The sequence below is a fragment of the Panthera tigris genome, chromosome C1 (assembly GCF_018350195.1).
Source record: "Panthera tigris isolate Pti1 chromosome C1, P.tigris_Pti1_mat1.1, whole genome shotgun sequence".
NCBI classification, from domain to species: Eukaryota; Metazoa; Chordata; class Mammalia; order Carnivora; family Felidae; genus Panthera; species Panthera tigris.
In genome coordinates, this window is record NC_056667.1 from 52,637,512 (window position 1) to 52,881,304 (window position 243,793).

At 41.5% G+C, this 243,793-nt stretch overlaps 1 protein-coding gene across 2 annotated transcripts; it reads left to right on the forward strand.

Annotated features, from left to right (window-relative positions):
• Window positions 1–30,477: 30,477 nt before the first annotated feature.
• CACHD1 (cache domain containing 1) lies at window positions 30,478–239,480 on the forward strand. 2 transcript variants are annotated; one of them, XM_042997471.1, is made up of 27 exons: window positions 30,478–30,723; window positions 117,385–117,447; window positions 143,367–143,515; window positions 164,499–164,605; window positions 182,179–182,305; window positions 185,177–185,321; window positions 186,210–186,426; window positions 193,129–193,278; window positions 197,398–197,631; window positions 201,880–202,029; window positions 202,923–203,046; window positions 203,852–203,969; window positions 208,625–208,793; window positions 211,947–212,089; window positions 212,796–212,977; window positions 213,452–213,562; window positions 218,994–219,116; window positions 220,313–220,412; window positions 220,505–220,621; window positions 222,913–223,073; window positions 223,421–223,507; window positions 224,369–224,485; window positions 225,924–226,075; window positions 227,392–227,553; window positions 228,865–228,942; window positions 229,597–229,698; window positions 237,733–239,480. In XM_042997471.1, exons 1-27 carry the CDS (start codon window positions 30,478–30,480, stop codon window positions 237,969–237,971), a joined length of 3,873 nt encoding a protein of 1,290 aa, XP_042853405.1. In that variant the 3' UTR covers window positions 237,972–239,480. The 2 variants fall into 2 exon arrangements, with proteins under 2 accessions (XP_042853405.1, XP_042853406.1); XM_042997472.1 differs by lacking the exons at window positions 30,478–30,723; window positions 117,385–117,447; window positions 143,367–143,515 and adding an exon at window positions 160,174–160,230.
• Window positions 239,481–243,793: the final 4,313 nt, after the last annotated feature.

Here is a 243,793-nt window from a genome sequence, read left to right on the forward strand (position 1 = left end):
AAGAACCCTACCTCTAGATGGTTCACAGGGGCAGAAAAGGAGAAAGTTACTTAGAACAGATCTCTTTGGTCTCCCATTCGTTGTTGGTCAAGGTTTATCCCACAGAAATGTAACTGTCTTGTACTTCTGAGCTGTGTCATCCAGCCCCGTGGGTGGGAGCCTATTTGGAAGATACAATGGACACTACCAAGCAGCATAACATCCAAGTCTAGACATGGTGACTGACTAAAGGCAGTAATGCACTGTGTGGAGTATGTGACAGAGACAGGTGAGGGCTACAATTTGATTGTAGTAAACTTAGAGAGTTTAGCAAAGGTGGCACAGGCAGGAAGCAGGGGGCATCATCATCAAAAGGAGGCCATCCAGGACATCTGAAAAAGTGCACTAGGTGTGATCTGATACAGACGTGTAGTTTATACTCTAAATGTAGGATGGTATTATTTGTGAATTATTTGTAATTTACTATCATTTTTTTAAATTCTTTGGATAAAAAATATGTCACCTGTATATGTGTTTATTTCTTTTTTTCCTGTATTTTCATTTTTTTTCTTCTCAAATAATTATTATCAGTGTCTCATCGTTTGTTGAGTAGGCCTAGAAATAGAATTTGTTCTTACATTCATGTCTGTAGGCCTGTCAGGCCTACAATAACTATAAATGTTGATCTCAGTTTTAAATATGTCTCATTCAAAGGGTATAACAAGAAGCTCAATGACACAAACTTTCTAGATCAGTTTCCTTTTTCTCAGCAAACAACTGAGCTACAGTTCTTAGTTCTCTTGCATCTGGATTGAGCCATGTGACTCACTCCAGCCAATAGAATGTGACCCGGGCTAGTGTGATCTCCTTTTGTTCTCTCCCTTGGCTTGCCAGCTGGCTCACTACAAAAGATCCAGCAGAGGAATCTGAGGCCCTATGGAAGGTAGACCACTGGATGGAAGTGGTCCCTTGAATGACTAAGTGGAACAGAGACCTGCCCATCCCTCTTCCCACCACACCACACACATACTATGCTAAATGTGATGTGAACAAGAAGTAAACCTATGTAGGGGTGCCTGGGTGGCTCAGTCAGCTGAGCAACCAACTCTTGATTTCGGCTCAGCTCATGATCCCAGGGTCATGGGATCGAACCTCGCATCAGGCTCTCTGCACTGAGCTTGGAACCTGCTTGGGATTCTCTCTCTCTCTCCCTCTGCCCCTCCACCCCACCCCTCTTGAATTAAAAAAAAAAAAAAGTAAAAATCTTTGCCAAGGTGATGCATTTGGGAGATGTCATATTGATTGCACAACCTCTTTAATAAACTTTCCAAACCCAGTTTTTAAAGTTTTCATCGTGAATAAAGGGTAAAGTTTACTGGCTGACTTCTCAACATACATTGAGGTTCTTAGATGATTCTAATGGTATTTTCAGTTAACATTCCTTTGGCTCATGTTTTCTTTTGGCATTTTAAACTTTATTTCATTATATGGTTCTATTACATAATGACTAAGATAAATTATTTTCTTTTCCTAACATTTTTGCTGGGAGTTTTTGTAGTTTTGGGTATTTTTGTTTGTTTGTTTTTAATCTATGTTCCTGACTAGTATGGCATATTGGAGAAAGAATGGGCTTGGAGCCAGAGAGATTTTACACTGAATCCCTTTTCAGCCAGTGACCCCATTGAATTTGCCATTTAATTGATCTGAGTCTGTTTTCTCTTCTTAGGTAATAATTCCTACCTTAGAAGACTTCTGTGAATATTAAACAAATATTATATATAAAATGCCCTGTATATAGCAGAACCTTAATAATGGTAGCTATCGTCATTATTGTTCTTATTTTAATTTGACTATAATTCATTCTCTCTCTCTCTCTCTCTGTCTCTCTGTCTCTTTCTCTTTCTCTCTCCCCACTCCTCCCACATGTGCCCTTTTTTGAATTGGGTATATGTGTACCTAGAGGAGTTAGACACTATGTTTAATGCCAGTATTTCTTCAAATCAATAAATTACTATTCTTTTCCTTCCCATGTGAATGCAACTGTTTAGATCAGGTGTTGAAAATCTGAAATCTATTTCTTGCTCATTGTAGCCTATTTACTTGGTAAACAGCCTGAAGTTGTGTGTGACTTTATAAACTTCCTGAAACTGAATGTGAAGCATTTTATGGAAGGAGATTTCCTTGGGGGAAGGATATATAGTTTTAATCAGATTCTGATTTGGATCCCAACCCCAAAAGTATTAAGAATTTCTGTCTTATATCCAATAACCAGTCACTTACCTGCCCTACCACTCCTCCAACTCTGATCATCATCATAACATAAACCATTTGCCCCAGAAACAGAATCAGATTTTTTGGTAGCATTTGTATGCAGATTACCTCTTCCACCTTGACACCCTGTCTTTCCTTGACATCTTGAGACTCTCTCTTTCCTTTGCCTTTGTCCTCAATGTACTTCTTTGGCCATTCTTCTATCTCTCTATCTGGTCTTGTTTTCTCTGGATAGCCTCTGAAAGTGGATAACATTAGAATCTTTGTAGTCCAGCTGCCTCTTCTCTTGGCCATCTCTCCCTATGGCAAACTCATCTGCTTTTATAGCTCCTGCCCTACCTCATGGTAGATAACTTCCAAACCTGCCCTGCAGAAATAGTCTTTCCCCCCTTTCTAACTCTCCTTTGACAGTTGCCTATTAAGCAATTTCATGTGGCTATTCTGCTGACACTTTAACTGAACAAGTCCCAAACCAAACCATTCATTAATCCCAATCCAATTCTTTCTCTTGATTTTATTTTCTTCTCTTTTTTGAGAGATTGAGAGAGAGAGAGAGAGAAAGAGAGAGGGCACACATGCATGAGCAGGGGAAGGGGAGAGAGAGATTCTTATGCAGGCCCTACACCCAGTGCAGAGCCCAACCTAGGGCTCCAAGTCACAACCATGAGATCATGACTTGAGCCAAAATCAAGAATTGGACACTTAACCCACTGAGCCATCCAGGCGCACCTTCTCCTGATTTTCTGAACTCTGTTAACAGCATCACTTTTTTTCCTGACACTTAGGATTGTAACTTTGGAAGCACCTCTTCCTCTTCACCCTCATTCCTCCATTCTATCAGTCAGTTGCTACATCCTGTAAGTTTTAATACCACAATGTCTCTTGAATTCATTCCTTCTTTTCCAAGAGAAGACACCTTTATTTTCAGCTTTACCATTTGAATAGCAGCCCCTCTAGTTCTGACAACTATTTTCTTCTCACTCTGACCATTACATGAGTTCCTGTGTTGGCATCACCCTAACTTTTCCTTCACCAATCTACCCATTTCCAGAGAAATCTTCTGACAGTGTGACTATTTTCCTTACTCTCCTACTCAAAACCTATCAGTGGTAGTTTACTGTCTTTCTGAACTCCATGAAAACTCATCACCTTGTCAGTCACATTAGACTCTATCATACAGCTACTACATGCGTTTTCAGTTTGGGTTTCATACCATGACAAGTGTGGATTCAATTACTGGTTTTGACATGCAACCTTAGGAAAATTGTTTAATCTCCTCAACACTCCTTTTTTTTTTTCAATCTACAAAAATGGGAATAATAATATTCATCTGAAGCAGACTGTAGATAACAAAAAATCCTTTACACTTCCTTATTGTTCTACCCCGTGAACTTGGTCTGGCTTTGTGACTTGTTTTGGTCAGTAGAATATGTATAACAGACCTTGTGCAGTTGATGAGCTTTGTTTTCCACAGGCCTTGAGAATTCCACTCTTCATGCTTGCAAGCCTAGGATTACCAGGTGAATGAACTCAAGTAAGCTTTCTGGAGTGGCCATGGGAAAGAGAACCACAGCTCCCCAGCTTGCCCTCCAACTGACTGCCAAGCCCTAGACGTATAATTGAGGCCATCTTAGACATCAAGCTCCATCTAATCCACAAGCTAACTACAAACTGCATGAGTGAGCCCAGGTGAGACTAGCCAGAGAACTCCCCCAGGGGAGCCCAGCCCAAACTACTAACCCACAGAATTGTGAGCTAATTGAAGCCGTATTGTTTTGGGGGTGGTATGTTAAGCAGTAAAAGTTTAACTAATATATCATCTCACAGTGTGTAAAATGGTGTCTGACACAATAAAAGACAGTTACTACTGTATTATTAGCCCGTTCCGCATATTCTATGAGTCAGTCTAATTTGACTATTTACTATTACCCAAATTCATCCTGTTCTTCCTTGGCTCTGCACCTTGCTTATGAATGTTAAACATTGGGGGATGTACTTCCTTCTCTCTAATTCATCTAATTTTACTTACGATTCAAGCTTCATCTCAAGAGCCTCCTTCTTCATGAAAACTTTCTTAAATGTATAACTAGATAAGAGGTAGTGGAAAGAGTGGGACTTAGAAGCCAAACAAGCCTGGATTTGAATTCTGACTCTACACTACTACTTAATCAAATATGCAATCCTGGTTAATTTTTTTAAAGTTTTCTGAACCCTAGCTTCTGCCTCTATAAAATGAGTATATTGTAAATGACAATATGAAGCGTCCAGCATTGTTAGTCTAACCTGTGATCTCCATTCAGCAAACGCTAACTCCTTTCTCCCCTTCTTCCTCCAACCCCTACAGCTCTGTCTGCCGTACTTCACAGTATGTAGCACGTTCTGCATTTGGTTATAAGTCTGAGTACTTGTTTTATACTCTATTTACAGAAAAAGGGTTCTATTTATCTTGGAGTCCCATATGGTACCTTATATGGCGATTGGCACATGGTAAACACTCAATAAATGTTTATTGCATTGAAAAATTTTACTTGCCAAATTATACAAGCAATGGTAGAGGATGAAGAGCTCATTTTCGCTGGGTGGTCAGGGGAGGATCTGTAGAAAACTTGAATTCAAACAAGTTTTTAAAAATAGAAAGGATTTGGAGAGACGGAGAAGAGAGAGAGGGAATCCCAGGAAGACACGAATAAAAACAGACTGGAACATGCGTACTATTGAGGAGGCAGTCAGAATCAAATGGTCTGGCTGCAGCAGAAGACTGATGGCAAGATAGAAATGTTTCTCCTGCTATTATAAAAGTGATGTAAAGAGCTGGAGGGTCTACCCATGGAACTGATCCTGAGGTAGATGGAAAGTTAGGATGGGGTGCCGTTGACAAGGCACTGCTGACAGTGGAAGTGGGCCTGTGATATTCAAAGGTGAATGTCATCTATCTGCTCTGTCTTTCGAGGTTTGTTTTCTTCCCAATTATTTTTCTTTTTAACTTTTGCAAATTGGCAATGAGATGCATCTGGTGGAAATGAGTCTTTAAGTCAGTCTGTCCACGTTTTAAGAGTAAAAATAGATTCCCCCCACACTGCATAGCTGTTAAACTCATACCCCACCCAGATAAGGCCTGGCTTGAAGCCAGAACTGGCAACACACATTGAGGCCATCGAATATATAAATTCCTTTCAGGGGTCTGGTTTAGGTAAAGCCAGGAGTGAAGCAGGGAAGGAAGAAGGGATTAGTGAAGAGATCAGCATGAGGCAGGTTGTACAAGTAGGAGCTTAAGACTGAAGGAATACTATTGGGTAGAGGAGGTGGGCCCAGAAGACTGGAGAAGGCAGGAGAACAGGAAAGAGAGATAGGCATGGAGAAGCAGAAGCATGTACCATATGACTGCAGGCACATTTATACAAGTAAGGTAGCAAGAATCCCCAACCCGCAGAAAGGTCATCTTCCAAAACATGGTCAAAAATGCTAAAACAGTATCTGGTACATCATGTCTGGGCCAGAAAACTTAGTTCTATTCCCTTCTAACATTTGCCATTTTCTCTAAAACTGCCTTTCTTCAGAAAGTTAGAGTTTGCCAGCTCAATCCAGTTCTCCACTGGACCTGATTTGAGCATTCTGATCATCTTAGGACTAGGATAAATGAGAAAATACTTGATTAAACTAATGATGAACGCAAACATGTTTTTCAGCACACTTTTTATCATTTCTGTTATTATAAGTTAGTTTTGCCATCAGAAAGATTTTTTCCCCCTGAATTTCTGAAAAGCTTGGTGTGTATCATAGCTCCCCCAGTAGCAGATTGTGTTGAAAACACACCTTTGGGGGCGCCTGGGTGGCTCAGTCGGTTGAGCATCCGACTTCGGCTCAGGTCATGATCTCACAGCTCGTGAGTTCGAGCCCCGCGTCGGGCTCTGTGCTGACAGCTCAGAGCCTGGAGCCTCCTTCGGATTCTGTGTCTCCCTCTCTCTCTGCCCCTAACCCACTCGCATTCTGTCTCTGTCAAAAATAAATAAACATTAAAAATTTAAAAAAAAAGAAAACACACCTTTGATGCTGCATCTGCAGTCCCAAGGTACGCCTAGGAACTACAGACATCTATTTATTTTTATTTTTATTTATTTATTTATTTTGAAAGACAGAGAGAGAGAGAGAGAGAGAGAGAGAGACAAGGCACAAGAGGGGAGGGGCAGAGAGAGAGGAAGACACAGAATCTGAAGCAGGCTCCAGGCTCTGAGCTGTCAGCACAGAGCCCGATGAGTGGCTCGAACTCATGGACCGTGAGATCATGACCTGAGACAAAGTCGGACCCTGAACCGACTGAGCCACCCAGGCGCTCCGGAAATCTATTTTTAATACAACATTTGCTGACAACTGCGCATGCCCATCAGAACTAAATGAATCTGGGGCGTGGCTGGGTGGCTCAGTTGGCTAAGCATCTGACTCTTGATTCGGGCTCAGGCCATGATCATGAGATTTGTGGTTTGAGCCCCGTGACAGATTCTGCACTGAATTGATAGCGCAGAGCCTGCTTGGGATTCTCTCTCTCCTTCTCTCTCTGCCCCTCCCCTGCTTGTGTGCACATGCTCTTTCTCTCTGTCTCTCGCAAAATACATAAGTAAACTTTAAAAAAGAGAGAGAGAGAGGAATGAATTTGGGAGGAAATGTGTGAAGGCAGGGGGCTAAGAGTATGAGGGAAACAATGTAGGCAGAGAGGAAGGCATCTGCTTCCTTCTTGGCTGAATGTGACTGAAATTATGTCTTTAGTAGATACCAGAATAATGGTAATTTCTTAGAAAACATTGTGTTCTGGACAAGAAGAGAAATATAACCAAAACACTGGCCAAAAAAGTACCCTAAAACCTGGCAAACAAAAATTAATGAAAACAAATGCTGGATTCCACAAACCAGAAAGTGGAATCACTGAAACAGCTGGAGGAGAGAAGCTCTTTGCAGAACACGCAGTAGGCCTGCCTCCTACAGTATGTAGTTAGCCGCATCTCTAGGGACAAAGCAATGTATCTCCACACTTTTATGCTGCTTTCTGCACCTCAGCCAGAACTGTGGCTATTTCGTGCTGTGGACAACTGGCCTGCCCTGCCCAAATCAAGTTGCCCTGCCTGGCTCTGCCTTTCCACATCTTTCTTGGCATTCAAGACTGAACTGCAGTGTTACAACTCTGATTGTGCCAGCCAGAATGATATCTGCCATTTAGAAATCTCATCGGCACAGGATTTAGTGGGGATCATTGGAAATCACCTTAGGGTCTGTCCACCACAGACGAACCTCACGGATATAGTGATTAGCGATCAAAACCTAACACAAAGACTATAGACAGTACCATTCCATTTAGGTGAAGTTCAAAAGCTGACAAAACCTACTTCCTGGTGATAGATGTCAGAATTGCTGCTGCTGGGAAGGACAGAAACTGGGAAAGAACATGAGGGAGACTCCTGGGGAGCTGGAAATGTTCTAGATCCTGACTTGGATGGTGGCCACATGAGAGTTAGTGTTGGTGAAAATTCAGTCAGTTATATACTTCAGATTTGGGTACTTTATGTAGATGTTTCTAAAAGAAGATATGCTATATATACAATGCAATATTACTCAGCAATGAAAAAGAATGAGATCTTGCCATTTGCAACAACGTGGATGGAACTAGAATGCATTATGCTAAGCTAAATAAGTTAGAGAAAGGCAGGTACATGATTTCACTCATATGTAGAATTTGAGAAACTCAACCAATGAACATAGGGGAAGGGAAGGAAAAATAAGATAAAAACAAAGAGGGAGGTAACCATAACAGACTCTTAAATACAGAGAATAAGCTGAGGGTTGCTGCAGGGGAGGTAGGTGGGGGGATGGGTTAAATGGGAGATGGCCATTAAGGAGAGCATTTGTTGTCATGAGCACTGGGTGTTATATGTAACTGATGAATCACTGGGTTCTACTCCTAAAGCCAAGACTACACTGTGTGTTAACTAACTTGAATTTAAATTTAAAGAAATTAAAAATAGAACTAACAGACATTATCCAGCAATTCCACTTCTAATTCCTTTCTTCCCAAAGGGGAAAAAAACACTGTATTGAAGAGATATCTGTACCCCCATGTTCATAGCAGCATTATTTACAAAATCCAAGCCATGGAAACCACCTAAGTATCCATCAGTGGATGAAATGGATAAAGAAGTTGTGTTATATATATACAATAGAATATTATCCAGCCATTGAAAAGGAGAAAATTCTGCCATTTATGACAACCCAGATGGACCTTGAAGACATTGTGCTAAATAAAACAAAGAAAGACAAATACTGTATGATCTTACTTTTATGGGGGATCTAAATAAACAAACAAACAAACAAACAAACTCACAGAAAAAGAGATCAGAGCAGTGGTTACCTGAGGTGAACTGGAGGAAGGTGGTCAAAAGTTACAAAATTCCAATAGTACAATAAATAAGCACTAAGGATATAATGTCAACACTGCTGTGTGGTAAATATGAAAGTTACAAGAGTAAATCCTAAGGGCTCTCAGCACAAGGAAAAAATGTTTTTTTCTTTTTCTGTAACCAAGGTGAGATGATAGATATTAACTAAACTTATTGTGGTGGTCATTTCACAATGTATGTAAGTCAAGTCATTGTGCTATATACCTTAAACTTATATGATGCTGTGTGTCAATTATATCCAATAAAACTGAGGGGAAAAGATTTGGGCACGGCATGTATGTTACATCAAACTCTTCAGAAAATTTAAAGAAATGTTTTATTGACGGTTTAGCAGAGTCTTTCAGAATGTGGCTTTGGAGGCAGAGAAACTTTGTTTTGAACAATTTTATCACTTACTAGCAAAGAGTTCTTGTACCCATTGCTTTGTATCTCTAAGTCTCAGTTTCCTTATATGTAAAAGGAGATAAGAGTAATGCTTAAGGGGTAATTGTAAGGATTAAATGAGTTAGTTGAGCCAAATTGGTGGTATATTGTTGGGCAAAGGGTGAATTATTCTAGAAATGATTTTTAAAAAAATTTTTTTGAGTTTATTTATTTATTTTTGAGAGACAGAGAGAGTGAGCAGGGGAGGGGCAGAAAGAGAGAGAGAGAAAGAGAGAATCCCAAGCAGGCTCTGCATTGTCAGCACATGGGGCTTGAACTCACAAACCGTGAGATCATGACCTGAGCCAAAACCAAAAGTTGAATGCTTAACCAACTGAGCCACCCAGGCGCCCCTAGAAATATTTTTTATTAGCAGTGCTATTGCTACGACTCTATGAATCAGTTATCAGTGAACTATTATTAATCAACAGTAGTATTAGTATGGTTGATAATTATTAATGAATTATTAATTATATTAATGAATTGTTTCCAATAGAGTTTGAGAAAGAGAAGAATATCTTAGATTATATACAGATGGCAAATACATAAAATAAATTTACTTCACACAGTGTAGATGGTAAGCATTACCATTTGATCATAGCATTCTTTTCTGTTGAGTTTACTGACTTCAAAATCCTTCCCAAACACACCCCAGGCAGCTAATATCAACCAACTGGAAATGGTAATGGAGATGAACGTCTCAGCCAATCCTGATTATAATCACCTAAAGGGCAGGAACAAGGTAATACGCAAATGGGTACTTGATAAACGTTCTCTGATGATGCTCTGATGATGTGCACTCTATAGGCCACGACAACAGCCCTTGTTCTTGTTAAAGGAAAACATATAAGGGAACCAGGATTTACTGGTTATTAAAAGGCATTAGGTTTTCATTAAAAGTAAGCTGTCAGGTAGAGAGTAACACCAGAATTACTGACAACCAGAGCCTTGAACATAGGGCAAAGAGCTGGTATGGTTGTGGAAAATTGAAGCTACTTGTCATGACAGAGGAACAAATAAGAGGCAGAACCTGGGAGCCAATGGGCAATGCAAGGTCTAGAGCAGGTTGAAGCAGGGACAAGATCATAGGTCATTTTAAGGTCAGAGTCAGAATCTGTGATTAAGCCAAAATCAGGGCACATAAAAGAAGTAGAGTCAAGATAGTCATTAAGCCAAAAACTAGGGAGACAGAAGGAAGCTGAAATATACACATTTGGGAGGGCTGGCTAAGGTGAACATAAGAAGTTTGTGATGCCTTTTGAATATCCAAGCAGAAATGCCAAGTAGACTTGGATATTCAAGACTGAAGAGGCTAGAAGTGGAGAAACGAATATAGGAACTTGTCAGCACAGTATCGAAAGACATAGCACTGAGTAAGCTCCTCTAGAAAAGTGAAAATATAGAGAAGCCAAGGACTGAAATGTGGAGCCTTTCAACTTTTCTTTTCAAAAAGTAAAGGAAAGTGATAGGAAAAGCCACTATGTCAGGAAGATACAGATGATCCAAAGCAATAGATGACCCAAAACAAAGTGAAGAAAATGCTTTCAGACAGTGTTTTGAGTAGTGTCAAGAGGTCAGTAAGATAAGGACTGAACACTCACCACCAGACTTTGTAAGATGGAAGTCACTGACCACCTTGACAAGAGCATTATCAGTGGGGCAGTAGCTACTTGATTAGAATGGGTTATAGCGAGATTTGGAGTTGTTAAAATTGGAAGAGACGAAATGTTAGAAGAGTTCCGTGAACTGTAAAGTGGCTTACATACGATAATTTTGTCACAACTGACCATTATGGTAAAAGGTACTTAACCTGAATACTTCAGGCTTGTTGGTGTGGATAAGTAAATGGTCAGTAGATGAAGATGGTCTGTTGATGACAGGCAGATCATGACAGAGTCATACCTTAAGGATACATTAAGGTTGCAAAAACAAATTGTTTTTTCCCCTTCTGGCCCAAGTCTGTGTACCTTATTAGGAAGTGGCTGGTAGTTTTGACAAGTGCAGTGAACATAAGTAAAGCAGATCTTTGAAACGGATAAGAAAATGCAGAATTTGCACATTTGTAGGCTCGAGTACAGACATATGCAATAATTCATTATCTTCAGACATTAAAATGTGGTTAATTAAGAAGTTATAGGGGGGCGCCTGAGTGGCTCAGTCGGTTGAGCGTCCAACTTGACTCAGGTCATGATCTTACTGTTCACGAGTTCAAGCCCTGTATCAGGCTATCTGCTGTCAGTGCTGTTGCTGCTTTGGATCCTCTGTCCCCCTCTCTCGTTGCACCTCCCTCGCTTGTGCGCGCGCTCTCTCTCTCTCTCTCTCAAAAATAAATAAACATAAAAATAAGAGAAGCTACACTGGGGCACCTGGGTGGCTCAGTTGGTCAAGCACGTGACATCAGCTCAGGTCATGATCTCACAATCCGTGAGTTCAAGCCCCGCATTGGGCTCTGTGCTGACAGCTCAGAGCCTGGAGCCTGCTTCGGATTCTGTGTCTCCCTCTCTCTTTACGCCTCCCCCGTTCACACTCTGTCTCTTTGTCTCTCTCTGTCTCTCAAAAAATAAACATTAAAAAAAATTTTTTTTTTAAATTTTTTATCGTTTATTTATTTTTGAGACAGAGAGAGAGCACAAACGGGGGAGGGGCAGAGAGAGGGAGATGCAGAATCTGAAACAGGCTCCAGGCTCTGAACTGTCAGCACAGAGCCCCACGTGGGGCTCGAACTCACGGACCGTGAAATCATGACTGGAGCTGAAGTCGGTCGCTTAACCGACTGAGCCACCCAGGCGCCCCTAAAAATTTTTTTTCAGAAGCTACAGAAACTTCCATTCGCTATGGATAGTAAATTTGATAATACATCTAACAATTACTTAGGCAAAGTGAATTATGGATTCCTAATTATCCACTCGAGTTAATTACTAGCATATTATTGCATGCATATTGTGTATAAGGTCCTCTGAGCCAATCCTCACTAGTAAATGTAGCCAATTCAAATATTTCATGACACAAAACACAGAATATGCAAGAAACCTATAACTTTTTTATTGTTTCTGATGATTTTAAAATTTCTCAGTTAGGGCACCTAGGTGATTCAGTCGGTTGAGCATCCAGCTTCTGCTTAGGTCATGATCTCACAGTTCATGAGTTTGAGCCCCGCATCGGGGTCTCTGCTGTCAGCTCACAGCCTGCTTTGGATTGTCTGTCCCTGTCCCCTGATTGTGCTCTCTCTCTCTCTCAAAAATAAATAAACATTAAAAAAATTAAAAGTAAAATAAAATGAAATTCCTCAGTAGACTTTATCCCATTGGGTAAAAGGAAAAACATGCTTAAATGTATCAATCACAACATACCTTTCAGTTCAGTGTGTTTCTTCGGTTTAAACCTGCTCTTCAGGGTAACTGCTCACCTGTCAGAGGTGTTCCCCATTCCCCCTTTGCCCAAGCTTAGTCTAGTTGGAGGACTTGCCTGTTCTGGTGATGGGGGCTCTTGTACCTATCCTGTCCTCTGGGTCTTTGTCATCCTCTGATACAGTGTGATTGCTCTGCTGTCATCCCCGTCACCTGGCTGGCACCTACTGCTATAGTTTTCAGCTAAAGAGACATCTATGCGGGGCTCCTGGATGGCTTAGTCAGTTGAGCGACCGACTTCAGCTCAGGTCATGATCTCGCTGTCCATGAGTTCAAGCCCCGTGTCGGGCTCTGTGCTGACAGCTCAGAGCCTGGAGCCTGCTTCCGATTCTGTGTCTCCCTCTCTCTCTGCTCCTCCCCCACTCATGCTCTGTCTCTCTCTGTCTCAGAAATAAACATTAAAAAATTAAAAAAAAAAAAAAAAAAAGAAACATCTATGGTATCCCCAGCTGCTATTTTCCTCATATGGTCATGTCTCTGGTGCTGGTGCCATCTTGCTGCCAGCTCTATCAGGTGGCCCATTTTCATTTCTTGGGACATTCCTCCCCAACTTCTAGGCATTAAGAATTCTACACAGGCAGAACCATGGGCCTTCTGATTCCTAGTGGCAGGTGCATCCTGCAACCTCTTTTAGGGAGCTGGTAGACATGGCTCATGCCCCTACTGTCTTCTACAGCCTTCTCTGTATATACAGCAAATCTAGGAATTCTCTCCTTTGCGACATGGGCTCCTTATGAAACTAGGGAGATCTGTCTTCTTCCACCTTGCAATGTTATCTCTCGCATGAGGCTTGCTGGTACTCAGATCAATGCAGGGCTACTTGGGTCAAAGCTATCTGTTTATTCTCTAGTTACTTCTCCACCCTCCCGCACTGGGGTTTTAGGACAGAGATGGCAGCCACACGTATCTCATTTCCCATCCTTACTGTTATCTACTCTCCTCTTGGTGTCAAAAGGACTATTTTTCTCTTCCTCCTCTCTAAAAGGGCCTTCACATACATCATTTTCTCCTCCTCCCCAACGTGATTATATGTACCGTTTTCTGAGACCAAAGTGGCAAAGGAAAACTGAAAAACCAAGAGGGGAAACCCATTGGGAGATATTTCTTTAAATAGCAATATAATTATTCCTAAAGAGCTGAGTTTATGAGAGGTTGCTTGTCTTCAGGGAACTTACAAGCTCATTGGAAAGGTAAGACAATATGTAAAAAATAACGTAATGCCAAATCTACCCCAGCATTGCAGAGGCCATAGTCTCTCCAGAGGTCTGCTTGGCTGATGGGAGGGCAGCGTGGGAAGCCCCCTCCCTAAACATTGTCATAATGGAGGGCCAGGTAAGTGTTAGGTGGGAATTCAGTAGGTTAGCAAAAGGTTCTTAGAGAATTCTGGGCAGCACTGTATTAAGTTAATTCCTTTTTTTTTCTTTTTTCTCCCTGAGGCATACTGCCCTGAGCAAAGAAGAGTTTTGGACAGACTGTCATTTTGCAAACTGATAAATGTGAACTAACTCTAGCCCAGTCAAAAATATCCCTTATTACTCACATCTTACTTTCACTTGAAACATAACAAGTATAGGACACGTTCTTTACTAGTATTCCAGAAAGGAACTTGAGCCTACAAGATCCATTTAAGCTTTTCCCTATGAAGGAATGTCCTTGTACAAAGCTCTGTGTCTGTGGCTTATATTTCAATCATTTTTCCTTGGGTATTTGTTAGCATGGTGAATACAGTTACAGATATAATCCAGGCAATAAGGTTTCCTTATTTTAGTAATACATTAATTCTTCTGTTTGTCTCTACTCTTTTATACAGTGTTAGGTTAATACAGTGGCAGAAAGGAAAAGAAAAAAAAACAGATATATAGGTCTATATTTACATATATAGTACAGTATATGAATATATATATTATATACGTGTCTCTGTATATTTATATGCAAACACGTAGCATATTTAATGTATATAAAATATAGGTATATAGTGTGTGTACACAGGACATATAGAAATATAAATATAAATTACACACACATACACAAACATATATATACATACATACATTTGGGTAAATATAAAATACCAAGGTTCATATTGAAGTATAAGCTACATACACAAATTTGACGCATATGAAATGTTCATGCCCTTGAACCTCTGCCTGCGTTGGTTCCTTCAGCTTGAAATGCTTCTTCAATCCCCTTCACCTCTCAAACTCCTACTTATTCCTTAAAAACCAGCTCGAGATCCACATGTCCACTATGCTGCTATTGTGCTGGATTTCACTAAAAACTTTCTTATATGTCTGCTTTCATTATGTTACATACCTGTCTCTCCTCCGAGACAATGAGTTCTTTAAGTCAGGAACTGAGTCCCATTCAGAGTCTCATTCATGTTTGCTCTGCCCCAGACCCTAGCCCTTAGGCACATACTAAGCACTCAATAAACATTTTATGAATGGGTAAATGCAACTCCTGAATAATAATTAAGACTTTGATGTGAAGGGACAGAGAGCCCTCCCCTAACCCAGGTTGGGAAACAACTTTGAGGAAGGCTGGAACCTTTTTCTAAGACAGAAGTTAAAGGACATTGGCCTGCTTTGGGGAGGTGCTTGGAGAATGGAGACCACCTACTTGGGTAACATGGAGTGATGTCATACAAATAGGTTTGTGTCTAGACCTTTGAAAACTAACATGATAAAATGTGATTACTTCTTGCAAATCAGAAAAATCCAAAAGAATATCAAGTTCATCAAGTGTTGGACATGTAGGTAGTGGCTTTGGACTTCGACACCCCTCCATTTACCATGTGACTGACTTTAGCAGGTCATATAATGTTTCTGGGCCTTAGTTTCATCATTTGTTAAAATTTTTTTTTAATTTTTTAATGTTTATTTATTTTTGAGAGAGACAGAGACAGAATGCAAGGGGCTTAGGGGCAGAGAGAGAGGAAGACACAGAATCCAAAGCAGGCTCCAGGCTCCGAGCTGTCAGCACAGAGCCCGATATAGGGCTCGAACCCATGAGCTGTGAGATCATGACCTGAGCTGAAGTCGGACGCTCAACTGACTGAGCCACCCAGGCGCCCCCTTAGTTTCATCATTTGTAAGGAGACAGCAGGGGTTGGGGGCCTGAACAGCACCTACCTTACAGGGTGAGGGAATTTTACCTGAAGTATTTTGTGTGATATATTAGTGTGCGAGTCAAGGGCTGGCCAGGAAAACTGCAACTATTTCAAGTACTTAGAATAGAGGAAATTTAGTGCAGAGACTTAGTTAAATGGGGAATGAAAGAGCTGAAAGCCAAAGAGGGAAGGTGAGGAAATCCAGAGATCAACCACAGCAGGGAGCTGCCACAGAGATAAAGGGAGAAGATAGTGTTACCAGAGACCAAGAGCTGAGGTCACCCAACAGAAGATGAAACCATGTCCAACAGGAACCAGAAATACGGAGGAGACACAGCTGTTGCTGGAGAAGACACATCTAAGGCAGAGAGCCCGAGCAGAAATACCGGCTTGTTTTCTCTCTGCCCTCCTGTCTCTCACCAGCACGCCCCACTGTCTGAACCCAGCCCCTTTGTAATAAAAAGCAAAGCAGGGAAACACAGAGGAGTCTGAAAGCAAACACTCAATTCATTACCACAATCAGTTAGGATCCGTTTTGGCCATGAGGGACAAAAGATTCAAAATAATGGTGGCTTAAATAGGATAGAAGCTTGCGTCTCTCTCATGTAAAAGCCCAGGTAGGTAATTTAGGGCTGTTATGACATTTTATAACATCAGAGACCCAGTATTCTGCATCTTTGATCTTGATACTCCTTTGTGTGTGGCCTTGATCTCATGGTCCAAAGTGGAGGCATCTGTGTTTCAGGCATCAAGGTAGTAGAATGGACAAACAAAAAGAGAAAGAGGAACCCATACACATTGTCTGGCAGAGCAATGTATTTTGAACTGTGGGTCATGACTCACTAGTGGGTCATAGAATCAGTACAATGGATAACTTTAAAGACGAAATAGAATAAATGGTATCATCATGTTTACTACACAGTAAAAGTTAGTATTTCTCGCATAAAACTTTTGTTTCAGAAATATATATGTGCGTGTATATGTTTATATACATATAACCTAGCAAAACATAACATAAAATATAAAGTGTATTTCTTATGTAGGATACTGCTAAAAAAGTTCAAAGCATTTTTATAAAGTTCCTGCTCCACTTTGGTTTCATCTCATTGGCCAGAACTTAGTCACATGGCTGTAGAGAATCACAAGAAGCACTGGAAAAATTTTCTTTCTTTCTTTCTTTCTTTCTTTCTTTCTTTCTTCCTTCCTTCCTTCCTTCCTTCCTTCCTTCCTTCCTTCCTTCCTTTCTTTCTTAGTAGGCTTCACGCCTAGCATGGAGCCCAACATGGGGCTTGAACTCATGACCCTGAGATCAAGACCAGAGCTGAGATCAAGAGTCGGATGCTTAACCAACTAAGCCACCCAGGCACCCCAAAATATATGCTTTCTTATTAGCTAGTACAAAAATGTACTGGCTAAAGTTAAGGATTTTATTATTATAAAAGAAAGGGAGCTTGAATAGAGACAGCTAGGAATCTACCACATACAAAATCATTATTATTACTGTCTGCTATTACTGTTACTATTGACTTATTGTTTTTTAAAAATTTTTTAATGTTTATTTATTTTTGAGAGAGAGAGAGAGAGAGAGAAAGCACGAGCAGGGGTGGGGATGGAGGGCAGAGAGAGAGGGAGACACAGAATCTGAAGCAGGCTCCAGGCTCTGAGCTGTCAACACAGAGCCCGATGCTGGGCTCGAACTCACGGACTGCAAGATCATGACCTGAGCCAAAGTCAGACGCTTAACCGACTGAGCCACCCGGGTGCCCCATATTGACTGTTATTGACTGAAAGAGCCATCTTGCTCAGAGGGTGATTATTGGAAGTTTAGTGATGACGTGTTTTAGTGCCTGGACCCTCACAGTTTGTGTGTGAGTCCTGCTTTGTCATTAGGTTTCTCATCTATAAAGTGAGGATGATAATATGTATCTCTCATTAAGTTTTTGGAAAGACTGAATAAGGACGAGCATCAACAGCTTGGCAGAGTGTGTGGTACCTGTAGAGAGCTCAGGGCCGTTGGGTGTAGATATCAGCACTGGAGCCCATAAGCAGAGTATGTGGGAGGGCATTGGTGTGGTGGTGAGCTGTTTCCAGCCAACATCCATTCTGGTGTTGAAGCAGGTGCTAAATTCATGGTAAATCACCTCTAGTTCATAGCAGCGGATGGGACCTGGCCCAGGAATGGGATATTAGCCAGCAATGAGAAACAGTAGAGAACAGCAGAACTATCTCGAACTTGACTTTGGGCTCTTCCCTGACCAGCAGCAGACTGTCACCCACAAAAAGAGGTAGGCTTTAGTACTTAGAATCCTCCAAGAAGGGCTCCGGGACCTGGTAAGGGAAGACCTCCGTCAAGATCTTATGTTTCCAAAGCCACTGTTATGTAACAAGCTTGTTCTCCATACTCAGAGCCACATTCTGGCAAACAGCTATCGTTTGGATGTCTCAGAAGAAAATTGGAGTGAACTAAAAACAATTCTCCGGATTCAAGTGGAATTGGAGTAATAGGCACAGCGCCTGGCACATGATGGGCCTAGATTATTTGTTGGATGAATGAATGAGTGAATGACCAAAATAGAGAAGATGTGAGCTAAGTAATTTTTTGACTATCACATAAACTTTTTTTTTTCCTGTTGCTGATGTGGCATAGAAAAGACAAGATTATATAAATAACAAATCACATTTAGGTTGAACGTATTTTCAAAAGGAAAATAATTGTCACACTCTTTCACTAAATATACAGAACTTTTTCTTTCACCTTCTGCACACAATGATTACTCTTCTAACACTAATTAAACACCCACCATGTGCTAAATGGTAGAGAGCACACGTGAGCAATAGTGTTTCTGCTCTCATGGTGATGGGCAGAGAAACTTGGCAGACAACCCAATAGGAAGGATGAAGGTAAATTTGATGTGTAATATTAATCTTATTGACACAGTACTTTCAGAGAAAGTTGTGAAACCTATTTATTTAGAAATATGGAAAAAGATAAAGCTTCATGTATTGTCAGAAGGAGAAAGTAGATAACTTGCCAAGGTTTCTTCTTCATCTCCAAGAAACGTCATGCGCCTACACCAGAGGTCCCTATAGATAGGAAATGTGTCCCACGTGGCCAGTTAGTGCATTTATGTTACCTGCCTGGTCACTATAAGCATGTGATATTTCTGCAAACACTTCATATTCTCCAAATCAGTAAGAAGGCAAAGTAGAAAGTGGTTAATCCGAGTATTCATTAATTCAATAAATGTTTAGTAAGTCCCCACTATATGCCATTTGCTGCTCAGAAATAAGAAATTAAAAGGCTAAAGGCAAGTTGCTTTCACCCTCAAGTAAGTGACCACCCTCTGAGAAAGACCTTCAAGAGCTAACAGTTGTGATGCAAAGGCGATCACTACAACAGGCTGGGTGGGGAACAAGGGAAAGAGACATCTCCCTCCACCTAGGGTAGAGGGCAGAATGATCAAGAAAGGTTTCCTACGGGGAGGGGATTCCAACTGAATTTCTAAAAATAAGAATCCCTTAGCCAGTTGGACTGGTGAAGAAAGATATTCCAAGCAGATGAAATGAAAAGAGCAAAGGCCGAGAAGAGGAGAACAGTGAGGAACTATAGTCAGATACAAGTGGCTTGTTTTGGCGGGTGTATAGGTGTGCGTTGGGAGTGGGGGAGCAGGAAGCTATGTCTAGATCCTGATCATGCAAGTCCTTGTGTGCTAAGAATTTCCACGTCATCCTGAATGAAGTTCATGTGGGATCATTGATAAACACATATTGGGGGAAGGAAATGATTTAACTAGATTAAAAGAAGGCTTCAAGGATGACTTTCTCATTTCAACCTTGACACCCACAGGTGTACATGTGTGATCCTCTCCCTTAAGGTCAGGCAGGAAGCAGGTCTGCCTGGTCAGTGCTGTGAGCTGAGGGCAAGGATACCCAACTTTAAGATGCCCTAGTGCCAGAGAGTGAATGATCCAAATGTGACTGAGGTGGCATACTGAAGTAGTGGGTCCAACACAACTTATCAAACCCTGAGACACTGAAGGTGAGAATCTGGGATCAAGAGTGGACTCACATGGACCAGGAGACACTGGAGTGACCAGTGGCAGGTGAAAGAGAGGTCTTCAAGCTTTTCTTAGAGGTTTCCATTACAAGTTTTGAGTACAGTGCTAGCGAGGGCCCTTTTGGGCATTTGAGGGGGGGATAACGTACAAATAGGCACTTTCCTTTCCTTCCCCTATTCCTGACTCCTGGGGCTAGAGGGTGACGTTACAATGCTTAGCACACACATCCACTGCAGTAGGAATCCTAAAATTCTGGAGAATTTGTGAGAACATCAGTCCAAAAGGAGCACTGATCTGAAAGTGTCTGCCTTTTGTAAAATTCCTCGCTTGCAGTTACTTGTTCTTGCAGTTGCTAGTTCAGTATCTGTGTTTGCCACCAAGCTGTAAAAACTCATAAGGGTATGAAGCATACCCGTCACATCCCTTCTCTCTGAAAGATACTGAAGTGCCTGGTGTGAGTGAACGATAAAGATTTTAAAAATCAGAATCTGGTTTGCCCCATTTACCACTAGGTTGCTTATAGAGTCGTTCAAGTGCAAGTCAGCTGGATGACGTTGATAAAATATGAAATCTCTGCCACTCACACTTCTGATCATTCAAGATGTTTTATGGTTAAGTTCCCATGTTTTGGCTTTCATGAAGACATGTGTTCATGGCTGTACTTTTCTGAGCATTAGTTTCCTCCACTGTGAAACGGATTGGATAATAATACTCACCTGTTATTAACAAAGCAGGTGAGCACTGTAATGAGGACTGATGGCCTGGATTTAATTAATGACGACATCATGTAATACTTGTGAAACCTTTGGCAAGAAACTCAATCTTGGTAAACCTCAGTTTCCTAATCTGTAATACAGGGATGATTATACCTACTAAATAGGGTATAAGAACGAAATAAAATAAACCATTGAAAAGGCGACAGTGCCTGGAACCTAGTGAGAGCTCAAATGTTAGTTCTTGTTATTTTGTCTTATAGCTTTAGGGATTAAATGAGATAATTCCATTTAAAACACAGCACCATGCTTAGAACCTTGTAAGCACACAAAGAGTTTCAGCTATTAATATCATCTCCATATATAGTCATTGCTTCACTAAGCAACCTATTGTTTGTGCAATTCATTTCTTCTACTGTAGCCTTGATCTGGAGTTTAAATCTCTCATTGTTATTTCACTTTGTATATTTCCAAGTCTTGGCTCCCTAGCCAGAGTATAAACTCAGCAGCAGCACAGTCCCTTGCATATAGAAGATGCTTGCCTTATAGTTATTTTGATTTGGTTTATACATAATTCTATTACTCTTAAATAGGTTTTAGAAAAATGTTAGACTTTTGGTAAGATGGAAAGAACTAATTGCTTATTATGTCCAATCAAAGTGTCACCATGCCCATGGAGTCATCCAATTTCAGCACACAGAAGTGACTGGCTAAGAATCAACTCTTACTTGTTTTCTAAGACTACCTGAGTTTATATTATTACTATTATGCTTATAAAAAGCCATTAGGGATCTTGTTAAAGCTCTAGATATTCTTTTTTTTCCAATTATTTATTTATTTTGAGAGAAAGAGAGCATGAGTGATGGAGGGGCAGAGAGAGAGGGAGAGGGAATCCTAAGCAGGATATGCACTGACAGTGCAGAGCCTGATGTGGGGCTCAATCTCATGAACCACAAGATCTTGGCCTGAGCTGAAACCAAGAGTCAGACGCTTAACTGACTGAGCCACCTAGGTGCTCCAAGGCTCTGGATATTCTTTATTTTTTTGTCTTTTTAAAATTTTTTTAAATTAAAAAATATTTATTTATTTTGAGAGACAGAGAGTGCACAGGCAGGAGAGGGGCAGAGAAAGGGATCGAGAATCCCAAGCAGGCTCCATGCCTGAGGGGCTTAATCTCACAAACCGTGAGCTCATGACCTGAGCCAAAACCAAGAGTTGGATACTTAACCAACCGAGTCACCCAGGTGCCCCTTCTTGTTGTTTTTTTTTTTTTTAATGTTTATTTATTTTTGAGAGAGACAGAGACAGAATGTGAGTGGGTTAGGGGCAGAGAGAGAGGGAGACACAGAAGCAGAAGCAGGCTCCAGGCTCTGGGCTGTCAGCACAGAGCCCAACGCAGGGCTCGAACTCACGAGCTGTGAGATCATGACCTGAGCCGAAGTCGGATGCTCAACCCACTGAGCCACCCAGGTGCCCCAACCCCTTCTCGTTTTTTAAACTAAAAACCTTGATCACACTTTTCCTTAAGAAATTTCAACATCCTCATTAGAGATATTAGGTACTTTTCAGTTGCTACTTAGTTCAATGAATCTGAGTAAAGTGTCCCTGCTTTAAATCCATCCTCCACACGACTCCAGTGTAATCTTCCTAAAATGTGATTCCTCTACTTAAAAATTTTTTGTGATTCCTCATTCTTCACAGGAGAAAGTCCAAATCCTTGGCCAAGGATCAAGGCCTGTGTCTTTGCCAACAGCGTTGTCTGCTGCCCCTTCCCACTTGCTGCTATGCTATAGAAATCCCTAACTTCTAGGGGTGCCTGGGTTGCTCAGTCATTTAAGCCTCTGAGTCTTATCTAAGCTCAGGTTTTGATATCAGGATCCTGAGTTTAAGCTCAGCATTGGGCTCCTCATTGGGCATGAAGCCTACTTAAAAAAAAAAAAAAAAAAAAAAAGAAACCCCCAACTTCTATGTTCCTTTTTTTCTTATATTTTGTTTTGGTGTTGTACATTTTTATTTTATTTATTTTTTAATGTTTATTTTTTAGAGAGAGAGAGAGAGAGACAGAGTGTGAGCGGGGGAGGGGCAAAGAGAAGGAAACAGAATCTGAAGCAGGCTCCAGGCTCTGAGCTCTTAGCACAGAGCCTGATGTGGGGCTCGAACTCACAAACTGTCAGGTGATGACCTGAGCCAAAGTCGGATGCTCAACTGACTGAGCCACCCAGGCACCCCTGGTCTTTTTACATTTTTTAAAAAATCTTTTTAACATTTGTTTATTTTTGAGAGACACAGAAAGACAGAGCACAAGCAGGGGAGGGGCAGAGAGAGAGGGAGACACAGAATCCAAAGCAGGCTCCAGGCTCTGAGCTGTCAACACAGAGCCTGATGTAGGGCTCAAACCCATGAACTGTGAGATCATGACCTGAGCCGAAGTTGTACACTTAACCAACTGGCCACCCAGGCGCCCTGGTCTTTGTACATTTTTAAATGGTTATCTCTCTTCCAGGGATGCTTTCTTTTGTCCTGAGTAACGTGTACCTATCCTTGGTGATACTCCTTAGGCAACATCTCCTATAGGGAGCCTTCTCTGAATTCCTTCCAGGTTAGATTAAGTGCCTTTTCCATTGTACCTGATATATAACCTCCTTCTCTAGAGTATTACATATTCCATTTATTAATTCAGTAGCTGTTTCTTGAGTACTTATTATGTGCCAGCTATTATTTCAGATACTGAGGATATGTTGACAAAAAAAAAAAAAAAAGATCATCACCTTCATGGAGCTGACAGTAGACACAGAAAGTAAGCAAACATACATGATGTTAGAGGGCGTAAATGCAATAGAGAGGTAAGGTATAGGGAGTTCCTGGAAGGAGGGATATAGGGGTTACAGTCCTAAATGGAAGGGTGAGGGTAGGCCTCCCTTCATATTTGAATCTAGACTAGATAAAGGTGATTTGAGGAGACAATTCTTCATGGGTTTCTTGCCTTTTGCATGCTTTGTGAGCAAGATACTAAGTGCCCTATTATTCTGTTGTATTTTCAATGATGTTTGTTTAGTGAACAGCTTTGTCAGGTAGAGATCATGTCTCTCTTTGAAGCAGAGGGAAAGTTTTCCTTCTGTCCAATACATTAAGAGATATCTCCCTCTGGGGCAAAGGGCAGCTCTGTTTGCATTTCCTTATAAATAAGATTTGGGTTATCTAAGCTTGGGGTCCCTCCTCTTCAATGCCACCTGAAGGGTGCAGGTGCCACCTGGCCCTCTCCATGTCTCCAGGGAACTGAGGCTTGGAGAACTGGCACAAATGCTGACCCTCCAGCTACTGGCTGTTGCTGAGTAACAAAGTCTTTTGTCTTCCGCCAGCATCCTTGCGATTACGGTTGGCCTTGGCCGACGTGTTGGCCTGCAAATAGGTTAAAGTCTCAGCCTCTTCACAGTTCTTGACAGTGAAATGCAGATATGTGGAAGAAAAGCATGTAAGACACAGGGAACAGCAAGTGGAAAGGTCCTGAGTCACTTGCTGGATGTGATATTATCTGTCTTAAAATTCTCTGACTTCCCCAGTAACTTGGGGAAAGGACAGCCAATCTTACTCATCTTTGTATCCCTAGTAAAACTGCCAGGACCTAGCAAATGCTCAATCAATGTTTGCTGAAGTTAATAGGAAAAAATAGTTGTCCTTTGGAATAAGAATGTTTCCTTGGCAGGGATCTTTGAATGCCAGGTATTATTTCCTTTCTTATTTTATTTTATTTTCTCATTCAGAGAAAGGCACATGATAGAGAGGCAAAAGAATTGAATTTGGTGTCAAGCTGGGTTTCTATCCCAGCTCTGCTGCTTACTAGCCTATAACCTTGGGCAACTTAAACTTTCTGAGTCTCAGTTTCCCTGTGTGTGAAATCATAATAATAATCTTGTCTTCTCTGTTTTGATGCTGAAGTTGAAAAAACATAAACATTCTAAGAGTTCAAGAAATACATTGTGCCATATATAGTCCCCCACCCAGGGTAGGTTTTCGGAAACTTAAATCTATTACTGTGATTCTACTTTGCCAGCTAGCTCCTCCTTTGAAGAGGAATGGGTAATCTGACGATTTTTAAAATTAGTGGAAGAATATGAAAAAAAACAGGGAGGCTCTGTATTCCAGGATTCTGCCTAGACCATTAGCCATTCCCATTCATTTAACAGTAAAGTACACTTGCCGAGATCTGAAGTCCCGTAGACGTTAATGAGCAAGTGCTGGAATCTGCGCTTGGGAGTTACCTATCCTATTCTCCTGAGCCCCCTGAGTTCACAGGTTCAATGCTGTTTGCAGCCAATTATTGTTTTGAGTGGGAGGAGTGCCAGCAGCATTAGGTTGAGAATTTATTGCTATGTTGGGTTTTGTTTCCACTTTAGAGCATGCAAAGGGGAATTGTGGTGGCTTAGAAACTCCATGCCACAGTTTTGGAAATGTGACCAAGAGTTCCTCAAAGCAGTTTGACATGGAGTTTTTCTGTGGTGAGAATCTTGGCCAATGAGCACCATGAGCTGGTCTATCACTGAAGTGGCTTTGTACCTCCCCAAGTGTGAAAGAGCAGCAAGTTTGGTGAGGAGTCTTGGTCTGTTCTTTTTCAGCAAAGAACAAAATGGTTTGTGCCCCTCTTTGAAGAGAGTTAATGATTCATGGATTTTCCTTAAAATCTTTCCCCAATTCTTTGTTTCAACATCATTTGGGTTTCTACTCTGGGTCTGGACTCATGCTAGACTCTGTGGCGTGAATGAAGCCAACACAGTCCTGACAGATGATTCTGCTTTAGGTGGTTGTAGACCACACTTTGAGAAACATTAAGATGAAGAATACAGACTTACAAATGAGCGATTGGAAGGTCACATGTTAAGTGCTGGAACTTCCGGGAAGGAAACAGGTAATGAACAGGTATCCAACTTGGTGAAAAGCAAAGAGTACAGGGGGGCTCTGGGGAGAAGGTAAAACTGTCAGGCAAGTTTCATGGTGGTCTACGGTCTTCTAGGGACAGCTGTGGCCCACTGGCCACTCTTTTCATCACATTTTTAGTTCAAATAGCCACACAGTCAGTAGTGTCTTCACTATATAGATGATTGAACTTGATCTTCAGAGTTACATCAAGACAAAGGGGAGGTGGAGTGCCTGGGTGACTCAGCTCGTTAAGCATCCGATTTTTTTTAAGTGTATCCTTTAAGTTTATTTATTTTGAGAGAGCAAGAGAGCACATGCACACATGAGTGGGGGAGGAACAGAGAGAGGGAGAAAGCGACAGTGCAGACCCTTCTTGGGATTCCCCCCCTCTGTCTGCGCCTCCCCTGCTTGCACGAGTGGGCATGCTCACTCTCTCTCAGTCTCTCTCTCAAAAGTAAATAAATAAAATTTAAAAAAGAAGACAAAGGGGAGGAAAAAGGAGTCTCTTATTAATAGAACATGTGGACTGGAATTGGAACCAGAAAGTTCTAGCTCTTGGTGATGTCTCTCACAAGGCATGTGTTCTATGTACTCCACTCTCTTTTCTCTCTGGTTGGCTTCATTAACTCATTTGTGATGTTTGCTCCTTCCTAGCTTCAGTATGCAAAATCGTATCCACTATTTATTGGGTGAAGTACTAAGGTAGTACTAGTAGGTAGTACTAGGTGCTAGGTAAGTGTCCTTTCACGAAAACTTGGGGTACTATTGTTTGTATCGTACAAATGAAGAAACTGAGGCTTAAAGAAGTTAAGCTTTACAGATATGACACAGCTAAACTAGCAAGTATTATCATTGGGATCTGAACCCAGGTTTTCTGATTCCAAGACCCATGCTGTTAGCTATCATGCTATATGGTTGTGCGCTTACACACACACACACACACACACACACACACACACACAGATGGTTCTGTATGTATATATGGCTATATATTTCCCTGCAATATGTATTATGGAACTCAAGGCTTCTATGACTCCTATGTCCTTTTAGTTTTAACTGCTTTTTCCTCTTAGTATTTCCTAAAATTTTTGAGAGTAAAACTTTGTTTGACCCAGCTAATCTTTTTGTCATGCCTTGCCATGTGATACATTGGCTATCTTCATGTCACATACCTACCCTGGTCCAATCAGTCGCCCTCCCCTACTCCCCCCTCCCCCCCCCCCCAAGACAGTCAACTAATGCTGTGCAGGGGTCAATGGTGGGGCAATTTCACTTATATGGGCTGGGGACATTAAGGATTAGTAGTTTATCAGGAAAAAACCTTTCACTGGTTTATCACGTACAAGTGTACATGTGTGAAATTCTCTCTGACACCAGACTAGTACCTCAGAGCTTGCTATTTGGTGTTTAAAGACCCAGGTTTGCATACTGGTACCACTATTTAAAGTTGTAGTACCCTAGGCAAATGACTTTATTTCTCTGAGACTTTTCCCCATTGGCAATGTAGAATATATCACGTGATGCTTTCTGAGTGTTAAGAATCTCTTGGGGGGGGGGGAGGGGTCCTGGGTGGCTCAGTCAGTTAAATTTCTGATTCTTGATTTCAGATCAGGTCATGATCTTAAGGTTTGTGAGTTCGAGCCCTGCATTGGGCTCCTCACTGACAATGCATAGCTTGCTTGGGATTCTCTCTCTCTCCCTCTCTCTGCATCTTCCCTGCTGTCTCAAAATAAATAAATAAACTTAAAAAAACATCCCTTGGGTGTAGACACTGGGCTAAATGCTAGAGCTCCAGGATGAATAACTTACCATCCTGGGGAGCTCTGTTTGCAGTCTAACAGCAAACAGTTCCTAAGACTCATTTGGTGGTGGTGGGGGGGTGTCTGTAAAATGCTTACTGCAGGACACAGCCCCCTCCCCTAATTCTGCTTCAGTATCGGTAGACCTGGGGTGGAGCACAGGATTCACAGTTTAAGAGTGCCCCAAGGCTACAGGTGGCCATGGACCTAATGAGAAACATTAGGATGGAGAAAACAAGACTTTCAAATGGATAATCACGATGCTGCTTGTTAAATGTGGGAGGACATTTCAGGAGAGAGCTTTGGAGCAGGACAGAAGGAGCAATAAATTCTGTTGGGGGTGAGAGAAGGCTTCACAGAGGTGACATCTCAGTTGAATAAGGGCTTGCCAGGTGGAAAGAAGGGGAAGTCTTTCAAGACTGCTAGCAAAGGTGTTTTCTAGAAGAGGTGAGGCATATGTTGGGGGGAAGGGAGCAGAGTGGCTTCAATAAGCATAGAAAGACATACCAGAGCACAAAGAGCCATGCTTATTGCGTTAACTTTATTTCTCTGTGATGGGGCAACAGAAATGATTAGGTTACAGTGACAAGTTCAGATTTGACTTTTAGAAAGATGACTTTGGTTTCAGCCTGGAGAACAGAATGATGGGATGTAAGAAGGACTGCACGGAGACTGGGGAGGAGACTGTGGTCATAATGCAGTAATACAGATGGAAAGCGGGGTTGGGGGGACAGCAGACATGTGCAGGGAGCTACAGCGGAGGTAGGGAGTAAGAGGCCTAACTCACAGAGCAGGTGACATCCACCCAAGTATGCAATCAGATGCAGATTTAGATGGAGAATGACAGAAATCAGTAATGAGTTTTAGTTAGGTATAGCTGTTAGAAAAGTTAGTGAACAGTTGGGAAAATGGAAATCCAGCTCAGAAAAGAGATTAAGCTTTGTTTAGAAGTTTGCAAAATTCTGATGTCTTGGAGATAATTGAAGGCATGAGTATACATGAGACTCCTCAAGAAGAACCTTAGAGTAAAAAGGGGGGGACATATGATTAGAATTTCAAGAAACAGGACCCAGGAAATACCAATATACAAAGGATGGGCAAGGAAAGAAAAGCCATTTTGAAGGAGTTTCAGAAGGATGGCTTAAAGATGTGTGACAACTTTGATGACGGTAATCTTGAAGAATCCAGTACAAAACATTAATAATGCTAGCTGCCATTATTTTTGTTTTTTTCTCTTCTGTTTACCAAGTGGGCTAAAATGTTTTGTTTCACTGTCATGTGAAATAATATATAATTAAAAAGAAGTTATAGGATCATCTCTCTGCCAAATGTCAGTCCAACTCTGGGGATGGAAGACAACAGGTAGATTTTTTTTTTTATCCCATCGTTAATTAAAGCCTCATTTTTACAGCACCTACTTTGGGCTTGGTACTGAGCTACGTGTGGATGATGGGGAGGTGGATTGGCCTCTACCCTCAACAAACTTCCCTTCATTGTAGCCTGTGCGAGTTACATACAACAAACATCACAGGTATGATGAAGCAGCAAGAGTCTGATGTGCCTGTCTCAAGGGGACATAGAGTGCAGAATGTCACAAAATGAAAACATATAGTATAGGAGACAACACTGATCGGGAAATTCAGAACAGAGAAATAATCACAAGGAGGAATTGGGCCAAGGAAAGCTTATAAGAGGTGCGTGTTTAACACAGTGTAGTCAAAGAAGTACAACAGAAGGTTTTACTATAAAGTCCAGAGAGCACTAAGTACAGGTCACAGTCCTACTACCACCCCTGCTAGGTACCCCTAGGCAAGGCCCTTCACCTTCTGGGGCATGGCTCTGTTCTCTAGGAACCTAGAGTAGCAACCTCACAACACTTGGAAGGACGAAGGGCGGCCTTACCATACCCCTCCCCCACCCCAGCCATCCACTTGTTCGAGGTGCTTCCAGCAGGTGATTTCTCAGAGACCCTAAGCCAGGAATAAAGAGGAAGGTTAACCTTGCCTCCCCATGCTTGGCAGATGTGTGGAGAGAACTCCCGTTCAGTAGTTTTGTGGGTTTTGTTTTGCTTTTGATGGGATCAGATGGTTCATTTCCAAACAGAGACAGAACTATGTCACATTTAAGAGCAAGGGCCTTAAATTCCGGATCTGCCTCTTGTCCCCCGGGTGACCTTCGAAAATTTATTCTACCTAGGCCTCAGTCTGTTACCTACAAATTTAGGATAAAGATACGTACCTCATAGGGATGTGGTGGGATTAAAGGATAATAATGTACACAAGTCCCAGAGCACAGTGCTGGGCACACAGTAGCTGGTTAATGAAAGAAACCTGTTGATCCTACGAGTGCTATTGTTATTAATAACACCGAAGAGAAGCAGTGGACGCACAAACGGCGGTCCCCTCCTCCCCCAAACTCTGCCAGGCAGAAAGCCTGCCTCCCAGAACTTAAAGGGACATTGGATGGGTGGAACCTAGAAAGGGTGGGATCCCGGGGTCCGTCGCGTTGGAGGCGGGGAGAGCTGGGGTGGGTCGCTGTCGCCGGCCACGAGAAGGTCCTAGTGACCCCAATCCCGGCAGGGTTAGAACCCGAAAAGAGAGCCTGCTCTCCAGCCCCCAGCGCCTGGGGGGGCCGACTCCGAGGCGGGAGCGAGGGGAAAAGAGGAGGGGCGACTGGGGGAATTTCCCCGCCTCTCTCCCTCCTTCCATAAATCACCGCAGCCGCGGCGGCGGCCGCGCCGGGAAGTGCACGGAGCCGGAGTGCAGCGTGGTGGCACCAGACACCTCCCTTTCCCCCCGCCGCTTTCTTTCTTTCTCTCACTCAGTCCCCCCTCCGTTTTTTTTTTCTTTCTTTCTTTTTTTTTTAAACCTTCCTCTCTCCCTCCTCGTTAGGGTGGCTGCTGCAGCCTCGCAGCCGGGCGCCGCTCCTCCTCTGCCGGTGCCGCCGCCCGCCCGCCCTCGCCGCCTCCGCCTCGCCGCGACTTGGGAGAAGCGAAAGCTCCGCGGCTCCGACTGTCAGCCCCGCGGCCCGCGCCCCCGGTGCGAGCGCCGCCACCCTCCGAGACGCCCGCCGCGCCGCGGGGGCCGCGCCGGCGCCGGGGTCCCTGGGAGCGAACGGGCGGCCGCTTCCTCTCCCGCCCGCCGCCGGAGCCCGGCGATGGTGGCCGCCCGCGCTCCCGCGCTGTAGCCGGGCGCCCCCTAAGTTTGGGAGTCGCCGCCGCCGCCGCGGCGCGCAGAGGCGCCTGAAGAAGGGCAAGAAAGTTTTGCGGGGTGCTCCGAGCGGGCCCTGGGCGCACCTCCCGTTGCTCCCTCCCCGCTTCTCGGCGCCTTGAGCCCGTCGGCGGGGAGTGGGGGGAGGCAGCATGGCCCGCGAGCCGGAGGAGGAGGAGACGGCGGGGGCGGCCGCCCTGGCCCGCCGCTGCCGGGACTCGTCCGGCCCGACCGGGGCCGGGGCGCGGCGGCCGCCCCTCTGGCTGCTCTGCCTGGGCGCGTGCTGGCTGCTGGGCGCCGTGGCCGACGCCGACTTCTCCATCCTGGACGAAGCGCAAGTGCTGGCGAGCCAGATGCGGAGGCTGGCGGCCGAGGAACTGGGGGTCGTCACCATGCAGGTAAGTGGCCCCTTTTGCGCGCCCCCCCCCCGAACTTGCCAGGCATCCTGCCCCTCTCCTATGCGCAGAGCCCGGTCCCGTTCCCCAGTACAGGTCCCACTGGCCAGGCAGACCTCTCTGGCATATACGGAGCCCCTTTTCCTCGAGACAGCTCTGCCCTCTGCACAGACCCCCTCCCTCTCCGACTACACACCAACTCTTCCATGCACACAGGTACTCTCCCTTTCTCCTCCGCAGAGGCTCCTGCCCCTTGCGCGGAACCCTCTTTACCCCCCTTAACCCCCCCCCCCCGCAGCTCCTTTATCTTAGCAAGGAATCTGCGGTTCCCTCGAATCTCCTTTCCTAATTTGCACGTAGTTTCCCCCGCAGTCTTGTTTTCACCCCGCCACCCCTGCAAACTCCCCTTTGCTCTTTGTGTACCCATCCCGGGGCAGACGGCCCCGCCTGGCTCGGACGATTTTCCTCCCCTACCCCACCCCCTTGACCACCTCCCTGTGTCCCCCAGACCGAGGCGCACGGATGGGCGCCGGAAAGGAAGGCACCACCACAGCGTGCCCAGCTGCTCCTGGGCCACCTGGGTCCCGGCGGAGAGGGGCGGGAGGAGTGGACTCTGCGCTCGCTTTCCCCGCCAGGGTGCATTGGGGGAGGGGCTGGCCTTGTAGATTCCCGACTCTGGTCGGGCGTGGGGGACTTTTTTATTGCTTTCCGCTGTTGCTGTTGTCCTTTAGCGCACCGTCCACTGTATTTTTGTTTTGTGTATGCCTTTTTAGGGGAGAAAAACGGGGAAACCGTGAATAAGGTTCCCATTTCTCTAGATTGTTTACCGTGTTGGTCCTCCTCAGGGGAGGAAGGGGCTTATGGAAGGATTGCCGGCGGCGTATAAGGAATCCCGAAGGTGTTCCTGATAACAGTAGTAAAAATTGCTAAACAGCAACCACCTGGAGATTCTACCCTGCCATTATTTTATCTTCTTGGTCAGAAAGGCCCAGTCAGTTAGGAGAGGTTGAGGTGACATTAAGAGTCTGAAACCTTTGCTATAACATTCTTCCGTAAAATAACCTCATTCCCTTATGCATTCTAGCAATAATGGTGATAAATGTGGTTTTCGAAAGAGCGAAGTTTCCAGGAATGTGATCTTGGAATAGGTTTCTGATTTCTATTCTACTGTGACCACCCTTCCACCTCCCACCGTGGGGAGGTGTTTTGAGTCACTTTGGGATTCAGGTTACCGACGTCTCCCCCACCCCACCCCCTCCCGAAAATCTTCTGCCCTACCACGCCTCCTTCCAACCCCAAGTCTTCACCCTGGATGATAGTTTTCCTACAGCCACTCCCGCAGACCTTTAACACTGTAGTGGAAAGACGCTGGGATTTTGTTGTTTTGGTTTGGTTTTTTAGATGAGATTGAGAAGTGGGTGGTTTGCTTGAAAGGTAATTCTGTATTTATTTGCAGACACCCGGCCATGAAGTGCAATAGAGTCGGGTATTTCCTCATTTGCTTAACAATAGACAAGCTTTTAAGATACATCATTTAGTTGTCCTTTCTGTGCAGATCTTTCAGGTTCAGATTCCGTTATACTTTTTCCGCATGCGTTTTCTTATTTCTGATGGTTGTTGACAGAGTTCTTAGAAGTGAAGTGACTTTTAGAGGAAATGGAACTAAAATGTTAGGAAGGAACTAGGATTCCCGCCCCCCCCCCCCACCAGTGGTGAATGTTTCAATTCAGAGCACAAACTATTGTGTTTTTGCATAGAGACATTTAAGATGTTGCAGTTTTGGGCTGTGTTGGTAAGATTAGTAGGCATTTATCACCTTCACCCCATCACAAGGGCTGGGCTAGAGATCTTAAGTTTCTTCCCCACCCCCTTCCCCATATAAGCTAAGGACTTGGCTTTTTCTAAGATGCTGACAGCAGTTTTACTGTTTCTCACCCGATCCTTGACAAAAGGTGAAATCGGATCCCAACACATTGTCATTCAGGTAGGGATCCAAAGCAAATGTAGTTTTTAAAAGGCTTCCCTGTTGAAAAGGAGACACTTTGGAAAAAAAGCTCTGATCTGTGGGGGGTTTGTGCCCAAATGGCCCTGTATCTCCTCCCAACTGGCCTCTTTCTAGCACCTTTGCAATCTCATTGTGGAAACTGGCCTCCTGGGGACAGGGTTTTGTCTGGCAAAATGTGAAGTGGCTTCTCTCCTTTTTTGAAAGGAGAAGCACATACTGTATTTAAATTCCTCTCCTTGAGCTGTACATTGATCTGCCACTTGCCTCCATCTGGGAAAATTGGGGAAAGAGTCTCTTCTTAATTTTGTTACACTGCCAGCTTTTGGGGGGTGGGGATACTTGTAAAATAAAATCTAAGGCAGGCTAGATTTTTGGCCCTTAGTACAAAGCTTTCGAGTCTCCTATTTTCCTCTGCAAACCTCTGGGATTTGTTCAATGGGTCTGAAATGATGTGGGTTTAGTTATTTAAAGTGCAGATTATATAGTCCTCCCTTATGGAATATTGGATTTTATAGCTGTAGAGTTATCCTGCCATTCAGATGTAGGTAGCCTTGTGGGTGTTAGGGTGAGCAAGGTCAGACTTCCATATGCAGATGTGAGGGGGTTGAGGGAAAGGTTCTGTCTCTTTGAGAGGAAAAAAAAGATTCCCCCTCTGTTAAGGATGGACTCTTCATTTGACCTTGGCATTTTGAGCTCTGTGCAGAGCACTGCTTTCAGGAGAGCACCTTATTGATGAGAAAGTTTGTGTACGTCAGTTTATACGTAAAAAGCCCATTTTCAGACTTCTAAATCCTTTCTGCTGCAGAAATTCTCCAAAGACAATTTGCCTGTTGCAGCATTTCAAATGGCAGCACATGCGGCACACAGAAGGTTGCAAGGGCTAATTTCACAAAAACAAAAACCAGGCCTTCCTGCAGCACTGTCGTTTCCCATGCACAGGTTTTGTTTTCTGTGCTTGGAAATCAAGACGGTGTGAAAAGCTCTCCTAAAGATTTTCTTGCAAAGGTTTTCTCATGGAGGCTGCCTCCTCGTAGTTTTTTTTTTCTTTTTTGTCCTTTGTTTTTAGTAACAAAATTAAAAAAAAAATCTTTAAATGATTTGCACCAATGAATTTTGCCAGTGCCCTGGGAAAGCTGCCACTGAATATTGCCCCCCTCCCCCACCTGGCAGCCGACCTCCTACTTCATGCGTAAAAGTCAAAAATCTAATCATGGTCTCCTCAGGGGTCTGGTAGAGTGAAACCTTCAACAACATTGAGAGGTGGGGAGCAGAGAGTAGCTGTGGCCAGAAGACTTGTTTCTGCCTATTTCATTTGTGCAAGAAGTTTATTTTTTGGTTTGTTTTGGTTTTGGTTTGTTTGTTTATTTATTTAATATCAAGCAGCCTTGTGGAGTGGAAAGAACTTTGACATTGAGTGTTTGGAGACCTGGGTTCCAGCCCTGCCACTTACAGGTTGAGTGATCTTTATTTGCAAGTTGGAGGGTGCTGGTTCTTCCTGGAGGTTGGCTCTGTGGACTTGATGAAAATAGTATATGTGAAGGCACTTGTTAATGTGAAGCTATGGCTGGGGAAATGTTGGTAGATATGGTGGTTCTTAAATGGAAAAATAGTAATTGAAAAGCTTACTGTGCACAGAACCCTTTGCTAGGTGTTGAGGGGATTTACAAGGAGGTATTCCAGCATAGCCCCTCAAGTTTATAATCCGGAAGAGGAGGGAAGATTGCACAGGTAAAATGGCTTAAATAACCATGTCTGCCTGTTAGAAGGCATATCTGGGTCTGGCAGCCATTTCACCAAGCACTTATAAGGCCCATTTAACATTATATGACAATACAGGCTCTTTAACAGCAAGGGCCTGGCACATGGCCAGTGTGCCCGCCTTGATGTTAGCTCTAACACAGCTCTGCCGGGCTGGGCATAGTCACTGTGAACTTGGCAGACACACCAGCAGGTTGGTCAGACAGCTGCTGTTTGGGGCCTGGAAGGGGGCTGGGGAGGGTCCTTCCAGTAGAGGCAGAAGAAGTACCAGAAGCCCAAGCGAGAGCTTCAGCTCCAGGTCAGGCAAGAGCAGCAGCCAGGAAAGATGTGACTTGAGGAACTGAAGGGCTCAACTGGGATGAGGTGCTGGCTGCAAATCCAGAGCAAAGTTGTAAATGAGTGGCTGCTGCTGAAAGTGAGAGGGGAGGCCTCCTTTGTATGCACCAGAACAGCCTTGGAAGTTCATTGTTCATTTTGCATACATTCAGCAAGGGTTGGGCAGGGGGGTGCTTCTTTGTGGCCAAGGGCTTTGGTTAGATTTGGCCTGAATACAAGGTGAATAAAGCCTGGTCTGTGGCCTTAAGCTCTGAACTTTTGATGGAAACAGGTACAAAAAGAGGTATAACCCAGGGGGCTGGCAAGCAGCAGTAGAATGCAGTGGGTGGTGTGGTGGTGGAACCCGGAGCAGGGCATTATGGGAGGGTAAGGAGGGCTGCCCAAGCCCATGTGGGGAGGTCTGTCCTGGAAGTTGGTTACTCCTTCCTCCGTGTTTTCAGTGAACTGGGAACACAGGTCAATCCTGGAAGCAGCAGCAGCCTCAAACCCAAAGTCTGACCAAATCAGTAGTTCATTGAACATTTCTAATCCCCTTTGGTGGCACTGGACAAAATAGTATATCTTCAAGCCCTTGGTAGGGATGTGGCTGTGACTCTTGTACTTCTTCACATGGCCTCAAGTCTTCTCTCCATGGCCATCACTGTGGGGCTTTTGTGGTTATGCACACCAACATCTTGGTGGCTCTGTCGTAAGTGCATGCTGATTTGCAGTTAGGTTTAGGTAAGGTTTGTATTTTCTCCTAAATCAGATCTAGCATACTAGGAATGGCATGTTTTAGGATAATTTGTGTACTGAAGCAATATCGAATGTGTTAGGGGTGATTCCCCCTCCCCCATATTTGCAAAAAAATGTGATTTTATTCTGTACCCTGTATACAATGTAAGTCCTAGTGGGAAAAATTGCTGCCTTGCTGTCTTCTGAAATAAAGTATTTGGAGCAGAAGAAAATTGCCCATTGATGGATAACTCTCAGTTGAACTTGGTAAGAGTGAGCCAAAGAAAAGCATGTTGAATGACTTCTGGTGGACTCTCCCTGTTGTGCTTCATACTCCCTCCACTTCCTCTCCACTAATACCTGTCTTAGTTGGCATTGGCACCTGTGCTTCTGTTTTTTCTGCCAGTCCTGCTGGAGTCTGGAGGTGTCTGGGGGAGGGGAAGGAGATGGTTTCACACTTTGTAACCTGGTGCTATTTCTGGTTGCTGCTTGAGGAGTTCCTTCCTTGAGCTTAAGTGGATGAGCAGACAGGAACCTGGAAGAACTCTGGAAGTTGGGTATTATGTGCAGTGGGATTTACTTTGGAACTCCTTGGACCGGGTGTAAGAATACTGAAATTCAAAATAGGAAGGGACAACAGAGGCAACAATTTTGACACAGCTAAGTTATTAACTGTTAACTTCCCGCATATTGTTAAAATTGCTCTGAACGTTAGGGTCTTTCGGGCTTGACCGTGTTAATGAAGGGGAATAGATTTTAAAAGATAAGTGTCTAGCACAAGGTCCAATGTAGCAGTAGTCAGTAAGCAGAAGTATGGGACGATCTTTTTAGTGCCAGGGCACGGAACCTAGAAGGCAGTGAACAGCTCCTGAAGCCTGAATGAAATAAAAATCAAATCTTTAGAACCTGCAGATTTCAGTGTGGTCAGTCCTTTGTTCCGGGGTTTACTGAAGTGGGGTGCACAGACCTAGGGATATGGTGCAAAACCATCCTTTGGGGTTTAAGGAGAAAATATTAACCCTGTCGATAATAGTCAATGTTTACTTTTCTTTTTAACATTTATTTATTTTGAGAGAGAGAGAGCAAGCAGGGAGAGAGACCGGCAGACACAGAATCCCAAGCAGGCTCTGCACGGTCAGTGAGGAGCCCCACACAGAACTTGAACTCCTGAACCGCGAGATCATGACCCAAGCCGAAGTCGAACGCTTAACCAAATGAGCCACCCAGATGTCCCATCAATATTGACTTTAAAATTTTTCATTACAAAGATTTGGAGGGGAAAAAAAATAGTATAACAATACTCATGTGTACCCTTCACTGGTTTACACCAGCTTAAACAGCAGCTCCTGGTCAGGCCACTTTTATCTCTGCCTGTGCCAAAATAACTGGAGAATATTTTGAAGCAAAGTCCAAATATCCCCTAATTTCATCCATAATATTTTAAATTGCATCCTTAATTTCTATATTTTAAAATGTTTTGTAATGTGCATAATGGTATACTAGTATATTGAGCTTATAATCTACAAATAAAGACAACTATTTGGAGGGTATAAACTTATTTTATGGTGACATGCCTGAGTTTTTGACCAAAACCATTGCTGTGTCCCCCTAGCTCTTTATAAATAGCCTGTATCTTTCCCTGGCAACCTCTATAGTCTTCTGGAAGTCCTGTGCAAGCTTCTTTTGGGGTGAGGGGACTCCTCTGGGACCTTCCCCCCCCCCTTTCTTACACAAGCTGTTTGGCCCCCGTTTTTCCTGTCTGGCTTTCTGCACAAGGCTGTGAGGATCCTTGCTTTCTTTGTGGCCTCTGTATATTGTCTATGCATATGTATTTGACTGATGGATTATGGACCACATCTTCTCCTTACTCCTGTTCTCTCCCCATTCCAGAGGAGGCCAGAGTGAGAAAGGGACAGGCAAGATAAGCTGTAAGTGAGAGAGAGGGGAAAGTTGAAGAGGAAAAGGTGGACTATATACATATTTGTCTTCTGAAGAGCCTGTCTGTAAATATTCACTGGGTGTCTCGGTGCAGAATTGGAGACTGGGAGAGTGTAGGAGAGGCAAAGAACACCCAGTGCTTTCTGTCTGAAAGCTCCTGTCTTTTCAGGGAGACTAAACCAGTTTGTTTCTTTTTTCTCTCCTCTCCTCTCCTCTTCCTTTTCTCTTCCTTTTCTCTTCCTTTTCTCTTCCTTTTCTCTTCCTTTTCTCTTCCTTTTCTCTTCTCTCTTCTCTTCTCTTTTCTCTTCTTTTCGCTTCTTTTCGCTTCTTTTCTCTTCTCTTCTCTTCTCTTCTCTTCTCTTCTCTTCTCTTCTCTTTTTTCTCTCCCCTCTCCCCTCTCCCCTCTCCCCTCTCCCCTCTCCCCTCTCCCCTCTCCCCTCTCCCCTCTCCCCTCTCCCCTCTCCCCTCTCCCCTCTCCCCTGTCCCTTCTCTCTTTTTTCTCTTTTCTCTTCTCTTCTCCCTTCTTTTTTAGTTTACATCCAAATTAGTTAGCATATAGTGCAACAATGATTTCAGGAGTAGATTCCTTAATGCCCCTTACCCATTTAGCCCATCCCCCCCTCCCACAACCCCTCCAGGAACCCTCAGTTTGTTCTCCATATTTATGAGTCTCTTCTGTTTTGTCCCCCTCCCTGTTTTTATATTATTTTTGCTTCCCTTCCCTTATGTTCATCTGAGACTAAACTGGTTTCTATGGGTCAAGACAGGATAGAAAGAAACGTTGGAGTATGGGATCTAGATCACACCTGGGGTGGAGAATGGAGAATGGTGTTGGCCCTTGTCAACTGAAGGGTAGTACTCTCCTCCAGTTGTTGCCCGAGTGGCAGTAGTAGTGTGGGTCCAGTGTTGCCACATGACTGCTTTTCAGGAGAGGGTGGATATCTGGTTTTCAGATGAAACTCAAGATTCTTAAAAGTGTGGGCAACTAATTCAGATGTAAGCAAAACAAACACAAAAACTGTGTGGGCCAAACGAAACATGTCTATGGGCTGGATTAGGCCAGAGGCCACCGATTTGCAGTCCTGGATTAAAATTACTCAGTGGGCTCCAGGAGGTAAAAATCAGTGCTTTATATAAAGGTTATAGGGAAACCACTTTCCGAATAAAAGGAAGGAAAACTTTCTGATAGAAAAGTTCTAAATTGGATTGCTTTGGGAGGTGAACTCTGTTATAACTAAGTAGTTATTGAATGTTTGGTGTCAGGTACTGGGTTACGTCTGAGCTCTCCATCAGTTAATTTCTGATCCAGTGAGTGAGAAAGGGGTTTCCAGATGCTTGGGGAAAGGATGTCAGGGATGTTAATGTATTTGGGGGTGGACAGGGATTCTGGAAGGCTTCCCAGAAAAGGTGGAATGAATGAGTTGGTTAGTCAAAGAGTGGAGTTTTCAGAAGGCTCTTTTGTGATGGCACCTTTTGAGGAATGGAAAGCTGGCACTAAGGTTTGGAGTTAGGAAAGCCAGAGGGAAGGAAGGGTGCAGGAAGAGGTCAGAGAAGTAGAGGCCAGGTTGTGGGATCCTTGGATCCTTCATGTCAGTCAAGACTTTTTATATGGCAGATAACACCCAGTTACATTGGCTGAACAAGAAAGGTGCTACTGCCTTAAGCAATTGAACAGTCTGGGCAGTCTTTGGGCAGTGCTAGATTAAGACTCAAACCATGTGGCCAGTAGAGTCTCTCTGTCTGCATGCTTACGTTTTTGTTTTGTTTTGTTTTGTTTTTAATTTACATCCAAATTAGTTAGCATATAGTACAACAATGATTTCAGGAGTAGATTCCTTAGTGCCCTTTACCCATTTAGCCCATCCCTCCTCCCACAACCCCTCCAGTAACCCTCAGCTTGTTCTCCATATTTATGAGTCTGTTTTGTCCCCCTTCCTGTTTTTATATTATTTTTGTTTCCCTTCCCTTATGTTCCTCTGTTTTGTCTCTTAAAGTCCTCATATGAGTGAAGTCATATGATATTTGTCTTTCTCTGACTGGCTAATTTCACTTAGCATAATACCCTCCAGTTCCATCCACATAGTTGCAAATGGCAACGTTTCATTCTTTTTGATTGCCGAGTAATACTCCAATGTGTATATATATACACCATGCATGCTTACTTTCTTAAATAGGTTCTCCCCTTTGTTTCAACATGGTGGGCAGTTGAGTTGGGAACTTGCTGCTTGTGCCTGAGTCTCCTATATTTGGAGTCTCTAGGGGAAAAGAACTAGGAACCTGGAGAAAGCTTGCTATCTAGAAAACTCAGCTGAAGTGACTTCGGATTTAGACACCAGCTGCCGAGGCCTGCTCCATAGCTAGGTTCTGCCTCCCTGAGTCTGGTTCAGGGACAGCCTGCTTTGTGGTCTCCCTGCTTCTGGCTGGAAGGCAGGCTGTCTGGCTTTCCACTGTGGTCTTGTGGTCTGCCCTCAGGGGTTGTACAAATCCAGGCTCAGAAGGCCTGCCCTTGGCATACCTTTTCTCCCTGACCTTTCAACTCCTCAGATCACTGGGCGCCAAGAGGACTGGGAAGGACCAGAGAGAGCATCACCTCTACATCCCTTCTTTTACAGATGAGAAACTGAGGCCCAGTGGGAGAAGTGGCTCTCTGGAGATCAGACCCAGGAGTAAGTGGTAGACTTAAAACTCAAGTGCTGGGGGCGCCTGGGTGGCTCAGTTGGTTAAGCATCCGACTTCAGCTCAGGTCACGATCCCATGGTTTGTGGGTTCGAGCCCCGCATTGGGCTCTGTGCTGACAGCTCAGAGCCTGGAGCCTGCTTCGTATTCTGTGTCTCCCTCTCTCTCTGCCCCTCCCCTGTTTGTGCGCGCGCACGCACGCTCTCTCTCTCTCTCTCTCTCTCTCTCTCTCTCTCTCAAAAATAAATAAATAAAAACCAAACAAAAAACTCAAGTGCTGGTCTTAGGACTCTTGTTTTTTTGACACTTTGCACAATACTGTCCTGTGGGGGCTCCATTTTTCCAAGAGACTTTGCCTTAAAATATAAAAGAAATTTAAAGATATTTATATTCTTTGGGGAAAAGAAGGTTTGGCTTAGTTTTGTTTTGTTTTGTTTTGTTTTTTTCCTTTATGGATGAGAAGGTAAAGTTGATAGTCTACTTTGACAGCTGACTGGGTTTTTGTTTTTTTTGTTTGTTGTTAAGCTGTTATTAAAATACCTAGAAGTCAGTGAGCCACAGATGAAACCTAAAGATTCTGAGACTTACTATAATATTGTTAGTTTTTTTAAGAGCCAATTTAAATGGTCAGTTATTTATAATTGTGAACTGTACCACCACCAATCTTTTTATTAGAAAGATAAAGCATAAAAAGGAAACCAAACTTTAAGGGAAGAACCCTTCGTTTTTTGTTTATGTAAAGGCTACAGAAGGAAATTCCACCTGTAATTTTCAGGCAGAATTCTATTTTGGACCTCCAGAACTTGTATCTCCCTAGTCATTAGGAGTATGAAGCTCCCTCCCCCACGTTCCCCACTTTGTTCTGAGTTCAAAAGGAGTTTTCCTCTCCAGATTTACAGTCAAATGATTTCTGAGTTAATTTACAGTTAGAAAAATTCCAATCCCTAAATACCAGAGTGGATCCACTGTAAAGCAACGTATGGTCCATATTTCCCTGGAAATAGTGTGTTTTATTGTAATTGTAGAGGAGAAGCCAGTGGGTAAATTGTTATCTGTTGTGTGTGATAACGTCTTGATTCTCTTCCAACCATAACAGTTATTTTAAAGACTCTGTGCAAGCCCAAGACTATAGCACTTCCACCCTCCCCCTTGATTCCCCCTTGGATATTTTTTAAGTTTTATTTTTGTGTGGAGTACTAAAAAAGAAAATACTTTGAGGCCCTGGTGGAAGGGCAGTGAAAATCGGCAAGCCAGTGAGAATGAATCTGAATTTTTAATTAGGCTTTGAGTTGTGTCTTCAAAGTGTAGAGACATCATTAGTGATGTAAGTCTTGTTGCGTTAGCAGAGACTGACATTTTACTTCAAACGTGGCGAGTGCAGCTGTCCTGTGCAGATAAAAGTTGCCAAGTGCGGAATAGCAAGGTGGATTGGTAGATAATTAGCTGTCCCACATTACTGCAGTGTGGAAGAAGCCTGCCAGTCATGGGCAGGAAGAAGGAATTATTAGTGGGAGAAAATCCAAGTGTGTCATAAGGCAATTTGGAATCACTTCAGCTGTGGCAGAGCTGATAAGGCGTATGTTAAGGAAACAAGACAAACTGAGTCTAGGATGTGGCCAACTTCTTTTCTTTCTCTTCAATTTAAAAGAGGAATGGCTGGAAATGAATGATCCGTAAATACAGTGAAGTACAGGTCCTTCAGTCTGTCCTGACTCCATGTATGAAATAGTTAACCAACTTAAAATAGTCTCCGTATTTTCACGTATCTTGAAAATAAAGTGAGGATTCTATACAGGGGAAAAAAAAAATCACAGGGATGCCATAAAGCCTTGACGATAACTGTGCTGTGTCTATCCCTGAAAAGATAATTTGAAGAAGAAATTTTGAAGTCCATCACCTCTCTACTAAAACGGTTATAATATTTATAAGTGATTTGAGGATATATTGCCTTACTGGTTGAATATGTGAGTGTATTTAAATATTCATAAAAGTTTTTCTGTGATCATCACATTCTTCCCTAGGAAATAAGAGCTAGAGAAAGTTTTGTTGGCTTTCTTGTCTGTCTTCGATTATTTGCTAACTCGAGTGAAACTGTATGGGATGTTTTTGTCCATTTGGATTGCTCCCTGCACTCCTGCCAGGATACTGAACTCCTTTTGTCCTAATTTCACCCACTTTTATTGGACTGGCTTTCTCCAAAGCCAAGGCCTCTCTTGGCAGCCCAGAAGTAGGAGGTACTGAGGTGGGGGTATGTGCTGTGTTCTGCTTGGATAGTGTCCCCCCTGAATGAGTTCTACCCCTGGCCACTGTGGGAGACAGACCATTTTTTGCTCTTTGCTTCTTATCCTCTTTTATCACTAGGGGAGTGTCACTGGGTTTTTGCTGCCCTGGGTGGTTTTGAAGAAAGCCTGGAGAATTGAAGTTTTTGGCAATCTTGGCTCTTGGATCCAGAGTTGATTTCATTGACCGCCCCCCCCCCCCCCCAGTGAAATGGGGATATTTGCCCCTCTGTAGTCTTGGGGCAGGAGGTAGGGGACATGTGACAGGCGACCAGACTTTGTGCTGATTGTGAACCAGTCAGTCATATTTGTTATGGGTTAAGATCCCTGGAGATCGTGTAAATTTATGACCATCAAGGAAGCCTGGACATTTTTTTTTTGCATACATGTATATTGAGGTAATAAATGTGGGCAAGAATTGCAAGCAGTAAAGCTTTGTACAGGTGTGAGTATTAGAGCATGAACTCCCATAAAAAAACACCCAGATCTATTCATCTGTATAGTCCTTGTATGAGTTAGCACTGTCTCTGGCACATGGTGAGGACTCAAAAAATGTCTGGACTACAGAAATTCAGTAGCCAGCTTTAAACACACTTCATAACATTCTCATGTTTAGCTACTATGTTTCATGTGTCAATTTCATTACTTAAGGCTTACAGTGAAATGTCTTGAGCCTTTACTTTCTAAAGGCTCAAAATGTTTGAGATTAGTGAAAGTGTCTAGCGAGTATCAAGCACTTTAGGACTCTAAGTATGGATTGATTCTGATGTGTAATTTCTTCATGTGAAAGAAAGTGGAGAATACATTGAATATAGGAGTATATAGAAAAATATGCGTACTTGTGGATTATGTACTTAGAGCTACTTTATCCTAGAGGCTAGAGTTTATTAATTCGCTTAACAACTTTTTATTGAGCATGTATTATATGCCAGGTACTATGCTTGGATGTCAGTTTGTGATCTAAAAAAGACACACAAGCCCTACTCTCATGGAGTATACCACCTACTAGGGGAAATAGACATTAAGGAAATGATCATGTAAGTAAATACAAACTATAAAATTTTGAATAGCATTAGAAGAAAACATGGGCTATTCCAAAAATTACCAGGGAGGTCTTCTGAAAATCTTTTGGGGGGAAAAAGTTAGAATATTCCTTCTCTGCTTTAGACCCTCTAAAGGTTCCTGTCTGACTCCGCCTAAAACCCCAATTATAGTGGCCTTCATAGCCAGATGTGACTTAGTCCCTGGTATCTTTGTGGTCTTCCCTCACCCCACCGAGCTCCCACCCTCCCCCCACACACATAACAAGGTTCCTCCAGCCCTCCAAGCACACACCTGCCCCAGAGCCTTTAAGCTTGCTGTTCCTGTTCCCTCTGCCTGGGAATAGCAGGAAGCTCTCCTTGGTCACCTTTAACAGTACCCTGCCTTGCGTCTCACTCTGTCTCCTAACTTTGTTTACTTTATTGTAACCTAACCTCCCACATGTAGCTTTTTGTATCGTTCACTTCTGTTTTCATGTGGAACGGTGCTTGGTACTTAGAATCACTCAATAAATACTTACTGGACAAGGGTGAGTGGGAATGACAACTGGGCTGGGTGGTATGGGAAAGAATCTGAGGAGGGCAAGTAGAAAGGAGGGAGAGTCAATCGGAGGCTTGCAAAAGGAGCCAATCAGGGGAGGAGTTGGGAGCTGCAGAAGGGAGAATGAGAATCAAAGGAGGGGTTGATGCAGTTGTGGGAAGGTAGGGGGGTAGAGGAGACTTGCATCCCAATGGAGGGAGGAGCCTACATCTAGGTCTTGAGAGACAGGACTTTGGCTTACTTGAAGAAAGAAATCAAGCTAGGGGCCTACTTAGCATGCTTGCAGAAGGGTGATACAAGTGAATAATTTGGGTTCTTATTCCTCATTAACGCAAGTGTAGTTGTTTCCCACTGACTCTTTGGTCATGGCTTTCCTGATAAGGACCTATTGGAAGGGTGGGGTTGCAGGGTAAAAGACCCTGGATATGTAGAGGTCTGCAAATGGGAAAATCTGTGGTTGGCCATCTGTTTTTTCCAACTTAGGGAGAGGAGAGAGAAGGGAGACGGCAGCTTTATCCAGATACATCATGGAGAAAAATTTAAATGTCAATTCGTTGTCCTTTATAATTTAAAAAAATACGCATGCTTCCTATATTTTTGGCCAAAACAAATAACTTTAGAGTCCACTCTGAATACAGTAATGAAATACCGTATTAATGATGCAGATGTACTTTAACCCCCAATTGCATTACCGTTTAGTTACATATGGAAAATGTAATCGTTTTCTTTTCTCCCTGCAAACAGTAATGATCATTTCTTTCAGAAAGTGTATTTAGGGGCACCTGGGTGGCTAAGTTGAAGTGTCAGCTTCAGCTCAGGTCATTATCTCATGGTTCAGGAGTTCAAGCTCTGTGTCAGGCTCTGTGCTGACAGCTCAGAGCCTGGAAACTGCTTCAGATTCTCTGTACCCCTCCCTGTCTACCCCTGCCCTGCTTGTGCTCTCTTTCTCTCTCTTGCCCAGAAATAAACATTAAAACAAATAAAAAGTGTATTTACTCAGAGGAAAAAGTGAGCTGGAAAGGGACAGAGAGAGAGAGAGAGAGAGAGAGAGAGAGAGGGAGAGAGGGAGAGAGAGAGAGAATCTCAAGCAGGCTCCACACTGCTGGTGCAGAGCCCATTGTGGGGCTTTGAACTCACAAACTGTGAGATCATGACCTGAACTGAAATCTAGAGTCGGACACTTAACCAACTGAGCCACCCAGGCACCCTAGTAATAATTGTTTTTTAATGTGTGGCTTTGACATTTTACAACCAGATCTTTCAGATACATCAAGTATTTTCTCATGTTGTTTTTAAAAATGTGGTAAAGCATACATAACATTAAATTTCCTATTTGAACCATTTTTAATTGTTTGGTTCTGGGCATTAAGTACTTTCATTGTTGTGTGACTATTACCGACCGTCATCAGTCTCCAGAACTTTTTCCATCTACCCTGGCTGAAACTCTAACCCATTTAACAACTCCTTTCCTCTCTCCCCTGCCCCCTCACTACCACTATTAATTTCTTTCTCTATGAATTTGACTGCTCTAGATACCTCATGTAAGTGGTGGAATCATACAATATTTGTCCTTTTGTGAGTGGCTTTATTTACTATAATGTCTTCCAGGTTCACCCATGTTATAGCATGAATCACAGTTTGCATCCTTTTTAAGGTTGAATGGTTATCCATTGTATGTATATGCTACATTTTGTCCATTAATCCACCAGTGGACCCTTGGGTTATTTCTACCTTTTGGCTGCTGTAAATCATGCTTCTGTAAACATGGGTGTACAAATGAGTCCCTGCTTTCAGTTCTTTTGAGTATATACCTAGAAGTGGAATGGCTGGATCATAGGATACTTCTGTTTAATATTTTAAGTTTTATTTATTTATTTTGATAGAGAGTGAGCATGTGTGTGCATGACTAGGGGAAGAGCAGAGAGAGTGAGAATCCCAAGCAGGCTTCCTGCTGTCAGCATGGAAACCGACGCAGGGCTCGATCTCCTGAATGGTGAGACCATGACCAGAACTGAAATCAAGAGTCTGATGCCTAACCAAGTGACCCCCCGCTGAGGCGCCCCCTCTATTTATGGTCCTATTAGTTTCCATAGTAGCTGACGTTTTTATATTCTTACCAGCAATGCACAAGAATTCTAATTTCTCTATATCCTTGCCAAGACTTACTTATTTTTTTGTAAAATAGTCATCCTAATGGGTGTGAAAATATAATCTTTTTGGTGTAGAGTTCTATGAATTTTGATAAACAGCCCTGCAACTATCACCACAGTCCAAACACAGAACACTTTCATCACCCCCTACAACTCTCTGATGCCTCTCCTTTGCAGTCAGTCCTCTCTTCACCCCACCTGGAACCCCTGCAAACCACTGGGGTGTTCTCCATCTCTGTAGATTTGTCTTCTCTAGTATGTCCTATAAATGCACTATGATATGCATTTTGAGTCTTAGTTTTAAAATTCAGCATAATTTGAAATTCATCCATGTTGTGTACATGAATAACTCCTTCCTTTTTATTGTTGAGTAGAATTCCATTGTGTGTACCAGCACACCGCAGTTTATCTGTTTACCAACTGACAAGATTTGGATTTCTTAAGGTCATAAATCCATAAACATTCCTGCTATAGACATTTGTGTACAAGTTCATGTTTGAACATAAGTATTCACATTTCTGAGGTGGGGGGAGGATTACTGTGTCCTGTATTAAACTTTGTAAGAAACTGCCAGTCTGTTTTCCAGAGGGTCTGTGTCATTTCGTTGTCTCCTTAGCAATTCGTGAACATCCTGGTTACTCCAATCTTCACCAGAACCTGATTGGCTCAGTCATTTTAATGTTAGCCGTGGTTAAAATGTGTGAAGTAATGAATCATGTGGTTTTAATGAACATTTCCCTAATGAATAATGGTGCTGAGCATTTTTCAATATGCCTATTTGCCATTAGTGTGTGTGTATACATATATATGTGCGTGTATACATGTATGTGCATGTACGTGTGTATACACATGTGTGTACACGTGTGTACGTGTGTATACATATATGTGTGTACGTGTGTGTATACGTGTGTGTGTAATATATATTTGAAATACCAAAAATTTGACCATTTTTAAATGGGATTGTTTCCTTATTGTTGATTTTAAAAACAGTTTACTGGTTTTATCAATTTGGTAGATTTGTAAGTGATTACTGCTGTCTAGTTTTAGAACATTTCTATTACTCACAAAAGTTCCTATGTACCTGTTTGTTATTGACTTTTGAGGTTGTGTTTTATTCAGGCATACTTCTTATTTTCCTCATGAGTGCCAAATTCTGTAAATCTTCTCTTTTAAAAAAAAAAAAATTTAATGTTTTTATTATTGAGAGAGCATGAGCAGGGGAGGGGCAGAGAGAGAGGGAGACCCAGCATCTGAAGCAGGCTCCAGGCTCTAAGCTGTCAGCAGAGCCTGATGCGGGGCTTGAACTCCCAATTGTGAGATCATGACCTGAGCCGAAGTCAGACATTTAACTGACTTGAGCCACCCAGGTACCCCAGTCTTCTCTCTTTTTTTTTTTTTTTTAAAGTGACATTGTTCTCACAAGGTATTTGCTTTCATTAAAGAATGATGACCAGGGTTAGAAAGAATAAACCATAATCCAGGATAGATAAAAATCTTTGAAAGAGAATTGTGGATTTTGCAGTTCTTGTTCTCAGCTAGAAACAAAGCCTTACTGAAAAGTTTTGATTAATGTGGCCTATGTAGATTCTTAGATTTAGTCGGTTGGTTAGTAACTGTTGATTGCACTCCTGTAGTGTTCCAGCACTGCTTAAGTTATGGGGTACAGTGATGAACAGAACAGAGTCCCTGTCTTTTGAGAGCCTTATGTTCTAGAAGAGGAAGATAGATATTTAAATACGCAATAGTCAAATAAAGGTGACCTTGGACTCTGATTAGTTCTGTGAAGATAAGGTTGGTTAATGTGGGGTTCAAAGGCAGCCTCTTGGAGGAGCTGGTATTTGAGCTGTGGCATGGATGTATTGGGGGCTGCCTGGCAGAAGCTGGGGGAAAGAGAAGTCTCAGGGATGGAGGGGAGAACAAACTTGAGAGGCTAACAGAAGGCTTAGAAGGAAGATAGTGTTGGAAGATGACCGAGGGTAGGATCATTGTGGAGACCAGAGAGTTTTCATTTTATTCTGGCTGAAATGGGAAGCCAGAAATGTGTGGAGGATTTTAGGCATGACAGTGACATGGCTGACTTTTGCTTTAGAAATCTCCCTCTGGCTGCTGGGTCTCTGGTTATGTGTATGTGGTGCAGGTGGGAGAAGTAAGCGTATTTATTCTTCCTGGAAATACATCGTACTGTTTGTTTTTGTGATTTCACTTAAATACGATGAAATTGTAGTAGTTAATGATGTATGTATCAACAAAGGCCCACTGGGTCAACACTATGATTTAAAAGGAAGTAGGACAGCTGCAAGAGAATATGAAAGCAGATCAGACTTATCATGTAGAAAATATGAGACAACATAGTAATCTCGTTCATATTTACAGATACTCTCTGCCAAATGATTAATCATTAAAGGCCATGAGGCCTTAGCTTACCAGCTGGGTGGTTTTAAAAAACAATTTTTTAAAGATTTTATTTTAATAAAAATTTTTAATCTTTATTTTTGAGAGAGAGAGTGAGAGAGACCAAGATAGAGTGCAAGTGGGGGAGGGGCACAGGAGAGGGAGACAGAATCCGAAGCAGGCTCCAGGCTCTGAGCTGTCAGCAAACAGCCTGAGGCGGGGCTCAAACTACCAGACCATGAGATCATGACCTGAGCCGAAGTTGGAGGCTTAACCAACTGAGCCACCCAGGCGCCCCAACATTTTATTTTTAAGTACTCTCTCCACCCAACATAGGGCTCGAACTCAAAACCCCAAGATCAAGAGTCTCCTGTTCTACTGATTGAGCCAGCCAGGTGCCCCAAGTATGTGACTTTTTTCTCCACAGCCTCCATTTTCTCACTTCATTAGGAGAAAAATACCTGCCTTAAGTCTGGATTGTTGTAAAGGTGGCAATGTACATACGTAATAGACAACATCTCTGATTCTGTTAGGATGTTTTCAATTGCAAGTAATGACCCATCCTAACTGAAACTGCCTTTAAAGATAAAGCAAGCTTGTCAGCTTAAATAGCTGGGGGAAAAAAAACAGGTGCCTGGGTGGCTCAGTCAGTTGACCATCAGACCCTTGATTTCAGCTCCCACCACGATCTCATGGTTCATGAGTTTGAGCCTCGTGTCAGGTTCTGCGCTGAAAGTGTGGAACCTGCTGTGGATTCTATAGAGTGAACTTCAGGCACCGTTTGATCAGAACCCTGGCTGCATCTTGCCTATCCCCTTTCTTTCCAGGCTCTGTCATCCTCCTCGTGTTAGCTTATCCTCAGGGTGGTTTCACCTGTGTAGGAAAATGAGTACCTGGATTCCAGGTTCTCAGGCGCACATCCTTCTCTTCAGAAGACCCCTCCCTGCCGGAGACCAGCTCCAGCAACCAGGGGTTCCCAAAGGAAGAACGGCATCGGTGAAAATAAAACAAAACTAAAATAAAAAACTGAAAAATAAAAAAGTAAAACTAAAATAAAAATGGACACAGACAACAGCATTGTGTTGAACTGGCTGATTGTAGCAAACGTGACATTATATATGCTAGTGAATTCCTTGTAGCATATGTCATCTGTGTTTTTCTAACATTACCTAATTTTGAAAATGTTCCTATGTGTAAACAACCTTTTAAGAAATAACATGGTGATTTTTCCCGTTTCCCACATACACTTTGATTATTGATTAATTTCTTACATTATTCCATTATGCATCTGTGTTTATCTATAATCTACAAAGCATTTGCTTTGCTGTTCTCGTGAAAGGCCCTCCATTTCTCAACACCTCAAGTGGAACAGTTACAGGGACATGACCTCCTAACCACATGAGGCCAGAACAATGTGTTTGCCTCTGTCTGAGGTGCCAGAAAGGGGCTGAAAAAGCCTTAGAAACCCATGCCTCATACATTCTCAGAGACCATGTACCTAGGAACCAATGAACCGACTAGGTTCAGTCATCATCTGGAATGCCTCCGGGGGGCCAGGTGCGCCTAGGGGTTGAAGCCACCTGTGTCCATAAATACACTCCTTAGTTGCCGGAATGAGGCTTTCAAATCCATACGTCTCTCCTTTACAGGCCCTCTTTGCTGGCAAATGCACGAGGCTATCCTTCCTGTAAGTAGAGGAGTCTCCATAGGGGATGGCAAGGGCTAAACGTAAGGCCACACAATTTCTTGCGGAACCTTATTTTCTTCCCAAATGGTTCTTTTCCCAAGGGGCCTGCTGTGGGCAATTCCCCAACAGACCAGACCCCAGGTAGTTTTAAGGCCAAATTACCTAAAAGCGGGAGTCCAAGAAGCTTCACTGTCGGCGGGCCGCCTTGCAGTCACCAATCCGTCCACAGCCCGGGCCTTGCCATCAGGCTGGGATGGCTCGGCTTCCAGCACCTCCCTCCTCGGCTGTGTTGTAGAGTGCCTTGGACTTCCCCTGATGGGACTTTCCTGTGGTTAATAGAATGCAAGAGAATGGGATTCCATTAGTTTGTGCTAATCAGGACCTACTCCTGGAGCTGGTTTTGGTTGATTCCACCTGAATCTCATGACTCCTGCTCAATCTAGTGATTTGGGTAGCAGATCACACAAATGTCTACTGTATTCACTGTGATCATACCAATGGCAGTAGAATGTGGGAGTGATTTTGATCGTTTTGGCTCACTAGCCAAATGCTGAGAGTCCTAATGCTGGACTCTCCTCTCTCTCTTTAAAGTTCTTCACTGAGCATCTGTGTGAAACATAGAATGTACTTGATTCATGCCAGCGTTATAGCCTGGGACTGCTTAATTGATTTGGTTAGCAAAAGAATCCAAATCCATTAGTTTAGAAGGCAATACTTTATGCATTAGAATACTTTATATATTAGAAAATAATTTTAGTTTTGTGTGAGGTGATGATGGTTGGGAATTATCCATGCTGTTGGGGTTTACATTTTGTAAACCTAGTATTATAGATACGTATTAACCCATCTTTTATGAACAGAACCCTGTTTCTAAGTACCTGGGGGCAGATAATTTATAACCTGTGTTTTGCACATCTCAGGTTTTTGACCAGTCTCTCTTTGCCCATCCCTAACTTCTTGTCTGTTGCATGATGATATAAGTCAAAAAGAAAATTGCTACTTTAGCATGTGGTTATTAAACAGCTTGCATTTAGTTTATTCATTTATTTGAAAATATTACCTATTTCAATAAACAAATACAGATTTTATTGGATTTCAATACAGGATTAAAAAAATCTTAAGTTTATTCATTTTGAGAGAGAGAGTGAGAACGAGCAGGGGAGGGGCAGAGAGAGAGAATCCCAAGCAGGCTCAGCAATGACAGTGCTCAAACTCATAAAACACGGGATCATGACCTGCGCCGAAACCGAGAGTCTGATGCTTAACTGACTGAGCCACCCAGGTATCCCTCAATACAAGATTTTTGAGAGATGTATGGCTATAAGGACAACTGCCATCTATTTTGGACAGAGTTACCAAATTCATGGTTTAGGGAATCTCCTTACAACACCATTAAATATCGAGGAGGTAAAGTATCATCAGTATCCTTTTTTAATTTACCTTCCAAGAATTTGTCTTCTGTCTGATCTAATTCAAGAGTTACAGGAGTAATACAGTGAAATTCTTGTTGAGTTTCCTTTGAGCAGTTTCTAAACTATGGAAGTAAAGGTATGTGATGCCATTTCTCCCTCTGACATTGAATGAAGAGAGCAGAAGCCTGCTAATGTAACTGCCAGTGTTCCTCCATCCGTTCTTTGAACGTGCTTTGAATCCCAAGCAGTGTGGTGTTACACCTTCATTTGAAGTATCTTCCATTGATTAGAAATTGATTTTTAAACATGAGTTCTCTTAGTTATGAGCCTAAGATCAAGATGGTATAGACAGACACTGGACTAATTCTTCATAGTTTTGTCACCCACATTAGAATTCTCTAAATGCCTTTTTCCTCAAAACATTCATATCACTATATAGCACCTTTAAAACTTTGAGGGAGGGTTCTTAGGTGTCTAAACAATATAACCAGGAAAATCAGGGAGATGATTTCATGTCTATATAATTTCTACTACTTGCCAGGCGTCCTCGTAGATGCTGAAAATAGTCAACAAAATGCAATCCTGCTTCCCTGGAGCAGACATTCTCCCGGGTAGATTAAAAAGCAGCCTGGGAACAGCAGGGGGATGAGCGTTAGTTCAGGGAAATTAATGCCAGTGCAATGGTCAAGACTTTTCCTTGATGGATGTGGATGGGTCACATGGCCTGCAGGGGATTGTCTAACGGATTAACTCTTTACAGGCTAGTGTCTTACAAGTCACAGTTCTTTCTTACAACATTTTTAGAAGATTCACAAGTGGCCATAAACAATTACTGTGCTTTACTCTTCCTCTGTATTTCCTGTAAACCCTTAACTTGGATTTTTATTTCTTTTTTATCACTGAGCTGCCTGAGACTTAACTCCATTCTCCAGTCTCCTGGGACTGTCCTGTCAGGAAAGGGATGCCTATTTTCTTGCATGCTTTGTGGATGTGCTTCAAAGAAAAAGCCATTTTTAAGCAGCGCAGAGACAGTCCCTGAAGGTGGCAAGAGATGTGAGTGGTTCCAGCCATCCTCAGTTTACAAACACTCTGGTTTCCAAAGCTCATTTCGAAGTCTGTTGTTTGGAACAACATTTACCCAGAAGGATTATAAAAGCAGACCCGGTTCCCAGGCCAACTCACAAAAGCCTGTTTAGAGGAACTAGGGTTTTAATCCAAGCTTCCTCCCTATCCTTCTGAGCCTCCAGTTCCTTACTGTGAAAGTTGGAGATGTACTTATGGTGGTTGTAGTGTTCTAAGACAAGGTCTGGGAAGAATGTCTGGTGTAATGTTTAATGCCAGAGGTCTTACAAAGTGTTAGTCTGTTCTTTATGAAGGGAATTTTTGCTGGGTCCTCAGAATTTAATGCTCCACCCCTCACTTTGTAGGTTTTGAGCAGCAGAGAGGGTCCTGGGTTTATGTGGGGGTAGGAACTGAATAGGATGAACCTCTTCTGTTATTAAGGGCAGGGAGAAAGGAAATTTGTCATTATTGAGCACTTACTATGTACTGCATACTGTGCCAAGCACATGTTAAGTATTGGCTGTTATCATTTAACTCAGACATAGCCCAGTAGATCAAGCTTATTGCCAAAATGTCTGTTCCTAAGAACTTTGGCCAGAGGAGTTGGTCTTCTAGGTACACATGGCTCTAGCTCAGCCCCTGCGTGCTGCTGCTTTTCTTTCTTTCTTTCTTCTTTCTTTCTTTCTTTCTTTCTTTCTTTCTTTCTTTCTTTCTTTCTCTCTCTTTCTTTCTTTCTTTCTCTTTCTTTCTTTCTTTTCTTTCTTTCTCTTTCTTTCTTTCTTTCTTTCTTTCTTTCTTTCTTTCTTTCTTTCGTCCAGTTTAGCCCCTGTCTATATATCAGGAATAACTATTTAGGCACATTTTTGTCTGTGGCTAAGCGGTTTCTGCAAAAGGCAAGATGCTTTTCAAATTCCCAAAGGGCACAACGGCCCTCTCTCTGGTACCGCAGGTCTGACTGGGCCTGGTTTCCTCTTGAAATGTCTCCCTGTGATGTTATAACTTAAAAGATGGAGGACCGTTTGATCCAAGCCCAGGATTTGTTGGCTACAGGGTTTTTGTTAATAGAAAACACTCCTGCACCTCTAGGGGGGAAAAATTAAAGCACATACTTCTTCCTCTTTGACCTTCGAACCCTTGCCATTTACATCAAACACTTGCTGGGAGAGCAGGCTAAATTAATAATCTGTGATAGCTCCCTCTCTAACAAGCTCACTTTAAACTTGGCATTTTCTCCTCAAGCTGATGAGTTTCCATCTCCTCAGAAGATGTGTGTGCCCTTCAGACATCTGAGGGAAGGGAATGCACTTGGTGGGAGGAACAGTGCTTTCCTTACATCATGTGCCTCATTCAGTGAGTCTCAGAGTTTGCTTTTCGAGAACAATTACAAAGTAACTGTACTAAGGCTGAGTGACTTGACTCCCGAGCCTCAATTTCTTTATCTGTAAAGTGGGAATACTAGCTACCTCAAAGGACTATGGTGAAGACCACGTGAAGCATGTATATAAAAGTGCTTTGTATTCTGCTTTTCCATCATGACCTCTTATTCATAGGGGAGGTCAGCAAAACAGCAGTGGGAAAAGAGGTGCAGAGCAACATTTTCTCTTTCAAATGTAGGACGGAAAGCTTATGCCCGTTAATTTTCAGTGAACCTTCAACCCTCTGGGGTCCTCATGTAAAAGCATAAATATGGAATCCAGAAGAAACTTTACTTAAATAAGATAGGTTTTCTTTTTAAGTCATTGTCTAGATACCAGTAGGAGATGACTGTATAATGCTAATACTGCCTTGTTACTCTGCCCTAGGGCTTGGGTAGGGCTTCCAAATAAATGTCCAAAATGTAAATGTTCAGTTCATGGAGGAGAAGGTCCTGTATATAGTAACCAAAGGCAGTGGGAAATGAGGTCCCTAAGGACTGTACCCTCTTTTGTTTGTGTTATTATTAATGAACGTTAATAGTGAGACATTAGCTTTGTTGTGTTGAAATCACCTGTTCAATTTCCTTAAAAGATCTTTCCTTAGTTTTCTTTTTAAAAAAAATTTTTAATGTTTATTTTTGAGAGAGAGAGCATGAGAGAGGGAGGGGCAGAGAGAGAAGGGGAGACAGAATCTGAAGCAGGCTCCAGGCTCTGGGCTGTCAGCGCAGAGCCCGACTCAGGGCTGGGCCCCATGATCTGTGAGATCATGACCTGAGCCGAAGTTGGACACTTAACGGACTGAGCCACTCAGGTGCCCCCTTAGTTTTCTTTTCTTGACTGAAAATGGTTTGAAACTCTGAAACTCTCAAATTACTTCTCCATGATTTAAAAAGACTGGGACTCTTTTTTTTAGAAGTCTGGAATTAAAAAAAAAAAGTTTTTCACCTGGGTAACATTATTCATTTGGGAGAGGGAGAAGGGTTGAAGATATTCTATAGCTACAGTATAAATAGCCTATATGTGGGGGGTATTCTATCCTTAGTGAAAGGCCACTAAAATTCTTTGTTGCTTGAGGAAGAAAGCATTTTTATAACTTTAGAAAGATGTAGGGAAAGGTAGCCCTCTATCCTGATGGCATTGAGTTGGGTCCTCCCATAGTTTCGTTGGAACGGGCTTTTGGCCAGCATCTCTGGCCTGTGTCCCCTTTTCCAGCCTTTCTCCATATATCCATCTAATGCCTTTGGACAACACCAAGTGGATCCTGGCTCCAGATCTCGCCAAGCTCATCTTGCAGAAATAAGTGTTTCCTGCTCACTACATCCCTTTTTGGAGGTACCTTCCTCTGTTCTGACATCCTCCATCATAAGCCACACAGGAGCAACAAGCTACCTTTTATAGAGTACACAGCCCTGTGGTACCTTATCTTTAGAGTTAACATAAGTATAGAAGACTTCACTGCCACTGGGACTTCCTAGGCGTATGGTGCAGTTATCTGTCTTCTGGAACAAATGCTATCCTCAGGACCACTTTTCTGTTACCTAGATGAATCCTGGTGTGAGGAGAACACTGGGCTTATCTTTGAGGGCTCAACTCTGGTATTGCCTAGAATTGCCTAGAAAGTTGTCTTTTTTTTTTTTTAAACACCTAAATTTGGGTTGAGTATTGCTCCTTTGTGACCCCTTAGGACTCTGTATTTGTCCTTGTGTGCTACTCGTAGGTAGAAATTAAGTCTTCCTTCCCTGAGTCCTCAATACCTTGCATAGTGCTCAGGACAAGCATAGACCCTCAGTAAGTTCTGAATGAATGAATGATTTGGAATCAAATATTCGAGGCTCCACCTTAATCTCTCCTCCCTTATAACATGGCAAGGGAAGGGCTGGGAATAATACTTCACAGATCCGTTGTTCTATCATGTGAGCTGTCTCCAAAATCCCTTTGTGAATTATAAAATAATTTACATCTTAGAAGAGTTCAAAAATACCCTTCGAGTGAAAGATTTCTTGTTTCATCTTTTATATATCCAGGTAAATAATAGAAGATGCCATTTATTCCTGTGGGTGGACTTGTTCTTTGTGTGACTGTTCCATTCTCCTCTAGGAAAAAGTAATCATGAAGAAATAATGAAATGAAAGCTTAATCATTCGTTAAGGCAGTGATGGCCTAAGAGTGGTTTAATGACTTAAATATATAGTTGGGCACCTCACATATGATGCATTTTCTCAGAATCTTAAACCGTATAAGTTTTATTGGAAAATTCTTTCTACTTTGTACTTCCTATTTCCAAAGAGTTGAGGAGCAGTTTGAAAAGTGCATATTCCCAAGCAGGGAATTCTTAGGCTTGTTGTCTTGTGGCTTGTGTATGGGAAGGCATACTTCCAATGTGTTATGGCCTGTAGCTAGGCAATAGGAGAATATGTAAGTGAGGGAAGGGGATTGAGGATGTGAACTAGCTCCACCCAGGGGCTGCAGCAGCCCTATTGGATAGCTTTGTTCTTCTCCCAATTATTCTCCCCACCCCCAATTATTAAGGAGAGGGAGGCCCCCTTGTCACTAATTTTAAGTCTTCCCTCCCCGTGCCACCCTCACCTATTCTCCTCCCTGCAGTACGTTTAAACACATTTTGTGGGGCCAACCCATTTCAGTGAGCTCGTGGTTCTCCTCCTCTCCTTCCACAAGTATATGCATATAAGGGGGTGTATTTAATAGACACGACTGCCTCTGTGAAAGAAGGCTTTGTGGCAGAGCGCCTGTGTGTGTTTCTCCATCTCTCAGCAGCTCCTGAGGCTCTTCCCAAGTCTCCCTGACGCCAAAGGGCCGAGCTGGGAAGGACCTGCTCCAGAATAAAAGGAAGGGAGAGCTGGAGCAGGGGAAGGAGGAGACTGAGCTTTGGAATGTGGAGACCCTTGGTCTTGGGACTCCAGAGCTGAGCATCTTAACATTTTCTCCTCTTCTTACCCCCAGCTGGGGATTTTGCATTTTCAATGAGGGCCCCACTACTCTAAGCTCTAGTGAAAGTAGATCACTTTAAGCCGGCAACAATGGTGGCTTCTTATCCTCTTAGTTAACGCTTTTAGATAACTTTTCTTTTAGATCAGGTGGGGGTTTCTAAAGCGGTGCTGTGGCTATGGCTTTGCCTGGTAAGACACAGGACACCTTCTCATCTTGTCTAATGATCTCTTTTTTTTTCTCCTTAACTTTTTCCCCTTATGTCTCTTAACTTGAAGGGATGTTTAATTTTTATTTATATTTATATGTAATTTATTGTCAGATTGGTTTCCATACAACACCCAGTGCTCATCCCAACAGGTGCCCTCCTCAATGCCCATCACCCATTTCCCCCTCTCCCCACCCCCATCAACCCTCAGTTTGTTCTCAGTATTTATGGTTTGCCTCCTTCCCTCTCTGTAACTTTTTTTCCCCCCCTTCCGCTCCCCCTTGGTCTTCTGTTAAGTTTCTCAGGATCCACATAAGAGTGAAAACATATGGTATCTGTCTTTCTCTGCCTGACTTATTTCACTTAGCGTAACACTCTCCGGTTCCATCCACGTTGCTACAAATGGCCAGATTTCATTCTTTCTCATTGCCAAGTAGTAGTCCATTGTATATACAAACCACATCTTCTTTATCCATTCATCAGTTGATGGACATTTAGGCTCTTTCCATAATTTGGCTATTGTTGAAAGTGCTGCTATAAACATTGGGGTACAAGTGCCCCTGTGCATCAGCATTCCTGTATCCCTTGGGTAGATTACTAGCAGTGTTGTTGCTGGGTCATAGGGTAGATCTATTTTTAACTTTTTGAAGAACCTCCACACTATTTTCCAGAGCGGCTACACCAGTTTGCATTCCCACCAACAGTGCAAGAGGGTTCCCGTTCTCCACATCCTCTCCAGCATCCATAATCTCCTGATTTGTTCATTTTAGCCACTTGACTGGCGTGAGGTGGTATCTCAGTGTGGTTTTGATTTGTATTTCCCTGATGAGGAGTGACGTTGAGCATCTTTTCGTGCGCCTGTTGGCCATCTGGATGTCGTCTTTATAAAAATCTCTATTCATGTCTTCTACCCATTTCTTCACTGGATTATTTGTTTTTTGGACATGGAGTTTGCTGAGTTCATTATAGATTTTTGGATACTAGCCCTTTATCTGATATGTCATTTGCAAATATGTTTTCCCATTCCATCGGTTGCCTTTTACTTTTGTTGATTGTTTCCTTTGCAGTGCAGAAGCTTTTTATCTTGATGAGGTCCCAGTAGTTCATTTCTGCTTTTAATTCCCTTGCCTTTGGGGATGTGTCAAATAAGAAATTGCTGCGGCTGAGGTCAAAGAGGTTTTTTCCTGCTTTCTCCTCTAGGGTTGTGATGGTTTCCTGTCTCACATTCAGATCCTTCATCCATTTTGAGTTTATTTTTGTGAATGGTGTAAGAAACTGGTCTAGTTTCATTCTTCTGCATGTTGCTGTCCAGTTCTCCCAGCACCATTTGTTAAAGAGACTTTTTTCCATTGGATATTCTTTCCTGCTTTGTCAAAGATTAGTTGGCCATACTTTTGTGGGTCCAATTCTGGAGTCTCTATTCTATTCCATTGGTCTATGTGTCTGTTTTTGTGCCAATACCATGCTGTTTGATGACTACAGCTTTGTAGTAGAGGCTAAAGTCTGGGATTGTGATGCCTCCCACTTTGGTTTTCTTCTTCAATATTACTTTGGCTATTCAGGGTCTTTTGTGGTTCCGTACAAATTTGAGGATTGCTTGTAGCTTCGAGAAAAATGCTGGTGCAATTTTGATTAGGATTGCATTGAATGTGTAGATTGCTTTGGGTAGCATTGATATTTTAACAATATTTATTCTTCCAACCCATGAGCATGGAATGTTTTTCCATTTCTTTGTATCTTCAATTTCTGAAGGGATTTTTTACATTCACATCTGTGGACAAGTCAAGCTATACTAACAACCTATCATAAGCAGTTGTCACAGAGAGGATTTACTTACAAAGGGCAGCAATTCTTGAGTTCCCAAACAACCTCCCAAAGCCTTGTTAAAGGATTTATACTTTTTATTTGAATTTATTGTGTAAGCTCCAATCTAGAATTTAACCAGGTGGAAGCTGCTTTTATTCACTACCTGTTATGTACCAGTGAAACTACCAGGATTATGCCTGATAAGGTTCCTTAAATTGCTAGGAAAGGGGGGCAGAAAAAGTCTCAAAAAAAAAAAAAAAAACCCAAAAAACAAAAAGGACCAGAGTGCCTCGGTGGCTCAGTTGGTTGAGTGTCCGACTTTGGCTCAGCTCAGGTCATGATCTAACAGTTCATGGGTTCAAGCCCTGCATCGGGCTCGCTGCTGTCAGCACAGAGCCAGCTTTGGATCCTCTGTCCCCCCACTCTCTCTCTCTGCCCCTCCTTAGCTTGTGTTCTCTCTTTCAAAAATAAATAAAATATTAAAAAACCACTTAAAAAATGGTAAATGGTAAATAGGGCTTAAAATAGCATACTTTTTTGGAGGGGCGCTTTTATGTCCCAGACATATGCCAAGGGGGTAGAGTTGTATTTCTAATGCAGACAGTTACTAGAGAGTCAACAACTTAAGAGTTCAAAGTCAAAAGTGAAAGAGGTTGAATTCAAATCCATGTCAGCTTCTGCCTGAGACTTAGGTTAATTACATTAATTGATTCAGCATTTAATGAGCTCCTTAATACTTGCTGTCTGCATAAATCGTGTGCCTTTGTGTAGGGGGCTCTAGAGTGTATGAGAGAGCGGGATTAGGGATAAGCTGGCATTACTGTACCTCAACCAACAGGAAATAGTTAACAGATCCAGCAGTGGAAGACATATTTGTTTATTACTCTGTCCCTAGTAGGCTTGCATGGGAATCCTTCCTACCCTGCCTAGAGAGAATGGAATGTGTATAGAAGTAATGAAGACCAGGGGTGTCTGGGTGCCTTAGTCGGTTAAGCATCCAACTCTTGATTTCAGCTCAGGTCATGATCTCCTGGTTCGTGAGTTCAAGCCCCACCACATCAGGCTTTCTGCTGTCAGCATAGAGCCTGCTTCAGATCCCCTGTCCCCCTCTCTCTGCCCCTCCCCCCTGCTCATTCTTTCTCTCAAAATAAGTAAACTTAAAGTATTAAAAAAAAAATGAAGAGTGGAAATGGATGTGAACGTAAAGTCCTCATCACGGGTGGGGAGAGGGGTGCAGGAGAGGAGAGGAGAGGAAAAGAAACCTGAGAACCGAATGTATGCAATACAATGAATATCCTATATTCTAGAATTCCTTCCTAATTTGTTAGGGGAAGCTCCCTTATAAAATCTTAAATGTACTTCTTCTTGGTCTTTTGTTAAAATAGACAAAGTGGCTGCTGTCATTGTTCACGCATTCTCTTCATATGCTTAAAAGACTTCGCCATTGTCTTGTAAGTGACTTCCCCTTCTAAAGAGTGTGTTCCCAATGTACGTGATCTGTCTGCCTGGATTGAAGTTGGTGGAAGGACTTTATCCCTCATCTTTTGATTGGGAGAGCAATGGAAAACTACACATGGGCAGAAAGAGAGGCAATACAATTTCTTTTTTATTTGACTCAGACCTAAGAGAATTAGCACCTCCGCCCCCCCACCTTTTTTTTTTTTTTTTAAACTTATTTTGAACCTGAGTTGCTATAATGAATTTTCAACGGGCCCCTCGCACTGAAGTCCTCAAATTCATCATCTCAATCTACTTTTTTTTTTCTTCTTTTTTCTACAAGCTTAGGGTTGCATCTCCTCTTTCTCCACTTTTCCCTAGATTTGTCTTTCACAAGGAAATAGAACAAAAGTTGGAATGTCTAAACAAATTGAAAAAGAAATTCAAAAAAAACACGTATGTACTTCTCTCCCTCTTTGTTGGCTGAGACCTTGGTAGCTATATTTTAGTTGCACTATGATACATTTGAATAGCTTTGAGTGTACTGCCAAAGGCATGAGGGCACTTAATACCTTTGCATTTTGTAATGATTTGTTTGCCAACCTGGCTGATGTCCCAGGCAGTGCATCCTAGAGCTTGAGTGGTTGGGAAAGTGACTTGATGTTTGGTGCTTGTTTGAACTAATTTAAACCCATCCTTTGAAATATGTGGAGTATTTCACTCCTGCTAATAGGCTCAAGATTCTAGAAGTGATGTGAGAATTTGCATGGTTGGTTGCTTCACCCTATTTTTATTGAGAATATTTTTATTGCTTTTTAGCTAATTATTATTATTTTGAAGTTTAGCCCGCATGGAATATCTAAGAGGTGGTGTGCTAGGGAGTCAGGAGAAATGTAGTAGTCTTTGAGGTAGGAAACCATATTCTACATTTGGTAGGGCTTTGAGCTAATTGCTTAAGCTCTCAACACTATAGTTTCCTCCTGTAATCTACTTACTAGATACCCTTCCAGGTCTAATTTCCTAGAATTATGTGCTAACCTGAATTTTCCCAGTCTTTTGTAGCCAGAAGCATCACATTTAGGTGCTTCTCATAATGGAAAATTACAGCTTGCAAAATTCACTGATTTGGGTAAAAATGGAGTGGACCATCATACAGAATCCTTGTTCTGCCTAACAAGAATCTGAATGGTGGAGATGGTACACTGGGAACTGAGAACGAGAATCTGTTAGAAAAGTGAAGTGAGTCTATCTCTTCCAGCTGAACCAAACTGTGAAGGCTTTATTTATGGATCAATGAAGTCACATGACATGGACTACCTTCCTACAGGATAGTTGTGCATAGAAGTCCAATTTCTTTAAAACCTAGCTTTTCCTTAGAAGTTGCCTCAAAAAAAAAAAAAAAAAAAAAAAAGCTTTGCCTAAGTGGTTTCCTGTCCTTAAGGTTTCCATGGAGAGCGAATTTTCAAGATTAAAGGACTCTAGCTGTCATTTTTAATCTGAGGGGTCTTAAGATTTATGTTTCAAAGCAGGGTGGAAATTTAGCCTTTCCTAGTCGTTGGGGGGTGGGGGGTGGGGGCGGGGCAGGTTTACTTTTTCCCAAAATGCTGAGAGTCAAGGAGCAATCAGCCCATTGGCTACTGATTAGTTATTAACTCTGCAGTAAAGAGTGCGAAGGAAAAATGATCTGGTTTTATAGTGCCTCTGCTCTCAATACAAAGGCAGAGCTTTTTTTTCTTTTCTGTCAGCCTGCAGTGCTGCAAGGGCTTGGGCTGGCAGTGGTCCTTTGATCATACATTTATTCAGCCAACATGTTTTACCCCTACTAAGTGCTCCATAGTACCTTGAGGCCCTGGGATAGACCGAGAAAAGGACCCAGGCCCTGTATCTGGTTACGAGTCAGTGGGCTAGACTCCTTCCCAGCTGTGAAATTTCATTTCCACAATTCTGGTCAGCAGCTTGGCAAGGAGGTTAGGGAAGGGTGGAAAAGGAGACCCTTAGCTAGGAAGAATAAAGAGGTTTCAAAGTCTGTTGTAAAATTAATGTGATGGTTATGAGAACTGAAGTTATTTAGAGTCAGGTGGTTCAGGAAGAAAAATACCTGGGAAAGATCCTGTAATCAACAGACATTAAATGCTGGCTTACTCTCCTGCTAGTCTGAAGAGTCCTCTGCCCCTGGTCAATGGGTCAGCCCCTTGGGAGAAAATAATAAAAATAACAACAGAGGATGCACAGGGGCAGCAAAAAGGGGCATGGGGAAATTACAGGGGCCAAGAGTGAGCATGGAAGAAATCCAAAACCCTTTGACAGGTCTTCAGGCATCCTTTTCTCCAGAAAACCTTGTCTGATTCTTCTAACGCTGGAGGAATATGGCTCTGAAGGAGACAGTAGTACACCCTCAAGGAGATAATGGGCAATTAAACCAGTGGCTAGGTGCAGCACAGAGAGGGCTACCAGAAAGAATGCATGGGGGACTCACAACAGCATCTAGACATTGATGAGTTGCGACCTTTTTTGGGTCTTATTGAGCTGTAATTGACATATGATGCTATGGAAGTTTAATGACTGCAAATTCAGTTAACATCTATCCTCTCATAGAGTTACAAAAAAAATTTTTTTTTCCGTTGTGATGAGAACTCTTGGGATTTACTCTCATAACAACTTTCAAATATACTATACAGCAGTATTCATCATGTTGTCCATTACATAGCTAGGACTTAATTATCTTATAACCAGAAGTTTGTACCTTTTTAACCACCTTCCTCCAATTCTCCCTCCCCACCCCCTACCCCCCAACTAGTGCAACTTTGAACTCCTGTGTGTACAGGACCAAATACAGTGCCTGGCCTGGCATGGTGGTTCAGTATATTGGGAACTTTTCATTTCTCCTCTTTATTTTCTTTCCATTTGAAACTGAAATGTCCTTTGTTGTGCAAAACGTTCAATTTAAATCTGTATTTTATTTTTTTACTAATACTTTTTTTTTTAAATCATTCTTGAGATTTCAAAAGTTACCAAATCTTTATTTTTGTGTGGGAAGGTGACTTTTGAGGATAATTTCCTCCTTTTAGAGTAGGGGAACCTTCTTAGGGTTCCCCTTTAAAGAAGAGGTGCCTGGGTGACTCAGTTGAGCATCTTACTCTTGATTTTAGCTCAGGTCATGATCCCAGGGTTGTGAGGTTGAGCCTCGCATCAGGCTCTGCACTGAGCTTGGAGCCTGCTTCAGATTCTCTCTACCCCCCTCAACCCATCTCCCCCACTCTTGCACGTGCCCTTTCTCTCTAAAAAAAATAAAAATAATAAATAGAATGGGGAATCTAAACCTTGGAGAGCTGTGACTTCTTGCCCACATTTGCTCAGGTAATTGGTGATAGGATCTAGATTAATAGCCCTGTGTTGCCTTTCCATCCAGTGGCATTTCCACCACCTTACACTGCCTCTTAGTATTTGAAATGTGAAACAAGATGGATTCCCAAGACTCAACTTCTTGGTTCTCAAGTCTTGCCTGCAGACTTACTACTTGATTTCAAACACTTTTTTGATTCTCTGATCCCACGTCTCCCTGACTGAACTGAGAGCTACAGCTGGGTTATCTACTCTGTCACATATTCCTGAGTTAAGGTGTCAACGACTGTGCTAGGCTGATTAAAGAAAGGGCAGTAAGGGTTTATGTTAATGTACATTGATCATTTATGTTTGTACTTACAGAATGGAGGCATACCTTATAAAATAAGAATTATTTCTGTTTCTTGTCTTAACCCAGCCTTCATAGGATTCTTAAATAGACTTGACTTCCCAATTAGTTTGGGGCACCCGCTGCCAGAGGCAGTCCTGTCCTGTTCAGGACTGGACCACATCCTGACCCGGTGACCCAGCAACCCTAGGTACCTTCATATTTCTGGAAGTCATAACAAACCTCTAGAGAGTGTGTTTGAGCAGCTGCCTTTTGTACAATTGTTAGTCAATTTTTCCAGACTGGGTGTTGTTTATGATGTCAAAAGCTTTGAGTAGACCCTTATGGGCTGATTTTTATCCTATTTTCTTGATCATTGCCTTCAAGGCACCCAAGCCTCCAATAAACTGCATTTTAGCAACCTGAATGATACTTTTCCTTAGTTGGTTGCCATCATATTCAAATAATTGGTGTGAACAAAAAATGCCAAAAAAATAATCAGAAGAGAAGCCATAGAAGACTATGCCATGCACACTACAGCACACATAATTCTAGAGAGTCCAGTAGAACGCTGGCTGAGAATTTTGTAGTATGGTTGCGCTGGAAGATTGTAGATCTCAGGGTTTCTTATTCTGGGCCCCACAGAATTTAGGGAATTCATGAACTTGAAGCAAAGAAATTGTAACACCTCTAATGGAAATCTAGCATTTTTTCATCACGATATAGACAATAAATCCTGAGTATTAGCAGTACCTGGGACTTTGTTGCCAAAACAAATCAAAGTTACTCCATAACTTATTGTAGGTGTCACCAATAACTTGAAATAATATGATCTGTACTCCTTTGAAATAAGTGTTTTGAACACTGCTGGATCTTATTGATTAATGTATTAATAAACAAGTACCTGTTCTCCTATAACTTTAAAAAATGTTTATTGTTGGTCTTTAAAATCCTGTACATTTTATTTTATGCATTTAAGCACTTGATTCTCAGCCGAGAGTCATTGGTCTTAGGCTCTATGACGCAAAAAAGCTAAAAATCTCTGGCCTGGGATAGGCTGTGGTAATGAACACATCCCTTCATCTCTGTGTAAAGGTACTTCTTGTTAATGTCTTCTAGACGTTGATGTGGCTCTCCTTTCTTGAGATGTTAGCATCTCAACTTGTGACTTCCAGGTTGGCCTCAACAAAGCAAGACAGGCAGGGAGAACTCCCCTTCTTGTAGGCTTTAGCTGACTTTGTTTCACACATTTCAGTTTTATTTAGGAGGCAGTAATTCTTGGGATAGGAAAGGATTCAGTGATGATTGTTCCTCAAGGAGGGGATGCCAAGGCCAAGAAGGTCATGGTCAGGAATCCAGAGTAGTCCTCTTAGCTGGTTTCCTCTTGGGTGGTACTTTTGTGACCATTCACACTGGAGTTCCTTGTAAGAAAGGCAGCAGTTAAAACATGGAAGCTGCCAGCATGCTAGAAGCTCAGGATGCTCCCTTTCTTCACATTGGCATACTTGTAATACCAGAGCAGTTTGGAAATGCTCCAACAATGCCTTTAGGGGTGAAATCCCACATGAGTATCTGGCTTGACTGCTTCCTTACTTGACATCCATGAGTTTTTGTTCCTTCACTGGTATGACTCATGCCATCTTGAAGTCATGGGTGTCTGTCTGCTGTCACAGGTCACTTCTGATCACAACCCAGTGAACATACTTGGTGAGAAGACCGCACCTAACTTCAAGGGAGCCGGGGTATGTGGGCAAGCACTTCGGGTGTACAGCGAGGGGCATATGTGTCTGTTTCACAGTGGTGTGCTTTTCATTGGCTACAAGCGTTAAGCATTGTATCTTCAATACTGAAGATGCCTAATAAATACCTACTTCTAAAGAGTGTTCTTGATTGGGCATACAAACCAAACAAAACCCATGATTGAAATTTTGTAAAATCCAATATGATTCTATACACTAATTATGAGAATTAACCTATCCCTATGTAGATAGAGTTTATTAGAATTTTTCTGTAATTGAGTTGCTACTTACAAATCAAGATTCTCTATTTCCTCCCCCTCCCTTTTAATCAGGTAGAAAGTGCAACAAGCTCACTACCGTTTCATTTTCTAGGACAAAGAAATTAAAAGAAAAATAGTGAGTTATGACCAGAATATAAAAATGATTTGTCCTGATGTACCGATTGTATTTCTTGCCTTTCTTACAGTTCACAACCCCTTCTCCCAGCTCCATCTTTATTTTATGTGTTGTTTCTCTTGGGATAAAACCAACTTCACTCATCATGACCAGAGGCCTTCAAGTCTGGTTGGTAGCTATATTCTTGAATTTATTTTCGTTTAGGTTCAGTACCTCTTTGAACTGACTTATGCCTTTTTGTGTTGATGCCTTCAGCAGTTAATTCCATATTTTAAATAGTTTTTCGGTAAGAAAATACTATCTGAGTAGCTTCTAGAAATTACTTCTACTTCTGGCAAAAATTGCCTCTGGTAAGATTATGTGCTCAAGACACCAGAAGTAGAAGTAATCATCAAATGATGATAAGTATCACATAAATAAACACTTTGAACGATTGCCTACCTTTCTCCTAAATTAAAAAGTTTCTCCCTATAAGGTACAGAAGGAAGGATATTCTGCTTTCTTCAAAGGCTGACATAAAAGAAATAGAAGTGATTTCCATTTAGAAATCATCAGCTCCATCTTACTTGTTTTCAAGATTTTTCTAAGTAATCTCTGCACGCAACATGGGGCTCAAACTTAGAACCCCGAGATGAAGAATCACATGCTCTACCAACTAAGCAATCTAGGCACCCCAGCTCCATCTTAGTGTTAATAAAACGGAGCCAGTTTCTTAGAGGCATAAGTATAGGTTTTTGAGAGACAAACGGGGCAGCATGTATGAAACAACTTAGGGGAGAAGTCATGCACAAGTTTGGCCTAGCTGCCTCTTTGCTGGCACTGACTGAATAAATAGTGATTTAATGACAGATTAAAGGTCTGGAACTCAGGTGTCCTTGGTAAACAGTGCCTTTTCCCCGTCACGTTCTTTTTCTATAGAAATTGTCCAAATAGCATGTTGAATGTAAGTAAAGGCTTAGCTTACGTGAATAATAAAGTTAATTTGTCTTTGGATGTTTTCCCAGTTGCTTTTCTGTTTTAAATCTATGAGAAAGCAGCACAGATACTTCCTCGTTTTGAATAGAGAAAACCTATAACAACCTAAACAGGATAGAAAGCATCGCAAGGAGGTGCCTTTCTCACAATGGAGCTGTGAACTTAGCCTGTAATGTATACTTCATAGCTGTCTTACTTGAGCAAATCCTCCTGAGCCCTAAAATTGATTTGTTGTATTGCTTCCACGTTTTTTTGCCAACAGTTATTTAGACAGAGCTGAAACATATTAAACACGGGTTGAGTTCCCCATTGTCCTCTCTGGCACTCTTGTTTCCATCCACACTGTGCCCTGGTGTACATTAGATCACTAAGGGGCTCATTATTACTGAATTCCAGCCAGGACTTCATTTCCTAAACACATGTGCTTGCCTGGTATTGCTTGTAGGCCTTAAGCTCTACTTTTCCCTGGTGTGTGTGTGTGTGTGTGTGTGTGTGTGTGTTTTGTTTGCAGAGAACAGGTACAGTAAGAAATCTTGGTTATATTACAGTTTTTATTTCTATTACACATTCCCTTATGTTGAAGAGATTTGGGGGGAAAGAGGAGAATACCTGCTCTGTACAGTTAATGTCAAAATTAGAGTGAAGTACACCAAACGAGGAGAGGTGAAAATGTGTCGGAAGTGGAAGGGAAAAAGAACAAAGTTAACTACAATTAGAACCACTTAACTTACAGTTAATCTTCCCAAACCCAAGTGACAGCCTTCAACCTGACCACTGACTTAGGGAAACTGAACTGGAAAAGGCTTTGGTTCATTATATCAGTCCAAGTACTTTTCTTGTCTCATTTTGGGTTCACTGATCTCCCCGTATTCCTTCGTGTTGGGAAAACTTGGTCAAAAAGGATAATTACTTTTTTTATTTAGTTGCATGCTCTTCAAAAGGCAACAGCAAGTATTCATTAATTTCCATCTGATAGAGCTGAACTTTTTTTGTGGCTAAACAATTGAAACAGGAAATGACCCGAGATACAGTTTCCATGACACCCTGTCACTTGGATCCAGTTTTCCAGAAGATGAAAGCCCAAAGCCGGCTTTTGATAGTGAGTAACTAATTGGACTGGCTGATAGTGGGAGTTTTTTAATGTGAAAAATAAAGGAGAAAAAACTGGAACAGCTGTGTTTTGGTACAGTTGTCTAATCCCCAGATAAAACACTCCAAGGACATTGAAATTAAATGGTGCCTTTAGTTAAGGGGGAAAATCTAAAATCTGTCAAAGCACTGGTTTACTTTAGAGAAAATACAGCATATACTTATGTGGAAAAGAAAAAAACAAAAACAAAAAACAAAACCAAAACAGTTTTTACAGAGCCAAGATACTAAGTGATGCCTTTTAGGAATCCTCTTTGTTCGTTCAAGGAACGATTTTATAGTTAAGAGATGTCTTCATGCACTCTTGCATATGAAGAAAGAGACTGCCCGCTAGATTACTTTTTCAGTCCACATTTTCTAAATCTGCTTTTGTGTAGTGAAGTGGGTAAAGCTGATGAGTTTTGTTGGGGGGATCAAAAATACACTTCTGTTAAACAGATTGAGACCTTCAGTTAGAAATGTTGTTATTGACCAGTCCCCACAACATCCTTCAGTTATATTTTGCAGCTGAAGCGCTTCTCTGGAGAATGTGAATAAGCCAGGGGTTTGTTAGTCTCATAGGTAGAATTTCTTGTATACTATCGTAAAGATCCTTGGCTGGGACACTTGGGCTCTAATTGCCGGCCTTGCCAGTCATCCCTCAGTGACCTGAGTTTTTCTCTGGGACTCTCTCCTTTCCTTACAGTTCTGTCAGTCCGTGTTTTTTGAAATGTAGGTCAAGTTGTGACAACTAAACCTAGAGGTAACAGTGATGAGCGTAATAGAAATGTATCTTAAAAGATTAAAATTAAAAGATAGAGTGCCTGGGTGGCTTAGTCGGTTAAGGGTCCGACTTCAGCTCAGGTCCTGATCTCACAGTTCATGGATTCGAGCCCCTTGCTGGGCTCTGTGCTTGACAGGTCAGTGCCTGGAGCCTGCTTCAGATTCTTTGTCTCCCTCTCTGTCTCTCTGCACCTCCCTGCTCCTGCGCAGGCACATGCGCTTTCTGTCTCAAAAATATGTTAAAAATTTTTTTTAAAAAAAGGATGGAGAAAACATGTATTTTACTTAGATACTGTGCATCTTATCACAGGAAACTAATGGTATATGTTAGAACTGTTTCCTTATATTTGAATATTGAGGAATGCAGTCGTTGAGTCAACGAATTTTCTAGTAATTCTCAACCTCTCTTGTCTGGGTGTACGAGATTCCCATCTCTGCCAGTTGTATAGCTGTTGGATTTCCCTGTTGGGCCTAATTCTTTCATTTTGTGCATAGGTACCTCGTCCTTGGTTTCATTTTGCTTTCCCTAAGTAGAAGGGTAAAACAGATGTTAACACTGCAATCCTATGTTTAGGAGGCAGGCTGGATGTGGTAAGTGGAAAGACTGACTGATCTGGGCATAACCAAGGGCAAGTTCCCTATTGTAATTTTTCTCTTTTCCAAATGGTACCCACCTTTGAGTGGACTGCAAGTTCTGTGGGGCCTGGGATGCCTTTATAATCCCAGCCACCTAACACAGTGCCTGTCTCATGAAAGACACCGTCATTAAGTATTTGAATGGAAGGATTGTGAAGGCAAAGTAAGATGTGCATCAGGAGCACAAGGCAGTTGTTCAATAAATGGTAGGAGCTCTTATTTATAGGGTCATTTCCATAATTTGGTATTTCATGAGTCTTTTTGGTCTCAAAAAGTAACTTAGTGCTTTGTATTGAGACAGTAACCATCAAGTTATTTTCAGGGGGTGGGGGGGAAGGGTTTTTGGTTCACCCAGAAGAAGGTTTCTTTTCTGATTGTAGGTCCGATTTCTTCTAGACCTGTACTGATGCAAAACTAGAGCTTTTTATTACAATGCCACTCGGTTTTAAGCTCTGGGTGTCCATGCAAGAATTGCCATTGTCTTAGGGTCATCATCCCTCTGCAGAGGGAAAGGATAAGATACAGGAAGAGATTCAAAAGCCACTGGGAACATAGGGAGGTATCTGCTCAGCTGGGGGAGCCACAGGCAGACATCACATGCTGCCCTGTGTCCATGAGATGTGAGAGTAAACCTTGACCGAGCACGGTTCTGACACCGTTTCCTAAATCCACTCAAAAGGGCTTCTGTCCGTCCCCTCTTTGGAAGAGCAGGAGGCTGCCTCTTTCTCTTGTGGGCTGGTGGTAAAGTCCAGTTAGGCAACACTACTACAGCTTTTATTTCTCAACGACGAACAGTTCGCAGAGTCTGGAGGGGAGGGTATAGGAGATTCTTCCTCTTGCCTCCTTTGTGGCTGCCCTAGAAACTCAGCTGCCCTGGGCCGAGGGGAGCTCTGGGGAAGGCTGTCCCTTATCTCAGAAGTCTCACCAGGTGCCCAAGGTTGGGTCTGCGAGATGGGAATTCCCTGCTCCAGGGTAGCAAGCACCCAGCCTTGCTCCTTAACCGCGCTCCTGCCCGCGCCCCTCCCCCTCCTGCCCGCGCCCCTCCCCCAAGCCTCAGCTCACCCACTCCTGGCCTCTTCCCTGCCTTCTCCTGACCGCACCCCTTCCCCGGGTACTGGTGGTCTTCTTCTGGGGGCCCCCCTCCCCCCCCCCCCCGCGTCGGTTCTCCCCTCCCGCACCCCCATCTGCCACGTGGATTCTGCCTTGTCGCGTTCTGGCTCTTTGTCCCCTCCCTTGGGCGTTGTGCCCCTCCTTGGTCGGATCCCCCCTGTGCTCTGGGCCATCCTGCTCCTCCCTTCCACGCTCTGATCTTTGTCTTCCACTCTGAGGCCTCACCTGCTCCTCCAGAGGGGCCTGCCGAGCCTTACCTGGCCAACCCGGGACTGCTCCTCTGGAGGGCCGTGGCCTGGGGCGCACCTCCAGCCCCTTTCACTCCTGCCTGCTTTGGGATGCATTATTATTTTTATTTAATCAAAGTTACTGGGAAAAAAAATTTTTTTTTTTTGAATCGTCGTTCTTTTAAGTGGGGAGGGGTTTTTCCACCCCAAAGGCGACAGTGGATTGAGGCAGCAGCAACTAATTGCAGCGCCTCACTGGTGTGTCATTATTTCATTCGCCTGCATTAAGTGCTGGGTGGCGGTGATTCCCTGGTGGGCAAACAAAGCCGTAGGAGGAACCAGTGATCCCGCTTCACCTGTCCGAACTAAAGTGCAGCCTGCCACTCATTCAGCGAAGAATAAGCACTTGGGGCTGTGCTCGGTGCCTTCTCCTGGGTTCTAGGAATTCAAAACAAAACAAAGGCAGCCAGAGCTCTTTGTGGATGCAGATAGGTCATGTAATTATCATTTATTGAGTGCTTCCTGAGTGCTAAATCTTCTTATCTGCCTTATCTCATATAATCCTGAAAACTTTGCTACTGGGTAGATGCTATGATTGATCCTCTAATTACAGTTAATGAATGCAAGAGCCAGCATTTAAACCCAGGTACTCATAACCACCACACCAAACGAAACTAATAAAGTGGTACAGTGTTCCCAGTGCTTATGATGGGCAGTGTTCCAAAAGGTTTACGTGTATTAATTTTCTTACTCTTCTCATCCACCAGTGAGATAGTACTGTTACTCAAATGGAGGAGGGTGTGGGGAGGGGGCGGTGAGCATGGTACTACTTTCTTCAGGGCCACCTGCAGAGCTGGAAGTCAAAGGCAGGCAGGGTGTGAATGGGTGTAGTGGGAAGGAATGTTTTTGTTTTCTTTTTACTTGGTGGAGGGTGATGTGTCAAGAAGAGGAGGTGACCATTATGCTGAGGGTCTGGTGTAACTTTATCACGGTTGTGTTCCTGCCCAGTACACACTGTGCTTATTTATCGACGAAGCTCAGAGGGCACCCGGAAAACATTTCAAAGCTGGTCAGGATTTTCGTTTGAGTTTTCTTGAATTGTCTGCTCTTTGTGGAAATAGCTTCTCCTATCACAGCATGTTTTGTTGGAGCAGTTAGGAAAGTTCTAGTTCCAAAGTGGTTGAAAACCATTGATAGGAACTGAATTTGCTTTTCAGTTCTTTGTATGACCGTGGTTAGGCAGGGATTTCAACTTACTCCTCTGTAAAATGGGGTTCACAGTAACTCTACTATCTCTTCTTGTGAGCTGTGAGTATTTTGAGGTCCTAGGCAGTAAAGTGTTGGAAACTCCTTATTTATAAGTTGGTATGTATTTCATGAATCCTGTTTTGAAGGTTGTTACCAATGCGCAAGGATCAGACAGGGACAGACTTCTCGTGTCCGAGCCTTCTCTAAATGTCCCTGGCCAGAAACTATTCCTTTGCAGCCTACTCTGTATGCCTCTGTATATCACTTACCAGCTTCTTGCACTACAGTCTGCTTTCTCTGCTTCTGCCTGCCCCCCAGGTGAGGTGCTCCTCAGGCTGGGCACTGCCTGGCTCATCTTTGCTTGTGAGTTTGAGACTGCACATGGCACATGCCGATTGAATTAAGCTAACGGGCTGCCTGGGTAATGTTAAGATGAAAGGTGGTGTTTTCGGTGTTTGTTGCTGTTCTTTTTCCACTGTGGAGAGTAAAGGAACGCATTGCATAGACTTGGAGAGCACAGGCCTGTGGGGGGGCGCGTGGAGGGAGAGGCGGGGCAGGAGTATGGGGGAACTGGGCAGGAATCTGCTGACAGCCTACGAGATAGGGAATGTGGAAACTCAGGTTGAATTAGGAAGATGAGCCAGAAATAAGACAAGAGTGAGCTTTCAGGAGCTGGGAGTGAGAATGGAACTTGAACTCTATGGGAAATAGCACAGAAAAAATAACTTGTTTGATATGTCAAAAAAAAAATATGCTATTTACAGGAAAGAGCACATCATGCTTCAAGACTTGAGTTCTTGCTAGCATTATGACTGGCCAAGTCACTTAAAGTAGGGGCCTCTGTTTACAATGGGCAAAGTGATCTATCATCTCACCTTCTTAACATGTTTGATAGGAATTACAGAAGGATGCTTGTAAAAGCTTTCTTGTCTCCTGTGTGAAGCACGACACACATACTAGTGTGGAGGTGGGTGAGCAAGAGACTTTTTAGAATTGTGACCTCACATTAGCAAATTAATCTCGCCAAGCCTCAGTTTCCTCATGTGGAAAAGGGGCGTGATGATGCCTGCCTTCTAGCTAATGGATCTGCCAGGCAAGGAACATACTCGCATTGGGACTGTCCTAGAGAACCTGTTTCAGTGATTGACATCCAACAGCTGTCACTCTTATGAAGATGTGGTCCCACTAGGTTGCCTCTCTCACTAATCAAATACTGTGCTGGGTAAGATAGATGTGACTCATATAGAGAACTATACTTGGTGTTCTGACACTCGGGTCTGACACTGGTTTACCTCTGCAGATTTCTTTTTTTGTTTTCATTATAATTTTATTTATTTATTTTGAGACAGAGCACAGCAGCAGGGGAGGGGCAGAGAGAGAGAGAGAGAGAGAGGGAGAGGGAGAGAGGACCCCAAGCAGGCTCTGCACTGCCAGCGCAGAGTCCAACGTGAGGCTCAAAACCACGGACCTTGAGACCATGACCTGAGCCAAAGTCAAGAGCCTGATGCTTACCTGACTGAGCCACCCGGGTGCCCCTTCTCTTTTTGTTTTTAAACTCTTAAACCCAAGACCACTTCTTCAACCTGGTTGTCTCCCTGGTTCTCCTTTTTTCTGTGAACAAAGCCCCGGACTCCCAACCACTTGCCTTTCTTTTGGTGTCCCCTGTGATCCCCTCCCTCGGTCTCTCTTACAAGGTTCTTCTCTCTCCATGATTGGCAGCTCCTCCCCCATCTTTGCTCAGAAGACAAGTTCTAAGGAAAATATCTTTTTTTTTCTTGCTAATTTTAAGAGAAAGCAATAGGGCATTGCAGAGATTACTTTGAAACTTCGAGAGGACTCAAAATTTAATGAAGTTCATACGTCATTCTCTGTTACCTCATTCCTATCTCTATGTACGGATGGTAAATACCCTTTGCTTTTATTCCTGAGGGTTGGGGCTCATCACCTCTTTGAACTGTCATTAGCAAAGGCCTCATAACTTCCTCCGCCATGGCGCCTTTCATGCCTGTGGTACCTGCCCTTTGTGGCAAATGCAGTTTTCATTTTTTAGGTATCTCCCAGACTGGGTAACATAAATTCACTGGGCCTCAGCTGTGTCCAGGAGAGACAGTAATTGCAAAGCAAATCCCAGGTCATAATAAGGAATTGTTGAAAGAACAGCATCTCTAATTATTTCTTTGGCATCAGCCACTTGCTATTAAAAAGGTAGATTTGAATCAACTAAAGATGAATAGGTTTAGTTCATTTATCTTTCTTGGCTTAAAAAAGAGGAAGGAAATGGGTCTTTAGGGTAAAACATGGAGTTATTCAGTTATTTTATAAGGCTTTATTTTTCTTTGACCATGAAATTGGCCCTTGGGGACTTCTTAAAGTAGAGGAGTTTGGTTAAATCTACAAGGATAGAAGAAAAACACTACAACATTATATATAAATCTGAAGTTAAGGCTATCAGGTGAATTTTATGAAGTCATCTTCTTTTCAAAGCTCAGCATATACATATACCTGTTTTAATATAAGTGACATTTACATCCTTTCTCAGTTTATTAATAATAGGAAAGATGAAGTCAGAGACTGTGATTCTCAAAAACTCCTGGATGTATTTAGTCTTATATAACTATTGTTGAAGATTTTTAAGTTCAGGATCATAAAGAGAGGTTTCAGAGAAATACATTCTTTAAAAAGTTGCTGACTTGTCAAATCATAAGTCTTAGATCGGAAAGCAACACTGTCAACTAGACTCCCAAAAAAAAAAAAAAGTTGTTGAAAAACTGACAACTCGGATAGTACATGTTCCACATACATAAAGTCCTGTTTATTACAGAATAGTGAAGAGGGACTGGCACATTCCTTAAAAAACCAAAAAAAACCTATATTTAGGATGATTTAGGATATTGTTTAAATCTACTTGCTAAACAAATTTTTGCTGGGAGTCAGAAACCGGGAGTCTTGGTTGGATTCTTAGTGCTGGCACTTGGCCAGCTGCATGAATCTGAATAAGTCAATACCTTATCACAAAGGAGTAGGGGGTACGGTACAGTTGCTCCCACAGGCTTGCGACGAAGTTTCAGTGGATCTTGGGACATTTATTGCTGTTTTGGTTGCTCTGTGTCATAGGTACCCTTTTTGAAGAAGGGCAGATGATCTGTCTCCTTGCTCTATAGCAGCTAGAGTGATGGGTGTGTTACTTATACTAGATGATCAGACTCCTGCCAGAGATCTTAAACATTTAGGTAGCAATAGACAAGGGACAGTTCATGATGTTGAAATTCTAGAAAAGAGATTCCAGTCACAGGGACAGCCAGTTGTCCACTGTGGCCTTCTAGCGAGGCTATTTTAGTGACTTGATCTCTTGGGGAGCTATCTATCCTTGCTAAGATTCTGTCTCTCGTGTTTCTCATGTCTTTCTAACAAATTCCTTTTCCAATTATGTTCATTTCTATCTTGATATACTGTTTTTCTGGTGGTAGTCCTCATTCAACTCTACATATGTTTTAAACTATAAAAACCAGCAGTTGGCAGACACATTGGCCCACTGGGTCTAAGATACAGATGAATTCAGATAATGCTAAGCGTCCTTGTAAGTCTTCTTGCAGGATTGTTGTATGATCTAGATGAGATACTGCTGTGGGACCTTGAAAGTTCAATCCATTCATAACTTGTTATTTGTAGAGGTTCTGATGAGGGGAAGATCTACGGGATTAGTATGGTTGTGGGTACAGTTGGGATTTGGAATGTCAAAGAAGGGCACAGGGTTTGGCAATGGTTCTTGTCCTTGCAGTGGAGAATCCATATTGAGCCAAAGGATGCAGGACATTTTTCTTTTGCTTATGTGGTAGATAAAATGTACAGATATTTTGGGACTGTACTTATTTTTAGTGTAACTTAGATCTCTATAGCACACAAAAGCAGAATAGAGTATGACAGTATGGTAGGTATGGCTGAGAGGATGTTGCAAATGAAGACTATTATTTACTGAGCTTCTATAGAGCAGGCACTATATTTCAATCTTTCTTTCTATTTGATGTTCCTTCCGTTATTTTATAGATGAGGAAATCCTCCTTGAGAGGAAGTCATAGTAACTTGCCCTTGCTTGATTAGCTATTATATGGGAGACTGAGCTTTCACATCTAGAACTCTTAGACTTCAAAGCCCAGGCTCTTTACGTGCTATTCGTGGTAGGACCAGAGGAGAAAAAGGAAGGAAGTGGAAGAGAGAGAGAACAGAGAAAGGAATAGAGGTACCCTAGGAAAATAAACAACTGTCAGGTTCCAGAGATAGATTATTGAGAAATCCAAGGACAAGGAATCTCCATCGGTTTGGTCGCCCAGCCTCTTCCTGCAACAGCGATGGGAACCCTCTTCTTTCACTGGTGGCCTGTTTCATCTATGGACAGCTCTGGGCATTAGGAAATTATTTTCTACAAACCCCAGGACTACTTTGGCTTCACATTTTTGTGTCCACTAGCCAGCTTTAAAATGGTTATGAACCACAACTCTAGAAATTGCTTTGGTTTGAATCCCAGCTCCTCTGTTTAGTACCTGTGGCCTTGGACAAGTCACCCTTTCTAAGCCCTGGCTCCCCATCCGTAAACGGTGACTGCCTCATAGTTTGAAGAGGACCAAATGGAATATAGCAGTTTGGCAGTCACTGGTACATAGTGAGACTTTTTGTAAGGTTTTATAGAGTTACTGGTGATTATTTTTTTCTGTAACTCTTTGAGGTAGAAGTTACTACCCCCATTTTCCAGATCTTGGACCTGAAGGAGTCTGCCTGAGGTTCAAAGGCAAATGATTCAATTTGTGGTCCTTCCATCTTTGCTCGTCCTGCCACTCCCCTGCTCTGAATGGAGGGAGGCTACTGTAGGCCAAACTGCAGTAGCTGAGACAAAATTCATGAGCATGCAGATGCGACCATCTTGGGCTGAATTTAACACTTGGACGCTTCAGATTGCTGTACTTTGCTCTTTTCTTCCTCCTAAAGAAGAATTTCCTTTTGAAACTTGTTTCAGTTGTTTGTACTCTACCCGTCGGCCCATGGATTAGGTGTTGCTTCATGTATTTGTTAGGAACAGCTTATATAAAAAGTCTCTTTGGAGAGTGGAACTTTGTTTTCCAGATTATGTATGTGTAAACTTGACGGGAGATTTTGTTAAGTTGTGTTCTTCCACTAAGCGTCTCCTGGACTCCATCATAATCAGGCCATCTTTTTATGAATGTGAAGATCTACTTTGTTCATTGAATGTTCTTCTCTAGCCTGTGAACATTTTGTAACCAGTCTATGCCAAACGGGCACCCATTTGCATCATGAAGACATTTCTGTTTCTGTTATCAGTTGCTATTCTCAGATTCTGAGTTCCTGGCACTAGTTTTCCATTCTTTTTTGTTGTTGTTTTAATTTTTTTTAATGTTTTAATTTATTTTTGAGAGAGAGACAGAGCACAGGCAGGAGAGGGGCAGAGAGAGAGAGGGAGACACAGAATCCAAAGCAGGCTCCAGGTTCTGAGCTGTCGGCACAGAGCCCTACATGGGGCTCAAACTCATGAGCTATGAGGTCATGAGCCGAAGTCTTATGCTTCACCAACTGAGCCACCCAGGTGCCCCACTAGTGTTCCATTCTTGATTCTACTGCAAGCTGGTTTACCTTGAGTAAGCCACTTGACTTCTAGTCTGAGATTCTCTACCTGCAATTTTGTTGGAGTATTTCTTATCAGGGATGTTCTAAGGTAGGTTTTCTTTTGTTTTTAATGTTTATTTTTGAGAGACAGAGTGCGAGCGGGGGAGGGACAGAGAGAGGGAGACAGAATCCGAAATAGGCTCCAGGCTCTGAGCTGTCAGCACAGAGCCCGATGCGGGCCTCGAATCCATGAACTGTGAGATCATGCTCTGAGCTGAAGTCGGACACTCAACTGACTGAGCCACCCAGGTGCCCCTGAGGCAGGTGTTCTTAACCTTGAAACTAATGACATTTATTGGGGGAGGGGAGTCTGTCCTGGCAGTTTGGAATATTTAACATCTCTGGCTTCTACCCAGTAGATGCCAGCATCACCTCCTCCGCCCTCTCTATTCTCCACAGCAGTGTGATAACCAAAGATGGCCTGTGGGGAGTGTGGAACATAATTGCCCCATTGAGAGCTGTTGTCCTAAGTTTAGAACGCTTGTGTATGCAAAAGCCTGTCTGTAAGCTGAATAGCTGTACGATCACTACCAGACATTTCATTGAATATCTACTTCAAGCATAGCACTGTGCTAAGTGCAGTGGAGAGAAGGGGCAGTAACCACAAGTAAGTTACTCTTCCTGCTTCTGAGCAGCTGTGGTTGCGGGGGAGGGAGGGAGATGACACAGGGAGAATTCGATAAATCTGCAAGGTTCAAAGGCAGGGTGGCATTTGAGGCCCACCTTAAAGGAAACCGTAGAGGTGCAAAGAAATTCAAGAAGAAACCAGTACTTCATCTCTAGTCTTTTGGATAGGTTGCCATTCGGAAAAACAAATTTGTGAAGTAGGTCTTAAGTGCATGTGGCAAACTGGAGATTGTATCACCCGCCTAAAGGAGACCGTTGGAAGCCAATTGTTGACAGTGGGAATGTTACCTGGTGTTGCTAGACCTTCAGTTCTTTGAAAGATGTAGAAAATCCAGATTTTTGTAAAATGTGAAATTTCCCATATTTTAAACCTTGGCTCAATTTAAAACAGGAGTAACCTTGGTGTGCCTCGGTGGCTCAGTCGGTTGAGCATCCAACTCTTGATTTCGGCTCAGGTCGTGATCCCAAGGTCATGATGTCAAGCCGCATGTTAGGCTCCATGCTAAGCATGGAGCTTGCTTTAGATTCCCTCTCCCTCTCCCTCTCCCTCTCCCTCTCCCTCTCCCTCTCCCTCTCCCTCTCCCTCTCCCTCTCCCTCTCCCTCTCCCTCTCCCTCTCCCTCTCCCTCTCCCTCTCCCTCTCCCTCTCCCTCCCCCTCCCCCTCCCCCTCCCCCTCCCCCTCCCCCTCCCCCTCCCCCTCCCCCTCCCCCTCCCCCCTCCCCCCTCCCCCCTCCCCCCTCCCCCCTCTCTCCCCCCTCCCCCTCCCCCTCTCCCTCTCCCTCTGTTCCCCTCTCCCCCACCTGCTTGCTTTCGTTCTCTCTTTCTCTCTCTCAAATTTAAAAACAGTGTATATTCTTATTTAAACAACAACAGCAGTAACCTTGTGCTGGTCAAGTTAGGTTGCCAATTGGCAGCCTCTTCCAGGTAATCTTTTTAGGGAGGCCCTTGTCCTATCCTTTCTCTTAGAAACTATTAGAGGAAAAGTTAAACCGGTATGTTCCTTCTCACTGTATACTATTCACTTCCTCCCATGTTTTACTTTCTCCATTTAAACTTTAGCTATCGAGATAAAGTGTAGATCTAAAGTTTTGACCTAGCTTAAATAAAAATAACATTTTTGGAAAATGTGAACATCTTTCACTTAAGAATTCTCCAGGGTCCTCCGCTAAAAGTGAAACCTGAAATGGTTGCCAGTAAATGCCTTTTGTAGCCTTGGAAATTCAAAGTGATTTATCACTTGGTGGTAATAACTGGAGGCCTCTATATACAAGAAAGAAGTTAAAGGTAAAGGGGCCAAAAATAACAAGTATAACCATATGGCTTTTTTCAAGAGATGTCCATATGGCTATCTAGCTAAAAATGACTCTTGCCAGCTTGACTGTGAATTTTCTTTTTTTTGTAGTTTTACATAAAAGCCTTTTAGCTTTAACATTGTAAGGAAGTAATTCTAGGTTTTAAAAAACTGAACTCTGGGGTGGGGCAGGAATGTGTTCATAGGCAGCAGATCTCATCGTTGACCATAGGATTATTGGTATTTACCTCACCAGCAAAGCTATGTGATGACCCTGATTTATATTCTTTTAAGTTCCTGGTGATGGTTAACCTTTTTATGGTGTGTCCAAGTTCCATGTCTGACAGTCTAGCTCAGTGTGCCATCTTGTTGTCAAGGATGAAGCATAAAACACTTCTTTGATTTTTCTCAAGGCATCGTACATATAAGTTTGTACAATTTTGACTTGTAAAGGAAATGGCTTAAGTTGGTCTGACTGGTTTTTATAGAATCTTTACTCTGAGTAGTGATAATTAACTAATCTATTCTATAATTATGCTGAGAAAGAGGGTGAAGTGCACTAGTGCATAGGCTCCAGAGGTCCTGTGTTCCCCTTTGGCCATAATGGAGAAATTTCCCGTGTTCAGGCTCTGCAGATCTCTTCATTGACGTGTTGGTATCCATGTGATTTTTGCCACAGTATTGGATGATTTGGGAGGAACACACACCTACACACATGACCCAGAGGGATAAAAATTAGGGATCTAGTTGTATATCTGAATGGTAGGAATTCTTAAATTTTTTTGTTTTTCCTAGTGAATCCTGAACTCATTCGTACAGATTACTTACCAATTATAGTTTCTGTCTACCTAGATCGAACAGTTTACTTTTGAAAAATAATTTCTTTGGTATGTATTTTGGAAAATACTATGCTATGGAAGTTAGACTTTCAGGTAATAATGAAAACAGGAAGTAATACAGATCTCCCCAGTTTGTGCAAGAGGCTGAATTTAAATTACCCTACCAGTCTCCTCAAACCAGATGCATTTCCAGTCTGATTGGTTTGACATTCGTCCAGGACCTTTGGAATATAAGCTTATGCAATTAAAAACTAAAATGTTTCTATCCTTGCAAATTCAAAGTATCTCAAAGCATTTTTTTCCCTTCTTAAATCATTTTGACGATTAGTATTTGTGGTGATATGGCTTCCTCATATGAAAAATGCTATTATGCAACAGCTGTAGTTGCATTGCCTGAATGCACGCCAATTCTGTTCAGATTGAGCCGCAGGGACTTCTTGTTAGCTCCCTCGCTGCCTGGGAGAGAGGGTAATGTAAAATTAATGTATGAAGAAAGGCCTGTTATCTGACACTATTTGGGGATGCAGGTGGTCTGAAATGGTGTACAGACATTAAACTAACCTGGCAATCTGTGTTTATCGAAAAATGGCTGGGATTCATGGTTCCAACTCTGTTGGTTTTAATTTAAAAAATTAAGGAGGGTATTGAATCCCCTACCCCACGCCTTCCATTACTTTGCTTTACTTCATGAACTTAAAGCATGTATAAAGCTTGAGATTTTGAGATCTTTAAGGTTTTGGATTTGAGGGTGTGCTTCATAGGATTGGAGAGGACGTGGCAGAGATAGTTAATGAGATTCTCACAGACAGGCCACAGATATCTGAGAAAATGATTGTTTTTCAAGTAGTCTTTTTCTTGATCAGTGGCTTGTACATGACATCGATGTTGAACATTTTCAGATTAATTCTAAACTAACATGAATCCTTCCTTCAGCAAGGTAGTCCCAATTACTGTAATATGCCTATCCTTTCAGTTCTTTTTTTTTTTTTCCTGGTAATTCTACAGTCAATTATCAGTATGTCTCCATTTTTATTTTAGCCAAAGGAGTTCATTTCAGCATTGTCTCGTTGTCCAGTGTCTAACTCTGCTGTATCCTTTCTCATGCAGTTCTCATGCTGACTTGCTTCACCTCCACACTGGGAACCTCACTGTGTAATAGACCATCTTACTGGGTTTGTAACCACAATATCCAGCATGGCACCTGGCACACTGTGGGTGCTTTGTAAGTTTGCTCATTCATCAACAAACCAACGTTCTGTCAGTGCAGTTGTCAACACTGAAAACAAAAAAAGGACCAAATAATAAGCCATATATATTTTTTACGCTTTCATGAATATATCTCATTTAATCCTTAAAACAATCTTGCACAATCGATCTTATCTCTGTTTTATAGATTATTACCCACACATGGATCTCAGAGCTGATTAGGAAAATGAGTCTGGATTTGAACCCAGGTTTTTATCTTCTGGTTAATTGTTCTTACCACAATGCCGCAGGAGGACCTTCTGCAATATAGAAATAATTTTTTCTTGTTGTTTTTGTTTTTGTTATTTATTTTTTAAAATAATATAGAAATAGTTCTTTTTGGTTTTGTTTTTTTTTTTATTTGTTTTATTTTTTTTAATAGTATAGAAATATTTCTAGGGAAACTTTTTTTCTAGAGACCTGTCTCTCTGAACTCGCCAGGGCAGTTTTTCATATTTCAAACCCTTCTCCCTAACAAATGCTGGTGGAGTTCCACCAAAAACAAAAACACAAAAATGTGTCTAGCATTGCTGGAATGGAAAACGCAGCATTGGAGTTAACTGGAGCAAACCCAAAAACATGGCTTTTCATTCTGGGTTCTCTGTTTATTAGCATTGTGACCTTGGATAACTCATCTAAGCCTCAGTTTTGTCGTGTGTAAATTGGGGATACTATTCTGACCATAGGCTGATGCAGATTACATGAGATAATGCAGGTAAAGCACCTGCTATATGTCTGAGATATAATAAGTGCTCAGTAAATGGTACCTGCTGTTGTTGCTATTAGCACATAGGCACATTTCACCCACTCAGGAAATATTTTCTGAGTGCATGATATATGCTAGGCACTCTTAGGTCCTACTAATCCAACAAAAATGGCTTTCTGTATGGAATTTGCATCCTAGTTGCATTCCAGCAGAGGAGAGAGACGGTAGACATAATGAATATCAGGAAATAATTGCATGTTGGAGAGTGGCCAGTGTTATTAAAGAGGAGTAAAGGGAGAGAGATAAGGAAGATCAAGAGAGTATGTGCAGGGGACCTGGGTGGCCCTTGAGATGGCCATTAAATAGAGTATTCACTCTGGGCCTTATTGAGAAAATGATACTTGAGAGAAGACTTGAAGGAGGTAAGGATCTCTGGGAAGAGCCTGGGTATGAACAGCAAAGAGGCCAGGGTTAGCAAGAGGACTAAGAGGGATCAGTGGCCATTGTGAGAGGAACGAAGAGTCACGGGGGCCAGGTCTTGAGCATAGGAGTGACTCGATCATCACCACCATGCTGCTTCTCATCAGGAGAACGGAGTTGGACAGTATAGCTCCTTGCTCCTCTCCCTCTCCCTCTCCCTCTCCCATCAGCTTACTTTAAATGGGGAAGAAAGTGTATTCAACCACCCCAGGGTAGCTGCCCTGCCTACTCTGTCATTGATTGAACCTGGTAGTCCTGTGGCTGTAATGGCTGTATTCCTTGGGAAACAAAGGAAATGATTAGATCTTAAGAGGGAAGGAAAGTAGAATCCTGTGGTAGCACAGCTTGTGATCCTCTTTGAACATGACTTGATGTCTTCCAGGCTCCCCGTACTGAACCAGGAAACCTTTAGTAGAGGATCCTCGTAGGTGTTGGTTGGTTTAGTGGTTTTTAAATGTTTGTATCTCCTTACAGTGAGGAGGATCCATTATGGGGGAAGAGGAAGAGCTTAAGTGTGGTAATTTGTCAACGTATGACCTTTCTGCCAAGGTAGCAGCAGCAGATACACCCTCATCACACATAGGGATGGAAAATGTTTCTGTGCTGTATCTCCAATAAGAAAGAAGGACCTGTAAACCTGGCTTTCAGCATCCAGGGTAGTCTTTCCACTGTTTCATTTGTGTCCAGGTCCTCTCAACCATGTTAATTTGAAATACTTTGTTTTTAAATTCATGTTCAGGAACATGGTGATATGAGGGAATGATGAATGGGACGGAAGCAGGTCATGATGCAAAAATTTAACACAGGATCAGAGGAGATTGAAGTCAGGGGACCTAGGCTGCGTGTCTGCCTTTGTCAAAGTAGCTGTGACCTCTGAGCCCAGGTTTTCTCCTCTCTGAAATGGGTTAAGTCACACCCGTCTTTTCTGCCTTATAGGATAGGAACAAAATAAGGTATACGGGTAGCCCCATGTACTAGTATTGTGACCCAAATAGGGGCAACCACTTTTCTAGTGAAGCTAATGTTTGCGAACAGACTGCGTGATGGTTTTTGTGTAATCTTTTATAGAGAACACCAGCGTGCCAAGCAAGGGTTTTAATTTCTCCACTGCCTCATTCTCTGGGAGGTAAAGCTTTTGTCTTCCTTTCCGCTTATCTACAACCTATTGTGTTTGAAAACCCCATAGATAAGGGCCTTGCCAGGACCATCAGCCTATGCCTTCAGACTCACATCCTAACAAGACTTGTCCTCTACCTAATGGTCCTACTAATATCTTTTCACCCCTCACAAGACCCAGTTTTTTTCCCCTCATTCTGTTAATTATTTGAGGTAATCTTGGAGATAGGCATCACTTAATTGAGTTAAAGCTTTACAATTGAAGGGTTACTCATTAGCAGGAACAATTTTTTTTTTTTTGGATCTCATTAACCCCTTGTGACCCATTTGATAATAGACTTAATGGAAGAATTTGCTCAAAAGTCTCAAAGAGCCACTAAGAGCTTCTTGGGCCTGATAAACTTTTTGCCTTCGGCAGTGGAAATGTGGGAAAGTTCCTGATGCTAAGTAATCTGGGGCCAGCAGGTTGAGGCAATGGAGCTTTTTGTTTGAGGCACAGCCAGGAATTGCTACAAGAGATAGTCACATCAGATACTCTAAAGAGGGCTGATTTCAGAAAGGGAAACATAGGCCTGTTCCAGGCCTCGGTTTCCTTATCTCTAAAATGAAAGGATCGACTAACTCAGTAATAGGGTGTGCATCATTATTTCTAAAATTTTAAAAATACCTACCAAACTATTTAAGTCTGAATTAACTTGTTTTTTCCTCCTAGCAAAATAGTTATCAGTGACATCGCATTAACTATCAGATACTCCGAGTAACTCGAGTTAACCAGAGCTATAAGTTGGTGTTTTTTCAGGGCAGACTCCAAAACTTGATATTTTGGTTAGTCTTACGACCAGCATAATTCTGACTTTCTGTACTGCAAACAGTTCTCAGTCATTGCCACCTGTTGCAAATTGACCTAACCCAGTTTGGTCATGCACAACTCCTAGGGGGGTTTGGGGGTTTGATAGCAGCCAAATTATTTGAGGTCAGTAATGTTTAACTACTATCCCACAACTATGCCACCGGGTTATAACTAAAGCAAGTCTGAGACACGATGTTGCTGCATGTGCAGACATTGATTATCAGCCAGCAGGTACAAAGTAGTTCACGCAAGATTGCCCTGCATATTTGAGGAAGTCCCAGCTCTCTTCTGTTGCTCTGATCACTGCCTTGCATGAAAACTGCACTCCTAGACATGACAGCATTCCAGAGGAGCGTTCTGGTATCCTTAATAATCGGCATCAAGCAACTGGCAGTCTTCCAATCATGGCTGGTCTTGGGGCCATTTAGGGAACAAACTTCGGAAGGTTACATTCTTGTTCATGCAAGAGTAGGGGTGTCTCTAAATATTTTGGTCAGTTTTTATAACTTAAGTCTATCTTTAATTTCACCAGTGAAGTCCCATTTCTAACATTTATAATGGCTGTTTACAAGCCATCCCTTCCCTTTTGTTTCTGTCTCTCTCTCTCTCTCTCTCTCTCTCTCTCTCTCTCACACACACACACACACACACACACACACACACACACCTGACATTATTCACTTTGCTACTTGGCCAAGGATCTGGTGTTGATTCAAAATGGATAACTGAAACATTTGCAGTGCCTCTTTTTGGAGTACGTCTACGTGATTAGAAATCAAACTGCCTATCCTTGGAGAGACCCTTCCCGAATGTAATGCCAACTGAGTTGTAGTTTAACGTAATTAAATCACACACAATATCACATTACCTATACTGAATTATTGCTAACCTAATTAGTCATTACTTAACACTGCCTTTGTGAAGCCCCATGGTGGGAACAACTGTTATTAATGGCACTGTATAGGAGTTAAGACTTGGAAATGATTTGTCAGGATTTCTGTGTTCGAAAAGTGTTTAACATCTGCATATTCGTATCTTGTCACTGGGTAGAAAATGATATTAACCATTTACTGTGTGCTTACTATGTGTCAAGTAATTTCTGTAGATTGTCTCTACTTACCATCCAACCTGTGTAGTAGAGACTAGGCTTCATTTCATAGGAGGAGATAGAGTAGGGGCACTGGAGTAGGGGCACCTGGGTGGCTGAGTCGGTTGAGCATCCGACTTCAGCTCAGGTCAGGATCTCGTGGTTCATGAGTTCAAGCCCCATGTCGGGCTCTGTGTTTACAGCTCAGAGCCTGGAGCCTGCTTCAGATTCTGTGTCTCCCTGTCTCTCTGCCCCTCCCCTGCTCATGCTTTGTCTCTCTCTCTCAAAAATAAAGATTAAAAAAAAAAATTTAAAAAGGAGATGGAATAGAGCCCTTATAGAAATCTAGGTCAGTCTCTATGGGTGGGGCTGTCCTATAGCCCCTGCATTGGTTTCTTAATGCTGCATAACAAATTACCACAAATTTTGTGGCTTAAAACAATACCATTTTATTAAATTTAATTATTTTTTTTTAAATGTTTATTTATTTTTGAGACAGAGGGAGCAAGCCGGACATGGGCAGAGAGAGAGCAAGACACAGAATCTGAAGCAGGCTCCAGGCTCTGAGCTGTCAGCACAGAGCCTGATATGGGGCTTGAACTCACATGCTGTGAGACCATGACCTGAGCTGAAGTCGGATGCTTAACCGACTGAGCCACCCAGGCACCCCATAATACCATCAGTTTAGTGTGTAGTAGTTTGTTGAGGGCGGAACTCTGAGCTTGGCATGGCTGGGTTCTCACTGGACTAAAATTAAGGTAATAGCTGGGACTAGGATTATCATGTGTGTTTGGGAGTTACCTCCCACATCACTGGTTACAAGTAAAATTAATTTCTTGTGGTTGTAGGTCCAAGATCCCCATTTTCCTTCTAACCGCTGGCTGGGGACCTTTTAGTTCTTAGAGGTCGCTCAGCACCTTGCTGCATGGTTTCCATGTGCAAGTCACAACATGGGTGTTGTTGCCTTCTAGACCAACTGGAGTGTCTCTGATTCCCCTTGTGGCACTAGCCAGAGAAAAGCTGTGCTCTGAAAGGGTCTGTGTGATTAGGTTAGGCCCACTGGCTAATCTCCCTTTTTGAAAGTCATTGTACCATATGATATAACCTAGTGATGGCAATAAAATCTCAGTCTCAGAAAGTATGCAGGGCATGTACAAACAAGGGCCAGAAATTTGGGGACCATCTTAGATTTTTTTGCTTCTCAAACCCTGCTCAGAAATTTGATCTGGAAGGAAGGAAGGAGGGAAAGGGCTGATGCTATTCCCAGGGTTACAGTTACATGAGAGCTCTAATTATGAGGAATGGAAGGAACCAACCTGAGGTTGTGGGTGCCTAGATATGGGGACCCAAAGGTAGTTCTTTGTGCTTTATCATTTTTGTTTAGAGCTGATTCTAAAAATTACCACACAGTAACAGCTCTTAGAATATGGTCTAGACAAGAACCAAATGAGACTTAACTGGGGAAGTGGGCTTAATTTCCTAGTTAGATGAGATGGATTTTGTTCCATAACATTAATACTATGAGGAGGGTATCTGCCTAAGAACAGTGAATGGTAGCTTTGTATTTCTAGTGCTCTTCCTGTACCCATAACACAGTTTTTCACAGTAAATACCATTGAATTGAGGACTGTTGGAGAATGCATGACTACTTATTCCTTATTCAATGTGTTCTACTACCTTAGAAACCTTTGCTACTTTTTTTTTAACAACCTCTTTTTTTAAAAAAAAAAAAAAAGTGTATTTTTGAGCAAGAAAGAGAACATGTGGGAACAGGGAAAGGGCAGAGAGAGAAGGGGAGAGAGGATCCCAAGCAGGCTCCACACTGTCAGAGCCCGACATGGGGCTCGAACTCAGGATCATGAGATCATGACCTAAGCGGAGATCAAGAGGTGGATGCCTAACTGACTGAGCCACCCAGATGTCCCTTTAGCAATCTTTTAAAATGATAATATTTTTCTGTTACATAGTACCAGACAGATGTTTTCACAGAACCCATATTTTTTTCTGATTTTATTTTTGAGGTATAAGATACAGTCAGATGCATGAATCTGAAACCTATAGCCTGAAGAAATTTTATATATGTTTATCCTTGTGTAAGACACCCTAGGTAGAATAAAGGACATTTCCAACACCTCTGAGGGCTCCTTTGTGCTCCTTCCCAGTGAATCCCTCTTCCCAGAGGTACCACTGTTCACAGAAAGACAAGCAGATGGAGAGGAAGGAGATCTTGTAACTTCTAATCTGTGCAGACAAGAGAACCCAGATTGCTGATTTCTGATTGTGTGTTCTTGCTTCCAGAAGATCTGTACCCTTGGACCAGACCTTCCTAGTAGACCATTTCTTAAAGACTAGGTACAAGAATGCCTTCTTGTGCCAGTCTCTGAAGCACCCATTGGTGATTTTCTCTCCCAAGTCCTTTTTGTTCCTAAATCAAGCAAATCTAACACATTGAGTCCATATCGAGTACCATCATAGATGTAACTTAAAAAAAAAGTGTTTAAATTCTGGTTAACATACAAATACATGTAACTATTTTCCCCCAAATATATATAATTTGTAAACAAATTTTGATGCAAGTGGGGGAAAGCATGGTCTCTTCCTGCTGCAGAGCATTTTTGTCATATCTGATGGTCAGGATTTAAAGAATAAAGTGTTTTGTGCTCCAGACGCTTTACTTCAGATGTAGTGAATGAGGAGTTTTGATGTTGCCCTGTGGCTGTCTCCTTAGAAATTGTGAAAAGCACTGACCTCTCCAGAGCATCTGTACTTCCCTTGTCCTTCTTTTTTTTAAGGAAGTGATGTGTGTGCCTGACCACAGCCAAGAAAGACCACTTAAAACAACAGAATTAAGTATTAAAAAAGCCAGTAGTGTGGCATCTTATTATTACAAAAAAAGTATCCATGGGTTTTATTTTTTAAAACTGCTTTATTGAGATATATAATTCATATACCATAATTGAGATATATAATTCACATCACCCATTTAAAGTGTGCAATTCAGTCGCTTTTAGTACATGCACTAATATTGGCAACCATCATCCTAGTTAATGTTGGAACTTTTTTGTCCCCACACAAAGAAACTCTGTACCGTTTAACTATCACCTTGCTGTTCTCCATCCTGCCTCCTCTGGCCCCCTCCTCCAGCCCTAAGCAACCAGTACTCTACTTTCTCTATAGATTTCCCTCTTCTGAACATTCCATGTGAATAGAATCATATGTGAGCTTTTGTGGCTGGACTTTTTCACTTAGCCCAATAGTTTCAAGATTGATTCATGCTATGTCATGTATCAGTACTTGATTCCTTTTTGTGATTGAATAATACGCCATTGCATGGATATACCACCTCATTTTGTTTATGCATTCTTCAGTGGATGAGCAGTTGGGTTGTTTCTGCCTTCGGGCTTCCGTGAGTAATCTTGGCTATAACGATCTGTGTACAAGTTTGTGTTTTTTTTTGTGGACATATGTTTTCATTTTTCTTTGTTATATACGTATGAGGGGAATTGCTGGGCTTATGGTAACTCTGTAAGCATTTGAGAAACTATCAGACTGTTTTCCACAGTAGCTTTACCATTTGACATGCTGCCCAGCAGTATATGAAGGTTCTGATTTCTCCATATTCTCATCAACACTTCTGGTTACCTGACTTCTGTCTAGCTATCCTAGTCGTTGGTAAGTGGTATCTCACAGTGGTTTTGATTTTCATGTCCTCCTTGAGTAACCATGTTGAACATCGTTTCATGTGCTCTTAGGATTTGTATATCTTCCTTGGAGAAATGTCTATTAAGATCCTTTGCCTATTTTAAAATTATTTCTCTTATTGAGTTGTAGGAATCCGTTATATATTTTAGATACAAGTCCCTTATTACATATGATCTGCAAATATTTTCTCCCATTCTGTAGGCTGTCTTTTCACTTTGATGGTGTCATTTGAAGCACAAAAGTTTTTAATTTTGATGAAGTCCAGTATATTGTTTTCTTGCTCAGGTTTTTAGTTTCATATCTAAGATTCTTTTGTTAAATACAGGTTCATGAAAATCTACGGATGGGTGCAGCTTCTTAAAAGTTATGAAAGGTGATGTCATTGTGGGGGTGAATGGTACATGGGAGCTCTTTATACTATATCTGAAGCTTGTAAGTCTGAAATTTTTTCAAAAGAAAACATTTTTTTTAAATGAGACATAGTTAACATTCAAGAGACTTAAGCTTATTGGATAGTTTCCTCTTAATTATGAAAATACTGGTGAGGAAAATGGCTTCCTGTGGTTTATTCTGGGGTGGCCTCCTTTTTAAGTGAACGAACATTGCCTCTTGGCTGCAAGAGCAAGAGAGGAGCCTTAGCAAACTTTGGAATGATTTGAGTCCAAAGCACTAGACCATGCTATGCACTAAGTGCCGGCACAGTGTTAAAAGCATAAGTTACTCTGATGTCCTGCCCCTCAGTATTCCTTCCCTTCTTCCCAGCAGAGCATCTGTGAAGTCCTACCATTGAATTTGAACCTGACTGGATACTTCATGATATTCATGAATCATTATTACTGTGAAAATAGTATCATGGGTTTTCAAAAACTTACTAAAGTTTGATAGAGAGCACAAGTGGGGGAGGGGCAGAGAGGAACAGAGAGAATCCCAAACAGGCCCCACGCTGTCAGCACAGAGCCCAATGTGGGGCTCCATCTCACAAACCCTGAGATCATGACTGAGGCCAAAAATCAAGAGTAGGGCTTAGCCAACTGAGCCACCCAGGCACCCCTCGTGGGTTGTTTTTTGTTGTTGTTGTTGTTGTTGTTGTTGTTTTTTAAACAAAAAGTATCTTTATCTTTTAGAGTTTTATATAAACTATTTGTGGATGACATTATAGGGTATCTTTAATTGGCTTCAGAAATAACTCAGGCTGGCAAAAGTTGGGCATAGGATGAACAAGACTGGGAGTTGGTAATGGTTGAAACTAGGTAATGCATATGTGGAGATTTGTTATAATGTTTTGTCTTTTATAGGTTTCTCTGTAATAAAAACAGCTTTGGATGAGTTTGTTTTTAATACAACATTTTAATACAGCATTTCCACTTGGATCTGTGTTTGTGTTACATAGATGTGGGTCTTCTATGTTTGGATGCACTGCCCGCACTGGTATGGAAGAGCACTTAGACACAATTAATTACTGGAACACACTTCTCTGAGGCAAACCTTGGTTTACAGAGGCTTTCTGGACCCATCTGAGGTCTGGTACAGCCCTGGCAGAATTCATCTGTTTTTTTACAATGCCCTTTTTGCCCTGTAGGTGATAGATGCTAATCTGTAATTCCCTTAGTTTCATAGTTATGTAAGTTTATTTTTCTGAAGCTTTTTAAACTTCTGATTCTATAAATCTTTGCACTTGTTAAAGTGGAAGTTTGTATATACAATGTACGCTTATACACATGCACACACAGGTTTGATAACTAGAAAAAAAGTCTGAAATAGTCCATAGAGAATTTTGGTCACTTGGGGGTCGAACTGTATCCTTATCCAATTATCGATCCTGCTGTTTGTACAAGAGACTTTACGTGCTTTACTCTCGCTTTTGTTCTCTGTTTCTAATGGCTAGAAACCTTTATAAACAGAGTATATGAGTCTTTATTTAACCAAAAACAAGATTCTTGCGTAGAATTGTTACAGCTCTCTGATTCAGATAACTAACGCTTTCAGAACAATGTTGAATTGAATAATGCGTACAAAAAGGGGACACCATCTGGAAATTATTCTATGCTTTATTCTTGGTTTTCCTAGCATAATGAAATATGAGCATTCCAACTTCTCGTAATTGTTAAACTTTGTGATGTAAATGGTGCCAGGCTTTGAAAAGGCTTATAAAGGTTTTGCTGACTTTTTTGCTTTTGTTTTTACATACTTGCAATGAAACTCTGTGCCCTTGTAGCAGAAAGGAGAAGCAGCTTTGAGCAGCTCTATTTTCCTGTTTTTGAATAATGATAAGTATAAGAATATTGACCACTGTGTGAATAATTGGTATACAGGAAGATTCTCATCTTTTTCCAGAAATAGCCCATTGTAGCTTTTTGTCATATTTGGTACCTTGTCTGCTTTTATGCTTCATGGTTCAAGATCTCATATAGCATCATATGTTGGGTTTTTAACCCTTGACTGTGTGATAATTCCTCGAGTTATTTGCCTGTTTCCTAGTTCATGGGAGGGGGAGAGGAATAATATACTATTTAGAATCTAACTGTGTAAAAAGTACTTTTAAGTACACTATATTTCCTTGCCTACCTGATTTTGAGAGTAGTGATAGCTAGTAGTTAATTACCATAATCCAAAGAGGAGTTCTAAAAATAAGGCTGGTTCCAGAGATGACTTTCTATATTGTAAGAACAATTGAATTGGGGCTATTTGGGCATTGGGGTGGGGGTGGGGGATTCTCCTTGAAATAGAGTACAAAATATTTTTAAAGTACAAAAATATTGTATGTTCAATGCAGGAAAATTCTGGAAACAAAGACACTTGTGGTAGTGGTGATTATAGCTTTATTTATTGTGCTTACTATTATCCCTGGCTACTTACCGCTTTCCATATCTTATTTCTGTCGTTCTTCTTTAATACAGCAATCCCATGAGCTAGAGAATATTATTCCTATTTTTTAACTGAGGAAATTGAGCAAGAATGGCCAAGTAACTAGACCAAGTTTGCATTGCTAGCACGTGGAAAGTCATAATTAGAATTTTATGTGAATTAAGAGCCTTAACTATACCTCCATGTGTTTATGGAGGTATAGTGCATCCATAATACCATCACAAGTGGACTGTCTCAGCGTCTCTCCACTGATTTCTCTTGCAAAAACAAATATCCTATTATCAAATGATAGCATTAGTTGGTATTCTGCTTTATAACTCTTAAAAGTCCTGTAAATCTAGACAAACTTTGGTATTCAGTCTTCTGTCAAGAATGGCATTGAGAAATTAGTATTCACGACCAGAGACAGAGTAAAAATGTGATCCTCCAAGGATTTTAAATGAAAGAGATTGTGAAGAATCTCTCAATGATTAATACACAATCAAAGAATGTCATCTAGATGTTTATCTGAGAATTGAAAACTAGTAACCTGGTGGGGCATTCTTTACGTCCTCTTTAAGGTGAGTGTGTCAAATTAAATGCTCTGAAAAATCTCGCCCAGTTTTGACGCGCTGGTTCTCAACGCAGCTCCATTAATTCCTTATCCTGGCGGTTTTTCTGTATTACTGATGACCAAATACAGTAGTCTGAAGTGTTTAAATCTTTAGAATTATTGCTGTTCTTTAGTTTCAGATGTAGGTCAGACATTAAGGGGGCTGGCTGGCATTTCAGTATTTTCCTAAATAGAAAGGTCATTCCTACTTAATTGATCTCACATGTGCAGTGTGCTTTAACTTGTGAGATCACTCTGGACACTCTGGGTTTTCACTGGGTAATGGCAACACTGCTTGCTTCAGCCTGCCTGTGCGGTTATGTGGAGAGATCCCCTATGCAGGAGGGAAGTGGAGGAAGGAGAGCTTCTCTAAGAAGCCCACTGACCAATGTTAATTCTCTCGCTTTCCCAGATGACTGTAGGTGAGGACAAGGACACTGCCTCCTCCGTGTTCATGTAGTTACGAAAATCTTAAGGGAATGTAAGCAACCAGTGTGTTTTTGTTTTTTGTTCTGGGTGTGTGTGCTTGCTTTTAAAATTAGTATTGCTTTTAAATGGACAGATGATCTAGGAACTGGAAAGAATTGAATCAGTATGAAGTACTATAACTAGGGCCAAATAAAAACCTGCCCAGCACTGCTTTATTGGGTTAATGAACTGTGTATCTCCCTGGGATTTAGAACCCGAAGTTCCGGCTCATCTCACTTTGGACAAGCCACAGCCCCTTAGAACCCACAAGTGTTGGTTAGTGAAAATGGGTGTAATTGGAATAGTGTCCATCTCTCACGGTGTGAGCTGTTCTTTGTGTTTAAGACTCTCTGCGTGGCATAGGGTCTTGAGCCAGACTTGAACGCGTGCAGGATTCTAAGTTATGAGTGGTCTGTCCTCTCAGCTGCCCCTTTCTTTTTCATTCATCTTTCAGTGGTGAAAAACTATAAGAAATGATTCATGGCTACCCATGTGCATGGGAGGGACCATGAGGTCCTCCAGTGACTCTTTTTTTTTTTTTTTTTTTTTTTTGGTTTTTAAGCTGTTTGAGGAGAGACAAACAAAAGTAGTTAATAACATTAACAAGGTTATTCCCAGAAGAAAGTTCCAGCCTGCTATGACTTGTTTTGGAATTTGAATAGTTCTGAGAGGGCTGACTGCTCTGTAACAGGGATTCTTTTACCCTTCTGAAGTTGAAAGAGACTGGGGGTGGGAGGAGAGCATTAGGGAAAGGAGCAATTAAGTTAAAGTTTCAAAATTGATGAAGTGAAGCAATCTGCCATTCCTGCTAATGCAAGAAGGTCAGCAGATTTAATTTTTCCATGTAAGTCAGAAACTGTTCTTTCCCCTGTAGATGGCAGGAGCCTTGGTGCAGAGACCATTTCTTCCAGAACCCTTCTTTATCTGACAACCTCTGGTTTGAGTTTACATCTTAGAGTGGTAAAATCTAGGCCTTAGTGTTATGACTACAATTCTTTCATAAAACCTCTGGGAAAAGGACAGCCATGTGAGTCATTTAGAAGGCTGTGAGTGGATTAATTAGTGAACTTTTTTTTTTTTAAGTTTATTTAAGAGAAAGGGAGCACAAGTGGGGAAGGGGCGAGAGAGAGAGAGAGAGAGAGAGAGAGAGAGAGAGAGAGAGAGAGAGAGGAAGAGAGAATACCAAGCATGCTTGTGCAGAGCCCGACATGGGGCTTGATCTCATGATGGTGAGATCATGACCTAAGCTGAAATCAAGAGTTCAATGATTGGCTGATGGAGCCACCCAGCTGCCCCTACTGGAACGTTTCTATGTACTTAGTACATCTTTGGTGTGTAGCAAGCAATTTGGAATCTGTAGATCCTGCCTGATTTTTCTTGTTGGTTAGAGGGGAAGAACAATATAAGAAGTTAGAGATGGCCTTTTTTTTTTTTTTAAAGGACATCTTTGGCAAAATTAGTTACAAACACAGTGTGATTCTTTTATTAAATGGCAAAAAATGCATTAGTGAGATGTAGGGTGGGGGTGGTGGGAAACAGATGCAGATCTCCTTCCATGCAAGGCATGGAGTAGTTTCCCTTTCTATCCTTCTAACTCTGTAGAAACTGTTGTAAATCAAGGTTATCCAAAAGTTGGAGTCTTTGAGTACAACCCATGTGCCAGCTAGACAGTACTCTTGTTGGCATTTCTAAAGTGCGCTATTGGCTTTTTAACACTGAAACTTGTGAAGCCAAGAGATTCCTCCTGATTTGAGCCATCACAGCAAGTGCACAGCCCTTCATTCTGACTTTAGATGAGAGAGTAGGCCTTTCCTCCAGAGGTCTTGTGATCACAGGTTTTGCGTAGTCACTGTAGGAACACACTTTCACACAGTGCTGTTCTGAAATCATTTTGTGTCATGGCATTTGCCGAGTTTTTAAGGTCTGGAAGAACTGAATTTTGACCTGACGTGGTCCAGTCTCCTGAATTCTCTGGGGCTTGGAGATTTTTAGTTCTTCCCTTTTTTTTTAAATTTAATTTTTAGGTTTTTTTAGGTTTATTTATTTATGTAGGGAGAGAGCATGAGCGGGAAAGGGGGAGAGAGAGAATGAATGAATGAATCCCAAGCAGGCACCCCGATGGCAGTGTGGAGCCTACTTCAGGGCTTGAACTCAGGAACCACGAGATCATGACCTGAGCTGAAACCAAGAGTTGACCCTTAAACGACTGAGCCACCCTGTCCTTCAGTGTTGTTTTTTTTTTTAAATACATTTTCTGTTCCCCTAGTCATCATGGCTTAAAACCAATTTCCTTTCTCTATTCAAAAATCAGATTTCATTATCACTTTTACAGTATTGGAATTGAGTATACACACCTAAAAAAGACTGCATGTTTTTTTGTTAGGGGAGGTGTCAGTGACTACTGATTACCACATGGTCTATGACTCTACAATACTAACTCCTTACAAAAATCAAAATGGGTTTTCTAAGTTCCCTTAATTAGGGTCCAACAGTGAGCCACGTCCCTCAGTTGTCATTTTGTACTACTAATTGGCCCGGTGCTTGGAATCTCACTGTCTATGCTTCTGCTAGTGCTGACTTATCACATCCATTCTGTATGTTAATGTGTGTTGCACGATGCAGAATGAATTCTGGAAAGGAGAGGGGGATGAGTTTCTGAAAGATTATCTCCATTTATAATGTGAGCCACACTACTTTAGAATTCTACCATACTTACAGTAAGCCTGATACTAAATCTCTTACATGGTCTAATTATGTAGGTAGATTTTATCATCTCAATTGTCTAATGTGAGTTAAGTTTGAAGACCTTTTTTTTTTTTTTATTCCTTTCCTGTTTCTGAAGGGAGGTCCAGCTAATTTACTGCAAATGAAATAAGAAGTATTTTGGAGGAATAGGTTGACATTTAGCATTCTGGTTTGAAATTCCTCTGACTGTTAAATATTTAATGTGCTGCAAAGCATCCTTAAAAATTAAATATGAATGAGTTTTAGAAAACCTTGCAGTGGTATAAAAAATTGAGATTTACCCCCATTTCAAGTGTCTCTGCCTAGGGAATCTTAATTATGTTTAATGAAGATGACATTATATGTTTGATCAGCATGGGGACATCCCACATAATGAAGTTAATATAAATGGCATCCTTGTGAATAATAGCATAGCAGAGATTTACTTTGGATAAATTACTAGTTTTGTCTCTGGAGGCTGATCACTCTATTCCCTTGTAATTTTTTGTTTAAAGCTAAGAGTAAAGTAAACTGACCAGAGAAAATTCCTTTGTTGGAAAAAAATTTTCCTAGGTTTATTGCTTTGGTAACACTAGTGCTTTACTTTTGTAGAGTCATGAGATTTAGAGTACTTTAAACAATTTTTGTGGGATTTCTAAAGAAGCGTTATCATTACTGGTATTCAAAAATAATTTTGTTGCCCTTGGTATTTCTAATCTAATCTGTATTTTTGCTTGAAAAAAATTCTAAAAGAAGTGATGGATGCCCCTAATTTAATGGCATGGAAAGGAAATGGTTCTACAGTGCTGACATCTGACATTTAAAAACGGAAATCTTGGGGGCGCCTGGGTGGCTCAGTCGGTTGAGCGGCTGACTTCGGCCCAGGTCATGATCTCGCAGTCTGTGGGTTTGAGCCCCGCGTCCGGCTCTGTGCTGACAGCTCAGAGCCTGGAGCCTGTTTCGGATTCTGTGTCTCCCTCTCTCTGACCCTCCCCCGTTCATGCTTTGTCTCTGTCTCAAAAATAAATAAACGCTAACACATAAAAAAAAAAAAAAAACGGAAATCTTGGGGCGCCTGGGTGGCTCAGTCGGTTAAGCGTCCGACTTCGGCTCAGGTCATGATCTCACAGTCTGTGAGTTCGAGCCCTGTGTTGGGCTCTGTGCTGACAGCTCAGAGCCTGGAGCCTGTTTCAGATTCTGTGTCTCCCTCTCTCTCTGCCCCTCCCCTGTTCACGCTCTGTCTCTCTCTGTCTTAAAAATAAACGTTAAAAAAAAAATTAAAAAAAAAATAAAAACGGAAATCTTACTTATATTTTTCCTCCCTTTCATTGGGTTATATATCCTGTTCTAGTTGCATGCTGTCCCAGGTATCAGTTTTGAATTGGGAAAATGGGATTTGAATTCATGAGTCTAGGGTGTTGGTGCTTGTTTTCGTAAGAGTATAAGTTTCATGTAGTTCCAAAAAATGTTTTTAATTCCGTGAATTTTTTTTAAGCAATCCCTTTTGTAACAGAAATGGCTTATTAATGCCTGTACCCCATCTGCTTGAGAAGAATGGGGGTACTTTCAGAACTTTGCTTTTATCTTTTTCTGCCTTTGTAGTAACTGTAGGGAACATTGCCCCTCTCTTACCTATTTTTTTTTTTTCGTTTTGACTAGGTAAAACTAATGCCGTGAAAATGGAATCTATCATTGCCAGAATTGTAATTACCCGGCTTTCAAACTTCTTTGGCATTTTTGATACATCTATCAATACCCTCACAACCAATTAACAACTGAAAGATCAGAAATGCCCCTGTAACCGTCCCTTTCTTTTAGCTGTAGACCTTCCATCTCCCCCCCCCCCCCTTTTGGGTTTATTACAATAGCAAAACAAAAGTCATTTATTGAGTAGTTACATACATTGGCTACTGTAGTACTGAGATAAAGGAATATCTTATTAATACTAACAATAGTCCTATAAGGTAGAAGTTGTGGGCAGAGGGGAGTCTTGGAGTTAAGTAATGTGCTCTGGGCTACTCAGCTACTAATTGGCAGAGCTGGGATTTGAATCCACAACAGCCTTTGACCCTAATCTTCATGTTCAACAGTATCTTATGTGTTACTTGGCTAATAATGGGTCTTCTATCGCTGCCAAATTATCCTACTTCAGGTCTGTATCAGATCAGTTTATTTCTCTGCTCTAGAACATTGCTTCAAAGGGTCCCTCATACCTGTAACTCTTCCCAGCCTTGCTTCTATATCCTCCATGATTTTACCCCAATCATCTTTTTCATCTTGTTGTCTATGATTGATAAAGATGGGCTAGAATAAAAACAGAAAGAGAAAAAGATGCCTTTGAGACTAACATTGATATGATTCTATAATTCGGGTCCTTTGGTGTCCCCTGAAGTAGCACAGTGCCTGGCAGGAAAAGGTTTGGGTATCCTTTGTAGTCAGGATCTGATAGCACAGAATCTTACTTTTGAACTTAAAATTGCACTCAGCATTTTACCCTGTAGTTTAATTGGAAGAACCGGGGGTGCTTCTGTGCGGGTTTCTGGCAGCTGAACAATTTAGCGTTTTCTGGGGCCATTTGATTTTTTCCCCATCTCACCTCCACAATGCATCTCAACCTTCCTTCCTAGAGGTTGAAGACTAGCAATGTGTGTGTGTGTGTGTGTGTGTGTGTTTTTAATTTTTAAAAAATTTACTCATTTTTGAGAGAGTGTGAAGGTGGGGAGGGGCAGAGAGAGAGGGAGACACAGAATCTGAAACAGGTTCCAGGCTCTGAGCTGTCAGCACAGAGCCCGACATGGGGCTTGAACTCACGAACCGCAAGATCATGACCTGAGCCGAAGTGGGATGCTTAACCGACTGAGCCACTCAGGCACCCCGAAGGCTAGCAACTTTGAAATGATATGGGAAAACTTAGCTTTAAGAAAGGACATTTGAACAATCAAAGTCATTGACAAGATCTTAAAAGTCCATATGTATACATGTAGGGGGAAGAGTTAATTAGGGAAAGACCATGTTTAAAGAGTGAAAATATTGAGACATACCTTTTAGTTTTATTTAGCTGGTTAAGTCAAAGAGTAGTACTAGGTTTTTCCCCAATACTGTTAATGGGTCAACTCTTTCCTTGAACAGTTAATTGGCAAGAATGAGCTCAGATGTGTGTCAATATTACATCCTTTTTTTTTTTAAGGAGGAAGAATGAAATAAAACATTTTTTCCTTGAGCCTTATTCTCTAGGAGGAATTTCGTTAAAAAAAAATGGTCTGAGGAAATCTTATTGGCAGTTAATTGTATATCACATTGAACTATTTCTGTAATGTAGAGCAAGTCTGTTCATCACATGGAATGTTTCTCCACTGGCTTCATTCCTTAAACTTGGTATTAATGCATTGTGGACAAAGCAAAAAGCACCCTTATTTAATGCCACCCCAAAACCTTTTAAAAGGAAATCCTCCCAGGCTCCAAAAATCAGACAGCTGTGGTGACTCTAGTTCACTGCAGTCTGATGCAATTCTGCTGACATTAAGCAAAATGTTCACCTGCCTGCATTTTCATAGTGTTTATGGATTCTTCCAATTCTTAATTAGGGTTAAAGAGATTGGGAAAGGAGGAATCCAGGCAGACATTTAATTTGTCATGAACAGAGTCCCAGGACTTGAGATGCCTAGTGAATATCTCTGCCTTCTGTCCATTTGCTTTCATTAGTGACTAGGGTAAATGTGAGTGTATATACAGGGTACAAAAAGTCACGTAGGTATGTGTGCACATGCAGGCATGAGAGAGGGACAGACTAGAACAGTTACAAAGAAGCCTGCCCGAAACTTATTTGGGGAAGGTAAACAAGGCCAACATGCACATAAACTCTGGCAGAATTCCTATCTCTAGAAATGTGTTTAGAATGCATTTCCGCTTATTAATTTGCTTATTACCCACTGATGTCTCTTTGTTGCTCAAACGTAGAAAAAATGTTTGCTACACCAGTACAGGCTTAGTATGTTTGTACATGGACTGATTTGGTTGATGATACTATTTCTGTGGCTGGAAAATCTTTCATGTCATGGTTCTGGTTAATACCAGACTCTTCTGCCAACCTAAATACTGACCACTTCTGCAGAGCATATTAGAAGGTAGCTTTTATACCATGTAGTCAACAAGGATGTGCCTATGACGTACTGAGAATTCGAAGATAAGAATCGGTCTTTGTCTTCTAGAAACTTACAAGGTAGTGGACGTAGGAGGTAGATATGTAAACAAATTGCAGTGCATTCTGTTACAGTAGTGTGATATCCGCACTGCAGAGAAATCAGAAAAGACTTTCCAAAGAGCCTTAATGGTGCACTTAGCAGGAAAACTAGAGGCAAAGTATGTTCTAGGCAGGGGAAGAAGCCTTTTTTTTTTTTAATTTATTTATTTTTGAGACAGGGAGAGACAGAGCATGAACAGGGGAGGGTCGGAGAGAGGGAGACACAGAATCCGAAACAGGCTCCAGGCTCTGAGCTGTCAGCACAGAGCCCGACGCGGGGCTCGAGCTCATGGACCGAGAGATCATGACCTGAGCCGAAGTCGGCCGCTTAACCGACTGAGCCACCCAGGCACCCCGGAAGAAGCCTTTTTGAAGGATTCTAAGAATTCCCAGTAGGGTGTTTCTTGCATGGCATATATACCATGAGTCAGTGCCTCTTTCATGTGTTCGTTAATTGGGTGGTGTTAGGTACTGGGGTCACTGTTGGAACAAAACAGAGTCTTGCTCATGTGTCATACATACCAAAATGGAGGGACAGACAGCAAGGCCTAAATAAAGTCTAGGACACGTCAGATATGAGAAGGGACACTGGGTTGCTATTTTGTATAAAATGGCATTTGAGCAAGGAGGGAGCAAGTCCATGCCGAGGCACAGGGAACAGGAAGTGCAAAGGACCTGTGGCTGAAAAGTTCTCAGCCAGTCTGAGTAGCAGCCTGGAGGCCAGTGCGTCTGGAGCAGATTGAGGCAGGAAGAGGGCAGGAGAGCAGTCAAGGGAATGCGTGACATAGGGTATGGAGGTGGGCTTTTACTCTGAGTTGATCGGTAATCAGCTGGAGAGTTTGGACCTGCAAGTGGTAAGAGCCTTGGCCTTGACGTCAAATGTGTCTGAGTTCAGATCTTGCCCTGCCACTCACTAGCTCTGATTCCTCCTCTATAAAGGAGGCTTATTATTTTTACTTTGAAAGGCTGTGTCAGGAGGAGGAGGGTTAAGACAGCAGCTTCAGAAGGTAACAGGAAGAGGATTTGTTTCTATTATCAGTGTCTTGTAGAGAGAGGCAGGGTGTCAATAAGAGGTGAATATGGCGGGGGGGGGAGGGGAGGAGGCAATTACTTGAGTCTGCGAAGTTGGAGTTCTGAGGCTTTGCAGCCATTGAAAAATAATGCAAATACTTAGTTAGCCAGGCTCCACGAACTAACTCTGGGACCCTTGATACAGCACCATCTACCCTGCCTCTAGGTTTGAAGCTGTGTATTAATAAATGAAGAATTGGCAAATAGTTACCAGCACTGTTCTATTTTAAATAGTTTTATTTAGCAAATTAACTCTTGGCTCAAGAATGCAGTCTAACCATGCCATTTGTAAGCCAGTCACCATATTTGTTTTCTTAAAGCATTACTCTAGAGAATACTATCTATGCATGGTGTGATCTATTCATGAAAGATAGTTGAGACTTATAGGATACGTTTTTCCCCTCTTTCATTTCGTCTCTGTGACTTTGTACAAAGTCTCATTAGTAGAGAAAATCAAAAGTGCAGGTGAGGGGCTATTGGCAAATGTGAATCCCGGGTCAAAAGCAGGCAAACCTACCAACCTTCCTGCTATCTCCCCTGCTCTGCACATGAGGCTTTAATAACTCCTGCTGGGACCAAGGCTCCAGGTAACTTTGTCTCACATTGGGTCAGATGTCCCCTTCTTCCTGCTGGCCACTACCCACAACTTCTGCTTATTCTTCCCTTTTCTCCCTGGCATTGGGAGCTTTTAGGATAGGACAGTCTTAATACTAAGGCTTCTAGAGCCTACCTCAGAGTCAATCCAGAGTCTGTGTTCACTAAACAGAAAACGAAGTTGGGCCACGAGGGGAGGGTCAGCATTTCCAGAACATTTAGCTGAAGGAGGCTAAAGCTAGGACAAAGGAAGCTTATTCACTGCCACAGAAGTTTGGGGGACTAAAAGATCTCGGCCCCATATTTGAACCCTAGCCTCTAGGGAAGTCCAGAGTTGTAGGAAGATCAGCTCCATTGTGCTGTGGGTTGGATGTGTGACTTTGGAGGAAACTGCTTGGTCCTGGCAAACCTTAGTTCCTCTTTTATAAAACAAGGATACTCACATACCTGTCAGAGTGGGGGTAAGGCAGAGGTGGTACAAATCAAAGTGCTTTCCTGCTTTTCTTCCTCCTGTCCCCTCGGGAAGCCCCATCCAAAGCTGCTTCATCTCTAATCCTGAACGTGGTGACTGCAGGTGGAGAGCAGCTGTATAGTCTGAAGATTTGGAATATGCCCTCCCGGTCCCCATTTAAGAGGCCAGCAGTGGTGGGTATTTCTCTCTCCATCTCCCTCCCTGTTTTTCCTTCTTTTACAGACATTTCTTTTAGCTACATCATACTTTAAAGTACACTCCACAGAAATTTGGGTTTATACAGAAATTCAGTATAGAGAGACCATGCTGACATTTCAGAGAGAGAGAGAGAGAGAGTAGAGGTATTGTGTTCTGAAAGCTTCCCTGGTGTAGAACTTCCCAGTGATTAGTAGGCCGTCTCCATGAGAACTACCTCAAGGATACTCACACTTGCCTCCCTTGGGTCTGTGGACTCCTTATCTATGGAGGTGGGGCCGAGGAACCTGCATTTCATAACAAGCAAACCAGGATTTGTGTTGTGCCTCTCAAGTTGGATAACCGCTGTTCCAGTGATAGGAATTCAATCTATGTAATATGGAGCACCTGCTATGTGCTGTCACATCCCTCACATAGATAGTAAGTCTTCGTAGCTCTGACGATGAGGCAGATACTGGTGAGATAAGTTTACATTCCATAATGTCACCCATTTAAAGTGTAAAATTACATGGTTTTTAGAATATTTCCAGAGTTGTGCATTCATCAGCATAATCTAATTTTGGAACATTTTCACCCTCCCATAAAAGAAATCTTATTAACTATTAGCAGTCTCTGCCCAAGGTAGATATTCTAACACCCTTTTTTAGGTAGGGGGAAATTGAGGCTCTGGACACTTCAAGCAACCTGCCTCCAACCCCACAGAAAGTAGTGGAGCAGAGTCTGACCTCCTTGCTTCCAGATCCCATACTCTTTCCACTATACCATGCTCCCTTCCAGGAACTGAATCCAAATTAAATATTTACTTGGGGAGAATAATGTGATGTTCTGGTTTTGTCCTTGTTCAGTAGTTTTCGGTAACATATTTTTCCTTCCTGTTCCAACTGGCATTTTGGGGTAAATAAGTCGGGTTTAGTGTTTTAGTTACATATGCAGTACAGCCAGATTTTTAAAGTTACATGAGAAATCAGCATATTAAAAATGTAATAGCGGGGGCGCCTGGGTGGCTCAGTCGGTTAAGCATCCGACTTCGGCTCAGGTCATGATCTCGCGGTCCGTGAGTTTGAGCCCCGCGTCGGGCTCTGTGCTGACAGCTCAGAGCCTGGAGCCTGTTTCAGATTCTGTCTCTCTCTGACCCTCCCCTGTTCATGCTCTGTCTCTCTCTGTCTCAAAAATAAATAAACGTTTAAAAAAAATGTAATAGCGGCAGACTGCAAGCTAGGAGAAGCCAGTGTCCAAACAGTGTCCTATCCCTCTTTGGCGACCTATCACATGACTTCCTTGAGACTTAATTTCCTCTTCTGTCAAATGAGTGAGTTGTATTCATTTTTTTTTTAATTTACTCAGTAAGCATTTATTGGACATCGATTGGTGATTATGCTGGATATTTAGGGAAAATGATAACAGTTTTCCAACCAGCTTATGCTTAATTGGGCAAAAACACCATGCCAGACACTGTCCCATTTAATTCTAACAGCACACCTAGGAGGTGCTGATTATCAATCTGTCCTGTCCCTGCAGGATTGGAGGTAGGTCGCTTAAATTTCCATGAGGAAAAGGCCCAGAAAGTTTAAATAACTTGTGCTGGTCACGCAGCTGAGGGAGTTGAGGCCTGGATGATTCCACAGCCCAGACCTTCACCCCCACATTCCTCTCCAGGTGAGCATGGGCCTCCTGTGAGGTCACTACCAGTGCCTATAAACAATTACCTGTAATATAATACGAAAGTTCAGTGATAGCACTAAAGGGGATTTAATTGTTTTTGCCTCTGGGGTAGGCCTGGGAAGGTGTCTCAGGTGAGCCCTTGGATTCTGTTGAAGGTAGAGCCAATTCGTACATTTCTTCCTCTCCTGCAGCCCCTCGGGTGTGTACCCCATTAGGTGGTACCATCAGTAATCAAGGGGAAAAGTCATTTTCCCAAGGACCCTTCTTGCATGTGGATTCGTAAAGCAATCTGAGGAAACCAGTAGGTTGAGCCTGGGAGCCAACCTTGTAAAGGCACTGCAAGCTAATGTGAAAGACATTTCCTGGAAATAGGGACTTTTAAATTTGTCTTAATATAAGGCTTCAAAAAACTGATGTAGGAGAGTTTCTGACGTTGGGATAGGGATGTGGGTAATCTCAAATGACTTTTTTTTTTTAAGTTTATTTATTTTGAGAGCGAGAACGAGTAGGAGAGGGGCAGAGAGAGAGAAGGAGAGAATCCCACCCAGACTCTGCGCTGTCAGCATGGAGCCTGATGGGGACTTGAACTCGTGAACCGTGAGATCATGACTTGAGCCAAAATCAAGAATCGGACACTTAACCAACTGAGCCACCCGGGTGCCCCTCAAATGACTCATTATTCCTGGGAATAATTGTTCCTTTTGGAGGATTTAAAAAAGTAACCATTTATTGAGCTGTTATTGTATGCATGGAATAAGTGCTATATCTGCATTGAACCTCACAAACCCCCTGTGAGGTAGCTATTACTATTACCTCCTTCTTACAGCTTAGAAAATGAGGACAAATCTAAACTCTGAGACCACCCAGTTGGTAACAGGATTTTTGGTGTGTTTTTTTTTTTAATTCCCCTCTCACTATTTTTGTAGCCCTAAAATTTGAAGAACATTTCTAACCAGCATTTATTTATTCATTAAAATTACATTGTGAATCTGAGCCCAGAGAGCCATCATTCATCAAAATGTTAGTTAATAATTATTGAGAATCCTGGCATGTGGTGCAGGAGCCTTCACAGGCTAGGGTTGTTACCATGGTATTCGATATGCGTGACAGGCACCCTTGCTGGGAGAGCCTGAAAAACGATACAGGCAGTTGGACCTGGGAGACATTTATGTAATCATATTAGCATCACATTTATTCTGAAAAGGCTAACTGCTTTGATTCATGTCTTAAACATCCACATTTAAACTCACCATTCTCAAGATTGGTTTTGTCTATTGAAATTTTCATCTTAAAAAAAAAATCCTTTGACTACTTGGCTACTCCTGTAGCAAGTTTCAGGGATAGGTTTGTTTATTTTTATATATATATGTATTTAGCAATTCAGATCTCAGCAAATGTAATTTTCTTGAAACATCCATCCATATGGCAGAAATACCTAGCATTAGTTGCTTCTCAAATTGGTATTTCAGGAAAATTCTAGCACAATAGTAGAATAGAAATTTTAGGATCAGTGAGTTTTCTATAATCCAACTCAGTTTTCCATTTTCTAGGTGAGGGGCACTAGACCTAGGGAGGCTAAATGACTCACCCACGCCCCCACCCCTGCCATAGAACTAGTTTGTACAGAGCTGCAGTTTGACATTATTAATTATTCGGGTTTTGTGATATTTCAGTTTACAGTTCCCGTGCTTAATGATTGTACTGAAAAAGTATCACTTTTAAATAAGACTGCCAGAATTGCATTTATGAAAATTCTCTTTATTTGGATAGGATAGCAGTGAACATCTTATGCGAGAGACAGCCCAAATGGCCTCCATGGTGGCATATTTTGAAATGTTGAAAACTCGTCTTCATCTCAGGATGTAACACTGCAACTGTGCTTTAAACCCCAGCAGTTGTTTTGCACTAAGTTATTTTTAAATTATTTTTTTAAACAAGTATTTTTCAGTCTCCTTCCTTAATATTGCTCTGTTGTAAGTGCTATTGGGATTGCACAATTGAATAAAACTGTCCCTCGGAGGATTTTTATAACTTTACGGAGGAGACAAGACACATGGGAAACTTCAGGTCACGGTCCCTCAAGTGTCATGCTAGATGATCCAGTTCATTTGGCTCTTAGGATTGTCACAGACCCTTGGGATAATAACTGGTTTCTAAATGGCCTAGATTTTTTGCCTTTGTGAGAAGTTAGGAAAGTGGGTGCATGGCTCTGAGCACGTGGAATATAAACATTCTTAAATCACCTATTTCATCATTGTCACTTCCCAGCTAAAAATCCTTTTAGCAGCTCTTTATTTCTTGGCCAACATACATTTATTCATTTACTCACTCAAAAACTATTTACTAAGTGCCTACCGTATGCATAAAATCCAACTTCTCTTTCTGGCTTGAAAAACCTCCATAGTCTAGCCCTATCATTCCTATTCCATTTAGTTCAGTTTTATTTCCCAAAGCTCCCCTTGTGAAACTGTCTTTGTATCATAATTACTGATTTCAGAGTCCCTCTTTAGAATACGAGCTTTTCTGGGAAAGAAGCAATGTCTTTATCTTTGGACACTGCATTTCCAAGTATATGGGGCCAGTGGATAGTAAGCTCTTCAGAAAGATTATCTTGAAGCCAAGGGACCTAGAATGTAGGGTCCACGTGGGCAGGGATTTTGTCTGTTATACTCATTCTTGCATCCCCAGCTTGTAGAACGCTTGCCTGGCCCCACGTACTTAGTACTATGTGCCAGGCCTTCTCTGTGAATGCTCTGAAATGCTCTCACCCAAGCTCTCAACCTCAAGCCCCATCTCTTTGGAGTCTGTCTCCCTTAAACCCCCCACTCCAGCACCTTGGGCCTATGGCAAACACGAAATTCACACCAAGTCTGTGTTGCATTGTTGACCACTCTTTATTTTTAATTTCTCCTTCTGATTAGAGAGTGAGCTCCTCAAGAGTATGGGGCCACGTCTTACATGGTGTCTGACGCCTTCAGAAAGGACATGACTGATTGTGTTATTAATTAAACATCTTTGCTTAGGTCTGGAAGGTTAAGCATTTTGAAGCTATACCCTTAAAGTGCCACCAGCTCCCAAGAATAAATGCACGGCCACTCCATAACCCCTCTTTTTTCTTTCAAGGTGAAACAAAAAAGTAAAAGGCTTAATGGAGATCTAGGAGGTGGAGAGTGGAGGAATTAGGAGTTCGAAGAGTGGAAGCAGGGGAGTGGAAATTTGGCACCATCTACAAAGCATTTGGGCAACTCAACTTTCCGCTTCTGAGAGGTTGCCATGCATTGTCATGAATATTACTTATAATCAAGTTACATTGGCTAAAGGCTGAGTCTTTCCAACATGTGGAACTCATTTGCTTGCCTTTTTCTCTCTTAGTCTCTTTGAAAGCCAAAACAACAACAAATAACAACAAAACTCCAGTAACCCTTCAGAAGTTTTATTGTATTTAGGGGGAAGTGTTTCCGGCTTCTTTTGCCTGTCTTTGTTCTCTGGGTTCATATTTACTTAGCCACTCTTTTGGTTTTGAATGCTCCAACAGGAAATCAAGTGATCAAGACCAGGAATTTTGCTTGCTAACATTATTGCTTTAGATTTTCCCTGCTAAATCAGACTACAGGCTGTTCCTTTTCCCCTGTAATTTCTTTTGAGGGATAGAGTTGACCAAAACAGGCAGCTCTTTGTAAAGGTGACACTTGTCACTGACTTGTGACTTTCCCACATGCTTTTTACTATTCAGAGCTCATGTTGGCTTGAAGGGTGTTAAGTTAAATGGCATCAGACTAAGAAATTCTTAAGTTGAGTTCTTTTGCGACCCTGAACCTGAAGTATGCAAACGGCTGTGTGTGTATGTATTTAGAGCCCAAAGAAGACAAAGAAGGAAAAACAGAGATGGGGCGAGGGAGACTTTGTTAATTGTTGAAAGAAGAGGAACATATTTTATCTTGGAAGGATACCTTCCTCCTTGTTTAAATTTTTAAACATTCATTCATTCTAGCTGGTTGAGTAAGCAACCAAAATCATCTGAATGATTTAAGGCCTAGATTAATGGATAAGCAAATGCTTATTCATGCTCACTAGGTAAAATGCCCTGTGCTAAGAAATCATGGCATGGACCAATTATCAAAAATTTACAACAAAGTTAGAACCTAGAAATCCAAAAGAGTAGAAGAGAATAAAGTAAAATGTAAATAGTAGTTTTTACTGAGTAGTCAGACAATGGATTTTTTTCCCTTCTTCTTCCTTTGCAAATTTTCAAATTTTCGACAGTGAACGTATTCTTTAAATTGTTGCGTAGAGTCTTTGCTGCAGAAGGTCAGAGAAGGGAGAGATTACCATCAGTGGGAAGCTGTTAAGAATGAGCTAGGACTTCAGTTTGATACAGGTAATTTTGGTCCCCCTGTACCTCCAACTGTCATGGAATTACTATCATTCAGAAAATATTCTTAACAGATTAACAATAGAGTAATGATAGAATATCAAGATAGCATGTGAAATAAATTCATAATGATTTTAGTGCTTTTTTTTTTTTTGAGAGTGGGTGAGGGGCAGAGAGAGAAGTGGCGGTAGGTGGGGTCAGGGATCCCAAGTAGGCCTCATGCTCAGCACAGAGCCAGATGCAGGGCTCAATCCTATGACCCTGGGATCACCACCTAAGCCAAAATCGAGGGCCAGATGCTCAACTGACTGAGCCACCCAGGCGCCTCTAGTGCAGTCTATTGAAATGCCTTTTCACGTTCATGAGGTTAAGTGAGTTAATATATGTGAAAAGTACCTAGTGCCAGACAGATAGTAAGCGGTAGCTGTTATCATTTTTTATATATACAACCTTAAAATAAGGAAATCTGTTGGGCTGGGATATGTGTACCCAGTGTACCATTTGCACAGGGTTGTCTGTTGTGTGCTGATTAGTTTTAAATTCCCAGTCCCCGCCTCTTCCTTTGCCATGCTTTTCATTTCCTACACACTGCCCTTTGTCATGAAATGGGAATAGCCCTATTTCTTCCAAGTCGCTGTGGTGTTCAGGATCTGATTTTTATGGTGAGGATCAAGCATAAGCCCTTGTATTTATTTTTTTTCAGTGAAAGCTCTCAGGGTAGTGATCTAGTTTTTTGTAGAGTTTAGTTAGTTGTAACTGAATGTATGCCCCTTTTCATGAGTGTGGTTACTCTGAAGAATGTTCATCCTTATCCATTATAAAGGAAACATGCTCCATTTTGAGATGGGAGTGGGGTGGGGAGGAAAGAAGATATATTCTAAATTCAATATTCACAGGGAAGCCCTATTCCTATTTTGGGCACTTTCTAGATTTTGAATAACTTTTCTCTATTAAGATGGTATTTACGTAGGGGCACCTGGGTGGCTCAGTTGGTTGAGGGTCCGACTTAGGTGCAGGTCACGGTCTCATGGTTCATGAGTTTGAGCCTCGCATCGGGATCGCTGCTCTCAGTACAGAGCCTGCTTCAGATTCTCTATCCCCTTCCCTCTCTGCCATTCCCCTGCTTGCATTCTCTCTTTTACAAATAACCATTAAAAAAAATGGTATTTACTTAGAAGACAATACATAAACTTTAGGGTAAGGCAAATTTAACATCTAGACTTGGCCATTTTCTTAGTAATGTTCAATTGTGGACAAGTTAGAGTCTCAGAAGCTCAGTTTCCTCCTCTGTAAAATGAGTACATAGTAACTTATATGAAGGGTTGTTGTAAGTATTAAATGAAATATGTTGTAAAGCACCTGAATCCATTCTGGGCCCTTGATAATATGACAACATAATTATATGTAATATACCCCCACCCCCAACACATGTAATTAGAACAATACTTGTATATTTGAAAAAAAAATTTAATGTTTATTTTTGAGAGAGAGAGAGAGAGAGAGAAAGTGCAAGTGGGGGAGGGGTAGAGAAAGAGGGAGACACAGAATCTAAAGTAGGCTCCAGGCTCCCAGCTGGCCGCACAGAGCCCAATGCGGGGTTTGAACTCACAACCCATGAGATCATGGCCTGAGCCGAAGTCAGATGCTCAACCTACTAAGCCAGTCAGGTGCCTCTAGGTTATTTTTTATTGTGCTTTTTAGCAGAAACCTTTTCAGTACTCTTGGAAAACTATTTTCTTGAGCCACTTACATCCAGAATGAACAAGTTTAGAGATTTGAGAAAATGACCAACATTTGTAGCACCCGATTCATGACTTCAAAATGCAGAATGATGAGCTTCCACAGATAAGGTCATTTTTCTGGACCTTCCATGTGTTTAACAATGTGAGGCTAAACAATCTGGTAAAAATCAGACAATGTCTAATCTGGGCAGGAGGGATCCCTTAAAAACCTACTGAAAGATTATGCATGAGGTGTGCGTAGGGGAAAATAAAGTCATTGTATGTTTTTTGTTTTTTGGGTTTTTTTTTTCCTGCAACACTTAAATTAGGTTGCTGTTAACTCCCTGCCCAGAGATTGTTGGAGTTTGTTGTAACGACAGCACTTTGTCTTTTGATGACTAATGTTGGTCAGCTTCTTGACATAATGGTGGTAATCTATATTTTCCTCCCCTTTGGCCACAATTCCTAGAATCCTAGGAAGAGATCCAGAGCTGAATGAAGTTATTAGTTAACTGTCAGCCAAATTGGCTTGCAACAGAGACCTGTAAACATCAAGAGAATAAGCCTGTGAATAAAAACTCAGTTCTGCGTTTTCTTAGCAAAGATCAGGGAGGGGAGACAACAGAATTTCATTAGGCTTGTAGAGGTATTCATTTCTTCACTGTGCTGTTGTGCTATACCATTCATTTAAATATCTAGTTAAGATTTGGCAGAGCTGTTGGAGGCGTGAAGGTGGAACCAACTGTCTGGACTGACCATCTTATTAAACACTCATGTAATTGTTCCTGTTCCAGCAAAGCAGGTTCTCTTGCCATCTGTTAAGCAGGCTCAATTAAATACATTTGGGACCAAAAGAGGTGGCAGATAGGAGTAGGTGGAGTGGGGACAGAGAATGAGGTGCAACCCTTAAGAGGTAGGGGGGGGACATAGACGCACACGCGTGCCCATCCCAGGATATTTTTCCTTCTCTTACAGTAGAGGTAGGGGGAGTTGTATTAAATTGTTACATGACTCTTTTCATTTCTAACTTCATGAGTTGAACTTTCTCTCTGGGGGAGGAGGAGGAAGGCAGTGCTTTAGGAAATAAAAGAACAGAATATGCAAAGAGGAGATTTGATTAAATTGTGTTGTAAGTTTAGAATATGCAGGCTGGATGAAACTCCGATAAAGACACCTTTTTTTTCCTTGCTAAAAATTCAAGTTAGTACAGTGCCACTGGATGGGAAGCCCAAGAACTGAGTAATGTTACATACTTAGAATATGAGGGAGCAATTAATATGTAGCCTCAGGGAAGGCTCATTGGAGACCTTATCTGTGAATTACTAGGTGATTCTAGTTGGTACAATCCCAATTTCATCTAGATTACTGATTGGGTATAGATTTTTGAGTATTTATAGTATTCTATCCAGTTAATAGATTCTTTTCCCTTTTCTATGCATAAATAATTTTGAAAACGTAGGAAAACATTTGACTAGGGTTATTTTAAAGAGACTGCCTAGAACGTATGTTTAAATTTATTTTAGTATAACATACGTACAGAAAAGCATACAGAGGTGCCTGATGAATTTTCATAAAAGTGAATACATCCTTATAACAGGCACCCAGATCAAGAAATGGAATATTGCAGCATCCGAGAAGCCATCTTCGTGCCCTGGTCTGTTCATTCTCCCACAAAGGATAACCACTCTCCTGACTTCTGACAAGATAGATGAGCTTTGCTTGGTTTTGAATTTGCCGTAAATAGAATTGTACACTTCGCATTGTAGTGTTTGGCTGCTTTCACTTAATATTATGTTTGTGAGTATCACCATGTTGATGCATGTTTGCAGTTGTGTGTTCGTTGCTATCACTGAACATTTCATAGTGTGAACACACCACAGTTTGTTCTGGTGCTGATAGGCATTTGGATATTTTCCAGGTTGGAGCTCTCATGAGTAGTACTGCAATGAGCATTCTTCTGCTTCTCTTTTGATAAATATATGAACACATTTCTCCTCAGTGTATGCCAAAGATGGGAAATGCTGGGTCATGGGATATGCATATAATTAAGTCTAGAAGATACTGCTAGCTTGCCAAAGTGTGTATTAATGAGAGAAAGGTCATTTTTGTCCAGAGTATTCTGTTCTCATGAGCATAAAAATGAGGTATCTTGTTTTCTTTTGATTGTGGAAGTAAATTGATAAAGAGGATTCAGTGAAATATTTTTACTTAAAATAACTTTTTAAAACTCCTCACCTGTTTTTAATGATCTTTTCAAACCTTACAGTCAAACCTGTTTTTACTTACAATATCTGAGAATGAGAAAGCGTAATGGGCAGAGGCAGGCAGCATCTTTGCCTTTCCTTCCAGAGATTTGTACACTGGGGAGAGTTTCTTCAGACTCCCTCCAGTTTGTACTCAAATTAAGAGTTCAGATTTCTGGAATTGTTCTCCAGGGAATTGGGAGATACCTTGGAAACAGAGGACAGAATGTCCACCCTGCCCAGCCGTACCCTAACCCTGTTACAGTGAGCAAATCATCCAAGAGCACTGGGCAATCTGACCTGTTAGGGTTGCTCACCATTTTCATGGTTTAAGACAACTTCATTTTCATTTTTCAAGTGCCTGTAACAATCAAGAAACTCAACTTTGTATTCTCTTCCTTCCACAACTTCATGGAACCAAACAAACCTTTGGCTGGGACTCTTAGTTACTCCACTCACTGGTTGTGTGTGTGTGTGTGTGTGTGTGTGTGTGTGTGTGTGTGTGTGTGTATAGACAGACATCAGATAATTAGATACATGTATTGTTATTCCAGCACATTATATCCTGCTTAAAATGGTAGGAAAAAATACCCAATACTCATTTTTTCTACATGCAAGTATAGGATTCCTAGATTATTCTGAAGAAAAGGTAATGGGAACAAATTTCATAGCTTCACTAAAATCAATGCTTGTTTTTAATGCAAGCCCTGGGTTCAGACCTCAGCACTAGATTTTTTTTTTTCTTTTTTAACCTGTGATACATTTTCTAATGTTTGAGCTGTAGCTTTCAGTCTGTAAGATCTGGATTCACATCCTTGCCCTGTCTGCCACATAGGGTTACTGTGGAGATCAAATGTGATCCTTTATGTGAAATGGTAAACTATAAAAGAATGAAGCCTAAGCCTTTGAGAGCTTGGCTTAGCAGGCCCTGCATTTTAAGCTAGAACTTGACCTACAGAGTAGTGAAAACTTAACTCTGTACCTTGAGATCTTGTGCACACACACAAGTCCAAACTCTTAACCTTGCACCAGACATGGCTGGCTGACCTGTTGAGTCGTAAGTTTCTTGTCCAGGTCCTTTTGGCCTCTACCACCCCTCCCCTGCTTGGGAGAAAAGAGGGGCAAAAATTGTTGGCTTTGGTGATAGCCCCAAACTATTACCCTTGCAGGTGATTTCACTTTCTGCAGGTTAGAGGGTTGTATAAAGTAGGTAGTCTACAGAATTAGTGCTGTTCATATCTAAAACGTCTTTCTTGCTTTTTAAATTTTCTTTTATCATTCCAGCCGTTAAGTGCAGAGAATATAAAAATGCTTCTATGGCATAAAAAGATCTGTATGAAAGCATTAGTGATCATTATCGATAATTGTTAAAATGATAAATGAGTGAAGCAGGGATGGAAACACAGCCTTGTGAACACTTCCTGACATATGTGCCTTTTTACAAGTGAGGAATTTTTATTTTAACCAAAAAAAAAAAAAAAAAAGAAAGAAAAAGAGAAGGATATGATCTTATTCTTCATTAGGTTTGGCCGTTGGTGGGCGGATGTGGTGTGCTTCCCAGGGCTGTCTCGTGCGTTCTTCCATCAGTCACCTTTTGGGCGGGGGCACCTTCCCGGACAGGCCACATAAGGTATCAACTGGAAGATCACAGCCAGAAATGAAATAAGACAACTGGCAACACTCATCAAGATCTGGAGACACAACATGAATTGTGTTCATTTTTCGTCAATGTTCTCATGGTGCTGGGTAGGTTTTGAAAATCAAATTGCATGAAAATACGGAAGATGGTCTGGGAAAGTAGATGGCAGTGACACAGACTCAGCTTCTAAAAATGTTATAATCTATTAAACTAATAATTTCTGTTGCAATCAGAAAACAGAACTTCAGGTTGTAGGAATGAGGTTAACAAGTTTCTAATCCCTTTCCCAAAACGGGATCTTAGGGTTCAGAATCCTAATGCCCCTTCATGATAAAACACCGCCAGTGAGGTCTCTAACAGAACCCAGTATTCAGATGCATTAAGATATCTGCATCAAAATTAATGAACATTCACACTAAGAGGCTTAATAAAGACCATAAGTACCCATTGGTTGCCAAGTAAAATCCGGTCATGTCATATTTTGCTAACAAAGGTGTTATGTGAAACTTCTGATTTGTAGAGCCTTTTGAGTTATGGAATTACATGTAAGGTACATATATTTGGGTACCAGCTCCTGACAGAAGTGTTTTTTAATATATGTCAGGCAACCATGTGGCAAATTCTCAAGAGATCATAGAGTTAGGAGCACCAGATCTCGAGTCACTCTGCCTGGGTTCAAATTCCAGCCTTGCCAAGGGACTCTGGGTAAGCTATTTAACCTCCCAGGGTGTTAGTTTTTCATCTTTAAAGCTGCAGGAATTTTCTTATAAAGATTAAATAGGATGCACATATAAGGTACAATATGTGCATTGCATTAGACACTCAACAAACCTGCTTCTTTTCTCTGTGTAATGGAGATAATAATAGTGCTCATCACAAAGGTGTTTTATGAGATTCAAATAAGTAAATAGATATAACATGCTTAGAATAGTGTCTGCCTATAGTAAGCATTCATTACCTAGTAGAACTTTCCTATCAATAGAGACGTTTTTAGGGAAGGAAAAGAGACATCTGTTGAATGAATGAGTAGTGCCTGGTAAAATTATGATAATTCATAATTAGACATTTGCAGACTGTAATTCCATCCCATTCGGTCACAATCCTCCGCCCCCCCACCCCCACCCCCACCCCCCTTCCCCAGCACCTTATCTTTCCTCTTTTGCACAGCACTTGGTAAACTTGGCACTTGTCTTCCTCACCACAACCATGCAGGTGTGTTAGGCTGTCTGGGAAGCTGTCCCAGATGCTGACAAACCCTTGGCCGTAGGATAGAAAGGAAAAAGAGAAATTTTGGCTAATATCTCCAGGTCTGACTCCTTACTCATCTGGAGAGTTCAATGGTATCTTTAACGTTTTAGGGTAAATGAGGAGCCTGCTGCTTTTTTTTTTTTTTTTTTTTTTTTTCGCCTCTAACAGATACGTATCTTGGATTCTAATTTCTTCAGTTTGTTATATATTAATCTCTAGTGATTGCTCAGTAATGGGTAGGGTCTGGTAAAGTCCTAAGTCTGCAGAGAGGTTTTAAACGCAGGCCATGTATGGAGGGGGTGGGTACTAGCTAGGCAGAGAGCAGTGGAAGAGCGTGTGTGCTTGTATGTCATAGTTTGGACTAATGTCCTGGCACGGCTGTCCCATTTCCTGGCATGTAAGAACTGGATCTTAAGGCTGCACATATTTGGCAAGCCCTATTATGTTACCCTCCCAAGGGGGTGCTTGGGTAACGAAGGTGATAGATAATATTGGGTAGGTACTGGTGGGACCCAGGGACATGAGAAGATATGGAAAGAATTCCTTTTAAAGAGCTTTATTGAGTTAGAGTTTAGTGTCTGTAAACAATTACAGCATTCAGGGAGTGCAGAATTCAAATGAGAAACACAACTTTGTCGGATTATACCACTTGGATAAAATGGCACGGGCTCCGGAAATCTATAATTAAATGTATTTTTGAAAATGAAAAGTATAGTGTAACATCTGGTTTATTTCACTACGGAAGTGCCTGGGTATTGCTCATGTAAGTGTGATTGACTTTGGCTGATATTTGGATCTCTTTGTGTAAAATAACTATTTTAATTAAATTTTTTTCTGCTTGATTCTGTTTTGTAAACAAATTATTCATGTGCACACACACTGTCATTAGAAAATGGCTGTCTTTAATGTGGAATTTAAGAAACAAAACAGATGAACATAGGGGAAAGGAAGGAAAAAGATGACAGGGAGGCAAACAATTACAGACTCTTAAATACCGAGAACAAATCGAGAGTTGATGGAGGGAGATGGGGGCAGGGGGAATGGACATTAAGGAGGGCACTTGCTGGGATGACCACCGGGTGTTGTATGTTAAGTGTTGTATCACTAAGTTCTACTCCTGAAACCATTATTACACTATATGTTAATTAACTTGGATATAAATAAAATTAAAAAGAAAAAGAAAATGGCTGTCTTTAGAGGAACTAATGTTTGTTTATTTTCTGTTGCAGCGGATATTCAACTCCTTTGTTTACACTGAGAAAATCTCAAATGGAGAAAGTGAAGTACAGCAGGTAAGAGATTATTAGGACTGGACATTCTCTTTGTCTTGCTTCTGGTTACGGCTTCAGTATTCTCTGCAGGCCATTTCCTTGTGAGGTTCCAGCTGTTTTCCATGTGATTTCATATACGTCTTAAAGCATAACAGTGCCAGCCTTACACTTGGATTTCTTACAGGTAGTTGAAAAAATGGTTCTATGGATGGTGTTTTGCTATTTGGGTTATACTTTGGAAATATTATTTAATTCATTTTCATTGTTTCGGAGCACGTGGGTGACTCAGTTGGTTAAGCATCTGACCTCGGCTCAGGTCATATCTCACGGTTTGTGGGTTCGAGCCCTGCATCGGGCTCTGTGCTGACAGCTCAGAGCCCCGGAGCCTGCTTCAGTTTCTGCGTCTCCCTCTGTCTCTGCCCTTCCTCCATGTTCGCTTGCTCTCTCCTCTCTCTCTTTCAAAAATAAACATTAAAAAAAAAAAATCATGGGGCACCTGTGTGGCTCTGACGGTTGGGCATCCGACTTTGGCTCAGGTCATGATCTTGTGGTTTGTGAGTTGGAGCCCCGTGTCAGGTTCTGTGCTGACAGCTCAGAGCCTGGTGCCTGCTTCGAATTCTCTCTCTCCTTTCTCTCTCTCTCCCTCTCTCCCTCCCTCCCCCCCATCCTCTGCTCACGCTCTGTTTCTCTCTCAAAAATAAACATTAAAAAATTTTTTTTAATTTATTTTCATTATTTTGAAAATTCCTGAACTACTCATATTTAGAAATAGTAGAAATTGTTTCATCTGATAGAAGAAGTGCCCAGGTGCTGGAATCACACCGATAACCCAGGTCAAATTCTGGTTTTCTTACTGATTCCATGACCCCCAGTAAGCAATTTAGCCTTTTTGATCTATAGTTTCTTGATCTTACATAAGGGGAATACAGTATCTGCTTTATGAGCTAGTGAGAATTAAGTGAAGTAATGTCAGGTTAGTGGAGAATAAATGAAATCTTTTCTGTGGAAGATTCTGGCATAGATGCAGCTCAGTGGATATTGGTCTCTTTTGTTCTTTTATTTTTCTTTCCTCCTCTTGTATTTCTTCCTTTGCTTCTTTCCTTCCATCTCCTTTCAATGCTGTGTGGGGTCAAAAAGTTCTGAGGCCAGATTCTATTTACTTTATTTATAGCTGCCTTCAAATGGACTGCTTCGTAAATTAAAACATAGTGTTGGTGAACTTGGTCATAAATAATTGATCTGTGCTTGAAAAGAAGGGTGGTAAAGAGGATTCTGGGTTTTAATTTCAACTAATCCACCAACTTCATTACACTATGCGACGGTCAACTGGTAATTTGAAGCGAGGTTGGAAACTTAAGTAAAAAAACACGACCAAGCTAAAAACCAAAGTGTAGCAGAGTGCTTCCATAGACTAAAAAGACAACTATAGTAAAACACATAATAATTCAAACTCCTGAGATTCTGCCTTTATTTTCTTCATGGAAAACAGCTTGACTTGATGACTTTAGAAGCACCAGGCAAGAGGAAAAAGCTTTGTGTCATTAGAGTAAACTTATTTATGGGATAGTTATTTATTTATAATAAATTACTGTGGTTTAATCTTGAAGTTCAGCATTTCCTGTGTTTAGACATTAAAATGTTTTATTGGTTTCTGCAGGTTAAATTTAGAGGATATAAGCACTTCTGTACATATTCTTTTTCTTAGCATTAGATATTTTTAAAGACTAATGACCCTGCATTACAGTGAATATAATGTGGTTTGCTCTATCAAGTCTTATCTTTATCGTTCCGGTCTTGTTTTTATTCCAGCAAACTGAAAAGTGCTTTTTAGGGTCATGACATTGAAAAGGGTTTTTAGGGGGGAAAGATTTCTACACAAAGCATGTCTGAGGGAACTTTTTGGGAGACCAAAGGCCACTTGATAACATTTTAAAGAAACTGAACCAGGGATCTCAGCTTTGCTGCTTTCCTTGAAGTAACAGATACATGTCCTTCCGTCAGCTCTTTTCAAACACGAGACTTGTTTTGTTTTCCTGGCCTGATGTCATTGCTTTATTTATCTAACTGTAGAACAAATTTGGAAGCCTTTAATAACTTTTTAGAATTATAGCAATTGATTGAACACTTATGGAACACTGACGCTTACCACATTGATTTTTTTCCCTGAATAACCTTGAAGGAAAGCTATCCTTATTACAGATGAGCAGAGTGAAGCTCTAGGAGATAAGTTATTTGTAGTCATTAGACTATTAAGTCAGCTAGTTTTCAAAATAAGTTTGACACAAAGTTATATATTCTGTATTTTTATTTTAAGGGTTTATTTTTAAGATCTGTATTTTCAGGGGCACCTTGGTGGCTCAGTTAGTTAAGCATCTGACTCTTGATTCGGCTCAGGTCATGATCTTACCATTTGTGGGTTGAAGTCCCGCATCGAGCTCCATGCTGACAGTGTGGAGCCTGCTTGGGATTCTTTCTCTCTCACTCTCTCTGCCCTTCACCTGCTCGCTTGCTCACTCTCTCTCAAAAAAACTAAATAAAACTTTAATAAATTTAAAATTTGTAGTTCCAGTTCAAAATAGGAGTCTCTGCTAAATTTTTCTTTGTTTCTGAGTAATTCAAATGAAGAATTAACACCTAGTCCTTTGTCTCCTCTGATTCTCAGAAAGTTCTTTTTCATGTTGACCTACAATGTACTTTTAACTTTTCTCCAGTCTCTCCAGTCTGCCCTCTGGAAGAACCCTGAGCATATAGATCTTATGCCTCTTTTGCATCCAGTATTTGGAGAGAATTATCATGTCATTATTATTGTTAGAAGAATCATAACTTCTTATAAGATTTGTTTGATAAGCCAAAAACAGGCTAGTTAATTCAAAGTAGATTATTAACTTCTGCACTCCATTTTAGCTCAGTCTTTAGCGAACCACTTCTTAATGCATGTTTTGGTATATTTTGTAGGCTCTTGAATCCTGACTTGAGTTTGCTATCCATCATTCCTCCATTGGGGTAATGAAAACTAGAGCCTCATGGGTTCTTACCCTCCTACCTTACTAATCAATTCTTACTGAGTGTTGGATCTGACTTGTGCATACTATGTAAGTTGGCAGTAAATCTCATGTGTTGTTAATATCTTCCTGGTTAGGAGAGCAAAGTAATTAAAACTAATAAAAACATTTTGTGATTCTTGACTCTTACCACAAAACTCTCTCTACGGTACAGAATTTGCTTTGAGTTTTCTAATTATTTCTTTTAAATTAACCTTCAGAGTGTGGCTCTAAATGCCTAACAATGTGTTTTAAATCTTTAATTAGTTCAGTATCTGTAGTATCAGTGCCAAAAATCTGTGGCAACAGCCTCAGGAAAATAAAAATCCCATGCACACATTCTTAAAGGGAGCATTTGCCATAGACTCCATTTTTTAAAACTTTGAGAATTGAAGTTGTATGAGCACGTAAAGGCATTATATGAAATTGAACCTGAATCAAGAAAAAGAAATTTTTGATCAAGTGCCCCAAAGAGAGCAAAAACGGTCCATGAAACACAAAGCAGTGAAGAAGAAACAAAAGAGAAAGAGCCTCTTAGAGCATTCCTTTGGATCACTGAAGAAATCACAGGCACCTTGGACATGTTTCAAGAGTTTGGTCTAACTTTCTCCAATGCTCTAGTAATTATTTATGTTAATCATTCAATGAAATAGCAAACATATTTTCATAATGCCATATGTCATAAAGTATTGATATCACTGGCTGATTTTAGAAGACCTCAGAATTCTTAGGGGACAGGCAAGATCACGGTAAGCGCAACTCTTCTGTGTGAGACGAACCTGACCTCGGGCCAAGAGCTTGCCTCTAGCAGTACTCTTTTCTTACAGGGTATCCGTTTAACTCTTCAGGATCTTCTTCAGCATAGAAACCTGCTGTTTTCCTGTCTTAAACACAAACAAAAAACCCTTGACCCCACTTCCCTTTCCATGTACTGCCCCATTTTTTCTTTCCCTCTGAAGCACAAAGCATCACCAGAGATGTCTATATACTCCATAAATCCAGTTTTCCCATTCTCTCTGAAACCTTCTCCAGCCCAACCAGTCCCACAAAACCTCTCTCTTTAAGGTCACCGGTGATGCCCACTTTGCTAAATCCAGGGTCCTCATTGTATTTGATGAACATCAGTACTAAGAGGTCATCCTTTGCATTGTGTTGATAACTTACACATTTGCCTACAGGATCCCACTCTTACCTCCTTGATGTTGTTTGGCATATTTCTGCCTTAGGGCTTTGCTGTGCAGACATACTTCCTCAAGGGCCTTGGCCTGCTTCAAGTATTTCTTCCTCAGACGTCACTTGCTGAAAGAGAGGACCACCATATTTAAAAATTCAGCCCACCCTGCCTGCCAAACTCCTGATTTTCCTTTACCTGGATTCTACTCCCCTTGCCCCAGCAGCCCCTTATTACTTATCACTGTGGTTTTAGGATATTGGCTTTATAAAACTAGTTTGGAAACACTCCCTCCTCCTTTGCTTTTGAAAAGAATATAGCATTGGTAGTATTCCTTCCTTTGATGTTTGGTACAACACACCCAGAATACCATCTGGGCTTGGAGCACTCTTTGTGGGCAGGGTTTTGATCATCAGTTTCTTTAATAGCTATAGGTCTTTGGGTTTTGCAGCCGGGATTTAGTGAGGAGATTTGATTTTTTTTTTTTTTTTCCTTTTCAGATTTTCTGTTCCCTTTTGTGTCAATTTTAGCAACTGGATTTTTTCAAGAAATTTATCTTTTTCATCTAGGTTGTCAAATTTGTTGGCATAAAAGTATAATATTGTGTTGTCCTTTTAATATCTGTAGGCTAAAAGAACATAAAGAAAAATCAGTAAAACAAAATGCTCGTTCTTTGAAAAAAAAACAAAAAACTCCATTAAGTGGGATAAATTAGACCAACAGAGAATGAGAGAGAAAACAAATGGCAAAGCAAATTGGTGATGACCAAGTTTTTTAAACTTGAACTTGGCCTCATTAATCTTCTTCATTTTCTATTTCACAGATTTGAGCTCTTTATTATTTCCTTCCTTGTGTTGTGAGTTAATTTTGGTCTTTCTCTTCTTAAATTGGAATTTCAGGTCATCGGTTTTTATACCTTCTTTTTTTCAAATAGAACCATTTTACACTATAGACTTTCCGCTGAGCACTGCTTTTGTTACATCCCACAAAGTTTGATATCATGGTTTCATTATCGTTCAGTTTTTAAATATTTTCTAATGTCTTCTTGGACCCATGGATTACTTTACAGTGTGTTGTTCAATTTCCAAAACATTTAAGGTTTTCTTACCTATCTTAACTGTCACTAATTTCTAATTTGATTTCAGTGTGGCCAGAGAACATATTCTGTATGTTCCTTAATTTATTGAAGGTTGGGTTTTATGGCTCAGCGTATGATTTGTTTTGGTAAATATACCGCATAAACTGGAAAAGAATGTGTGTTCTGCAGTTGCTGTTACATTCTTTATAAACAGGTTGATATTTCAGATCATTTACTTTGGGGCTGATTTTTATTTTCTCTAATTCTGTCATTGCCAAGAGGATTGTTAATATCTGTTTTGGTGGAGTTGTATATTTTCTCCTTTAATTCTGCCCATTTTTGCCTTCTATAGTTTGAGGCTTCATTATTGGGCACATGCATTTAAAATTGTTTGGTCTTCCTGATGAGTTGTTGTTTTGACATTATGAAATGTTGTTCTTTATCTCTGGTTACAATGCTTCTTCTTCTTGTCTCTTTAACCTGATATTAATATGGCCACTCCAGCCTTTCTTGGCTTACGATTTGCACCGTGTCTTTTCACAACCATCTACTTTCAGTGCCTCTGTTGCTAACAGTGTGTTTTTTAAACAGAATATAGTTGAGGCTTCTTAAAAAATGTTTGTTTATTTTGAGGTGGAGGGAGGGGGGAGAGAGAGAGAGAAAGAAAGAGAAAGAGAGGGAGAGAATGAATGAATGAATGAATGAATATCCAAGCAGGCTCCATGCTGTCTGCATAGAACCCCATGGAGGGCTCAATTTCACAAACCATGAGATCATGACCTGAACTGAAACCAAGAGTCAGAGGCTTAACCAACTGAGCCACCCAGGCTCCCAGAAAATTTCTTTTTTATCTGACAACTTGTCTTTTAATTGGGAGTGTTTAGTCAATTAACATTTAATTTGATTGTTGAATTTGGTCAACTGTTTGATTTTTCATTTTCCACTCTTTTAAATTTTTTTTCAATTTCATATTAATCTATTTTAGGTTTTTTAAGCTATATTTATATTTCTTTAGGTATTTTTAAGTTTATACTCCATAAATTACCATATACATACTTACTACAGTCTATTTGGAGTTAATATTCTGTCACTTCGTGTAACATCTAGAACTCTCACAACTTTATAGGTCCATTTCCCCACTGCTATCCTTCATGCTAGAGTTACATCTATTGCAAACTTCACAAGAGAATGTTGTATCTTTTGCTTTAAACTGTCCAATGTGTTTAATAATTAAGAGAAAAATAAATCTTGTATACTTACCATTTCCAGTTAGTTTTCATTTCTTTCTGAAGATCATCAACTGATACTAAGTCTGAGAACTTTTTTTTAGTATTGCCTCGTAATGAAGATTTTCTGGTGACATTCTTTGTTTCTTATTATTCTTGTTCTCAGAAAGTGTATCTATTTTGCGTGATTCTTAAAAGACGTTTTTTGCTTGAGACTGGATTCTAGACAGACAGGGTTTTTTGGTAGTGTTGTTTTTTTTCTTTTAGTGTACTAATGATGTTCCACTGTGTACTGGGCTGCACTTCTGATGAGAAGTCAGTTAAAGTTGTTTTTGTATGTAATATTGCCCCACTCACATCCCCTAGCTGCTTTGACGATTTTTCCCTCTGTCTTTGGTTTTCAGCAATTTTACTATGGCTGTCTAGACATAGTAGTCTTTATATTTATTTATCCTCTGTGATGTTTGAGCTTTCTGAACTTATAAATGTATGGTTTTCATCACTTTTGGAGACTTTTTGATCATTGTCTCTTCACATATTTTCTCTACCTCATTCTCTTTTCTCCTGCTGGGACTCTGATTACATGTATGCTAGATCTTTTGATATTTTACTACACGAGTTCCTCAGATAATGCCTCCTCCTCGTCCTTTTTAAATTTTTTTCTCCTCTGATTTTTAGATAACTTTTATTAATATATCTTTACGTTTACTCCAATTATCCCCAATTTGCTATTGACCACCACAGATTTTTTTTTAATGGTTTATTTTTGAGAGAGAGAGTGTGAGCAGGGGAGAGACGGGGGTTGGGGGCACAGAGGATCCCAAGGGGGCCCTGCACTGACAGCACAGATCCCGATGTGGGGCTCAAACTCATGAACAATGAGATCATGACCTGAGCCAAAGTCAAATGCTCTGCCTACTCAGCCACCCAGGCGCCCCCACAGATAGATTTTTAAAACTTCAGATATCAGATTTTTAAACTCTACATTTTCCTTTTTTTTTTTTTTTTTTAAAGGTTTGTTTATTTTTGAGGGAAAGGGGCAAAGAGAGAGGGAGAGAGAACTGGAAGCAGCCTCCAGGTTCTGAGCCCTCAGCACAGAGCCCAAGACAGGACTTGACTCCCACAAACTGTGAGATCATGACCTGCGCTGAAGTCAGATGCTTAACTGACTGAGCCACCCAGGCACCCCTCCATTTGTTTCTTTTTTAAGAAAGTCTATTTTTTTTCTGAGATTTTCTTTTCACTCATTGCAAGCATATTCTCCTTTCTGTCTTTGAGCATATTTAAAATAGCTGCTTTAGAATCCTGTCTGCTGGTTCTAACATCTGCAAATACTTGAACTTGATTTTTGTTGACGCTTTTCTCTTGAATTTTGGTCACACTTTTTGTTTTGTTTTCCTTCTGATGTCAAAAAATTTGGATTGTATCCTGGAAACTGGAAAGCTTTGGATTCTGATATATTCCTGTGAGGACAGTTGATTTCTTTGTATTGGTTTTAGCAGGCAAGTAGGTTGATTGGACTCACACTACTAGTCTGTTATTTGTGTTTCAAAACATTTTAACATTTAACATACATTCTGGTAGAAGTCTATAGTTCTTAGTTATTTTTATGAATTGTTATTTGATACTGAAAATTTTACCTGAAAGATTTAAAAATTTTTTTTCAGTTTTTGTTCATTTATTTTGAGAGAGAAAGTGAGTGTACAAGTGGGTAAGGGTCAGAGAGAAGGGGAGACAGAATCACAAGCAGGCTCTGCACCATCAGCACAGAGCCTGATGTGGGGCCCGAACTCATGAACCGTGAGATCATGACCCTAGCTCAGACCAAGAGTCAGACGCTCCACTGACTGTACCACCCAGGCACCCCTTACCTGAAAGACTTAAAATGTGATGTTTTATTTCACCAGATACAATTTATTGGAGTAAAGGAGAAGCACATTTGTTCTGTAAGAAATTGATACTTAGCAGGTGCCATTGCTCCAAATTATTCTTTTATCTAAGTGTAAACTCAGGGCACCAGTCATGAAGAATTTGGACTAGGTGAAAGCAATTGATTAGAATCCATCTAAAAAGCAAGATCTAGATCATTCACAAAATTATATCCTTTACTCATTAGAGAAGAAAAATACTCTGTAGCAGGACAAACACACAATGGCTCTTCGAAGTCATTATGAATAGAAGTAGTCAATCTTAGACAGATGGCACTCCAGGTGCTAAAATGTAAATAGTCAGTTCTAACTAGTGTACTGTTTTCAAATTTTAGAGTAGAAAGGGACCTCAGAGACTGTGGGTACAAGGCCAGAAAGGTTAGGAAACTTTCTTCCACTTTTTTTTGGATGGGGCTGCTTGGGATGGAAAGCTAAAGAGTCTTGCCTTTTGATATGGAAAACTTGAGTTCCAAGCAGGTTCTGTTATTTACGATCTGCTTGATTTTTGGCATGATACTTAACCTTTCCTGTGTCTGCATCAGCTTTATTTATAAAATGGGGGTAGCAGTCTGTCCTGCACAATTGTTGAAAAAGTTACACATCTGGCACAGACTAGCCATTTCAGTATTTTGTGTTCTCTTTTCAGAATACTAAAAGGAAGTAGAGTGTGAATATAAGAGTACTCTAATGGAAGATTGTTATTCTTGGTGTGTTACTTAATCTTCTTAGGTAAGGTCTGTAAGAAAAGATCTGTAAATTTTAGAAAGTCAGTTTCTAGGAGAGAATGACCACAGAAAGACCCTGGAAGGGGACTAGCGGGAGCCTTAAACAGAAGCCATGCTAGTTGAGAAATGAGAGACTGGACAATGGGTTTCTATCAGCTTTGCATTTGTATTACTTCTATATTTCTCTTGCCAAAAACTCTCCACTGTAGGAGAATCTGATTATGTTGTTGAACTGTGCACTGAACCACACAGGGAGAAAGGGGACAATGGTAGACAAGAAGAGGAGGTAAGGAAGAGCTGAGCACTTGGGAATCTTGTCTTTGAATTCTGACTTCCCGGGCCTGGTACTGGGTAGGCGTTTCATGAATATTTGTTGAAAGAAGTGTCCAGAGATCCTCTTGCACCTCATTATTCATATTCCCAGAATCTGGATTTGTTTTGGGGTTGCCCTGCCAAGTGTAACCTAGTGTGGTAGTAGCCTGCAGGCTCTCATTTTGTTTGTCATTACCTAGTGAAGTATGTCCAAGGCTCAGACTTGTCTAGAGTAGAGGAATCCTGGAGGTGGTGTAGATGGATTCCACCCTTTCTTTGCCCCTCACCTTTCCCCCATCTGTCCCCGGCAGATTTATTTAGGCTGAGCCCTGGTTTAGTTCACCCACTTACCCAAATCTACACTTGGCTCTGTGTTTACTGTAAGTGTTCACTAAATTTTTGTTGAATGAGTGAACAGAAGGCACTAAATTTGTAGGAAGGTAAAATAAAGGCGGAGAGCTAGTGAAGCCACACAGATGGGGAATTTATAATGAATCAGCCAAAGCCCAGAGCAAACAGATGATACTCTCTCAAACTAGAGTTGTAGCAAATTGAGCTGGTTGTTTAGGTTTCCTTGATTGCAAACTAATCTAGGTCTGTTTCAGCTCTTACTGTTCTTAGGCTGACTTTCCAAAAGACAAATTCATTTTTATCTTAGAAACCCTCTTCCTGGGCTACTTATGCCTTGTTAATAAGATGGGATGGCGGTCTGTCATTTTGGAAAAATGGTATAAGAGAGGATGTGATAGTTGTAATATTTATGTGTGTATTTTTTAGTATATCCGTGTATATTTTCTCATTTTATCCTCTTAATGACATCATAAACAGTACAGGTATCATTATCCCATTTCCCATATGAGACAACTGTGTCAGAGAGGTTTGTTAAAGTGGCAATGACAGAATTTTTCTAGTTTCGTGTTTTCTTTATATTGGTTATGATAATTGACATCACTTACTGAATATTTATTATTAAGCACTACCCTTAAATTTTGTATAGCCACATGGTTTTTCCCCCTTACGTCCTTCAGTCTTGGCTCAGTGTTCCTTCTCAGTGAGGCCCTCCTTGACCATTCACTTATAAATTTATTTCTTTATTTAAAAAAATTGTAATGTCTGATTATTTTTTGAGACAGAGCATGAGTGGGGGAGGGGCTGGGGGGTGGGTACAGAATCTGAAGCAGGCTCCAAGCTCTGAGCTGTCAGCGCAGAGTTCAACGTGGGGCTTAAACTCACAAACCGTGAGATCATGACCTGAACTGAGGTTGGACGCTTAACCAACTGAGCCACCCAGTAGCCCCATTTATAAATTTTTTAATTGCACCCCTCTTCTTACCTCTGTTTTATCTCCTTATAATTTATCACCTAGGACTTCTGTATATGTTTATTTTTCCTTATTGTATATATTTCCTAATAGAATATAAACCCTATGAGGGCAGAACTAGTTCATGCCTTGATGTGCCCTCAGTACCAGGAAAAAGTATCTACATGTAGTATATGGTAGGTACTCGGTAATAATTGCTGCAGGGAAATAATAATCCCCAAAACAAGCTCTATAGGGTTTACTGACAAGGCAAATTATGCACAGGTAAATACCTTGCCCAACATCACTTAAGAGGTTAGAGAACTTGATTTTGAATTCACGTAAATTTAGATCCAGTGCTCCACCACGTATTTTCCAAATTTTGTTTTCCTAAGATATGGGAAAAGTACTGCAGAGGCTGTTGTAGAATGTAAGGGATGAAGTTCTTTTTTCTCTCCATTTCTTTCTCTAGCAATTCACCCTCCTTGTTTGATATATTGGAGTTTAGTATACAGTTGTATTTTTAAAAATGGTCTATCCTTTTAAAAAAGGAAAGCTCTACAAACGATTCAACTACTTCATTCTGCTTTCCAAAAATAATCGTGCAAGGTTGAGTCTGAATTTGTTTTAAAAGAAATGCAAAAATATTGTGATTAGGAGATGCTCCCTAAACTTTGGAAAAGGTAAGAAAATATTAAATAAATGTTCGTATAGCAGAGAGAAAATTTTGTGATATTTGTACCTCCTCTAAAAATAAACTGAGTGCAGGGACCTTGTCAGAATAATTGTGTAGTGCTTTATAGATACTGCAAATGAATGGATAAACTAGAGTATGATCTCTTGAAGGGGAGATTCTGAGCATACCTCTGGTAAGTGGTAGGCAGTTAATGAATTCAGCAAACATTTGTTGAGGACTTACTATATCCTTGGCATTGTAGGAAGAGAAACAAAGAGCTTATCTCAAGGACACAGTTAAATCACAGGAGACATGTGTTCATATATTTGGTGTATCTTGATAATCTCTTGCAGGTGATGGCCCCAAGGACAGAAATGCCCTCTTTGGGAAATATCTTTCTGATTGTATTTATAAGAGACTGAGCGGTGGTCTAAATAGATTATGGATCGCATCTAATGTGGCAGTACTTTCCGTTCAAATTATGTATTTTTTCTAGAATTCTAATAAATAGGGGTGGGTGCAAGAACTGGTGTGTACCTAGATTTTGTTGCCTTCGGGAAAAGGTTATTTGACACGACAGTTTGTGTTCCTTGAACAAATACTGCTTAATGTGCGTTATCTCATTAAATTTTTACTAAAACTTGGTGATACAAATACAATTCCTCTTCCTGTTGTAGATTTGAGGAAACTGAGACTTAGCTATTAAGTAATTTCCCCAAATCGATCTTGAATTAGGTGATATGACCAGGATTTTAATCAATGTGTTCTGATGTTGCTTTTCATACTAATTCCACTGCTGGTTTTCTGTAGGTCTTCAATATTTTAAAAGGAATACTTTCCCGAAAGTATTACATATCAAGCAAAGTAAGAAAGGAGTATGTCTAAACATTGTAAGGACTATGATGAGTACTTAGCTGCTGAACGAGGAAAAGATGGAGTTTAAATGCTCAGTTGATGCGAGTAAAACCATGAACAGGGTGCCTTCTGGGCGGTTAGTGACAGTTCCTTTAACTCTAATAAATCATAACGATGTAACTTGAGCCTTATGAGGAAGAGCATTATATTACTAATGGATCATCCTGCAGGAACATAAACAAGATATAAAAATAAATGAAGGCTTTGACTCTTCATGTTCACAATTCATCATTATTCTGTTATGAACATAACCCTAAGACCGTTGGTTATAATTTGTGTCATGATGGAATTTCTGTTCGGCTTTTGGCTTTTTTTGTTTTGTTTTGTTGGTGGTGTTTTTTGTAAATGAGTACCCCCCAAATAAGACCTTTTAGCTAATGGAGTAAGTGGAAAAACTGCAGCTGTCAGGTTAGCACTCAGGATTAAAGTCTAACAGAGTGAGCTTCTTTTCTGTTACGCACAAGTAGGACTTGGTTACCTCTATGGCTTTCCCAGTGTAGAGTTTGGTTGGTAAAGCTTTTGTCAGTATAGCTTCCCTGGAGAATGTAGCAAGCCCTTCCCTATCTCTCAGAACTCCTGGCTTTTCCCCCGGTGTGAAGTTCTGACAATAATCAGGGATACTTGGGGAACTGCTCAGCTTATTAGGGTAAAACAAGATGGCCCCGGAGAGAGAAAGCAGCTTGATGGCTGCATAACTCAGTACTTAATAAACAACATTTTGGAATTTGAACTATTTATCTTGTTTACATTTTAAGGAAAATATGCAGCATATGTTCCGTATGCTTGTACATACTTGGAAGTTAAAATATGGCTGTATGCATGCATGAAAGATTTAATTCCTGCACCAAATATAGAGCAGCTGGCTTCAGGCATACGTACTGTACCTTAGCCAATGTATGTGCCTGGTGTTGAGATAAGCTGAGATAATCCCGCTTGCACACATACACACCTCACGGGTACACACACATCTTATATAATGTGCTTTCTTTGAACACCTAAAAATGCTATATTGTTTATACATGTGAATTATATTCTGTGCACATATTTATAGTTCGTGTTTACATTTGTACATACACTTGTATCTCAGTGATAGAAAACGGAAATCTCTCTCCGCCCCCCCCCCCACCACCATACACTAATATTTAAGGCTTAAAAATTCTAATTCCAGGTTTTTTGTTGCAGTTCTGGCAAAACCCAGAATAATCCATTTCCCAGTTCCCTTAATTCCCACACATTGTGTTCCCCCTGTTGGAGAGAGAGCAAATGAAGGGGTGGATACCCTCTCTCCTGCAGCAAAGGCAGGGAGGAGGTGTTGCAGGCAGGCATCACTGGAGAGAGTACTTTGTTGCCAGGAGCACGAGGGTGAAGCCTTTGGGGCAGGGCAGGAAAAGACATCGAAGCTCCCACCATGTCTGCACCTCTCCCTGCCCCAGCTTTTCACATAACCCTGCAATCCGTATGTGTGCAAATGCCTTCTTTCAGTAAAGCAGAACCTTGAAAAGTATAAGCCTGGGCTTTTTACTCAGACTTCCTTTAATTAGAAGGGAATAGACTGAGTGAAAGTCTTCATTCTAGAAGCCAGGAAGACTTCACCATGAGAAATGAACATTGCACTAAAAATGGAAACAATTAAGCCCCTTATACACACATTTCCAGTATCTGTAGGTTGGAGAGTACTCAGAAATGCTGGGGAGAAAAGTAGCAGCCAAGATTTCTCCGAATCCACCCAAAACTGCTGCTCCTACTAGAAAAATAACCTCAAATCATCTCCACCAGCAGAATGCACACACAGAAACTCAACCCAGAGTATATTCGAAAACCTGGTGAGACTCGTAAGAGCAGGGACCACCTCATCCCTAATCTGTTCCTTGGTGCAATCGGAAATACTTGTAATGATGTGAAGGAATTAACTGCTGCTCATATCAAGAGCTTCTGAATAAGCTAAGCATTTTGAAAATCTGGACTGATGAAATAACACATTGATGAAAATGGAATCTTACCAAGAGCTACAATTTTGTTTTAATATTAGAAGACCAGTCAGGTCAGGATCATACTAAAATAGCTCTTCATGGGCATTCTTACTGGTTGTTGCTTAAGCAGTCTTTTGTCCTTTTATAAGCTGCAAAGTACATGCTGGTTCTTCTGCAAAGTCATGGAGAAGGGTCACTGTCACATCGTCTGACACTGTGGTCAGGCACATGGGGGAAGGTGTTAGCAGTGAATCCTACGCAAATAAACAGCCAGTGGAGAGCAAGGCATGGCCCAAGTCTTCTGTTTGCAATCCTCCCTGTCATCAGATAGGGGAGGAGAAGACCTTCCCAAATCCAACTGTGAGTTGGAGAATGATATCAGATGCAGGTTGGCAAGGGAACAGACAGAATAGTTCAGAGAAGGATCTAATAAAATTGTTGTGGTTGAGGCAAATATCCTCATTCCTCTGGTTTGGAACCCACATGGGAAACATTACTTTTTGTTGTTTCTAGCAAGTCCTAATAGCATTTCCCGCTAGCATCCAGGATTTACACCTCATTTAAGTGGTCTTGTGTGAGTGTCGTGGTTGTTTCCTAATTAAAACAGCAAAAGCAAAAAACCTGTGCCTCTGTATCAATAATTACAGCTATACGCCTGCATTGTAAAGGCCGCTAGATCTCAGAAGCTATTTTGCCACTACTCCCATATCTGGAAACTAAAGCTGAAAGTACCTTTTCTCTATTGAGATAAGTATGTTACAAACTGGCTTCGCTGTTGGAAGGTAGGACCCGGAGAGTGTGCCCTCCTTCCTAAAGTTATCACACCGCAGTCAAAACTCCGATGATTTTGAATATTCAAGGCTAGTCTTCAACAGCTGAAGAAATCGAATGTTTATAAGATGCTTTTTCCTGTACTGCTTTTCCCCCCTCGATTTTGAACGGAATCTGTGTTGTGGGAGTTGGTTACTCCAACTACGGAGTATGCTGTGCATTCGCTCGGTCTTGCACTGACTTACCTTGTAATGGGGGAATAGGAGAGACCTCCTACTTTATTAAGTTCTACTGTCATTAGAAGAAATAGGTATTAAGTCCGAAAATGGCATGTTACATAGTCCACTGGAAAGAGAAGTCAAGTTAATATTAATAAAGGAGGAAATAGAAATATCTCCTCCCCCCCACCGCCATTATGTCTCAAGATTGTCTTCCCAAGGTTTGGATTTACTAAGTTCTTGGCAGGTCAAGGGTAAGAATGTGTTTGGTGGTAGATTTTTGTTCCCCTGCCAGTGTCCTCTTTCCACTTTGTTGCTGAGCTAATTGACACTTGCTGGCAAGTGTTTGATCGATCTGCTCTCAACGGGCTGTGAAGAAACCCTAAAACACTGTGGTCAGTTGGCCTGTTACTGGAGTTAGCTCACGTTTTGACTTTCATTTATATGGGAAAGACTTCCTGAGCCCCTGCAGCATGCCAGGCTCTGGCCCAGGTTGCAGAGTTGGTTGGAGAGGAGATGCTGTTTGTATTGGGTGTGGGGAGAATCGCACGGTCCCAGAGCCCTCCCAGATGATCCCCAGTGGCTCTAGTAGTGGTGGCCTCCTATTAGCTGAAATGCTTCTAAGCTACACCTGCTGTTGATAAGTTACACACAGATATTTGTACTCTAAATACAGGCTTTACAAAGTAAGAGTAAAGGGACTAGTTTTCTTTTATTTTCACGATTGAGCGTGTCCTTCATAGGCCACCAGAGAATTCCTGAGTTCACAAACCCAAGATCTTTCTCCCCCTTTCTTCCCTAATTAACTTCCTGTGCAAACTTATCTCAGAAGTTATGAATTAAATATTAGAGGTGAGTCTCTGCTGTGGTTCCTGCTTCTCCCTCCTGCTCCCCATTTCTCAGCCTCTCAATTTTTTCTAAGGTCAAGAGTAGGCTGAACTTCTTGTTCCTTTGTAAAGGAACGGGCTGTAAACTTTGAAGGCCTGAGGACGTGCTTATTTTGGTTTTAAGGAACCTCAGCTCAGAGGCTCCTGTTACAGAATGAAGTGAGAAGTGGGTTGAAGCCTACCCTTCCCATTGTTTCTTTTTTTATGATATGGTTGTTAAGGGCAGAGTGGGGTGAAAAACAGGGCAAGAGCCCATTGAGCCCTTGAGTTGATAACCTTGGCTTTCAGGAGTCTTGGGTGTGTGTTTCCATGACTCTCCTGAAATACCTAACACAAATTGCTGCCCAAAGCAAACCCCATTATAACCTTTAAAGCAAACCTGCATTTTGCTTAGACAGAAGCTGCCACTCTCAACTGTTTCCCAGAGCTCAGCCTCTGGTTCTCTGGCATGTCAGCACTTGCCTTCTGTTTTTTTCCATTGCACTCCTCCCCAGCTCAGCCACAGGGGCCCCACCTCTCACAGGATCAGGGTATGTGACCCTGGAGCCCAGACAGCCTTGCAATAAATCTTCCTAGTCCACCTGCAGCTCGTCTGTCAGCGGCTGCCCTGCTTCTCCGCTGGATGTGCTATTCCCACACATCCGTCAGACAACCCTGAAGCCTCTTTGGGCCATTGGAGAGTCAGACTGACCCTATTCCATCTATAGGTCTTTATCTATCTTGTCTTGTATCATTGTCTGCCATGCCCAGGCTTTGCTCTACTGAGTGATTGCAGGAAGCCCAAACCTAGTGGTCAATGGGCAGCCACATCACAACCATGGCTATTGGCCGTCAGAATCCCTTCTATGAACTGGTGTTCTTGTTCTCATTAAGACTTACTCCAGAACAGCTGATATTACCCAGGATTGGGAACTAGACAGGCCCAGAGTTTCTAATTGCCTTGAACCAGATATGAACAGTATTCCCAGTTTATCTGCCCTTTCCTAGAACTGGAAGCAGATTTTTCCAATATGGCAAATAATGGTGTATTATATGAGGGCAAATGATTACAGTAGTGAGTGAACTCTTTTAAGTCTCTTCTAGATGCTAGGTACTACATTAGATAAAAATGCAGTGTAGTGTTCATGAACATGGATTTGAGTACTAGCTGAGTGACCTTGGACAAATTATCAGCACCATCTACTAAAAATAGCATATAGCAATTACTAAGAGCTGTTACAAGAATTAAAAGACTTCACATAATGTTGCACTTTCAAAATGCCTAACACATGGTCAGCAATCGATAAATGCTAGTTGTGATGCTCCTGGTTTGTTGGGGAAAGTGGGATCCTTACCTAGGAAAAATGAACAATGTGAAGCAGGATATGAGGGGTCCAGCTCAGTTAATTCAAGGCGATTTTGGAAAAGAAGGGTCTGAGGAGGATTCAAAGACACAAAAATCAGGCTGGGACTGAAAGAATGAATTGAATTGAATTTGATCTGGGAAAGTTGAGTTTTCTGCAATTTGGGGAGTTTGTAGCACAGAGAGAACAGAGCTAGAGATTAGAAGAAATGGTCTCTGGTTTCTCCACTCACTCAGTGTGAGCCCGGGCACACCACTGAGACTAGATTTCCTGACTGTAGAAACAGGACAGGGAATACCTGCTCTGCCCAGCTCCTAGGGTTGTGGGAAGGCACACGTAAGACGAGTCACGTAAAAAGGCAGAAGACCAGAATAAAAGTCCTCATTAGATCCTTAAGTTTAGAAAGAGAGAAGATCCTAGAAGGATCCCGAGTTACTTCAGACTGTAATTATGTAACCTGCAGGACACAGTGCTTTTAACGAGGCACTGACAGCCCTAGCAAGGTCATAGCCCAGTGTTAACACATCCAGCCTGACTCTTTGTTCAAGATTCTCCATAGTACCTGAGTCAGTACATCAAGTCCCCCAAACAATAACAACTACAATAATGGTTAAGTAACAATAGCAACAGTCAGTATTTGGCTCTTACGGTCTGTTACTCTGCTGACTGCTTCACAGACCTGAGCCCTTTTAGTTCTCAAACAATATCATGAAGCACCTGTTATTATTCCCAGTTCAGAGGTAATTAAGTTGAAGCTTAGAGAAATAAGGTGCCTGTTCCCTTTAGCTAGTTAGCGACAGAGCCGGATTTAACTCCAATTTATTTGACTCCAAAGCTTAAGCCCTTTGTGCCATTTTGCTGTTAATCTAAAGGGGGGGAAATGTTCCCTCCTTCCCCTGCTGACCCTGTGCCAGGTTTCCTATGGAGGATCAAGCATGCTGATGAGTTAAGTGAATAAAATGGTTAATGTTCAGGTAGCCCTTCTCCCTTCACTTAGAGCTCGATTATTGGAAAATTTAGACCCCACATTATTTCTGTATCACTATCACGTGCATTTGCTGCTGTCGAGACGGAGCTATAACAATAAAAATCCTTTGTGCTTATCATGGGCTTTCTATGTTCACTGTTTCATTTGAACATCACAGTAAACCCTTGAAAAGGGGGAATAGTGTTCCCATTTTACTCATGAGGAAACTGAGTCTAGGGGGGAGTCAACTCGCCCAAATTCCCAGCAGAAAATTGAGAGAGCTCTTACAACTGTCACTAATAATTACTGGTAGTGATGGCTAATTACTCATAGCTAGCAAGGGCAGAGCGTTTTTTTATATCCTGCATACGGTGTGCAACATGCAGCAATGAGGATGCTTTCCACTTGAACTTTGGAATGTGGCAGTGTGATGTTCAGAGATGTTAAATATTTGTGCTTGCATATACATAAAATTATTTCTATGTCACATACGCTTAAAGAACCAAATCCTGAAACTGCTGGGAAAAATAATAATTCTTGAGTAATAAGGCTGGAAATGAAAGAAAAGGGGATCAGCTATTAAATTCTTATCACGGCACAAAGGTTTTTGAATGTCAAATGTTAAACTCTTCTACATTCAATAGGAATTTTGCTATGAATCTTCAGTCCCCTAGGGTACCTTTCCTGTCTGTGCCTGTCAGCTTCATTGTTATGCATTTTAAATAAAGCTTTCCCTAACATTCAAAACTCCTTCTGAGTTTTAGGGAAAAGACATAAATAAAGTGTGTACTGTGCCTTTGCATTTTTGTTTCCTTTTACCTTTTTTTGAACTGTGTGCCTACCCCACCCCCAATCTTTAGAAGTTTAAAGCCAAGGTAAAAAAAAAAAAAGACCTTTAAAAACGGGGGGCTCTGGGGAAGTATGCAAATGACAGAAATGTCTATGGGAAAATTAAGGGAAGTGAAATTCAGCAAGAAAGAAATTCATTGATGTTGTGATGAAACGTTGTCACTGGAGATGATGACAAATTAGAATCCGTTCCCATGGGGACCGGCGTGCTACCTACTGATCATTTGACCCATGGCTGAATGTTGGCTAGCCAAAGAATTGACCCAAAAGATGACAAGATGGTTTTAGTCCCGTTGCCTCATCAGCATTCAGGAACCCCTTAGGGATGAAGGGGGAGAGGATAAAGAAGGATAAAAGATGAAAGCTGGGCTGTGGAAAGAAAAATGTTTTTAATTACACTGAGGAGGATTGTGGGTCCACCTGTAGCTTTTTGTTAAGAAGTCCTTTGTTTTCTTCTGTCTGCAGGGATCATGGCAGGCTACAGACCCAGAATCTGTCTGGCCTCTTGGAAGGGTCTGTGTTGGTAGCTGGTCCTCTTTAGTTTAACAGAGACATTCAGGATTTAATCTCTCTGTGGGCTATCTTTACTCAGATGGATATTGTTGTGCTCACCGAGCAACCTGGATTTGGTTGGTATGCTGAAAGAGCTTGCTTTTAGAGTGAGAAAGAGAAAGTTGCCCCACAGTGGAGCATGAGTTGAGGTTTCCACAGTGAGCCACTATCCCCTTTCCTTGTCAGAAGGGCACAGGGAGGTCATCTCAGGCAGTGGGGTTAAGGGAGGCCGGAGCACAACATGGGAGTCAAGGGGCCCTTAAGCTCCATCTGCCTCAGTTTCTTCCGTTGTAAAATGGGAATTAACAACTGCATGGTACTGCCTCATGATGGCAGATAAATTGAATGAAAATCCAGCGTGGAAGATAAGATTGAATTATGAAACTTGCTTCTGAAAGGAAAAGAGCAGGGCATCCACTCTGTTCTCTTTCCGGGTTATGAACAAAGTTAAACACCATGAAGTAATTGGAACAATTTTTTTTTTTAAGTAATTGGAAACAATTTAAGACCATTTGATGTATCTGACCTCATAGTGACAGGTAATAACAGGTTTTGGTTTTGGAGAATACATTATTTCAAACTTGGCCCTCTTTTTTTTTTTTTTTTTTTAATTTATTTATTTTTGAGAGACAGAGCATGAGCAGGGGAGGAACAGAGAGAGAGGAGACACAGAATCCGAAGCAGGCTCCAGGCTCTGAGCTGTCAGCACAGAGCCTGACGTGGGGCTCAAACTCAGGAACCATCAGATCATGACCTGAGCCGAAGTCGGACGCTTAACCGACTGAGCCACCCAGGCGCCCTGACCCTCTTTTTTTTATATTGGTGGTAGAATTCAATTCTAAACCTCCACAAAGTCTTGACTTTCGTACGAATTATGTAGAATTCTAGGTAAGTATTTTCAGAAGTCTAAGTTTTATTATAAAGTAATGAGACTGTGCATGGCTTTTAGTAATCTGCCAAGATTTTATAGCATTTGTTAAAATGGATTTGAAAAGAAGTGGGAAGAGGGGGCTGTTAGTCTGTGGGTATTCCAGAGAGAAACCGTGTTGCACACAGGTTGCACCTTTGGCCCTGAAGTTAGAATAGGACTGTGTTTGGATCCCAGCTCTACTGCTTACTAGCTTTGTAAACTTGAGCAAGTTACTGAACATTCAGCTTCTGCTTCTGGAAAAAATGCAGATGTGTGTATCTCCCATGGTTCTTTGAAAGACTAAATGGAGACGTGCTTGTGAAATGCTGAGAACAGTGCCCCCACATAGTTAGCACTCAACAAACGTCGGCAATTATGATTTTTTTTTTTAACAAGGCAAGATGGGGTTTCACCACGTGAAAGGCAGGAAACTTCTGACCAAAGTGGGGGGGCTTGCATTTGAGACCTTTTGTTAAGGGTCATGTGTGTCTGGGCTCTGTGTGCAAGTTACTGCATCCACTGAGGAAAAATACAGCTTGAGGGGCGTTTGGGTGGCTCATGTTGGTTGAGTGTCTGTCCGACTTTGGGTCAGGTCATGATCTTACATTTCGTGAGTTTGAGCCCTGCATCGGGCTCCGTGCTGGTGGCACAGAGCCTGCTCGGGCTTCTCTCTGCCTGCTTCTCTCTCTCTCCCTCTCTCCCTTCCTCCCTCCCTCCCTCCCTCCACCCCCCATAAATATATATATTTAAAATGCAGCCCATGCTAACAAGGAGGCTGAAGGCAGACATTCCCAACTTGCTCCTGCCCCGCTCCTTCTTGCAGTGCCTCCCTCTGTCCCTTTCCTTCTTTCCTTCCCTCACCACACACCCCACTGCAGGGAACTAACTGTTTAGTTCCACAGACAGCCCAGTAGTAGGGGACTCTGCACCCTGGCTCTGTGCCTTGGCTGGTTATGTTAATGAGAGTTTCATTCCTCACATCGGTGTGATTTGTCATACTTTTAAATGTCAAGTCACTACTGAAGCTTCTTTTAAGTTTGGCTTGTGTGGAGCAGATAGTGAATACACACAGGCTTTATAGACAGGATGGTTCTGAGTTTAGGTGACTGGCTTTCACAAAACAACCTCATTGATAGAAAATAATGATACCTAAATTGTAGGATCCTTATGCATAATATGTGGTAACTGCCACTATGCAGTAGCTCTTAGACTTTTGTGAACAACCCCAAGATCTCTTTGCAACAGATACTACAGTCTTGATCGTTCTGATGGTATAGATGGACCAGTTGGATCTGAATGGCTTTGTATAGCTCAGCCTCAATATGTTTATCTTGGAACGGAATTCAGCCTATCTTGGGTGTTCAAGTTACATGTTGCTACATAAAAAAATACCCCAAACTTAGTGGCATAAACAATCTCTTTATGCTTGTGTATTCTGTGGGTCAGGAGCTCGGGCCAGGCATAGCAAGGGTGGCTTATCTCTGTTCCATGATGTGTGGAGCTTCATCAGAGGAGACTGGGGGCTGGAATATTCTGGAGGCTTCTTGACTCCTCTTTGGAACCTGGGCTGAGGTGACTTGAAGGCTTGAGCAACTGGAGCTGCCAACCACGCACTTAACTGTGGCCTCTTCATGTGTCTTGGTACAGCATGGTAGCTTGAGAGCATTCCAAGGGAGACCTGCGGAAGCTGCATGGCCCTTATGACCTAGCCTCAGAAGTTGCATGGTGTCAGTTTCTCTATACTTGACTGGTAGAAGCCATCATAACTCTACCCAGATTCAAGGAGTGGGTGGAGAGAGAGCATGGACCCCCACCTCTTAGAAGAATGTTAAAAAAAAAATTGCTGCAAATTTTTGTAAAACTACTAAGATTATGGTTCTATCTTGGGATGTGTTAGGGCTTCTGACTTCTTATAGGGAAGCAAGCTGCATAGTCTCCATTGCAACGACTCTGTCACTGTAGAATGAAAGCAGCCGTAAACAGGTAAACAAATGACTATTTCAGTAAAACTTTACGAACATCGAAATTTGAACTTCCTGTAGTTATTATTAACTATAACAAAATACCTTTTTAAAAAAAAAAGACATTTAAAAATAAAAATCATTTTTAGCTCATATAAAAGTAGACACTGAGACAAATTAAAATATCCTGATTGGGGAGCCTGGGTCATTCAGTTAGTTAAGCATCCAACTTCGGCTCAGGTCATGATCTCATGGTTCATGAATTTGAGCCCCGTGTCGGGCTCTGTGCTGCTAGCTCAAGGCCTGGAACCTACTTCAGATTCTACATCTCCCTCTCTCGCTCTCGCTCTCGCTCTCGCTCTCTCGCTCTCGCTCTCGCTCTCTGCCCCTCTCCTGCTCACTCTCTTTCTCTACCCCAGCCTCTCAAAAATAAGTAAACGTTAAAAAAATTTTTTTTAAATAAAATATCAGGTTTAATTAGATCTGTCTTTGTTCAAAGTTAGAATTCTCCCAATATGTAGAAGAAATACCAGGTATTTCTCAGATGTTTGTGTGTGTGTGTGTGTGTGTGTGTGTGTGTGTGTGTGTGTGTGTTTGAAAGAAAGACAAAACTGATCACAAATTGCATTTTAGAAGTGAGTTTGTGAAGATCTTATTTAAAATTTCCTCTTTTTATTTTTTATTTTTGAGAGAATGTGAGCTGGGGAAGGGTGAAGAGAGAGGGAGACAGGGGATCCAAAGCAGGCTCTGAGCCAACAGAGCAGTGAGCCTGATGCAGGGCTTGAACTCATGGACTGTGAGATCATGACCTGAGCTGAAGTCAGATGCTCAACCAACTAAGCCACCCAGGTACCCCTAGAATTTACATGTTTTCAAGCACACTTTATCTTTATCTTGTTACAGAACATTTGTTGCCAAGGACAAGGAAGGGCTATATTCTTGATATTGTAGGTGGAAAATGAATGATATTTATTTCAGAACCTAAAGAAAAAAGATAAAACATGCTCTTCTTGATGGAGTTCCCAGAAATACATATTGTTGCTATATTGTTGTTTTTAAATAAGTAGTCCAAGTTTTGAAAGAGGTTGTTGGTCGTTAGACCAAAAGATAAGGTTGGTGACTGGTTGTTTTTTTTTTTTTTTTCTTTAATTTTTATTAATTCATTAAATATTTATTGTCTGCCTGCAATGCCAGGCAGGTGCTAAAGATAATGAGATGAACAAAAAACACATGTAGTACCTGCTCTTACAGAGCATACAGTCTAGTGTGGGAACAGGACTGTAATTAAACAGATGACAGCATTAAAGTGTAGAGTATGTTATGAGGGGGGAATGCCGGGCACTGTGAGAATATACTTGAGGTTTTCAAGCTGGATCTGTTACTCTGTCTCTCACCCTCAACTATCCATTGACTGTAAGAGTCCAGGTAAAAGGATTATTCCATTAGAGCACACTGTGGTTTCAAAACCAGCACAGGGGTGCCTGGGTGCCTCAGTCGGTTGAGCGTCGGACTCCTGATTTCAGCTAGGGTCATGATCTCATGGTTCGTGAGTTTGAGCCCCCAGTCCAGTCCACACTGGCAGCACAGGCCTGCTTGGGATTCTCTCTCTCCCTTTCTCTTTGCCCTTCCTCTGCTTGTGCATACACTCTCACTCTCTCGAATAAATAAACATGAAAAAAATAGCACATTTGCTAATAAGCACATTGTTACTTAGAATCCCGGCCTCCGCCTACCACATGTCGGTAGCACTTTGTAGCACATTTTAGTAACCAAAATCATCTCTAAGCTTTGCCAAATCCCCTCAGAGGCAGAATCACCAGTGGTCTAAATTAAGATGGGAAGTTAAACTGCATCTATACATTTTGTTTCAAAGACCTCAGCAAGAAAAACATAATTTTTTAAAATAAATTCTAGCTCAGGGATTAGAATTGCAGGTGGATTTGTCAATTTAGGGGGGCATACAATACCTCCTCTGAAAACGGGGAGACAAAATGGGACAGCCCTTTATCAAATTAAATGTTACACTCATACTCTTGTTACGTGTAGAAATGTTTGTACCTTATAGTTTGTACAATATATAGCAAGGCTGAGAACGTTATTTGACACTCTGAAAACTCCCAAATATCGATGGGACAAGATCGAATTGAGGAATTGGCTTGGAAATAACAAATGAAGATATCCTGATTTGGCTTCATGTTCTCAGCCTGTAAGCTATTGGATTGTGTGAGTTGATGACCCAAAGGAGATGATTAGTTCTCCTCTAGTGTGCTGATAATGAATAGCTCTACAAAACCAATTAGCTATAATTCTATCAGTCATTTCATTTGGGTAACATTTTGTTGAAGGGGAAGAAAAACAACACTGTTTTCCTTGGAGATCTATAATTAAGCTGTGATATTTGATGGGAACAATGGAGGAAAAAGCAGTATGCTTATCAATTTGCTTTTGTTTTCCCCACATGAAAGTAAATGATGATGAAGTGTTCTGTTCACAGCAGTTAAGAAAGACATTTGTCCATCTTAACGGTGTAACAGACCAAACAGGAGTATATTTCTAACTATATATTTTGTTTCATAGGGATGTCTACATTGTACAACTCCAGGGATTTGCCATTCACATGGAAGACTGTGAATGGTGCCCCCTGGAGTTTTGTAGCAGAAGATACTGAATGTCCTTTCCCTTTTTCATGTATTTTCCCCTTTGAAAATCTGTGTGAATCCAGAACCATGAATAGTGGATTGTTTTCTTACAGTCACTGTTGTTGCTTTGTAAGACCTAATGCCCACTGTCATGCTGACAATAATATCAATAGACTTTGTTTTCCTTTGTCTAATAAGGCATTTTATGGATCAGTATTTTTCTGTTGAATTCAAACACATGAGAAGTTCATAATGTGTCATTAGCTATCACAAGATGGCAGGTATTGTTTCGTTGTCTGAGTATCCTTCTGTGACTTCTGGGCATTTTGCAGTTTTTACCTCAGTTTACACAGTGGAATGAGATGTGCGTATGTGTTGTTAGTTTTACCTGAAGTTTAATACATGCAGCTTGTGACACGAATTAACGAGCTTATTAGAAAAAAACACAGTTGGTTATTGTGTTAGGCTTTCGATTTATTTTGCTTACCCTTTGTCCCCCAGCTAGCCAAAAAAATCCGAGAGAAGTTCAATCGTTACTTGGATGTGGTCAACCGGAACAAGCAAGTTGTAGAAGCTTCTTATACGGCTCACCTAACCTCTCCTCTAACTGCAATTCAAGACTGCTGTACGATCCCACCTTCCATGATGGAGTAAGACTTTAAAAATATTTTTTTCTTGTTTAAACCAGGAATTGAATTGCTTTCCATTCATATTCAAAATGCCTGTGCTTGTTTATTGCAAAGTGAATAGTATTTCTATCTTAAATAAGCCTTTTGTCTTTAAATAGACGAGTAATTTTTAAAGAAGTGGGGCTCAACATACTGTATCCAAGAAATTCCCAGACCTTCCCTGCTCACCTTTTTGTCATGTTGGAATTCAGTTTCAGAAGTAGCAAATATTACTTGAGTACAAAGTTGATGAAGTCTAGAAAATTACATTTCGTCATGTGTCAACTAATGGGTCATGAATAAGCTAGTCTCTTTGCTTCTAGTAATTCGCCTAATTTAAGAGAGTACTTTTTGTCTTTGATTAGGAGTAACAAAAATTCCCGCTTTTTTCTTTGGTAGTTTTAAAAATAACGTCTACACTAACGGGAAATGTGGCTTCAGATAATAATGAAACAGAATTAGTATCCATATGGTTAGGGATATTTTTATTTATTGGCCTAGTGATATTTGTATTTGGAGGGGTGTGTAGAATCATGTGATGCTGGAAATTGTAGTGGAAAGAACACTTAACTAAAGGTAAGAGAACTTAATTTTTACTTGGTCTCTAGCCGTGTGACCTTAATTAATTAATTATGTGCCTTTTCTGTCAGTGGATAATAATCTTTATTTTCTAGGGCTATTTCGAATGGCTAAAAGCTGTTAACATACTTTAAAGATTATGAGTATAAATGTTACCATAATTGGTATGTATTATTCCCCTCTTTGTACAGTGAGTGCTCTTGGAGCCGTGCAAGGGATAGATACAGCAGTTTTTGGTGGTTAAATGTCTTGCTTCCATCAGCAGTTTTTTACTTACAGTTTCTTGGTGGGGTATGGAGGTAGCAGGACATCCTTAAGTCATTTTATTCTCCTTCTTTGTGATACTAAGATGAGCCTTTCTCTCTGCAGCCTAAAGAGGCTCCTAGTCGTTTACTCAACTAAATGGAAAAATGTATACAGTGTAGAATGGGACTGTCTGGTTATGAATCTTACCTAATACTCAGATGGTCTTGGGTATTTGATGTCTCAGCCACCCTGTCTTCCTCTCTAGAAAGGGAACAATAATGAATGCTTCATACAGTGCTTTGAGTATTCAGTGTGATCAATTGTGAAAAATTCTCTGTAGTTCTGAACAAATATTAGCCCTATTACTTATATGCTTCCATATCACATGAACATTTCTTTTTTCATTAGGTGTAATCAAAGAAGATGTCCTTTTTTGTAGTTGGGACATCAGTAACTTAGTGTTTTTGACAACTTCTCTCTTACCTAAAAGAAAAGGAGGGCTCACTTGGGTTTTGAACCAAAGAAAACATCATTTTCAGAACAGGGAGAAACGCTGGTATAGTAAGGGAGAAATCCTTGAAGCTAGAATTATGCTTAAAACCGTGGTTGTCAACCGGGGGTGATTTCCATCCTTCTTTTTTCTCCCCCTTTCCCCTTGAATGTTTGACAATGTCTGGAAACATTTTCAGTTGTCACCCTTGGAAGGTGGGGAACAGTTACTAGCATCTAGTGTGTAGAGGTCAGGGATGCGTCTATACGGCCTGTAATGCACAGGACAGACCCTCCAGAACAAAGAATTATCTGGCTATAGGAGGTTTTCATAAATTCCTAAGTGGAACTATTGCTCTGGTTGAAACGAGCTGGAATTGATTGCCCTCTACCTGGAAATCTATCCCCTATGTCTTCTTCCCATTACTGGCCCACCTTGTGAATTTCTATTAATGTTTCAAGAAGTAACTCCACAGTTTGCCTCTTTCCATAGCTTTCAAATACCTCCTTTTTCCCCCCTCTTTTTATTTCTCTTTGCCCCTGGAGGGATTCACTTCTCCCTCATCTCTGTTCCCATAGTAAGTTTGAAATGCCTCTATTACAGTGTAGAACTTGATGTTATGGCAGGTTGTTGGTGGTGACTCTGCCTCCCCTGCTGTTCTGGGCAGGGATTACACTTCATCCCTTTTTACCCCGGCACCTGGCAATTGTATTTAATTACTACTTGTCAACATCTGAATTGAGTAAGGGGCTGTCCACTCTCCACGTATTAAAACTCTGGGGGTGAGGGGGCAAATACTGAACATAATTAATAGCACAAAATGTGACACAGAGAGATCCTGTGGTTCCTCAGAGCAGAGAAATGTACCAGGTGGATGGCATCACAAAAAATTTATGTACTTTAGAAGTATGCATGTCATTTGATATCATTTGAGGGAATATCACAAGAAAATAAGACATTTTTTTAAAATTATTTTAATGTTTATTTTTGAGAGAGAGAGACAGAGCATGAGCAGGGGAGGGTCAGAGAGAGAGGAAGACACAGAATCTGAAGCAGGCTCCAGGCTCTGAGCTGTCAGCACAGAGCCTGACACAGGACTCAAACCCACAGACCATAATAAGATCATGACCCGAGCCAAAGTCGGATGCTTAACCAACTGACCCACCCAGGTGCCCCAATAAGACATGTTCATAAAGAGACGCTTGTAAAGAAAGTCATTGTACTGCCAGTTAGAATAGAGAATATTGCTAATATCCTAAATTTCTAATAGGGGATTAGTCAAGAGAATTGTATCCCATCCATAAAAGTGAGATGGTGGGCGCCTGGGTGGCTCAGTTGGTTAGGCAACTGACTTTGGCTCAGGTCATGATCTCACAGATGGTGAGTCCAAGCCCCATGTCAGGCTCTGTGCTGACGGCTCAGAGCCTGGAACCTACTTCAGATTCTGTGTCTCCCCCCTCTCTCTACCCCTCCCCTGCTCACGCTCTGTATCTGTCTCTCAATAATAAATAAATGTTTAAAAAAAAAAAAAAAGTGAGTTGGTAAGACACAGCCACACTGTACAAGAAGAGTATTTGGTGACTTGTGAAAATGGCCATACATACATACACACATTAAAAGTTTGGGAGGCGGGGCACCTCGGTGGCTGAGTTGGTTAAGTGTCTGGCTCTTGATTTAGGCTCAGGTCATGATCTTACAGTTTGTGGGATCAAGCCCTGTGTCGGGCTCTGTGCTGTCAGTGCAGAGCCTGCTTGGGATTCTCTCTCTCCCTCGGTCTCTGCCCCTCCCCCTGCTCACTCATTTAAATTAATTAATTAATTAATTAAAATACACCTAAAAAATAAACATTTGGGAGGACTCACATCAAAATGTATAGGAATAAAGATAGCAATTTCCATTTTGAATATGCAGCGATAAGGGTTGAAGTCTGAGATACAGACTAGGCAGATATTTGCCAAAATTCAGTGGTCTGCCTTTTGGTGAATACAACAACACATAAAGTGTAGTCTCTGCCCTCCTGGAATTTCTCATCTTGTTCAGTTTACCATCAGGGACTTCAGTTGTACTCGTGGCGGGGTATGTGCTGAGTAAGCAGGTTAGGTAGGATGAGAGGCTTTTCCCTCCTTCCGTGGTTGGATTTGTGTGTTGAATGTTGCATGGGCAATCTGAAGAGCCATGATGCAATCTTACCTCCTCACTAGGGGTAGTTGACAGGACCAACCTCTTTATGGGGTGAATCTTGCAAAACCAGGGCAGTTCTGACAACAAAGCTGGGTAATCAGAAGATTTACAGATGAATAAAGAGGTATATTAAAGAGATACCTGATCAAAACTCTTCACAGCCGGGAGTGGCAGAGGATGACTACCCCGGGTAGAATCTTCCTGGCTCTGAATAGAGCTCACTTACCAGGGATCTGTGTTTAGGAGTTTTTGAAGTAACTCTGAGCTGATGCTTTTCTAGCAATTGGGTGAACACAAACACTTACTAAAATTATGAGACTCAAGGTGCCTGGGTGGCTCAGTCACTTAAGCAGCCAACTTCACCTCAGGCCATGATCTTATGATCGTGAGTTTGAGCCACATGTCAGGCTCTGTGCTGACAGCTCAGAGCCTAGAGCCCGCTTCAGATTCTGACTTCCTCTCTCTCTGCCTTTGCCCTGCTAGCACTGTGTCTCTCTCTGTCTCTCAAAAATAAATAAAAAATAAAGTTATGAAACTTAACTTTTTAATGAAGATTCAAGAACGGGAAAGAGTTACTAGGAAGTTGTTGGGGTGAGCCATGATAGGAATCCTTTGGTGCCTTTGTTCCGGTCCCTCATAAAACACTTTGATGCACCACTTTGTTTTGGTATCTTATTGAACACATTTTCAGTGTGTATTTTAATCCCTCCAAAAATGTCTCCATTTTGAATCTCAGGGAGTTCATGTTGGAGTAAAGTGCGGACAGGAAGAACTCCCAGTCTTTAGAAGCCATTTGAGGACATGACTAAACAATTTTTTTTTTTAATGGTAGGCAGATTTGGTTTTGAATCCTACCTCTTTCACTCATAAGTTGACTTTGGGGAGTCACTTAATTCTGAGCCTCAATTTCCTCATCAGTGAGCTGACAGTAAGGATAGTCCATACCTCACAGGGTCACTTAGGGAAATGTTTTTAGGTTGTAACTTGCTTATTTTATAAGTATGGGTATTATTCTCTATGTCAGGACATACTCTTTTTTCCCTTATGGCAATAACAAAAGAGTCTTTTTTAAGATAATATACTTAAAAACTGAATTAACCTAAATGAAAATATTAAGTGAATGTGACCAAAATCTTGAAGCTGATAGATATGATAATGACTGAAGTTCCTGAAAAATGGATTCAAGGTCATTTCCAAAGTCCTTCCAAATTGTGAGATTTTACAGTTCTATAAAGTAGACTTTTTATGCCCCTGATGTATATCTGGCCACGTGCAAATGTATTAATACTGCTATTATAAGTTTAAGTAATTGACTTGCGATAAAGGACCTCCAGTCTTAGATCTGGATTTTGTCCATTCTTTTTTTTTTTTTTTAATTTTTTAAAATGTTTGTTTATTTTTGAGAGAGAGGCAGAGCGCAAGCGGGGGAGGGGCAGAGAGAGAGGGAATCACAGAATCTAAAGCAGGCTCCAGGCTCTAAGCAGTCAGCACAGAGCCTGACGTGGGGCTCAAACTCCTAAACTGTGAGATCATGACCTGAGCAGAAGTCGGAGGCTTACCTAACTGAGCCATCAGGCACCCCTGGATCTTGTCCATTCTTAAACATCTGGGCTCTGTAAACATTTTTTGACACCTAGCACTGGCCAGTGGTGCTCAAGGTATTTGCTACTAACATTTTAAAGGCCTGTGCCTATTGACTTTGCTTCTTCTCTAAAGGCATCAAAAATAAGGTAGTATTAGGACAATATTTTTTATAACTGATTTTAACGAATGGCTAATATTCACTTTTTGTTTCAAGCCTAGAATTTCAGTTTTGCTGACTTATAATCCATTTATTTTTCTCATAAAGGCTTGATAATGCATATTTTAACAAAATGCCCAGTTGTGAAGAGAGAAGGTCTTTAAAGTGTCCTATCATAGATTCTGAAGGTTTATACTATGTTGACAACAGAGAGAATCTACAAAGCAGCAGAAAATTGATTTTTCAGATAATTTTGATACTTTGCTTCTCAGACTACTGAACTCCTCCTACTCAGGAGTTCTACAAGTTAATTATTTTGTACAAGGCCTTGCACAGAGATTAGGTACTTTGTCAAGTGTTTGCTGAAGGAATGATCTGAAGAATTAACCTCCTCTAAAATGGAGAAAAGTTAAATTATGTCTTAATGTAAGACAAAGTCATTTTCAGTGGTATCACTTAAAATAATTTTGAGAATGAGTTCAGTTACTCATGTAATTTAGTTAACAGCTCCCCTTGTGTTGTGTTGGGTTGCTGATGAGGGCACAGGAGAGACTGGGCTCTCCCCCAAGGAGTGCACAGACACACAAACACGTAATTATCCTTAGGGACAATATCTGTCTACAGATGTGTTTACCTTAGCCCCACAAGATGTTTTAAAGGTTTTTAAATTTATAATTTTTTAAATCTGTTGCCAACACTTCAATTTGGGGAGATTACACATTTAAAAACTCCAAATTGCTGTCTTCTCTAAAATCAGAAGATCTGGCAATAGTGGGTCCACATTCCCACTGGGCAGCAATCCGTTTGCATGAAGAATGGCTCCCCTTTGAGGACAAGGCCCACAATCTCCCTGACATACTGTTCCCTCTGGTCCCTGTAGGTTACACCCAACCCAGTCGCCTGACTTTGATCACCTGCTTGGCCCACACTAATATGTGAGTTTGTAACTCCTGCTCTAAAACGAACATATAATATTAATTAATTTGACTTAAGAAAATATCCTGTCCATACTCGTTCTGTCAAATTTAAAGAATATAGCTCCTTTATGCATAACATTTAGAATATCTGTCCCTGAAATCTGGCTTACCACAGAGATGGGGTTCTCTTGAGCACATCTGAACCTGTTGTTTACTCAGCAGGACCGACCAACCCTTGGCTTTTATTATACAAACCAATCAATAATTTTATCTTCCATGTCTTTTAATCCATTTCTCTCCTCCCTCTCCCAGTTTCTTTTTTCTTTTCTTTTCTTTTCTTTTCTTTTCTTTTCTTTTCTTTCCTTTTCTTTTCTTTTCTTTTCTTTTCTCTTATTTTTAAAAGAAGGGAACAATGGTGAGGGTAAACTAGGAAGTAAATGCTAGGAAGATGAACTTAGATTTTTATTTCTGTGTCTCCAAGTGGGGTTCAGTGCTTTTGACCTCACTGAATTAATGCTTGTGAATTGGTTAATTGTGGTGGGACTTGTTAAGGCCTCTAGGCCAGGTTTGAGATGAGCAAAGCAATACTAGAATGAGCTAGAATAAGCAAGCATTTGTTTCTAAGCCTCTTGGAAGCCAGCCACCTACAGCTAGACTTCAGCTCTATAGAGAATTCTCTCCTACCTATCAGGGCAGACTTAAAACTTCACTGATTCCAAAAAGTGAAGAAACTCTGGGAAATATTGTCAAATTAGATTTCTGCTGTTTTTCAAGGAGCTCTTTGAGTTGGAGCATCCACTGGGATTGATGTAGTCACTGGGGAAGGCAGGGTAAGACTTCTCTCATTTTCTGAGAACCCAAATTTAATGCATCTCTGGCTGCCACCCACTAGAGCAGTAGGATTTCAAGAGTCAGGCCTTACCACAAATCTGTTGGGGATATTGTGCTATAGGTAAAGCAACCAGCATAGGTTCTGATATAAGAAGTACAAGCTCATGATTGCATTTCTCATGAATAGCCATTGCTGTAAGCCTGTTAGAGTTCTCCAGAGAAACAGAACTGATAGGAGAAGATATGTGAAAGAGAGGCAGAGGGGGCGAGATTTATTTTAAGGAATTGGCTGGCCTGATTTTGCAGATACAAGTCTAAAATCTGCAGGGTAGCCCAGCAATCTGGAGACCCAGGAACAGTTGCAGTTCCAGTCTGCTGGCAGAATTCCTTCTTGCTTGGGAGGTCAGTCTTTATTAGGACTTTCACCTAATTGGACCCACAGCCCACTGACTTAGATGTTGATCTCATCCCAAAACTCCCTTCACAGAAAAATCCAGAATAATGTTTGACCAAATATCTGAGGACCCTGGCCCAGCCAAATTGACACATAAAATTATCACACACTTTTAGAGAAAGGATAGAAAATTGAATGGCAAAGCCTACTACCAAAGTTAAATTTTTTGTTAACACTCACATGTAGATTGGAGGATGCCAGATTATTACTCTCTTCAAACGTTATATTGTGTCCTACTAGACTGCTTCTTTTAAAAAGTTAATAATGCTCATGTTAATAGCTGCCTGGAAAGGAGTGCAAGCAGCTAAGTCTTTTTTTCATGTAAATTGGTTGTATATCTTGCGGTATGATTAGATGTGCAAATTTCTATGTTCATATGTTAAGTTCAAATATTGTTGACACTATAGGAACCAGAAATAAGCTACTTAGAGAGTTGTTTTTAATTTTGATGGTTAACATGCTGACCCATAATGTTCAGACTCCTAAGCTAGGATCCTTTGGATTCTTTAGGGACTTACTAGTTTCAGGTCAAGGTTTGTGTTTGCCTTTTTTTAAAAAATTTTTTTTAAAACGTTTATTTATTTTTGAGACAGAGACACAGCATGGATGGGGGAGGGTCAGAGAGAGGGAGACACAGAATCCGAAACAGGCTTCAGGCTCTGAGCTGTCAGCACAGAGCCCAACGCGGGGCTCAAACCCATGGACCGTGAGATCATGACCTGAGCTGAAGTCGGCCGCTTAACCAACTGAGCCACCCAGGCGCCCCTGCCTTTTTTTTTTTTTTTAAGCTGAACTCAGACATGAGCCTTTTTAATTTTTAAAAGGAGGCAAGCCTCTTTTTAAATTGTTAATTTTTAAAATAATCTGCCTTGAAACACCTTAAACAGTGAAGACAGTTTTCCTTAAAGTTAAGTTGTGAGGCAGTTATATCACTGTAGTACAGTACTAAGACTGGATGGACTTTTGCTCTTCTTTGCTGTATCATCTTACAAAGTTCACGTAACTTTTTTAGTTTACAGTTTTCCTCTGCTGTAAAAGGAGCAGTTCAGACTATACTCCAGAGGCCTCGCTCTCAAGATTGATTAATTTCCCTCAGCCTTCTTAGAAGGTTTGTTTTTAACTGGAGCCATTTGACATTATAGGCAACTTTTCCTACTGCCCAAATTAGTAAATTCTAGATTTCATGAGAGAATTTGTTTTCATCTTTTTGAGAACTACTTAGGGGAAATAAGGTGGTATTATGTAGCCAGGCTTATAAAGGTTAAATTATTCATTCATTAAATCATTTAAAAAATAAACATTTATGGAATGATTTATGGAAGAAGCATTTCAGCCTAGTATTGAAGTAAGAAGGGGATTTGAACATATAGGAATATGGAAGAAGAGCTTTCCAGGAAAGAAAGGACCATCTGAAAATGGCCAAGAGCACTGAAGAGTACCTAGTGTCTGGAAAGTGATGGAAGGGCCATCTGAGAAGTTGGTTAGTATCAGATAATAGAGATTCTCAAAGGCTAGACTGAAGAATTAAACTTTATTCAGGAGACCATAGGCACTGTAAATGAAGTCAAGGACAATTCTTCTCGTGTTTATCTTTACTGTCTGACACAGGGTAGATGCTCAGTAAATAACAGTTGAATGAGAGAATTAAGTATTTTTGAGAAAGGGAACGAAATGAAGATCCCCTTTAAGGGGATTTTACCTGTCGACCATGTAGCAAGTAGAAGACCTAGTTTGATTGCATTTATATAGGCAAGGAACAAGTGGGGGCATGAATATGGCTATCGGCACCCACTCTCTTGGGCGTTGAAAGAGGGAGGAACTAAAGGCGATCAACTGAAGTTGATTCTAGTAACTGTGAGAGTGGTTGATTCCAGATTCTAAGTTATATTTGTACATCGTATGCTCTCTCATCTTTCTTTTTAGTTACATTTGAGTTCAGGGACCCAGTCAGATTCAACACCTTGCTTGAACAAGTCTCCATTAAATATCTGCTGAAGGAGTTAGTGCATGGCAGCAAGCCTGATTTCGTCTTTAGTTTTTGAGTACTGGTAGTAATGATGATAACAGAGTTATTGAGCTACTTTACCTCTAGACAGGAAATTCAAGTACCTTTATGCCCATTTATAATTGTTGTTTTCATCTGAGTGTTACTCGATTGTTAGAAGCTCTGTTAGAAAATTTAAGTTGATGTTGGCCAGTTAGAGTTAATCATTAATATAGTAATAATGGATATGAATAATTATATAAAAATAACTGGTTGTATGTAAGGTAAATTTAAAAACGTGAATTTTCCAAATACCCATATATATCATTTTCACCTCATCTGGATCCCGTTCAAGGCAGCTAATGTGCAAGACATTGTACTAGAAACTGTCCGATAGACAAAGATGAATAAAAACAGTCCGTACTTTCAGGAACTCACAGGCCATTAGAGTAAGCTAAGCAGACTGTGTCAAGTGCCATGAAAAATCTAAAGTCTCCTTTAGAAGAAAAAGAGATTATGAACAGAGGCCTGTGAGCACTCAGTCTCAGTAGAGAGGTGGTAGTTGAGGCCCTGAAGAGTGGAACTCCTACAGATCTAGGAAAGAATGCTGCAGATGAAAAAAAGAGCAAGCATCATAAAGAACCGAGCATGCAGAAGTGGAGGACAGAGCTGGAGTAATGGATAAGAGCTGTGCTGGGCTGGGCTCAAAATCCTTGGCTGACTGGACAAATTTTTTCTCTGTAAACAGTAGATTTTAAAGAAAAGAAAGGCTATTGTCAGTCTGAGACTTGGGCAGGTTAATTAGTTGGCAAAGGAAGGATAAGTTGGGGTGGAGAGGCAAGTTGCTGGTCAAGTGGGGCCATCCTAATCCAGGAGAAAAGTAATGACACTTCAAGATGTCAGCTAGATTTCATTGGAGATTTAGGTGCAGAGAAAGATTTTAAAAGACGGTTTTAAATTTTAAATCGAGCATCTCAGCGGATAGAAATCTGTTATTAGAAAGTGAAAATAAGAGCAAAAGATTTTTTTTTTTTAATAGGTAGGCTCTATGCCTAATGTGGGGCTTGAACTCCAGACCCTGAAATCAAGTGTAGCATGCTTTACTGACTGAGCCAGCCAGGTGCCCCAGCAAAAGATTTTCAAGAGGAAGATGAATTCAGTTGGAACATGCTGATTTTGATTTTTGAGTTGCACACAGATCATTCTGGGGAGGTGTTTGGTGAGGAGTTGAGATTCTCCTGTAGCATCATTTTATTTTCATCCCACAAATATCCCCCTCCACCCACAACTATGTTATATGCCATGGCAGTTCAGGAGAGAGGGCCAGGTTGAAATGTGTAGTTGTATGTGATTTTTTTTTAATGTTTATTTTTGAAGGAAAGAGAGAGCCGGCCCGAGGAGGGGTAGACACAGAATCCGAAGCGGGCTCCAGGCTCTGAGCTGTTGGCACAGAGCCTGACACTGGACTGAAGCTCATGAGCTGAAGCTGATGCTTCATGACCTGAGCTGAAGTCAGATGCTTAAGCGACTGAGCCACCCAGGTGCTCCAAATTGTATAGTTTTAATGTTGTGCTGATACATAGTTAAGTTTTGTTTAAAATAAGATTAAGCATAGTAGCTGACCACATGTGTGCAACTCCTATTTTTCCCCACTTGTTTTAAGGTAGTACACATGAAAAAAAATTATGTAAAGTATCTAACCCTGTACACATTTTCTTATAATAAGAATTATTATGTTCTTAAGAAAAATAAAACATTGTGACTTAGCCAGGTGCTTTTCCATTTATGACTCTTGCTGTTTTGTTCTTTCCATGTCACAAGGTCAAATAACGTGACAAGCATGGTCCTTAACAAACTGTGTTTAATTTTTATTGCAGATCTTGTTCTTTCCCCCAAGAAGGTGTGTTTTGTGTTTTTGCCCTTAAAGTGCTATATGACCCATCTTAGCCTTTCAAGTTGTTCTCCCTTATCTCAAACTTTCATCTCCAGTCCTTTTAAAAATGATTACTACCTGCAGGCAGGTGAAATGTTACAGATAACTGTCTTTATGAATATTAGCACAGAAGGACTTCACTTGAGCTCAGAATTCAACAAAGATTTTACAGAATGTTTTACATTTCAGAAGGCCAACTAAGTGACACTATTTAACTTATGTAAGAGTTACATATGCTTATACTTCAGTAAAATACTTTCTTGGGTTTTACTCTTATAAGTGTTGTTCTACTGGGGAGCCTGGGTGGCTCAGTAGGTGGGGCTTCCGACTTCACAGGTCATGATGTTATAGTTCATGGGTTTGAACCCTGTGTCAGTCGGGCTCTATGCTGACAGCTCAGAGCCTGGAGCCTGATTCAGATTCTGTGTCTCTCTCTCTGTCTCTCTCCGCCCCTCCCCCACTTGCATTCTGTCTCTTTCTCTCTCAAAAATAAACATTAAAAATGAATGTTATTTTACTTAGATTATTCAAATGATCTTCTTAACAGCTATCTGCTCCTCCCCACCCCCATTGTGCCCATGAAGAAGCAGGCTCCGAGGTTGTATCCAGGCTCAGGGAGCAGGATTTAGAATCTGGGTTGCCTGATTTCAAATCATTTTTTTTTAAAGTTTATTTTTGAGAGAGAGAGAGAGACCAAGGATCCAAAGTGGGCTCTGCACTGACAGCAGAGTCTCCAATGCAGGGCTCGAACTCAGGAACCGTGAAACCATGACCTGAACCAAAGTCAGATGCTTAACTGACTGAGCCACCCAGGCGCCCCGACATCATTTTTTTTAATGACAATATTTTGACCTGTGGTAAAATTGGAATGGCTTAGCTGCCAATTGAAATGCTAAACTATGTTTTCCTTCTTAGAATTTCACTAGAGGCTGTTGTATGACCCTCTGAAGTTTCTAAATTGGCTGAATGTAAATCTCCCATAGTCTGGTTAGTTTGTTTCTCAGTGTTAAAACCGTGTTCCTGCAGTAATTTATGTCCTTTCCGTCCATGTGTGTGGTGATGGTGGTGGCGGCGGCAGGGGGATAGGTACCTGTACATTTAGGACTATTGATGAACATCCTCCCAGCAGAAAGCACACCTGCATCTGGGTCTGCTGAAAGTCCTGCTTTCTGGAGTTTTCCTTGTGTGACCTTTACTAAAAGAAGGGAGACCTGCCACTGCTTAGAATACTGACCTTCACCAGTGGCCTTCTGCGGATTTTAGGGAGACAGTTGATCCTGTGATTTTCTTTTCTTCCTTCTCTCCTTCCTTTTTAGAAAATCTCGTCTCTAAAAGAAACTAGCTAGTGGACTCTACCAGCTTTAAGAAATCAACCCTGTGATAACAAAGGACTAGAAGTTTTCCTTGGGCTTTTTATATGTTTATTGTGCAAAAATATCACCGTGTCTTCAAAGAACGCGAAGATTTAAAAACCATTCTAAAATCTGTTTGGGGGGACCCTACTTTCCTAATAAGGTGATGCACACACATAGCTTTATTAACTTATTGATATCATGTCAGTAATTCTTTTTGAGGACACAGTCCTAAGTATTCCACATCTTACATTTCCTGTTTCTTTTACAGGGAGATTTGGACAGGCCTCTTCCCTCTTCAGGGCTCATGTGCCTGCGAGATTAGGCCAGTTCATCTATAAGGTCATCTGCTAACTTGGAGATTCCTAGTGCTTCTCTTTGATGTCTGTGTCCTACCACTCACAGTTGTCTGCTATTTACGAAGGAAGAAAGCACACAAATTTCCAATCTCTAGTCCCAGGAAGTCTCCACCTCTTAGGTTTCCTGCATTTATTCATCCAGCAGACATTTATTAACTAATATCTTGCTCTTCACAGCCAACTCTGGGCCACAGGCTCTGGGGATAAACACAGGAAAGGATCTCTCTTTGTGTTTTCTTAGCAAGGGAGGGAAGTGTATAAATAAATGTACAGCAACTTAAGCCCTTCTTGGAGGTCAAGTTGGCAGGATGGACATGGGCTGCAGAATAGCACGAAGGGAACCTTTGGGTCCCACCAGGCCTGTGTCCACCTGCTTGTGTTTTGGGTTTTTTTTGGGGGGGGGGTGGGGTTTGTTTTTTTTTTCCTCCAAGTTCCCTTCTTTCTTCTTCATGCACCCCTGCAACAACCTGGTGATGAGGAAGATAAGGATAAATGTTTAATGTGGTCATGGATCTACTTCCAATTCCCCTAGATGTCACCTGTGCAATTTTTCAAGCTTGCGTGAGAAAGTGGATTAAATGAATAATACTGCCATTTTGAATCTAGCCATGAGACATACAATCACAGCAGGGCCTTCTCTCAGCGATCTGTTGTGGTGGGAAAATGGTGAAAAAGAAATGGGCCTGGTTTGTATGATACTTAGACTTTCATAGAGAAAGAGAGACTTTGTTGCTCTGCAAGCCTTACCTTGCAAGGGTGTTTGACACTGGCCATGTTTCTGCTGTGGCTGAGTTGCTGAAACCTGAAGGTTTAATCCTTAATACTGATAAGAACAAAAAGAATGTGACTTATCTCCCCAATCTCTGCAGAGATGGAAGGAAAAACCATTTCTCGGACCATGATTACACGTTATTTGACAGCTTTTCAGTTTGCCCATTAATTTAGGTGTTTGAATAAGTAAACTCGGTTGGGGGCGTTCAAGTATCATTTACTTTATAAATGTGATAGTTCCTTTTTGAAGTGATCCTACTCTTACCCCTTTCTTCTACCATTCATAGAGTTTAAATATTTGCCAGTGCAGATGTTTGATTTTTATCTTAGCTCTCTCTTTGTTTAACTTTATTCTCATGGGTGGTTAAGTGGAAGATAAGGGGGCTCTTGTTTAATTCTTTTCAACTGGTGTTGCTCAAATATTTGGAGAGCAGACACTTCCCAGAAAGAATGAGCAGGAACCTGTTTGGAGGGAGGTGAAATGATGTCTCCCTATCATGGCAGACCAGACACTGTTAGGTTGTTACTAGGACCAAGGGGTCTGACAGAGATGGTCACTTCCCAGGGTCCAGACGGTCTTTGAGAGACTCTGACAGCTGCTTACCGGTCAAGGGATTTTGCCTCCCGTGCTTACCAGAAAGATGTGTGCTCTTCCTAAAGTGGAGCTTGGTAGTTGAACAGCCCTAGCAGCAAGGGCCAGCCTTGTGTTGTCAATTTCATTGGTGGCCTCACTGCGTCTGTTCCACCAGCTTCTGATCCAATACCAGATTCTACTTCAGGAAGAAATAGTGGGAATTTTTGTTTTTAACCTTTTGCACCTGTCTCGGCATTTTAGCAGTGATTAAAAACAAGCAAACAAGTAAAAAACATTCCCTAGCCCATTAGCTGTCATCATAGTTGCTTTGTTAATGGACTCAACTGGCAGTTTGAGCCTGGCTCTTCTGAGAGATCCTCGGGGATTTGCTTTTTCAATTACTGCCTTAAAAATGTGTCCGTGAGCAATACCGCATTTCACCACCGCCCTGGGAATCCACACTGTGGGTGTGGTTTTTGTGTGCAAAGTGATAAATTGGGCAGGCTTCCTTGGAAATGTTGAGGAAAACCCAGGGTTCTGAGTGATTTGCCTGGCAAATCACCTTCCATAGGAAATTTAAACAAAGACCAAAAAAGAGACTCAGGAAGTAAATCCCAACTGGTGTATGTGTCTCTCTCCTTTATATCTTTTTCTTTCTAAACTGGGACTCCACTGAAAAGTTGATTTACACTGTGAATCGTGGCTGAATGAAATCCAATTGGAACTCACTTGAACACTGTTTTGATGTAAGATTCAAAGCTTCTGCAAATTTATTTTATCTTCTACATTTGCTGATCTCCTGCTTGTAAATCCTGTTGAAGGAGAATAAAAATGACTGCAGCCTGATGGGAATTAAATGTCTGAAGTTCAAAGCAGTTTGCACATCAGAGCAAACGTCAATCAAATGAACATCTTGCAAGCCAGGCAGGGAGTGAATTTCTCCATGGGGAAGAGATCAAAGTGGGAGTCACAGTTCTGTTTTCTCCCTCGGGATGCAGTTTCGATCAGTTGTTCATGAAAGTAAATCCAGAAGGAAGTTTTTTTTTTTTTTTTCCTTTTCAAACTTACAGGCATAGGAAAGATAGAATTATTTGAAACTAAATTTCAGGCGCTGGTTTTATCTTATGAAAATAAGTATAGAAAGCAGTCATAATCCAATATCTCCTTTTTTTTCAAGTGAGGGTCTATAGGAGATTTAGATAGGATCATTCTCTTATTATAAATTCCTTTTTTAAAGTACAGATATAAAGTTGAATTGCCCTGCTCATTTTATACGAAAATCTATGATTTTACCAGCACTTGACCTTTTCCATAAAGCTGGAATACTATAAATGTGACTAGCAGCTAATATACTTCTCAATGAAAAATCTTGTAGGTAACTCTTAAGCACAACTGACATGTTTCTATAAAGTATTGTAAGCAGTAACTTTATGTTTCTCATAGTCCCCAAATCAGGGTGAGTAGTATGTTTCTTTTTATAAATAGTATTTAGAAGAGTCACAGGTGCATAAAATGCATTCCCATCGTAGTCAAGGCAACTGTTTCTCTGGGATCTGGAGGTGGCTAATATAACGGCCAAGCATGTTTTACTCCTGTGTTTAGAGTCCAGGAGGAATCTGGAGTCCAGAAGAGACGATACTAGTGAGTGTGGGCGAGTGGAGGGTGAAGAGATAATCACAGGGTTTTTGCTCTTGTAACGATTTCTCCTAGCTGGCTCAGCAGCTCGGGACACACTGTTCTCCTGTATCTCTAAGCCCCCTGTTGACACCTGCTTCCTTACCTGACTGGCAGGTCAGCAGTCTAGGCAGAGACAGAAGCAGAGTGAGGTTTATTTCTGGGCACTTCAGTGTTAACCCAGCTGGGGAGTGCATGCTCTATGGCTGAGGTTCAGCACATGTGAAGGAACTCAAGACAACTGAGACTACTGAGAGACTGTTACCACTTAAAGAATAGCATCCAGCAGGAAGCAGGAGGAAAGAGAGTGGTTGACAGGTCTCTGAATTCTTTAAATATCAGAATGTGGGGGCTTACTAGGAGAAAATTAACTTAAAACCACCAGCATTCACTTCATTCAGGTTACCCAGGGAGCAAGAATTAAATCACGTTCCAAAATGAGGTAACAATCTGTTTATCCGTTCCTGCTAAACTTTCAGAACCCTCTTGTCCTTGAGCGAACAAGACAAGTCAGATTGCCCTCTGGCTGGGGTTCTCCTGCAAGGTGGTTACTTAATGCTAAGACATCAGGATTGTTCTATGGATTCCTTCAGAGAAAAGAACTTCTTCAGGTATTTTACATTTTATTTTTGGATCAGGTCTGGATCAGGTTTGGTCTCTGGAAGCCTGTATGTTTGCACACATCAGTTGGGGCTTTCCTGAGCTGTGTTTCAGTGTTACGTCTTGTCCACATTTACAGTAAAACTATAGTTGTGGCATTGTGCATCCTATGTTAACTGCCCTGAGAATTTTCAGAATTTGGTGCAGTCTTTTTTCTTGATATTGTCTTCATTCTATTACCTTTGTTGTACATAAGCCATTTGTTCAAGGTTCTCAGAATGCCAGGGTCTTTCTTTCAGAGGAGTTTAGTACCAGGAAAAGGAGAAAACTGGTTTGAGCTGGCACCAGGTCTGCTGTATCTCTTCTCTGTGCAAGGAATGTACATGCTGGCTCTCCTATCCACTGACTCTCTTGAAACCCCTCGGATTTGGGAGGGGAACTTGAGGCTTTTCTAGAATGAAATAATAAAAAACAACTCCCTAATGGCCAATTTCATAGCTATGCCAATAGTGAGCATTCACTTTATCAACAATTAGTAAAGAACACCTGCCTTTAATATTTTCTTCCTTTTCCTCTAAATCCTTATCTTTGTGAGTAGAGAACTCTTTCTCTGTAGCTATGCATTCATTGTGAAGCCTTATGTTTAGCCACTGTCATTTTCTATTAAGTAAAAAGCAAAGATTTCCCCTATGCCCTACAATCTTTCAGAGTAACCTTTTCCTCTGAGAGAATTGAATTCTACTTCAGCTATTTTAGATAATGTTAAGGATGATTTATTTGTTGATTTATTGAGATATGTTGTAACGTATTCATTATGAAGGAGAGCTCAAGTGTATGTTTACATCTTGGTTCTGTTTGCTTCCCAGCTGCGACCTTGGGCTTCTTGATTTAACGTTGCTTGCCTCAGTTTCCAGGCATTCAAATGGAGATGATAATAGTACTTTTCTTAGGCTTTGTGAGGATCACATTGAGTTTATCCGTGTGAAATACTTGGAATATGCCTGACATATGATGAACACTTAGTAGCTGCTGTTACCATTACTAACCCATCCATTCGTAGTTCTTATTACTTATTAAATGCTTACTATGTGACAGGCTTTTAAGAGCCATTTTCTTTTTGTTTTTTTTTTTTTAATTTTTTTTTTCAACGTTTTTTATTTATTTTTGGGACAGAGAGAGAGACAGAGCATGAACGGGGGAGGGGCAGAGAGAGAGGGAGACACAGAATCGGAAGCAGGCTCCAGGCTCCGAGCCATCAGCCCAGAGCCCGACGCGGGGCTCGAACTCACGGAACGCGAGATCGTGACCTGGCTGAAGTCGGACGCTCAACCGACTGCGCCACCCAGGCGCCCCTTAAGAGCCATTTTCTGATTTAATTCTTAATACCACCTTATGAAATAGGTGCTATTGTTATCACCATTTTACAGATGAGAAAAACAGAGGCTTAGAAAACGTAAGTTATGTGCAAGATGGAATTTAAATGCAAAGTCCAGTGCAGGTCTGGTTACTGCTCAAGTCCATGCTACTGACCATGACATAACCATGCTTTGCCACAGTGGCAGTGCCTTGTTCATCATAGATGTTCCATGAATATGACTGGGTAAAATACCCAGAGCTTTCCAGTGACTAGCTCTCTGCCCTTCCTCATTTGTCACCAATAAGAATCTATGGAATACCACACATTACCAACAGAGTGTTAGACCTGAGAGAGAAATACAAATCCTCAAGTAACTTAGAGTCCCATTGGGGGAACTAAGACTTCTCAGATATGTGAAAAGGTTTTAGAAAGAATTGGGAGTTCAAGTGCCATGTGGTAGGATTTACACAAGAAGCCTTCCATACCAAAACCTTTGGCATCTCACCTCTAACTTGACCTGTCTTTATTTGATATATGGAAAAGGCAAAAACATAAAAATTAAAAATAATTTGCTCGTTATAATGAGCTTGTGCCCTCTCTCTTTCTCTGAAATAAAATATTTTTTAAAATTATGGCAGATGCTTTGAGATAAGATGGAGGCACTTGGCATAGAATGAGAAACCATCCACAGTTAGGACAGGACTTTCTGGGAAAATAATAAGTGAATAAAGACTTGAAGGAAGACTGGGTAAATAATCAAGAGAAGCTTCGATAATTGCACTTGTCCAAAATGGTAGCCACTACTCAGTGATGATTTACATTTAAGTTAAAATTATACAATAGAAAATTTCATATGCTAACTGGAATTAAAAAACTCTTTAAAAATTTAGTGTTTAAGTTACATTAGGCACATTTCAAATGCTCAGCAACCGCATGTAGCTACCATACGGGACACTGCAAAAATAATACATTGTCATCATTACAGAGAATTCTCCTGGACTGCCCTGATCTGGGCCAGGGGTGAAACAAGTCTGGCACCCTGCCTGTTTTTGAAAATTAAGGTATTTTGGAACACAGCCATACTCCTTCTTTGTGAATGCTCTTTGGCTGCTTTCACACTACAGTGACAGAGTTTTAGCAGTTGTGATGGAGACTGTATAGCCAGCCCATGAGCCCAAAACGTTATCGTGTCTTTTATTAAAAAGTTTGTGAGGGAATAGATTTTATGTGGCTATCTAGAGCAAGGCAAGCAGGTGAGTTCCTTGTATAGTGCCACTCCTGCGACACAGATGTTGAAATGCTGCGAGAGAGGGCTAGTGAGATTATGTTGCTTTGCCCGCATGCACACAGACAGCTGCCGATGTATTAATTTCTTCTTTCCTCTCCATCTGTGGCTTTTGAGGCAGCAATCTCTTGTCTAGACAAATTGGAGCAGGTCCAAGGAAGAGCAACCACGTTGGTGAAGCAACTGTGTCCTTGGAACCACAGTTGACAATGTTGATAGAAGATATAATTCTTTACTGGGTTGGAGGCTGAACTAAAGGTCTCTTAAAATCCAGTTACTTTCTCCTTTGAGATGATATGTATCCAAACAAAACTGTTTAACTTTTGTTTTAGAACCCAACACACCATGTGAAGACCTAGTCCCCTTGCTTATACAATCAGTTTAATGTAATAATTCTTATATATTGTGAAATGGGATCGACAGATCCTCAAAGTTCACATGAATAATTGAGTGGATCTTGATTTTTTAGGAGTGTTTCTTCCGGGTCATATAGTTTTTCTACCTGTGTTCATGGAATTTCATTAATGGCATTTATAAATTGATGTACGTACACATTTTAACATTAATTTTAAAAACTCTAATTTCAGATTAAGTTAGTTTGGAGGGGAGACTCTTAGAAATTTCATGAGTCTTATCAGTATATGAAATCCTAAATGAGTTATTTAGAAATTCAAAGTTTTTTGCTTTTGTTACTTCTGGATTAAGTTCACTTAAAAATACTCATAGGGGGAATAAAAACTTGTAGGGAGTGTATGTGAATGAGATGGTACATTTTCCTCTTATTTTCTTGCAGATTGCTGTTTGCTGTAGCAAATGAGTCATTGATTACACTAGTGTTTATTGATCAGCAACTAGCCAGAGTACTTACATTGTTCTAGCCCTAACCCTAACATTGAACTACCACTGGAAATCAAAAAAGCTTTGACTTTATTTATATTATAGTCCAGAAGGTACAAACTATGTGTTCTATACCAGGAGAGGAACTTTGTTCTCGTTCTCTCTCTCTCTCTCCCTCTCTCTCTCTCTCTCTCTCTCTCTCTCTCTCTCTTTCTCTCTCTCTCTTTTTTTTTTTATTAATTTTCTTCCCTGGATAAGAAAACCAAGGTTCAGGAAAATTGAACAGAGCAGGGATTCAGGTCTAGATGTTGCCTAAGCCCCAAACGTTCTTTCTCCTTCATTACTCACTATTTTTGTTCTTGATCACTGGTTTTCAGATAAGATAATTTAAAGAATTGTTTCATATATTACATCAGAGCTTAAGTCTGCATTTTTAAAATTATTGTCTGATTTTGTCAAATCTGTTTTCTGTATGATTTTATCAATAATGCCTCACTCAAATTCATTAGGGAGAGAATTGGGTCAAAGGATTGTTATTTTTTAATCTCCTTAGAATTGAACTTGACTTCTAAAGCCTCCTAGAAGCAGATGTTGTTTTTTCCCATATTGTTCTGAAATGATATTTTTTAATATTTAAAATCTAAATCACAATTTACTGTTTATGAGCTGGATATATATAATAAATACAATACAATAAACAATATACTGTTTATTACTGTTCATATGCAGTATGAATTATCTTGTTGGTTTTTCTGAATTTAATAACCGCTAAGTAAATATTGCTAATTCTATTGTTTCAGATTTGATGGGAACTTTAACACCAATGTATCTAGAACAATTAGTTGTGATCGACTTTCTACTACTGTTAATAGCCGGGCCTTCAATCCAGGACGAGATTTAAATTCAGGTCAGTAATCTCTTGGCTTATAAAGGTGAACTGTATTTCACCACATTCACATTGAATAAATGTATTGCTTTAGATGTTATCCCTTAAGATTTGAACAGAAAATATCATATACTTAAAATTGGATATTTCTTTCTGGAAGTTGACACTTGGAAGAGGGAAAGGAAAAAGAAAATCCAGCTGAACTGTATTGAGTGTTTACTGTATAGTATATATATGGCATATACCTTGCTAGACTCTTGAATCCATTGTCTCATTTATTAGGAGTTTTACACTCATTATTTTAAAGGTTATTTTAGAGACCCATCTTTACATTAGAATGTGCTGAATTTATATTCCCTATTTACAATTTTTAATTTGTTCTGGTGTTTTGGAAAGGATGATGAGGAAGCATTTCTAAGAAATGGTGCCAGGATGTTATATATTGAAGTTGCACTTTGTTCAAATGCAGTAATAACTATTAGGGTACCTGTGCGTATATAGTTATATATAGTTCCAAAGGCACATAGTGTCTCTGCTATCTTGTCCTGGCATTCCAGTCTATATTTCTCACCCTATTTGTCTTGTTATGTACATTTGTTGATGGGCTTCAGAACCTAAAGGCTTCCCTTTTAAGAGTTAGAAATAAAATTTAGACATCATCTACCAGCTTCAATCCTCAGATTTTGCCAAAGAAAAATCTGAGGCTCAGGAGATCCTAAGACTTCCCTTATTATTGGATAGATGAAGGATCTAATCCTTAAACATGAAGAACTGTATTTCCGAAATTCCAGGTCTCTTGCAGATATGTAAAACTCTAGAGAAGATAGAGGAACAGAATATTTACTTTTAGGACCCCATGTCATGGTCCGTGGGGAGACTTGTGGTCTTTGGGAGTTGTTGTATACACAAACCAAGTAATCTAAGTAAGCCTGGAAAGGAAGAATTATAAGCCTTCTCTTGCTTAAGGATATTAAAACTCCAGCTTCTGGCTAAATTAAATGATCAACCTAAATATGCCAAGCACATATTGTCTAGAGCAATATATAATGGATTTGGTTTTTGTTGTTGTTGTTTGTTTTTGTTTTTTGTTTTGTTTTTGGGTTTTTTGTTTTATTTTTTTGGTTTTTTGGGTTTTTGGGTTTTTTTGGTCAGAGGCCTTTTGGAGCAAGTGGGGTTAATTCTTAGAAAAGCTTACTGAAAATATTTTCCATAAAAAAAAAAAGAGTAGGGAAGAGCATAGAGTGGACAGAGAAAATGAATTATGGAAGATTCCATAGCTGGCACAGGGCACAGAGCTGGAACTTGAATTTTCTAGTTTCCAGATTCACTCCTTACCTCTTTACCTCCCATATGCTCAGTAACACAAGACATGTTGCTGGGTCTGAAGACTTGAGTTTGAATTAGCACTTTTTGAATAGGATCAGATATAAATGTGTCCCAGAAATACACATCTTGTTAAAAATTTTTACAATATATGTTAACTTGTGGGCTGTTTGAATTAATAAGGAAAAAATATAGTCCATTACTTCTTTATATACATAAGATACAGAAGGGCTCACTTATAAATGTTAATACTTACCTCTTAGTGCTGGAATAGTGGGATATGTTTACTTCCTTATTAATTTTCTTAATTTTAAATTAAGCATGCATTGCTTTGTATAACAAGGAAAAAAATAAAGCAATAAGGAATTACACACTATTTTCCGGTGTTATTTTCAGTCCTTTCTGGTAGAGAGTACCTTTCATAATACATATCTGATAATAGATCCTCAGTATGGTGCTAAGGTTCTAAACAAAACTCCCATTACCCTCCTGGCTAGGTGACTGGGACTTGAGAAAGTGCAGGCTGGGGCCAGGCTGAGGGTGGTGCATGCTCACTTGGGAGCCAGAACAACACTCTTCTGCCAGGATCTCTCACCTCAGTGGGCCAGACCATGGAGGATCTGGAAGCTGCTGCAGCCAGGGCTCCATCCTCATTGCCTTATTTTATATGTTTTCATTGTTTCTAATAATGAGTGTATTGTTAAGATATATCTCCATCATTAATAGTCCTAGTATGTACCTATTGAGCACCTTCTATGGGTAAATACTTTTCCTTTGTATTAGGTCAGCTATAAACAAAGCAAAAAGCTTATATTCTGGGAGCTGGGGGACATAAATCTTAAAAGGACAAGGAAATATACATGTCTGATGATGAATGTTATGGAGGAAAAGCAATGTAAGGATGAGACACAGTGGTACTTTGGGCTGGGGAGGGGAGGGGGGGGAGGAGGGAGGAGTCTTCTTATTTTATAAAAGTGCTCATCAGTGAGATCTGAATAAGTGGGCTTGAAAAAACCATAAGAATAACTGGAGGAAACGTATCCCAGGCAAAGGGTGTGAGTTAGGAGAATGTTTAGTGTGCTCAGTAACAGCAAGAAGGCCACTATAAGTGTGATTCAGTGGGTGAGGATTGACAGTAGAAGATGAGACCAAAGAGGCAATTGGGGGCCAGATCACCAAGGACCTTACTTTACTGGCCCTTATAAGGACTTCAGATTTTGCTGCGAATAAGATAGGAGGTCCTGGTGGAGAGAGGTGAGGGCAAGGAACAAAGGATTTATGCAGAGTCATGACTTGGCTTAGGTTAAAAGGTTTATCACTGCTGTGGCAAGAATACATAATAGCAAGGCAAAAGTGGAAGCAGGGAGACCATTTAAGAGGTTATCCCAAAATCTAGGTGGCAGGTGGCCATAGCATTAATAGTGCAGTAACAGTGAAGGTGGTGAGAAGTGGTTGGATTCTGAATGTGTTTTGCAGATAGAACCATTAGGATTTGCTGATTAATTAGATGGGGTGGGGAATGTGTGAGAGAGTAAGAGAAGAGCTGGCAAGGACTTCCAAGGTATTTGGCCTTATCAATGAGAATGACAGTTGCCATTTTTTATGATAGAGAATACTGGTGACAGTCAAGGAATCAACATTTCAGTTTGAAAAAAGTGGGGTTTGAAATGTGCATTAGATATCCACATGGAGAGGTGCCTGAGTGGCTCAGTCAAGCGTCCAACTTCGGCTCAGGTCATGATCTCACAGTTCCTGGGTTTGAGCCTTGCATCGGGCTCTGTGCTGACAGCTCAGAACTTGGAGCCTGCTTCAGATTCTTTGTCTCCCTCTCTCTTCTGCATCTCTCCTGCTCGCTTCAGATTCTCTCTCTCTCTCTCTCTCTCTCTCTCTCTCTTTCTCTGTCTCTTTCAAAAACGAATATTTTTAAAATTTTTTCGTTTTATTTTTTTGAAAATTTTTAGTGTTTATTTTTTGAGAGAGAGATAGAGTGCAAGCAGAGGAGGAGCAGAGAGAGGGAGACACAGAATCTGAAGCAGGTTCCAGGCTCTGAGCTGTAAGCACAGAGCCTGATGCAGGGCATGAACCCACAAATGGCAAAAGCATGACCTGAGCCAAAGTCGGCCACTTAACTGACTGAGCCACCCAGGCATCCCTAAAAAAAATTTTTTTAATGAAAGAATAGAATATCCACATAGAAATGTTGTCTAGGCAGTTGGATATACAAGTCTGGAGTCTGGGGAATGGGTCAGACTAGAGACTGAAATTTGAGATTCATTGTGTATAGGTAATACTTAAATCATGAGACCCAAAAAGGTCATCTAGCAAGAAGCCGTGGATAAAATGGAAAAGAAGTCCAGGACTGAGTCTTGGGATACTTTACTGCTTAAAGGTCACTGAAATGAAGAGGAAGCAGTAAAGGAATGTGAAAAGGAAGTCAATCTGGTAGAAGACCAAGAGAGCCATCTCCTTGAAGCCAAGTGAACAAAGTATTTCAAGAAGCAAGGAGAGGTCAAACTGGGTTAAGTAGGCCCCGTAAGATGAAGGCTAAGAAACCTGATCTTGGATTTAGCAACGGGGGGGGGGGGGGGGGGGGGGGGGCGCTCATCAATGAACTTGAATGAGGGCTGTTTGGTAGATCAGTAGACTAGAATGATAGGATGATCCTGGTTAGTTCGAGCTCTTAAAAATGGAGAGGAGCTGGAAACAGTAAGTACATGAACTGCCAGGGTCTGCTGAAAGGAAGGAAAGCTGGAGTGCCATGTGGAGTCAAGAGAGTGTTAAATTGAAAGGAGTTATAGCATGGTTGTGTGCCAAAGAGGAGGATCCAGTAGAGGAAAGCTAAAGACCCAGAAGCAAGAGGAGTGACAATTGCTGGAGCCTTTTCCTTGATTAGGCAAGAGATAGTGGGATTCCAAGGAGAGGGTCCAAAAGCACAGTGTTCATTCTTAATAAGAGGAGGGAAGGAAGAGCAAGTGTGCAGAGATGCTTATAATGATCAAGGTAGTGGACATTCCATTCTTTGTGATATTGTTTTCTCAAGAGACTTAGGAAGCAAGATCATTGGCCAAGAGCAAAGCCAGAGGAAGCAGTATTGAAGACCTCTTCGTTACGTTGAGATTATCTTCTGTAACTGAGGTTTTAGAGTAGAACTCCTCTGAACACATAATTGGGAATCCTGACAGAGTTCTGTTTCATTACAGTAGTTATTAGTGAGGGGAGAGGGAGTTTAAAAAATCAGGAAGGGGAGGAAGAAGATGGTGAGGACAGAGGTGTATGGTTAAAGATCAGATCTTGAATTCTGATATTTCTAAAAGCATGACTCAAGTGTAACATACTACCCTAAGGAGAGTTGTTCTCGGCACCGTTGACATAGCTAGATTTACAAGCAGTTTTTGGCAATATTCAGGTATTTGAAAACTGACTTGCTTGTATTTGAAGTTTTGTGACATTCCACCAAGCAGTGGCTGCATCCCAAAGTCCACATTCTTGAGCAGTCATTTGTAATTTAAGAGGAGTGGTAGATGGTGGAGGGTGACCTCAGAGGCCCCCCCTTTCCTCCTCTACAGCTCATGCCCCTTTTCAGAGCAGAATTAATGGACTTCATAGGCTATCGCATGTCTGATATTTACATCTGTAAGATGTCCAGCCTCGGGCCCTTTCAGACTGTATATAATCCGTCAATGGGTCCCTAATTGATAACACAGTTTCAGATTGCCTTTCAGACTAGCTGGAAACAGACTCGCAAAAATTGTAAACCATTCTTAGCTTTATTTAGCCAAAACTAGGTCATGTGTCCATCCATCCGACACACATGTATATTCTTTTTCTTAAACCTACCCCTGCCAGATCTCTGCTTTCTAAACTGACTCCTTGTCCCTGATTCCATTCAGGCAACCAGCATTTGACAGTTCATGCGTTACATTATGGTGCTGGTAATGTTTTGCTCAGATTCCTTCTTGCTTTTATCCCTAGTTTCCCTCCCTCCCTCCCTGTCTCTCTCTTTTTTTAAATTCCTGCTGAGCTATTTTCTTGTGTGTAGCCTGATCCCTAAAGAGAGTTTATTTGAAGAGTCCAAGGAAAGTTGCCTCTTGCTCCCTTGAGTTATGCAATTGAGGTGTGAGCAGAGGGGGAGTTAGTCTTTCTTGCCAAAAGAAAAAGTGCCTGGACTTTTTTTATATTGTGTTTGATTTAAAGACCTCATTTGAAGTTGCAAACTTCGATCTTGGTAGCGTCGCAGTCTCCATCGAGAAACGGGATTCATGGGGCGTAAGGGCATCTGTAAGTCAGGTTACAGCGGTACATGCTGCCGGAGGCACAGGTGGGCACCGGGGCCTGTGTTGCCACTTTCAGGGGCTTCACTGCATCCTTCTGTGAATGCCAAAGATTGTGTGTTGTAGGCTTCTCTCTCTTCTTTAAAATGTCATGGGAATTATCTGTTCAGTATGCTAATGCCAATGCAATGAAAAGCTTGTGTTCTATCTCAAAACCTAAAATAAGAGAATAAAAATCAAACTAGGAATTTCTCGTTTCTTTTTATGCCTAACTGTCCGAGCTTCATGATTGCATTAGCGTCACAAGAGATGTGATAATTATTCATATAACATCTAAAAACTATTCAGTCACTTAGAAATCTAGAGGCGCCTGGGTGGCTCAGTCGGTTGAGCGTCCAGTTTCAGCTCGGGTCCTGATTTCATGGTTCGTGGGGTCAAGCCCCGCATCGGGCTCACTGCTGTCAGTGCACAACCCACTTTGGATCATCTGTCTCCCTCTCTCTCTGCCCCTACCCCACTCTCTCTCTATCTCTCTCTCAAAAGTAAGCAAACATTAAAAAAATACTATTAAAAAACTATTCAGTCACTTAGAAATCTAGATTGTTGAGGCTATGCGATTCAGTTTACATGTGTGTGTACACGTATATACAAAATTAAGTATACAGAGGCCTCTTTTCTTCACTGATTCCCCTTCAAGTTCCAGCCCTATAATGGGTGCTACTGCAAAGACTAGTCTTTCTTATAGTTTGTCACAACAACCCTTTTATACTGATTGCAGAAGATTTTATTAGTTGCATATATTCTCATATGCATCTTCTCTCATAATACATATCATAATGATACAGCCTGGTTTTGTTTTTGTTTTAGTTAACAAATATATCCTGAACATTTCTTTGTATATATGTGAATAAATATACTTCTAGATCATGGTGGTAATGATTGTATAACATCCTTGAAGTAGGGACACCTGGGTGGCTCAGTCGGTTAAGTGTCCAACCCTTGATTTTGGCTCAAGTCATGATCTCATGGTTTGTGAGATAAAGCTTCGCATTGGGATCTGTGTTGACAGTGCAGGGCCTGCTTGGGATTTTCCCTCTCTCTCTCTCTCTCTCTCTCTCTCTCTCTCTCTCTCTCCCCCTCTTTATCTCTCTCTCAAAATAAAATAAATAAACTTAAAAAAAAATCCCTGAATTAACCAGTCTGCCCCAGTTTAACATTTAGAATGTCCCAATTTTTTTTTTAACTGTATCATTGTTCCCCTGGAGGGATTTCAGGTGACCCCTCTTCAGTTTTCCTTGACCCCTGTGTAGTAGTTGACAGGTAAACTTCTTTTTTGAAGGTCTGTCATCCTTTGGTTTCTATAAAATTACTCTGTACCATTTACCTGTTTACTTCTGAGTCCTTTTCATTTTTCTTCTTAAGCTCCTTTTCCTCAGGTAGATGTCCCCACATGTCCTCTCTTACTCACCTTCCTCACTTCTAAATGTTATCTCCCCAAATGTTCTCAATTTAGCCAGCACCTTGGCTCCTACCACATGCTATGAAATATTCCAAATCTCTCATTCCAGCTGTGGCCTATTTGAGTTTTTTTTTTTTTTTTTTTTTACGGAGTAACCAAATTTAAGACACACATGTCTCTGTGATTATTCTGTAGCTACCTCAAAAATTAATTTTTTTAAAGTTTATTTATTTATTTTTGAGAGACAGAGTGAGAGGGGGAGGGGCAGAGAGAGGGAGAGGGAGAGACAGAACCTCAAGCAGGCTCTGCACTGTCAGCCTGGAGCCGGACGTGGGGCTCGAACTCATAAACCATGAGATTGTGACCTGCGCCGAAACAGAGTCAGATGTTTAACCGACTGAGCCACCCAGGCACCCTGCTACCTCAAAAATTAAACAGACAGCTCACTTTTCTCTAAACTTCTCCCCAGTCTGGGCTCACTATCACGATTAGTTCCACCTCCATCCTGGTCACACTGGGAATTCTTCCTCACCTTTTCCCCCCTAGTACTTCTCCAGGTTTTAACAGATTTCTCTTGAGTTGGTGATCAAATGAGAGTGTGAGTGAGTGGATATTGTTAAGCATTTACTATGTACAAGACCCCTCACTAGGCATTTACTATGTGTGCTTCTTCCTGGGTATTATGCTGACTTGTGATGTAGTTCTCATTGTCCCCTTTGCACTGAAGGGGCAACCTGGCTCAGAATCCGTAGTTCAAAGATATGTCTTGAATCCCTTTGTCTTCTCCACTGCTAATGACAATAAACTTAGATCTTCATAGACCTTTCTGTTAATATAGAAATTAATATAGAATATAGAATTAAATACAGAATTAATATAAAAAACCTCCCACTAGGTTTCTCTGCTTTTATTCTCTTTTTCAATATATTCTGTACACCATAGATATTTTGCAAACATCTGCTCTGTAACTCCATTTCTCAAAAACCTCTGATGACTCACCTGTAAGATAAAGTAGAGGCCTTTCATCTCCATTTTCTCCTCCTCCTCTTCCCTCTACCCTCAGGGAATCACTTTCATTTCTTCAAATCCCCAATCTCTCTCACTCTTCCATACTTTAGCTTATGTTATTGTTTTGATCCTAAAATACACTGCCTGCCTTCTCTGACTTGTAAAATATTGCTCATTCCTCGGGGCCCAACTTCTCTGTCATCTTTCCTGACTCTTATAGGTAGAATTCCTTGTCGGTTGTACAGGTTGGGTTCACTAGGGGCACGCTTCATGGAGACTGGCAGCCTGCGGGAAAAGGAAAGAAGTGGGATTGAGCGGTGGGAGAAGTTGGGCTGAGATACAGTCTCAGTGGAGTCCTCAGCCACCTCAGGGGGAGCTTGCAGGCTGGGGGGCTGTCATTCAGAGTCATGTTGGCCCAGCTACAACTCTTCTTTATTATTTTACTCTATGGTACATTCTTAGAAATTGAATTTTTTATCTTGAATATCTACCTGATCCTCTGCTCCTTTTCATTTAGTTTTTATTCGTTGAGTTCCTGATCTAGTGACCTGCCCATAGCAGGTACACAGTAAATGCTTTTTGATGGATGAATGAATGAATGAATGAAAGGAAGGAAGGAAGGAAGGAAGGAAGGAAGGAAGGAAGGAAGGAAGGAAGAGAGAGGGAGAGACTAGGATTTGCTTTGTGCTTTTGTTTTTATAATGGAAGAGCCAAGCATTTTGAAGGACCTTAGTGAAGAAAAGAATGTGGTTGTAATTTGCTTGCAAGGTAGCGCTGGTTTCTTTAGCTTCACAGCAAATCAGACATAAATATCCCAGGTATATAGAATGACACAGACTATGGGCATGAATAATATCATCCTACATTTGCATGATACTAACTATGGTGAGTCCAAACACACAATGTACACAAGAAAATCAATCTGCTCTGCTTCTTAATACCTCATAAACCATCTCATGTTTTCATCTTATTCTTACCATGGATACCAAAGACAAGTATCCAGTCCATTTTATAGATGAGAAACAGGCCCAATTGATCTACGTAAAGTCAAACAAATTGTTGGTATTGAGATGACTAAACATTATGTGTCCTGACTCCTAATCCAATGGGCTTCCTACCACAGACAGCTTAAGATGAGATTTTTCCATCCCTGTAATCTGCCTACTGACATTTCAAACTCTTTATGTCTAAAATCAAACCCATAGTCTTAGACTCTTCCAAGCCAACCTCTTCCCTCTCCATGTTCCATGTGTCAGTTAACAGCAGCTTCATTTTACATGTCACCGAAGCGTGAGATCCAGAACCAACCTATGACTCATTCCTTGTACTTCCTCCTAAAGAGCTTCTCTCAGGTAGCATCTATATATGCTAGTTTCTGTGGCAGACACCAAAATAATCAAGACAGAATTTTTACTCTCAAAGCTTCAAAACAGTTTTATATATGTATTTATTGAGGGGAGTGAAGGGAAGGAGAAGATCAACAGACAATACAGTTACCATACAGCTAAGTGCTATAATGATAAAGGTACCCTGGAGCACTTGAGCCCAGATTCTAAGATTGAGCTGAGTCTCAAAAGACAACGGGAATTATCCTGGTGATATGCATGTGGTAAGTACATTTCCCATTTAGAAATCTATAAAAAGTGCAGCCAGCACAATCGGTATCATTGTATAAGAGGGAGTAAGTAACAGGAAATGAAGATAACACTAAGCTGGTTTTTAACCACTTGCATATTACTCTGAGGAGTTGGGTTTTGGTTGGGTTTGGTTTTGATTTGTTTTTTAGCTTGGAGTCAACAAGCTGACAGACTTTTAAGCAGCATAAGCCAGAGAGCTTTGTGGAGAGTGGACGAAAGTGTAGTTAGCCTGGAAGAAAAAGAAAACTGGGCTAGACTATTACATGTTTTCCAAAAGTGGGAGGGGGCAGTCGAGAGATGGCCATGGCATAAGCAAAATGGCTAGATGAGGGATAAATGAGATGGCAAGAAGCAGAGAATCTTTGTAGATCACTCTTCCAAGTTGTTTGGCTGCGAACAAGGGGAAAGGTCCCTGATAACTTAGGGAAGAGATAGCATGAAGGAAGTGTTCTATTGTTTCTGCTATTGCTAATCATTTAAGTTAGGGAAACTTCATTGTTTTTTAAGTTAGGGAAACTTAAAAATGTTTATATGCTGAGGACAGTCAGTCTAGGAAGAAAGTAGAACTAAGGAAACAGATGGGACAATGGAGTTAAATGTGTTGGTCCAGTTGTTCCAGTCAGAGTCACCTGGAGTGCTTTGTCCAAAAACCCAGCCCAGACCTGGCCACTCAAAATGGTGCTTGGTAAAGCTTGGGAGTCCGTAGGTTGCAAGAGCTGATTGTGACAATCAGCTAGGCTTTGAGAACTCTGTTCAAAGTTTCTCCTACCCTTTCCATGAATGTTTGGAGATCACCTGGTCCTTTGGGTCCTCTGGGTGTGGTCTATTAAAAGGAAGGGGATAGAGTAGTAAGTCCTACACTGATCCTAGATTGCCCCAGAAGTTTATTCTGGATTCTCTGAGCCCATGACCAGGCTGTCTTAACCGAATCAAGGACAGAATGGAATGGTTAGTTTTGCATTATGTAGATAACCTAGAATGGATACAAGGAGCTGTGAGTTTGGAGCAGAACCAGAGATTTGAGGATGTTCTCTCCTTCATATTAGACTGAAGTAAATACAGTGGGATTAGCTGGGTCAGCTGTCATTAAGTTTGGCAGTGGCCTTTTACTAGCATGGTCATTGTGGTGGAAGAATCACTGGGCTACATGGCCTGGAGCCCATTCAGGGGTCAGAGCTTAGGGTCACTCTTCCATTCCTGAGGCAGAATATGCTTGGCTTAAAATGGGAATAATAATATCTCTTTGGTAAAGCTCCACGGGAAGCCTTCAACTCTTGTTTGGCTCTTGCTTAGCTGTCAGACACTTGAAAGATTAACCTCTATATGCCTTGGTTACCTGAATGCTAAATTAAACCTACCTCAAAAGGTTGTAATGAGAATTAACTGGGATAATCTGTATAAAAGACTTCGCAAAGTGCCTGGTACATGACCAAATACTCAATATGCCTACCACTCCTGAACATATAAACAGTGTCTGAGGGTCCATGAAATATGGCTCCTCCAGAATATGTGGTAAAATGATGCTCTAGAAGGGAGCTAGGAGTAGGAACTGGAAGGTGTGATACAGGGTATAATGCCACAAATTTGGTTTGGAGTCCTAAAAATGTTTGTTTTATTCCCCTCCAAAATGATTGCTGTTGCACAGAATATTATTGAAATGTGCTCTGTATTTCTGGTCTTTTGGGGAAGTGTGTGTGTGTGTGTGTGTGTGTGTGTGTGTGTGTGTGCGCGCGCGCGCCTGCCTGCCTGCCATTCTGTGTATTTAGGACAGCTCTTGTATCTTATATTTGGCAAGCTGTGGGAGGTAGATAGCTTTGTGTGTTTAGCTGAGTAGTGTTGGGCTGGGCATCAGAAAGGCCAGAGTTCCTTGAGGTGGGAGGCAAGCTTTCTACTACAGAGCAATTTCTTTGTGTTTCTACCTTTGGTGGATAATACCATCAGGAAAAACCAAAGTCACAGCCCAACTACAAGCAATTTGTAATCCATCTATTTCTCATCAGCCTGGTGGTTTAAGCATTAAAAAGGGCAGTCAAGGAGTTTGGGGACATGGTTTCATTTTGACTAGAGAAGCTGATGGAAGAATGGTCAGATGTAGATGGTGAAATTGGAAGGGAAATATTTGGGGGCCATGGGATCTGGAGCCCATATGTTAGAATTCTCCACAGACAGCATACTACACTGAATGCAGACAAATCTTGAGACTCAATAAATGGGAAATAAAGAACGCCTATAAAGGGGAATGGCACATTTTTCTTAAAGTAAACGCTGCCTCTAACGTGAGGCTCAAACTCACGACCCTGACATCAAGAATCGCATGCTGTGCGACTGAGCCTGCCAGACACCCCGGAAAGGAACATTTTTTAGCTGCTTTTCCGACAACGATTTGCGTGTTGTGATTCAAGAAAAATAAGCCATTAGGTATTTTGAATTTGTCTTTGCTAGAATTAACATAGGAACTATGAGAGAAAAATAGCAAATTTGTTGAAAGCTACACAGAAAGTGACCTGGGGAACAGAGCTTGCCTTTAAAGAACAAGGAGTTGTCACGGGAACCCCCTCGTTTGTTAAAGGCCAATATGAATTTTCTCTCTCATTCTGTCTAAATGTTTCTTGGTCCTATTTGGACATTTTCCTTACTCTTGGGTCAATAATAATCATCTCTTAGTACTGACTACCAAGTTATTCTAAGTTACTAGGAAGTAAGAATACTAATTTTTTCCTCCTTTTTTTTTTTTTTTTGCATAAACTTGATCAAAGTCCGTTAGAAATTTGCTCTTTCTAATTGTAAATCTTTGCTCTTCCTTCCTTCCTATTGACCCTCATTCGTTACCCTTCTTACTTCTCTTTGGTTTCTAAAGGATCTATGGAAATAACCTCGTCCAAATCCATCACGTAGAGACTAGAGAAGAGGACATTGTGAGAGTTCATTGGGGGCAGAGGTGAAGAGCCTTGGCCAATGCCATCATTCACTGGTTCATCTAGCAGTTAGCGACTCAGTGCTTCCTAAAACGAGGCAGGCACCAGGCTCTGTGATGAACTTGGCTCCAGACTCTGCTCCTGCCCTCACAGAGCTTATGGCAAGTCTGCCTGAGAGACCTGAAACATAGCCACAAAATCAGTACACTGACCATTACTAACTTTTGCTATAAGGAAAATACAGGGAGCTATGCAAGAGGATAATTGCGGTGGGGGGCGGGGGGCAGTCAGGGAAGGTCTCTCTGAGACGGTAAAAGAGTTCTTCCGGGCTAAGGATCACCTTGTGTGGAGAGTTTGGCACATTTGCCGAACTGAGAGATGTAGCTCTTGACATACAGTGTAGTGAGTTGAAGAGGGTAAAAGTGAGGTTAGAGCGGGGCGCCTGGAGTGGGGTCAGTTGAGTGTCTGACTCTTGATTTCGGCTAAGGTCATGATCCCAGGGTCATGGGGCTGAAGCCACGCTGAGCCTGGAGCCTGCTTAAGATTCATTTTCTCTCTCTCTCTCTCCTCTCTCTCTCTCTTTATATATATATGTACTCTCCATATATATACATATACGTGTGTATATGTATATATAAAGTGAGTATGGAGAGTAGGAAGGGGCCAGATGGTGCAGGGCCTTATCAGTTTTGGGTGCAATGTGAGTTGTAGCACAGTTGGAAACTTGGGAGGGTTTTCAGCAAAGCCATGTTGGGATTTGATTTGCATTTTAGAAAGATGCCTTTGGATGCTGTACAGTTGAGTAGATTTAAGGTCAGAGAGTTTGCCAGTCTTAGAGATGGGACCAAAATCCATGGCTTCCTATTCCCAGTCCATTCTGATTTATCAGCATCTTTCTTCTAGTTCCTAAGTGCCAACCCAAATTAAATAGTGCAAAATAGCATTGGGCCTGTGTCCAACGGGCTTTCTTATGTTTATTCAAATTGACAGTGAAAGACCCCTCCAATCTGTTGAACACCTACAGAATAATTAAGAGGTCTCAGTGATATAGTTTCTCAGCTGCATAAAAACTCTATTCTCTAAAATATGCTTTTAATGGCTTAGTGTCACTCAGAGTCCTGAGTGTTATAATTAGCTTGACTCTGCCTTCTGAGCTACAGTATGTGTCTGTGCCCTTTTCCAGCTAAGCCAGCCTGTGGGGTCAGTGGTGAACCCCGTGACATTGGACTGCTCAGCTGGCGTGGGCCAGTTTTAGCAGCTCAGCCATTTGTTTTTTTCTCACAAGATTAAATGCTCACATTAGCTTAAGTCTTCTTGCCATTGTCCTATCCTTTCTGTCACGTGCCTTCTTAATTGCAATTTATTCACATTGTATATTTACACACTAATGCAGCTGGTTATTTTGATTGAGAAACACCAACATTTGTATATTCTGCCTCTCAAGAGACTTTTCAATCTGCTGATTGCCAATGCATTCAGCATCTATTCACTGACCTCGTAGAGGCACTGTCGTGCTCTGGAAAGAGCATGTGGCTTTGGAGGCAGACACACCTAGATCAAATCATGACTCTGCCCTTGAGCAAGTTCATTCAGCATCTGTAAAACGGATATAATAACAAATTCCTAAAGTAATTATGAAAATCGGCACACTGTGTGTAAAACTGGTCTGTACGATGCTCAGTAAACTTTCACTGTCTTATTATCAAATCAGCCTTATTGAGACATAATTGACAGGCCATAAACTTCACAAGTGGAACATACAATTGATATATTTTGACATGTATCATCTCCCGAAATCATCAGACAAGCAGGCTTTTTCTCTAATTACCTATTTCTGTGCCTGTCACGCTGGCAGTGGTGTTGGGAGAACAGAGCGTCCACTGTTATCGTTATCCTTGCTCTATATTGATTGGGTCACGATATCGATCTTTAATTGGATTTGGCATTAGAAGAGAGTTGGTTAAAACAAACGTGTCACAGATGGCTGAGAAAGAGTACTTCTGAGCAGAGGCTCCCAGCCTGTATGCTGCACACTTCAACCCTGCAGCTCTCACGGAGGGAGCACCTTGATGTGAAGAGAACTGGGCATCTCTGCTCAGGGCACAGAGGTGACTCTGATACAGAACTTGTCCTCAAGGATCTCCGACTCTGGGGATGGAGGAGCGAAAAGTTACCCGGAAAAGTAATTACTCTAACCAGAAGGTGGGAGAGGTAAGATGCGGGAGGATTTCAGAGACTGTAGTAGCTTCCAATTGGGCAGAAGCTCCAGGGAAGAAGAAACCATTTACTGCCACCTTCACATGTGTCTGTCTGAGTTAGGTGTGCAGAGCAGTTGAGACGAATACAGGTCCTACCCGTTGATAGCCTAAAACCTAACACTGTGCATCGTGGGCCGGCAGGTTGGACGTATGCCCAGCCTTTTCCTGGACAGTGTCCAGCATTTCTGAGGAAAGAGCGAGCATGCAGCACCCCGGCCCAAGTTATCCAGTGGCCCCAACACCTCACTAACTTCTAGGAATGGGGGAAGCTGCCTCTGGGTTGCCTGTGTGGAAAATAGGCCTCTAGTCACCTCCACATCTAGGTCAGAGAGGGGCCCAGTTGGGGTTCACACCACAGTGATAGATTGCTGCTGGGCCCTGGGGTCCTCATTACCATCATATCCATCATCTTCTGCTAGTACCGAATAATGGATGAAATTTAATCAGATGCCAAAGGAGTTCTCAGCAGGAGGGTTTGAGGAACCTTGCCTGATACTTACGCTCTAGTGGCGGAATGATTATAAGGAACCAAAATGATCTTTTGTGGGGAGACTAAATGTATCATGCACTGTATGAATTCTGATTTATTTTTAAAACATTCTCGCTCTCCTTGGCTCCCCTTTTAATAGTCTCACTGTAGCCTGTTTATTGTTACAGATGTTACTTTTAAATGAGGTCATTGAGCTTTACTTCCAAAGGCAGTGTTTGCCTTTCTATTGCCGGCTCGGCAGGGCTGCCTCAAGACCAGTGCTAACATGAGATCAAGGCGAACGCTTCAGACCCCCAGAGAAAGAGCCGCCTCCATGGTGACATGCACTCACCTCAGCCATGGGTCTCCAGGGAGAGCGTGGTCGCCTGAGTCCAGGTGTTGACCTTGACCTCTGCCTGGCAGAGTAGGACGGGCACCGGCATTGTGGTCACGCGTGCTTGACTGCCGTCTTGTCCGAGGGGAGCCCTCAGGGAGGCCAGGAAACTCTGAGAGGGCTTCTTGGTCTGTAACTTGAGGATAATAATTTGTTACTCCTAGAATTTTTGTGAGGATAAAATACGCTGCACTTTCTCAGTGTATGTTTGGTGGGGTAATCACTGAAAGCGTGAGGCACTGACCATGCTTTAGGCCCTCTGTGGAGTGCATATCACACACAGTGCAGTCAGGGGACCAGCACTATAACTGAAGGCCCACTGACCAAATCCAGCTCGCCGCTGATTGTTTGTAAATAAACTCTAATTGGCACACCCTCACACTTACGGCTGTCCGTGTCCTGGCTGCTATGGCATTACAGCTGCTGAGTCGGATGCATTGCAACAGAGACTGCTTGGTCTGCAAAGCCAGAGTTCTTGACTCTGCGACTCTTTGCAAGAGTTTGCCGACCTCTGAACCAGACTCCAGGGTGGCCGCGTGGCGGTCAGAGCTTCTATACATTCTTGTCAAATGCGCCTCGCGCTTTCTCTTTGCCTTTGCCCTTGCCCAGACTCCTCCTGCCCTTGCTTTCAGCCCCATGACCTGCTATGTAAGTCTTCTGGTGGATCAGTTACTGAAACAGGGCTTGGTTTTTGCTCAACTGTGTGTATCCTGCAGCACATAAAGCAGTAACGTACACATAGTGAGTGTATAATTTGTAACTGATTTAGTGGGGAAGAGAGTCAGAAGGGCATCAGAGAAGGGAGAGGATAAGCAAGGCTTCATGGAGGTTTGGGGACAGGTCTGCATGCGGTAAGGTAGCTGTCATTCCTGCTGCACGTCAGTGGCATCGGCGGGATACAGTGTACATAGGAAGGGAGGCGATACCGCGTGGTAAGAACATAGGAACCAGGACACCCAGGCTTGAATCCCGACATGATCCTTTACTGATGAGACTTTAGACAAATCACTTAAGCTCTCTAAGCGCATTTTCTTTTTTTTTTCTTTTTAGTTTTTTAATTTATTTTGAGACAGGGAGAGACAGTGTGCAAGTGGGGAATGGGCAGAGAGGGAGAATCCCAAGCAGACTCTGCAACACCAGTGCAGAGCCCGATGCGGGGCTCAAACACATGAACCTCGAGATCATGACCTGAGCCAAAGTTGGATGCTTCACCAACTGAGCCACCCAGGCGCCCCTCTAGGCATATGTTCTAAAGTCCAAAGTAGGGAATAATAATACTGCCTTCATCATACAGCTGTTTTAGGGGTTAAATGAGATAACATGAAGGAAAGCCTGGATCCCAGTACTGACACATTAGAATCACTCTATAAGCGATTACTGAATGATGGTGGTTCTGACCTTTCAAGTACCATCTGTGCTATTTTCCTCATTGTGGAGTGAACAGGGTCAAGGTCATGGGTCTAGTCCCTCTGGAGACTAGCCCTTTAATGTCACTCTTTTCCACAATTAGAGAATGTACCCCAAGCCAGAAAGTGTATGCTGGTCCAACAGGGACGAACCTACTGAGGGGAGAGGCTAGTGCAAATGAATCATTCATGCTGGGAAAATATTCCAGGACATAGAGTGTCACCATGCAGTGTTAAGAATAATAGCTTCGCTTGACTGAAGCATTCATTACATTTTTCTATTCATGGGTGTTTTTTAAGGAGCAGAAAGAAAATGTTTAGTGGAAAATTTACAGCCTTAGATCTAGTGGGATTTCTTCATACTACAAGCAGTTTATGCAAAACAGATGCCCAAGGAGCAGTGCCTGCCTGCACCTGTGGATTTGGTGGTTATATTTCATTTTCCCCACTCCAGTTCTTGCAGACAACCTGAAATCCAACCCTGGAATTAAGTGGCAATATTTCAGTTCGGAAGAAGGAATTTTCACTGTTTTCCCAGCACACAAGTTCCGGTGTAAGGGCAGCTATGAGCATCGGAGTAGGTATGTTGACTTGCTTGCTAAATGCTAAGGTTTTAATTACTACTTAAGAGTCATCTGTGTGAAATAGAGACTCCTCATTTACATACATGGTTCTGCCTCGAAGCTGTGATTTCAGGAACTTGTTCTGAAATGATTTCACCACTGAGCATGTGTGGCTATGGAAACGCTAGGAAGGGCAAATGATAAAGCCCAGAGTTTGTCTATAAGCTGTCTAACAAGCCAAAGAAAACAAAATATTCACTAAAGAAATTAAATTGTTGGAGGCGCCCAGGTTGTTTTGAGCTTCAGGCATCTTTGATGAGACAGAAATGATAATCCTTTCTCTAAAGTGCCACCCTACATGACTTCATAGCCTGTCTCAGAGTGGACTTTGTGATTCCCAGCCTTCCTTTCTGTGACAATGCGCTTAGCCATCTTTTTGAAATTTACATGCAATCTGAGCTACTAGAAGTTTTAAGGTTGTCCAGAACACATTGGATTGAAGATGGTTAACATCCCTGCTCTTCTCACGGAAATGAGTGGAGTGTGTACCGTTTAGCCAGAAGGGTGGTAATGGTGAGCTCATTTGTATGACAAGACTCATCAATTTACAGAACCCCTTAGGCAAAGGTACTTCCCTTTTGAATCCCTACAGCTTCCCTTCACAGTGTCAGATGTTTGATGCCAGAAAATCGGGAGCTAGTGCAAGATGTTCGTTTTTCATGCCATTTTTCGGAGTCTGAATTAGCCATCCCTTTAGCCCCTCTTTATCTTTACTTTAAATTGTGTCTAAAATTGTCCCCAGGGAAAATACCTCTCCTGTGCTTTTCCTAGAAAGATCTTTGTGTTGTTGGTATGGTTTCTTCTGTTCCCTCTCTAGACATCCTGATTGAAGACTTCAGTGTCTTAGAGACTAGACCAGAAGCCATGACCTTGGGTCTAGTCTGGCTCATCTAAGGAGAGGCCAGAGACCCCATGAACCATCTAATTTGCATTTACTTCTAAGAAGATAGTTTGACTGGCATGCTGCTGTTAATGAATCACCCATGAGGGAAAGTCCAGAAGGACAAGCAGGGCCTTGTCACAAATCATCAGCACTCACCTCCACTTGGAAGGTTTCATGCATATCCACTCTGAATCTGCATTAAACCAACCCTCAAGGCTGTCTTCCCTTGGCCAAGTAGTAATCCAGGTTCCTCCCCTCATAGATTGCTGTTCCCAGCTCTTTACTTGACTTAACTGTTGCAAGTTCTCTACATCCTTTGAAATGTGGAATGGGTTTTCAGAGCTCACAAGAAAGGAACCCGTGGATACAAATCATGCTGTGGGGACTGATTCCCTGATTTTACATTTAATGTTACTATTTACACATCCCTCTAAAACAGTTTTTTAACAACTTATTGTGACAGTGTGAACACATTCTGCTTTTCATTTCATATGGGTTGAGTTGGAAAGGAGATATGCTAGGTTTGTTTTTGTTTTTGTTTTTTGTTTCTTGTTTTTTTAATTCACTCACCTTGCCTGGAAGATGTGCAGAGTTCAGTATTTGACATGGTTGTCCGTGTTGGGATAGTCAGATTTGCTTCCTTTCTGGTTTCTCTTTCATTTCTGTAGCCATCTCTCCTGGATTCTTTTATTCCATTTCCCTACTGGCTTAATGTTACTGACTAGTGAAAGTGCGGTGGTACTTCAGGGTTAATGTAGGACATTTGGCTTGAGAACAAAAGTGTAAACTTGGCCAGATTTTGAAAGATTCTTTTTTTTTTTTTTTTTTTTTTTTTTTTTTGAACTTTGCCTATATTTCTTAATTTGTGCCCAGGCTTTTGTGACTCAACTGGCATCTGACATTTCATGGAAAAATCTAGGTTTTAGGGGTGTCACTAAACAATTCTCTTGAGGCTGACTTGCTTTCTTAAGCTCCCCCTAATTTGTTCCAGCTTTAAAACTGTGAATAGAGACCTCATTAAACCTCTCTCACAAGCCTTCCTGTACTGCACATTAGCCGAAGCCTGCTTTTGATGGGAGGCATTTCTCCTTTGGACCTTCCCCACCCTCCCTCCACCCCCTTTTCTTAATGTTGGCAAACAAAAACCTGGCAAGGAGAGCTGCTATCACAGGCTTGGACAAATTTGATGGCATGGTTTTAAATGCTCAGATAAGGGGCCTTTTGGTGGCTGACCTGTGTGAATTGCTTTAGTATAGAAAGGAAAGGGCCCTCTTAAGCGGTTAGCTTTGTCTGGTGGAGACAAACCAAACCTGCTATTGAAGGCTGCCCAGTGTGCTCACGGATCCCAGTCTGCCTCACTTTTAGCACAGCCCCACTCTGTACGTCTGCAGAGGAGGACGTGGCATGGGCGAGTGGACCGTCCTCTCCCTCTTGGGCGGTCTCTGCAGCCCGAAGGGCCACCAGTTCCATTTTCTGTAGCTGACTATTGGATAACCTTGAGCAGTATCACCACACACAGCTGAGAGCATTGCCTTTCAAGTATGTTGAAAAGGCCAGCCCCCAAAGTATTTGCTGCCCCCCCTTTTTTCAAGTTTATTTTTTATGTAATCTCTATACCCAATTGTGGGCTTCGAACCCACAACCCCAAGATCAAGAGTCACATGCTCCACCAACTGAATTTGCTTCTTAAGATCTCCTCCCAGTTGCTTTAATCTTTGGAAGACCTAAGTTACCAGTCCCTGTTCTATGTTTACTATTGTCTCAAGGTAGTGTTTCAGTGCACCAATACCATTTCTCCTTGCCAGCTGATCTCTCCATCCTTGTGCCATCCCTGGAAAAACACATGGACATCAAATGCCTGCGCATCTGTAGTGTTCACAGCTGTGTAGGTTGAGGTCTTTTTACCTAAACCAGGACTGACCCCAGAGAGCTTCTCCCCCTTCTAGACCTATCTACGTCTCCACGGTCCGGCCACAGTCAAAGCACATAGTAGTGATCCTGGACCATGGGGCTTCTGTCACGGACACCCAGCTTCAGATCGCCAAGGATGCTGCCCGGGTCATCCTCAGCGCCATCGATGAACATGATAAGGTGACCATTACCCCAGTGACCCCTGTGGCAACTGAATCTTCCTTCATTGCCCTTCAAAAAGTACTTTATGTTTTATGATCTATATTTTTAAATCCATATTTAAAATGACTTTGGGAAAAGAGAGTTGGTTTGGTTTTTATTCTTGTTTGAGCAAGCAGCTACCGACTCTGGTTTCCAAATCTCTTTTACAATCGCCCCCACCAAGCCAAGTCTTGTGCTTCTTCCTTCATGGCTTCTGGTAAGATATCCAATAAGCTGTGACTTTCACACTGGAAGTTGTGTGCTGAGGGGGGAAAAGGACAAGGGCTTGATGCTGGTGGATGGCTGAACTTTATCTCAACATTTATGAGAAGTGTGGGATAAGGGAAGGCTTCTAGAGGTGTCCTAATCTCTAGGATACCTCAGAGACAGGTGTGTTTATAGCTAATGATAATCTGTTGCGTGTGGACGTTTTGTGCTTCATCATTTTGACTTTTTCAGCTCCTAAGGTTTTACTGACTAATCTAGTTGCTTAAAACACTCTGTGGCTTTACCCTCACCCCACGTCCAATTGGAAAACCAAGACGGTTAGTACTTGCTAAGATTTTTCCCTGCATGCAACGTTTATTCTTAATGTTATAGAAGAACACCATACTGCTGACTTCATCTTGAAACAAACAAACCAACAAAAAAACAAACTCTAGAGTCCCTCCCCATTACCAATCCTTAACTAATCCTTTTCAAATTGGATAGATTTATGCCTCCAAACATTTATTTTTTAAACTCTCAGAAACTGTTCTGTAGGCCTTCTCAGTTCTTGGGCTTTTCCAGAATTAGGAAAAAAAAACAAAGAAACAAACAAAAACTTTCAAATGATAAGATAACAAGATTTCTTTTTCTGCCCTCCAGATCTCTGTGCTGACTGTGGCCGACACGGTCAGGACGTGCTCACTCGACCAGTGCTATAAGACATTCCTGTCTCCAGCCACCAGTGAGACAAAAAGGAAAATGGCCACCTTCGTCAGCAGCGTCAAGTCTTTGGACAGTCCTACCCAGCATGCAGTGGGATTTCAAAAGGCATTTCAGCTGATTCGAAGCACAAACAATAACACAAAGTTCCAAGCGAGTAAGTGTGCTCTCTCAGAGGACTTAGAAACTAATAGATCAAGGATGGCAATAGGAATACATTGTAAATTGATCACACAGATGTGTCGAGAGGGATTTTTAAAAAACCGACCTGGGATAAAATTTTCATGTGTTGTCCTATTCGTCATCTAGGACTAAGATCTTAATTCAGTTTTCTCATCTTTTCCAATCAAAGGTACTCAGCCTGCACGATTTCTTCCTTCACAGAGTCTCTTCTTCCTGCCCCTTTATTAAGAACACAGCCCCATTTATTTCCCAGGGGAATATCCACGTCCTTTTTAATGCTAATTGTCAGCCTTCCCTCTCGTGGACTTAAGAGTGGATGTCTGCTTGTGCGCATGTGCACGTAAACAGGCTGCAGGATTCTTGCCTTGATCCTTCCTTCTTGTAACCAGCTGTCATTTAGATGAGCACGGCCCTTCAAATGTACAAAGGCACTCTAATTTAATTTTCATGTATTAAAGAAAATCTGGAATTAGGATGCATGCTAAACTGAAGGAAAAGATATTTGAAATAAGACACATGCTTTGAAACTACTGAAAGGAATCTTACGTCATTTTCCCTTTTATATTCTAATATCTATTTGTTGGATTTTTTTTAATGAATATATCCTATTGAGATAAAGAATATATTTTCAAGTTGTTCCGTATGTCTGCATTAAAACTAAGATAGTATTGAGAAATGCAAAGCATAGTAACTGGCACCTGGTGGTCCCTTAAAAGGTGGAGGCTACTGGAATTATTACAACTAATGATGGCAGATGCCATATTTGGTTTATGTTTGTATATAACAAATTACCACGAATTTAATAACAGCTTAAAACAATGTACATTTATTATCACACAGATCATTCCGTGGGTCAGGAGTTCAGACATGGCTTACCTGCGTTCTAGTTGAAAGGATTTATTTAGGGTTGCACAAGACTCAGTCTAGACATCACCTAGGTCTGTGGTCTCCTCTGAAGTTTGGAGTCTTCTTCCAAGCTCAGCTGTTGGCAGAATTCATTCCCTTGCAACTGTAAAACTCCCATGTACTTGTTTCTTCAAGTGTCTCTTCTGGAGAGTGTCTCTTCTTTGAGCCCCTGACTTCAGGGACGGCTTGTACCCTGTTTTAAAGGGCTCATTTGTTCTAATCAGACCCAGCCCCTTTTTGAATTAATCCGTTTTCTCTCCCTTGTGATTAACTTATTAGAAACCTCAATTACATCTGCAAAATCTCTCCATCTTTGGATGGATGTACTGTATGTAGTACAATCACAGAAGTGAGGGTGTGGGCCATTGGGATCATCGTAGAATTTTGCCTAGCAGTCCTGTCAAGCATCAACTAGCCACAGACCAATATTACAGGACGGCTGAGAGTAAAGTTCCCCACAATTCAGTAAGGCCAGTGGAACAAGGTTGACTCCCAAGTATTCAAGACAGATTGGCTAGTTGGTCAATGCCATTTATCAGCTGCTGTTTACCTATCCACACTCCTCACCAGACTTTTCTACTTGATTTCTCGGTCGTTAAGCCATGTTCAGAGTTTAAGTCCATTTTTTATTATTATGGTATTCAAATAATGGAGAGAAATGTTTGGCTGTGGCCTGGCAGTGATTGTGAGTCAAGGGAGCCCAAAGTAAGTTAATTAGGATCATTTTGGGGAGCATGGTAAACTAGAGGGCACATGGCCCATGGAGAAGGCAGCTGTTTTTCTATGCAGCCTGTGATTGCCATGTAGGAGGGCCTGCCCAGGGTTGCCAGATCTCCTATTTTAAGAGAAGCCAGAAATCTGGATTTTTATGTGAACCCCCTTGGTTTTCAAATGTTGACATTTGTTTCAGCTTTAAAACTGAGACCTCATTAAACCTCTTCTTACAAACTTCCCTGCACTACACATTAACAGAAGGCTGCTTTAATGCAAGGCATTTCTCCTCTGGGTTTTTTGGTTTTTCTTAATGTTGGCAAACAAAAACATGGCAAGAAGAGTGACCATCACAGCCTTGGAGGAATTTTGATGGCACTGTTACTTAAATACTCACTGGAGTCCTTTTTAAGCCAAGTAAGATGTTCCTAAATTTTTGCTCACGAGCATTCACTTGACAGCTTCTACTGGCAGTTGAGAGGAAAAAGAACTCAGAGTGAATTGCATAAGGAAACACATCAGAAATTAGAATTGTCCTGCTCATTAGGGAGAGAGTTGAGGTGTTTTCAAGCAATTTAGCATAGTGGTTAAGTATGTGGGTTTTGGACTTTAACCAATGTGAGTTCAAATTCCTACTCTGAAATTTTTATAAACTTGCGAACTCGTGTAAATTATTTGATCTCTCCAGGCCTAATTTCCTCTTCTGCAAACTGAGGGTGATAATAAGATCGAGGATTCCATCATAAATATTAAATGAATATTACCCGTGGTTATTATGATATTCAGTTTCCTGTAGGACTTCTAGCTCTGGCTAAACTAGAGCAGACACCTCAAACATCTAAGTTGACCTCAAGCCTAGATTAGGCTGAGGACTACACTTTATAGACTTGGCTACAGCATAGGGAGGGATGAACTCATCTTAGGAGCTCGCTCTATCTCATTACTTCTGTTCAGCTTCCTAGATAATTATTTAGCTTCTGCTGAATGCCTAATACTGTTTTAAAGCCCCAGGGTGGGGGGGGGGGTGGTTCTAATGAGTAAGACCTACCCTGTAAGATTGTTGTAAGGATTAGTCTGTGCATGATAATAAAGTATCTGCCCCAGGTGAGTAGCTATATGAACACAGGCTATCTGCCATAAATCATGGTGGCTTTGTACCAATTTGTTCTGCACTAATCAGAACATCCAAAACTTTTACCCATTGCTGGCTCTTTTTCAGTCCCATGGCAAATCTGTAACTGATACCATCGACATATTTGGGTTGCCTGTTGAGGGTGGGATTGGTTGGTAGGTCATTTTGTAGCAGAAGGAATACAATGGTGAGGTAGGAGTGGGGAATCCAATGGCTTGGGCGAAGTCCAAATCTGAGTTGCTCTTTCCTCTTTGATATTGACCTCAACACATGCTTGTATCAAGGCTTGGACAGGGACTTGTCAAATGGAAGCTATTGTGTTTTCTTCCAGGCACATGCTATGTCTTTGCTCCGCCCCAAGCCCTTATAATTACTCATCCATGACATTACTAATTATAAGGTTTAATTCCTCTGAGTGCCTAGGGAAGGAATATCCAAATAAGTAAAAACATAATATATCAAATTTGGCAGATCCGATATCTAAAAATGATAGGACTAGGAGAGAGGCTGGGCAGAGACAATGAGGATGTTTATAGGGTGGATGTCTTACTGTTGGAATGGGAAGGAAAAATACTTGACTACTAAAGGAGGGGCTGCAGGCTGCTGGCCTTCTGGCTTTCCAAATGTGGGCCTGTGCCTTAACACCAGCTCTCAGTGACAGCATATTTTATCTAGAGTCATAAAGCTAACTAAGTAAGGAAACTCAGAGAGTTCTCTTTTAGGTCCGTCTTACGTGTGTCCAGGCATTTATCACATATGGTACCTTTGCCGTGGGGTGATGGTTTGTTTGCCTCATACTTCAGATCAGCCTCATGGTATATCTATACTCCCCCAACTAGGGAATCAAGTAGTATTTTTTTTCCAGTCTCAAGTTTAAGTGAGAAGTTTGGGGACTAACAGTATTTCATAGGACAGTATTTACATCATTGGAAAAATATTGACATCAAGTTTAAGATGGATATTTCTAAGCTTAAAGATCTTTTTTGTGTGTGTCAGCCTTCACTTCTTAATTTCTGATGAATAAATAGTACAATTAAATTTGCAGTTAGCGGGGCGCCTGGGCGGGTTCAAGCCCCACATCGGGCTCTGTGCTGACAGCTCAGAGCCTATACCCTGCTTTAGATTCTGTCTCTCTCTCTCTCTCTCTCTCTCTCTCTCTCTCTCTCTCTCTGCCCCTCCCCTCTCATGCTCTGTCTCGCTCTGTCTCTCAAAAATAAATAAACATTAATTTTTTCTTAACTTGCAGTTAGTATTAGAGAATTATTCAACAATCATAATACACTTATTTGTGTATTAAGTTTTGGTAGTAAATAAGAGACAACAACTTAGATTGCATTTACTTCTTTGAGTCAATTTTATTAAACTCTGTTCAGTTCAATGTACAACATTGATACAACATTAATTATTCAATTCTGTATAATAAAGAATGTGGGGCGCTTGGGTGGCTCTGTCAGTTAAGCATCTGACTTCGTCTCAGGTCGTGATCTCACAGTCTGTGAGTTTGAGCCCCGCATTGGGCTCTGTGCTGACAGCTCAGAGCCTGAAGCCTGCTTCCGATTCTGTGTCTCCCTCTCTCTCTGCCCCTCCCCTGCTTGTTCTCTCTCTCTCTCTCTCTCTCTCCCTCTCTCTCTCTCTCTCTCTCTTAAAAATAAAGATTTTTAAATCTTTAAAAGATTTAAATATTTAAAAAAAAGAATGCTTCCAAGTTTAAAATGGAAATCTATAAACTGAAGGAAACCTAATCTTTGTATCCTCATCATTGTTAGGATAATTTTTTAAAAGGGTAACTAATGGTATTCATTACCTATTGCTGGGTAACAAATTCCCCCAACACTCAGTCACTTAAAAAACATTAAACATTTACTATCTCAGTGTTTGTACGTCAGGAATCTAGATACATCATAGTTGGGTGCCTCTGGCTTAAGATATCTCATGAGGTTAGTCTCACTGTTGGCCAAAGTTGATATCATTTCAGAGATCAACTTGGGAAGGGCCAGCTTCCAAGTTCATTCACGTGGTTGCTGGAGGGACTCAATTCTGAGGGCCTCGGTGCCTGGCTTCTAACGAGGCTTCTATGAGCCATATGCTATGGCCCATAGCATAGTGTCTGACTCAGAGTGAGAGAGCTTGCACAGTGGAAGCCACTGGCTTTTTGTAACCGAATCGATTTCTTAATACCTCCCCACCCCCATTACCTCTCCTGCATTCTATTCCCGAGAAGCAAGTCTTGAAATGCAGCCCACACTCAGAGGGAGACAGTTACACGAGGGTATGGCTATCAGGAAATAGGATCACTGGCAGACCAACTTGGAGGTTGCCTACCACAGTACCTATAAAGTAACCTCACTTAAACGACAAGAATAAGGACCTGAAGAAATAAGCATATGACATACTATATAAATATTTATTTCTCAATAGAAAGGTAAACTCCCACATAGGATATCTCAATAAAAATGTATAGTGAGCCGGGGCGCCTGGGTGGCTCAGTCGGTTAAAGCATCTGACTTCGGCTCAGGTTATGATCTCGCGGTCCGTGAGTTCGAGCCCCGCGTCGGGCTCTGTGCTGACTGCTCAGAGCCTGGAGCCTGTTTCAGATTCTGTGTCTCCCTCTCTCTCTGACCCTCCCCCGTTCATGCTCTGTCTCTCTCTGTCTCAAAAATAAATAAACGTTTAAAAAAAAAAATGTATAGTGAGCCAAAGAATCTCAGATTGGAAAAACTGTGCAGAAGTCCAGCTCACTTAATTCCCTCCCTCCATTCAGTATTCAGCCTCTGTTTACTTATCTCCAGTGGTAGGAAATTCACTACTTTTATTTTGTAGTAAATCCACTTGAAGGAAATTCTTCACACTGAGTTAAAATGACCTCCTCAATCACTCTACCCACAAGCCCTAGTTGGGGAGTAATTTAATCTTGAGTGATAGGTGCTGCTTCAGACTGATAGGAGGGTTTTGTTTGGGGGAGGGGGGTGTTAAGGTTTCTTTCTCTTTTACTCTGTTTGCCATCAGCCTTTGGTTCGATCGTCTCTTGAATTAACCAGTTAGTCCTCACAACAATCCTGCAAGGAAAGTACCGTCATTATCCCCATTTTGTAGACAGGCTAAGAGAGCGAGTGTAGAGAGGTTAGAAAATCTGCCTAAAATTACCCAGGCACAACTTATAAGTTACAGAGCTAGGATTTCAACACAGGTGAAATGTTTTTACTGGCTCTCATCTTGATGTTTCTACTACTCTTCTACGCTGATAAGTTTTAAAAAACAAAAATGTTTTGGGGCGCTTGGGTGGCTCAGTCAGTTAAGCGTCCAACTCTTGGTTTCAGCTCAGATCACGTGGGTTCAAGCCCCAGATTGTGCTCTACGCTGATGGTGTGGAGCCTTCTTGGGATTCCCTCCCCCCCCCCCTCTGTCTCTCTGCCCCTCCCCAACCTGCGCTTTCTCTGTCTCAAAAAAATAAAAAATAAAAACAAAAATGTTTTCTGGAGCTACTTAGTGTAGGGACAAATAACCTTGCATTTTAAGAGCCTGTGGAAGAACTACCATCCATTTTAAAGCCTCGTCACCCTTAAACTGTTCCTGGTAAAGCCCCTGAGTCACTGAGGAAAGGATATATCGGGTCCTGAATCCTCTGTTTCAGAAGGTAAGAGAGATCTCCATCTGGGATGGCTAAATTACCACACCATGAATGCCTGAAGGAAATCACCTTTTATCTGGTAAATTTATTAGGAACTTCTCTTCAGCTGACACTGGGTAAATGAGGCCTCCTGGCCCACAAAGGGCAGGATGGAAGGGAAGCAGAGGCAGGGAAGGAGGCTGAATACCCGGCCAGGCAGGTCCTTGAGGTGGGAAAGTCCAAAGGAAATGAAAAAGAAACAGAACTGCTGCCTTTAGCTAGAATCCAATGTAACATTCAATTTGTATGTTTTTGTTTAGATACAGACATGGTCATAATTTACCTCTCAGCTGGCATCACATCAAAGGACTCTTCGGAAGAAGATAAAAAGGCAACTCTCCGCGTCATCAATGAAGAAAATAGCTTTCTAAACAACTCTGTAATGATTCTCACCTATGCCCTCATGAATGGTAGGTAGTATTTCGAGATTTTTCTTTCAGATGAAAGTTCTCTCTAAGTGCATGCTGCTTTCAAAAAAAAAAAAAAAAAGTAAAAAAAGAGCCCTAACAGCGTGCACTTTGATGAAGGGCATGAGGAGAGACAGCTAAGCAGCTTCCCGCACAAGCCTTTCTCTCCCTAACGTTGGTATTCAGGGCATGTGTTAGGATGTCCCTCTCTCTCTTCAGCGCTCTGTCCAACCAGCTGCTCCTTTCTAAACCTTGTCCAGTTATGTGGGCTTGCAAATGATTCTGTATAGCTCCATTTTTTTCAGTTCTCCTTCATATTCTTGGATTTTGATACTGCGTGGAGGTTATTAACTGAGCTCATTGATTTAAGCTTCAGGAAGCCAAAATACTGACCTAGATTCATCTCTATAACCAAGTCAGTGAGCATCACGTTTCCCTGCAGAATCCCCACCTACAGCCTCTTCTGCTACTTTCTCCACCTCGGCTTCCTTAACTATATAATGGAGATAAGAATTAGCTACGTGACAGGGTTGTTGGGAAGATTAGCTCTAATGTACAGTAAACACCTGGAGAGTGTCACTTTCCAGGTACTCATGAAGGTTGATTTTGTTGCTATTAGATCAGTATGTGAAAGGTTTCGTAAATCGGCCAATCTGAGGAGATAATATTTTTCCTTCTCTCCAACGTGTCCTCCAGTCTGAGTTCAGCCCAGTTTTCTAACTTTTCTGCTCTGTCCTGTCTCTTCACCTGTTAATGCATATTGCCCTTCCCCCAGAGTATCTTCTCCAGACCCCTTACCCTCAGTGTTCATGGCGACCATATTCGCAAAGCCATGTCTTGATCCATATGGTCTTTCATCCCTTCCATCCATTTCCAGATTTCCGTGCAGAACCACGTGGCTTTAGGGACAGTGGTTCTCATTTTAACATGCTAAGGATTACTTGGAGGTTACTGTTTAAATGCAGATTCCCAGGCAGTGCCCTCAGATTTTTATTCAGACCCTCCTAGGCAGAATGCAGGAATCTGTGTGGGTGAGCATGACTCCTTCCCAGATATTTTGTGGACTCTACATGGAAGAACTCAGGGTGTGAGGTCTAAAGGTTCTGAGTTCCAGTCTCCATTTATTAGCTGGTGGCGTGTGGCAAGTTACTTAATCTTTTTAGGCTTCAGTTATATGTGTAAAATGAAAATAATAAGATCTGCCTAGAGGTGCTGTGATAATAAATAAACAAGATACAGTGTGTTAAAAGTTCCTGACACAGGTACCTGATAAATAACAGGTCCTCAAAGCCAGTTGTAGGAGTGAATTAAAGTTTGTGTAATTTTTTTTCTGGCTTGTTATAGCTCAAAGGCCAAGGAGCCTCTGTCTCACTCTGGCTTAGGGTCAGCTCTCTGTTCAGTATTTCAGTATTCCTTGTCACCAGAGTGTTGTGCTTGCTTCTGTTAAACGTGTTGTCCATTATGCTGAATGATGTGCTCACCCGTCTCCTTCCACTTTCCAGAAGAATGAGCTGCTCAGCCATGAGCCGTGTCTTAGTTTTCTATGTATTCTGAGCATCAGGCACAGGGCTGGGCACTGCCGAGGTGGGCAAGGATGGCCTGTTTTTGCCTGGGACACATATCTTTCAGTGTTATCTCTGGGTGCCATTTACTCTTTTTTCCTATGGTTTAGCTTCTTTGACTCGTGCGAGGAAGGAAGAGACAGAAGAAGGGAAGAGAATAAAGGTGGTTGGGCCTACAACATATATAACATAGTGCACTGAGGTTTTGGAGATGTATTGTACAAAGTGCCTGTCCTCAAGAAGCTTGTGACTTCTTGAGAAAGACGACAGACAAGGCAGATGAATTAAATGCAATGGTAAGAAAACTTACAAGGAAGTGATCACTTACTTTCCATTAGATTCGAAGGTCTGCCCAGGCAGATACTGAGTAAAGAAGCTTCCTCGCTATCACCCTTCTCTTCAGTGGTGCTAAATCTTCCCACTAGAGTATTTTGTGCACCTGCTATACCCCTGATAATCCCACTCTTTAAAAACCTCTGGTTACTTCCCTCTAATCAACCTCAACTCTTCTTTTTTCTCCCTGTAATCTAACTGGACACAACATCGTCACTGCCAGGTTTCCATCCTCCAAATGCCATCTCTGAGCTTTGTTCATTAAGATTGACACATGCCCTTCCTCTACCAATCAGGCTTCAGATAGGGAAGCAGAGCCGCTATGAGAATTTTGGTAAAATGAATTTATCATCAGAATTAAAGTATATGCAATTAAGGGGAAACCTGGAAAAGTAAAGATCCAGAAAGAGAAATGAACAACTCAGCGTTTAGTAACCAGCCCTGGCGTGGGTGAATAGGTTGGAGCTTGTGGGGATGTCTGAAAGCTAGGAACATCGAAGATCACTTGGGAGGTCTGCATAGAAGCCTATGAGAGGTTGTTGGCCCTCCATGGCTGCTCTACCCCTGTGAGTTCTCAGTGAAGCATCTGGACTGAACCTAGGGTTGCCCTTGTTGAGCAAGCTAGCCTGCAGCTGAGAAAGGGAACTGAATGCAGATCAGGGAAGGTTACAACAAACTGCAACATTCTGGTCCCTCTGTGTCTGTTCCACCTCTCCAATCAGCAACATTTCACTTTTGGACCACCATTAACCTAGAAACATACAGGAAAAGGATTCTGGGAAATATAGTCTCCAAGATGGCCATTGTTGGTGATAGAACCATCTACCATACCTACCAGTCTGTCACTCTACTGCTACCTTTGCTTCTCATTTCATGATGTAGTACATATAATACCCAAGCTTGGATCACCTTCCAGCCCACACTGTTCTTTTTTGCCTAGTAGATGCTCCTGTTTGTTACTTTGCTTTTATGTTTGAGTCAAACAGTACATGACAAAGAAAGGAAATGTATTTTTTGCCTTTGTCTCCTTTTATCATTCATTTCTGTGAGCTTCTCAAGGATGTAAGGCCAGGGATTAATCATGCCTTTCGTGTTACTTTTTCACTTTGGAGCGTACCTCTCATCTCCCCTATCTCAACTTGATGTCAAGGAAAGAACAATAATTTGCTTCTGACTTTTTAGTATTGTTGCTCAAGTAGAACAAACTCCAAGTTATTTAAATACAATGTGTTAAGAAAATTATATCCGTTAGGTCCTTGTGTGATTTTAGAAATGGACTTCAAGGCTAGAAGTATACATACTCTTTAGTTAGAAGTGATAAAGTCACATAAGACAGATGAACCATGAACTTTTCAGCTGTTGTTGTTGTTTAAGACAAAATAGCTGAACATGAGGCAAAGCCTTTTTAAGACTCATTGGTTGAATCTCAGTAGTGACTGAAATCATTTGAATTTGTTTACAATGGCATCCATATGGGATCAGTTACTAATCCTTTTGACTATGTTCCAACAACAATAGCAAACCAAAATTTTTTTAAAAAGGCTTATTAAATTTATTTTTATGCTATAGATTACAGATGTTAAAGAACAGTACATCCCAGTATGTCTAAATCTTTTACAAAATTTTAAAAACCCTCTCGATGTACAAAATATACATTCAATAAATCAAATCCAGTACTGTCCTAACAGTATCAAGCATGAAAACATTTGTAATTAAAATGAGCTTAAAGACACCGGGTTTGGAGGCATCACTAAATGTAGTCCATAATGCTTCCATTGAGTTGCATGAGACTTTGGCAAGTGTTTAATAGGCAAAGAAGTAAGAAATGAAATGGTATATCACTATCCTTTAAAACTCTTAAGCTTTATCTACTATTTAAATGCTGACTTGTTAATCATTACTTTTGTTTTCAAATATTAAATGCATAAAGCTTAAACTTTTAGGGGAAAACATCAAGCCAAATGGGACTCCTTTATTTACTCATGTGTTTCTCATACCTGCCTTTTGAAGAATCCGTTTGCCCTCTTGGCTGTTTGAGGAAAGACACTGCCTCATGCTTTGTTCCTCAGCAAGAGTTGGTAACAGTGTCCTGGGTCTGTTGTCTCTGCAAGACCTCTTAGACATGGCAAGATTTCATCCATGCCCTTCTTAAATCTAAATGGCAAGGTTATTGTATGGCTATACACCATTTTGGTTTACACTGCCTACCTTTGGCTTTCCGTTTCAGATGGGGTGACTGGTTTGAAAGAGCTAGCTTTTCTGAGAGATCTGGCTGAGCAGAACTCCGGGAAGTATGGTGTGCTGGACCGGACAGCATTGCCTGTGATTAAAGGGAGCATGATGGTGCTGAACCAGCTGAGTAACCTAGAGACCACAGTTGGCAGATTCTATACCAACCTTCCCAACCGGATGATTGATGAAGCTGTCTTTAGCCTTCCCTTCTCTGATGAGATGGGAGATGGTGAGTCTGGGGACAACTTCCTACTAAAGGAAGGGGAAAAGAAACAGACATGGGTCCACCAAAACAGTCACTTTAAAATGTCACCCAACACCCATCTGTGAGCATTAGAAGGTCTGGACAGGCAAGGGAGTGGTCCTCCCTTTCTCTGGTCAGAGGGTGGTGTAGGTCTCTTCCATCAGTCTGGTAGCACTGTATTTTAAACAGAAATCCCAGCCCTACTTTTTCCACATTGCCCTAGCCTCAGTCAGCATAATGGATCTATTGGGGAGGATTACTAAGGATTCCCCAGTATGTTGAGTTGGAACAAAAGAGTAACTTTGCATAGTAGGTGGTAAATCTCAGATGTGTTTAGGACTTAGCCTGAGAGGTAAAGCAACATAGTATAGTCAAACAAAGACAGGTTTGGCATTAGAGGATTTTAGGCCCACTCCACCCCTTAAGTTGTTGTCCTTGACAATTTATTTAATCTCATTAGTTCCCATTTGGTCACCTGTTAAAAATGTAATAATGTCTTCCACATAATAAATCTTTCAGGTTGTTAGGATTAGAAGATTTATTGGTGCCTGGCGTACCTCTCAGTAATAATTACTGCTCTTGTCGCTTTATTATTTTACTTTTGTTATTATTACCATTATCGTTGTCATCATCCTGATGTCTCAAGTTACCCACAGTGTGATATTAGGTAAAGTGTTTAACCTTCACATGATTAACTTTCTTGGCCTACGAAATGGGAAAAATATTTCCGTCAAGGCTGTTGTGAGGATTACATGCACTAATATATGTGAAGCACTTAGAATGCCGACAGTATATGCTCATTAAAAGTACAACCTTTTTCATTCCCTCTGCATATTGTTTATCCTTTCCCCCACCTGTCCCCCATTCTTCTCTGACAGAGAGGATGGAAGAAGAATCTAATGACTAGCCAGACACCATGACCACATGAGATCTTATTTTTACGTTCCAATAACTCTCACAAATACATCTAGAGAAAACCCACGTATAAAAAGTAACAGGCCAATAGAGTATGTTTTCTAGAAATTAGGTAAACATGTTTTTTCTATAAGGAAGAAATGTAGTAGCCTCTGCTATACGTCAGGTTTTTCTGTGTTTTTTTTAATCCTTCCTCTTTCTGGCAGGGCCCACAGATATGTAGACTATAGAAACTCCCACCTTTAGATAAAGTTATTTCCTTTTATAGGGAAATGTCAAGTGTTAAATGCAAGTGACTTTTGATGCATCTAACCCACAGTATTGAGTGCCGGCCAAGCCTTGTGTCAGGCAGTGATGGGTAAGGCACACATCCCACCCTCAGCAAGCATGTAAGTCTGATAAGAGAAAGACAGATCGATGAATCATCTTAATACTGTGTCAGAGGAACAAAGACAGATGTGGAAACCGAGTCCTGAACAAGCACGGAGGTTTATGCAGTCAAATCCTTTGACCGTTAGTGATATCAGGCAGAGTAAGACCCTTCCTAAAATTCACCTGTACAACCCAGAGAGCTATGCAAAGGCTGTAAATCAAATTGTGGGCAGTTCTTTGGTTCCGTGCTGGCTGATGCTTTCCAAAGTTTAGTCCTCAGGGCCTGTTTACTGAATCCTCTACCGTGGGTTTCAGTGACTGGGTTACTGGTCTGTTGCATTCCCCTCCTAGAACGTGCCTTTCATGTTTATATTTTCAGTCCCTAGAATTATTGGGTGACATCTCTGCTAACTCCACAACATGGGGATGCTGAGCCTAGGAAATCCCATGTTTACTTGGCTCTAATTCAAAACCTCCAGAGATTAAAATATCGGTTACTGGACATATTTCTTTTAACAAGTAAATCTATGTACTTTAGGTTAAAGTAGAGAGGGCATTTGGGGATTTCATTAAGTATAGCGAGAGCTTAGCATACTTTATTTGCCACAATGGGATGAAGAGTCTTCTGTCCGAGATGATAATTGAAAAGTAAGATGGTGTTTCTTTTTTCAGGCTTGCTCTCAACATAGCCAGAGGAGGATAGAATTCTGAAGTGAGCGTATGGTCTCAGAATATTTGTTGCACTTTGCTGCTCTATGAAGATGCTTTTAATCTTAGACACAAGCCCAGGGGAGCATGGCGTGCAGGTTATGACCTGTGTCTCCATGCTAGCCCTCATGCACTGCTCCCATCATTTATAACCCCTTTGTCCAGGGATCCCTAAGCAAAAAATCTCCTTAAGATACATTGCTAAAACTTTCTGTTGACTGCTTTGGAAATTATAATAGTGCATAACTTTTCTTTTTTCCTGTTTTATTGATTTATAATTGACATATAACATTGCATTCATTTTAGGTGTACAACAAAATGATTTGGTGTGTGTGTATATATTGTGAAATGACCACTGTAATAAGCTTAGTTAACATTCATCACCCCACATAGTTAAGACTTTTTTTTTCTTGTAGTGAGAACTTCAAAGATCTATTCTCTTAGCAACTTTCAAATCTACAATACAGCATTGTTAACTAGAGTCACCATGCTATATATTACATCCCCAGAACTTATTTATCTTACGTCTGGGCACAACTTCTCACATTTTTCAGTGTTCTGTGCCCTTCCTCCTACCAGGTGATGCATTTAATTGGCCTTTGCGACCACAAGTAAGTCACTAATACTTTGAGGGACCTCACACGAGTTTCTATATGTGGGAGTCTATTCTTTGTAGAAGACTTGAAGTATCCAATTCCCTTTCCTGGGTGTTTATAGAAGAATGGTTTTTTGATGTGCTGCTAAGGCATGAACTTGCCATTAAGTGCAGGAAAATACAGGAGTAAGATGGAGAGAAACTATGCGTCTTTTTGTTTTGAGTTTTACTTGGAACCATAGGATTGTAGAACTGCTAGGGGTGCTAGAGATCATTTTGTCTCCAACACATAAACAGAGGTGGCGCCACTTAACCCAGCTCAATAGGAGAGCTGGGAGGAGCTCTCCTGGCTGTTCCGATGCTCAGGGCCATGCACTGACCCCCAACACGTGTACGTTGTCTTTGCCTTTGCTTTTCCCTCTCCTGATTATCCTGTTGCTTTTATATGGCCTGGAGCTGCGAATGGCTTTTATAATTAAAGAGCATGAGTGGGGGAGGAGCAGAGAGAGAGAGAGAGAGAGAGAAAGAGAGACATGGAATCTGAAGTAGGCTCCAGGCTCCAAGGCTGATGTGGGGCTCAAACTCACAAACCACAAGATCATGACCTGAGCCAGAGTCAGACACTCAGCTGACTGAGCCACCCAAGCACCCCTAAAGCTTTTTTAAAGTTTGTTATTTTGAGTGAGGGAGTGGGGGAAGAGCAGAGAGAAGGAGAATCCCAATGCTGTTTTGAAGCCCAACATGGGGCTCAAACTCACAAACTGTTAGGTCATCACCTGAGCTGAAATCAAGAGTCAGATACTTAATTGAGCCACCCAGGTGCCCTCAAAACTTTTTTAAAAAAATGAATACAGAATATGCAACAGAGAACTTATGGCCCACAAAGCCTAAAATACTGACTGTCTAGCCCTTTACATAACAGTAGAGGAGCTCCTAACCCGAACAACTAGAAATACATTACTTTGAAAACCCACTGTCTTCTTTAGCTGCTCAGAGTTCTCAGTGGTCAGATCTTACTAGATTCTGTATCTTTCTAAGGTTTTTCACCTCATTTTCTTGTCTTTTGATAGGTTATGTTAATGAAATAAAGTACCTTATAAGCATTCCTTTGTAATCTCTTTTCGTCTAACAATCCCAAAAAATCAGTAAAGCAGTTACCACTGTGTCACTTAAGCAGATGTGGAAAGCGGGACCCAGAGAAGTTATGTCCAATGTCATATGGAAAATGCAGAAGGGGCACAGCTAGGCTAGAACCTACATTTTTCAGTTCCTTGGCTAGTGGTCTTTCACATTCAGTTGAATCTTCCCCACTTGAGGAAATAGAATGATGTAGTAAGTGCTGCTGATAATTTGCACTGATCTGGAATGGCTGCTCGGGTGAGGAAATAATGGGAAATGTACAAATTGCCTGTGAAATTAACTTGGGGTGTCTGAACCCCACAGAAGACTCTTTCTCCTGAAGTCTTGCTCACTTATGCCATCTGTGGAGGCAGTGGTTGGGTACTGGATCACACAGGTCACTTCAAGATGAGAAGATGCTAGAGGGCAGATATTAGCCTTTGGGATTCACTAGCACACAACTCTAGTCTTTGTTCGGTACATTCTCTGCTATCCCTTGGATTTGTTTTGTTTTTAAACCATAGGTTTGATAATGACTGTGAGTAAACCCTGTTATTTTGGAAACCTACTTCTGGGAATTGTAGGTGTGGACGTGAACCTGGCTTACATCCTCGAAGACGTGACGTATTACCAAGATTCTTTGGCTTCCTATACTTTTCTCATAGATGACAAAGGTAATCTGCTAAAAATTAATCAGAGGGAAGAATGATTTGTTTTTTGTAACCTGAAGAAAATAATCTGTAGATATTCTGATACTAACAAAGTAGGAAAATCATAGTATTTACAGAAAAATAGTGTGCCTAGAACTGCTCATTTGTAGTGGAACAAATTCTTTGTGGAACACCATGAAGATGGCAGAATGAACCTGAAAATGACACACATTTGTTTCTATATTGCACTGAGGGGTAGGTAACAGTTATTTGAAACATCAGGAAATTAGACTCCAGGACTGAGTAACACATAGAATGTGATCCTTTGGATTTTTTCTATATGCTTATCTTTAAATTCACTCATGTTAAGGTTTAGGTGATAGAATATCTTTTTTTTTTTTTTTTTAACGTTTATTTATTTGTGAGACAGAGACAGAGCATGAATGGGGGAGGGGCACAGAGAGAGGGAGACACAGAATCGGAAGCAGGCTCCAGGCTCCGAGCCATCAGCCCAGAGCCCGACACAGGGCTCGAACTCATGGACCGCGAGATCGTGACCTGAGCTGAAGTCGGACGCTCAACCGACTGAGCCACCCAGGCTCCCCGATAGAACTATCAGCGCCCCGATAGTTTTGTCTTTATAAAAACGAAAACCCAGTGACTAGTACCTCCAAGATATTCTCGATTAGACTCTTGTTCCATAACTTAAGGCATCTTTCTACACTTCAAGTTTTACGCAAGAACACGTAAAACAAGTTCCGTTTCTATTGGACTGGCGAGTTACACACTGGGATGTTGAGTATTGGCAGTCATCCCGGGGTATCCCACATTTCAAATGTGTGATAGTCACTTATATTAGAATCAGCACTTCTTCCAGCATGTTTCCCGTAGCTCATGTCTTTGTTTTTTTATTTCAGGGTATACACTTATGCACCCGTCTCTCACCAGGCCATATTTACTCTCAGAACCCCCACTTCATACTGACATCATTCATTATGAAAATATCCCCAAATTTGAGCTGGTTCGGCAGAATATCCTAAGGTAAGGAAAAGGTGAAAGTTATAGTAGTTGTTTTTTTTGTTTTTTTCCCTGAAAAAAAATAGGACCTTTTGAGGTCCAATATGAGTGTGTATTATAGGATATAAAACAAGTATAAAAATTAATGTTATTAAAAGTATCCTCCATGAATTTTTCATAAGAATAGTAGGTAAAACTTTGTATAACAACAGCCTCTTAAAACTATTAGGGAAAATGTCTTGTAAATCAGATTCTTTGTTCACATTGCCATTAATTTATAAAATCAGGTATGTTATCTCATTTAAAAAAAAAAAACTCCCAATTGTACTAAAATGAAAAAAAAAATGGTAAAATAGAAGGTTAAGTTGAGGACCAGCTTTAGAGCATGCCAAAAAATAGCTTGGCAAAGCAGCATCCATTCCATTGACAGCACAATCATATACAACATTTTCTTTTGAAATAAAGAACAGATTGGATTTTTTCCAACCGTGATACATTATTTTGGCAGATGGTAACCTATAGAGAAACGGGTCTTTGTGCTCATTGGCTGTAAATTAATGACTGAGTGATTCGAGACAAGTTTGTCTCTGGAAAGAATTAGAATGGGAGCGGGGACGGCAGGGGTAGAGCATAAGGAATATTTTTAGTGCTGAGCTGACATCATGCTTTTACAAAATTGAAAATTTCACATTATCTCTTTCCAAAGTGATGAGCTTCATTGCTTTTCAAAATCAGGAGGTGGTCATTGACTCACAGCTTCTTCTCTGCCTTTAATTAAGAGCTTAATTTTATCTTTTGCCTGAAGTATTTCATTCTGTTGCCAACACAGCCTCCCTCTGGGCAGCCAGATAATCACCGTCCCTGTGAACTCATCCCTGTCCTGGCACATAAACAAGCTGCGAGCCACCGGAAAGGAGGCCTACAATGTCAGCTACGCCTGGAAGATGGTGAGTTAACAGGACGTCTTGGCAGGGGAACTGGGGGTTACATTGCTACTGATGCAGCAACTCCAGGGAACTTAGATCCCATAATGTTACTCACCAATTTTAAAGGGGTTGGAAAAAGAGGAGATTCCACAGGTGTCCTCTTTTTTGTTTGTAAAAGCAATCATTTTTCATGTTGAATGACTCAAACCGTACAAAAGGATATAAAGTAAAAAGTAAACTTTGCCCTTCCCTCTCTCCTGCCCTTGACCTACCATTCCCCCAGAAGTCACCACTTTGATGAGCTTCCAGAAAATGTTCACATACAGGCATCTATACCTGGGCATGTGCATGCACGTTTAGTGGCTGTGTAGTGTAATGTTGAATTGATGGACCAAATTTCTTTAAATAAGTCCATCAATATACATTTAGATTATATCCAGTGAGGTGTGTGTGTGTGTGTGTGTGTGTGTGTGTTTAATCATTTTAAACTCGGGTTGTGGAAGTTAGGAGTTGAAAAAGAGATATGAGGGGCATATAGGCGACTCAGTCGGTTAAGCATCTGACTCTTGATTTCGGCTTAGGTCATGATGTCATGGGTTTGTGGGTTCGAGCCCCATATCGGGCTCCTTGCACTGGCATTGTGGATCCTGCTTGGGATTCTCTCTCTCTGCCCATCCTGTGCATGCTCTCACTCAAGATAAGTAAATAAACTTAGAAAAGAAAAGATATGAAAGCATAAATGCCCTCTACTGACATTTTCCAAGTCAAAGAAACTTTCGGATTAGAATCTGGATTATTCATGTTCACCACCAGCAGATGGACAGTGAAGTGATCGCCTGTGGCCCCCACTTCAGCTTCCTTTGACTAGCTTCATTCAGATAGCAGGCCCTCAGTCAGAGGTTCAAGCACACAGTGCCCACAGTACTCTTGTCACTGCCCTTTACTCCCTCTTCCCTGCAGAGAATCAATGCTGTTATGGGGTTCTTGACATTGCAGTTGGCCAAAAGTAGAGTGGACTTTCATTCTTTTAACCACCTTTAATTCCCTTACATGGCCATATCTGGTGTTTAACCCATTGACTCTAAATGGATCTACATATTCATCTCTTTAAGAATGACTTACTGAATATCTAACTGTGAGCTAAGAAGGAAATAGAGGAATGCTCCTCTCTCTGCCCTCATAGAGCATCCAGCCCAGTGGTGGATACAGACAGACAGCTTGACCCAGCATCTCTGTCTGGTATAGGAATGACAGGAATTGGAAGTATCCAACATGCCTTTAGACAGGACTGTCCTCCGACCTTCTTGTTCCGTTCTTAAAGGATCATTGTGGCAACATTGATTTCTATGACGGAAGTAAAAGCAAACAAAATAATAAATGAAATCTTTTGAGAAACTCGCAGTTTGCAAGCCTGATTCTACTGTTTTTTTGTTTTTTTTGTTTTAGTGTTTATTTTTGAGAGAGAGAGAGAGAGACAGAGCATGAGCAGGGATGGGGGCAGAGAGAGAGGGAGACAGAATATGAAGCAGGCTCCCAGCTCTGAGCTGTCAGCACAGAGCCTGATGTGGGGCTCGAACCCTTGAACTGTGAGATCATGACCTGAGCCGAAGTCGGATGCTTAACTGACTAAGCCACCCAGGCCCCTCTTCTGGTATTTTACTGTTTGATAATACAGAGTTCAGGATAGTCAAAGTATTTTGAAATTCTCTTAGCTCATTTTCAGGATTTTTTTTGAGAATGATTGCGTCACATGCCCTTATTGTTACATCATTTGTAAATAAGAATGAATGGCTTAATTTTCACATCAGAAAGGGTAAGTTATGGGGCACCTGGATAGCTCAGTCAGTTAAGCATCCAACTTTGGCTCAGGTCATGAACTCGCAGTTCATGAGTTCCAGTCCCGTGCTGGGCTCTGTGCTGACAGCTCGGAGCCTAGAGCTTGCTTCAGATTCTGTGTGTGTGTGTCTCTCTCTGTCCCTCCCCTGCTCGTGCTGTGTCTGTCTCTCTCAAAAATAAATAAACATCAAAAAAAATTTTTTTTAAAGTAAGAGTAAGCCATACACCAGAATACTCCACTGAAAAATACTTTTATATTTGAAATCGGAGATTATGTACCACTAATATATCCTAATTGAAAGCAGCTCCATTGCATCCTGAGAAAATCTCTACCTTATTTTGTTGGCATTAAGAGAAAGGTGGATGGGCACCTGACCATCTCAGTCGGTGGAGCGTGTGACTCTTGCTCTTGGGATTATGAGTTCAAGACCCATGTGTGGGTATTACTTACAAACAAAATCTTTAAAAAAATGAATTTTTTCTTAGAAAGAGAGAAAGGAGATACAGGCATTTTTAAGACCCTTTTTATACAGTAAATAAACCCAATGTTAACATTTTGGGAAGAAGTATCATCTTAAGATAGTTTTACTTCAGTGATACCAAGAAATTCTGGCCATTCTATGTAGCCAAATGGATACAATCGTGTAATCACTTCAGGTAGAAGTGTTAGCTCTCTCAGAATTCTGAAACTGTCAAGAACATCGCTATGAAGTGAAAAAGTAAAGAGATAACAAATAATGAGATTGAAGTTAAAGAGGCTTGCCAGGTTACCCGGCCAAAAGAGCATATAATTTTAAGTTATCTTTGTGCGGGGTGGGGGGGGACATATACTCCCCCCCCCCCCCCCGTCTTCAGGAATAAAATGGATCCTTCTACTAAATGTAATTCAAATAGATTCAGCTTATATTGAGAATAATTATTTGAACTGCTTAGCATCCATAGATACAGCAGATACTTATGGATTATATTTCACTGACTTAATTTAAATAGAATGTGAGAGATTATGTTAGCAGCATTAAGAGATTACTACTCTGTCACTGTGCAGCTCAAGTCCATCTTTGAGCATTTGAGGAGACTGCATACTGAGACAGAAGAAAGTACTGACTTCAGAAGATATTACAGTGTTCCTGTGTGACACAGGAATGGCTCACTTTAAAACGTGAGTCCCGTGGGCAATCAGTGAAAAAAAATACTCCCCGGTGCTGGAGAGCCCTCCTAGATACATTATGGTTCCTTAATGCAAAGACTGTTTCAGCTAAGAACACAATAAGAAGACCTGTACTGGAATAAGTTTTCCTTTCCAACTAAGAACTATTGAAGTGTTTCTTTTAGATGCTTAGGGTAACTTTTTAAATTTTTTTTTAACATTTTTATTTATTTTTGAAAGAGAGAGTGAGTGGGAGAGGGGCAGAGAGAGAGAGGGAGACACAGAATCTGAAGCAAGCTCCAGGCTCTGAGCTGTCAGCACAGAGCCCGACATGTGGCTCAAACTCATGAGCCGTGAGATCATGACCTGAGCCAAAGTTGGACACTCAACCAACTGAGCCACCCAGGTGTAGATGCTTAGGGTAACTTCCAATTGTTCTCTTATAGAACAGACCCGATCCTACAATTCTGGTCCTTCTGGCAAAGTGTTCTGTCTTTTGGTTCCTTGGAACATGTAACACAGCACACAAAGGTGACTGCGTGCGTTGGGAAGAGGGGAAATAGTAAATGCCACTTGAGAACACTATTATTTTCTAATTTGCGGGTGGAGGAAGAGAATTAAATTTGCTAATCTAACTGAATATCCTTGACAGCAGTTCCAGGAAGATGCAAATTTCTCCCATGTTTAAAGAGATTCTGCAGCCATCTTCATAAACCCTAAATTATACTTAACTCTAACCTGCCTACTTAAATTTCTCCTTGATTATGAAATTAATCCTTTGGGCTGCATTACTTCTCATTGTCCTATGGTTTTAACTTAGTTCTGGCTATCACCCTTTCCATTTGTTGACAAACCATCTTTCAGATAGATTCGGCCTGCTCCTTCTTTAACGGACTTACAGAAGTTTGGCTGTCTTGTATTTTTAACTTTAAGAAACTAGAATTAAGTAGCTTGCCTCGGTTTTGATTCATTGGTAGACGGTTTTTCCCAAGAACTTTACTTATGTGTCCATTTCTGAGAGCCAAATGGGTTTGGAAGTATTCCTATTTGTACATAGGAGCTTGATAAATTAGGCTGAGCTACGGTACATTTGCCTATTCTGGTCTGAAATGATAAGTCAGGCAGGCTTTGTGAGGCAGCCATGGGATTTGTACTTTTCACGAGTCTGAGATCCTGTCCATCTCCAACCAGGAAAGGAGAAAGCATTAGTCGGGAATACAATGAATAAACCAGATTCTATATGGGCTGTGTACATAAATTCAGAATTGGCTTTTGAAGTAGTCAATTCTTGGAATACTCATTGCAAAACCAACTATATATTTTGAAATACATTTCAAATCCAAACAGAAGTAAGTGCTGTATTTTCGTGCCGTGCTCCAACTTCTATTTGTCAGCTTAAATAAGCAAAAAGGCCATAGGGTTGCTGTTCCAAAGGGACTATTCTGTAATCCCTTCATTAGCTCCATGATTTTCTGTTACATACATTCTTTTCCCTCCATCAGAAAGGAAAATAGAACATGTAGTCATTTGCCAGAGATATGTTCTCTCACCCCATCCTCGCAGCTTTCATTCACTCATCAAATATTTTTCTGTGTGGGATAGAGACAGAGATAGCAGAAAATAATGTAGGTGAAGTCACTACCTCTAGGAACCTGTGTTTTCTGGATTAGAAATTCTTTACTGATTTTTCCAGGTACAAGACACTTCCTTTATTCTCTGTATTGTGGTGATACAACCGGAAATACCCGTCAAACAACTGAAAAACCTCAACACCGTCCCCAGCAGCAAGCTGCTCTACCACCGGCTGGACCTCCTGGGCCAGCCTAGTGCCTGCCTTCACTTCAAACAGCTGGCGACTCTAGGTGAGGCCTTTGCACTTTGCAGTTTCCTTTGTGGGCTTACTCATAGCAGCTCACGATAAATACCTGCTTGAATTTAGAGGGAAAAAAACTAAAACAACAAAAACGAAAAAACACCTGGATGTTGAATGGCAGCAGTGCTAGTTTGGGGATACAAATGTGAAAACCGTATGAGGCCTTGCCTTGGGTCCGGTTCTCCGGCAGATGAGGATTTGTGTGTTGGTGATTTATTAAGGATGGGCTCTAAGAAGAAACTAGGGAAGAAGTGAGGGAAACAGGATAGCGAAGGAGGAGAAAGCAAGCAAGAGTTGGATTTTCGGTGAAGTCCCAGCCTCAGCCTAATCCCGTAGCGGGGCTTTGGAGTGTAAATTACACTGCAGAGTTTGCCCAGACTGAGGAGAGGGAGCTGGACTTTCATATTCCTTTGTATCTTTCAGCTTTCTGCTAATGCTAGGCAGAGAGGTTTTCGTAGCCCAAAGACAGTCCGTCAGATAGTCACCAGTCTGGCCCATTAGAGGCCAGCCCAAAGATATGGAGACAAGTAGATATAGGGCTACAGGGTAAGACGTGGAGAAATAGTAAATGGGATTCGAGGGTAGCCCATATATCTACATAGCATACCTGTATCTGTCGCGGGCCCCTGTCTCCAAAAGAGCGTAGGAAATAGGCAGATAATTCAAAGGAAGCGATTAGCTCCTGTAGATGAGGACATATGGATTTATCAGAATTCAAAATTTTCCCAAGCTCCCTCAGAAAGTAGCAAGGCTGAAATGTGACTCCCGCTCCTTCTGTGCCATGGTGCCACCTTTTATTGCATGCCACCATGTGCCAGGCACATACTGGACATTCGTGCAGGACTCCTAGTACTGCGAAACAAGCACTCTCTTCTTCACTGTTGGAAATTGTTTGGATTCAGAAAGGTGACTAAGACTCCTTAGATAACTGGCAAATCCCTATCGATGATAGGGATTTTGAGGCAAAGTGTTAAATATATGTCAGAACCCCCATCAAGAGGGCTGAAGGAGGGACATTGTCTTTCTCGGTACACAAAGAGGACTTTTTTAAGTTTTCTCTCTCAATCCGCATTTCTCCCTCAAAGTGTGTCAGCCTTTGCGCAAATGGCCAGTCTCTGTCACTACAAGAAAGGCCCACTTTCATTGTCTCTCCTTTGGCCCTACTCTTTTGTCCCTGAAGCATTTTGGTGTTTTTTATATTATTGTATAATTCTTATTTTGTTGTTTTTCTTTTTTAAAAAAATTTCTGGTCTCTCCAACCGGCTCCTAAGTTCTTTGAGTTCAAGGACTGTCCTCCCTCTCTGGCACATCTGTGCCCGGAAGACCTCATGAGCATATGCACATGAATCCACAGCACACTGCTAGGCAGACTTACCTTTTTAAGCTTTTGTTTTCTTCTCCTCGATAGGAATATAACACTAATCTCCCAGGCTATGCCATGGTGGTATCATGAGAATTAGCATTACTGGAAGCAGTATCTTTTGATATTAGCAGACTACATAGTTCTGACCTGTCCTACTGAGGATAACCGAAAATGGATAGCAACTTGAGGGGAAAAAAAAATCTTCCTGAAAAGTATCAAAGAACTAACATGGTAGCTAGGAATTGGATCCAAGTCTAGGAGAAAAGAAGAACCCAGAGAAGGAGGCCACTGTTAAAGCCACATTTGCAATGCACCTATTTACCAATCCAGGAGAAACAACTGTGAAATTAAGCTGTGCTTTAGGGGGGGGTGCCTGGGTGTCTTAGTTAAGCATCTGACTTCGGTGCAGGTCATGATCTCACAGCTTGTGAGTTCAAACCCTGCATCAGGCTCTGTGCTGACAGCTCAGAGCCTGAAGCCTGCTTCAGATTCTGTGTCTCCCTCTCTCTCTCTCTCTGCCCCTCCTCTGTTACCCTCCATCTTTAGGGTATGTGTGAATTGAAACTAAAGAAGCCCTTGACTTGATTCCTACCATCTGAGTGGTCTAAGGAAACTCACACATTAACTAGTCATGGACTAGTTGAATGTTGAACACCAAAGCTCCATAATGCAGCTCTTAGACTGGTACCCTGTCATCTTATTGAGAACTGTCTCCATCTACCCACCCTGCCTCATCTTGGGGTGTGGCACCTGGCAGAATCAAACAACAGTCCTCTCTGTAGAAAGGACTCCCTCATCCTGTTAGGATTCAACTCTTTCCAGAAATTTATTTTTAAATGCCATGTCCTGCATCAGAGGTAGCCAGGCCACAAGGAAACAAGATACCATGAGTGAGAACTAACAAAAAGAATGGAAAATGACCTACAGATTTGAGATTGGACATATGACTGGTGCTTTCCTAAAGAGTCTAAAAATGTAAAATTGAAGTAAGAAATTTCACAGAAATGACAGTTTTTGTTTCATAATGTAATTCACTGTGAGGATTTGGGGCTTAAATAGATCAAACTGGGTTTTCCTCTTAGGACCAACAATTAAATCATACCTACAGTAACCAGTCTATAAACTTTTGTTTATGCCAAGTTTGGCTATCCCTGTCTGTGTGAAGAATTTTTTTATTTGATTTTTTGCATTGACTCCACAATTCCATTTTTCCTTCCTTTGAAATATTAGTACCAATATGGACAGTCGTAGTTAACACTCACAAGGCATTTGTCACATGCTCTGGCACCATTCTACAAGCTTTACATTTATCAACTCATTTGCTTTACATAAATTCACTGATGTATTGGTGCTATAATTGCCTACTTTGCAGATGACAAAAGCATCACATACATTACAACTTACCCCCCATCACGTGGCCAGGAAATGGTCGAGCTGAGACTCAACCTAGTCTGGCTCCATGTGCTATGCTGTTCCTTAATCCTAGTAAGTGTGAGATACTATGTGTAGACTTAAAAGATTTTGAGCATTTGCATTTTAGGCACTTGTATCTGTTTGTACATGTATCTCTTATGGTTCACTCATGACTATAAACTCCCTGAGGGGAGAGAATGAGGGCTTTTTCCTTCTAAGCTCTTAGTGTTGAGTTCTTTGCTCTCTCTGTGGAAGACTTGAGGCCACCATAGCTAACAGATTGGCAGAGCCTTAGCGATGCTTTTGTTTGGGCCTGAGATGAAGTCTCCGTGTTCTCAGGCCTGGCTTTGTTTGCTTCTCTTTCAGAAAGTCCAACTGTCATGCTGTCTGCTGGCAGCTTTTCCTCCCCATACGAACACCTCAGCCAGCCAGAGACAAAGCGAATGGTGGAACACTACACGGCCTATCTCAGTGACAACACCCGCCTCATTGCTAACCCAGGGCTCAAAGTGAGTGCTGGCCTGGGGCCCCACTTCTGCCGTACCCCCTCCACAGGCCTGGGAGGGGGCACTGTCAGTGAACCTTTGAAGCGGGAAGCCCAGCTCTGGATCTGTGCCTCTCAGCTGGAGAGCCAGAAAGACAGCGTGTGGCCCCCGGGAGGCTGGTCGGCGATGACCCTACCGAGGGATTAAGAAGCCCTGTGGGCCAGATGAAGAATCTCTTTCAGGCCTTAGATGCACTAGGAGTTTTCTAGGTAGGGGGGTGTGACTTAGAGATCAGTGGAACTTTCCCAGCCCCATTTTTCCCAGGGGAAAGAAGTAAAGTTCCCCTATGGTCTGTTGACATAAACATGACGAAGTTTAAAGAGCAGAGATTTAGCTGGGATGTGCGTGTGCGTGCGCGTGCGTGCGTGTGTGTGTGTGTGTGTGTGTGTGTGTGTGTGTGTGTTTGATGCTTCACTATAGGATCTTTCTTCTTAAATGCAGAAAGCCTCACTAGGATGAACAATTGAGTAAATCACACATCCACTGACTATGTTTCAGGGAGCTTTTGTTTTCACCAAGTTTGGCTGTATCCATCTGCTGTGGAAAGATTTTTAAGAAGTAATTGGGCTTGGCTTCTCTGCAAGAGAGCTTTAGGAAGCCCTGCCAGCAGCCCACTCTCTTTTCATGTGAGTCTTAAAGGATCCCTGCCATGTCTTCCTTTGTTTCCCAGTTCTCTGTCAGGAATGAAGTAATGGCCACCAGCCACGTCACAGATGAATGGATGACACAAATGGAAATGAGTAGCCTGAACACGTACATTGTCCGCCGTTACATAGCAACACCCAATGGCGTCCTCAGAATTTATCCTGGTTCCCTCATGGACAAAGCATTTGATCCCACTAGGAGACAATGGTGAGTTTTAGGAGCTTCCATTATCAAAGGTTCCCCCCAAATCCTGGAGAGACATGATAAGTACATACAATAAAGCAACTTCAGGCAGTCACATTAAAGAAGATACTTTTATGGCAGTGAAAACATGTTTTTGAATCTTTTTTTTTTAATGCAGTATTAACAGATTTGTGGGTTTCCTCTGTCTACAGTGTTTTCATCTCTTACTGAAATTTTGAGACTGAGATGTTTTATACTTGGCCATTTCTATTCCTTTGGGTATTTTGTTTCAGTCTTACCTTGTATGTAATATGCCCATAGTGGGGATATTTAATGTCACTGCACATGATCATGGCATCAAATTATAGCTCATATATGACCTATGAAAAAATGAACATATATAAATTCAGAAACTTTTTTTTACAAGTTCACTTTTCTTTGAAATTTAGAGAGTTTTTTCATACCCTAAAGATAACACGACTTTGTCTTGTCTGTTAGGTATCTCCATGCGGTGGCTAATCCAGGCTTGATTTCTCTGACTGGCCCTTATTTGGATGTTGGAGGAGCTGGTTATGTAGTAACCATCAGTCACACGATACATTCATCCAGGTAATATTTTAATTAATATTTTAGTCATTTTTTTAAACACCTCAAGAATATTTTGAAAATTTGGAAGTAGAGTAGACAACCAAGGATTAGTGGCAAAAGCATGATCTTTGATGTGAGCAGTCTGGGGTTTGAATATCTTCTCTAGCAGTGTCCTCATGGATTTCCTGAGCTTCCTCCTGTTCTCTGTAAAATGGGGATAATACCTACTTCACAAGATCATCATGTGATTGAGTCAATGAAAAGCTCTTAGTCCTATTATGAAGAAGATCCTTTAGAAGAAGAAAAAGATAGAATCCGTAGGGCAGTTTGTAGAAATACCAGTCTTAACCAATTGAAGAAATCCCAACAAGAGCCTGACCATTATTACCAGAGAATACTTTCCCAAGCAAAGGAGCATGTGTAGTGAAGGAAAAAAAAAGTATCAAGACCCCAATTTTATTACCTCTTTTATTCTAACTTCTTAGAATTATATAGGAGTTTGTTATTTTTGTTATTGTTAATTTGTCCTTATACTGTCTCTTGAAAAATGAAAAAGCATTTTGAAAACTGACTTTCCAACAATGCTATTAAATGTCAGCATGACTTGTAAATACATTCCGGGTGCTTTGTATTTCAGACTTTTGAGGTTTCAGTATTTAAGCGACAAATGTCAGTGAAACATTGGGTAGAAAGGCAGGTCACATACATTGTTTCAATCCCTTCATTATACAAATAGATGTTTTTCCCTAGCAACCAAGAAAGCCCATATTTTGACTGGTACCTATAATGATGCCTTAAAATTTATGGGAGACAGATTTTTCTTGCTTAACTTTATGCTTTTCTCTGGTGCTCATTATGTATCAGATGATTGACATTCAGGAGAATTCTTCTAACGCAAGTTCATTGGGAGCAAGAATTGGGAAAGCAGTACTGTGTTGGAATTTCAATATCATGACCTGTGTCTCCATGGAAAGCAGGGTCCTGCCGCCAGCCAAACAGTGATTGTTTTGCAGGGCATGGTATCTTTTTGGCTCTGTCACATATGAACAAGTAAACACCTATTTAGAACAGAACTTTTCAATGTTTTCCTTAACAGACCATCTGTCAGGCATACCCTACTATTGTCTGAATAATGAGACTTGACATCTCCCATATATTCTAATCAGTTGGGAAAAAGTAAACAAGGTGGCTTGAGGAGACAGCAATCACCTTGGTCTTTGATGACAATGACAGTGGGCCAGCACTGGGCTTCAGATGTTGGGGGTAGGGGTGGCAGGAAGAGAATGACTGCCTGTGTGTGTCTTTCTTGGTATCTGTTCCATTGGACTCTGCTACCTGCTGCTCGTTATGCCATTATCTCTTCTATACAGTATTCTCGTGTGTGTCGGGGGGAGGGGGTGGCCACAGGGAGGTGCAGATTTTAGTGCTCTTTTACATTTGTGTACATGTTTTTGTTGAAATTTGAATGGGTTAAAGAAGCTTCATTTAGCTAATGTATAAATATTTATGATGTCAGCCCAAATGAAGCATGATGGAAATATGATGGGATTTCAAGTTAGAAAAACCTTCAATTCCCTTAATTGGCTACTTTTCACAATGTGCTTAACCTATCCAAGGTTAGTTCTTCGACTTTAACAAGAGTGAAAAGTGGCCATTGAAATCCTGGGTCCTGCCCACCAGTCATTCACTGAGAGTGTATTCCAGGAATGAGCATCTGCTCTTGCTTTGATCAATATGCAGTCCCGTGGACTTGATCATTTGAACATCTTCCTTAGCTGAGCATGCTTTTATGACTTAAAGCTGTGTATTTTTCACTCCGCCTAGTTGAGAACACAGGGCAACTACCACTTCTGGTTCTCAACTAAAGCAACTGTAGCTTTAATGGATGTACTTTGTTCAGGTGATTACCGGTGATTTTGGTCTCATGGGCCAACTTGAGAACCTAACCTCCTCCTAAGATGTGATTCCACTCTGGTAATGTGTGTTTGCCATTTACTACTTCTATGACTATAAACGAGTTCCTTTTTGCCTTGGTTCCCTCATTTCTGAAAGAAGGATAGGGTAGCCTGGGTGTCGCAGTTGGTTAAGCATCAGACTCTTGATTTCGGCTCAGGTCATGATCTGGTGGTTGTAAATCAAGTCCCGTTTTGGAACCTGCTTGGGATTCTGTCTCTCCCTGTCTCTCTGCCCGTCCCCTGTTCATGCACACGCATAGTCTCTTGCTCACTCTGGATAAATATATTTTTAAAAAGGTTATTAAGGTTGGGGTGCCTGGGTGACTCAGTTGGTTAAGTGTCTGACTCTTGGTTTCTGCTCAGGTCACCATCTCACGATCGTGAGTTCAAGCCCCGCCTCAGGCTCTGCACTGACAGTGTGGAGCCTGCTTGGGATTCTCTGCCCTCCCTCTCTCTGCCCCCTTTCCCCCCTCACACTGTCTCTCTCTCTTTCAAAATAAATAAACTTAAAAAAAAAGATTTAAAAATAACAAAAATAAAAAGGATATTAAGGCCTATCTCAGATGATTAGGGATTATGTGAAATAATATATGTAAAGCCCTTAGAATGGTGCCTGGCACATGGTAAGGCCTCAATAAATGTTAAATACTTGTAATATTACTACGTTCCATGAGTTCTCAAAGCCTCACTTATGAAACGGGTGATGATGCCAGGGTTGAACTGATATAATGAGAAATTGCAGTTGATGACTGTGAACTGTCTAGCACTGCACTTGACCGTGGGCAGTCCCAAATAAATGACAGTTACTTGTAATGTCCTATTCCAGCTTTAAACTTCTGGCATTTTAATAGGTCAGAAAAGAGAATTTAAGGTAGTATTCAACTAGCCAGGAAGCAATCTCCTTCAGCCTTGGTTTTCAGAACTGGTTTGGCTGATAATTTGGGGAGGGGTTTTTCTAGCTCAGCGTTCACTCATTGGTTACTCACAGTAACTGCACTGGGGATTCTTCCATGAGCATTATTAGCGGCCTGAGAATCTACTCGTGCATTCTTTGGAGAATGGTAATGCTAGCAGAGATGATGAAGTATAGTCAGGGATTAAAGGACTGGTCAGGTGAGTCTTTGGCAGTGAAAATCTCCTGGAAGTGCTGCAAACAGCATGGTCCTTTGAACCTTGAAATGTAGGCTTGGTTTGATTTTTCTATGGCATTCTTTATGTGTTGCTATGGTAACTGTACAGTTTTGAAATGCAGGTAAAAATATGAATACCAGACTTACATGGGCAACATGCTTGCTTGTCCTTCAGCACGTTGATCATGTCGGAGCCGATGGTAATCATATAGGGGAAGTTTAGGAACAAAATCAACTTGTCCCGAAAAACCTGAGTTGTATTTTTCACTGAGTCAGGTATAGTATTGTAGAACGAACCAGAATCGCATACTGGTCTCTGTGTCATAAGTAAACGGTGGTCAATCTTTTTAAGTCTTTTAGCCATTCTAAGCTTAATTTTTCATTTATAGAATGGGAGCTGTAATTCCTTTCCGATGTTGTCACAGGAAATGGAGTACGTCATGTGAAATTGCTTGGAAACTCTTGAATGTACTGCATCTCTAAGGAAGCAGTATTAACACACCAGTTAGGAGCGTGTGCTCTGAAGTTGAGGACACTGAGCTTCCATTCTTGCTTCCACTAGTTATTCACTGTGTGACTTTGGCCAAATACTTTGTTTCCAAGCTTCAGTTCTCTGGAAATGATAATGCCTCATAAAGTTTTTGTGAGAAATAATTGAAATGATGTATTGAAACGCCCACCAGAGTGCCTATCAGTTCTGACCACTCAGTAAATATTATCATAATGGTACCTATGGTTTGGATCCCTCACTCTCTCCTGGAAAAGTAAGAGAGGCTTAAACTTCTTTTGACTGATACTTCAAAACATGATTTGCTACAAAACATAAATCCTGTGTAAGGCAACTGAGTCTTGGATTTCTCCCATGGTAGAATTTAAGTTACTTCGGTAACAATACTCCAGGCTCTTACTGAGGCAGTAGCCTCTCAAATAATCGCACAGCATGGCCCTCCTTCATCTCATGCCAAACACAGTTTTGACAGCAAAGCTCTGACAAATTTCACTGTCCCTTTTGCTAGTGGTTTTTTCAGGGGAGAGTTGGAGGTTATATAAGTTAGTATCAATGTTGACAGTAACCAGAAGGGGGACAGTTGCCTACGTAGCAAAGCTGATTTCACTCCCAGGTTTTGATTTTCCAAAAGGTGATTTTACTTTGGGAATTTTCTTCTGAGCTTTCCATTTAAAATTTCTAAGATTTTTGTCAATAACAACACCATTTTTCTTTTATAAACACATCAGTGTTTGGGTGGATGGGTGGATGATGGTAATGATGGGCACCTGTAATGTCCCAAGTTGGGTAAACCCAATTCCCAGCCACAAAGGTCCCGGAGCTCATTGGCCAAGTAACCCAAACCCCATAACTGCCCATGATCACAGATTAGAAAGAACCTAGGCTTCAAGTGAAAAGTCCATGCTTCTTCTATAGCTAGCATTTGTCTGGAAGAATAGTAAGTTCACTCTCTGTCCAGCCCTGAGCTTTAAGCCCTGATGGGTTTTCTTTTGAGTAACTTCTTTTTATTGGGTATTTTGGATAGGTTGGGCAGCTTGCTAAGCATTGTAAACACTGTCTCATTTAAGCCTTTGCAAGGTAGGTAAGACTATCCCCATTTTCACATAAGAAAACTGGGTCTTGGAAAGGTTAAGTAGCCTCCCAGGAACCACAGAGATGGGAACAAAGAGGGCCAGAATTTGACTCCAGATCTGCCTGATTCCAGAGCTAAAGAGTTAGCAAGCACCATATAGTACCCAACTTTATCCTCTTGGGTGCTCCTCTTTCTGAGAGTAGCATTTTAGACTGGAGAAGGAGCTGGCCTGTGAACCAAGTGAGTTTTGTTCTAGAATCCGAGCTATGTTTGGAATAGAGCCAAACTTAGTGTTCTAGAAAGAAAATGAGGCGTAGTTTTGTCTGACCTTACACTAGTCAGTTAACTTTCATGAGATCTCACTTTCCTTATCTATGAAATGAGGGAAATAATTAAAGGGATCACTCAGGTTCCTTGTTGGGAGGAACTATGGTAGTCATGCTTCCAACCTCCCACCTGATGCCTCTTCCTGCCATCCCCATATTCTTGCCAAAGAATAGTCCAGTCACTGTCTGAACATCTAAAGCCAGGGCTAGCCATATTCCACAGCTGCCTGGGTTTGGGGCTCATCTTATTAGAAAGTTATACCTTTATCCTTAAGTTTTCTCCTATCAAATCTCCATTATGCTAAATGAGCCATTTAGTTGATCATTTTTATAGGGATGAAAAATGTGGCAGGACAGTGGGCATATGTTTCTAATATCATACAACGTCCTCGTGATGGAACATAGCTTTCCTTTTAATAAGATGTGTGCCTCTTGTTCTCACTGATCTTCTTCACGTGAAGTACCCAGCTGTCTTCCGGGCACACCGTGGCTGTGATGGGGATTGACTTCACACTTAGATACTTCTACAAGGTTCTGATGGACTTACTGCCAGTCTGTAACCAAGATGGTGGCAACAAAATAAGGTAAGCCCTTTGGGAACACCATTTCCTGTTTAGCCGCAAAATACAAAGACAGTGCTGTCAGACATCTCTAGTTGAATGGCAACCACATTGTCATGGTCAAGACCAGAAATGGACTCCGTCGCCTGGGTGTTCTATTAAGAAGGTTTTTGTTCTTTTTGTTTTCTAAGATGCATGCCATTTAGGATTTAGACAAACAGATTCATCTCATAACAAGGAGAAAGACTGTGGCACAGAATTCCCTGAAAGCTCTTGTTTCTCTCAGAGTCCGTAATTAAAGGTTTCCCATATCTTGGGTGCTAGAAAGACCAGAGGGTACTTTTGATGTTAACTTAGTTATTAAGCCAAAGTCTTTGTGGGGATTTCAGACACTTAGACTTTTCCCTTTTACATTTCCCCGGAAAGAGGCTCGTGGAACTAAAGAAAGCCTTCACCTCCTAATTTCAAAAGAACATGTCTCATCAAAGCAAGGGTATTCCCTTGATTTAATGCAGGCCACTTTTAAAAATAGCTTTCTTATTTCACTCTCATGGTCCATGCTTCACATCACTGCTAAATTTCACATTGGCCCTTAATGAGGAATGAGAAATGTTGTAATAGCAAACTGTTACAACAAATGCAGAGTAAAATAGAGCAGTACATAGCCTTGATTAGAGCAATTCCAGCTTTGCTTATTTAGTGTTTCCATCAAATATATTTTTTGTATGTCCCTGCAGGTTGTATTTTATGTATATTTAACATGAAAAGAAGAAATCGTATGGTTTGCTTAAACGTTGTGCCTCTAAATAGCCAAGGCCACTTCCTTCAGAGTCTCCCTCCTCTGAAGAAAGAATAAACTTGCCCCTTACATATCCTTGCAAAAGATTTTTGAGTCCATCTTTGGCTAAGTGGACACATTCCGTCTGAACTATGTGCCGAGCCTCTTGAGATTCTCCCTCTCTGTCTTTCTCTGCCTCTGTCCCGCTCGCTCGCTCTCAAATTAATAAATAAACTTAGAAGAAGAAGAACGGATCTATCTACCTGTTTGCCAGCCTGCCTTCAGTGAATTTTCTCAGGGACCGTTTACTGAGATTCAGTGAATTTGTCTCAGGGACTATTCACTGAGATAAATGCAATTTGTTTCAAGGCTAGCAAGATAAATGCTGACAGTATAGAAAAACCACTCATATTACTGAAGGATGTCCCGTGTTTTGACACAGGTGCTTCATAATGGAGGACCGGGGTTATCTGGTGGCACATCCAACCCTCATTGACCCCAAAGGACATGCACCTGTGGAACAACAGCATATTACCCACAAGGTACTTGTTGCAAAGCCAATAGCGCAGTGCGCCCACAGCCTATGCCTCATTAATTATGTGGCCTATGTTTTCTGTCCACTTGGCCTTGTTAGGAGCCCTTGGTAGCAAACGATATCCTGAACCACCCCAACTTTGTAAAGAAAAACCTGTGCAACAGCTTCAGTGACCGAACAGTCCAAAGGTTTTATAAATTCAACACTAGCCTTGTGGTAAGTGGATCCTTACGTTCTCATATCTCATCCCACTGTGGAATATGAAATGAAATAATAGTTAATATCTGAACGGTATTCCTGGCTCTTTCATTGCCTGAGAATTATAGAATGAGAGGACAGGACTTTAGTCCAGCTCACCAGCCTGACCATTGTGGGCTATAAAGCCCAGAGTGGAGCAGTGAATGTTTTAAGGTCTCACACTTGGTATTTTGTTTTGGTTTTGTTTGTTTAAAGACTCACCCAGTCGAAACCCTTTGAAATGTCTGCTGAAGTCCTTTCCCACAGTCTTATATAAATACGCATGGTGCCCTGTGTTCCCCTCTTCCTGTCTTCTAGAGATCCTGCAGCCTCCTTAAATTCCTAAGGCCAAATTAGGTCATTTCTTGGTCATCCACCCAGTTACATGGGAGCTTTCATGTAGATCATCCAAAAATAATTTTTTTTTGTAGCTTAGAATACTCTTAAGTATTTGATTTAACTGCAAACTTACCTAGGTAAGATTAAAGATCTTAAGAAAAAACAAAGGTCTTAATATTCTTATTAAATTGTAAATAATCTTAGCTGGGAAACCTCAAATGGGTAGTGACAGAACCAATGTTGAAAAAGTTATTCACAAGAAGTAAGCTTTTTACTTAGAATAGTTACGTATATCATTAAATGTATAGTTAAAAATTTTCAAGATGTATTGGTTGATTGAAAATCCTACTCGGGGCGCCTGGGGGTGCTCAGTGGTTAAGCATCTGTCTGACTCTTGATTTTGGCTCAGATCACAATCTCATGGTTCACGAGTTCGAGCCCTGCATCAGCCTCCTCACTGACAACATGGAGCCTGCTTGGGATTCTGTCTCTCTGCCCCTCCTACACTCACATGTTCGTTCTCTCTCTCTCTCTCTCTCTCTCTCTCTCTCTCTCTCTCTCAAATATGTTCTAAAAAAAGAAAATCCTCTCAAAAAAAAATTGGGTAATAGAAGAGTTTAAAATTGAATACATTAATAGCACAGTATATTCAAAGCAAAAGAAGTCATTATTACTCTCTTTAGACTTCACACCCTTCTGAGGAATACTCTCTTTAAAGCAGATAATAACACACTTGAGTATAATCCAAAGGAAGCTGCCGGGTAAGGTTGTTCTATGAAAATCTGATTTACTGTGTGTCTTCTACCACTTGTACGATGATTTCCTGAGTCTTCGGCAGACAAAGCCAGCATACTCTGGGAGAAATTTTTCAGAAACGCAAATTTTAGTGGAATATGAATTAGGATAATTTCTTAACAGCTCAAGTTATTCCAAAATGGAACCTGGAGCATTTCTGGGTATTAGAGCTATAATGGGATGATAAGCTTATATTATTGCTTGGGCATCTTCCAGGCTCTGGAAAATCCATCCAGACCCCTAAGAATCCATTCAGTGCCACAAGTCTCAGAGGTAGGTTATCCTCACCATACACATGGAGGGGGACGACTGGCACAGTAACAAGCAAGGGATTTCATAGTTGGCCTACTACATTGGACACACATGCAAAAAAGAATGAGCATGCTTTACAATGCTGCTTTTGAATCTTTGGTTTTATATGTGGTAGACAAATCTGGCATTTCAAGAAGCTGGCTATCACATTTTCTTGGTAAAGAATGAAGAAAAGGATGCTTGCTTTAGTTATTTAAATATTCTGTTTAGGGGTGCCAGGGTGGCTCAGTAGGTTAAGTGCCCAACTCTTGATTTCGGCTCAAGTCATGATCCCATGGTTCGTGAGATGGAGCCCTGCGTCAGGCTCTGTGCTGATGCGAGGGAGCCTACTCGGGATTCTCTCTCACCCTCTCTCTCTGCCCCTCCACTGCTCGGGCTTTCACTCTTGCTCTCTCTCAAAATAAATAAACTAAAAAAAAAAAAAAAAAAAGGAAAAAATTGTTTTTCCAGTTGTCAACAGTAACTATATATTTTGTAGCCAGATAAAGTTTTAATAAGGGAAGGAAAGCAAAAATAATATAAAAACAGGGAGGGGGACAAAACACAAGAGACTCTTAAATACAGAGAACAAATAGAGGGTTGCTGGAGGGGTTGTGGGAGGGGGGATGGGCTAAACGGGTAAGGGGCATTAAGGAATCTATTCCTGAAATCATTGTTGCACCATATGCTAACTTAGATGTAAATTAGACAATAAATAATTTTTTTTTTAAATTGGCTTTTAATGTACACTGTTTCCAGCAGGTGGTTGAAGGGTTGTTTTCACCATGATAGGGCTGACTCTTTGCATTGTTGTCTGTCACTTCTGACCCCTGCATCGTCTCCAGGGAGATTTGACGAACCTTGTGCACGGCAGCCACTGTTCTAAGTACAGACTAGCGAGGATCCCAGGAACCAACGCGTTTGTTGGCATTGTCAACGAAACCTGCGACTCTCTTGCCTTCTGTGCTTGTAGCATGGTCGATCGTCTCTGTCTCAACTGTCACCGGTAAAAATGCCATGGGTCCTATTCTCTGTTTACTACACTGTTAAATATCCTCACTGGTGCTAGTCATTTTGAAGTGGTATCTGCAAAGTAGAAAGCACAGGGGCGTGTTATGGAGAAAAGGAAAGGCCGGGTAGCAGAGGCATCGACAGCTGTGTGGTTCGCAGCATCCTTGTCCAAAAGTAATGGATGGAAGCCAATCATAGTGTAAACCTTTGGTCATAACTTCCTTTTAACTCTCCCTTTTAACTAGCTCAGATTTTTTTTTTTTTTTAATTTTCTTCTGGTCCATGTACAGCATATAGTTTGTTATTGACCCTCTGCATAGTAATTTTCTTATTGCCTTTCAGAATGGAACAAAATGAATGTGAATGTCCCTGTGAGTGCCCTCTAGAGGTCAATGAGTGCACTGGCAACCTCACCAATGCAGAGAACCGGTAAAATATACATATTACATAAATGTATGTGGCATACACAGATACATGCACCCTGGGAGCCTCATTTATAGATTTGTTTTGGGTTGTGGTATAAGAAGTGATTCATTCTGATGATGTAACTGTTCACTGAGCCAGATTTCAAGCCTTCCAATGAAGTCCTCTTTCAGGTTTAAATTTAAACGCTGTGAAAATGTTCAAAGTATATGTGCTCTGTACATATAAAGTAGGGGACTGTTAACAAGCATTCGCGAAGTGTCTGCCATGTGTCAGATACTTTATGCACATTGAGTCACTTGGTTTTCAAATTAACCTTGTGATAAATCTATAGGTACCTTTTATACACACATGTGCTTACACATAATATGGCATTATTTATATTAGCGACAAGTTTTAAGACGACAGCTAAATAAACTGGGGTAAGTCCCTTCTCTAGAACTTAAATGAAAGAATCCTGTGTATGCTGATATACTAGTAAATGTTCGTTTAGTCATAGAGAAAATGTCAAAAGGGACCTTCATTAAACTGTTAATAGTGATTACCTCTGAAAAGTAAGATTTAGAGTGGTGAGTCAGGGGAGGTAACATTCACTTCTCTTGTATACATTCCCGTTTTGTTGAATATTTATGATTTTCTTTTTATACATATATTGTTTCTATTGTACATGAAGACAAACAAATTGAAGCCCAGAGTGGTTAAGTGGTTAAGTGTACATAAAGACAAACAAATTGAAGCCCAGAGTGGTTACATATAGGTGGCGAGAATTCAAACCCAGATCTGTCTGAGGCAGTCGGGGACCAGAGGCATGATGAGTTTAGAACATGAGTGGTATTGGTCCTAACCTCCAGACTTGTTCCTACATAGAAACCCAAGCTGCGAGGTCCACCAGGAACCGGTAACATACACAGCTATTGACCCTGGCCTACAAGATGCCCTTCACCAGTGTGTCAACAGCAGGTGCAGTCAGAGGATGGAAAGTGGGTAAGCATTGCCCATTGCTTGCCTTGGTATCAACACGATACTGCAGGAGTAGAATCTAGTAAGGAACGGCAACCTGGAGCCTCATTGAGCTTTGCCAGCTGTTATTTATTACTCTCATTCTTGATGTTTTCTAAATATGTACCAATTTTTCAGACCCAAAATTGATTTCTGTATGCCTTTTATCCACTGGTTGTAATGTTGTCCAGTTTTCACTATTTATAGCTGCTTGGCATTGGTACCATATATTAGTCACCTCCTCTGTGGATGGGAAAGTTACTCTTTAGATAAAAGGAATGAGAGGGGACATGGCACACAGAAGCCAAGGGCAAGGGGCAGGGGCTTTTGGGTTCCTGAAACAGAACCCAGCTCTATGGGTTATAGCTGATCAGTTCTGCTTTTTTAGAAAGCAGATAGGTTTCATGGTAGCTTTGAGAATCAAAAAATCAACAACTACATGTCCCCTGCTGCGTCTCCCTCCACTCTAGGATGTTTGGGCTTAGCCATCATGGGAGCAGTGGCTGTGGTGGGCTGTAGGGGTGGTGGGAGTGGGGGTGATCTGTGTATTACAGCTGCCAATTGCCATTTGGTTGTACGGTCAGCGGGTAGAACAGGCAGCCAGTTCTGCTTTTAGTGCATATTTTAGCAAAGGAATGAGAGGGAATCAGATAGATTAATTTGGAATATTAGGCACTAACTCAAAACTAAATTTTTTTTTAACGTTTATTCATTTTTGAGAGACAGAGACAGAGTATGAGCAGGGAAGGGGCAGAGAGAGAGAAGGAGACAGAGAATCTGAAGCAGGCTCCAGGCTCTGAGCTGTCAGCACAGAGCCCGACACAGGGCTCAAACTCACGAACTGCAAAATCATGACCTGAGCCGAAGTTGGACGCTCAACCAACTGAGCCACCCAGGTGCCCCCAAAACTAAATTTGAGGAACACTGCACACATCCTCTTAGAGAGTCTTAATGCACTTAACATATTAAAAGTTCTGAGAAATTGGCAGGAAAGAAAGCTGTTTAACTTGCCTCATGTTTCCCAAATTGATTTGACCAGGTTTCCTTCCTCCCCCACCCTTTTTTTTTTTTAAATGACCCTACACTTGGGGGATGTCAGGCCAAAATCTAATGAACCTTGGGGCCACTTGGTCTTTTGAGATGATTTGGAATAATCCTCTTCTAATCTGTGATGTTTGGATCTTATGGTGTGATCCACAGAACTGTTTTATTTCTCTCATTTCCATGTTGTTGAGAGACATAAAACAGCTATGCCTTGGCAGATGGTTGCTATTCTTCTTTGTATAAGGAAAGGAAACTAGAGCTCAAGGACTTACGGCACCAGCAAGTAATGGACTCCTGAGAGCTGTCTGATGCCCAAGTCCATATGCTGTCCCCTGCCCAGCACAGCTTCCCGGAACACTCAGCATCATCTCTCTGGCAGGGACTGCTTCGGTGTGCTGGATTGTGAATGGTGCATGGTAGACAGCGATGGAAAGACTCACCTGGACAAATCCTACTGTGCACCCCAGAAAGAATGCTTCGGGGGGATCGTGGGAGCCAAAAGTCCTTATGTGGATGACCTGGGAGCAATAGGTATGTTTGTTGGGAACCCAGAATGTTTGGATTCTTGAATACGAATTTTTTTTGCCTCTACGCGAGGACAAAAATCTTCAAATGATCCTCTACCCTAGTTTCCCGTTTCCTTCCTTTGCCAGTAGTTTTTTAGTTACAAATCCAAGGCAGATAATTACCTTCAAAGCTGGCTTAGATATTCTATGCAGAGTAAGCAGCCATGTATCCTGCCAAAGTTTACAAGCCTGGAATTCATTCCCATAAAGCTAGTTCTGAGAAATGTCAGGCCTGGTTTCTGCGTGGCTGAACCATGGAGTTTGTTTGAATTTGAGTCCCAGCTGTCGGGAGAACAGGGCCAGCGATGGGTGGAGTGACCACTGCACATTGGTCTCTCCTGCTGCAACGTTGCCTCATGATATTTGCAAGGCAGAAGTTCTGTGGCTACAAGTCAGTACTTCAGGTCCTGAAGTCAGCAGAAGCCAGAGCTATCTAATGGGTAGCTTAGGGTCGGGGACAGGGACACTGGAGGGAGGAACGTGTCTGGGATCAGGCCCCAAGACCTCAAATATACTTACTACCTGCATCCCTCCTCTGAGATTTTCTCGGTGTCTTTCTGGAGCTAGTACAAGGTCCCAAAGCTTCCCTGGGAGGTGAGATATTTAAACCCTTATTTATTTTTTTAAACACCTCCCCACATTAGCCCGTCTATAGAAGAAAAACTCCTCCTATGTGAGGAAGGATCCTGAGCTCACATATTATTACTGAACCAGCTTAGGACGTAGTTGAAGTGACCTTGTTCTAAAACATCACTTTATATACCCACCTGCAGTTTCCTACGTGACTGTGCTAATAGTGTTTTAAAGGGAACCTATAAGCTTTGAAGTGTGATCCTGTTTAGGAGTCCTGCAACTGACTCGTTGCCATAAAGGACACCAGGTACAATAAATTTGTGCCAAGAGGCCCATGCTGCCCTCACCTCTGTGCTACATGACTTCTCTTCCAAGAGTAGCCCACACCCCGGGGAGCTAGGCTCTTAGCACTGGGCAGCATATATTTAAGTGATTCTCATCTACTCACTTGTTTCAGTAGTCCTTGCCAAATGTACTCTTGCTCTGCCGAGCAGCCGACATTTAATTTGAGAACCAGGGATTAACAGAAGCCACTCGTCCCACATTCTGGTGGATCTTCTTTGAGGTTTTCAAAACTTAAAGCACCTGGTCTTTTCTTCAACACACCCCACCCCACTCTAGTCCCTCCATCTTACCACCCCCATCCCTACTTCCTACCACACTTGGGAAATCTTGACAAAGGACATCTATTTGTTTGCTTTAATAAAGGTGACGAGGTGGTCACGTTGAACATGATTAAAAGTGCCCCCGTGGGCCCCGTGGCCGGAGGCATCATGGGATGCATCATGGTCCTCGTCCTTGCAGTGTATGCCTACCGCCATCAGATTCATCGCCGGAGTCACCAGCACATGTCTCCTCTTGCTGCCCAAGGTGAGCCCCAAATGAATCCAAAGCTCCTCTGGGAGGCAGCAGCCTCCCTTGCGTCCTTCCAGAGCTGAAAAGACAGTGGCCAGTCGTGTAAGCCCCTAAGTAATTCTAAGAACAGCACTACCTTTTCCGCTTTCATGGAGTGTGATTCGAAAGTCCCCAAAGCCTACTTGCCACCTTTAGCCCGTGGCTCATTCGTTAGTGTCTCAACCCTGTGAGCTTCATTTTGATTCCCCAGAAAATCCCCCAATGCTCTCTCGTCTTACACGCATTAGCCGCCCACGGCATGCCTCTTGAATAAGCCAGGCAGGGGAGCTGGGATGCTTAGTGGGAAATTTCGTTCTTCCCTCAACTCAGATGTGCTGTCTTTGCTGTTCCAGACAGGTGAGGCAAAGATAGCCTGGGTCCCTGTTGGCAAGACCATGAGTCTGTTCTATTGCAGCTGTTATTCCGTGGTGTGAAGGAACACGTGCAAAGCAATAATCACAGCTCTTGAAGAGGAGAATTCATTGGAGCCAGATACAAAATGATTAATCTGCAATCATGGCTTCCATACCAAGAGTTAAATGGGATATCTGTGCTCGTTTGCAAGGACGAAACCATTTAATGGGCTTCCCCATGTTTTGTAAAAGGCCCCAGGGATTTATTAACCTGACCTTTATGGAGATAAGGTTCACTCATCGTTCTGGACTTGGTCAGGGCCACTTTGCTCATCCTTGCAGCAGTAAGGACAGAGTGATGCTGGAATAGTTCACTGTGGCCGCAATCCTGATGGGGCAGTGGGGTGGGTGTGGGGGGCATCTTGGGATAGTGCTGCCTGATTTAGTAACAGGACTAATCACAAAGCTCCTTCCCCGTGGTAAGATTTGGATACCCAGATTTCCCCTTGGTAAGTATGTGACAGTCATCCAGTGTTACCTTATACCTGGCCTTTTATAGGGTTTTGTAACACCATTTTCTGGGCACACTCAGCCATGGCTTTAGACCCCTTCCTTCTGTTTGAGGTACATTGGTAGAGGACTAAAGATCCATTAGCCTCTATCAACTTCTTTGCTCTCCTTTCTTCAGAAGTTAATTTCAGGTGCCTCTCTTGATTATTCATTTCTGGTCCTCCCTGTTTTGATTCCTGCTACCTCCTTCTTTAAAAAAAAAATGGATGGGACATGGGACATCAGTTTATTCTTTTCCAAGTTTGGACTCGTTCTTGATGGAATGCTGTCACCCAGCCGTCAAAATGAGGCCTCCACAGGGTATTAAAGTGGGTGATTTTGTTTGATTAAATAGTCATGTTTCTTTCTCTTTAATGATGGGTAGAAATGTCAGTGCGTATGTCCAACCTGGAGAATGACAGAGATGAAAGGGACGATGACAGCCATGAGGACAGAGGCATCAGTGAGTATTCAACCTGCCTCGTTGCGGAACGTGTCAGCAGGAGGCTAAACCAGAATAAATGTTCTGTCTTCTATCCTTTTGGCGTATATTACGACTTAAGAATCTTAATGTGGCGAGGGTTTTTCCTCCCCCATTTTCATTAGGAATAAATAAGTGTAGGTGTTTGCTTTGTTTTAGAAAATCTTAAAAGGAGTCTTGATGTTCCTTTTCTCGTTAAGTGCTTTGTCCTAACACCTCACCCTACCTTTTCTTTCTCCTCCTCATTGCTTTCCAGCATAGTATTTCAGAAAGAGAATCATCAGGTGATATACATTGTTTTAATCCCTCCGGGGATTAAATGTATATAATTCAGTTGCAGGGGGGAAGAGCATTTCTTTATCAAAAAAGAATTCAATTAGCGTGGGATACATACCTTGGCCTACAACTGTGTAGAACATGTCTTCTTAATGCATGTTGGAGACCTGTGATGAGGAACTTCTCACTGCCCTTAATCCTCAAAATTAAAAAAAAAATTATAATAATAATAATAATTTACTTCTTCTATTTCTCCAAAGAACAGCTCCCCCCAGTGTGTGAATGAACCTGCCCAGAGCAAATGTACTCTATACAATAAGGATACTGGCACAAGAATGATTAACTGTCTTCTCCCCACAGTCAGCAATACTCGGTTTATAGCTGCAGTCATCGAACGACATGCACACAGTCCAGAGAGGAGGCGTCGCTACTGGGGTCGATCAGGAACAGAAAGCGATCATGGTAAGGTCTAGCTCCTTCTGAAGAGTCTGGTGGGCTCCCTGTGGGCCAGTGTTCACATCCCCTCTTCTCCCTCCTGTTCTGTGCTCAAATTCATTACTTTGGCATAGTTTTCCAAAGGACATATTCCAACATGGCACATTTCTAGGAGCCCAAGGGTAGTTTTGATTTTTGTCTCGGCACTTGCAGGAATAAGTGAGATGACCCTTGGGCACACAGATTGCATCTAAGTGTTCTCCATGCATAAAGGTTCACATTGTCTGAATGGAACCCGCTTACCATTCCACGTGATCCTTGGTAATTGGCATCCACATCACTTCTGCTACCCACTGTTGTTAGCTGGCCAACACCAGCATCCTCAAGGGCTCTCTCAGCCACATATACACTTTGGACATGACAAGAGTTCATGCTTCCTTCTGGCATTCCCCATCCTGACCTCCAGCCTTGCCTGGAAGGTTCAGAGAAGCCTTCACCAAAGAGACAACATTTGCACTGGGCTTAAAGGCTGATGAAAGAAAAGTTGGGGCAAAGGAGATTCAGAGGCAAGCGGACTGGTGTATATAGTCACGGAGGTTATAGAAGATGCCTCTAAGATGCTCAGAAAGGGTCGGCACTAAGGCTGAGCGGGCTGTGAATTATCAAGTCCACATGCTGTACCAAAGACTTGGCCACCACCTAGCTTCTTACCTTGCCAACATCCGGATGGCTTGTCGTCACAGGGAATAGCAGACATGTCCCGCCCTGTAGCCATCACTGCCAGTGTTCCGCAACAACATGACAGGAGTGTGGGGCCTTGTAAGAACTTTTTGTAATTGTAAGATCTTTTTGTTTTTCATGTGCTTGTTTAATTTGCTAGAAAACTTTATTTTCTTCCCAGAATCAGATCTTTTTTTAATGCATAAATAATGCATTTATACCTTTTTGACTCTTTCTCCACATCTACCCTAGGAAAAAAAAAAAAAAAAAAGGAAGTCTACAAACAGTGAGCTCCCAGCCCTGTGCTAAAACATGCAAGGAGTGGATATTCGTCAAGGCAACCAGTGTTGCCTTTTACATGACAGCCAGGTATTCAAACTCCCTTTGGAAAACAGAAGCCAAAACTCTGATTTGTAAATTGGAGGTTCCTAATTTGAGCTTTGAATGACATTGTTCTCACCAACTAAGTAGAAACTTCAGGTTTCTATGCAGAGTCAAAGCACAACTTAAATTTTTCAGTTTGACTTTCTGGGGTTTTTTCCCCCTAAAAACCTTTGAACCTGCATAAATTCATTCTGCCAGGCAGTTCTGTGCCTCTTCTCCTTTGAATAATAAAACAGGTTTGAGGCTACTAAAGTTCAACAGAAATAATTTCTTATTCAGCAGAAATACTGAATCCTTTCTCTCTCTTTCCTTCTCCCCGGATAGAAATTGCTTCAATACGAAATTGGAATTCTGAGTGACGTTTCCAATGTTCCATTAGCTCTCCCATTGTCTTAGTAAAATGGTGTATGAAGCAACAGCTTAGATGAAAGCAGTAATGCAGTGTCAGTATCTGAAAGCTAAGGAATCTAGCTAAGGGCTTGCTTTCTTTCATTTTTCACAATAATTGGATCCCTGTTATCCCCGAGGAATGAAAAATAGTTCCTCGTGCAGATAGAATGCAACACCAAAAGAAATGGAAGACATTGACATTCCACATAATTCCAAATGTACCACAAAAATCAATAGCATTTAACTGCATGTTGTCATATCCCTGAACCTGAATGGTGGGTCACTAAAAGTGGTGGCATCAGGTTAATGTCCCTGTGATGCCAAGAATAGGCCATGGGTAGGTTCGCATGAAAACAAGGAAATCTAATCTCGTTGTTTTGTCAGTACCCTTCTTTCTCAGCTCTGTGTTCTTTTATGCTGTTTGCTAGGCACAGTGGGGGGACCTTGTGAAGGGGCGGCCTCATTTCTGTGAGGCCGAGTGATTATGGAAGAGCTTATAAGATAGGGCCAAGCACAGCTCACTTGGAACCCACCTCTCCCCCTCAACAGGTAATGAGATCTTAGTGAAGCTACTTTGGACCTTAGTTTCCTAATAATTAAAATGAGATTAGAAATGTCTCCCTGGTGAAGTTGTGAGCACCAAATGAAATAGCATATGGCAGGTGGGAGGTCAGGGTGACTTACCCACCTCCATACCCACTCTGCCCTCAAGGAATGTACAATCTAGCAGAAAACTGTAAATGAATGCACGTACTCATAAGACTGATAAAAGACTGAATAGGACAGCTTCCTTAAAGGACCAGAACAAAGAAGATAGGGAGCTAGTTCACTTTTATCTGCATGAGAATCATGGAAGTCTCCTGGGGGAAGGTGGCCTTGGTGCTGTTGGTGCTGGCCCTTGACGGGGTAAAATTGTAGCACCGTGGTTGTTTGCAACCCGGTGAGCATTTTTACCTTGGGTTTGTTCCACAAAAGGAAACTCAAAGGAATAAAACACATAAATATATGAGTACTGAACAGATTAGATTTTCAGGATGTGGTTCAGAATTGTGATATACCTAGAATTAAAACTGAATGTCACCAGGCCAAATTTGTAGACTTCAAGCTGTATTTTTATTTAGAAATACAGTTGACCTTTGAACATCATGGGCATTAGGGACACCAATCCCCACCCTTGCACAATCAAAAATCCACATCTAGGGGTGCCTGGTTGGCTCAGTTGGTTAAGCGGCCGACTTCGGCCCAGGTCATGATCTCACGGTTCGTGGGTTTGAGCCCTGCACGGGGCTCTGTGCTGACAGCTCAGAGCCTAGAGCCTGCTTCAGATTCTGTGTCTCCCTCTCTCACTGCCCCTCTCCCACTCTCTCTCACTCTCAAAAATAAAACATTAAAAAAAAATATTTAAAAAAAATCCACATATAACTTCTCACCCCCACCAAAAGAAAAACTTTACTACTAATAATCTGTTGACTGGAAGCCTTACCAAGAACATGAACAGTGGATTAGTCTACATTTTGTATGTTACATGTATTATATAATGTTTTCTTAAAGGAAGCTAGAGAAAAGAAAATGTTAAAATCATAAGAGAAAATACATTTACAGCCCTGTCCTATATTTATGGAAAACTAGCCTGCGAGTAGACCCATGTAGTTCAAGGTTACTCAGGGGTCAGTGGTATTTCATGTGGCCAAGAGAGTTTTGTATTTCAAAGGAATCTTATTTTAATTTTGCACCTTAAAAATGCTAAAATAAGAATAGTTTTTGAAAGGTAGAATTATTTTCGTCAATATTCTAAGACCACTTAGAATGACTGTTTTTCAGCCCTTGACGATTTACTGTTATACTCGCAAGTAGCAATTAAAAACAATTACTACCTATTTATGCTTTAATTCTATATGTCTGCCCATTTTTTTCTTCTGAAAATCTCATGTTCTATCCATTCATCAACTGGCTTATCTTTAGGTTAAAAATCACCAATGTGTATTTGTCCCTTTTAAATCTGCGTGTTAGTTACCAACTCATTAGAAACTGGATATAAATGTATTTAAGCAACATTTTTTTCTTTGTGAAAGGGAGACCTCCTCCTAGTGAAGCAAATTCCAAAAAGCTTAAAAGGTGAATGGTGAGCCTTGAAAACCTGGTCAAAAACTAGAGTGCAACTTAGGGCCATTGTTTTTTGGAGGCGCGTGGATATTCTCCCACAGTAACTCTCTGTGACCACAAGGTGGAGAGTGAGTCCCCAGAGTGACCTAACCTCCCCACCCATCCAGAGAGGTTTCTTCAGGAACCATCAGCTAAATATGTAAGCACAATACCAAAAAGCCTGATCTTGATTCCTGTTCTCAATGGTCGCCTGGTCTCCTTCCTGAGCCTACTTTTTGCTTGAGGTCGCCTTTTCAGAGACTATACTGCACACACCTTTGGATAGTAAGAAACTTTTCCTTTGAAAGTATTGGCTGATATCCTTTGTGTTTTCAATAGTGCTTCTTCTGCCTTGAGTCATACTGAATCTGTCTTATTCATCACTGTTCCCAGCACCCAACAGAATTGTCTGGTGCTAAGTAAACACTCAATTTGTTAAGTGAGAGCATGTGTTTGGCTTTCTCCCGCTTCTCCACAGCTTGCTATCCCTCCCTCCAGATTTTCATTAATTATTGAGATAAGAGGAAGCTTGAGTAAGTTACAGAGGGGCTGAGCAATACTGCCACACTGAGAAAATTAAACAGAATGTCCCAGAGCAAGGGGTTCACTTTGGAAGACCCTGTGCTTGGGTTCTCATCAGAAAGCAAGAGCAGGAGAAATGGGGGTGCCCCTGAGGTGCTGTGGGAACAGCTCCATCATTAAAACCACCCTTGAGCCTATGATCAGCCAGGTCCAGAGCACCCCTGACGTGTTAAGTTGGAACCCCTGGGCAGGGCCCAGTGAATCCTGGAACGTCTTCATTGTTAGATGAGAATGTCACACCAGATAAAACCACAGATACCCAAAAAACTCTTAATACCATTGCTTTGGGAGCATAGTAATGTGATTTTGAAAAATGAAGTGCCTGCTCTGTGTGAGGCATTGCGTTGAATATTAGGAGTACAAAAATAAATGGAAATTCACTAATGGCCACAACGGCCCTAAGTTTTATTGCATAGTAAAAATCTAAGCTAGAGATGTGCACAGAATGCCATTTAAATTCACAGAAGGGGCAACAGACCCCACGTGGGCTGGCAGGATGGGGTGCTGGGGGTTTGGGTTGCTTCCCAGAGAAGACCTTTAAAAACTGAAGCATGAAGGACAATAGCCGGATGATGGAAGGTGGGAGGGTGAGCCCGGCAGAAGGCCTGTCATGAATTTTACACCAGGAATGTGAAAATGAGTTAACAGTTTCTGTGGGTGCTTGTAAATGAGTGGAGATGGGAAACCCTTCAGGAGGTACTTGGAGGCAAGATAAAGACAGCCTAGCACTAAAGGTTGGCCAACAATCATCAACATAGATGCTGAGATTTTGCTAAAAGTGTGTCTTCTACTTGAGTCCCCTACGTGTGAAGCACATGGCAGCTTAAGCACACGCAGCACTCTGTAACTGGGGCTTCAGCGTCTACCATCCAGTCTCACGTTCCAGACCGAGCCCTGCTGACACTGAGAATCCCGTTCTGGCTCCTGATTCTTGAGGAAAGGCATCACTGTTTCCCCAGCCCTGAACCTAGAAACCTCAACCTTATCCAAGGATGTCAACCTGGATCTTCCCCCCAGGGAAGTCAGTTGGGCCACCAAAGGCAACCTACTCTGAGCTCGAACAGTGTCTTGAAGCCGGCCGCTTGCCCTACGTAACACAGCCGCTGGCCCACTTGAGGTCCTCATCATCTCCTTGGGCCAGCACCGCAGCCTCCTGTCCTCTGAGCCTCAGTCCCACCTTCTTTCCAGCCGCCTCACTGCCACAAGTGATCATCTTCAAGCACATGTTATGTCCTTGCACCCTCCCCTACCTCTGGCCTGTTGCTAACTCCCAGCTCCTAGCTCAGCCAGCCTTCCTGATCTGGTCTGAGCCCGCATATTCAGTCTCCTCTCCTGCTGCTTTCTCCCCCATACCGAGCTTGTTATCATCCCCAAAGCCCCTAGAGGCTCTCGGGCTGTTGTGTCTTGGCATTTGCTCATCTCCCAGCCTGCAGTACCTTTCCAACCCGCTCTTTACCTAATGAACCCCTTCTCTCCCATGAGGGCCACTTTAAGTGTCCTCGTAAGGTGTCCTAAGCCAAGTTAATCAGCTTTGGTATCCCTCTCCATGTGCCTCTGTTTGAATACCTTTGTTTCCCCTTCTTGACTGTGGGCTTCTTGGGAGCTGGAGCTTCCCCCTTACCCCTTTTTTGATTGAGCCCCCCACCTGGCACCAAGGAGACTCTCAGTGATGATAGACACCTATGTCCATGAACTTCACCCTCTTCTGCCCCCTTCATCCCTGACACTTGGGATCTCCGAGTCTTTTCATCCTGACTCAAAGTCATCACCCCCAAACCCCCCTAACTTTTAACTGCTTACCAACTTCTATTGTTTCCACCTCTGAGATACTTTTAAATCCGCTTAATCCCATACCCCTAGTTTTAATTCTTAGTCTGTCATCTGGGCTGTTGCAATAACCTCCCAACTGTCCCCTCTATTTCCTTTTTATTCATCTTCCAAACTGCCCCGAGAACTCTCTCTGAAACACAGAAACTGTCATGCTATTTTTTTTTCCAGTCTGTTCAGAATGTATTGTTCCTCCATTTTCTCTGCTTTGGCCTTTATAATCTGACTGTAACTCACCTTTCCACCTCTCTCCTGCCACGTTCTCCAACTGCCTACCTGCACCTGTCCTAGCCACATGGTACAGCAGTGGCCTTGGCTTTCCACACCTCTAGGCTGTGCTCCCGTTCCCTTGCTCATATCCACTTACCAAACTCCTACATATCCTTTTAAGCCCAACTGAAATAGGTGTTTTTCTGTGGAGCTTTCTCATTCTTCCAGCCGGAATTAGTTATTCCATGTTCTCGATACCAGTTATACCTCAACTATAGCACTTACCATCATCTGCATTAGAATAAACCCAGCTTCACAAATATGTCTCCTGTTCGGTTGTGAAATCCTTAAGGAAAAGAGACATCTCTTATTCATGTTTTGTAGCCTCCCCCTCTGGCTGCATAATGGTCTTCAATGAATGAATAATTGAACGGATCTATGCTTGTATTCATTTTATTTCTCAAACTCTAGCTTTTAAGCTCCTTGTGCAGGGAGATTTTCACCTTGGTGTCTCCTGCAATGCCTAACACAGTATCTTGTACATAGTAGGTGCACAATAAATATTTCTGGAGTTAGACTGACTTAAATAATTCTGTCATTTGCAAAATGGTTCATTGAGGACAGAGAATTGCCTTTCTCATTTTTGCACCCAGCATACATTTTCAACCATATCCCATTCCTGCTTGGCTGTATGCAAGCACATCAATTTTGCACCACAAATGTGACTAGCACTACCCATGGGTGAGCTCTGATTGATGCTAACAGTAGATGCAGTGGAAATATTAATGAGCTGTCACTTCTCAAAAATTTTAAAGGGGATTTTTGCAATATTTAAAAACATGCCAGAGTTCTTGGAATGGAATCCTTTGATCAGCAAGGGCATTTTCTTTTGAAACGTGTATTACTTAGAATACCAAAAGAAATTAATCTTTAAATACAGTGAGCCAGCTTACACAGAGAATAGTTTATTCCTTTGCTAGTTGCTATGGGTATATGTGGAGTTCGTATCTCATCAGGTACTGGAACTTTGGGCAAGTTCATTAACCTCTCTGATCATCATTTCCCTCACTTGTATAATTTGTGTGTAGGAATTCCAGGACACCAGTGTGTGTCGTAGAACAGATATACACACAATGGAGACGCTTGTTTTTGTCCTTGCTGTGAGATCACGTGCAGCCCAGCTTTCTCCACCAGCCCCCAACTTGACTTGAATCCTATTAGGACTTTGTTTTCCTTTTCTCTTTTCTTTTCTTTCTTTCTTTTCTTCCTTTTTTTTTTTTTTTTTTTTTTTTGAAGCTGCCTTTTTTATTTTTCTTTCTCCCTACTTTTTCTTTTTCTCCCTTCTTTCTTTCTCTCTCTCTCTCTTTTTTCTTTCATTCATTCATTCATTCATTTATTCATTCAAATAAAGTTAATCTTATCTCAGGGAAAAGTGTAGGAGGATAGTCCCAAATGTCAATGGTAGTTATCTGTGGATCAGGTGGGAAGAGCGATGATTTTAGTTTTTGTTGTGTTGATTTGGGGATTTGGGAAAAAGCTTCCTATATATATATTTTTTTTCTTATCTGTACTTTCTCAGGTGTGTAAAATTTTTTGTGTAATTGTTGGGGGGGGCGGTGGCGCAGAGGAGAAACAGCTAACAAAAGATCTCTTCAAAAATAAGCCACTTTGACGTCTGCTGGCAGCCTGCGGACGTTTGCACCCATGTAACACAAAGATAGGAACATCTCCCCGTGCCCTAGAAATCTTCAGTCACATCTCCCTGTGTCTGGAAGCTCTCAGCTGCTTGTTCTGTTCATTTTCTAGGTTACAGCACCATGAGCCCACAGGAAGATAGTGAAAACCCCCCGTGCAACAATGACCCCTTGTCAGCTGGGGTGGATGTGGGGAACCACGACGAGGACTTGGATCTGGACGCCCCGCCCCAGACGGCCGCCCTGCTAAGTCACAAATTCCACCACTACCGTTCCCACCACCCCACGCCGCACCACAGCCACCACTTGCAGGCGGCCGTGACAGTACACACCGTCGATGCAGAGTGCTAACACTCTCCTGACCTCCATGAGAAGATGGGAGCTGGGAGGTACAGAATGTTCTGGAGGGAAGAAGAACCAGCATCAGATAATCCACAGCAAGAGACCCCTTGTGTTCGTGCTTTGTCCAGAGTGGTTTAACTCACTTGCTGCCTGTCAAATGTGTTTCGGAATGAGAAACAACAAAATCACTTTTGTGAAAGTGCGAAGCTGGTTCTGAAATGGAGGGGAAGTAAGCCTGATTAACGAACCTGCCATAATACCAATGGGATGGAGCAGAAGGCAAACCTCCAAACACAGAGGCGAGACCCATAAACGAAACATTGGGAACCTTCGTTAAGCTGAGCCAGAGGAATGTCCCAAGGAGCCAGAAACATTCGGCTCTCCTTAACTGGAAGAGAGACAAGTGTGCCCAGCCGGAGACTGGGAATGTGGCACATCCAGACAGAAATGTGTGCTTTCGGAAGATCTCGCTTTGTTTCTGGCGGTACCTAGATACCACAGTTGCTGTATGGAACTCCTGTTAAGCTCTAAATGATGCATCTCAAAATTTCTAAGTAAAGGATTATTTTTCTACTATTTATTGAACTTTCAAACATTCTCAAACTTTGGGGGAAAGAAAAGGAAACACATGAGAAATTGTCAGCAATTATCCCTAGCTGTTTTGTGTGTGAAGTGGTTGACTAAGGAGTTCTATTATTTAACTGATATCCTCCCACTGCCCCACTCTACAAAATGGGAAAATGAAGAAATCCTTCTCTCTGACTTGTTTACATACATTTTCTTTAGAACGTCATCTTATGGAAACCTATCTTTTTTTGTAATGCAGTATTCTTTATGTTTGACAGAGGCAGGGAAGACAGAGGAATCCAAAATGCTTTCCAAGAAATGTTATGTCTCTTTTTCACTCATTTCCACTCCCCGTACGATGCTTTTCTCAGATGTCTTACAAAACCTAGTATTACAACCCCAGCCTTTCGGCTAAGGGAGGGATGGATTTCTTCTTGTGTTAGAGACTATAAATTTTTAAGTGTCCCATTTTGATTCTGAAAATATTGAGTACATAAAGGAAGATGTTTTTAAACTTCAAAATTGATTCTTAAAGATTTCTTTTGATATCCTAGTTCAAAGCTGCTGCCAGTTATCCGAGAAGCTATCCACTGAACTGCTTTGTGACGTATACAGAGATTAATCCGATCTGGCTAATATAACGTGGGGCATTGTATTTTTAAAGTAGTGTTCTAATTACAGTGATGTATTTTAGATTCACATCTTGTGATTCAAATATGTTATAAAGACATTCTTGCACCGTGTGTGTGGTAAATCTCCGTTTATATGTAGTTGGAAAAAATTCACTGAATAACGTTTTAACGATAGGGTATCACGACATAATGTAAAAAAAAAAAAAAAACAATTGGTTCTTCAGCAGTACAGAAAGTAAACTGTATGCGTGCTATCAGGAAACCCCTTCGTACTGTGTATAAATTTGCAGTCTAGTGAAATAAACTGTATGAACGGACAGTCTTAGTGTTTATAGTGATGTGTTCACGTGCTGCTGCTTGTGCCTCGTGGAGATTCTGTTCACTTTGTAACCCAGCAGATCAGTTACCAAACTTAGTGGGCCTCCTCTCAGTGCTACTGTCGACGTCAGGGGGTTCTTGACATCTTGAAGATGCAAAAAAAATTGAAGAATATAAGGGGATAACATTAAGAACAAATGTTAAGGGGTGCCTGGGTGGCTCAAGTCACTTAAGCATCCAACTTCGGTTCAGGTCATGATCTCACAGCTCATGGGTTCGAGCCCCTCATTGGGCTCTGTGCTTACAGCTCACAGCCTGGAGCCTGCTTCTGATTCTGTGTCTCCTTCTCTCTTTGCCCCTCCCCTGCTCGTGCTCTGCATCTCCCTCAAAAATTGAAAAAATTGAAAAAAACATAACAAATATTTAAAAATGTGCGGAACATAGGTCCCTCTTCCTGAGCATCTACATTCATGCCATTAATAATAAATAATTCTCTAACTGCTGGAGAGAATGGGGACTTCCCTGTCTTCCCAGAAAATTAAGCCTCTCCATTTTGTTTGCCGAAGTTGAGAACCTTTGTGTGGTGGCACTAGCTTTGTGGGATTCCTACTAGATGGGAGAAAACCTGGGTATTTTCAGGGAAAGAATTACAAAACAGCTTAATAACATGTTAGAGCCTACTTGAAGGTAAGAACAGAAATGCACCTTGTGTCTTTTGTGCTAAGTATCTCCCCTGTTCTGAACTTGGGGGGATGGGGACAGGTGGAGAGGAGGGCAGGGATTGAATCCTTCTAGCTGAATAAGAGCACAGAACTATTTTACGCCCCCTGTAGAGCGTGGCACACAGGTTTGTGAGGTTTTGCCCTTCTAAGCTCCCTTTTGTTCCCTAGACATTGCATATAGTGTTGTTTGAACATTTGTTGTTCGTGTTCTTGTTTCAAAGGAAAATTAAGTGCTTAGGAACTTTTTTATCCTGGTGACCGATGTTGGTTCTTCTTGTCCCTCAGATACCATTGCTTGTTAAACACGAGTCTTCCCTGAAATCCTAGAGGGGGAGGTCCTAGCAATGCCTTCCCATTCACTAAGACCTCTTAATGCTTATAACCAATACTTACATCAGTGTTGACAAGTTTCAACAGCTAAGGGTGTCCCAGGTCACTTGATACCTCTAGGAAAGGGAGTTTGCTATTTGGGGCCCAAACAACACTGGTTCAGACCCACGTAGCTCTGAGTACATTCATCTGCGTTTCTAATATGTTTATTTTAGATATTTTGATTTTTTGTGTGTGTTTATTCATTTTTGAGAGAGAAGGAGACAGAGCGTGAGCCCAGAGAGAGAAGGAGACACAGAATCCGAAGCCGGCTCCAGGCTCCGAGCTATCAGCACAGAGCCTGATTCAGGGCCTGAACTCACAAACTGTGATATCGTGACCTGAGATAAAGGCAGACGCTTAACCAGGGACTGAGCCACCCAGGCACCCCATAGATACTTCAGAAAACGTTGTTGTTGTTGTTTGTTTATTTTTCCTCTGCTTCTTGATTTAATTTGAATGCTCAACTAAGCCTTATTAATATTTTTATGTGAAAAATGTTTTCAAATTGACTCAGGCTTATTTTGCACGTCAGCGTGACTGGTACATGGAGAGAAATTGTGGAAGATCACTTGAGCTCGTTTCCCTGTGGGGATGGACTGCTGTAATGGTTACACTTTCAGGAAAAAAACAAACAAAAAACCTATTTCTGGTAGAATAATCAAATCAAAATGCGTCAGCGCATTCTCATCTGTGTTGTCTTTGGTCTATTTCTGAACACAGAAGTAGTGATTTTCCTGGCTGAAATACAATGCTGTATTCAAATTTTTTTCTGATTTTTCAGTAAGGATAACTATGTTGAAAGATCTGTTTCTATGGCTATTATAGATAGTCTAATAGCTAAGGTGTATATAACAGTATATATAGATAGATACACATCTGACATTTTTTAGGCTTCCCTCTAACCTCCCTCATTGTCCTATACTGCTAATTAGGGCCTCTCCATCCCTTATTACAGTGTTTCCTCGTCTTTTTAAAATTCATTACTACCCTCCTAAGGAGAAAATTTTGATTTATATTCACCCTAACAAGTTAGATATTAGCAGATCAGATTTTGTTAGATGGGTTGGAGCTTTGGAGGGCTACACAAAAATCAGTTTCTTCTATATCTTTTTATTCATGCTTTGGATGTGTGTGTGTGGTTTATTGAGGTTTAAGTGCCATATACATTGTAAGATATTTAAAACTTACATCATGGTGATTTGATACATGCATTCATTGTGAAAAGATATCCCCCATTAACACTTCACTGACTTATCTTTGGTAAGAACATTTAAGTTCTCTTAGATTTCAGTTGTACAATATAGTACTGTCAACCTTGGATCCTCAGACCTGTTCATCTTAGAGTGAAAGTTTATCCCCTTTTACCAACGTCTCCCTTTCTCCCTCCCTGGTAGCCCCTGGCAGCCACTTTTCTGTTTCTAGGAGTGTGAGTTTTTTTAAAAAAAAATTTAATGTTTATTTTTGAGAGAGAGACAGACAGTGAGTGTGAGCGGGGGAGGGGCAGAGAGAGAGGGAGACAGAATCCGAAGCAGGATCCAGGCTCAGCCATTAGCACAGAACCCGACCCGGGCCTCAAACCCACGAACCTCGAGATCATGACCTGAACTGAAGTCGGATGCTTAGCCGACTGAGCCACCCTGGTGCCCCTATATGAGCTTTTTTATAGCCTTAACTAGATCCTACCTTCCTGAGGCAAGGGCTGTTTCTTATTGTCTTTGTAGTGTTCATGGTACCATACCCTGTACTTTGCAGGGAGGGCCTTCGATGTTTGTTGAAAAGATTAAACGTCTAGAGTGTCAGCTGCGGTCATAATTACAGCTGACCCTTGAAAATCACAGGGGTAAAGGGCCCAGACTCCCCACAGTCTTTTGACTCCCCCCAAAACTTCTAATAGTCTATTGTGGGCCAAGAAGTCTTACCAATAATGTAAGCCGTTGATGAACACATTTTTTGTATGTATTACTGTTATTACAATAAAGTAGGCTAGAGAAAAAATATTAAAAACCTTAAGAGAAAATACATTTATAGTACTGTACTTTATTTTTAAAAAATCTGTATAAGTGGACCGACCCATGCAGTTCAAACTGGTGTTCAAGGGTCAACTGTGATTAGTTACAATGGATAATATTACACGACTTAAAGTAGTAGATGAAGCAAATTTATTTCTCCAAAATACTTCCTTAAGCAATTAGTACTTTTTTTAAATTGAGGTATAATTGGCATAACATATTTCAGGTATATAAGGTAATGACTCAGTATTTGTATAAATTGCAAACTGATCACGTCAGTAAGTCCCGTGAATATTCATCACCATCGCAGTTGCAAGTTTTTTTCTCATGATGAGAACTTAAAAGATCTGGTCTCCTAGTTACATTCAAATGTACAGTACAGTATTGTTAACGATAGTCGTTACACTGTACATTACTTTCTCATGACTGGAAATTTGTACCTTTTGACCACCTTCATTTTGCCCACCCTGCCACCTTCCTCAGACAACCACCAATCTGTTCTCTATAACCGTGAACTCTGTTTCGAATTTTTTTGTGCAACAGCTTTTTAGTACATTGTACTAAGAATTAGCACAATGTTACATGTTAAACAGCTTTTTAATGTTAGCTCTGATACAAAAATCCTCAATTTTCTGAAACAGTTTCTGTATATGTGTGTGTGTGTGTGTGTGTGTGTGTATATATATGCCTTTAAAATACTACCTCTATTTTAATTCGTGTGACATATACATACATCTACGTGGAAAAAAATTACTATTGCATAACTTAAATATATAGTTATCCAGATCAATGATGGCTCCCTCAAAAATAAATGTATAGTTATCCAATATCCAATATAGTTTTAAATGGCATTTATTTTGAAGAAGGAGCCACGTAAATATGGAAGTTTTCCAAATCCTACTTCTTGTAAGACTTCTCGTGTTTCCTTCACACTATTCCCATTCTATTTTGGGGTGCTACTTGATTAAAGTGTTTTATGTAACAATATACCCACCAGGATTACTGCCTTAGTTCCTACTTCAGCCTAGTGCTTTTGGGGAAAAAAAAAAATTATGTAACAAGAAGCTTGGCTCTGGTACAAAAGTATGTCCCTGACTTTCAGGGCTCCTTGGCAATCCTTTGTCCAGACCCAGTTTGTTCTCTAGTACATTCTCCTCAAAACTGTTCCAGGAAGTCTTCTCACCCCATGCCACAGCCTCTCTGCAGCTGCC

Coding starts and splice junctions, on each gene's coding strand:
- CACHD1 (XM_042997471.1), top strand. CDS start 30,478: ATGGCCCGCGAGCCGGAGGAGGAGGAGACGGCGGGGGCGGCCGCCCTG. Junction 185,322..186,209: donor CCATCGATGAACATGATAAG/GTGACCATTACC, acceptor TCTGCCCTCCAG/ATCTCTGTGCTGACTGTGGC. Junction 208,794..211,946: donor CAAACAGCTGGCGACTCTAG/GTGAGGCCTTTG, acceptor CTTCTCTTTCAG/AAAGTCCAACTGTCATGCTG.